The 288,358-nt window shown below is 39.2% G+C and overlaps 16 protein-coding genes, 1 long non-coding RNA gene and 1 other non-coding gene across 26 annotated transcripts; 11 read left to right on the forward strand and 7 right to left on the reverse strand.

Moving 5' to 3' along the window:
* The first annotated feature begins 716 nt into the window (after positions 1–716).
* Positions 717–12,914, forward strand: LOC146310100 (actin-related protein 2/3 complex subunit 1A-A). Of its 2 annotated transcripts, none has more exons than XM_084744670.1 (10): positions 717–856; positions 1,467–1,594; positions 3,069–3,173; positions 3,671–3,893; positions 4,796–4,903; positions 7,472–7,678; positions 8,908–8,983; positions 10,105–10,295; positions 11,485–11,575; positions 12,696–12,914. In XM_084744670.1, exons 2-10 carry the CDS (start codon positions 1,531–1,533, stop codon positions 12,699–12,701), a joined length of 1,071 nt encoding a protein of 356 aa, XP_084600796.1. In that variant the 5' UTR covers positions 717–856; positions 1,467–1,530; the 3' UTR covers positions 12,702–12,914. The 2 variants fall into 2 exon arrangements, with proteins under 2 accessions (XP_084600796.1, XP_084600795.1); XM_084744669.1 differs by having other exon boundaries at positions 718–856; positions 1,464–1,594.
* A 4,724-nt stretch (positions 12,915–17,638) lies between these two features.
* wipi1 (WD repeat domain, phosphoinositide interacting 1) lies at positions 17,639–41,250 on the forward strand. Of its 2 annotated transcripts, none has more exons than XM_084744478.1 (13): positions 17,639–18,233; positions 21,693–21,775; positions 27,496–27,665; positions 29,583–29,679; positions 30,361–30,458; positions 33,024–33,116; positions 33,753–33,823; positions 34,141–34,248; positions 35,174–35,338; positions 35,468–35,575; positions 36,809–36,942; positions 37,290–37,390; positions 40,441–41,250. In XM_084744478.1, exons 1-13 carry the CDS (start codon positions 18,145–18,147, stop codon positions 40,489–40,491), a joined length of 1,368 nt encoding a protein of 455 aa, XP_084600604.1. In that variant the 5' UTR covers positions 17,639–18,144; the 3' UTR covers positions 40,492–41,250. The 2 variants fall into 2 exon arrangements, with proteins under 2 accessions (XP_084600604.1, XP_084600605.1); XM_084744479.1 differs by having other exon boundaries at positions 17,640–18,233; positions 27,499–27,665.
* Positions 41,251–44,533: 3,283 nt separating this feature from the next.
* Positions 44,534–55,056, forward strand: slc16a6b (solute carrier family 16 member 6b). Of its 2 annotated transcripts, none has more exons than XM_084744667.1 (6): positions 44,534–44,597; positions 50,362–50,609; positions 51,554–51,697; positions 52,479–52,607; positions 52,966–53,889; positions 54,703–55,056. In XM_084744667.1, exons 2-6 carry the CDS (start codon positions 50,378–50,380, stop codon positions 54,957–54,959), a joined length of 1,686 nt encoding a protein of 561 aa, XP_084600793.1. In that variant the 5' UTR covers positions 44,534–44,597; positions 50,362–50,377; the 3' UTR covers positions 54,960–55,056. The 2 variants fall into 2 exon arrangements, with proteins under 2 accessions (XP_084600793.1, XP_084600794.1); XM_084744668.1 differs by lacking the exon at positions 44,534–44,597 and adding an exon at positions 46,649–46,950.
* A 9,840-nt stretch (positions 55,057–64,896) lies between these two features.
* On the reverse strand, positions 64,897–65,977 carry LOC146310103 (uncharacterized). The gene is made up of 2 exons (XR_014772440.1): positions 65,765–65,977; positions 64,897–65,726 (listed from the first exon to the last, which is right to left on the reverse strand). It is a non-coding gene; the product is annotated as an uncharacterized LOC146310103 (long non-coding RNA).
* Positions 65,978–70,538: 4,561 nt separating this feature from the next.
* Positions 70,539–93,737, reverse strand: gna13b (guanine nucleotide binding protein (G protein), alpha 13b). Its single transcript, XM_084743780.1, has 5 exons — positions 93,364–93,737; positions 80,463–80,692; positions 77,353–77,403; positions 73,391–73,591; positions 70,539–71,418 (listed from the first exon to the last, which is right to left on the reverse strand). The coding sequence occupies exons 1-5, from the start codon at positions 93,644–93,646 to the stop codon at positions 71,047–71,049; spliced, it is 1,137 nt and encodes a 378-aa protein (XP_084599906.1). The 5' UTR covers positions 93,647–93,737; the 3' UTR covers positions 70,539–71,046.
* A 3,242-nt stretch (positions 93,738–96,979) lies between these two features.
* Positions 96,980–123,750, forward strand: rgs9a (regulator of G protein signaling 9a). The gene is made up of 17 exons (XM_084743433.1): positions 96,980–97,188; positions 100,588–100,684; positions 103,321–103,371; positions 104,426–104,532; positions 104,928–104,979; positions 107,759–107,817; positions 108,447–108,523; positions 109,935–110,016; positions 110,135–110,197; positions 114,660–114,689; positions 116,018–116,079; positions 117,275–117,388; positions 118,230–118,345; positions 119,310–119,397; positions 120,766–120,904; positions 121,578–121,660; positions 123,228–123,750. The coding sequence occupies exons 1-17, from the start codon at positions 97,120–97,122 to the stop codon at positions 123,382–123,384; spliced, it is 1,446 nt and encodes a 481-aa protein (XP_084599559.1). The 5' UTR covers positions 96,980–97,119; the 3' UTR covers positions 123,385–123,750.
* A 2,461-nt stretch (positions 123,751–126,211) lies between these two features.
* cog1 (component of oligomeric golgi complex 1) lies at positions 126,212–140,649 on the reverse strand. Of its 4 annotated transcripts, none has more exons than XM_084743436.1 (16): positions 140,276–140,649; positions 139,005–139,252; positions 138,691–138,872; positions 138,127–138,303; positions 137,030–137,186; positions 135,254–135,464; positions 134,780–135,143; positions 134,130–134,578; positions 133,891–134,037; positions 133,623–133,784; positions 132,904–133,028; positions 131,904–132,012; positions 131,643–131,752; positions 130,585–130,666; positions 130,415–130,438; positions 126,212–126,438 (listed from the first exon to the last, which is right to left on the reverse strand). In XM_084743436.1, the coding sequence occupies exons 1-15, from the start codon at positions 140,579–140,581 to the stop codon at positions 130,430–130,432; spliced, it is 2,838 nt and encodes a 945-aa protein (XP_084599562.1). In that variant the 5' UTR covers positions 140,582–140,649; the 3' UTR covers positions 126,212–126,438; positions 130,415–130,429. The 4 variants fall into 4 exon arrangements, with proteins under 4 accessions (XP_084599562.1, XP_084599563.1, XP_084599561.1 ...); XM_084743437.1 differs by having other exon boundaries at positions 126,212–126,441; XM_084743435.1 differs by lacking the exon at positions 130,415–130,438.
* Positions 140,650–142,466: 1,817 nt separating this feature from the next.
* smim22 (small integral membrane protein 22) lies at positions 142,467–146,407 on the forward strand. Of its 2 annotated transcripts, none has more exons than XM_084743438.1 (4): positions 142,467–142,546; positions 144,190–144,425; positions 144,774–144,844; positions 146,066–146,407. In XM_084743438.1, the coding sequence occupies exons 2-4, from the start codon at positions 144,296–144,298 to the stop codon at positions 146,111–146,113; spliced, it is 249 nt and encodes an 82-aa protein (XP_084599564.1). In that variant the 5' UTR covers positions 142,467–142,546; positions 144,190–144,295; the 3' UTR covers positions 146,114–146,407. The 2 variants fall into 2 exon arrangements, with proteins under 2 accessions (XP_084599564.1, XP_084599565.1); XM_084743439.1 differs by having other exon boundaries at positions 142,484–142,546; positions 144,255–144,425.
* Positions 146,408–147,642: 1,235 nt separating this feature from the next.
* On the forward strand, positions 147,643–158,712 carry rac3a (Rac family small GTPase 3a). Its single transcript, XM_084743440.1, has 6 exons — positions 147,643–147,794; positions 152,704–152,775; positions 152,892–153,009; positions 153,829–153,891; positions 154,064–154,223; positions 157,905–158,712. The coding sequence occupies exons 1-6, from the start codon at positions 147,760–147,762 to the stop codon at positions 158,033–158,035; spliced, it is 579 nt and encodes a 192-aa protein (XP_084599566.1). The 5' UTR covers positions 147,643–147,759; the 3' UTR covers positions 158,036–158,712.
* Positions 158,713–181,386: 22,674 nt separating this feature from the next.
* On the forward strand, positions 181,387–183,037 carry LOC146310109 (DELTA-sagatoxin-Srs1a-like). Its single transcript, XM_084744247.1, has one exon. The coding sequence runs from the start codon at positions 181,387–181,389 to the stop codon at positions 181,849–181,851; it is 465 nt and encodes a 154-aa protein (XP_084600373.1). The 3' UTR covers positions 181,852–183,037.
* A 4,386-nt stretch (positions 183,038–187,423) lies between these two features.
* Positions 187,424–188,063, forward strand: LOC146310110 (uncharacterized). The gene is made up of 2 exons (XM_084744249.1): positions 187,424–187,554; positions 187,646–188,063. The coding sequence occupies exons 1-2, from the start codon at positions 187,424–187,426 to the stop codon at positions 188,061–188,063; spliced, it is 549 nt and encodes a 182-aa protein (XP_084600375.1).
* An 11,269-nt stretch (positions 188,064–199,332) lies between these two features.
* Positions 199,333–201,472, forward strand: LOC146310111 (uncharacterized). 2 transcript variants are annotated; one of them, XM_084745169.1, is made up of 3 exons: positions 199,333–199,478; positions 199,895–200,041; positions 200,553–201,472. In XM_084745169.1, the coding sequence occupies exons 2-3, from the start codon at positions 199,917–199,919 to the stop codon at positions 200,956–200,958; spliced, it is 531 nt and encodes a 176-aa protein (XP_084601295.1). In that variant the 5' UTR covers positions 199,333–199,478; positions 199,895–199,916; the 3' UTR covers positions 200,959–201,472. The 2 variants fall into 2 exon arrangements, with proteins under 2 accessions (XP_084601295.1, XP_084601296.1); XM_084745170.1 differs by having other exon boundaries at positions 199,354–199,505.
* A 10,288-nt stretch (positions 201,473–211,760) lies between these two features.
* LOC146310112 (uncharacterized) lies at positions 211,761–212,663 on the forward strand. The gene is made up of 2 exons (XM_084744558.1): positions 211,761–211,910; positions 212,006–212,663. Exons 1-2 carry the CDS (start codon positions 211,768–211,770, stop codon positions 212,346–212,348), a joined length of 486 nt encoding a protein of 161 aa, XP_084600684.1. The 5' UTR covers positions 211,761–211,767; the 3' UTR covers positions 212,349–212,663.
* A 5,507-nt stretch (positions 212,664–218,170) lies between these two features.
* Positions 218,171–220,543, forward strand: LOC146310113 (DELTA-thalatoxin-Avl1a-like). Its single transcript, XM_084744686.1, has 3 exons — positions 218,171–218,262; positions 219,662–219,830; positions 219,925–220,543. Exons 2-3 carry the CDS (start codon positions 219,688–219,690, stop codon positions 220,340–220,342), a joined length of 561 nt encoding a protein of 186 aa, XP_084600812.1. The 5' UTR covers positions 218,171–218,262; positions 219,662–219,687; the 3' UTR covers positions 220,343–220,543.
* Positions 220,544–228,452: 7,909 nt separating this feature from the next.
* Positions 228,453–245,082, reverse strand: LOC146310114 (all-trans-retinol 13,14-reductase-like). The gene is made up of 12 exons (XM_084744847.1): positions 244,713–245,082; positions 242,922–243,104; positions 239,463–239,601; positions 239,122–239,224; positions 232,374–232,569; positions 232,089–232,286; positions 231,552–231,671; positions 231,300–231,438; positions 230,936–231,045; positions 230,524–230,690; positions 229,659–229,818; positions 228,453–229,570 (listed from the first exon to the last, which is right to left on the reverse strand). The coding sequence occupies exons 1-12, from the start codon at positions 244,876–244,878 to the stop codon at positions 229,419–229,421; spliced, it is 1,833 nt and encodes a 610-aa protein (XP_084600973.1). The 5' UTR covers positions 244,879–245,082; the 3' UTR covers positions 228,453–229,418.
* Positions 245,083–248,921: 3,839 nt separating this feature from the next.
* LOC146310115 (MAGUK p55 subfamily member 2-like) lies at positions 248,922–270,492 on the reverse strand. The gene is made up of 14 exons (XM_084744446.1): positions 270,385–270,492; positions 263,331–263,379; positions 262,143–262,243; positions 261,851–262,006; positions 260,185–260,355; positions 258,838–258,945; positions 257,695–257,814; positions 257,440–257,571; positions 256,468–256,570; positions 252,994–253,062; positions 252,592–252,753; positions 252,088–252,290; positions 250,600–250,728; positions 248,922–250,495 (listed from the first exon to the last, which is right to left on the reverse strand). Exons 2-14 carry the CDS (start codon positions 263,359–263,361, stop codon positions 250,319–250,321), a joined length of 1,662 nt encoding a protein of 553 aa, XP_084600572.1. The 5' UTR covers positions 263,362–263,379; positions 270,385–270,492; the 3' UTR covers positions 248,922–250,318.
* On the reverse strand, positions 253,501–253,572 carry trnaq-uug (transfer RNA glutamine (anticodon UUG)). The gene has a single exon. It is a non-coding gene; the product is annotated as a tRNA-Gln (tRNA).
* Positions 270,493–273,619: 3,127 nt separating the features above from the next.
* pyya (peptide YYa) lies at positions 273,620–285,437 on the reverse strand. The gene is made up of 4 exons (XM_084744067.1): positions 285,317–285,437; positions 281,157–281,344; positions 274,136–274,216; positions 273,620–274,033 (listed from the first exon to the last, which is right to left on the reverse strand). Exons 2-4 carry the CDS (start codon positions 281,342–281,344, stop codon positions 274,009–274,011), a joined length of 294 nt encoding a protein of 97 aa, XP_084600193.1. The 5' UTR covers positions 285,317–285,437; the 3' UTR covers positions 273,620–274,008.
* Between the last annotated feature and the right edge of the window lie 2,921 nt (positions 285,438–288,358).

Below are 288,358 nucleotides of genomic sequence, written 5' to 3' on the forward strand. Positions count from 1 at the left end.
GACCATTTTTTAAATTAAAAATTATTCAAAATGATTAATAAATTATCAAAATAGATGCAGATTCATTTGATAGTTGATTAACAATAGATTAATTGTTGCAACTCTAAGAGTTTTATGTTTCTTGTTAGGTTTAGCTGTTCCTCCCATTGTTGTGCACAATTTACTGATTGATCAATTTATAGAGAAAAAAACTGTGAAATTTCCATTTTTTGAATGAATTGGCAGCTGCTCTGTGCATGGTAGAACATCGTTATTTATTTTAAAATTATAATTCAACTAATAATCCCCATTTTTACTAAATATATCTGTAATCTGATTATATCTTTTTAATCTGTAACTGTAAAGGGATACAGTTACCTTTTTAGTGTCGAGATTACATAATCCTGTTACATATAATCTGTTGCTCCACCAAGCTTGTTTATCCATTAACTGAAAAAAATGCCGTCAGATTAAACTGTTTATTTGTTGCAGCCCTCATCCACTTTAAGGTATAACCACAGCTCAGAAATTATAGAGATACACAGCCAGCTTTAAAGGAAAAAATATATCCAGCATATATCTCTTCAGGAGATTTTTGTATATGGGTGTGTGCATGCAGACTATGCACTGGTGGCTGCCCATAGTAGATCTTGGTTTATCACAACAGACTTGCTCCAGAGGAGGTGCTTGCTCAACAGCTATCAGCAGACACACCCACCTTTTCTTCCACTTCGTTCAGTAAAATCACAGTCACTTCCTCCACCCCGTCACACTGCACAGAGCTCTATTCGTGTCGACTGCCCAGAGTCCACGGATAGGACACAGCCCCCCCTCACCCCCACCACAAACTCAGCCCGACCACCTCTGTACAGCAAAGGTAAGTCATGACCATTGTTTTTATCACATCTAATCAGCTTGTCCAGTTTTCCATCACCGGTAAAACTGATCTTGTAACATTTAACATTTTGTATGTTTGTGTAAAATCAAATACATCTAAGGTAGTATTTTCTTGGGCATGATCTTATTCTTATTCTTATCTTATTTTCTGAATGTAAAACTGTATCAAAGTGACATTTCTGTATTCAGAACTTCACTGGTTGTTCCCTCTAGTCAGGATGAGGTTAGTGTTAGAGGGCAGAGGAAAATACAGACGTAACACTTAAAGCATGTTTGCACAGTTAGTGTGCACCACACCTGATAAAGGTGTAATCTAATTTCACAATCATTGAACACCTAGCTGCCCTTGAATGTTGCAGACAGTGAACTCATACATGCATACTGTATGTCTGGCCATGAAGTGGATTTTTTTTGGAAGTATCCAACTCCAATCTGGTGTTAGGGTGACTTAATAAAGGGTTTTATAATACCTACACCTTCATAATTCATTGTACACATCTTTTCTCAGCCTAAATGCTACAAACTAACTGTGCTTTTGTCTTTAAAAACCATGTTTGTCTTCAAAGTGTCTCAATGTGTCCTCCCAGCAGCACATCTGCACAGCAGCCGTGACAGCAGCTACATTCCAGCAGCCTCCCCTGCCTCTGCTCAGACATGTCGCTCTACAGTTTTGGCCTGGAGCCACTCTCCTGCCACGCCTGGAACAAAGACAGGACTCGTAGGTGCAACAGCAAACATACCAACCTGGCTGCATTTCCTTATAAAGTAGTAACACATACGCATGGACACCTATAGTAAATGCACCTCATTCCTGTGTTCTTTCTCCATAACGTGGGTTCAATACAGGGAGGGAGCACGCTTGTAATGCAGAATGCAGATACATTTTCTCCTTCCTCTAATTGCATTAATGTTGCCTGGAGAACCGCAGGGAATCTGATTATCAATACAGGAAATGAACCCAAAGAGCGTCTGACTGCACTTCAGCTGCAGGACGTCTACTGTTGTGTTTGCACTGGACATTACAGTTATTGCTGAACATGACAGGACTTATAGTTCAGGCAGGACCGCCCCCAGGATCACTGCTGCTGGCAGCCTCATATCAGAGGTGTGGACTTGTGTCATTTGACTTGGACTCAAATTTGATGACGTTAGACTTGACTTGACAAAAAGACTTGCTGCTCAACTTGGACTTCAACGACAGTGACTCATGACTTGGCATGAAAATACTTCATATCTTCCCCTCCAGTCCAAAGATGTTGAAAAAAAAAGTGTGAATCCACCAATCAGTTAATTTCCTGAATCAACAAATGTTAACACTCTGCAAGTTGAAACTTAATTCCCCTAGATTGACTTAGTTTGAACCAATCCAACAGCATCCAATCAAGTTGCTTTGAGAGAACCATGAAGACCTAGAAGAGGTCACTCAGTGTAAATCTCTGCCAGGCAACCCAAAAAGAATATGTGGATGGAACCCCTTTGTAATCACCATCATTTTTATTAGTAACTGTAATTTAATTACATATTTTTTTCTCATTAACTGTGACAACTTACATTTATTTTGTAGTTTAGTTACTGCCCTGCACTGCCGGTAGGTAAGCTTTGTTTTTAGCCTGGCAGTTGTTGATGACTTGAAGCCCCTACCTGTGGGTACAGAGGAGGAAGGACTCTGTAGTCTGTATAGGGTATATATTGGGTTTATATAAAAACTATTAGCCTGGTGGGTCCAGTGGTATGTTAGGTTAGCTTCAGACAATCTTCAGCTCCGTTGATCACACACACGACCCATTGCATGGACTTCTCCTAAGGTTACTTTACTGAGCCCCAGTTGGAAAAAAAAATCATAACAAACATTCTTTTGCTGCATTCAAAACCTAGTGTAGGCAGCAAAAAATAAATTGCAGCATGTAAAATATTTAAGTCCAAAATTTCAGACACAGACGTAACAATCTCCAACTTTGTTCAACATTTGAAGTTGCACAAAGGACAGTAAATCAAGGCTCTGTTAAAATAGCTTTGCGTTTGGTGAAGAGCACATTATGACTTGTTTAGGACTCAACAGTTTCTTGACTTTGTGACTCATAGTACTCTTCAAATGAAGAACCTTTCTGAATTTGATGACTTGATGACCATATTTCCAACTTCTGTGTTGTTATATCAATATTCTAAATTTGTGTGTACACGTTTCTATCCAGAGATCGCGGTGAGTCCAAACAATAATGTGGCGATCATCTATGAGAAAAAAGGTAAAGAGTGGGTCAAGATCCATGAGCTGACTGAGCACAGTGGACGAATTACAGGTACAGTAACTTCTATTATCTGATCATCCTACTGAGAAATGTGACACTTCATTTACGTAAGAAAATAATATCACACAACATAATGTTACACTGTTGTTGAGGGGTGTAATAATAGCAAAACCTCAATGTATGATAAAACCACAATAAAACAAAATCCATGATATTCCAATATTTACAAAACAAAGAAAAATGATGTCTTGAAAAATGTCCTCTATTAGATACTAAATCTAATGTGTACAGCATTTTTGTTAGTATAAAGTTCATTTTTCCTTTTAACTTAAAAGTTTAGTGCTTTTCAGGTGGATGTCCAGTCAGTGTTGATGGGAAATGTAGTCATTTAAAGCAATACTGTTATATAGCCTGGGAATGCTGACTCCTCCACAGCTGTCCTGGCAGTGTCTCAATGTACTAGGATCACATAAAACCTTTAAGGGGGCCGTGTCCGGCCCCCGGCCCACATTTGACACTTGAACAGAGCTTCATAATTTTGTGGACAGGCATCGACTGGGCCCCAGAGTCCAACCGCATCGTGACGTGTGCCTCTGACCGCAACGCCTACGTGTGGACCCTGAAAGATGGCGTGTGGAAGCCCACCTTGGTCCTGGTGCGCATCAACCGTGCAGCCACCTGTGTGAAGTGGTCGCCACTGGAGAACAAGTTTGCCCTGGGCAGCGGAGCTCGCATCATCTCTGTCTGCTACTTTGAGAAGGAGAACGACTGGTAAAGAATGCAGGATTAAATCAGAGTGATTCCATTTTTGTGCAAAAGACTTAGACTGATATGAACGGAAGCCATGAGAGGCAAGGCAAGAAAAAAAAAACCAAAACAGTCTGATATAAGTTGTTTTTTTCTTCTGTGATAGCAGAAGAAGAGGTGAAAAAGAACGTTTTATCAGGATCATCTTTCTATTTTCCTTAAAGGGATAGTTCACCCAAAAATTGAAAATTCTGTCGTAATACACTCACAATCATGCCGACTGAAGGCCGCTGGAGTTTCACAGGAAAGCAGCTGAAACATGTCATAAATTCTGTTTTTTTAAGTCAACTTTGCTTTAGGAGACTTGGATTTTTTTTCTTTGTTTTGTTTCTTTACATTTGAAAATTGGTCAATTGGTCACCATTCACTTCCATTGTTTGGGAGATTCTGCAATGCTGTTTTCCTGTGAAACTCCAGCAGTGTTTTGTGGACTAAAAAACTAAACTTGACCTTCAAATGGCATGAGGGTGAGTAGATAATGACTGAATTTTCATTTTGGGGTGAACTATCCCTTTAGTGCATGACAGTCACCTGGAGGAAAATATTATAGTCCTGTTTAGAACATGGTGTAATGATGCACCTCAGCCTCGTGTGGCCAAAATGAGTATTACAACAACAAACACTTAATTCTGACCCCCCCAAAAAAATGTTTTCACAAATGAAAAAAGTAACAGTCTAATGGTCTATACTGCATCCAGCCACCAGAGGCCATCCAGATGTTTTGTCTTCACTCTCAGGGAGCTGCTGTTTTCCATTTCTGTACATGTCAATGATCTAGACACAGTATGTCTCTTACATCTTACCTGATACACATGATGTTTTGGTAAGAACATACAGGTTTGTACCGTGTTCTGCCTCCCTTTCAGGTGGCTCAGTAAACACATCAAGAAGTCTGTTCGCTCCACAGTCCTGAGTCTGGACTGGCATCCCAACAACATCCTGCTGGCAGCTGGATCTGCAGACCTCCACTGCAGGTGAGACCGCTCATAAATATGTGATATGAAGGACGAAAAGTCCTTCAGATATATAGCCAGAGAACCAGACTGCACTCTAGTTAAACAACTAAAACAGTTCACATGTGAATTTCCAGGACAGCATATGGATAAATATTTGATTGACTGATTTTTTATTTTTGCTTCATGCAGAAATAATGTGCCCAGCCCAGCCTTACAAGACATTATTATATAGAAAAACAGACCAGAAACTGAAGTAGCAAAATAAGTTACAATTAATACCAGAGGTGGGAAGTAACTAAGTACAAATACTTTTACTGTACCTAAGGAGGTTTTTCAAGTATCCGCACTTTACTTGAGTATTTATTTTTCTGACAACTTTTAATTTTACATTCCTACATTCAAAGACAAACATCTCTGCTTTCTACTTCTTATATTTCTAACAGGCTTGTTACTTTAGTTTTAATGCAGTGGTGGTACGCAAGCTCCCTCTAGTGGTATGCAAAGGAATGCCATTTTTTTTTTAATGAAATAAAATTCTATCATTCTATCAGAATACTATAAAAATTCTAATGAAAATGCTTACAATATCAGAGTACAGAAATGTTTCAATATCAGCCTGTTCTGAAGTCATGATTATGCATGTAGCGTACCTATACGTCATCCATCCATTAGTTACTAGCTAGCAGAGGTAAAATCAAGAGAATGAAAATGAATGCTTCAGAAACACTGCAATCGTGGCTCCAAATGGGAGGAGTGCAGCTCAGGAGGACAATAATTTGAGCAGCCGTGTTGAAGTGGACGACAGTGAACTCAGCACAGGAGCTAGTGGCTACTTAGGAAGCGCCAGTGAAGTGTTCACTGGACCTGCTCGCACCAAATGACAGAAAACACTGAGGTGGTACTTGGAGAGGCCAATATTTTCTAAGGTGGAACGTGGTGTCAAAGGTTTGAGAAATCCTGCTTTAATGCATTTGAGGGGATTCATTCAGACTAAAGATGTTAAAGAAAAAGAGGATGCTACAAGACGAAAAACAACGTGAAAGCTGAAAAAGACATTACAAGACAAAAAGAATGTAACGAGATGAAAAATATGTCAGAAGACAAGGAGATGTAACAGGATGAAAAACAGCATAAAAGACTGCCACCTTATACTTTTATACTTTGAGCACATTTTAGACCCTGTACTTTTAAATTTTACCTGAGTAAAGAAGGTGAATCAGTTCTGCTTCTTTTACACAAGTACCTGTACTTCTACTCAAGTAAAGAATGTATATTTTTACCACCTCTGATCAATACTAAACACATATACCATCATGATGTTTTTATTCCAACTTTTAGAGTGTGTCTTACACTCCTTCATTTGTAGAAAATGTCTGAATCAGATACAAACAAGTTTAATAAACAGCGACACCTTTCTTTATTAGAATGGAGAAGACGGACTCCTGGGGTTTGAGTGGTATAACATAATAATAATAATCTTAAAGGAGAAGGTTGTAATATTCTATATTATATTCTATATTTTTTTATTAAAGTCAACAAATCCCATGAGTAGAGCCAAACAAACAGTGTATCAACTGACAAGGATTGTGTATCACAGCTTGATATATTGTTGTTCTCTGCACCATAGAGCTCCACTGTTGTCCAAAAATTATTAAAAACACATCAGTCAGAGCCGCAGTGTTACACTGGCTGACATCATCACCATGAACACACACACTTCTGTCTCTCATACATGTCCTCAAAACGTCCTTTGTCTCAATAATTTCTCTCAAATGCATTAAAACTAAAGTCACAAGCCTGTTTTGAAAATGTAAGGAGTAGAAAGTACTCAAGCAAAGTACAGATGCCTGAAAAATCCACTTAAGAACAGTAACAAAGTATTTGTACTATTAGTTACTTCACACCTCTGATAAAAGTTAAAAATGAATTTGACTGTTAAATTCTTTTTGTCCAGATTTTCTGTAGATATTGTGATAATATTTTTGCAGAGAATTCTTTTGGGCATGACAATTATGCATTGAAAATCTGTTTTAATTCCTTTAATTCCTTTGAAACAAGCTGTAAACACAACACTGATGGATTATCACCATATAAAGTTGTAATTTACAAAGAGCAACATTAACAGTCATTTGAAGTTGTCATAATTGATATTGAATCTTATACTTTTAATTATATTTGGCAGATGCTATTTGCACCCACATGTCAGTGCCCAACAATGTTAATTGCACCTGAGGTGTAAATAACCCAAATGGCTGTTAACACCTGCACGGCAGTGACAAGTCACAATCTTTTCTTAAACCTTATCAAATAGTTTTGTTCTCTTAATCTAACTGAACTACAATTGAAAGTGTGTGTAAATATTCAGATAGATGCCAAGTGACTATTCTCACCTGGGTGCAAATGGGTGAAATGTAAAAGATATATAGAATATTTATATATCTGTGATCCTTACATCTGTATATTTAATTATTTCTTTGCCATTTTTCTGCTACTATTCTCCTTTACTGGATGTTAAAAATAATACATCATCCCCGCTGCATCTCAAACAACCCAGACTCTAACAGAGCTCCATGCTGTGCATCTCAGGGTTTTCTCTGCCTACATCAAGGACATCGAGGAGAAGCCTGGACCCACTTCCTGGGGGTCCAAAATGCCTTTTGGGGAGGTGCTGTTGGACCATAAAGAGTGCGGAGGCTGGGTGCACAGCGTCTCCTTCTCCCCCAACGGAGACCAGCTGGCCTGGGTGGCCCACAACAGCAGCATCACTGTGGTGGACGCCGCCCAGGGGAAGGAGTGAGTACTGCTGCCGACCTACTTCTTCTTCTTCTCCTACATATCTTTCTTCTTTATCAGGCCTTTGTGACTCCAATGCTTTAACTATTTTTAAGTTTTTCATTTGGGCCTCTGTTTCTTTCTGTCTTTGTTTTTCACTCATTTAAACACTCATTTCCTATGAATTCTGGTATTTCTTTGGATGTGTCTGCTGATATTATATGACCTCTGGTGGTAGCATTCATTCATCTTATTTACTTAAGAAAATAAGTGACAAAGTGCAGGCTCTGAAATGTACTCAGAGTATGAAAGTTTGTACTGACTGTTTCTGTGCAGAGCTAACTGTCATATGTAGATGCACTGATGGATACACCAAGAAATCATCTTTTCCATGTGTTATTGTTCCATTTAGCTTGAAATCAGTCCTGATGTTGTGAAGGTAACACAAATGATACAAAATAAAAATAATCAATAAAATTCCTCTAAAAAACATTATTAAAACTAAAGTAATGAGACATTTGAAAATGTAAGGAGTAGAAAGTACAGATATTCCCAGACAAAAAGAAAGAGTTCAAAATAAGATCTTGTCTTTGTCTAGCCTGTGTCTCCTAGACGTAAATGAGCTCAATTTAAGACCAATATGAGACTTGGATCATTTTCTCATACTTCTTAAATTTGGTTCCTGGGGAACAGCCTTTGTCTCGTTTCAGCCTGAGACTAGTCTGAGCCCAATTAAAGATTTTGAAATGTTCTTTTTTTTTGTCTCACTATGCTGATCTTACATTTGTCTTAAATAATCAGCTCTTGAGATAACAGTGAGATCTGAAAGAAGACTCTGTTATCTTTAATGGGATCTTAAATTTGTCTCAGTGGTCAAAGTCTTATTGCTCCATACGGTCTGAGACACCTATGAGCTCAACAAAAGATCTGCTTTTCTTTTTTTTTTTTTTGTGGGGTTAAGAAGAAACAAGTAAGCTCAAAACAAGAATCTCATTTATTTCACATAATAATAAGAAAAGACGATTGTGAGAAACAAAATTTTCCTCTGGGTTTGTGTTCAAATGTAGGGCGTAAAAGTATAACGTTGTCAGAACAATAAAGTAAAAGACATCAGATATCTGGAAACTCTACATAAGTACAGTAACTAAGTACTTGTACTTAGTTAAGTACTTGTACTTAGTTACAAGTACTTGTACTTAGTTACCTCCCGCCTCTGATCACCTCCACCTCTCTAACCTCTGTCCATCCAGGGTAACACAGCTGACCACCAAGCGTCTGCCGCTGCTGAGCGTCCTCTATGTCAACCCCACTGAGATTGTTGCTGCGGTAATTCCCTTCTCCTGTGTGTGTGTGTGTATGTGTGTGTGTGTGTGTGTGTGTGTGTGTCCGTGTGTGTGAGGACTTGAGACCTACTCGACTAAAAACGATCGAAGACTCAACTTAAATGTCTTGGCATTCATGACCTGAGACTTGACATAGACTTGAGACAGGCGACTCAAAAAGATCAGCAAAGGGCAAAGCATTAGGCAGCTATCACGGATTCCAAAAATGATCAAATTTATATTAAAATGCTAAATATCATTAAGATTTATAAGGCGTAAGCAGGCTGCAACAGTTGAAAATAAAACTCATCTTCTCATGATCACTGTCTTTTAGGGCTACAGCGAGCAATGCTTTTTATTGTCACATTATTTTCTCGACAAATCAATTGGTTGCCTGGTCATTAAATGTAAAATAAAATCAAACTAACCTAATAAAATCATGTTGAAAATGTATCAAAGATGATTCAGCCTGTACATAAGGTAAGGTATTTGTGAATCATTATTCTACTGATTTTCATGATGCAGTCTGCATTATTCCACCACAATCACTCTAAAATAAATACATTTAAGAATGAAATGAACTGTTAAGATAAATTTACAGTGGAAATTGAGATATTTATACATGTTTTTACATATGGCACCTGCTGTCATTATAATTACTTGTGTGTTGCAAACAGTTATGAGAAAGTGAGCACTTAATTTTCACTAAAACATTATCTGGGACATCATAACTGTATGTTACATTGACCAGTTCAGATTTACCTTGACCGAGCTGTTTTTACAGACCAAACTGCAAAATAAAAAGGTTCCTGTTTGGGAAAAAAAAAAAGAACCAAATCAAGTGAAATGTACCAATTTTTCAATTTACTTGTTATTGTTTCTAAAATAAAAACAATCATGAATGCCTGACATATGAAATATGATACAAAAGATATCATATATGCTAATTATATATATTTTGGGGTGTCAAAAGGTCAAATAAACACTTTAATGGCGATTATTTCATGTGTCAGACTTCTGCAATGAGGTCCTGTATCTCTTGCTCTTTTTTAAATTACAGTGCAGCTCTCTGGACGTGGACAGCGACATAATCACTTCTTATTTCCTGGATGTCTTTTCCGTCAGGGTCATGACTGTTGCCCCTACCAGTACACCTATAAGGGCCCAGGTGCTCTGGAGTTTGTGAAGAAGCTGGACATCCCCAAGCAGACCTCAAAAGGCAGCATGTCAGCCATGCAGCACTTCCGCAACCTGGACAAGAAGGCCACCGAGGAAGACAGCAACGAGCTGGACACCCTCCATCAGAACAGCATCACGTAAGGAACACTTTGGACTACAAGTTAACGCGCAAAGCTGCCGGTTCATGTCTGCTCTCATCATCATCTCCCCTCAGTTCTTTTAATCTTTCAACACTGTAAAAACATTTGTTCTGAATTTAAAAAGTTAGTGTCTGGGCTGCCTTATAATTTCAAGTTGATAGAATTTGAGATAATTTTGTGTTGATAACATTGATATTAATTGAGATGTACGAGAATAAAAAATGTAGTCAGTCAATCTGTATTACCTCAGTATAAAATATGGTGAAACTGTTTAGCCTAATATAATGTTTTAGAGCTGGAACTAACAATTATTTCATCATCAATTAATCGCTCTTTTCTTTTTTCAGTTAATTGATTAGTTATTTGGTTCATGAAATGTCAGAAAAAGGTGAAAAGTGTTGATCACAGTCCAAGATATCGTCTTCAAATGTCTTGTTTTGTCCACAACTCAAAAATACTGAGTTTGCTGTCAGAGAGGAGTAAAGAAACCAGAAAATATTCACATTTAAGAAGTTGAAATCAGAGAATTTGGGCTTTTTTAATAAGAAATGACTCCAAACAATTAATCAATTATCAAAATAGATGCTAATTAATTTAATATTCCATTAATAAGAGATTAACTGTTGCAGCTCTAAGTGTTTTAAGTTGGTTGATAGCTTTATTAGTTTGTCCAGCTGTTCCTTCCTTCCTTTCTTGTGCATAATTTATTGATTGAGTGAAGCATTTTCTCAGTAGAGGTCATGAAAAGTGTGTGTGCGCAACGTGTCATATTGTTCTTTATTTTAAAATTGCAATCCTGCTAATAATCTCTATTAATTATTAATAATCTTTACTGAATATAACTGTAATCTGATTACAGTAGGTCTTTTCTTCTGCAACTTTAAAGGAATACAGTTACCTTTTTTGTATCCAGATTACATAATCCCATTACATGTAATCTGTTACTTGTCAAGCCTGCACACTAACATGAGACTGTGCTCCGGCTGTGTTTGAATTCTTAGCGTCTGTGGTCTCATGTGAACATCTGTTCGTCTCTGCAGCCAAACTACAACAAGCTTTATGAGCTATCTTACTCTTGTTTTAATAGTTGTTACCCAGTTCAGCGCTGGAGCGTCTGGGGTAGTTGAGAATGCTCAGCGGGGCTTTTTGTAAGCCTTGTGTGCATGTGTTGTGTTGTGTCCTGCAGGCAGCTGTGTGTTGTGTCTGGGGAGAAAGCCAAGGTGGAGAAGTACAGCAGTGTGGGTCTGGATGGAGCCATGGTGATCTGGGAATTCAAGGTACATGTGTTGGTCACACTTTACTTATGAGTGCACAAATAAAACATCAAAAGCTGTATTTTGTATTAAATTAGACAAAGACTGGAAACAACAGCATTAGACCCTTTTTAGACCCTCATTAGACTTTATTAGAGGGTGATCAGGGACACATTACAACAGAACTGCACTGTAAACTAAACTGAATCACATATCTGCTACTTGAGACATGTCTTCACATTACATTATATATCTACAGTATAACAATAAGTCTACTTTTGCTTGGTAGAACTAGTTCACAAACTGTTTTTGAAATGGGTAAGTAACATATATGTGATTTCACTGCAGTTTACAGTACAGTTCTGTTGTAATGTGTCCCATCTTACCTTCTTATAAGGTCTGTTGAGGCTCTAACAGTGATAAATAATACAGTTTAGTTTACCATACACTTCTATTGTAGTGTGTCCCAAATCAGTCTCTCATATAGTCTAATAAGATTCTAACAGTGGGGAACAATACAATTTACTTTACAGTACAGTTCTGTTGCCCCAATTTACCCTCTTACAAGGTCTATTGAGGGTCTAACAGTGAGGAATAATACAGTTTAGTTTACTGTACAGTGAGGAATAATACAGTTTAGTTTACCATACAGTTCTGTTGTAATGTGTCCCAAATTACCCTCTAATAAAATCTAATACGGGTCTAACAGTGGGGAATAATACACTTTAGTTTACCGTACAGTTCTGTTGTAATGTGTCCCTTAGCCTCTAAGGAAGTGTAAAAAGGGTCTCATAAAGGGTCTAATACTGTCTAATAAAGCATAACGTAATATTTCTATTTTTTTTTTAATAAGTCTTTATCTAATTTGATACAGAGTACAGCTTGTTACATCTTATTAGTGTACTGTAAAATAGAGTGCAACCCATGTGTCAAACTATCTTCAATACAAACACGAATCAATCATGTAATAACTTGACAGCAAGCATATTTTTATGTTTCAAAGAGGCGTTTTCATGCTGATAACACTGAAAGTGGACACTAAATAAAATGATTGTCTGTCCCCAGGTGCAACACAAACATATTGCTACAATAATCTGTTGCTGCATAGGATCAGTTCTAACATGTTTGTGCTTTTATTGTGCAGCACTGAGACACCACAGGTTGTCAGTCCCTGAGGCATCCGAAGTTGGACGGCCCAACACATCCTCCTCTGTGGAATACAACTGCCAGTAAACCCATGTGCATGATTACAGATCTACTGATGTGCGTTTAAGTAACTGGAGAACAATCTCAGCACATTTGCTTTGTGATATTTGTCAATTCAAAAATCTTTTAATTAAAAAAGGGATATTTACAGGCCAGACAGTGTGGTATAATGACTTGTTCTTCACATTTCTGTGCTGTGTATTCACTGTCTTGACATTTCCTACTTTTTTCTTACTTTTCCACTGCATACGTTTGATGTGTTTCTGTAGGTCATTCTTTTTATTTTTGTGCCATTACTTTACTGCTTCTGTCTTAAAGGGCCACTTCACTGCACTGACCCCCATAAAACCTACACACATATATAAATATATATAAGGAACACACAATTAATTGCAGAACACTGTAAATTTTTGTTAAATGAAAGCTTTGTGACAAGACAGCATTTTAATGAAAAACTGTGGTGTTGCAGAGATGTCCTGGCTTACAAATCTTGATCTCCAGATGTAAGAAAACATGTTTGTCTGGTATAGACCCCAACAAATGTTACACATCATGATTTTAATAGTTTTTTTTTTCAGTTAAATTAAAAAAAAATGCATTGTAAGATGATCATTCCCACTATATGACAATTTGGCATATTTTAAAAACTGTATCTGGCAATATGTAAAGTTCAGGTATTGGGAAGGAAAAAATGGTATCAGAATATCTGCGTCTTCTTCTGTTTTACACTGAATGGTAGCCTGTGTGCAAACCCTATGGCACAATGTCCATCTCCAGGGTTTAAGGTTGGACTGGGGTTCATAGGGGGGCTGCCAAAATCCACCCTGACCTTTGGAGTGTCTGAATATTTTGGTGTCACACTTTTGTTCACACCTCGCTGCACCACTCTTGTTGGCATGAAAGGCCCAACAGTGTTGCTGTGGGGATTTGTGGATTAGATACTTGCAAGATTGGGACCCTTTGACTCCTTCATTAATGTTAAGTCTTTTCCACACACAGGATTGTGGTTTAGTAAACTGTCCTTTGAACATATTTTCTATCAGCAATAAAATGTAATGTGTGTGTCTCGCGCTTGGCTGAGGTGCGCGCACACACTTCTCCACAACCCCAAAGCACCCTTAAACAGCGTGAGCGCACGTGTGTGTAAAATTATTCTCACTGATAAGGAATCAGGAATTATTATCACAATTATAAAGCCTAGTAAATTCAACAGACCTGCAAAGTGCGCAGAGGACGGGATCACAGCTGTCAGATCGTCTTTAACAGATCAGTCAGCATGACAGCTGGAGCAGCTGGAGTGTTTCTGTCTCTGTGTTTATTGGGAGAAAAACTCCAGAAAAACAAGGACTGAGCAATTATGATCTATAACATGCAAAATGAACAAGACCTTAAATCTGACCACGAGACCAGCCCAAACCAGGGAGAAAACGGTATGTTTACTTCTGTCAGAGCCTGATTGTGGATGGATCACCTGTGCGTAATTTTGTGCATGGGTTGAAGCTGCACCTCAGTCTGGCTCAGGTGGGTGTTCAGCCTGGAACTGCATAATAAAGATGATGACAATAATAAATTATAAAATATAACCGAATTTCAAGGTGTATGCATGACATGTAGCTACAGTGCATGTATCGTATTACTTTTTGCAGGCGTTCGTGTAAAGCAAACTATTTACACATGAAGCCGAGGCTTCCAGCTGTCTCCATAGCTTTCACAGCTCGGTAAAGTTGGAAAGATATTCACAGATTCAGACTTCCGGCATCAATAACTCATTAGTGATACGTTGTCAAAACATAAACGAGGCCTCTTTCCCATCGTTGTAAGGTAAACAATGTGCTACAAGCCCAGTTTTATCAAAAGTAGCTGTCTTTCAAGCTGCAGAAATAACATTGGTGTCTATGAGCAGCCAGCTGTGAGACGAGTGGATAGGGACCGTCTGCAAATTGCAAAACCGCTACAGCAGCGAAGAGAAACACTACACAGATATTCAATAACTTCACTCTTAGACAATGTAGTGTCACCAAAATCACTGCAGCCATCAACTGGCTGCTGCTGGTCATACTACAACACTTGGTTTGATATTTTTTTAAAAAAGCATAATTTTATGGAGGTTTTATTAATAATAAAATTTAATAACTTCTCTTTTATGCACTGTAGTGTCACCAAAATCACTGCAGCCATCAACTGGATGCTGCTGATCATACTACAACTCTTGGTTTGATATTAAAAACATTTTTTCAGAATTTTAAGAAATTTTATTAATAATAAAATGTAATAACTTCTCTTTTATGTACTGTAGTGTCACCAAAATCACTGCAGCCATCAACTGGCTGCTGCTGATCATACTACAACTCTTGGTTTGATATTTTTTTAAAAAAAATCATAATTTAATGGAGGTTTTATTAATAATAAAATGTAATAACTTCTCTTTTATGCACTGTAGTGCCACCAAAATCACTGCGGCCATCAACTGGATGCTGCTGATCATACTACAACTCTTGGTTTGATATTAAAAACATTTTTTCAGAATTTTAAGAAATTTTATTAATAATAAAATGTAATAACTTCTCTTTTATGCACTGTAGTGCCACCAAAATCACTGCAGCCATCAACTGGCCCCTGCTTATCATACTACAACACTTGGTTTGATATTTTTTTTAAAAATCATAATTTTATGGAATTTGTATTAATAATAAAATTTAATAACTTCTCTTTTATGCACTGTAGTGTCACCAAAATCACTGCAGCCATCAACTGGCTGCTGCTGATCATACTACAACTCTTGGTTTGATATTAAAAACATTTTTTCATAATTTTAAGAAATTTTATTAATAATAAAATGTAATAACTTCTCTTTTATGTACTGTAGTGCCACTAAAATCACTGCAGCCGTCAACTGGCTGCTGCTGATCATACTACAACTCTTGGTTTGATATTAAAAACATTTTTTCATAATTTTAAGAAATTTTATTAATAATAAAATGTAATAACTTCTCTTTTATGTACTGTAGTGCCACTAAAATCACTGCAGCCATCAACTGGCTGCTGCTGATCATACTACAACTCTTGGTTTGATATTTTTAAAAAAAAAAATCATAATAATAATAAAAAATAATCATAATCTTCTCCTTCATGGTGATATGCAGGTTATGCAGACTGAAAAGATCTGAGGTAGAGCTTAATTGAAAGGTGTTCCTGATTGGCTAGTGGCTTCATCACACTTTTGTATCCTTGTGTGATTGGTTTAAACAGAGTGTCCTTGAGGCAGCAATGACATCATCTTTTTCACTTACGAAAAAATATTTTATATCAAACCAAGAGTTGTAGTATGATCAGCAGCATCCAGTTGATGGCTGCAGTGATTTTGGTGGCACTACAGTACATAAAAGAGAGGTTATTAAATTTTATTATTAATAAAACCTCCATAAAATTATGATTTTTTTAAGAAAATATCAAACCAAGAGTTGTAGTATGATCAGCAGCATCCAGTTGATGGCTGCAGTGATTTTGGTGACACTACAGTGCATAAAAGAGAAGTTATTAAATTTAATTATTAATAAAAATTCCATAAAATTATGATTTTTTTTTAAAATATCAAACCAAGTGTTGTAGTATGATCAGCAGCAGCCAGTTGATGGCTGCAGTGATTTTGGTGGCACTACAGTACATAAAAGAGAAGTTATTACATTTTATTATTAATAACATTTCTTAAAATTCTGAAAAAATGTTTTTAATATCAAACCAAGAGTTGTAGTATGATCAGCAGCATCCAGTTGATGGCTGCAGTGATTTTGGTGGCACTACAGTACATAAAAGAGAAGTTATTACATTTTATTATTAATAAAATTTCTTAAAATTCTGAAAAAATATTTTATATCAAACCAAGAGTTGTAGTATGATAAGCAGGGGCCAGTTGATGGCTGCAGTGATTTTGGTGACACTACATTGTCTAAGAGTGAAGTTATTGAATATCTGTGTAGTGTTTCTCTTCGCTGCTGTAGCGGTTTTGCAATTTGCAGACGGTCCCTATCCACTCGTCTCACAGCTGGCTGCTCATAGACACCAATGTTATTTCTGCAGCTTGAAAGACAGCTACTTTTGATAAAACTGGGCTTGTAGCACATTGTTTACCTTACAACGATGGGAAAGAGGCCTCGTTTATGTTTTGACAACGTATCACTAATGAGTTATTGATGCCGGAAGTCCGAATCTGTGAATATCTTTCCAACTTTACAGAGCTATATTTCACGCCGTCGCACTTTCACTTGTTTAACCAGGAGATCTGTCTCCTTGCTTAACAATATTTATAATAATAAAAATCGCCTTCATGCTGCCATCGCAGGCGCTCCTGGCGCATCTGCCTCTTAAAGGTGATGAGAGCTGACTTTCTGATTGGTTTGCTGCATGCTCGGATTAACTCGCCTGAGAATTAATCAGGGTACTTGTGCACAGCTGATAGGTGCATCCCGCTGTGCGCTGCTGGCACAAGGGGCGGGACAGGGCAGGATACCCCTGAGCCCCTGGTGCAAACCGGCAGACGTGGATTTAGACACACCTTAAATAAGTAAATCCATTACACCTTGCACTTTCCACTTGTGCTTTAGATCAGGGTAAGATAGGGCTCATTATCTGCGAACAATAGAATCTTCTGATAAATTCGGCATGTACAGTTTTTGCCATCAAGCTGCTCTGAATTTAATTCAAGCTGAAAATCTTTCTGCACCCACAGCTTCATCCACAGTCACCAAGGTCTATTTTGGTGCAAACTGTGAAGTACTGACATTTATTCAGACAAAAGTTGTGTACGAATTAAAAACAACAACAACACAAAATATAAACACGTTTAATGAGAGATTTACTGTATATTGACGATGCCAAAGAAAAAAAATATATAGTTTCATCAAACAGGGTTTGGCCGTATTTTGGTCTGTGGTGCATAGACTGTTGGGGATACATCACATGAATGGACGGACAAAAACAAAGCTCACTCCGTCCTAGCAGCCAATAAAAAACACACTACCGTACGCCTGACCAATCAAAATACACACCAGCGACAACACAGTCTCACTACGGACCAATCATAAGCGCCGGACCCGTGACGTAGCGCTGTCAGCTGTTCTTGTTTTGCTTCTGTTTTCCTCTTCTTTTCCTCCGGGCTCTGGCGAACCCCAACCACCCTCCACAACAACCGAACTCAACCTCAACCAGAACCCGTTCCTCGCGGAGAAACCCGCCGGCGTTCTCAGCCCCGCGCGCTCGCCTACACATCACGCGGGCCACATTTCTCCCACATTGGAGCCGAACCCCGCCGACATCGAGCGAAGAGGTGCAGCCGATCCCAGGCCTCCAATCCAGGGCGGAGGGAGGGAAGGAGGTCGCTGGGAATCGGGATGGAGAGCGGAGAGGGTGCTGGCGGGCCTGGCGGACCGGGCGGACCGGGGCTCCGGTTTGGCTGCGCCTCGTTCAACCAAGACTCCACGTAAGCACGCAGGCAGAAACCGAGCACGATACCGCTGAATTTCTTCCTGAAATTACACACATGCGCACAGCTTTACCTTCAAAAATGTGCAGTTAATCATTGAAAACAGAGCAGTGTGAGAAAATAACTCAGTTGTTGCCAAAATAATGGAGTCATTGCTTTCCCAGATACACCCTGCTGCCTTATAGACATGCAATTAAAGGGGCACTCCACCAGTTTTACATGTCAACATCATCAACCATGGATTCTGCCATTCAGCCAGTAAAAAACAGCTTTACGGTGTCCTCTGTTGCTCTGGAGAACCTTTCCAAACTTTAAAAATACATCCTGAAAAGCTGTGTGAGTCAGGGAAGCTGATAAAAGAAAATATTAGTTGCATTATGGGAAATGTAGGATCCAGCATTTTTTTAACTTGATCTATGTTACAGTAGATACTTAATAGAAAGTCAGGATATTTCAAGTTTGAGCCGAACCAGGATCTCTCATATGTCCCCATGTTTTATGGAAAAGCCCTTAAAGGGATAGTTTGGGTTTTCTGAGGTGTGGTTGTGTGAAGTAGCCTATTTCATAGTCAGTGTATTACCTACGGTAGATGGTGGTCGGTACGTCCCCCAGTTTGGAGAAGCAGCAGGAGTAGCAGTGTAGGAAGCTAAACAAGGCACTACTGTGGACAGAAATAGCAGGATAACATTAAAACAAAAAAAAAAACTATCAATTTAAGTGTACGCTATATTTAGAATATTATCACTGCTTTACCTTGCTGCTAGATGGTCTTTAATGATTGGAAACCACTTTTAAATAAACCAAATGTCACTCTCTCCCTGAACCAGAGTCCATTTGTGAAAACAATAATTTTATCTTGCAGAATATGGGAGTATATTCTGTTTACTGTCAGAGAGGAGTGAAGAAACCAGAAAATATTCATATTTAATAGTCTAATAGCATTTACCAGGGCTGCTGTCTGACAGCAAGGTAAAGCAGTGAAACATACTCTATATATTCTAGATATAGTCTACAGTTAAACTGATATGGACTTTTTTTAGGTGTCTGAAATACATTTTGCTGCTGACTCTGTTCACAGCAGTACATTGCTTAACCTCCTACACTGTTATTTCTGCTGCTTCTCCAAACTCGGGGCGACTCGACCACCATCTACTATAGGTAATACACTCCATGTGGGTAAGAAGGCTCCACTCATTGCACAACAAACAGGATGTCACACACACAGACCTGTCTTTAAGCGCTGAGTAAGCAAAGATAGGAGTGTAATATTGTGAAAGAAAAGGTTGTAGGTGTTCGCATGTATCTGTCTGGGTATGTGCTAAGCTCCAGCCCATGTGAAGAATGCAGGCTCATGATATTTAAGCTTCGTCTCCAGTATATAATTACTCATTCTCAGAGTATAGTGTCTCATTTCCTCTCCCAAAATTGCAATCAACTCTTGTTTATTTTCCAGAATAGGGTGGAGATCAGAGAGAATGCTGCACATGTCACACAGTCGGTTTGTTGTGCAGGGTGCTGGAACTCTGCTGTATGTTCTCTGGAGTTCTGCAGGTTTCCCCCCTGCTCAGAAACAGGATGAGACAGGACAGGAATGTACAGATCTCATGGTGGGGAATGAAGGCACAGGCAGGCATTAAAATATGAAGTTTGTCTGTACTGCAGTGTTAGCTGAGTCCACAAACACTGCGTAAGGTAAATATGAGAAGGTAAGAGTCGGGGAGTGACAGAAAGTCAGTGAGCGTGTTTGACAAGATATCAAATAAACATTTAGTGAGTGGTCCCGGGGGCTATGACAGTTAAGTGTTAACAAACAACTCACTTCGACCATATGTTACTCTGGTTTTTCTCATCATCCCAATTAAAGATGCTTTTCTGAATGAAATGTATAATGTGTCCCATGTTTAACCATATATCAATAAAGAAAACATCCACTGGTGATCTGTCTTGCTAACCTGATTTACCAGATGGTTTGTTACACAGAACCGTCTGAGAAGTTGTCTTTAAAAACTGTTTGGAAAAGGGCAGGCACTTAAAAAAAACACTTGGGAGGTGATTGGATGAACTACCTGTCTATCACGTCTAACATGGGCTAATTTCAGATCAAACTTTGCTCTTCTTTCAATGAAGAAATACTCTCTAATTCTTATATAACTGATGCTATCACAGGGTCTATGCTAACTTCCTCAGGAACCGCCATTGTTTGTTCGAGGCGAGTTGCTTCCATGGACTCTTCTCGGTGTCGTCACACCTCTAAAACCACACCTGTAGCTGCCAGTAGTCCCTCCTAGGATGCTGATTGGCTGCACCACTTTTGGTGTGGACACAAATAGATAACCTGAAGCCTGGCAAGATGGATTCTTGCGTGAACTTGCAATCTCATAATCTCGCAAATCCGGCTTCCTTGCAAGGCAAATCTTTGGTATAATTTTTTTCAACGCAATAACGCAACGTTAGTTCTTCGTGATTCTCTCCTGCAACTTGATTGGATGCTGTCAGATTGGTTCAAACAAATGCTATCATTAATGTTGGTTGACTCAGGAAATGAAGGGAATCAAGCTAATTCATGGATTCATTATTTATTTAAATAAGAGTCTTTCATCTATGGGCTTTGGGGAAAGTATCAAGTAGTCTCTCTTAAGTCTTTCTTAAGTTGGTGAGTCAGGTCTTAAGTCATCACATCTGTGATTCAAATCTGGCTCTACTCATGTAACTCAAGTGCACACATCTGCCAACTGCCAAATCACTTTTTGACTCTCGTGGAAACACAATTTGGTGTGAAATTACAATAAGGTGTACATTAAATTATTATATTAACATCCAGATAACTAGTATTATTATATTATATAATTTGTCTATTGATACTGTGATTTATCAGAGGTTTATATCAGTTTTTATTTTTTGGTAAAATAATTCCAAAAAGGCATAAAATGAAGGAGTTACATCTTCAGTCCATCTGTGACAACTTTAAACCCTTTTTTTCTTTACTTCAGCTTTCCTGGAGTTCCTTCTCTCTGCCTTTGTAGGACAGTATGGGGTCGTTCTTTACTTCTCCCCACCTCCTAAATGCCAAACTACTCAACAAAGTTTCCCCGGAGCTTCAGAAAACACTGTAAAACTGTTTAGCACTTCTCACACTGGCTGTGTGGTTCTCCATGAGGTCAGTAAACACAACGTCATGTGTCAAATCAGTGCAGTACCCCCAGAAAAAAATTCTAGCACAAGTGGACAAAGTCTATATTTTGTTGTCAAGGTAAACCTGTATTTGTTGTGAGGGTTCTTGGATCACAACCTCAGGTGATCCCCTTGTTCTCATAAGAGCTCATTTATACATGACAAAGTTCACCACCAGGGGGCTCCCTATAAGAAGGACCAGGAAAGACAGTGTGATGATGTGGAAGTGAATGCACCCCAAATCATTTTATGTCACATGCACTGATATGTGTGTGTCTATTGCAGATCACTGGCTTTGGGAACAAAGACTGGCTACAAGCTGTTTTCTCTGACCATGGTGGAAAAGCTGGACTGTATCCATGAGAGTGGTCAGTATGGGTCATCAGTGTGGGCTAAACATCCATCCATATGTAGTTAACAGTCACACCGCAGTGTTAAAGTCACTAAACACAAGCTTCATTGTTGGTGCTGTTCCACTGACAATTCACTGAGTTTATCTTGTAATCTGTCCCATTTTCCTGCTCAGCACAAAGGAGGAAGATCTCACTGTTACACCCAAAATAAACTGTTTCATCTTTCGTTTTAAGGCAGTGTTTTGATCCACAAGCTCTTCATCAGGCAAGTGTCAGAGAAGAAAATAGGTATTTCTTGTAGAGGCAATAGTCAACTCCTGTCCTGCTACAATTTTAATATGTCAGCACCTGAGAACACATTGAGGTCATGTTGTGAAAAAGTGTTTTGTTATCAATTAATTTTCAACCAGATGCCACACAGGATTAAAGGTGTGCGCTGAAAAAAAAGTTCCCACACAGTCCTGGCTCTGTGAATGGGATATAAAGAAAGTGTCCAGTCGGACCGAGCTACGCAACACTGTTCAAGCTAATCAGCACCAGTTGATGCTTGTGTGCAGGATGGATGTGTTTATTTACCCCCAAACGGGCAGCCGTAAGTTAATGAGCAACATGCTAACAGCTAGCACTGGCAGGCAGGCGCCAGCTGTGTGTGTGTGTGTGTGTGTGTGTGTGTGTGTGTGTTTGTGTGTCAGCCTCTGACAGCACTCACCTGAGAAGCCGGTTCTTTCTGTTTTCTTACAAGTCAGCATGCACAGAGAGACCTATTAGTATACTCTACACAGCCAAGCACAGTAGGCTCATCCGTGGGTCGACCCTGCAGACTTGTTGAGAAGCAATAGTAAAGGTAAATCTGCTTTTTAATCTCAAAGGTTTGAAACATAAACTCTGAGCTACACTCAGAGCCACCAGTAAAGGATTCACATCAAGTCTGTCCCCAGCTCTCTCCCCCAAAGCTCTCTGGCTCTCAGCAGCTGTCTGTCAGCTCTGGCCTGGTCCTCTCCACTTTTCATAGCAATAAAACATTACCCTCCCTCATTGAGGCTACCTGTGACTTCGGGTTGCACTGGATTCTGCCATATTGGTCAGATGTTACTGTCATTTCCTTGGCAATGAGCATTTAGCGAATTTGATGGCTGGAGCTTCTGAAGGAGCACTAAAGGGAGAGGTGTGTTTATGTGGCTGTTGTGTTCAGATATCACCTGTCTCCAAAACAACTCACCCCACCTTTAAATATCAGTGTGAACTGGTAGGTAATCTTATAGAATTGCCTGGATGGGCACACACCTGGTCCCTCCATATTTACCTGCTTAGCCATTATATGATAACAGCATGGACACCAGAATCACCCAGTTTCATTCATTATTATAGTTCACGTGACAAACAGGATGAAAATCCTCTGCACTCATGTTGTATTTTGGTTATCTGTCCAGACTGAGACATCTGCTGTGGATGAAGCCACATCACGTCTCCTCAGGTTTCCCTAAAAGGAACACAGAGTTTGTGAAAGAGCCAAACACTGGTTACATTTACCCACAGCGCATACTCTGTCTATTGTTCAGATTCTGAAGACGTTCTTATAATCATCCATCTGTTTCCATGAAACTTAATTTCCTCTGAAGTTTCTCTCTTGCTGTGAGTTAACATTCCCGCTGTTCATCCCCCTTTAGTCTTTTACTGCAGCTAAATGGTAACATAAAGGTAACAACTGATCTCAATAATAACTAGAACTGCAAGCAGTTATGAACGGGGGCCAAGCCTCCCCGCGCGATCCCGGTCCCCGCGGCCCTCGGAACCCGCCGCCGCGGGCCCCGAGGGACGCGGGGCTCGGGGCGATCGCGGGGACGCGCGCCGTCGTCCGAGCTGCGGTATTCATGACCAATCATTAGGTAACTTTGCGGTCGGCCTCAGGAGGCGACCCACATCATGCGCATCGAATTTAGGACGAATCTGAGCAACTTTTGGGAAACCTGATGTTTTTGGGTTTGTAGCGCCCCCTATTGGCCGATCTGCACCAAATTTGGCACAGCGTATGTGGATGACCTCTGGAACGAGCGTGTTAAGTTTGAAGTCAAAAGACTTTAGTTTGACCTAAATATGACACAACATGCGTTTTTTGAGCTAGCCAAAAAATCGTTCGGTTATAATTAGCGCATTTTTTGGTGTGCAACAATTCTTTTGATAACTTTTCGTCAGACACGTCTAGACATCGTATGTGCAAAGTTTGGCGCAGATGGCGCTTAAACTGTAGGAGGAGTTCGAAAAAGTAGGTTTTGGACATGTGGCGACTTAGCGACGGCAATTTGCAGCAAAAGTGGGCGTGGCCTACGTCAGAAAATCCAGCGCTTTTCAGGGAACACGGCAATATGAGATTTTTCAACGTCTCATTAAAAATGTGGAAGTTATAGGCAAAAATGCGTTATAGCGCCACCTAGTTGGGTTTGTAGCGCCCCCTATTGGCCGATCCGCACCAAATTTGGCACCTCGTCTGCGGATGACCTCTGGAACGAGCGTGTTAAGTTTGAAGTCAAAAGACTTTAGTTTGACCGAAATATGACACAACATGCGTTTTTTGAGCTAGCCAAAAAATCGTTCCGTTATAATTAGCAAATTTTTTGTCGTTCAACAATTCCTTTGATAACTTTAGATCAGACACGTCTAGACATCGTATGTGCAAAGTTTGGCGCAGATGGCGCTTAAACTGTAGGAGGAGTTCGAAAAAGTAGGTTTCGGACATGTGGCGACTTAGCGACGGGAATTTTCGGCGAAAGTGGGCGGGGCCTACGTCAGAAAATCCAGCGCTATTCGGGGAATACGGCAATATAAGAATTTTCAACGTGTCATTTAAAATGTTGAAGTTATAGGCAAAAATGCGTTATAGCGCCCCCTAGTGGAGCACGAACGCGATTTTCGGTAGGCGGGATCTGAGTCCTATTTTACATGTAGCCATAAAATTTCAAAACCCTAAGTATTATACTTTGGCAGAAATTAATTTTTTTTGTTTATCTTGTAATAAGCCCCGCCCACATTGACCTGTCATGACCCCCTTGAAGATATGGCCTCAGGACCGGCCCTACGTCGTACGGACCAAATTTCGTCGAAATCGGTGCAGCCGTTCTAGAGATATAAACTTCCCATATCTCTAGCGCCCCCTATGGGCCAACATTTGCCAAATTCAGCTCATAGGCTCCCAGTCTCATGCCAACCAAGGATCTCTGATTTGGGGTCGATAGCATTTACTTTGACCGAGATATGCAACATTTTCCATTTTTATGGCTAGCTACGGAAATTTGTTCGTTAATAATTCGCGGAATTTTCAACCCAAAAAAAATCTTTTGATAACTTTAGGTCAGGAGGAGCAGAAGAGTGTCCGGGCCAATTTTCGTGCAGATCGAACAAAATCCCTAGGAGGAGTTCGAAAAAGTAGGTTTTCCAGTTTTTGCGATTTTTCGAGAAAAGACGTCCAGGCGGAAGTGGGCGTGGCCAATTGCAAAGTGACTCAGCTCTATTCAAGGAATGTGGGGATATAAGGTTTTTGAATGTGCGACATACGGTGTGGGAGTTATAGGCCAAAACGCGTTGTCCTTGGTTATAGCGCCCCCTGCAGGCGGACATGTGCAATTTTTGGCGTCTGAGGTACGTGCGGGGGTGTGGGCCAGCCCTCAAATTTTCATCGTCCAAACTTGTACGGTTTAGGCTGCAGCATGAGTTTTATCGGGAGAAGAATAAAAATAGAAAAGATGAATAATAATAAAAATCTGAACAAAAACAATAGGGTTCCCAGCACCGCTGGTACTGGGAAACGCGTATGCTTGCATCCGCGTTTCCCAGCCCCCGCGGGCTTGGCCCCCTAATAATACTAGATACCACATGTCTGTATACATCAAAATACATTCATAGTGTGATGAGTCAAGAGGTACTGATTTTTAAAAAAGTTGTCAAAAGAAAACCAAAAACTAGTCAGTTAATATTTGAATCTATGAAGTTAACTTGGTTCACCAGGTTTCTGCTAAATCAGAGTATGATCTAATCAGAATCTGAGCTCAATATAATTATGATGTATGTATGTTGACCTAAAAGCAGAATCATGAATAACTGGGTGAGGAAGGGAATCCTCTGTGCATGTAAACACAAGCAGTGATTATCTTCGCAGTGAAGCCTGCCCCTCCACATCACAGCGCTGACTGGCTCGGTTTGTGGGTTTTATTGACTGGATGCTCAGACGAGGCCGAGCTTGCTGTAATTACACAGTGCTTGTTGCTTTTGGCAGGAAGCCTCCCACAGCAGCGGAGACTTTCCCCAGTCTGAACGGGAGTGTCAGGGCCAGTCTGGTGTCCTGTATGTCAACCTGACATGCTGGGAAGATTATCTGTGAGAACTGAACGTTGTTGCGTGGCTGTGTTAATGCATGTATTTGTTTATTATTTAGGAGTGTTGTCTAATTGGGCTGTGACAATACACTTATCTCCTGATTTGATACAATCACAATAATTAGGTCCCGATTCGATATGCATCGTGATTCAGAAGTATTGTGATTCTAGAAGTACTGTGATTTGATATTGTAATTTTAGTCTGCTTTTTAAAATTAGACTGTGTGAAAAAGTGGAATCATACATGTCTAGAGACTGTACATCATGAATTATATTTCTGAAAAAAAAAAGGAAAGTCTGCATATAGAGGTGGGGTGGATAGATGGGTCAAACAATAGAGGATTTTCACCCAAGAGAGAGGAATTTGTGTTTGAAACTGAAAGCCAAAGTTGACTTAGCTATTTAAATTTTGAACTAATAACTGTGATGCTGAAGCCCTGTCTCTTCCACCATTCCAAAGTTGAAATCAGACAGGGTTTGTCTGACAAGCCCTGTAATTTTTCATACTTTCCAGAATCCAACGTTCTCACGGACTGGAGACAGCGATTGTCCACGTCTGTGGAGATGTGAAAGAAGGAAGAGTCTGAACTTCTCTCTCAAGTTTCTTTTTTCATTCTGTCACTTCAGTGTGCAAGTTAGACTGCAACACCATGGAATTCTCACAAAGTGACTGTATGAATTTGGGCTTTTCACCTCGCCTTTCAGTAAGGTTGTTCCAACACCAGTGTGGGAAAATTGCCTCTGATACAGCCTAAAATGTGGTATTGGGTATTGTTAAGTATTCAAGTCTATGCACCAGTCCAATTCTACATAATTTATTAACGTTGAAACGTAACCCAGCAGCGTTCACGTCCAGTTCACGTCAAGTCCACGGTATTGTAGCTAGCTTGTGGTAAGCATATGGTCTCTGGAGTTGGTGTCAGGGTGAAGAATAATCTGGTGGACTGCATATTTCCCAGTCAGTTTCTCCAGGAGTTGGTCCGGGCAGAGCTAAGACCAGTGTTGCAACTTAATTCCTGACAGACTGATCAATAGTACCTTAGCATCACATTAGGGATTTGGTTTGGTTTTGTGTGGATTGTGGTAAAACAGACCTTTTGAGTTGTCTTTCTTATCTGATTGTGAACTGGATTGGACTGAACTGTTTTGGGGTTGGAGGACCAACAAAATGGACTGAGTGGATTGATTTTTTTTTAACACACTGGTATTGGAATTGGTCAATACACAAAGTTCAGTTATTAGAAACGGTATCTTGATGGAAGGTTTGTGGTAGTTTAATATCTAACCTGGGTGTAACTGAGGTTTGACAAGTCCACATTAAAGTTGTCCCCATTGCTGTCTGTCCATCTTACCCCTGTTCTCCCCCAGCAGAGACTCCAGATGTCTACATCGTGGAGCGTCTGTTCTCCAGCAGTCTGGTAGTGGTGGTGAGCACCAGCATGCCACAGCGCATGAACATCTACCACTTCAAGAAGGGGACCGAGATCTGCAACTACAGCTACCCCAACAACATCCTGGCCGTCAAGCTCAACAGACAGGTACACCCACGACCTTTCAATATTACAGTATATCCATATAGAGCTGGATTGAACCACATATAAGGGATTATGTGGAGTGGGCGGGTCACTATAGAGAAATAAACCCTGACAAGGTGATGCAGAACCCCAACGCGAAGCGGAGGGGTTTATTTCTCTATAGTGACCCGCTTGCTCTACATTATCCCGCTTATTACATGGCTACTTACTAAAGAAAACAAAAGTTTGACATAAAATGTTGATTTAAATATGATTTTATTGATTTAGAAAAGATTTCATTGCTTACGCTTGAAAAAATAGTCTTTTCATTTCTATGGTTGGAACTGGGTCCATAGCAATGGTTACTCTGTAGTGAAGATGAGCCTACTTAGCATTATAATTCACATAAAACTGAACATTTCACAGTCATGGCCCATATCATGTTCCGTTTAGTATTTACTTGATGTCTGTCTTCTTCAATTTTTTCAGTCTCCCTGTCGTCCAGGTCCTTGTGTCTTTTCACTTCTCTTTCTTTCTTCTTTTCCTCTCCTCTTCTTTTCTTTACTGGGGACTGATCAGCCATTAACCATGAATCCAAACTTTTGTTTTCTCCAAATATATTAAAACTCAAAAAAAAAAAAAAAAGGGTTTCTTGCCGCAGGGTGTAGACGTCTTTCTGCGGCTCGATATGACAGGATGTGATCCGCCAGAGTCAGAAAGGCGTCCATAGCAACGGTCTGCTATTCATAGCACAGTCTGCTATACAGAAATAACAAATCTTAGAATGCTGTAATTGACCAATCAGAATCAAGCATTTGACAATGCAGCGTAATAATTAGGAAGTAATTCACACACTGAGCCTCTCAGTCAAGTTATCATTTTGTTTCACTGCGGACACCATGGGTGCCCATCACTTCTATTTAGTCTATTTTCTGGAGTCTGCATGGAGGTCTGGTGCCACAAACATTACACACCAGATGGTTTGTTACCAGGAACCATCTGGGAAGTGAATCTTGTAAACTGATTGGAAAAGGGCAGGCACTTTCAAAACAATACTTGGCAGGTGATTGGATGAACCATCCGTCTATCACTTCTAACACGGGCTGAATTCAACCAATCAGATCAGCACTTCAATGGACTACTAGAGTGTAACAAACCATCTGGCAAGTAGGGTTAATGAGCAGCAACAGTTTCTTTTTATTTTCTCTCTTACATGGTAACAGTGGAATGATATCCCTAACTTATGGTGACTCTGACAGGAGATGCTACGTCAAATACAGAGGGCTTTTAAATTACAGTGTTATGACAATAAAGTGATTGATGACTGTTGGCCATCAGCAATGGACGGTGTCGCACCCCTAGTCTTATATCATGCACAATTTGTGCAGACATTTAATAACTTTAACATGGATAATTTTTGTATATGAACTCCCAGACTTTGGGACACCACCAAGAAGGACACCAGACCTGTTGATGCTTTAAAGCTACCGAGTGCTATAACAAATTAAGTGCATCTGCAACAACAACAGTTGCCTAAAAATAGATATATTCCATAATTTTGGCTACAAAATCCAAACATTTAGCTTTTCAAGACACTCTGCTTCATGTGACTCAAATTGGAGACTTAAAGGTGAAGAGTTCAGGTGCTTTCTTAAAAAAGGACCTCTCAACTCACTATAATGACACAACAGGCAGACTGTTGAAAGAAACATGATCTGTGCATGGTGTAACGATGTGAACAATAGTGTTTCATGTCACTGTGAGCAGCGTGTGAAACTGCAGCTTTCAGTTCCCTTTGTGGCATTGATTATGAACAGCTGTGATGTTGATGTGACATTGTGTTCCTGCAATGAGTGGCGTTTCAGTGGTGTGAGCCGTAGGTGCTGACGCTGAGTGAATTCCATTAGCATGTAATGACCTGAGGCCTGCTGTGCCTTACAGAGGCTTGTGGTGTGCCTTGAAGAGTCCATTTATATCCACAACATCAAAGACATGAAGCTGCTCAAGACTCTTCTCAACACTCCGTCCAACCCCTCAGGTAAGACATTCAGACTGTCCATTTGCCCATTTTAAAGCAGCTGTAATCCATATGTTTATGGACTATATTTACGTGTGTGAAGGAGGCCCTGGTTCCTCTGAGTTTAATAGTATCCCTCAACTCATTCTTTGGTTTTCAGTCCCACATTTTTAGTGAGACAGAGTTGTATGACATCAGTGGCTGATGATAGTTACCTAATTCTGTAGGAAGACTGTATTGTGAGGGGGTTCTTTATTTTTTTTGATGCAAGACAAAAGCAACGTAAAAAAGGCATAACAAGACGAAAACGACATAGCAAGAAAAAATTAAGTGAAAGACGAATATGACGTAACATGTTATAAGAAGCAAAAAAAGTGAAGATGAAAATGACATATCAATACATAACAAGATGAAAAACATGGAAAAGATGTAATGACAAAAATGATAATGGTAATAACGTAAAGTAAACGATGTAACAAGACAAAACAAACTGGAGCACAGAGAAAAGATGAGGTTCAGTTTGCTTTGCACAGAAACAGCGGGTAGAAATGTCCTTCAGAGGGGGACTTCAGTTTTCTACTTTGAGTAAAGAAGTTGAATCAGCACTTCTACTTTTGCTTACTTTTATTACTCATGTTTGCCATGACCCACCGCTCAGGTTGAAGCTGATGGTGATTCTTTCTCCTTTCTCTCCTCTCGCAGGTCTCTGTGCTCTTTCTATCAATCATTCCAATTCCTACCTGGCGTACCCTGGCAGTGCCACCATTGGGGAGATCATAGTGTACGATGCCAACGGTTTGGTAAGAGAACATGTCATACTTGTGCTACAGTCGGCAACCTGCCCGAGCTTCAAGTCAGGGGAGGAAATATAGTTTTTAACAGAGAGACAAAAAGTTAGAGTTAAGCTGTTGCTGGTGAGATTTAGTTATTCAGTGTGTTGATACAAAATCCTAGTTGCAGGCAGCTGGACTTGAGAGATCACACAAGAATCCATCTTGCAAGGCTTCAAGTTTTCCATTTGCACATGCACCAAAAGTAGCCGATCAGCATCCTAGGATGGATTACTGGCCACTATGGTGGTGATGGACAGCAAGAAGTGTCCATGGAAATGACTCATCTCGAACAAACAATGGCAGCTCCTGAAGAGGTTAGCATAGATGCTGTGATAGCATCAGTTGTATCAGAACTGGAGAGTATTTCTTCATTGAAAGAAGAACAAAGAACAACACTGAAGGCTTTTCTCCATGGAAAAGATGTTTTCGCTCTTGTCCTGACTGGCTTCGACAGGTATGATTGGTTAAAGTTAGCCCATGTTAGAGGTGATAGACAGATGGTTCATCCAGTCACCTGCCAAGTGTTTTTCTTGAAAGTGCCTGCCCTTTTCCAAACAGTTTCTAAGTCAGGTTAGGACAATGTGGGATTCAGGGGCAGTATAGAACACAAAGCAGGGAGGGATCTCTGAGCTCATGATGTGACTCAGGTAGGACAGGACTTCTCTGGACCCACAGAGTACACACAGTTTGACAAATGCAAGAATCTGACGGTGAGTAGTTGTGATACCAGGAAAAGTTCATCTTTCATAACAAACTTCTCCCCACACACGAGTGTAAAGTTTCTCTGTTTGTTCCTTTGTGTGTTGTTCTCTCACAGCAACCAGCTCTTTACTGCCAGGTGAAACCATGTCATGTTTGTAGTTTGGCTCAGATTAAGACTACCTCAGGTTTCTTCTTACCTGGAAACATGTCAGCTGATCTGTGCCACACGCTGGCTGTTCATGTGAACTCAGCCAGGCTGAAAACACCCCCCTGTGTTTTGTGTAGCTTTATACAGCACAGCAGGTCTGAGCCAACAGGATCAAAACAGCTGTGCTAAGCTCTTTGTCAGGACTGGGTTTGTTACTGCTGAGAATACGATTAAAAGAATAGTATTATATTTGATATATTAACAATATATATTAGCCCATATTGTTTTTATCAAGTCAGTTTTATTTATGTAGTGTCAAATCATAACAGAAATTATCTCAGGGCACTTTTCATGTAGAGCAGAACCCACCATGAGCAAGAACTTTGTTGACAGTGGTGTGGAAAAACTTCCTTTGACACAGCAGAAACCTCAAGCAGAACCAGGCTCCAGGGTGGGTGCTCATCTCCCCGACTGATAACAAGAAGTCTTAACAAATAGTATAAACATTTTGACAAGGATTACTAAAATTTTCTTCATGAAAAATTAAAATGCTGCCATTTTTACTGTTAAAATAAACTTCAAACGTCTGGTTGTTTATATCCATATCCATACTGTACACCAGTATTGATATATCTCTGATAAGAAGCTAATATTGTACGATAATACTGAAAAGACCAAAACCATAAATGCGTTTGTCTCTTATTATTTTAGGAGCCAAGTTCATTAGTTCATAACTATTTAAAAACACCTCACAAGTAATTAGTTTTATTTTTTAAATAAGACCAGTAATTTCCTAAAACAGCTAGGAGCACATAGTGCATTTGTTGGGGACTATTTTCAGCAGTGGAATAGTCCACATTTGATGCTGTAGTTAGTATTTAGAGTAGCAGGATGATGTGTGTTAACCTGACATGCCAGTTGGTTTGTTAAAAAGAACCATCTGCGAAGTCATCCTTAGAAACTGTTTGGAAAAGGGCAAGTGCTTTCAAAACACTTGGCAAGTGCTTGGATGAACCATCTGTCTGTCACCTCTAACATGGGCTAACTTCAACAAATCAGACCAAACTCTTGTCAAAGCTGGTCGGGAGAAGAGCAAAAACATTTCTTCCATGGGGGAAAGTCTTTGGTGTTGTTCTTTGCTCTTCTTTCAATGAAGAAATCCAGTTCTGATATAACTGATGCTGTCACAGTATCTACTGTAACCTCTTCATTTCCATGGATGCTTCTCACACCTAGAACCACGCCTGTAGCTACCAATAGTCCCTCCTAGGATGCTGATTGGCTGCACCACTTTTGGTGTGGACACAAACTGATAACTTGAATCTTGTCAAGATGGATCCTTGCGTGATTTTGTGAATCTAGCTGCCTCGCAAAGTATAGCATGTGTGGAACTGAGTTAAAATAAACTACAGCGTTTGTGTTTATGATATAAAGAGACAATTCACTCAGTGCACCAGTGTGGCTCACTGATAAGTTTTTAATACACAACAGTGAAGCTTTATGGTGCAGAGGGAAAAGATATATCAGGCTTTGAAACACACGCACACACACATACACACATACACACACAAATTTTTGATTTTTATGTCACTTCGTGGCAAGAAAACATGGAAATGCAGTGAAGTGAACATAATATCAGTGTGAACTAACACTCTTTCCATCTGTCCCCTTGGTTGTCTCAGAATACAGTGACAATGATCCCGGCTCATGACAGTCCTCTGGCAGCTCTCACCTTCAACGCCTCGGCCACCAAACTTGCCAGCGCCTCAGAGAGGGTAAAAACCTGTGAAGTCTCAGACCCCCTGAGAATTTCATTCTGTTTGCTCAAGATTGTCAAGGTCCCCATAGTATGAACTCTGATATGATTTCTTAAGGTTTTCCTGCAGTGCCAGCACCAGGCCTTACATTCACTCGTATCAGGGAAATCCCAAAATCTAATTGCCAGATTACCAGTGTTGTAGTCAAGACCACCTAAACAGAGATCAAGTCATGACCAAGACCAGAGTGTATCAAAACCAAGACAAGACCAAGACTTTGAGGGGTTGAAACCAAGATAAGACCAAGACAAAGGCAGGGCAAGACCACAGTGTGTAGCGTCTAAGTCGCAGCTAATGTTGGCTAATGTTAATGTAACGTAACTTTATTAGCTGCATGTCTTTATGTGGTCTGTCACATCATTGTTTATCGTAAGCAAAACCGTAACTTAGGAACAGCAATTTGTCACCACGTTCCCTGTCTCATCAGTCTCTCACAAAGTTAACACTGCTACATCCTTTAATATTTTAACTAAATGAGGTAGCTTGCACGTACGTAGAATTAAAAAACATTTTTTTGCATGTCAAGGAATAATCTGCTGGAAAACGTGAAAGCTATCATTAAGCTAGCAGCTCACTGGCTGTCTGTCTTTACAGGGCACCGTCATCAGAGTGTTCTCCATTCCTGAGGGCCAGCGTCTGTTTGAGTTTCGCCGAGGCATGAAAAGGTCAGAGTTCAGACACATCAAATAAGATCCACTCCCTGTAAAAGAAATGTGCCCAGTGTATGAGCACCGCTAAAGATGTGGAGTCTTTCTTTCAGTGCCGTCTAGCAGACACACTGGCATGAATGCACTAATAGCTGGAGACTTTATTACTGATGACTGATTTATAGTTGTTCAGTGGTACATGATCTGTGCTGGCTGAGAGCCTCAGGAGTTTCAGCTAATAGCCTACTAATGATCAGAGTTAATTATGCACTTTAAATTATTAATTATTCTTCAAGTGTTTTCACTTGCTTGTGTGTGTGTGTGTCTGTCTGCAGGTACGTCAATATAAGCTCTTTATCCTTCAGCCCTGATGGCCAGTTCCTCTGTGCATCCAGCAACACAGAGACGGTGCATATCTTTAAACTGGAACAACTGGGACCAAGGTACAAACACACACACACACACACACACACACACACACACACACACACACAATGTAAACCATGTATAAATAAATTAGAGGCCACTGTAGCCACCATGATGCCACCCATTGGTTTGTGGACTGCCGTTTTGAAAAGATAATTTTACAAGACAAGAGAGTCTAAATATGTGGTAGAGGTTTGTCTTAGTTTAGTTTTGTGTGAATCCGCTCAGTGAACGACAGTTTACACATTTTTACTGCTGATTTATTAAAACAGAGTTCAACTGAGTGAAACATGATGCTGAATTTAGCAGAAGACCTCAGTAAGATACAGAAAAAGTCTGTTTTACTGGTAAAAAACAACATCAGTGTCTGATAACCAGTAATGACACATAAGTAATGATGCATTCTTATATGATAGGGGAGGCCTGGGATGATAGTAACAGCTTTTGTTTGAGAATCAGTAGCTCAGTAGTTGTTTGTGCTAAATTTTGATAGAGTACCCATATTTGTCTACTACAACTAAAGCTTTATTGAACTGCTACTACACAATCAGAGGTTATGTGAGTTAATGTCAAATACAAGGAGTTCCATTGTTGCAGCCAACCCTACTACTTGGGTGTGTTGTAACACTCCCTGGGGATAGATGTGAGAAGTAATTTGCTGATTTAAGGTCTACACTACTCAACTCATGAAAGAACTTTATTTAAGGATAAAGAATAAACAGATTTGAATAAAGTGAACTATTTAAAGTAAGCAAAAAAGACTACAACAAAAACATGACTAAAATAAAAAAATGAAATTGTGACTAAAACTATGACTAGAGCAAACAAATACAAAAGACTAAAATGGGACTAAAACTGACTAATATATTCAGAAAGTGACTAAAACTAAAACTAAATTAGAAAATTCTTGTCAAATTTAAACCTGTTTCCTTTTGTCTGTAGTGGGGGGGACGAGGCTGCCACCTGGACAGCCTATGTGGGGAAGATGTTCTCAGCAGCCAGCAGCTACTTCCCAGCTCAGGTATCGGGCATGATGAGCCAGGACCGGGCCTTCGCCACCGTTCACCTCCTCACGTCTGGCCAGAGGAACGTCTGCACCCTGGCTGTGTGAGCGTCACTTAACATTACGCTAAGTCATTCTTGAGAGAGCAGAGATTTTTGACCGCTTTCACGCTCTCGTTGTTGTCTGTGATTGTTCTGAAACAGCTGAAATGAATGCTCAGTCTGATGTTTCAGGATCCAGAAGTTCCCGCGGCTGCTGGTGGCCACAGCTGACGGCCAGCTGTTCATCTACAACGTGGATCCACTGGATGGAGGCGAGTGCATGTTGGCCCACAAACACAGGTGATTCCAAACTCCCATTAGATTCTCCTGTAACAACTGAAGAACTGTTCAGAGAGGGAGCTTTAAAGTTCCTGTAAAGGAAAAAGGGAGTTTTTCTTCTAAACACATTTAACACATTAGAATGTAGTTGCTGAAAACATGTTAAAACACTGAAAACCATGTAGTACTGGTAGACTGTTTTTCACGATTTCTGTGTTCAGGAGTTTTTGGGTGGACCTGAAACATGGCTTGGTGACATGCCGGAGTCATGGTCCCCCAACACTATACAAGCCCCATGAACTGACACACGAATGACACCGCCTCCACCTCACTTATGAACATACCTTCTCTCAGTCCGGATCAGCTCAGCAGTTCACTTCGGCTCACTTCAGTTCCAACAACCTCACACAGAAGAAAAAAATACCATCCTGTCTCTGTCCTTGTTGTCTAATCAGTCCCTCCAGGAAGTTGCCATGTTGTGATCGCAACAGTTCACGCAAATTCCACCAATTCTCGTGAATTCTACACGACCTTGCACTTTCGTCTAAACGTCTAAAATTTGACCAAGTGTTGTTGCTTCCTGTGAGTCCCCTGCACAAACATCATACATGTATGCCTCAATGAACTAACTCAGTGTTTTGTTTTATTCACAATTTTTTTGGCATTTAGATTTTATTTTATTATGGGTTGTGAAAAGAACACAACACTTGTCAGCATTACTGACATTTATCAATGCTCTGTCAACACAGGCTAACTTCAACCAGTCAGATCAAACTCTTGCCAAAGTTGGTTGGGAGAAGAGCGAAAGCATCTTTTCTGTGTTGTTCTTTGTTTTTCTTTCAATGAAGAAATACTCTCCAGTTCTGATATAACTGATGCTATCACAGTATCTACACTAACCTCATCAGGAGCCACCACTGTTTGTTCGAGATGAGTCACTTCCATGGATGCTTCTCACTGTCGTCACACCTAAAACCACTTTTGGTGCGAAAGCAAATGGATAACTTGAAGCCTGGCAAGATGGATTCTCGTGTGATCTTATAAACAGTTTTAGATTTATGGGTGGCAGCTGAAAACTGCGATGGTTAGAGAATTAGGGGAGGTTGTACAAAAAAACTTTGCCTCATCACAAATATTCACAGAGCTTTACCAGTCTGAAAGACTCAAGAAAACATTTTGCGAGTGAAGTGTAAAGCTTGTTTCGGCTTGTTTTTGACTCCTGTGTTGTTGCATTTTTCTTTCTCTTCCTCTCAGGCTTTTTGGTGTTGATGATGACCAGGGAGCAGAGTCAGAAGGGCCAGAAGTCGCAGGGCCAGTACAGGCTTGTCCATCCTACGCTGCGACCGTTGCCCTACCAGCCTCTGGTCCCGTCACTGCAACCCTCACTGGTTAGTAGCCGCACACATTTTCTCCATCTGTGTGTCACAGGAAGGGTTTATCTTCACTCTTAGTTCAGCTCATTGAAGATGTCAAGTCTTAACAATATTTTAGTTTGGAGTTTGTACTGTATAGCACTGCTAAAGAACTAGATGATACCACGCCACCAGCACCAACTTGAAGAAAGCCTATGACTCAGTGCCCCACACATGGGTTCTACTGTGCTTGGCACTATAGAAGGCTCTAAGAACTCCAAGAACTGTCTCCGCTGCTGTTCTGCATAGAACTGAACCCCCTCAGCCAGATCACCTCAAAGGCTCGAATGATTTGTCGCCCTCCTTTTTCCTTTTCTATCCAGGCTACTCAGAAGATGGTGGAGCAAAGAAAGGTGAGGTCATTCCAGAACACGAGTTCGCCGCTGGACCTGTTTGTCTGGATGACGAGAACGAGTTTCCTCCTGTGAGCATCCAGAAGTGCTAACTGTCAGCTAGAGCTAGCTCTCTTACAACAGGTCTAACTTAAAGGCATAGCAAAGCATTCATGTAAACAGAAAGACTGAGATTGCAAGCTAACTCCAAAAAATGACCACTGTCCACAACATCAACATTGTTTTTGCTATCAAATATCAGCAGAGTCTTTGGACTTAACTGAGGACAAAGTTATGTGGCGATTGAGACCATAAACTCTTTAGGAAACTTTACTGAGGGCAGAGATCAAAGGAGAAATTGGCTCATTTTCTTATAGACTTTTATACAATCAGACATATTTTTGCAACCAGTGGAGTCGCCACTGCTGATCATTACAAAGAATGCAGGTTTAAGGCACTTCTACATTGACATCTTTTCTCAGATCTAGAGGCTATATCCACTTCTTTTATATAGTTTTATTACTGTGTCTCAATTCGGATACATCCATTAGAACACTCATGTAGTACACTTTGCACACTATGTGCTCACTTGCGTAGTGTGTGAACTTCGACAGTGTAGTGTTGTTTCAAATCGAGGAGGGCCGTTACTTGCCCTTACTTGAAATGTCAATTGCAGCTTCTTCTTCTTCTTCTTCTTCTTCTTCTTCTTCTTCTTCTTCTTCTTCTTCTTCTTCTTCTTCTTTCTGGGAGAACTGAAGCCAGACAGACCTTTACTGCCACCTGCCAAAACTTCTACTGGCTTGTTTATTCATTTATGTTTCATTTCACTTCATTCAACATGAACATCCTTTTGATTTTATTTGCTTTTGTTTGTCCTCCGTTTCTCTGTTGGATAAAAAACCCCATAATCTCCATGGCCCTCTCTCTCCCTACTGGCTGACAAGGCATCATTATGCTGGTTTATACTTGACTCATGGTACCAAATCTTTACAAACTCAAACAAGTAAACATATTGGTGGCTTCAATCTGCCAACAGTACAGTGGTCCTTATTGATAAAATTACATATATGACTTCTATCTGTATAATTTGGCATTCACTGTGGCCACAATAGTCAACGCAGCTGCTTCCTTGGCTACCTGGACCACCATGTTTACAAGTTTGGTAGCCCCGCCTCTTCCGCCACATAGACAAGATGGTGACCGTTTAGGGTGCGAAATGTCCAACATTCCACACTAAAGTTTTTGGTTGTTTTGAGTACCACATCCAGGTCCTTGCAGCACACTTCGTGTCAAGGTGAAAGGATCTATGCCCTCAAAGCAGGAAGTGTAAGTGCAGAAGTAGACAAATTGAGACACAGCTCTAAACGTCAAAAATACAAAACAAGTCACCACCTCAATGACTTTCTCTTGTCCATAGATAATTTTCAAAATTATCTGTGTTTTCATAAGTAAATACTAAAGCCCCACTCAGACATGCACCCCTTCATGTCATCTGACATGGTCAGACCTGTGCCATGTCCCAATCACTTCTCAATCACTTTGAACATGACACAAGTCTGAATGTTAAAACATGCTGACGGAGATTAAATGTATGTTGAGTTTGCTTTAAGTAGTACTTAAGCTACATCCACACTACTAGTTTTTTTTTAAATAGCATTTGAATGAAATTAAATCAAAATGAAAAATATCTCCATTCAGACAGGCCTGTTTCAAGAATAATCTCTGTCCACACACACATACCAAGCCTGAAAACACATATCACATGTCCGTTTACGTACACTGGACATGTGAATGCCGGTGTAAACAGGAACCAGTCTAATAACATGACCAAAACAATGAGGGGAAACATGGCTGCTCTTCATATAATCTTCCCAGATTTTGCTATTTTTATTAAGACATTGTCAGGTGTATTGTGTTTTTTGTCTCTCTTTTCCATTGGATTTTCAGTGTTTGAGTCTAAAGACAGTGGCTGAACACAGTAACAGCAGGCTAACCAAAGCTAGTAGCTAATATACATTAGCAAACTTTCAAACATTGGTGCATCAAAATGAGCCCATTATTTACACACAAACACGTTTCTGACTGAAACAACATATCAGGTTAGTCCAGATTCATTGGCAGTTTTCAGTTTTTTGGAGTCTTCAGGTTTTCAGGTAATACAGCAAGCATGCTAACTTGCTAACTAAATAGCCGTTGGCTCCTCTAGCTGTGTTATGGTGTATACACTGCGACTGATAGCAGCCCAAAACTGCTGGAATCAGACCCAGTAAATTCCAAGAGTGATGCCGAACTGGAGACTGAGACATCCACTTTTTAAGATTAATTAAACTAAAAGTAAATGACCACACATAAAAACTGATGCGATCAAGTAACAACCAGCCTCATAGCATCTGTAAACTCGCGGTGTGAAAAATTAGGGGATATCTGCATTATTGTTTCCTCAGATTCTGCACAACCAAACAACAACCTGGGAGGTTTAAAACTGAAATGAGGCCAGTAGTGTGTCTTCATGTCTCCATTTTCGGTGTTGTAAAATGCCGGGGTGCATGGACTTAACTGAGGACAAAGTTGTTTGCTGATTTAAACCACTAACTCATGAAGAATCTATTTAATGAGGTCACAAATCAAGTGAGAAGTAGTCTCATTTTCTTATAGACTTCTGCACAATCAGACTTCTTTTTGCAACCGGTGGAGTCGCCCCCTGCTGGCAGTTAGAAAGAATGCGATATGAGGCACTTCCGCTTTGACTGTGTCTCCGTTTTAGGAGTTGTTAAAACCCCGGAGTAGTGTGGAAACCAAGCATAAACACAGCAAAACCTGTGTTTTAGAACAAAAACGTAGTAGTGTGGGTGTCGCCTTTAAGTTCTCTTCTCATCACTTCACACACATCACAGCAGCAGCAGTCTTGCGCTCAGGGGCAACTGGCTCGCTAATCAAACTAGCTTCCTATTCATCTACAGTAATATTAAAACATTTATTACTTACCATTTCACATATATATTGGATGATTCTATTTCAGCAGAGGTAAACACATTACAAAAATGTCCTGAAAGGTTTTGATCGCTTTGTATGTGTTGTACCAGAGCTGCATTTGACAAATCCTGTAGACAAAACTAACGGGTCTGTTCATGTGTTTTGGTAGATTAATTGGTGCCGCGACGGGACTGGAGGTGGCCAGGCAAGGCGCTCGTGAGTGGGTAGAAGGACAGATGGACTAACAGACAGACAGGCACCGGCAAGTGAGATGATCCGCAAAAGAAAAAAAAAAAAGTTAAAAAAAAAGTCTTTCAGGGTGCCAAGTTATTTTCCATTTAGAGACAAAATAACACTGATGAACATTCAAGCTGACGTGGGAAACAAAACACTGAGCAAGAAGCAGATGGTCATTTAAGAGAGAACCACAGTCTGATCCTCATGTTACAGAATGATTGTGTTAAAGGTACACTTCCGATTTTGTCACAGCACCAATAGTACCTCTAAACTTCATCTGAGCTTACTGCTGAGTTTTAAAACATCAGCTGTGAACTGAGAGGACATTTCTGAACCTCTGAATCAGGGAGTTTATCTTTAAGGAGTGTTTGATGAAAGTGTGAGCTGCATGCTGGAGCAGAAATATAACCACGATTTCCATAGCTTTATTACTTGACAAATATTTTATTAAGTTGCATTATTGTAGCAACATTTTTATTGTTGTCATTAATAATACCTTAGTTTACATCCATGATAAAGAATTTTTATTCTGTATTGTATTTTACTGCATTGACATGTATTAAATATTTCTGTGTGCCTCTGGATACATTTCAGAAGGTGTGTATGTACTGTACTTTTGTTTGTGCCTATTATCATTTGTAAACAAGCAAAGTATTTTGCTAATTGCACAAGACCAAAACAAAAGAAACAAAGAAATAAACTCAAAGAATGGAGTAAGAATGAACCTATGCAAAGCAAATAATTTGTCTTGCTTTATTTTATGTGTTTCATTTTTCACTTGTTGAAGGAGAACATTTGCAACGATGTGAGATGTTGACAGTATGATAACTTTCAGAAGAAGATCTTGATTTCACAGTATATGGCTGGAAATAATTATTTTCATTGTGATTAATCGGTTGATTATTATCTGAATTAATCGATTAGTAGCTGTTTAATTTTAAAATGTCCTAAAATAGTGAAAAATGACTTTATTTTATTAAAAAAAAGACTCAAAAAGATTAATTAATCCTGTCACAGGAGGATGCGTATTTATTTATTTATTTATTTTTTTCTAAATATTATTTATATTTATTTATTTTCATTATTTATTAATATATCAACCATTTTCTCCATTAATCAATCAGTTATTTGGTCCATAAAATGTCATAAAATTGTGAAAAATATTGATCACTGTTTCCCACAGTCCAAGATGACGTCCTCAGATGTCTTGTTTTATTCACAGCCCAGTGTAGTGTCATAGAAGAGTGAAGAAATCAGAGAATTTGGGCTCTTTTCCTTAAAAAATTACTCAAACCAATTAATCGATTATCAAAATAGTTGGCAATTAATTTAATAGTTTATTAATAGTTGATTATTTGTTGCAGCTGTGCCGGTATTACATAGTTACTATTATTATTATTGTTGCTGTTTGTAGTAGTTGTAGTAGTAGCAGTTGCAGTGACTCTTAAAGGAAAAATCCAATATGTTAAATATTCTCTTTAAATAAACTTAATGCAGCAGAATTCACTGCTGTAACAAGAAAAATATACGTGGTACAATGCCCATCAGTTTTCATACCATGGCAGACTTCTGAAGACCTATGAGTTTATACAACATAGATAAGATTTTGATGATTGGTGTGGAGGACTGTATGTTTTAATGGCTGTGCTGAGGCCAGTCACTGATGAAACAGGTCAAACATTTCACAACATGTACAGCCACTAAGATATATTCACAGGTAATAAAAATGTTGCATAAGTGTGTCAGGCTGTCAGCACACAGTGATCTATTCAGTGTTTTGATAGTTCTAGTCTGTGGTTGTCCGCAGTGTGCTGTGTGTTTATTGTTGCTCCAAAGTGGCCCAAGAGGCGACACACCTGCTTCAGTGTTCTATCAGTACTGCCACTTGACTCATAAGGGCTATAAATACAAAAGTGTGACTTTGAAGACTATTCTTCTAGTCTTCTAGACCAGTAGTAGACCAGTAGAGTCACTATGAAATCCTGACGGCCCCAGTATGCTTCAAACCAGAGGTAGGAGCAAGTCATTGTCCAGTCTCAAGTCTTTGCTCTGAAGTCCCAAGTCAAAACTGACAAGTCAAGAGTCAAGTCTCATATCAAAACTGGCAAGTCTCAAGTCAAGTCCCAGTCTCGTTTTTGTTTTTTGTTTTTTTGTTGACCACATCATATTTTTTTAGTACAGAATTATCTTTGGTATCATTTTATCCACCTGCCGCTCAGTAACGTAACTTCAGTTCTTCATGGTTCTCACCCATTACTTGATTGGATGCTGTTGGATTGGCTCAAAGACAAAGTGGATCCAGGGAATAAAAGGTTGATTTGCTGGGAATAAATAATGTAATTGTCACTTGATTCAGGAAATAAGGGAAATGAAATGATTGGTGGATTCACACTTTTTAACAGACTTCTTAATCTTTGGACTTTGGGGAAGGTATAGATAAGTATTTTCAAGTCAATACTCCAGTACACAGCACTGCAACAATGAGGCCAGACCTGGTGCCATTGTAGGCCAACTTTGACTGTTAAGCTGTTTTTCAGTACGGAGCTCTAAGATTAAGGCCTCTTATCCTCTTTTCTGCACTTTGATTCTTAAGTCCACCAGCCCAACACTTTTATGGCTTTCATATCCTTATTTCTACTTCTTGTTTCATACTGGAAACTACAATGTACTAGGTCATCAAACATTCTGAGCCTGTTATGTAATTAACCTTGAAAAGACCCCTCTGCAGCAAACATTGTAGTTACAACTTATTGTCTTTTCTCTAGATATTTTCTTTCTTGGTTGCGTAACTCAGGTGTAAGCAAAACTATTGTAACCAAGTGTTCACACCCTGAGGGATAAGGCACTGCTGAGAGAAGATAAAGAGAGATGATCCCATAGGAGAGAGGAGGAGTAGAAGGCTAACAATAGAAATCAGTCTCTGACAGTTATAACACAAAGGGTAGACGACTGGAACCCAAGTCCTACTGGACAAACATTCACTCATCTTTAGAATTTCACTGTCCCCAGGCAGTCAGTCAGTCCTCACTGACACATTGACTGTCTTTCACTGGAATTACTTTTGTTCTAAACACATGCCTTTCTATGTTGGACTTGGGACTTGTGTTACATCATTTCAGGCAGTGACTGCACAGCAGACCAGTGGCATATGTGTGCCATCTTGATGTGATGCGGCGCAGAGCCTCCCAATGACCTCAAGAGTCATTTTGCAAACTTTATGATTGAGCCTCGCTATGAGGTGCTTGAGTTTGCTATGAGCTATGGAATTTTATTGCATAACTTCACTGTTTGAAGGTATTTTATTAAAAAACTACACACCCAGAAGTCGTGCAGGTGACATCATTGCTTTCTCCCACTACAAGCTAATATTAGCTGCTGAACTTAGTCACACAACAATTGGTTTTGCTTATTCTTTATCTTTGTAGCCAGTAAAAGGACAAGGAGTCATTGAATAAAACACCTCAGGGAAGATAACGATGCAAGGGACGAGATTGGTGTTGATGATGTTTTCAAGCAAGACAAGAGATGTAATTCACTCAGCAGTTGACTCAAAACTAAACTACAACAAACCTACCATAAACTGAGACTTTCTTCATTCTTTCTTGTAAAATTATGGTTTGAAGTAGCAAACATCATATGTGTAAGTCATGTCATAATTCAAACCCGATCCAAAAACAATTTGTTTCTTGTCATAGACCACTGTTAAGGTTTTTAGGTCAGTTAGGTCTCATAGGGCACAACTTCTGCTCTTTGTTCAGTCCAACAGGAATTGCTCGCCTGGCATGTACACCAAAAGAAAAAGTCTTCTAGCTTGCTTGTTTACTCCCGTGGTATGCGGCCTACTGAATATACACAGTAGTGTTTCCCTTGATGGCTGTGGGACTTCCTGCTCAGCCCATAGACTTCACATTGTGATGATGTCACAGATTTTTTTAATGGCTTTTCTTGGCTCAAACAGATTTCTGGGCTGGACCTTGTCTGGCCACCCCTTAGACACACCCCTGCATCAAACAGCAAAGTGCTCTAGGTCAACTCCACTTCTTAACACTCGACAACAGAGTCATAGGACCAGTCACAGCTGAGAGACAGGTGAGTAATTTGAACTGCACTGAACTGAACTACTATACTGGCTAAATTAACCAGGACATTCATCAACATCAACATCTTAAAATGTACAAAGTTAAAATTATGTTTAACTGAAAATCCATTGTATTTTATTCTGAAATAGTCAGGTAGTTTGTTGACTTCCTTGAACCTTTTTGGTTGAATTCCACTGATGCAAGAACAGACATACACGTTTGCTTCTCTGACACTGTTCTGAGAATTCTTCCTCATGCTCCCTCTGGAATTTAGCCACAGCACAGTAGGCTACTATGTGAAAATGTGACACAGAAGTTGTAACATTTAAAATCAGTTAATGCTGCTGCCACAGTGAAAAAAGAGGCTGACCATTACTAGCTACAGTGTTCTCAAAAAACCCAATGTGGGTCATGGGTTGATAATTTGATAAAGGCTTAATTGTTCTCTTGGGTGTTGTAGGTAATAATCAACCTTGTGTTCACAGACATAAAATAAAATAGTTACAGATAGTTTTCACTAGCAAAGTTCAGGAAAATTTCTGCTAAGCTTTGAAGTGTAATAATGTGCTGTTGGTATATTGTGTTCACATTTTCCGTCAGTTATTGGTGGTGACTCACAGGGCAGCCAACAGAAAACATCTGTCAGTTAGCAAATGTAGCCCAGCTAATTTCACTCTTAACTCAACTCAAATCTTCCAGCTTAATTAATGGGGTAGAGCTGAAGAAGAAAAGAAAGAAAGAAAACACGCACTACAGAGAGCTCTTTACTGGCATGAGGACCGGACGAGATGCTGCTTCACTCCTGACTGGAATGAACCCCCTCTCAACTGGAATAAACCTGTTCATCCCAGCCGCGTGCCCGGTGTACACATGTGCTTTGAAGCGCCGCTGGCGCGCGCCAGGATGCGTTCATGTTCTGTGGGTACAGACTTTCCACGTGAAGATGTTGTTCAGTCTAGCTTTGTGTTCTGTCACAGTAACGATCAGCTTTCATCTCACAGAGTGCAATAAAATATAAACTAAAGGTGTTCGAGAAATATTTAGCTGTGGGCGCAACCACGTCATTAACTACCAAACAACGCAGCTAAAACACCTTTTTTGGTATTTTTTGTCCGTCTGCTGTTAAAGGCAGCACCAGAATGCGATTTAGTTTGTGTGGCGCTCGTCCCAGGTCTCTTCAATTGCGTCCCTGTAGTTTGTGCTTATACTGCGACTGTGTCCTGATCAGAGGCCGAATGTGTTTGTATCATTTATTCATTATTTACTCCTGTGTTTATTAATATTCTGATGGTGAATCCATCATTGAATTACCCAGTGTACTCATGGTGTATTTTGAACACTGGAAATTATTTATTAAATGTGAGGGAAAATCAAAATGGTGTAACTCGTGTCAAACCCGACGTTCAGGAATGATCAGCCTCATCTATGACTGAATGAAATGAAGATAAATGATGATGAAAAACATAAGATTATAGAATGAAGACGATTGTTTGTGGATACATTTCCTGATAAGCAGATCGGCTCTGAGTTCATCCGAATCCTCCTGTGCGCTATCCACCCAACACCACCCGAACCATTTCCTCAGATTTCAGAACAGAGTCTCCAAGTGATTTATTTACTATGTCTCGTATTTAAGTCTGAGTGTTTTCTTTATTGATTTACTTTGATGATTAGACAAGCTGCCACAGACGTTTCCCTGCGCGCAGCTCCTCCCGTCAGAAAATAAGGGGATGTGCGGACCGGTAATAGACGCGTTTCCTCGCAAGAGATCCCTCCTCGATCCTGGATCCTCCGCGCTGAAGTAAGACACTTGAGTCACTCTGCAAGATGGCAAACAGTTTCCGGTTCGACCTCGAGTCGAGGAGCGAAGAAACGACATATAAGATATATAGGATGTACCTTGTGTGTGTGTGTGTGTGTGTGTGTGTGTGAGTGAGAGAGAGGGAGCGAGAGAGAGGGAAGGGGCGGGGGACAGTATTTCTCACGAGGGAGGCCCTGCGCGTTCATGACTCGCGCGCCCGCGTTTGAATACCGGCTTGAGCCGGTAACGAGCTGCCAAAACAGCCAGGAAATAATTCACTGAAGACAAAAGATGCTGCTGGCTGAGAGAGAACGATTTCAATATCCTCTTATTAGCCTATTTATTAATTTTTAACAGAAACAGTAATTAGTTTAACAATAGATAATAGAATTTTAATAAGAAAAGCTTTTTTACGTAAGTTATTGCTATCTCCAGCTTGAGAGATAGGTTTTATAATTATATTACTGTTACATTATAGCCACAATGCAATGACGACGCGATAGAAAGGCCGGCTTTGTTACATCAGAAGGCTGCTCCTCAACCTTTCTTGTCAACACTGCCGGTAAGTAAGATGTTACTCGGTGACTCCAGCTGTAGGATGCTGCTGTGTAGCCTGGTGTTCACTGTGCAGCACAGCGGCGCCACTCAAAGCTCTTCCGCTTTTTTAAAAACAAGGAAACTTGCGCTTTGTGCTGGGGAATAACGAGCAGAAATCCATTTTTTTGGGTATATATTCTGTTATTGGCTCATTAATAAGCCACTTGTTACGACTGACAGGCACGCAGACACGCAGATAAATCGCCTAACATAACAAACATGTAGGTTTAATCTTATATATGTGTGTGTCTGGTAAATAACAGCTGCGGATCAGTGTAAACCCAGTAACATGTTTGCTGTCCCGCTGCCTGCGGTGGTGGGTGAGAAACCCCTGAGATGCAGCGCGTTGACATCATCCTCCTCCTCCTCTTCCTCAGTGTCTGCACTGCGGTGAACCTCTCTGTCTGTCTCCCTGTGGGCTTCCCTTCTAAATACACTCCAATGTTTTTTGGTGCCCAGAAGTTTCAGCCATGGTGCTGCTTTCCTGTGTCTCCTGCAAATGAAGATCATTTAGGATGTGGCAGTTCAGGTTCTAGCGTTTATATATTTTAGGGATGCGCGATAAAAATCTGTAACTTTATATTATTATTTATTATTGCAATAATGAAATAGCTATTATAATGTCTGATTTGACAAATTGTGTCAAATTCTTGCTCTATAAAAGGTAAATTTTTTTTTGATGAACTGGAATATTAAAGCATCCATCTTTGCTGACTACATCGTCTTACCCTCAGGCATGCATAAACTACAGCTTATATGGACTTAAAATACAAAAATGTAAAATTATCTGTAATCTTACTGGTATCATGAGAAGTGGGTAATTACCAGTTATAGATATTGGCTGGAAAACAACATTTAAAAAAACATATCGTGTATCCCTTCCTTCCTAACAGCATGATGTAAGCAGTGTAATCTATAGTTAAATTTACCATTTGAAATCTGAGTTGAACAGTATTATCTAGCAGGTATTTTAAGCTACAGTCTATTGTCTGTGGGTTATGACATAAATGTCACAAGACGAGGGGCAGTAGCCTGAGGTGAAGGAGGGATACCCAGCCTGTGTTAGATAAGAGTTTGGGTTTAGGTTTGTCTGGGTCAGGTCAAATCAAGTCAAATTTTATTTATATAACACAAAGTTGGCCTCAGGGGGCTTTTACAACACCCTCTGTCCTTAGACCTTTGATTCGAGTTAGGAAAAATCGCTGCCCTTTTAACAGGGAAAAAAGTGAGAAGAAACCTGAGGAACAGAGGAGGAATCCCTCTCCTGGGACTGACAAACATGCAAAACATGTCGTGTGTACAAAGCATACCAACCAAATCACTTATATACTTACAAACAGAATGTTGATGACAGAATTTCTGATACATGTAGATTATAAATGTATCAAATATAAAAAATGTATCAGGGTACATTACCACATGTTAAAATGATACAATATTCATTAATTACAGTATTGAAATAGGACAGGGCGATATAGTTAATCAATTATATCTTGATATTTTTAGGCTTTTATGCGATATATGATATATATCTTGATGTACACATTTTCTTTAAAATAACATACCATAAATTCTCAAATAGTGAAAACATTTGATGATCATATAGAATATGATGCACTGTTGTTGACTGAAGAGTATATAATATGGCAAACTCAAATATCACCATTTAAGTTGATATATTGCAACAATAATGTAGGGGGTGTTATTGGTGCCTTTGTAAAATACAATAACACAATGGGATTTTTGATAAATAATCATCAATAATGTGGATATAATGGCTAAGTGGGAAAAGGGTAAAGTAGAAGAGTCTATGAAGTTCAGAAAATGCCACTTATGCCATATCACCATATAATGATATCCAAAACCTAAGACCATATCTAGCCTCGTATCATGATATTGATTCAGTATTGATAAATTGCCCAGACTTATATCCAAAGTAGCAAAGCAATAAAACATGATTGAAGCGTACATCCGCACAGGTATGTGTGAGGGGAAAGCCTAGAGTTTTATGACTCACACAGACTTGACCAGAAAATATTCACATTTAAGAAGCTGAAATTAGAGAATTTTGACCTTTTTTCTCAAAAAAAAAAATACTCAAACCAATTAATCAATTATCAAAATCTAGATGAATCTAGATTGAAGAAGTCCAGATTAGGTACTACATTTCAAACACAACACTTTGTGAAGGCAGTTGACTCACAGTCAAATTGATATCCCAGTCTCAATAAGTATATGCACCAGTTGTTCCTCATAATTGTTTTGTTGTTGAATTTACATAAATTAACCAAAACTAAAACTAAGAGACATTTGAAATATATATTATTTGATTTTAGTTAGTTTTGTAAGTATCAATCCAATTAGTTTACATTTGTTTCTAACATCTAGTTTTTATGTTTATTTCAGTCAATAAAATATTTTTTCTCATCTAGGATAAGTTTTTTGTTTAGTTTTAGGTTACTATAATAACCGTGGTTCAGAGATGGCATTGAGACACTTGACACTAAAGCAAGGTAATGTTTCAATCCTGCTAAAAAACCAAGTATACACTAAATGTTCTGGTATACAGATAGTTGGCTCAAAATATCAGTAGTGGCTTTGCAACACCCACATTACTCAAAGCTGAGTGTTTGAGTAGCCGCAGGGTGGCACATTAGATTTAGTTTGACATTTCTCGTCTTTCAGCTGTGTGTCTGTGGTTTTCAGCTGCACGCAGCAGCCACACCCTCAGTGGCGAAACACCAGCTCTGCTTAACATTCTGCTTACGGCCACACAGAATCATTAGATCCTAGTGAAATAAGGAAATGAATCATTCTGTGTACGTAATATGGTGCTGATGAGTTTTTGATAATAAAAGACAAAGTAACAGAGGACATACAGTTGTGACAATGATTATTTACATTCCGTTGCATCATTTAACTTGTAAAGTCTGTTCTAACTGTGCGCTGTTTAACTGTGCTGCCTCACCGTCATTTACATGGACGCTGACTTAGGGTTAGGGTCAACTAAGTGTGGTTACAAAAATTACATGTCCAAACACCAGTCATGTTTGATTTATTGTGGCACCATAATAAGGTGCATGAATATGCGAAATGGAAAAAACAAGGACAGAGGATTCACTGCAAAATGAACTGTCACCAACTCTGCAGCCATCAGGGCGCACAGGTTTGGTTTGATGTTTGCTTTAGTCTCAGTGCTCTCACCAACCGTTTCCATCAACAGCCAGCTGTTTTCACTGAAAAAGTCAGTGAGTCTGTCAGTTTGTGGCAGCGTTCTTCTGCCCCCAGGTGGCCAAAAAAAAAAAAGAGAGAAAGACACAAATGCAGCAGGACTTCAAAATGAGTTCACTGATGTCATGTCTGTTTCCCCCTACAGGTGACCTGCTGTAGCCATGAGGGTGCCCAAGTCACAGGAATGTTTGGGTCCAAAGGTTTACTCAGAGGTGCCTGATGGTGACTGGGGCTGGGCTGTGGCCGTGGCCTTCTTCTTGGTGGAGGTCTGCACCTATGGGACCCTCAAGAGTCTGGGCGTCTTCCTCCAGGATCTGATGGAAGAATTTGAGGAGAGCAACAGCCGAGTGTCATGGGTCATCTCCATCTGCGTCTTCATCTTCACCTTCACTGGTCAGTCTCTTGTTTTCCTGCCTAGTACATTTTTAGTGCCATCCTCCTGTGCCAAAAAAGCAAAAGGCATCTTAGAACATTTAATGCCAACAGACAGAGACTGTTTAACAAACTGCAAATGCAGCTGTTAAGATAAATGGCACCAGAAAATATATGCAGCTAGGTTTCTCCAGGAGGAAGTTGGTTTGAGACCGAGACAGACAGATTATTTCCACATAGCGATACATCCTTGTAGGGCTTCATCTAACGATTATTCTCATTATTTCCTCAGTTAAATTTTTTAAAAATTGTTTAGTCTGTAAAATGTGAGAAAAGTGATTTTTTTTATTTTTTTTTTCAGTCTGAAGTGACCTTTTCAAGTTGTTTGTTTTATCCAGCCGACAGCCCAGAACCCAAAGATATTCAGTTTACTCTAACATTCTAAGACACACAGCAATATTCATCATTTGAGAAGCTGGAACCAGAGTTTAAGAATGTTTAATAACTTAAATAACTTTAAATTAATTAAATGAATTACCAAAATTGCTTATTAATTTCCTGTCAGTCAACTAAGTGATTAATGAACTTGTTATATGATCTAATAATCATTCAGCTGTACATCATTATATTCAAAACATATATTCAGAATCTAACAGAAGGTCAAACTGAGACTTAGTCACCTCAGCTGTCTCCACAGTTGAAAATCTGATGTTTTTAAAATTCACATTCTGCTGTAAGGAACTGTGGTTCTGCTAGAGAGCCTGTCCCACACAAAAATAAAAAAGTGATGTGTATCCAGAATAAGATGATCACGAACAGTCATCTGTGCAGCCAGGCTGCACTATAATGACACACCTGATCAATTCCACAGATCAGAGATCAGATAAATGTTAATATGCATCTACTTCTTACTAAGTTAAATGGGTTAAAAGAAATTATATTTCTGTCTTTGAATTCCACCCCAGCCCCGCTGTCCACCCTGCTGAGCAACCGCTTTGGCCATCGTCCAGTGGTGATGGTGGGAGGCTTCCTCATCAGCCTGGGAACCATCAGCTCAGCTTTCGCCAACTCCATCAACGAGATGTACATTACCATTGGCATTGTTTCAGGTACTTATCAAACTCACACACCCCACTTACGTGTATCTGTATCTCTCTCTCTCTCTCTTTCTCTCTCTCTCGCTCTCTCTATATCTCTCTCTGTGTGTGTGTGTGTGTGTCATTTTACTGTACCATTTACAGAATGACTGCTGTGCTGTTGTGTTTGTCTTGTTTAACAGCGTGTAATGAAGGGACTCCTAGCAGTGTCAACAACAAAATCTGAATCAATCTATTTCTTCCAGAACTGTCCATTGACTGAGAGGTGATCAGCCTCTCCTAAACAACATGCAGTGAGGTCTACTCCACTATCTTAACTCTCTAGGAATGACAGAGCAGAACAGGGAAAACCGAGGCGACAAAATAAAAACACTAAATTCCCTTTCAGATGAAGAACAGGAGACTGAGGAGCATACAATAAATTGACTGAATGAAAGATTGGAGGATGAGCAAATTGGTAAAATGAGTTTTGTATCAGAGCACATTAACTGTTTCTTTTTCTTGGACAGAAAGCACTGCTAGCTCTCCCACCAAGATTACCATGTCCTCCTCTGAACTGGACCACAGCTAACATGACAATCCCCTCTCTTCTCTCCCCCTGTCTCTCTTTTTTGTCTTTACATGCCTTTTGTCTTTCAGCAGCAGCTGTAGCAAAGCTGAATCATCTCACACAGCCTGCCACCTTTGACAAAGTCACCTGAGACCTTGATCTTGATCCACCCCCCTAGCCATGCAGTGGTCCTACCATGTGGACCAGTGGCTGTCATGTCCCCTTTCCCCTCTTTGTTTACAGGTCTTGGCTACTGCCTTACCTTCCTCCCCACCGTCACCATCCTAGCCCAGTACTTCTCCAGACGGCGAGCCCTCGTCACCGCTGTCGCTTCCTCCGGGGAATCTTTTGCCATATTTGCATTTGCTCCAGGTGAGTGTTCAGTTACAAAGGTTATATTGACTTAAGATGGTCAATTGTTTCATGTGATTTTAGACATAAAATGTATATATACACTAATTTTATGAACAAAAGATGCTAAATACATCAGATTTGTTATTTAATAAAGGACATCTTTTCAAGTGGTTATTTTTCTATGCCCCTGCTGGCGACAGCCGTGGCTATCTTCTGAATGTCATATCTAAAGAACACTTTGTCCATATTTCTTCAAATCTGGCACAAATGTTCACCTGGACTAGTCTAGTTGTTTTTTAATATAGGATAAATATTGTATCGCTGATGAAGATGGTGAGATGCAGTCGGAGTCACCCATGCTGTTCTCTCTCCACAGCCCTCACTGCACTGAAGCAACACATTGGCTGGCGCTACTGTCTGGTTGTCCTTGGTATCATGCAGGCGTCTGTGATTGGTTGTGGGCTTTTCCTACGTCCAATCATTATTAGGCCAGAGCCTGTAAAGGAGGACAATGAATCAGACAATGAGCCTCTCTCTTTGAAGCAGCTGGAGGCTGTTTATGAGCTGGAGAATGAACAAACCAGAACCTCTATCAGTTCAGGAGTGTCGCAAGGCTCAGATGACTCAGGTGTCACCTCCCTCTCTGCCTCAAACGTAGACCTGCGGATCGCAGGAGCTGAGGCCAAGGCTCTGATGGAGTTGGGAGTGGAGGACAAAGAGGGCCAGGAGCCGTCACTGTCCACGTCTTCCACCCCAGTCAAAGAGAAGGATGAGGGCGAACTAGCACAGGTAGAGGCAGGTCCTCTCCAGCCCTCTAACCCCAAACTCCTGGACTTCTCTGTGCTTAAAGACGGTGCCTTCATCTGCTACTCCCTCTTTGGCTTGTTTGCCACGCTGGGCTTCTTCGCCCCACAGCTCTACGTCATCGAACTGAGCAAGAGCCGGGGCGTGGAGCCCAGCATGGCCTCCTACATGCTCTCTGTGATGGCTGTGGCCGAGATCTTCGGCCGCTTGTCCATCGGGGTGGTGTTGAACAGAGTTCACTGCAGGAAAACACTGGTGCTACTGGGCTGCGTGGTTCTGCTGTGCCTGGTGCTGGTTGCCTTCGCTATTGTGTGGGAGTTCTGGGGCCTGGTGGTCTGCTGTGCCCTTTACGGCTACTTCATGGGCACCGTCAGCTCCACTCATATTCCCATGCTGGCTGAGGAGGACGTGGTGGGCATCCAGAAGATGGCATCATCTGTGGGAGTCTACGTCTTCATCCAGAGCTTCGCTGGACTTGCAGGGCCCCCCCTGGGAGGTACAACCCTAACCCTAACCCTAACCCTACACTGGGCAAACACTCTACGAGTTTATAAATGTTGCTAAATTGCATCTCATACTGTATGAGTAAATCCTTCTGTAAAATAGAGAATAAAATGGTGAGAGATGTTCTCATACCTTTTTTTTTCCCTTTCTCATACCTATTCTGATGCTTGAAACTGAGTACCGTTCTATTACCAGTGCGTTAGAGCAAAAAAAAAAATCCCCAAAACAGTTCAGTCCAATCCAGGTCACAATCACAAAAGAAAGGCAACTCAAAGACTACACATACACCAGGTACTTACGGTACTGTTGATCAGTCAGCTAGTAACTTATTCAGGTTTGTAGGAACAATGGCAGGTCCTGGCAGGATGGATTCTCATGTGATCTTCTGATCTTGCAAATCCAGCTGCCAAGGTTAACACTTTGTGTCACCATAGCAATTCAGACACTCTATTTGCCAATTAGTGCAGGCATAGAGAGCTTAGCTCTGGCCTCAGGAAATTGATTCGTGGCTCTGCTACAACTGTGTGAAAGCCTGACAATGGGCAACCAAAATTCCTGACATCAGAAATGCATTTGAACATCTGATGGCTTTTCAGGAGCAGCTGATTAGTCCTCCCTCCCTGTGTACATTGCACAGTAAACAACACCCGATGAAGCTGAAACTCTAAAATGATTTGTGTGGCACAAAAGTCATGTCAGAAATAGGCTCAAATTGTACAGTATGCCCAACTTTACAGCATCTTTGTTTTTACTCATCAATTAAGCTGTCTGCTGATTTTAACAGCGGTCATTTCTTTCCTTCCAGGTGTGCTTGTGGATGTCACAGATAACTATGGTGCTGCCTTCTACTCCTGTGCGGTGGGCATGGGCCTCAGTGCCATCTGCCTTGCTCTGGTTGGCCCGGCCAAGTCTGGTATGTGCCAGAGACAGAGCAGAAACAAAGAGAAAGGCAGGAGAACAGAGGAAGAAGAGGAGCAGCCAGACTTTTTGGAGGTGGACATGGCCCTGGAGGATAGTCCCGTCAGACGGGCCGAGGGTCAGGACAGCGCCTCTGTAATATGAACCCGGCCACAGCATGATGTCACTTCAGTACCCACAAAGTCAGCACCAGGGCCAACAACAAATACAGATGCACTGCGAGAGGCCGCAGGGTGGTCCTCACAGCTGCTGCTGCTGGTTCCAAATCTCAGGTGTCACTCTCACATTCTGACAAGCTTGAAGTTCACTCCTTCGCAGGAAGGACGCAGTCTCTCCTCTGAGACCAAAGACATAGCCATGCTGAGGACATGGTGTCACACCTTCACAGACTTCTGTTCCTGCTGCTTCAGACAGAACCTTGCTTATTAACAGCTTTCACAATCCTCTGTGTATTATTAGTTTGTTTGTACCTCTATCTCAGGAAAGCAGTGTTGTTGTCATGGATACTGAAGCATCAGAGTCAGACAAAACAGTCATGATATCTGTCGAGAGCCTCTGTGAAATCATGATTGTGTTGTACTTGACAACCACTAGAGATTGTTCCAATACCATGTTTTCCTTCTCAGTACCGTTTCTGATACCTGAACTTCACATATCAGCTGATATGATCACAGATCCGACGCTAGTGCATAAAATCGTTTACAACTCAACATGAAATAAGATTAGGTGCGGTAATAGCCTATCCTTCTTCATTTGAAGCTCATACAAATCAGTTCCTCGTCCATTTTAAATTGGATGAATCTTTGTCTCCATCTCTCTCAAACACACACGCTGCAGCTGTGCATATGGCACCGCATCCAGTTCGCTCTGTCTGCTCAGCTGATTGGTGCTGAGACTGCAGCAAAAAAAAGTTAAATCATGAAACGGAACTACAAACACCAGGCTAAAAAATACACTACAGACCTACTCATGTGGACTGTTATTCTGTTAAAATTCACTGTTATGATACAGAAGCAAAAAGATGGAGCTAATGCGAGATACAGACTTCATGTCTTTGACAAAGGCTTACTTTCCACAATGAAGAGCACATTTGAACTATTTGTGTGTTTATTTAATTTAAAACTTCACAACTTTATACATTATAGCAGCTCAATATGATTGTGCTGCATGCTGCTCTCCAACAGGCTGATCCTGTGGTGGAGCAGTGAGCCTGCTTCTCCCCTGCACACGGTAACATGAAGGCTGGAATTAAATAAACACACAAATAGTTCCAAATGTGCTCTTCATTGCTGAATAGCAGAAAAACAACTAAGCCTTCACCAAAGACATCAACTGTCTCTTTTACCTCCCTCTTATTCTCTCCCTCTTTTTCCCTTCATATTGTAACAGTGGATTTTAACAGATTTTACCTGAAGTATTAGTTCTCGTCACATCCCTACTAGTAACCCTGCATGGCTGTGATGATTGCTGTGACTGTTGTATGTCCAGGCTCAGGTTAAAAAAATGTGGTGTAAGGGACGCTGCCAGGATGTGGCAGGTTCAGGGCTAATATGATATGATTCAATATCAGATCTGTGTATAAAGCACATGGAAGCATTTCCCACACTGGGATTGGTATTGGAACAACACTAATACCGACTTATGTCAAGGCCTGCAACGGCTCAGTCATTCCTGCTGCACACCTGCATGTTATGTTCCTCAACCAATGCTGAATTCATGCTCAACGACCACATGACACAGTCACATCTTCAGCAAAGTCTAAAGAGTGAAACACACACACACACACACACACACACACACACACACACACACACACACACACACACACACACACACACACCCCTTGTGGCTTTAAAATGTAACTGCAAATGAAGAGCAGACAATCTACCTGTATGCATCTGATGCATGAGAATGATTTCACTACTGCTAAACATAGTCATGCGATATGTACATAGATCGTTTGTCTCCTGTATGATGGTCTTATGCACAGTCATGTCATTGGATTGGAAACTAAAGCAATACTGCAGCAGTGTTCACTGATGTTTGAGGATGAATTAAGGAGCTCCAGCTCATCTCTGAACCTGGATACTGTATTCTCTGATTCCATGAGACTGGAGGTTGTGGGATTCATGCATGAGCCACAGAAACTTCACATCCTTAATTCTGGACTGCTTTGGCTAAAAGCGTCGACTGTGTCTCTGTTATGATGTTGTCCTGTTGACTTACTGTAGAATGACCTTGTTATGGCAAACAAGCTGAAAAGCAATCATGATACAATAGAAGAAGTTAGTTTACAGTGATTTCTTTTCCACAGCAAACTAGGTAATGTGTAGAATTAGAGATGGTCATATACAGTTCTTTGTATGCAAAGGTGTGAGGGACAGATTTGACAGGAGAGACTCCACCTCCTCCCAGCCTCTGATCGCCTGCACACCCCCCACAACCTGACTTGAAGTTTAGTTCACAAACCTTTCCTTAATCACCGTATGTATCATCTTTATTTAAACTGTTTATAACAATGATTTAATGTTCCTTTTTTAATAGAACTTTTTCATTTTTTTATTTAATTGAGACGGGCAGGTCCCTGCCTGTTCTGTACTGCTTTCATTATGTATTTTCTAAATTAAACTTATCCAAACTGATGGTTTTTGTGTCTGTCTGTGGTAGTGTTTCCTGGTGTTGAAAGAAACTGGGTCAACAGTCAAATAGAGGACTGTGTGTGTGTGTGTGTGTGTGTGTGTGTGTGTGTGCGCGCGCGCGCGCGCATATGTGAGAGAGACACTGTTGTCAGCAATGTTAGTGTAAATAAATGGGGTATAAATCCTTTTGACCATGTGTCACCTATTTCATTCAAAAAACTATAAGATCCCCTCCAGGTTCTCAGTATACACGTGTGATTCCAGTGAATAATTTCCAGGTAGAAACATGCTGTCTTCACTTAGAGACTATTTTTTACAGAAGACAGAGAACTGATAGGGAGCTGAACGTTATGATGAAGGTGAAGCTGACCTTTGACCTTTTGGATAGAAAATGTCTTGACCTCAACATCATCATTAGTTATATTTGTATAATTTTGTCATAATTAGTAGATTTAATCTTGACTTATGGCCAAAAATGTGTTTAGTGAGTTCATTGTGACCTTTGACCACTAAAATCTAATCAGTTCATCTTTGAGTCACATTTGAAGAAATTCCCTCAAGGTCTTCTTGAGGTATTGAGATGTAAAGAGGTGTTATTAAGTGTCAGGAACATCGTTGCAACGTAACTTTTTAAGTATAATGTTGCAGGAACATTACTGCAACGGAATGTTTTAGGTGTAATGTTGCAGTGACGTTGCTGCAATATAATGTTTCAGGGGTAATGTTGCATGAATGTTGCAGCAACATAACGTTTTAAGTATAATGTTGCAGTAATGTTGCTGCAGTGTAACTTTTTAAGTGGAAGGTTGCAGTGACGCTGCTGCATAATACATGAACGAACATCACAATCACAACATTGCAGCAACATTCTGTTTGTAGGACAACAAAAACAAATGTATGTGATTACTTGAATGTGGTTTCCTGTGTTACACTGTTGTACAAAGGGCTGCTCATCATCACCTGAAATTAATATCAGTGTTAACTGTCACATTTTATGTAACTGAGTCACATTAATTTAACATTTAAAAATCACAGAAAACTTGAAGGCACTTGACTTTTGTGATTTTGGCATCAAGCCTTCATCAGGAAGCCAAACAGATCAACAGATCAAATGGAACAAAAGGCACTTTTACACCGGTCCCTCACCGACAGAAATCCCCCAATTGGAGTTGTGGCCTGGAGAAGCTGTGGGCATGTAAAGACTCAGCAGATGGCACTGTTTAGCTGTCAGTGATCATCAAAAATTAAATGAAAGAGCAACATAGTAAATACAACTAGAAAATGTTCAAACTAAATTTTAAGTGTGCCTGATGCTCGCTGTCGACTAGTATTTCCACCATATTGCCACAAGTATTAACAGCAGTAGATGTATTATTGAGGTTGCATGTGTCTGTGTGCACATGCACGCGCTGTGTGTGTCTCTGTGCATGTGTTTTCATGCCCGTTTGTATGTATATGGGTGAGAGTGTATGTCAATAAAAGTCCCCTTACAGACACAAAGAACAGGTTTTGTGTGTGTGTATATATGAGAAGGCGTGTAAGTAAGCAGGTCAGAAGAACAATATGGCTGACATTAAAAATGTCAGTAGGCAGCCGTGGATATTAGACTTAGAGCGAGACATTCAATCACAATCAGCCTTGTCAATTTCTGCCAAGAAACTGTGAGTGGACATGTATCCACTGTGTAGGCAGTCACAATCAAAAAAGACTGCAGTCTAAAATGTCCTAGTTGGACACAGACAGACACAGACAGAGACAGAGAGACAGGCAGTGTTTTTAAACTGTTAATAACTTCACACTTTGAGCTGCTTTTAACTGTCAAAAAACAGCTTTAGGCCAATCCACCAATCAGAAGACAGGACCGGCCTCAGGTTGAGTGAGAGGACAGGTTGCTGAACGTGATGGTGCAAATTTTATTTCTGAGGTGTGAAAAATGAGGCCGCCACCGCGATGGACAAAACTATAATCATCTGCTTTCTTCCAGAAATTTTGGCTCTTGCTTGACATGGGAGTGAATGGGGCAGTTGGTTGGACTTGTTGTCCTTTTAGACCTCGGCCAACCAAAACCATTTTGTCCATTTGCTTCGGCGGTCACACCTTTGCCACCAGCACGACTTTTCCTACAATCCAATGTATAGTTTGTGTATGTAGAGTGAACACTGTGGCCGTGGGCGTGAGTTTAAGAGAAAATTTCTAGATGATTTTACAGCTCCTCTCCACTCTAGCTCTAACCACTGCACGCAATACACACCCATCATAAAGTCTAAAACAGACATCCTCATACACACACCTGAAGCAGGTATACAGGCAGCGCGGCTGCAGCAAAGAAATGATGTTCCTCTTCTATGTCGAAGTCCTCTGACATTTTCCTCTTTGTTGAAAGTTTGTGAAGTGAACTGAGCGCATAACAAGTCACTATTTCTGAGCAGATCTCTTTCTGTTGTCTGAGTTGCTTCCAGGTAGCATGTAAACACAGGTGTGAAGGTATCATGAGATCTCGTACATCTCATGTCACGCCGCTTGGGTGAGAGTTTGTGTACCTGCTTCAGGTGTGTGTATGAGGATCAGATCTGACATTTAGACTAAAAACATGGTGTAAATGGCGTCTTTTTGGGTTAAATTTTAATTTTGCAGCTTACAGACACTTGGATTACACCACACGAGCAGTATGGAGATGTTTTGTGGGGTTTTTTGTGTTCTTTTTTTTACATTTTAAAACTGGTCACCATTCACTTCAATTGTACTGGATTTGGCTGCGACGCTGTTTTCCTGCTGAAGCTCCAGGAGTGTTTTGTGAACTGGAGATCTTCACCCATCCTCACATCAGCACAGGGGTGAGGAGATACTGAGTGAAATTTCATTTTTGGGTGAACAATCGCTTTAAACAGTGATTTAACTTTTTTCTTATCAAAAACATCAACGATTTCACATTTATGTAGGCTGCTATACATCCATTGTGACATACTGTGATGCAACAGAAATGTTACATATAACAAAATGACATATTTTTATATATTTGAATCCCTAATATGAGTGCCAGTATTTCACTAAATCCTATGTAAACATTTAGGCCACACACATTAAGTATATTTATCATATACGTGCATCAAGTGGCCACATTAAGGTGATGCACATTACATCTATATGCATATATGTGTAAGACGTATATGGACATATACACTATATGTGTTTAGTTAACATGATTTGTAAGGTAGCTGGAGAGGTGTCCGTTCACCTCTGGGGCACTTGAGCAAGACAACAAACCTCTAACTGCTGGAGGCGCCTGACTATGTGTGTGTATATGTATGTGTGCAGCCCCCTCGCTCTGGCATCTCTCCATTAATGTGTGTCTATACGTCCTGTTTGTACATGTGTGTGTATTTCAGGCCTGTGATTGTAAAACAAGCAGTCCCGTCCAGGGAGCTGCGACGCTGCGATCGCTGCACTTCACGCAAATTCAACCAAGCATCTGAATTCTGTGCAACACTTTTCTGGAAATTCGACCGATCATCGTAGTTTCCCACAAGTTCCACCAATCGGTTTTTGCATTTATTCTTTTTTTATTTTGCCATGTGTACTGAAAAGAACACACTTTTATTTTATAAATTTGTGCTGACTGAATTTGAGCGCTAAATGATTTTACATGTTTGTGAAATACCCCCCCAGTGCATGTCATCATTTACAAGTAAAATATATTTTGTTTGCCTTTGGTAAGGTTTGTTAGAACACTCAGAATAGAGTGTGGTTCTGTACTCACTAGAACAAGTTGAGTTTTAATTAATTATACAAAAAAATCACAACTTCCTTTTGCCAATTTCTCTTGGTCCTGCAATTTCATCGCCAAAACTGTCTAAAAGCATCACAACGTGCATCACAACTTTTTAGAAAAGCTGTTGATGAAATCAGGCATTTTTGGTCGCAACAATCCCAAAAAAGGCAAAAGATGAACTCCTGGAGCGACTGAATAACAACAGAGTGAAAATATGTCATTTCTGCCAGGGATACGTAAAGTATGTCCTCTTCTTGTCATAGGACTACATCAGGTGCACGTATGGGACACCACTGTACAGGAGGACACGTGTATACAGGACTTCATTGCCTTCATCACTGAGTAACACCTTTATAACTAGATCAGACATTTCTAATCATCTTAATAACTGCATTAATATCAAGTCTTCATAAACACAACATAACAGTAACAATGAGTACCACATGAATAATGTGAATGATCAGAGACTGTTTACATGCCAAGTGTTCTGCTTTCTATCACAGTTCTCCAGCCAACAGATCCTGGTTTCTGAAACCACGTTATGTTTACATGTGCAGCACAGAATCCAGATTCTGCACAAACCTGAGGGCTGTTTCACAGAAACAAGACAGGAGATTAAGCTGAGGTTTTCCAGTCGTCCTGGCTGAATTCAGCCTCGACTCGGTTTCGTGGAAGCATCAGTTGCCATGGAGATTAATTCTGTGCAGCTAGACTGCTGCAGACCAGGCTAACAGACAGGTTAGATCTGTATGTCTGTTGTTTTCAGGGGCGGATCTAGAGAAATATTCATGGGATGGCAAGAGGATGGCATGGAGACTTGGACTATCAGACAAACAGTATGCATTTTATGTTTTTATTCTGTTTGAAAACTGGTCACCATTCACTTCCATTGTTTGGGAGATTCTGCAACCCTGTTTTTGTGTGAAACTCCAGCAGAGTTTTGTGGACTAAAAACACCAAACCTGACCATCAATCGGCACGAGGAAGAGTAGATAATGACTCAGTTTTTATTTTTGGGTGAACTATGCCTTTAAGGCACGCCTGCTCATGAATTATTCCTTACTTGACACACTTAAAGTATGCTGTTGCTTACAAAAACACTGAAGTGTGCTAAAATTGAATATACTTATAATTATTTTTCACCAGGGAACACATGCACACGGTGCAGCAGCTGCTCACAGATGTTGTGAATCGGCTCTAGTTTCTGAGGTCAACAGACGTCACTGTTGGCAGGATCAGTGATTATTTTCATAATCAGTTAATCTGCAGTAATTTCTCCATTAATCTTTTAAATGTAAAATACCATAAAAGTATCAGTTTCCCCTGTATGTTATAGGTGATATGAAATATCTTGTTTTCCCCCCACATTCTAAGATATTCAGTTTACAGTGAAATAAAACAGTTTGTTAGTTGTTCAATGTTTCCTTGCTAAATATGATGTGCAGTTAACAAGGTAGGTGTTACAAGCTGTAGCTTCAGCCTTCATCTTTTTCAGACTGTCTGAATTATGTTAAATGACTTTATTGTAACGTTTTTCACTGAATTATTTAAGTATATGTCATTTTTCTGTAAGAGGCCGTGCATTTATTTACATGAATCTGTAGATTTATAAATGATGATCTAAATTCTATTTGTAGTAAAGCAGCAAATTCTCAAATTACAGGAGTTGGAAGCAGACAATGTATATTGCTTTAGCTTGAAAACTGACTGAAACTATAATTAATTATTTAAAAAAACTGGTAATCTGGTGGTTGATTACTCGTAGAACGTTACAGTGACAGACCAAAACAGTAGTTTGTTTCCAGCACAGACACTGACAGCACAGACGTGTATTTTTTTAAAAAACAGTTGGATTTATTTAGGAGAGCAGAAGGGTCAGACAGTATAAGTTAGACTGTACATTGAAAGCTTGGGTGAGAAAAATGTTCAATTTGATTGGACATCAAACTATTTGTGAAAAAACCTAAAACACAGTATAAAACCTTTGTTAATGTGATTGGACAGTCGGGGCAGAGGCACTAAACATTAGTATATTTGGCAGATCATTTGCAGATTTGTTTTTCCTGATGTGATTAAAGACACATTTGTGTAAGACACTGGCATTAAGAGGATCATCAGGATTAGTTTTAACACGACGTAATAACGAGTTGTGGCTGTGGAGCAGTGCTGTTGCATAGTTTGGACTGTGGAAGGCGACCACCGGTTTCCTCTCACAGGTACACACAAGCAAACACTGTCAGAACAACACTGTGGAGTCATGTGATTCATACTGTTACAGTGGCCACAGTCACGTCTGATTCACAGAACACACACACGAGCGGCGTCACAGGAGTGTGAGAAGGTAAAGTAGAAGGCAGAGTCCGGTTTGTCAAAGCACTGATGGGAGCAGAAATCAAACAAGGCCTCTTGGTTCAAAACCAGAAAAACTGATGGACATCACGTCCTGGAGGGTGAACAGAACAAGTAGCGCCCTCCGCCCCCCACCGGGATCTGGTGACAAATCACCGTGGGCGCTGGAAGGCAAATGGTGAACATGTGACTGGGCTGACTCATACAAAACAGTGACTGTCAGCCGTCACAGAGGCAGGACCACAGTCCAACAGTCCAACAGGACAGAAGACAGGCAACTCCTGAGCACCCAGGTGGAAACTGTACAGAAGGCAAATTCTGTCACAAAAACTCATTATAATGAGAATCTTTATAAAAACAATGAGTTAGGATCTCAAATAACAGAGGTGGCAAAAGTACACACATTGTTTACTTAAGTAGAAGTACAGATACCTTCAAAAAGAAGTAAGTAACAGTGAAAAGGTACAGACAGGCTCTGAAATGTACTCAAAGTACAGAAGTAAAAAGCAGCAGCTTTTCATGTTGTTTTTTTGTCTTACACGTCCTTTTTGTCTTAATACGTATATTCTGACATGGCATCGTTTTTGTCTCATGTCTCTTTTGTCTTGCTACAAATTGTACATAGTTATGTCTCTTATGTTGTTTTCTGTCTTATGTCATTTTCATAGTTTATCGTCGGGTTACGCCTTTTACAATTTTTTTTGTCATATCTTTTTCATCTTGTTAAATATTTTATGTTGTTTTTGATCCTGTTACATCTTTTACATGGTTTTTGTCTTATGTCTTCTTTTTCATAGTTTTTCATTGTTACATCTTCATCGTTTTTTGTTTTGTTATGTCTTTTTCGTCTTATATCTCTTTTGCTTTATGTATTTTACGAAATTTTATGAAAATTTTAATCTCCCCTTTTACATTATTTTTTTGTTTTGTTGTCTTTTTAGTTTTATGTCTTCCACATTGTTCTTTGTCTTGTTGCGTGTTTTTTGTCTTTGACGTCTTGTCTTAATAATTCCATTCAAATGCATTAAAACTAAAGTAATGAGCCTGTTTTGAAAATGTAAGGAGCAGAAAGTACAGATATTTGTGTTCAAATTTAGGGAGTAAAAGTAAAAAATAAATACTTAAGTAAAGAACAGATACTTGAAAAATCTACTTCAGTACAGTAAGTACTTGTACGTAGTTTCTTCCCACCTCTGCATCGAAGAATGACTAAAACATCACTTAGACTCAAATGAACACTTTGTGGTGCATCTTCAGGTGATGAGGAGGCGTGACAGTAAGTCAGAAGATGTTCTTGGGCGTCGGACCTGACCGACGTCCTGAACTAGCTCCAGTCACTGAGGACGGCCATGAGCTGTAGCTGAAAGCTCTGACATGCTGGTAAGCATGTCTTTGAGCCTAGATTTTGTTGGCTTCAAATTAAAGTCTGACTTTAATCTATGGATCTTTTTCCTGGACTTCTCATGAATGTTTTCTTCAGAATTTGTCTAAATCTCTGAAGGGTCTTTGTTCTCCACACGGCCTCCGTCATGTTCTGAAAAAGTGCTTTAGGAGGATGTGGCTCCTGTCAGATTGTGGAACCCCGATGTTAAAAGATGGTGGAATATGACATCACAGAGTGTCCATTAAAGAGTCCAGACAGCATGTGGGACATCAGCGCTCGCCCGTCTGCTCGTGCTTTTGTGTGACAATACTCTATCTGTGCCCTAATAGTCAAGACCAAGTTTGTTCAGCGTGGACAAAGGACGTCTCAGGGCACAGGCCCGATCTGCTCTGACTTCATGCTGCCTGCTTGTGCAACAACGGGCTTTCTTCTGGACTCGAGTGATTACATGACACAACACAACGGTCTGAATCCACACAAAGAAGCCTCAGCTCTCTGAGTTGAGGCTGTCTGAGCAGACAGAGGCTGCTTCATCCAGCTGTAGACAGAGGGAGAATCATGATAACTGGCACTGAGGAACTCACAGAGCTTTTCCGAAACGCTCCTGTTGTTCAACTTCCTCTTTTAGAGTTGGAAACACGTGACCTCACTGCTCCAAGCTAACACACACACACACACACACACGTTAGTTAGTGAATGTGAGACATTCTAAACTAAAGCCTAAATGTGGCAGAAATATCAGTGTACTCTCACTGATTCATCCTCCCAGTCTGAGGAGATTCAAAATAAAATCTGGTCTTTGTCTAACCTGTGTCTCCTAGACATAACTGAGCTCAATTTAAGACCAATATGAGACTGAACATTGAGACTGAGAAATAACCTTTGCCTTGTCTTGTTTCTTCTAAATTAAAAAAAAAAAAAAAAGAAAAAGATTAGCACGTTTTAGCCCATCTAACAATCATTGAAACACTCATGCTCAGGTTCCACAGTAATGTTCTAATAACAATCATGATTTTTGAAACCAGCCAAGTGGGTCAAGAATCTGCTGGCCTGAAGAACATTTCTACTGGCCTGGATTAAAATGTCATAGATTTTTGTACAGACTTGTAGTCCTTCTGCTTTACATGAGTATTTCTAACCTGACACGCCAGATAGTTTGTTGCACTGAAACGTCTGGGAAGTCGTCCTTGGAAACTGTTTGGAAAAGGGCACGCACTTTAAAAAATGCTTGGCAGGTGATTGGATGAACCACTTCAATCACATCTCACAACACGGGCTAACTTGAACCAATCAGATCAATGCTTCCATCAACGCTTTTTGCTGTTATCACATCTAAAACCACGCCCTCAGCTGCCAATTCCAGCAGTTCATTCAATTAAAGGCTAAAAAACCCAAAAAGAAATAATGAAAAAAAAAAGTTTTCATATCCTTTCTGCCACACACAGCAAATGTTACTGGCTTTTTTTTGTGTCTTTCAAGTTTCTGATAGTTATCTGACTGATGACAAACCAGTCAGTACATATGCAGGTACCATTGTTCTCAACCCAGTCAGATGTTTTTTCTCCCAGGATGAAATCAATGTTATTTTGTGTGTTCAACTTGAAGGTTTTTAGGATTGACTGTCATTTCATCTCTGAAGTAAACAAGCCCAGCTGTCTTCACTCACATTTGTGCGAGGACAAACAGACACGAAGTTGCTCTTGAAGCAATGTCTGGAATATTATTTAAATTAAACTTTTTTTTTCTGTTGTTAAGAAGCTAAAACTTTTTTCATTGGAGATCCGGGCCACAGTTACACCTGACTGAAAGTGTCACAGAGTGACAGATTAACTGACTGAAAATCGAGGCTGAGAGGTGTCCAGTGTAGACGCGTACAGGGACGATGGAGCAACGGTTGTGTAGTTGCTGAAACAGACTGTTATTCAGTCTTTTCAGTGATTAGCTGCCATCAGTGATTTTAACATTAACTATAAAGACACAAGTAAAAGAAATGACTTCATACTGCCGCGCTGATTTCAGCTTGTTCAACAACTTTTTCTGTGAATCTGGTTTAAAGTCGGGGAGACTGAACAACTCAATAAAAGACCAAATTCAGTACTTTCGAAATTTGCGTTACAGTTTTATCATCTCGGTGAGTGTTAGCATGGAGCAGTGGAGCCAGCCACGAGGACTTTGGTGTTCACGGTTTCAACACATGAGGAAGAACCTGAGTAACGGGGGCTGTCTCCTGAAACCTTGAGACAGGCTGCGCTTCAGTTTGAAATGAACACCAGGATCCAAATAAAGGACAATAAAATAATAAAAATAACACTCATGGTCATACATACAGATGTGTGTGAGGTTACATCAGCTGTTAGAAACAGATGAGGATACATACTGAGACATTAGACATGAGAAGGAGTTCAGAGGACAATGTGAAGTGAGAGCAGCCAGCAGGGTCACACTTGACACACAGGCTGCCTTTATCCCTTTTCTTTTGACCTCAGGGTGCATGAAGGGCCACACGGACCGCGTTAACAGGTACCTTTAAGACAATCAGAAGAGACCGAGCCACCTCATTACTTGTGGTATAATATAAAACACATCAGGTGGTAATCCTACTGAGAGGAAGAAGAAAAAAACAAAAAAACAAAAACAGTCCTGTCTATAGAAATCTGGCCATTTTCAACGTCGTTTCACTCAATTCAAGGACATTTTCAAACCATAGACACCATGCTTTTTAGACACTGCCTGAATATATGTTCATTTTAAATAGGTTTTGGAACACTGGATTCAGCAGGACTGAACAGATTCAAGTCTCTGAGCTTTGCAATGTAGACACTGGACATGTCCATGTTTCACTTTACACTGTTCATCCGTGGGAACACAGACGATCAGCTGCAGTCAGCCGTCAAAATATACATGCAGGAGAATGTGCTTGTCTTGTGGTCGTCTATCTGTCCCAGGACAGGGATTTTTGGGTTGATGTTTATTCACACATGATAAAAGATGTAGCACACCAAGCATATTAAAGGGACAGTTTGGAATTTCTGAAGTGTGGTTGCATGAGATATTTATCCATTGTCAGTGTTATTACCTACAGTAGACACACAAAGTACTGCTGCAGAAAGGGTCAGCTGCAAAACTTACTTTAGACACCTAAAAAATATCAGTTTAAGTGTACACTATTTCAGAGTATCTTCACCACTTTTTGACAGGAACCTGCTGTTAGATAAGCCAGATAACACTTTCTCCAACCAACCAGACTACATCAGCAAAATGAGTAACTTTAATTTTGCAGAACACAGGAATAGCTGGTCTACCACCGCCTTGATCTGTTATTTAGTGTTACTGCGGGACTCTTCTGGAATATTGTACAAAGGAGGGGTCAGTTTTGATCTGCCGAGGAAGGCTGTAACAGAACCGGATCGATGTGTGTGTAAAAAGGTAAGCCAGCAAGGTGATACAGGAGGCTGCTGAGTTTGTGACTATGTTCTGTAAATTCTGTACTTATACTCCCTTTTTAAGCAGGGAGAGCAAATGGACAATTTTGACAGTCCTGACAGGCGAGTAGAGAAATCCTCACAGATCATCACACAAGGCGATCTTTTTAACTTTCGCAGAAGAAGAGACGGTCCATTTATCCAGGAACACATAAGCTTTATGAGGTTAAAAGCTTTGTGTGTGATTAGAGAAGAGCAGATGAGCAGAATCACACCTCTTTTGGTTCTGAGATTGCCGGCATACTGTGTAAAAGGCCACGCCACAGCGGCTTGGTTCAGAGTAAATACACAAAACCGCCTTAAAGACGAGCCCTTGTTGTGCCAATATTGCGGGACCTGTGTTAAAAAAGGGCTGCTAACACACACAACCTAACAGATCAAGGCAGCAGTAGACTAGCAACTCTCATATTCTGTGAGGTAACGTGTCAACGGAGTGCTCTGGAGGGAGTGATACTTTGCTTGGTGGTTTTTTTTAGAAAAGTCTGACAGCAAGGTAAAGAGGTGACCTTGTCCACAGCAGGACATTGCTTAGCTTCCTACACCAGTACTCCTGCTGCTTCACCAAAATGGAGTTGTGTCCACCGCCATCTACTCTACCTAATACACTGACTATGCATAGGTTATCTCATTCAACCCCACTTCAAAAAAATGTAAACTTTCATTTTAAGGTCCTGCGGATGAAAACCCAGCATTTCCTGATTTTTCAGCTTTATAATAAAAGCTGTTAAATAACAAAATAACAGGGGACTTTATACAAAACCAAAGACGTTTATCCAACACTTTATAGATGCTTGACTCACATGTCGTCAGTTAAAGACCACATGTTCATACCACTTGCACATGGGGTCAGTTCATCCAAATGGTTCAAATATGGTCCTGGTTGAAGATGGCCAGAGTTCTATTCTTCTCTGCTACCACTTAGAGAGAAAAGACGCCATGAAATCTGTCGTTTGACTCGTGTGGAGGGGCAGGGAGTGCTGAGAGTTCTGGTTGGCTTCAAATCCTAAATAAGTGGTTCACAATGTGCCCTGAGAAACAGCAAAATACAACATGTCACTCTGAACCCTGCACTAGCTATCCTTATAGCACGGTGTTTAATTCTACAAGTGGTCTATGTGTTTGTGTCGGTGCTCTCTTACACGCCCCCCCTCCCCTTCAATTAACTGTAACAGAGTCCATCAGCAGTCACAAATCCACAAAGTGTAAACCCCTATAAAATATAAGTTAAAGAAAAATGCATAGGTACATACAGTATATTCATATATTAGAAAAAGAAACAAAATGATTAGAAAACTAGAATTACGTGGGCTTGGGAACAGGAATCCCTATTTCTCTCTCTCTCTCTCTCTCTCTCTGTGTGTGTGAGCCCTGTTCTTTCCTGTTCCACTGCCCTTGGAGGAAATCCACACCCCAGCCCAGTGATGTCATCACTATGCGCCAGTGAAGAGCAGATGTAAAACCAGAGACCAAACAAAGGCAGTTCTGAAAAGGAAGTAGAGCCTGACCGATATATCAGCTGGCCGATATTATCTGCCCGATATCGCCTATAACAGCAATATTGCTACAATTTTATTATTATTATTATTATTCTTGGTTTGTTTTACATTATATAATGCAGATTGTTCTTTTTTGGCTTTTATTTTCCAAAAATCATTGCAAAAATGTGTGTTAATGTATATTAAAGCCAGACAGATATAGCAGATATTATTGGCCTGATGTATCTGAACTAAATCAGTGTCGGTGTACATGTTGTCTAATATTTTTATACAGAACAAAATGAAGTTTGTTTTTAAGTTTTAGTTTTACAGGCAACATTATATGTTTATCTGATCCTTTTTCTTAATTCAAGTTGTTCTATTTTGACTAGATCGGCAACAATTAATTGAATAATCAATTATTAATCGATTATTAAATTGATTGCCAATTCTTTTGATAGCTCTTTAATTGGTCTGAGTATAAAGAATATTGGCCAAACATCCAGTATTGGTCAGGCTCTATAAAGAAGGCAACACCTGGTAACAGACGCTAAGGAAGCTGGCGCCTGCAGGCAGCTCTGACAGCTACCCGAAAATGACAATTTAAAATAAGCCCCTCCCCCTCCCCCTCCCCCTCCCTAGCAACAGTGGTCAGAGCACCATAGAAACGACAGACAGTGTGTAGATGTGAATTAGAGAAACACGTAGGAAGTATTATATAATAGGAAGTAAATATCATCAGAGATGTTGGGGGTCCACTGAATGGTGTGGACGGGGGCAGGGAGTGGGGGTTAGCGGTCATTTACAGTGGTTTCAGGGGTCAGAGGGTGGGGCTGGGGCTCTGAGCCAAAGGTGGCTGTTATAAGTCACAGTGAACGAGCTCAGTAAGGCAGAGAGCAAGCGTGGGGGAATGGCGGTAGTAGTGGTGGCTTTAATACACAGTCAAAGTTCAAAAGTGAGGAGCGGCTCAAAGTCAAGGAAGGAGGACGTATGGGTGGAGGGACATGACCTGATACCCTCACAGGCTGACGGCAGCGGGTGGGTAAGGAAAAAAAGGCACCCTGACACCCACTCTGTCTGCCTCCACCCAGCCCTCCTTCTCCTCCTCGTCTTCCTCCTCGTGGTCAGTCCCCTCACTGCAACATCAGCTGCTTGAGGTTATCGTGCAGGATGGTGTCCTTGACGTCACGGAACACCAGCCGGATGTTCTCAGTGTTGATGGCTGTGGTGAAGTGGTGGTACAGCGGCTTCTGCTGCTGCTCGCGGCGCTTTTTGCGAAAGCACTCCACCAGGAAGCGCTGGACGTCCGCCAGACTCGTGGGGTCGCCCGAGAACTCAGGGAAATAGTCTTTGATGGAGACCTGCTTCACCTTCTCTTCCAGCAGGTCCGTCTTGTTCAGGAACAGGATGATGGAGACGTTGCTGAACACCCGGTTGTTGACGATGGTCTCAAAGATGTTGAGGGACTCGCTCAGCCGGTTGGTCTGCCGGTCCTCCATCAGCACCTGCGAGTGTGACAATGCAGATATGTGTACTGGCGTCAAAGGTCACTGTGACAGAATGTGACTGGTATGACCAGCAGGTTGTTTTAAAGGGACAGTTCACTTCAAAACACAGAATTTTCTCTGGTTTGTAGTTCTATTTAGTTGTCTATACTGTTTTGGTGTTAGTTGCTGTGTTTAGGAGATAAGCCATAGAAATTTCTGCCTTCTCACCAATATAATGGAACTAGACAGCACTCGCCTTGTGGTGCTAAAAAGTGCTAAAAATATATTTGAACAACTCATCACTGTTTCTCTTCAAAATCCTATTTAGCCTCATTATACTGGAGAGACGGCAGACATCTCTATGGTTATTATCTCCAAAAGTCTGCAGCTCACACCAAAACCATACAGGTGCACTACAGGCCAGGGGGGGAAATATGTAGTTTTGATTCTGGGGGGAACTGTTCCTTTAGCTGTGCTCAGCACAATGACTATGTTACATGCACACCAATTTTCCATATTTCCAAGAAGGTGCTTGAACAAATGGATCAGGGAGACTGTGTTTGCAGGGCCTTTTTTTTTTGCAACACAAAGAAGAAAATGACTCGAGTAGTTCCAGATATTCCTCCTTTCCAAAATCAGAGTATGCACAGCTGCATGCAAACAAGAATGTTTTCATTAACTGTTTTAACAGATTTGTAGGGATATTATCTTTTTTGGAATAAGGTAAAAAAAACTGTATATCTTGTGCATGTAAATATAGTCAGTTATGTTATGACAGATGTAGAGAAAGTTTATATGATATCAAGTGGATATCTTTCAACGTTACAGTCTTTGTAGTATAAAATCCCTGTTCTTGCTACTGTTCCTCCACTGCTGCTAAACAGAGAAAAACAAAGAGGGAATTAACTGTGGAGGATATCCACTTGATTTGTCTCATTCAGCCAGCTGAAGCCTCTTTAGCTTGAGCTGAACCTTAGAATGCATCTTCACACTGAAGGAAGACTGCTGATCTTTCCCCCATCACTTACATTGGAAGAGCATCAGGAGGACATCTCCTACCGGCCAGTATGAAAATTAGAAACAACAGGATGGAAAATCTGTTTCATCAAGGACGTGCACAATTAGCCTTAGTTAACTAAATTAACATTTGTACAGCACGTGCAGACACAATGTCTAAGATGTTACTCAGATTCCTGCACTAATTTGGTTGTTGAAGAGTGTGCACAGATTCAACTGGTTCTTAAATATTTTTAGAAAATATTGCAAATATTGATGAATTAACTGTTCACAATTTTGACTGACAGATCCAAAAAACTATGAATCTATCCTTTAACAACATATGTGGTGCTTCCCACAGATCCTTGTGACACTTTGTAATTAGGTTGTGTTTCCACTGAACTTTACAAACCACAATGTTTTGCTGGTACGTCCTCAAAAAGGCAACAGTGACACCACCACCATCTCCACTGTTCTTCTTTTTTTAGAGTAGTGATTGTCTTGGTTGGTGCATAGGCAGCAGTCACATGATGCTTATTGTTGTTGTGTTTATGACAAATCATTTCATAGCACTGCAGCTAATCTCTGAAAGTACCTGGAACTTGAATTTATATGACCTCCAGAGCAGTGCCCAAATTTAGTTCCAGGAACTCAGGCAGAGAAAAGTGGAAATAAAAGGCTGAGGGCTGTGTGCTGTGTCACATTCTTTCGTTCCTGTAGTTGAAATTGGCTGTAAAGTCCATTTACTGTCCCTACTGTGTTCCCGCCATATCTGTGAAACCGTGCATGAAATTTTTGAGACACTTAAGGAACTTTAGCTGGATCCTTTTCCTCCTTGTTAATACACAACTAAGGCTCCTGAATTCTGCTGTTGTAAAGTGTGATGATGAGTTTCTCTAAATCTGTGATGCTCTTGAATTTAATGATCTGTTTCTGCACCATTGAGGAGTTCTACACCCAGCGTCAGTGTCTGTGTGGTTTCCGGCTGGCTCACCTGGTCGTACTCAGAGGAGGAGACGAGAAAGAGGATGGAAGTGACAGAGTCGAAGCACTCGAACCAACGCCGCCTCTCGGAGCGCTGACCGCCCACGTCCACCATCTTGAAGGGCACGTTCTTGATCTCAAAGTCGTACTCGTGGATGCCCTTAGTGGGCTTTCTGGCCAGGAGGATGTCCTGTTGACTGGGGAGGTAGTCCTGCAAGCACATTATCACATTGATCATTATTTTTGACCGTTTTTTTAAAACAGATTTCAGTATCAGTAAGTCTGACTTTTTAATGCCGCCGTTTAATTTTTTAGTTTTGTAATAAAACTAAACATTAATTATGACAATACAGGCATACTCCTGAGTAAATACACATATTCACTTCAAATGATAAGTAAAGCAAAATGACAACTAGTTGATTTAAAGAACATTTGTCAAAATAAATTTATTAGTATGAAAAAAAAAACTGTCCTCAGTAATATTAATCACACTTGATGAAACAGTCTGAAATTAGGCTTCATTGAGGTAAAATTCCCAGGTTCTGTGCTGACACTCTGTAGAAGAGGATTGTATTGTTGTGGTTCTCTGTTTCATAGTTTATAAATGGATTTTAAATAAACAGGTAAATGCCATCCTGTCTCATTAGTCTGCTGTCAAAATGAATTTCAACTTCCTCATGTAGATATGTTGGCGCATTTGACAATTATTTACCCTGAAAATGTTTCCTACACGTTGTTTAGCCCATGGATCTTCAACATACTAGCACACACTAACATGAAGCTAGAGGTGTAAGGTAGGTGTTCTTCCATCTCTGTCCCCTTATCCTTTTCTCTATCAGCCTGTTGTCTGTGTCTACTCTAAATTGAGATGTCCCTGACATGACCAGATCAGGGATGCGATTTGCCTCTGATCGGGGGGTTTGTCTGTGATCTTAAGAATTTGTCAGGGAGTGGGAGATCAGGGCTAAAATTGCATAGTGTGGCCTTGGCTATAGGGACATCCCTGTTTAACACTCTGCATTCCTGAAATAGCACAGTGCATAAACAACTGTGGGACTACAGGAGAGTGTGTGTATGTATGTGTGTGTGTGTGTGTGTGTGTGTGTGTGTGTGTGTGTGTGTGTGTGTGTGTGTGTGTGTGTGTGTGTGTGTGTGTGTGAGAGAGAGAGTGGGACTGGTATAGTTCTCCTATTATGACAATAAGACTATAAAACCCAGGCAAATGAAACAAATGTATTGGGGCCATATATGATCAAGAAATATTATCAATCATGTTTGACTCTGTGTGTGTGTGTGTGTGTGTGTGTGTGTGTGTGTGTGTGTGTGTGTGTGTCAGTCACTGTGCTCTGGCTACACCAGATCCAAATTTCTAACATTCCAGAGGTGATGACTCATCGCTGACATTGACCATGCTGCTGTGTGCGTGGCCACACACAAACACACTCACAAATAACGGATATTTTCCCAAAGATCCCCCCTTTCTTCAAACCCCCCCCCCCACCCTCCGGTGCTCCAAATGCACTGTGGGTGTGTGTTCATACACAGCAGGAAAAGAAACATCATGCATCGGAAACGCAGCAGTGAGAAAGCATACCAACAATGTTTTCTGGGTTACTTCCCTTGGGAAGCACTTAGGTCACGTCACATTCATCTACAGCCTCGTCTATTAAAGTTACTTTATCTGGTTATCTGGGATGTTAGTATCACTCACACAGCAGTCTGCAGGCAGAGGGCGTGGCATTTAACTCCCCGGGGACAGTGAACAATGAAGCAAGTTTTTGCAGGGCAAAGCTCATTTAAATGGGTAAATGAAGTTTAATCCTGTTTGTTAACTCTTGGACATTAACCTGTTTATGATTTAAAGTTACGGGGAAAACACATATCTTTCATAACAAGTTCAGTGCTGGTGCTGTGACTGAAATCATAGAGTAATCAGAGTTTCTCTGGTCTCCTGCACACACATGAGCTGAGAGAAACAACACTCTCTTGTTTGAAGGGGAGAAAAGAGGGTTGTCATGGGCTGGCTGCGGCCGCTGAGACGTCACTGCAGCCTGCTTGGAGGCGGATCAGACTTGCTTAGGCCCCACTCCACAGTAGGTCCATCTTGGGTGCGACACAAGTGGTAATGAAAATGCAAATGAAAAATGTCAATGAAAAATGACTCGGCGCAGCCAAAAGAGCCAGTGGAAAAGCCCCAAAGGTTGCAGTATCAGTATGAGACATGATCAAGTAGTATCAAGCCATCCCTAGTACCAGGTGCCACATTGGTTATGATAGATTTAATATGTGATGTCATTAACAATAATCCTCCTCCATGTGCAGCACAGTCCACACTTTTGAACATTTAGTCCCGTCAGCCATTACTGGAGAGCGCAGAATGTAAACGCACACTTATGCAAAGTCAAATGCAATCACCTGATGCTGGCTGCTTTGTCATCATCAGGGGACAGTTAGGAGTTTGAATGGCAGTTATGTTAGAATGAATGAATTCACGTTACATAACATAAATACTGTTAGCAGCACAAATCAGGAACCGGCTCACACCTGAGTTCATTAGACTGCATCAACAGATGTGGTCTGCATCCTCCTCTACAACCAAAAGAACCATTTTGGCCCCCCAAAATATATATATATAAAATGTCTGGAGTTCTAATTATTAAATTTCATATTTTTTCTCATTTATTTTCTAGATCTAGGGGGACTCAAGACTAGTCATCAGCACAATTTAGAGGAACAGGCAATAAACAGACTGTGATGGACAATTTAGTCAACAAAATATTACATTACATTAACATTTTTTAATTTCAGTGTACAGATTTTTACAACTGGAGAATTTAAGAAGAACTTTAGGCCTACAACCATTCTAAATAAAAATTTAAATATTGAAAGGTGGCCTGGTAGCTCAGTTGGTAGTCAGCCCATGTACTGAGGCTGTTAGTCCTCGGCGGCAGCTGAGGGTTTGACTCCTGCCAATGCCCCTTTGCTGCATGTCATTCACCCACTCTCTCTCCTTTTCCTGTCATATCTTCAGATGTCCTATGAAATTAAGGGCAGAAAAGCCCCAAATAGTATATATATTTTTTTAAAAAAAGGAAAAAAATATTAATTTTCATATAATTTTTGGAGGCGAGCCATGGGAGAGGAGCAAAAGAGCTGCATGCTGCTCTGGATCCCTGGCTGAGAGGAACTCAGGCCCACCACACAGGAGCCTGAGGTACATGTTCATAGATACAAGCTCATCACTCTAGTTCTAACTTTGTACTTCGATTCGGGGCTCTGGAGGTAGAGTGGGACCGCCACATGTCGAAGTGTCCTTGGGCAAGATACTGAACCCCAAATTTCCCTAATGAGTGTTCCATTGGGGCAATTTGCTGTGAATGTATGGGTGATTGTGTGAGCAAGTTGGTAAATGTGACGAATAGTTGTGAAAACTTTGTTTATGTCATCACATAGACTGCTGCATTTACATACTCTCTTCACATGAAGAACCACAATGGAACAAACAGACTTTATTGCATCATCCTGGACATTTTGTAGTTGCAAGTGATTTAATGTCCTCTTTATTTTGTCAAATGACCTTTTAGTTTTGACCACATATTCCAAGTTATTAAAGATTGTATCAGTGTTAGGGACACTTCTAACTGATGACAGGTGTCAAACCGATTGACATTTACTTCTTCCGTTGAGAATAATTTCCCTTGTTTCTTAGAAAAGGCATTGATTGGCCAATAGGAACTTGGGTGGGGGCTGGTACAGAGAGAGCAGGGAAACTTTTGCCTAACTTACTGCTTAATTTAGTGAGTGTATACTGGAACAAAACAGTGTGGAGACCTGACTGAGGACAGGAAGACAACAGTTTCACTTCTCTTTTCAACTAACTAGCTGAGTGCTATCACACCCATCTGCAATCTGCCATCCTGCCTGCTGGGGATCTGTGACTGGCGGAGCCTCTGCAGTGCGGGTGGGACTTACCGACTGTCCAAGCTTGTCCAAATTGTCCAGGAAATACTTGACTGACTCCCCCTGAGAGAAAGGCAGAGAGAGACAAGAAAGAGAAAGAATTCTGAATTGAATCTTACTTCAAGTCATATTTCACATGGCTACAATGCACTTGAATGTCAATATGGAAATGAGCTACATCACTTTTTCATGTGATACCACACCCTTCACCACCACTGAGAGGGAAACTAACTCAATATGACTGTTCTGAATGTGAAGAGCTGTGATACAGTAAACACCAGTGTCACAATCAGGTTACAAGAGCAGACTTTTCATTAATGATTAATCTAATACTTATTTTGTTGATGAATTATTGAATTGTTTGCCAAATAGTGAAAATTGCTCTTCATAATTCCCCACAGGCCTTGGTGACAGCTTCAAATGTCTTGTTTTGTTCAACCAAGAGTCTAAAACCCAAAGTTATTCAGTTTAATATTGTAGAAGATTAAGAAAACCAGAAAATGCTTTTATCTGTGTACAGGAACCAGAACATTGTTGCCATTTTTTTGATGATACTAGAGCTACAACGATTAATCGATTATTAAATAAAATAATAAATTAAATTAGATTAACTATAGACTAGTTTGATAATCGACTAATCGCTCTGAGGATTAAAAAAAAGAAAAAGTCAAGATTCTCCGATTTTAAATGTGCATATTTTCTGGATTCTTCTATGGCAGTAAACTGAATATTTTTGGGTTGAGCACAAAAACAAAAACATTTGAAAACGTCATCTGACTGACATTTTTCACCATTTTCTGATATTTTATTGACCAAACAACAAATCAATTATTTGAGAAAGTAATCAACACATTAATCAATAATGAAAATAATCATTGTAGCCCTAGATAATAGCAGTTTTGATGTTCATGTGTTAACAATTTGCCATATCATGACATTGCAACATGCTGATATGTTTCCAGCTGACCCTGTTCAGCAGTAACAAACATGGCTGAAAGTGAAAGCAGGCTGCTGCTGGCTCCATTTTGGAGGAGCTTTTCCACAAACGTTTGATTGTGTGGAAGTGGTTTGATCACATTAACCTTTAGAAGACAAAGAAGAGAGGCCCTACAGCAAAGGCCACATACCCTGTCAACTAGTGCCTGGTCACGAAACACGGCAAGGAGTGAACCACCACACCATGTTTCAGATAGGTTGATGGATAATAAAAATACACATAAAATCAGCCCCACATGTTTTTCAGTTGATGTTGATGGACTGTGTTTTAGTTCACACTCAGTCACAGCTGTCAACATCTGTAAAGCTTATTTTAATTCATGCTCCAGAGCCTTGGACTTGTGTACTGCTGTCCTCAAACCATTGTGGGAGACTGTAGAATTGCGGCTTATGGCATTCAGATGTGCTGCAGATAGTGCTAATAGACGGCCCTCGTGTCCCATGATGCACTGCAGAGACTTTAAGTTTGTTCTACTATGTTCCAAAATGCAAATATTACGTTTTGTTAGTGTTTGTAAAGTGTAGTGTTGGGCAGGAATGGATTACTCAGTAATATTACTGCAATATATCACTTCACTCTGTTAGAAGTAGTGTAAGCGATTACATTTTCCAAAGAGTGATTATATTACAGTTACTAATCCACGTGACTCAGAGTTCCTGGATTATTTTTTGACCTTGGTAGGATATCTTATGATGTGTACATGCAGCAGGTCAGGGCAGGTCACATCAGCTGCTAGCCAAAAAGCTGAATGAAGAAAAAAGTCATTATTAGTCTCTGCACTGTTTAACAATCACCAGCTCTGGTTTGGTTGAAAATAAATCCTTAATCCACTGTGTTAGATGTGAAAATATTGTGGCTCCCTGCTGCCTCTTTGACGCCCAACCTCCCTCTCACTTCTCTCCACTTCATGCCTGTCCTGTCCCCCACCTGCTGTGTCCAACATCCCCAGAGTCAGAGTCCTGAACAGAACTATGTATATCAGATCAGTACTGTATTCCCTGTTGTCAAGCTGCTCCCTACTGGTGTTGGACTGTGTTCGGTCCCGGATCGGCTGTGTTCCTTGAGAGGCTGCTGAGCCCAGTTCAGTTTCTGGTTCCTGGTTCAGTAAACATAAACTCTCCCCTTGTCTAGTCGGGCCAGACCCAAATCACGTGAGAGCCTTTAGCTACATAGCTAACTGAACTAAGGGCAGCTAGGAGGCTAGCTACAGCCAACAGAGAGTATAGTGAGCAGCAATTACTCTGGTGATACAATGCTCCCTGTTTGTTTGGAGTCAACTTTGGCAGGAAGACATATATTCCATGCTGCTCCTTCAACTTTGAGTGAATATACATCAATGTCATCATGCAGAAACCCATGTCATATGGGGGAAAAAAGTTTATAACATGGCTTGAAAAACAGCCTTTTGACCCAAAAACCTACATATTTAGACTGATATTTGAATGTTTGGAATGATATAAAAACCTCAAAAATCCAAAAACGAATGTGGTCGCCCTCTGATGTGGTGATTCACAGCACGGTGGTATAACTGCTACTAAACTGAAGAGCAGCATCACACAATTTACCTTGTTTCCTTTCCGCAGGAAATGCCCCCACACCAAGCATCATTTTGTCACAAGAATTGACGTCTAGACATGATGGCTTCTAAACAAAAACATCACAGAATGATCTGTGGTAACACTGGAAAGACTAACTGAATCTCAGCTGCTCTAAACAGATGCGTGGCGAGCTCATTTCCCTGCAGGACAGTTACAGATCATTTTCCTGTGAGCATGTCGCTGACAGACCACAATCTAAACTTGTGGACAGCAGTGAGGGAGAGATGGAGGAAGGAAGGGCGTGGCGAGGCAGAGGGACAGAGAGTGGAGAGAGAAGCAGCCCTTCTTTAGCTCGTCTGTGTCTGACTGTGTGCGCCTGGCAGCTGCAGTTCTGCTCCATCGAATGTGAGGAGGAGCCTTTATCTCTTACTGTCAATGCTCTTCTGTACACTCAGAGCCCCTCAACATGCTCACGAGAGGCAAGAGCACACTTCATGGATGTCAAACTATGCAACAAACACTTGTGCTCTAGAGCGATACATGAAACAAGTTGCTTAGGGCGCACGTTGGTAAACACCTTTACTCACCAGCTGGAACTCTCGCCGGCGGTCATAGGCGTTCTGGATGCCCTCGTCGGCCCACAGGGCCCGGATGGAGGGCAGGTAGTGCTGGAAAACTTTATGTTCCACCATGCCGTGACCTTGGGCCATTGCCGACCGGGTGTCAAACGCCATCATGGTGTCTCCATGCTGCTGGTTGGACGGTTGGCCCCATGGGATGTGTAGCTTCTCTCGAGCATCTACCAACACTCGAATACCTGAAGCAGGAGAGAATCACCAGTCAGAATTGTATTCTAGTCGAGTCCGTCCATCTTTACAGATTCCATTACAGCTAAGGTTTCTGTACACCAAGGATGTCATGAGAACTCTTTGGTAACAAGTTGATGCCAAAAACAACATGAAGGCACAGTTTTTTTATAGTACTTACTGTGACATCAAATTAGGTATTGAGAATCCAGAAATTCACTAGTGTTGGTATTGACTACTAAATTTCTGGTACGGTGACATCCCTGATGATTCAAGTCAATTCAATTTTATTTTATTTGTTTAGCAAGTGACGGTCTAGTGATGGTGGTGGATATACACAAGTAAAATGACAAACAATCTGTGCAATTATAGACAGTCACTGAACATCCACATCACATGCAAACACAGTTATAATTTGACATCATGGATGTCAACCCATGCACAAACACTACCACCATGCTTCCAGACTACCCGAATGCTAAGGCAACATATTACAGGATTACTGCAGGCTTTCTTAAGCTGTTCTAGCCCAGGAGCCCATATTTAGGCTCCAAATTCTCATGACTCCAGCAATTAGACAGTAGCTCAGTTGTCATTTGAGCGAATGAAAAATTGAATATGTACACATTTCTTGCCAAGAGCATACATACAGTAAGTAATTTATGAAGAAATAACTCCATGTAAAAAATCATATCACAAAACCCTAACAACAATGTAGATCAGCCTAATTTTGCATCTGCAACAATCAGTATGGTAACATAACTCACATCCCTGCCTGTGATCATCTGACATACACCTATGTAAGGCTATGCAATTAATCGCAATATTATCAAACTTGCCATATGGCCAAGTGCCATATCCAAATCACAATTTTTTTGAAAAAGTAAAATTGTGTGAGGAAACAGCATCATAATGAGGTGCTGTGGTAGTGCAGAGATGCCCTGGCATAAAAATCTTGTTCTCCATATGAAAGTAAATGTGTTTTGGTACAGAGCCCAACATCATCATGATTTTATGACTTTTTTCAGTAAAAATGATAACTGTAATGAAAAATAATTATCATTCCCACTAATTGTACTGCATATCACAATCACTATTTCAGTCAAAATAATCGCAATATGTTTTTTTTTAACCATATTAATCAGCTCTACATCTACAAGCTGAGGCTTGAAACAAAGTTAGCCAACCAGCTATACTGACATAACACACCAGAGCACTGGTCAGCAAATGACTCTGTTTGTTTGTTCATTTATAATCACACACAGAACTGATAACCTCATGAATTTGGAACATAAAGCTTTTGTGTTCCTGAAAAAATGAACTGTCACTTCTTCTGCTACAAATAATAATAAAAAACTGCCTTGTGTGATGATCTGTGGGGAGGATTTCTCTACTCCTGTCTGTGCGTGTCTGCTTGATGCGTGCAGCTCTGTGTCAGCATTGTACAAAGTGTCCGCTTGTCTCCCTCTGCTTAAAACAGCTGACAAATATGTGGCGTGAGTACAGAATTTAAAGAACACAGCCACAAACTGCAGTGAACATGTAACTCTGCAGCGTCCTGAACCACTGTGCCGGCTTGCCCTTTTACACAGAGGTCCATCTGGCTCTGTTATAGCTCTGTTACCGCCTCCCTTGGCAGACCAGAGACGGAACTAAACTGACCCTCCCCATTCTGCTTCCATACCTTTTTCACAGACAATGAGGTGGGATGAAGGTGAAATATTCCCGCCTTAAACAGGCTGTGTGAAAGGAAGTACTGATAAATGCCAACAAATGCTCATTTAGATTTAGCTCCAGTGTCTGACCCTGGCAGTCCACTGAGCAGAGATGAGCAGTGAGCTGAGGCGGTGAGTTTACATTGCTGCTCTGTGAACTCTGCTTCACCCCTTCAAACAAGCCTGCTCTGACAATGCGCTATGTTCCTTGGCAGTCCCCAACATGTGGGTTAATCCAGCTGTCTGCAGGGCGTGTGTGTGTGTGAGCTGACAGCTCAAGGGTGAGTATGTTGAGTCTGTCTACATATCCTCAATTTCTCTGCAGAGAGACACAGCTTTCATGCTCTTTCCCATCTTTGCCTTGGACGGGACAACACATGAGCAGACAAATTCTTTTGTCTTTTGCAGCTGGGGACAGATAACAGGATGCCAAACCAAACCAAACACTTTATACTAACATGCAACTATTTTACTGTGCACACTCACAAGAAGGACTGCGAAATAAAACAATAAGAATAGCAATAAGAAAATAGTTTGGTAACTATTTGGTAACACTTTGATGGATTAAAGGTCCAGTGTGTCAGATTTATGGGAATTTATGGGCAGAAAATGGCAGAAATGGAATATAATGTATAAACTATGAAAACTAGTTTATAATCAACTAAAATTATGAATCACTGCATTTTCGTTACCTTATAATGAGCAGGCACAGTAGCCCAGAACAGACAAACCAAACACCAACTCCAGATACAGCCTTTAAGTGTTTTTTGTGGCCACTGCAGGTTCTCCTACACGCTTGGAAGAGGAGAGTGAGGCAACATGTTTGCAATATGCAAGCTCACCGCTAGATGCCACTAAATCATACACAGTGGTTCTTTAAAAGCAAACCACAATAAAGCGTCTGACGAATACGCCCAAGCTCATAAACAGCCTGGCATATCCCTTAATAATGGAGCGTGCTACAAGTGACACACCTGAACTGCCAGTCATTTAAGAGCTGGGTTGTTCAGCTGCACCATCAGCATGTGACAATAAAGAAACAGCATGGAGTGACAAAGTAAGTGCAGACGAGAGGAAATTGTGAACAAAAAGGGACAAAAAGTTGGACAATTATCAATGGGAGAAATCCGGAGGGAACTTGGAGTAGAACTGGGTAGGCCTAGACCTCGCTGGAGGGATTACATATCCCATCTGCCCTGGTAACACCGTGGGTTCCCCCAGGAAAAGCTGGAAAACATTGGTGGGGAGAGATGCACCTGGAATACCCTGCTGTCTCAGTGACCCCATCCCGGGTAAACGGAAGAAGAGGGATGGACACAGTTGTGTGCAAACTGTGCAGGAACACCAACCCAACCAAAAGCTTAGCAATTTTCTTTCCTTAGCATATATAACATGTTTAGGGCTGGGGTGATTAGCCCACAAATCAACATCACTCATACAGAAATTCGGCAATTTACATAACAGCTGCGGCTGGTCAGAGCATGGATTCACCCGGAGAACCGAGCGATCTGTCCTTGCTGCAGCAGCAGCAGTGAGACAGCTTTAAGCTAAACATATTGTCAGTCACCACATACATGATCAATAAGTGTTGACATCAACTGATAAGAAACTTATCTGTTGTGGAAAATTCACTATATTTCTCAGCCCTACTCATGAGACCCAGACTAACGGTCTGGAGCCACAGCCTACATGATTTCACTCAATGGAGACGAAAGTGACGGCTTGTAATCAGTTGCTCTTCCTGTATTTTTAAAGACACACAGAGTCTTTACACTGCAACTCTAAACTGAGATTTCGGGAAGTCAGCGGGCCAAACAGTGGGGGGGTAATCTGTACGGAACAATGATGATCTGTTACACCACAGCAAACATTAAGTTAATACTCTTGTTTTGAACCAAACACTTCTGCTTCATTAAATATCTGTAACCCTGAATTCACACACAAATCAGCAGCAGCCAATAGAAAATTTTTGAGTGAACAAGCAGGTGAGGTGATCATGAAACTAAATTGCCAAGAGTTGTTTCTCAGAGACCAAATTTTGCACTAGTCAAAAGCCAAATGCTGGTGTCAAATATGCAAGTGGCTATAGGGCTGCGTATCAGCACTGAATTTCTTTAAGGTATCGACCAAAATAACTCAGTACCAAGCAGTAAACAAAATTCTGTAGACAAAAAATACCTGCATCTATCCTTTTTGTACCTAGATCTAGAAAAACATTACTGTTCATTAGGTTTTACTCATAGCCAATCACTGCAAGCATTCTTCAGTTTAATTCGACGTGTGATTGGTCCACTACAGCCGCAGTTACAACCCATACAGTCTGCAGCGTGGTGAAGTCAACCAGCGTATTTGATGAAGTAGGCGGCTCAGTAGGCTGAGATGCCACCAAACGAATTGAAAGTATGGATATACTACACTAGAGCTGCCACAATTAATCAATGAAACTATTATTAATCCATTATTAAATGAATCACCAACTAATGTGATAATTGTTTAACTGGTTTGAGTAATTCCTTATTTTCTGGTTTCTTTACTCCTCTCTGACAGTACACTTAACAACTTTGACTTGTGGACAAAACAAGACATTTGAGGACGTCATCTTCCACCACTGTCTTAAATTTTATAGACCAAATGACTAATCCATGAATGGGAAAATTGATAGAGATATTAATCAATATATAAATTAATGGTTACAGGTAAAACATGAAAAATAGGTCCAAACATACTGAAGTATGTGTATGTACTTCTGTTTGCACCTACAAGACAGGTTTGTGACAAGTTAAATTAATCAGTTAATTGTTTTGAGTAACTTTTTAATTTAAAAAATAAAAAGTAAATCTCTGATTACAGCTTCTTCAATGTGAATATGAAACGTGCTCTTCTCTGACAGGAAAGTAAATATCTTTGGGTTATGGACAAAACAAGACATTTGAGGACCTCATCTTGGGCTCTGGGACTACGCAACAAATCAATTAATCGAGGAAATGATCGACGGATATATCAATGACAATTATTGTTAGTTGCGGCCCTATACTATACCCATGTGGTGTCTGACAAAAATATTTATTTCATATATAATTCATAGACTTAGTTCATTAGTTTCCAGTCACATGATGGGCTGTGTGGTGCTCACCGGTGGTCTCAGTGCACCCCCATGTCTTTCGCTCTGGCAGGCATAGGTCCAGCTGTGCAGTGCTTGCATGAATTTTGCATTTATGGCTGCAACTAATTATCATTTATTAAGCTGTTGATTTTTTTTTTCCAATTATTCAATTAATTGTTGAAATGAAATGAAATGTCAGAAATGGTGAAAAATGTCAATCAGTGTTTGCCAAAGCCCAAGATGACATCCTTGAATGTCTTGTTTTACCCACAACCCAAACATTTTCTCTACACAAACTAAATCACTGGACACTTGTGTTTTTTATTTACCCACAGCAGTTCATCACCGCAGTACTTCATGGTGGATGATTTCACCACAGCATAACACATCAAATCACTAATGACAGCATGTATCTCCTTACAACCTCTCGGCTACAACACAGAATAACACGTGTAAGCCGTATATCTGTCACTGCCTCCAATGCATGTTAACAAAACTCCCCTCAGCCCCAACTGATTTAACACTAACGTATACTGAAATGACACAGTTTCCTTTTCAGTTGAAACACGTCAGTCACTTCCCCCTGACTGAAGCTGAGCAAGCCTTTCCAGCCTCACACAGCATCACACTTCCCTGTTTGCTCTCATTCAGAGGGAGTTTACGTCTAACTGCCCCCCTACAACCAACCCCTGTGACATCATGGAAGTACAAACAGAAGCTCCTCTCTCTGGTAAGTCATTGCCTAATTGTTATTCACCTCACTCCGTGCAGAGCCAATCACCTCCGAGCTCAGGCGAACTCTGCACTGCTGTCTCCCTCAACATTTGAAAAGTCTAACTGCAAGTCTGACATCTCAAAACACTCTATAAACTCCTTGTAATGCCATCACAAAGGTACCCATACTATAGAAGGTACATATGCATGATATGGATTTTTTTCAGTCAATATCAATAACAGATAATTACCTGCCTCTCATGCCGATAAGATCACTGATAATTTTACATTTTTAAAAATAAGATCATAAAAGCTGAAGTTTATGCACAACTAGATGGTAAGAAGATGTAGCAAGCGATGGATGATTTAATATTCCACAGCTCTGACCCAACCAACTAAATCTATCTGACATCATGATTACAAGTGAACAAAGGCAAGTGAAAACAAACAAACAAACAAACAAACAAACAAACAAACAAACAAACAAAAGAAAACAAGTGGCTCATTGCCTAATTGGGCAAGTGAGTCACAAGTCTGTTTGTCCCAAATTCTTGCCCCTATACAAATTGTTTTTATAAAAAGCATTAATTGATATGCAATGCTGCAATGTCAGTTTTAAAAGTCCAAGGTGATTTCTTTAAATGTGCCAATTTGTTAGTCTAAAATCCAAAGATATTCAGTTTGTTGCGGTAATATACAAAGAACATCATGAAATCTCCAGATTTGACAAGACATAGAGTGAAAAAAGGAAATGAATATGGTTTATGTAGGGTAAATACATGAACAAGAGTTTGCTGATGCTATCATGCTAACATTTATGTCACTAAAAATCAACCTGAACCCTTTTTCAAGTTGCTTCCCCAGTTATTGTTAATGATTGATGTTAATTGTGGGCTGTGGGCTGTGAACTTTTTTTCAGCCTCTGAAGGGGAGAAAACGTTTGGAACCCACTGGTGGAGCCTAATCTATATCTGAAATTATACATAACATCTGAAAGACCAGCTTTAAACAGAATGAATAGACACAAAAAAAAATAAGTATCCTGTGTTCCTCTGGAAACAATGACTAAGTTGACCTAATAAAAGTACAACAATTCAAGTAACAAAATGTGGTTCTACACACTTCTCGACTGATGATTGCAATCATTGATATTTATGATTGCTGGATGATGTTGTTTTGCCAAGGTCTCTGCATCGGCGCCGCCAATATGCAGAGAAAGTGGCCTCATTTATTAATGGTGTGGGGACCTTTTGGTACCTCTACCGCTACGACGCAATGATAAAATGATTGCTGATGCATCTTAATGTGTCAAAATTGTACTGGGTAGATTTTATTTACTGACTCTATCTGCAGTTGCTCACGTTCAGCCACCCTCACCAAAACTCAAGAAGCAGTCTAGTTTAGAAGTAAATATGGCACATGTTACATTCAAGGGTGGGACTCCTTTTGTCCAATTTGCTTCTTGATTGAATGAATAGAAAAGGTGGCACAATTTTCAGCCTCTTGCTTCAGTTCCACTGAAATACAATATGAAACATAACTGGCACAACCTTTTTATCTTAAAAAGTTCACTGTATTAATTAATGAATTACTCAATTTGAAAGTAGGGCTGCAACTTAAGATTACATTGATGGTCGATTAATCGGGTTGATTATTTTCTTGATTACTCGATCAATACTCAATATCGCCTATAAAATGTCAGAAAATGGTGACAAATGTCAATCAGTGTTGCCCGAAGTCCGAGATGACGTCCTCAAATGTCTTGTTTTGCTCAAAGTCCAAAGATATTCAGTTTACTGTCAGAGAGGAGTAAAGAAACCATAAAATATTCACATTTAAGAAACTGAAATCAGAAAATTTGAACATTTTTTCCTTACATAAACCAATTAATCGATTATGAAAATAGTTAAGAATTTATTAATTGATGCAGCTCTATTTGAAAGCATCATAAAATCTCGTGCCTGTATGAGAATAAGAAAACATGGAGCAGGCGGGGTTAACATTATGTCTCCAACAGTGGAAAACAGCCTCTCTGCTGCACTGTTAGCTCAGAGCAATTGATGAAAATCAATTTTTGATATTTGTTAATCAATTCAGAATCTTCCATGTCTGCTCAGAGAAATTAAGTCATGCAGCAAATTGAACAATGTGTGTACATACTAACAATATGCGCGATCAGTGGACTACACGATCAAACGTCACCACCCTTGCTAGTCAGCACCGGAAATACTAGTCAATATCAATATTTCATTCATGCACGATGCCAGTTAACTATTGCCTCTAAGATGTTGTGCTGCTGCCCGCCCCCCTTGCCATACACCGTAAGTGTGTTTGCTCTGATGGCCCAGGCAACCCTGGATGTTTATATCAGAAAAGTCGCACAGATGGCAGCTTGTAAAACCAGTGCTGTTTGGCAGTGTTTTACTCTAGAAAATTAAAATAATGTTGAATGTGAATAAAGTGGTATATAACCACTCAACTGGAGCAACATTTAACCAAATTCAGCACAGACACGAATATTAACCTGCAGGCAGGGCAGTTGCTGCTGCTAGCACTACTAATGTTAACCACACTGTTTGTCAGTGTTTTTTTTCAGACAGCATTTATCAATTAATGAATTCTGCTCAATTTCAACTGCTTTCTGAATGTTTTCTTAGTGGTAGACTGGCTGACTAGTCTAAATTAAATTTTGTGTTCAATCAAGAGCGAAATTAGTCAACAGGAATAGTAATAATAGTAATGCAGTTATGGCAAAATTCAAGAATAGGCTTCAGCCACAAATGAGTCATCACATCCACTGACCTTATTTCAAAACTATAACTTAGTTACCTATTTTTGTTCCAACTGGCTCTGAGGTGACAGAGATGACAATTTTTCATTGCAGCACAAAAGTGTCAAAAAACAAATGATCAACCGCAGAAAGTGACTGGAGAAATGATTTTAAACACCTAATGTATCAGTGATATGTTCTCTGTCTCAGATCTTCATGCTCACATTTACGAAGCTGAAATCCACTTCAAGTGGACCCATTCAGTTATTTCTGGTTTTGTGTTTGGGTGGCACAGTGTGGAGGCTGTAAGCGATGATGGAGACAACAATCATGTGTTTGATGACACTCTGTGATGATTCCATGTTCCCACCAACAGACCTCTAGCTTGTAGCTGGCTCAAAGTACATGTCTAGAAATAAATCAGAATGATAAATATGACTGTGCTACTTAAAAATAGATTATATTAACATCGGCAAGATATGCAATCATATTCATGATAATTAATCTGCCACCAACAAGTTCCCCTTCAGAAAAAACCCACAGGGAAGAATGATACCAACCCATGTGATGCCTGGCATCATCACAGTGTCAGGCTGACGTATTAATGACAACTTTGATTGAAATGTTTGGGTATGAATGTGTAGCAGCAACTCTCTTCACACTGTTTAGAGGTAGCCAGAGTAACCACTTTTACTGTGTTTAATGCACTTAAACACACCACATAGTTAGTCTTGTTTACATTTGTTTCTGTTGACAACAGTAGGAGTATGAAATGTCATCATAGCTCAGAAATATTATGTGTTCCAGCAGTCACTACTAAACTGTTAGGCAGCAGAAATCATTTACCTAAAATACAGATTAATAACAGCAGCTGTCCTGTCAAATCAGCTGTACTGACAAGTTACAAAGTAAGAAAAGAGAACATTAGAAGTAACAAAAGTTTGTACAGTCACTAAGCTTCTGTGAAGTCTTCTGAATCAGCTGCAAACGTGTATTTGGGCATGTAAAACACAAAAAACACTCTAAACTATTATTATGAATGTGTCTCACATCTGAAATGTTTCCAGTTGACAAAGACATCAATAGAGATGCACTGATTTCAACTTTCTTGGCCGATTCTGATTTCCGATTTTTTTTTTAAGCGTCTGACTTGCCGTTTACGATTCCAATTTTCAGTCTAAGAACTATAATTGACAGCATTTTTTGCAACTTTTCTTGTAAAACTAAATAGGACATTAATGATAAAACACTGACCATTAAATAACTTTGACATTTTCTCTAAAAGTGCTCCAGGTTAAAGCCAGGATTAATTACATTATTATATTAATATTATGTACTAGACGGAACGCGATCTTGTGAGATTTCACAGGGCACAATTTCACGTGATCTTGTGTGGAAGCAGATGTAAACAAACTGGAAACTGACGCTGTGCAACAGTTTACTGTAGTAAAACTGTGCAGTGAGAAAAACAGGAGGAAAAGTTAAACAAGTCTGGATGAGAAAATGTTCGAGGACGTGCGTCGACACAGGTTGTTGATTCTTCGGCCAGAACAGGAGGTGAGATTTGAACTGTCAGTCTCTGAACAGCAGTCTGCTGCTGGCTAACATTAGCCTGAAGAGCTAGAAAGTGTACTGCCGTTTGGTGACAGTGTCAGATGTTCTGTCTCGTTGTAGTCTGTCTGTCTTCTCTTCATCCTGTTCTTCGAGTCTGTGGCTAACACTGACTTCATACAAGCATGTGTCTGAGCGTCTGCGCGTCTGCTGCCATGATCAGCACTGTGGTGGGTGTAACATTACGGTCAGCATCTGTTGCCTGCATGACGTGACCATCGTGCAGAGCATGTGAGCAAATATGACCGGCACAGAATTATTAAGTATTCAACAAAAAACTAAACCTGCGGGTAAAAAAAAATACCAGATCGAGATGTAACAATTTCCAACTTCATTTGACATTTGAAGTTGCGCAAACAAAGGTAAGTCAAGACTAGGCCTGGGTATTTGTATTCAATACCTATAAAAAGTTTTTTTCTAAGTTTTTGTTTACTTTCCTGTTTTGGGTTGGAATTGGGCGTGTTTGTACCCAGAGATTTATTACAAAAATTATGCAACTAATTCCACAAATCAATCATAAAAATCCATGTCAGTTGCTATGTGGATACAACAAAACCTCTCTGCTCCTGCTGCTCTCTGAGTCTGAGCAACTCAACAACATTATATCATTCCTTTAACAAAAAAACAACAACAGTGATTTAATCTGGCTGAAATCAATATCAGTTTAAGTGCATGCTATATTTAGAACATTTTCCATGCTTTATTTTGCTGTTACATAGCCTTTACCAACGGCAAACTGAAGCTGCCGTCTGTGCCATCCTTACAACCATGGACAGAAACATGCATTTTCCCTAACAGGACACAGGAGTTGTTAGTTCAGACCCAAACAGTTGTGTTAAAACACCAAAGTCAAACAATAACTCAAACTAACTAACCAACACAAACTGCAAATCTCCTGTGTCCTACAAGGTAAAAATACTTTCTCTGTCCATGGAGGTTGTGAAGAGAGACAGCAGGTTCAGTTCCCTGTTGGAAAACAAACAAAGTCAGGGAACATGCAGGGAGCATTAAGTGGTCCTTTGTTTAGGTGCTAAAATACATTTTGCTGCTTACACAGTGGTCCACAGTAGTACATTTATTAGCTTCCATGTTGGGACAAACGGTCTAAACAGCAAAATGAGCCGTTTGTGAATCCAGATTTTCTAATAGTTATGAACATTTATGTTCATTCAGATCTCTGAGGATGCTCAATGAGGAACTAAACTTTGATATCAAATATGGACTTTTACTGTTTCAAAAAAAATATTATTTGTATTGTTTTACTTGCAGCCAATCACTACTACTGTTCTTCACAAAGAAGGGCCTTTGAAAAAAGGTAATGAATGAAGTTCTCTATTGGTATTGGTATCAGTTTAAGTGTACTGGTACTGCTATTGTAAGTATTTAAACGATACCCAGCCCTAGTCAAGGCTCTGTCGTTAAATTGGCTTTACATTTGGTGAAGCGCACAATATGACTTGTTTAGCACTTGGAACTCAAAGCTTACGACTGAGCACCTGACTCGGGGCTTGGCTGTCTTCAGTGCAAAGACTTGAGGTGTAGGGTGCTTTCACGCCTAAAAGTCTGGATGCAGGTCCGAACTAAGGCTCATTTTTTTTAAAGACACTGTTTACATTTGGTCTGGTTAATTTTGATTTCACAATGCAGTTATCCAAGTGGACGCAAGAACTTCACATGTCATGTCGTCTTTGTCTATGTGGGCTTGTGTATTTCTACATGTGACACTGATTGCTTTGTAGACAGGCATGCATCTAATGTTGCGTGTATATAATTCGGCAGGTAGCCTGACCACAGTGGAGAGAGATGAATGAACAGATTCATATCGCTGTCTGCATAATACTGTTATAATGGCACTACTACCAGCAGACACACTCACATTTTTATGAGTTTTTTCCCAGTTGAATCTTTATAAAGTAGTGAGACAAGATGTCAATTAAACATACGGTCTCCTCCTGTCCCCATCTGATGTCGTAACTTCCTGTAATTGGTCCAAATGTCCGAACCATCCAAAAACTGTTTTCACACTACAAATAAACTGCACCATGGTTCAGTTTGACCCGGACCGAGACTCCCTCTTCTCACCGGACCAACGTCTAGCCTTTTGTTCCGGACTGTGGTCCGAGGGAGGTTGCAAGCCTGTAACTGGTGGTCCAGACCAAACTGTAAAGTCTGAAAGTCCAGAATAAACGAGGTAGAAGTGAAAACACCCTTACTTGTGACTTGCAAAACAAAGACTTGGTGCCACCTCTGGAGTGAGCACCCGGAGGAGTGTTCAGTCCTGCTGTAGCTCAGGTAGAAACGACTTGATGATAGGTAAGTTTACAGTAAACAGGTACATTTCTCAAAGGATTTTGGTGTCATGTTCTCTCAATACACGACTCAGTGGTATGTTTCTGTGCTAACAGCAGCCATGGGGGAAACGCTAGGACAATGTCAAACCATTGTGTACGTACTGTGTGGCTTATCGTTGACAAAGAAACAAATTTATGCTATCCGAGATGCTCTGAATGAACACACAGACTGACCCCACTGCACGCCCTCAGTCCCACCGTGGACACAAACACTAACATGGGCGTTTCTTGGCTTAACCAGCTAACCACACTAGCTTTGTCTAACAGGAGAAGTGCCCCTCCAGTCCAGCTGCAGCTAGCATGGCCACCAACTTCACACTCAATACTGTTTACAGCCTAAAATAGGTGACCAATACAGAGGTCAAAAACAAGCCGCCTTCAACAAATGACATACATTGTGTGCTCAGTTTAACCTTACCTTTTATAACATTACTAAAAATCGTAGCTCTGAAATCTTCTTTGGCCTTCTGATCGAAGTCCTGCCCGTGGATAATGCGCATCTGCTTGAGGAAAGTGGACTTGCCGCTCTCGCCTGCTCCCAGTAATAGGATCTTTACTAGCCTTTTTACATAAGTCTTATCTCGGTTAATACACTTATCTATCTCTTTAGATTTCCGCAGCTGCTCTACCTCGCCGCTCGTGAGCAGACAGTTAGGAAAACATACAGATAAGACGGAGCGGGACGGCAGGAAATCCGCCATCTTTGAAACAACTTCATCGATACAGGCAGCGAGGAGAGGAGGGCCGAGCTCACCCCTGCGCTGCTGCGTTCAGGGCTCGTAGGAATCCACTTCACCGCAACTATCACCTCAACTTAAACCACTGTAGTTTACAGCAGGGGCTCTCATCCTTTTGTAACTGAAGACCCGCCTCTGATTGTTACAAACATCAGAGGACTACCTTCTCAAATAAATATATAATCCTCCATGGTGTAGGCACTGTGGAAAAAAAAAACTTCCATCATGGTATATGTAACTTTATATCACAGTAACAGTATATACCACAATACAGAAATTGTTCTGTAAATTCGGTTGTAAAAAAATAAATAAATAAATAAAATAACCATACCAAACATTTTCATCTTTTATTTGGAGCTTCCATAGAAACAAAAACTACCTCATGAGAAGACACTGAGTTAAAAACAAACGACTCAAAACAGTAAAACTAACATTATTTCTCTCAAAATCGAAGTCTTCTCTATTAAAGATGCATTACAGCCACCAACTGTCACTCTTACATCACATGAAAATGTTGTAAAGAGTCTTGCTGCCCAAATGAAATTTTATTGTCATAACAAGATATTTTCAATTTATAATGAGATATTTTCACGATATTACAACATACAAACTCAATCACTTTCTAAAAAGAAAGTTTAACACAAAATAAAGGCTTAAAAGGCCCTCTATTTATTTTTTTATAAACATAAAATATGTCATGTTATAATGTAATAACTGAAATTGTTACATCACATTATAATAATATAAATTATCATATTATAATATGAAATGTTTCATGTTTTAACAAGATAAATAGTTGTTATGAATACAATCTCTTTTGTCTGTCATATCATGTATTCATGGTTAGAAGGCGTAGGTTATGTACTTTAATATAAAAATAGCTGTTTTTCCAAAGTACTTGAACGTTACACAATTGAGAGGTACAGTGGCGGGCGAGGCGCGCTCACGATAAAGTACATGAGCGCGCCCACGCTTCAATGTTTGGGCGGGTCGCGGAGATTCCTGTAGCAACATCTCCCTCAGCAGGTTTCTCATTCACATATTTCAAAACAGCTTGTGCTCTAGACTGTGTGGAGGGAAACACACAGACAGAAACGATGGTTTTACTATCAGATGAAAAGTAAATCAAAAACTTGCACAAACCACTTCATAACATTAGGGCCCAGCTGTTCTGGGGCCCCCAAACATCATGTCAGTTACAATCCAGCCATAGTCATAACAAGTTACAAATTAAAGGCATAATTAACCTATTATTATGACTTCATAATCGTGAGTTAGCAAGACAGAGGCATGACGTGCAGGTATAATAATTATTTAGGAAACTATATTTTGCCACATAGTATCTTATATAGAGGTAGCAAAAGTACACACATTCTTTACTTAAGTAGAAGTACAGATACTTGTGTATAAAAAAAGGTAAAAGTAGAAGTATGGATTCGACTTCTTTACGTAAGTAAAAGTGAAAAGTACAGGCTCTGAAATGTACTCAAAAAAGTAACATATATTATATTGTTTTTCATCCTGCTACGTCTTTTTTGTGTTGTTATATCTTTTATGTTTTTTGTCATTATGTCTTTTTTCTCCTGTTACGTCTTTTCTGATGTCTTTTTTGTCTTTTTCATCTTGTTATGTATCTTTTTCATGTTATGCTGTTTATGATTTTTTTGTCTTGTTATGTCTTTTCTCTTGTTTTTGTCTTGTTGCAAATACTGTACCTGAAGTGCAATGAAGTATTAGCACTTTGTTACTTCCTGCCTTTGATCTTATAATTAGTTTAGTAGCTATAGACAGACTCTCAAATTTTGTAAATGTACAGTATACATTTTTTATAATATGATGAAATAATAAGGAAATTATTAAAGGAACAGTTTGGCATTTGGGAAAAATGTCTCTCTTTCTTGGTGAGAGTTAGATGATTGATGGGCTACCACTCTAATGTCTGTATAGTGAATATGAAGGCAGTTGGTTAGCATATGTAAAATGTTGGACAGGGAAACTACCAGCAGGTCTAGCACTAAAAACAAACAAACAAACAAAAAACAACAACAACAATATGTAGTCCAGTCCCTCTAAATTATCACTTCTGCCCCACTAGAAGTGGGGACCCCTGCCCTATTTTATCATAGTTGCTGTGTTCGGGATGTTTATGCACCATAAAAACATTTCAAAACATAAGAGTTTGAGTTTGACTTAAAGGAATAGTTCACCCAAAAATGAAATTTCAGTCATTATCTACTCACCCTCATGCTGATTGAAGGTTGGGTTTAGTTTTTTAATCTGCAAAACACTGCTGGAGTTTCACAGGGAAACAGTGTTGCAGAATCGCCCAAACAGCGTAAGTGAATGGTGACCAGTTTTCAAACGTAAAAAAAAAGCCCAAAGGAATAAACGACATAAAACAGAATAAAAACATAAAATGCCTTCATACTGCTCATTTGGAGTAACCCAAGACTCGTAAAGCCCCCACATGCCAAGTTGACTAAAAAATCATTATTTACAGCATGTTTTTAGCCTGAATCTTCACTGTAGATCCTTAACTTGGAGCCACATTCACGTGCATATTGTGTGAACTGGCTGTGTGTGTGGTGATGGTGTGCAAATGGCATGTCAGGACTTTAGGAGACCAGATTAGCAGTATGGAGGCATTTTTTTTTCTTTTTGAAAACTGATCACCATTCACTTCCATTGTTTTGGAGATTCTGCACCGCGTGCCCCTCTCAGGTGGTCTGGGGCACCTGAGAGGATTTAAAATTTAAATGCACCAATCAGTTTTTTTTCCCCTCAAATTCAAAGCAAACATTTCTAATTGACTCATTGCAATTTAACCTGCAGAATATTCTAATACACAGGAAACATTGGGGTTCCCTACATCAAGAAACCCTTGAAGACTTGCAGAATTTACAGAATCTGCATTTTAACATCTGCCATATATATGGAGGTGTGGTGTGTTTATTTGTGCTTTAGAACATAACTGCTGTGAAAGTCAGAAAATAACTATAATAATAATAATTCATATTCTATATCGCTCTGCCTTTGTCGATCTCAACACAGCTTTTATCAAGTAAAATGATAAGCCTATGATTGTTTTACCTTTTACACAATTGTCTTTCTATATTGTATTCTTAAAACATATAAATCAAATGAATATTTCCATCAAGACTCTTTACACAAGTTAATCTATGATCCAGCTCGACAGGCTTTTCTCTGTAACAGATGAGAACAGAGACTCTTCCCAGAGCTGATTGGTGGGTAAATCCATCCTCCCCATCCCGTCTTACAGTCCCCACACAGGAGGAGTGTGTTCAAGTCTGCTGCGTGCACACACTTCTCTGTCAGCAACTGACTGGAATATTTCACACCAGGATTTATATTTATACATTTATTTTATTTTATTTTAATTTTTTTGCAGCTGACTTGGTTTTCACTTAACTGCAAATATGACAATTCGGACAGCACGTCCAAACAGGGGGCAACATTTCCGGCCCCGTATGCACTGCTTAAAAAAGGTGAGTGGATATCATCAGTTTTATTTTGTTCTTAAACTATGTATAAACCACTTTATTTCTCATATTTTATCCTTAATTTAATTCGAAATGTGGGCAAGTTTTAAACATTAAAATTCAATTAAAATTTTATTTCAGTCTCAAAAGAGAGTCCATAAAAAAAACAAGACAGAAAATAACCACACTAATATCAGTTTAAACTGTTCAAAAGTAGGAGTCATATATGATGACAGTCATTTTTTTAAATTCAGTCTTTTCTATTTTTTTTCATTTCCAGTTCCATGAGAGCTCTTATTAAATACATATGTTTTTGTGAGAGATTTACACATGATTTGTTTGCCACCAGTAGAGCAGGAGCTTGTTAAAGATCAGCTCTAATTCCACCTTAAAGCCAATTAGCTTTGCAGCTCTGCTGCCAGGCATCACTGCAGCTGAAATATACGGTACAGTTCAGCAGCATAACCTGACCTCAAGTGGTACAATCCTCAGATCAAACTCACTGATATACTGAAGCAAAGGCCAAACAGACACAACAGAGTCGATTACAGAAAAAAGTTACATTAACAAACATTAATTATGTTAATTATTGAGTTAAAGATCTGCTGTTAAAGATGTTAGAGAGGTGGCAAAAATACACACATGCTTTACTTAAAAAGGAGATACTTTCGTAAAAAAAAAAGAACTTAAGTACTGATTCAACTTTTTTACTAAAATAAAAGTGAAAAAGTTTTCCAAGTATATCTCTGATTACTAGGGAGGGTCTATCTGCAGCCTCACAGACTACACAACACACCCACTTTACTACACAACACCCCCTGACACAGCTTCCTGGATTAAATACTAATTAACTTAACCATGTAGTTTTGGTGGCTAAATTTTACCAAAGTGCTATTGTTTCAATGGGGTGTCATGTAGTAGGTGTGTCTGGTACTACTTTCTACACTGTAAAAAGTGTTTTTCAGTGGTAGTTGAAGTAATGTTATGTTTTGAGTACCATTCAGCTTTCTGTTTTAGTGATGGCAGTGTATTTTTGGATTCTAACAACTTTATTACACCCCTTTCCCTTTAACCTGTCATTCTTATTTCAGTAAAAACGCATCAGTTAGGTTTCCCTTAGTGTTGTACGTCTCAGGTCAAGACGTCCACATTTTGAGCTGCCATTTTCTCTTGGTGACTTGGAAAGAAGGATGACAAGGAAGACAAACTTTGTAATCTAATTATATTTTGTAGTCTAATAATGCACTGTGTTAGATATAAAATGGTCCACCTAATTAGTTAAATAGTGTTAAGTTTTCATAAACTCACTGAATGACACAAGCTATTAAGTTGACAGTCAAGTCAAGCCCAGGTTCAGTCAGGCTTGTTAAGGAGCAGAAATAATGGAGTTGGAGAACTGGACTGTTACGTTGACCTGAATTAAATTTGAGTTTCATTAATGCAAACTGTTGATTTGAATGCAATCAGATTATTAAGTACATCTGACTTAAAGGAATTGTGTTCATCTAACTTGTAGTCTTGTGTGTTATCAACTGAAGCAAAATTTTAAGTTGGTTAAGCTAACAGGAGCTAGCTTACAATGCTAACACAAACACTTTTGATGTTGAGTAATAGACTCACAAACTGGTCAAGCTAGCTGTAGCATGAGCAGCCTTATTAAGCTAAGGCAAGCTAAGCTGCAGCAGTTTAACTGTGTTTGTGTACTGTTTATTTACAGCAGCGCCCTCTAGTTGTTTGATTCAGAATAACTCTGGTTTTCACTGCAACTACTGATATGAAAAAGTAGGATAAAGCACTTTCCACTGAGCCAACATGCACAACAGCAGCGTCCTGACTCTGACCTGAATGAACCTTTATCATTGGTAACACCTGTGTACTCTGCTGTTTTGTGTCAAAATAGCTTTCTTGTTGCTTTAGCTAACAGGAGCTAACATGCTAACCCTGGTAGCAGTTGCTAGGTTACTATCTTCAGAGTGGCCAGGGTGACGAGACTGAATGAAAGGTAACAACATCACTGTCATGAAAAGTCTCACTATGAAATAAAATGTAGCTTATCATTATAAAAAAAAGTGTCATTATAAAGTAGAACTTGACGTCTAATGTGAAAAAAAACTTTTGAACAGAATATTTTGAAATAAAATGTTGATAATGAAATAAAAGTGGTATTATGAATAGGGCTACATCTAAGGATTAGTTTCATTATTAATTTACCTGTCATTTATTTTCTTGATTAATCACTTAGTTGTTTATTTTATAAAATATCAGAAAATGGTATGTACATCCATATTTGGACCTGTTGTTCAAGGCTTTTGTGTGACAGTTATTTTAATTATCAATTCATCTGTCCATAATTTTGTCTATTAATTAATGTGGTCCATAAAATGTCAGAAGAAGGTGAAAAATGTTGAAAAGTTCAAGATGACGTCCTCAAACATCTTGTTTTGTCCACAACCGAAAAAATATTCAGTTTACTGTCAGAGAGGAGTAAAGAAACCAGAAAATATTCACATTTAAGAAACTGAAATGTGAGATTTTTCACTTTTTTCCTAACAAATACTCAAAGTGATTAATCAGTTATCAAAATAGTTATTTCATTGTTTTAAATCGATTCATAATCCATTAATCACTGCAGTTCTAATTTTGAAAATGAATGATGAAATAAGATTTCATAATGATTGTAGGTTTAATAATTTTCTCAATTATCTCACGAACAGTTGGTTCATTCATATATTTTACATAATTTATATGAATATTATCACTTATTTCACAACGTATTTTTTATTTATTTGATATTAAACATTTTGGGGTTCCATACACAAAACACACATAGCTTGACAATCAATATTATGTATACTTTGAATGGAAATAGGCATGACATCATAGCATTTAGATCACAAAGAAAGTAATCAAATACTGTAATACGTTCTCATAGATGTACCAGGCAAGATTCCATTCATTCATCCTACCTTATACTTGGCCTTATACATCAATGACTGGAAAAAAAATACAACAATCTATAAACTGTGTCCTAGACATAAGCAAGCTCAATTTAAGACCAATATACTTATACTTCCTAAATTCGGCTCCTGAGAAATAACTTTGTCTCGTCTCAGTCTCAGACTAATTTGAGCCCAGTTGAAGATCTTAAAATGTTAATTTCTTTGTCTCACTGCACTGATCTTAAATGTGTTTTTAATAATCAGCTCTTGAGATAACAGTGAGGTCTAAAAGAAAACTTGTTTGACTTACAAATGAGATCTGACATTAGCCTCAGTGGTCAAATTAAAGGAGCTGGATCTGATATGATTGTGTTTACTTCTGCACAGTATGAGGTTATTTCTGTGAGTCTCAGTGTCCTCTTTGGTTCATAAAAATGAATCCTGGCTGCTGTCCTTCTACTTCCAGCTGGAGGCCATTGTGGTGGAGATGCAGGACCAAAAAAGTGGGGTCAAAGGCTCAGAGCAGAAACTCAATGTCACTACCATCCCACATGTCATCGCTGGTGAGACTATAAATATTATAAAGTTCTTACAACCTGCATGCAAGGTGCTATAAGAAAATCATGGCGCAAAGTATATTTTAATGTTTTGTTTTCATCTTGTTCTTTTTAATTTTTAATTTTTAAAAAATCATAAGTCTGGAGGACATCATGCGTTGAGTTGTGTGTATGTGTGTTACAATACCATTACATTTTTTTCTATGCATCTTAAATATAATTATACTATACAAAACAGTTGTGGTTCTATTGCAGTAGGTGCTTCACCATCTGTTCTCTGCAGTCCTTGAGTGACCTCTTCTAATATTGATAAGAATTAGAATGACAGCATAGGCCTGCTTTTATTTTTATATGTATTGATTATGATCATTTATTCATCAAGCTTTATTATTTTAAAAATACCAATGTTGTGTCCTGTTGGATTGTATTGATTATTTATAAAGCCTTGATTTGTTCAGAGCCTGTTATTTCTGAACCTCACTGTTCCTGTTCATTGTATTTTCATTTAAGTTCCTGTCATGTGTTACGTTAACTTCCTAAAATGAAGACAAAAGATGACATTTACTGTTCAGGCATAAGAACTCTGAATAAATAAATTCACATGACAAAAAAAGAGTGCAGCTTGACTGGAGACAGTGACGGACTGCCTTGCTGTCTAAGCAGCCTACACAGGCTAAATAAGGCATCCCACAATTGGATGAGATCTGGACAGTGCTTTAGGAGTTAAAGTGGCTTTTTAATCCGGTCTAAGACCAGCGAGGAAAAGGTCAGCAGAGATACATGGGCCAAACCCCGCTGAGAAGGGAGGCTCTCTGGGTCTAAGCAGCTCCTGCTGTGAGTAACAGTTTGTAAAATACAAGCCAAGCAGAGTGATTCACCTGCAGTGATTGTTGGCTTCAGTTATGAATTAGTGTTGTCATGTCTCCAGGCTGACGCTGCCTGTTATTGTGTCCCTCCATCATTCCTGCTGTTAACTGAGGATGTGTTTTCATGATGGTCACCTTTCTGAAATGAAAGCTGGTGGAAACACATCCTCCATTAAACTTACCATACATTTGTTTGCAGCTTATATTGGAAGTCATTTTGGAAGCGTACACAAACATTGAGATAGCTACATTATTCAAATGATTAACATTTCAACTTATTACTCATTTTGACTTTATTCTCTGGTTATTTTAAAGCCTGATATCTTTAAAGACTGACAAATAATTTAGCACAGTAATCACCAACTGCAAGCACGTCTTGCTGTAACTCTACAGATATCTCGTCATTTAAGCCATAACGCTTGTCCGCCAATGACAATTGCTGTTTTCACTGTAAGGCGGTAGGGGACGCTGTGACACATCATCTGACAAAAAATTGTCCCTCTAAGAAGAAAGGAACCATAGTGATCCAGGCTCAGAGCCCGGGAACAGAGCAGGGCTTCCAGTGTTTCAATCCGCTGGGCTTCTCGGACAGTGTTTTGGGGCGGGGGAGCAAGGGGACACACACACCTGATGTTAACCACACTGGTGACAGTGACTTCACACACGAAAAAAACAAAAATAAAAATGTGAAGTCGATATTCTGCTGAAAAATATCTCTTTCACAAAAATGCAGTTTTCTCTGTTTTTCAGAGTGAATTTTTTGATGAAACCAACCAACATTTGTGAGCATTTAAAAAAGAATGAATGAAGCTAGATCAAAATTTATTTTGTGTTTGAAACTGGAAGATTTCTTCTTTCTTTTGATATAGTCCAAGTTAATATATTCGTAGGACTGAATATTCTGTGGATGTTGAAAAATCAGAGCACCGTGCATAGCAGTTAACATCATTCTGACTTTTTCCATCATCATCAGCTCAAAATTTTAACTTGTTCACTACTTTGCTGACCAGAAGCTAATGACATTCCCATCAGCCTCAGCTGCACTTTGTGTTTAGTGCCAATTAGCAAATGTTAGCATGCTAATGTAATGCTAAGGTGATGAACATAGTAACTGGTATACCAGTGTTAGTGTTAGCATTGTTAGCAGGTTAGCATGCTGACATTAGGATTCAGCTCAAACCACTGTGCCTATAAGAAATTCACTTTATAGTGATAAAGAAATGGAAAACAAGAAAGCAGTATTATTTGAGTTTTGTAATGCTGTGTTTATTCAAATGTGAATTGATGCAAACTCTGACCAGATTTATTACTCAGTAAAAGACATTTTTTCATGTCATCATTTTGTCTTTGTTTTTTAATATCTCGATAAATATTGCATCATGACCCTTTTATTGTGGTATTTTCATACTTTAGTTTTTGTATCATTATATCCCAAGTAGCTTTTATTAATTGATCATTTTATTAATTTATCATAATTGTTTTTGTGGCAAACTCCAGACTCCATATGTACTGACAATTAAGGTTTTACAGAAAAATATTAGAATCATTTTGTATCTGGAGTTACAGTCAGTTATAGCAGGAAGTTGAGGCCTTAATTGAATAAAATAAAAGAGTTAGACAGAGTCTCTTTAAAGACCTGGAGTATGCATTGAAGGTTTAAAGGACAGTGTGTGTGTGTGTGTGTGTGTGTGTGTGTGTGTGTGTGTGTGTGTGTGTGTGTGTGTGTGTGTGCGTGCTCTGTGCAGGGTTTCAACTCTTATCTGTTTTTCCACACAGGTAAGGACATTATTGCATGGATTGCAAACAAGATGAAGACCAACACAGAAGGTACAGTGCTATACAACATAAAAAAAACAAACAAGGTTTTTGAAGGGTTTGCCAACTAAGCCTGACATGGCACATGTCATTAAGTTGAAGGATTCTTGATGAATGTTTATGACTGTTGTCATTAAGTGTCATTTGGTCAGTTATGTCATCTTAATACAATGTTACATGCAGACACAAACACTCCAGCTGCTCCAGCTGTCATGTGACTGATCTGTTAAAGACGATCAGCTGTGATCCTGTCGTGTGCGCCTTTTACAGGTTTGAGACTTTATAAGGCTTTATAATACTAATAATTCCTTATTCGTTATTAGTGAGACTAATTTTAGAGAAATACTCATGCATACTGGCAATTTCAATATTTATGTTTATGGTGTTGGTGATTATGGAGACGTGTGTGTGTGTGTGTGTGTGTGTGTGGGGCTTCAGCCAAATGCACTGTTTGCTATCTTGTGCAGACAGACCTACTGCACCACAGACTTTACACAAACTTTAGCAGGTCTGTGGTGCAAGTAGTTTAGACTACACTGAGTCTCACAAAGGAAACCAAACACACCTGTCCACACTTTCATTTTTAGACCCCCTGCCCATGCGTACACAGACAGGCGCATGTTCATTTCCTATCTTGAAAACGCAGGGAAATGACAACTGCAGAGGTTTAAGTTAGCAACGTCACTCATGCCATCAGCTGTGTGCCAGGTGAAAATAGGGCCCTCAGTGTCTGAGAACATTATGGATCCCTACAGGGATAGAGCTTTTCCTTAAAGAGTTTGATTTTTGTTCAACCAGAAACAAAGCTACCAGACTCCTTTTACAGAGACAATAATTTTATCATCGTAAAACACACTTCATTCAAACTCGACAGAAACCAAATAAAACTCACTCACTTTAATGACAACAGTCATAAAAATAGAAAAAATATTCCTTCATGTTGTTGGCAGGTCAGTCTTATACCTCTTCACCCATGACATCTGCACACGTCAGTTATTTTCAGAAGCTGATGTATCCATGTGTTGTTTACGGCTTCATTCATGTCGTCTACATGTGTGTGTTCCAGAGGCTCAGGTCTTTGGCACCATGTTAGTGGCCTACGGCTACATCTACCCCCTGCAGAACCACAAGAAGCTGGTCATGTGCAACGATGCCAGCCTGTACCGCTTCCAGGTAAAACTAAATCCTCACCTCTTCTTTGCTGCCTATAATTGGAAGCAGTGCTGCACTTTGACATCACAGGGAGACAGAATTTGGAGATTAAGCTTCACTGAAAACAACAACAACAAAACAGCTCATGCTGGTGTTTCCATGACATCATAGTGACCTGTGAAGCAGACAGAAACAGGTTTATGGAGCGTTTTTGGAGACACTGGGGTTTGGAGGGTTACTTTAAAAACATATTCCAAAAGAGATCATAATTATTTGTTAAAAATGTAGTTAGTAACGTAATCCAAGCTTCACAGTATTAAAGTAATTTAAATTGATTGTTTGCATTTACAGTGTGGGGGATATTGAAAAATCAAGTATATAAAAATATCAAAATAACCTTTCTTCTTCCTCTGCAGACCCCGTACTTCTGGCCTACACAAAAATGGGTTGCAGATGACACTGACTACGGTGGGTACAGTGTGTCAGGTTGTGCGTGGGGTTGATTAGATCAATGGCTGTTTTGGATCGGGTTTTTTTTTTTTGGTACAACTTAAGTACAACTTACCTTTTAAAACCTGACAAAACTGGAAGAGGAACATGAGTGAGAGGCACTCTCCTCTCCTTCAGTTCAACCACATACAAACAAACAAGGCACTTAAAGGGTAACTTTGATAGTTTTAAACTTGGACCCTATCTTCCCTTTTTGTGTCTAAGGGCGTGTTCACACCAGCCTTATTTAGTCCAGTTGAACTGAACCCTAGAGTGTTTACATCTTTGGTGTGTAGTTCATGTGGGTTGTTGGGAACACCAGACTCAAACTCTGGTAAGGACCAAGCAACCGCTTTTTACCTGCTAACTGACCAATAATTGAACATTTCCACGTCTTGTGTTTACAGTTCCTGGACTGTTTGAGTTTTGCCTTTATGAATGCAAACTGGATTGGCTGGAAATTTGAAACAATGTATCATTTATTGTCTCAATTCAGAAACCTGACCTTTATGTGTGAACCTTAAGCTGCATTTCCACCCAAAGGACCTGGAACTTTTAATCCCAGGAACTACTTTTTACAGAACTAAAAGGTTACCTCAACCCGTTGTTGTCTGTGTTTCCACCACAGCCTAAAGACCAATGAAGATTAGGCAAATCAGTCAGCTGACGTATGAAAAAGTAACAGGTGTTTTTACACAACATTTTTCTGAGTGCAAATAAAACAATGATGATGCCATAAACAAGTGATGAACAGGCATCGTTATTAGTCCTCAGTTTAAATGCTCAGTAGGGCCTGGACTTGGTCCCTCTGTTATTCTGTACCTCCATGTTGATGTGTCAAAACATATGAAATAAACAAACAAACAACAAACTGGTTTGGGGCTGCAGAGTTTTAAAAATGGTGTCTGAAATAAAATGCTGTGACCAATCAGAAATGTTCAGCTCTGCAAGCTCCACCCATAAAGTTCCTACTTTTACAAGTACTACTCCTAGAGCAAGGACTTTTTGAGGACTAAAATAATGTCTCCTGAACTTAATTTAGACCCTGCAGTGGAAACGCACTAAGTTCCTCAAAAGGTTCCTAGTCTTTTGGGAAGGTTCCTGTGGTGGAAATGTGGCTTTATTGACTAACGATTTTTGAAAAGACTTTTGGTCCAGTATGGAAGGAGAGCTCTGTAGCCAACAGAAGAGCAACTTTTTCTGAGCAACTGTGCACTGTGAAAGTACGTCCTTTAAAAGTGTTTGATTTTGCCACTGCCAGGCTCAGATTGTTATTCTAAGTGTCCGACAACATTATGAAAAGGATCCCTTCTGACACAGAGCGTTTTGTTAAACCAGGAGCTTTTTTTTTTTTTTTATTACTTGTCCTGCCAAAACAACCAGTCTCCCTTTGCAAAATTGTAACTTTAACATCATTGTGATCATCTTCATTCAAACTCAACAGAAACAAAATAAAACTCACCAAAAATGTCTTGGTTCATCTTTCCACTTTTCAAAAAATCACCAACTCTGGTTTCATCGAAATAAACCCTCCACTCCACCCTAACCAGAGATTTTTGCTGAGTTTTATTTAGATAATTAGGTTTATCTCTGTAGGGATCCTTTCCATAATGTTGTCCGACACTTCATAATAATCTGAACCTGTCAGCAGCAAAAAATGCCTGGATTTCAAATTTCAAAAATTATTGTCCCCATTAGTCCTGTCTTTGTTGCAAAACATGGGAAAATAGAGTCCAAGTTAAAAGATAGCAGGAGTTACTCTTTAAATGAAAAGTCTAGACAAGCCTTTCAGATAACAAGATAAAACATGAATATGAGCTGTGTGGTTGTAGGAAGGTATGTTCTTTCAGTTTTGACAGATCCAGACCTCTGTTTCTACTTTTACTCCCTACAATAGATAGATAATAGATTTGAGAGGAATTATTGATTGTTTTTATTTTGCATCATTGCATGCCAATTTCCTAACATCAAGACTGATTTCAACAAGATGAAGACCAAAAAGAAGTAACAAGATGAAAAATAATGTAAAAGATGACAAAAACAGAAATGAAAAATACATAAATTACGTAACTACAGAAAACAATGTAACAAGACAAAAAACAACATAAAAGTAATATGTAATAACATGTAAAATAACATGTAATGAAGACAAAAAAACCATGAAAAACGTGACAAGACAAACAAATGTAACAAGAATGGGTCCAAAAAAACAACGTTAAAGTCATAACCAGAGATTTAACAAGATGAAAAACAAGATAAAAAAGACGCAACAAGACGAAACACAATTTAAAAGACGAAACAAAAATTTAAATTACGTAACTACTATAAATAATGTAACAAAAAAGCTGTAACAAAATGAATAAGAATAAAAAGACATGACAAAAAAGATATAACAGGACAAAAAACAACATAAAAAACATGACCAGACAAACAGATGTAACAAGATGAAAAACAATGTAAAAGTCGTAACAAGACAAAAAAGATACTTTATTATTTTTGAGTACGCTTCAGAGCTGGTACTTTTTCACTCTTACTTAAGTAAAGAACTCAAATCAGTATTTATAGTTTTACCAGTCCTTTTTTTTTTTTTTAAACACAACTCTCTGTACTTCTATTTGAGTAAAGAATGTGTGTTCCTTTGACACCTCTGCTTCTCTGACTGTGGGTAACTTCCCCAAGTGTTCACTTCAGACAGCTGTTTGCAATCATTTTTGTAACACGCGTGATGAGTAATGATTTTGTTTTGCTGTGACTGTAGCCATTTACCTGGCAAAGAGGAACATCCGCAAGAAAGGCCAACTGGAACCCTACGAACAGGTTTGTATTTAGATGATTGTATGTGTGCGTGAGTGCAAGTGTAAGAAACTAGTGGTAATGTAGTTTTTTCACCAGTGGTAACGACATCCCAACATGTCAATATGTCAATTTAAAATACCTGAAAAACAACTTTGACATGTTACAAATATATTCTCACATCTAGAAATGACATTTTTATGAGTCAGAACTGATTTACAGATATGAGTAATTCCTTCTTCACTAGTAGAAATAACAATAACAGATATCTACAGTTGAATATCCACATGCTGAAAAATGATTGTGACCAGTGGAAATGTAATTCCCACTAGTCAGGTATCAGCAATTGCATTTCCGATCTGTAAAACATATCAACAAACCATCTGGATAAGTCGCCCTAATAACATATTTGTTTCTGATATAAAATAATTAAGAGAAATTTAAGAAAAGAAATGAAAATGTTCTCGTATGAGGCCCATTATGTGGTTATTTTAAGTGTATTTCTGTAATGTGTGTTGCAGCTATTTCACCTTTATATATTTACTAGATGGTGCTATTGGCCACAATATTCCATGATGACTTTTTAAAGGTTCATTGTTTTGGCTGGAATCTCTTTTCAGAGTGTTTTCACTGTTCCTTCTTACTCTAAACAGGCGCATTACAACCATCTCCATGAATGGCTGAACCACAAGTGGGACTTTATTGTGATGCAGGCCACCGAGCAGTACAAGTAGGTCAAACTATTACAGCCTCTTTTTCTCTGGTTATTTTGAGGTGCATTTTACCTGTTTGTATGAGAGACAGCTTGATGGTTTGTTACACAGAACCATCTGGGAAGTCATCCTTAGAAATAGTTTGGAAAAGGGCAGGCACTTTAAAAAAAAACCCAAAACACTTTGTAGATGATTGGATGAACCATTTGTCTATTATGTCTAACACAGGCTAACTTCAACCAATCAGATCAAACTCTTGCCAAAGGTGGTCAGTAGAAGAGCAAAAACATCTTTTCCATAGAGAAAAGCTTTCAGTTCTTTGCTCTTCTTTCAACTTGCATATGCTGCGCAATTAGCAATTATTATCATTAGCAATCATTAGCAATTAGCATAAACCAGCATGAACTCACCTACAGTACATGGACAGTATTTCAGCAAGTGCTTGGCTGATTTGGATAATATCGACATGGTTTTGGAGGTTATTGAGGATGCTGAATTTGTTTCTCTTCAAAATTCAGAATGGCTGTTTAAAACGAAAGTAGCCATAATGAGCCATATTCATTACAGGATGTTTATGAACACAATTACCTAATTGACATTTAAAATGTATTTTTTTAAATCTATTTTAAGCTACACTCCTTGGCTGTATCCCTGTTTCATCTAAAGTTAATAATCAATTCCCTGGTTTTTAATACATTTAAATCTACAAGTATTAAAGACTACAAGTATTTACTGGCTCAGCACTGAAACGCTCGAAAACTGACGCAGGTTCACTTACCAGGCCTAGATAAGTTTTTACAACTTTCAAATACCAAAAGCCCTAAACACTTGGTCATATTTTATCATATATATGTAGTAAATAAATATGTATCTATAAATGTATATTTGAGAGGACATTTTTGACAACATACCACTACTTGGAGACCATTATATTCAATCTCACTAACCAGTCTGTAAACACAGAGAAATTTTGTTAAGTTAGCTTTTTCCCCTTAAAGCAATAGTAGCATTTCCACATGTCTAAAACAATAATGTTCTATATTTTGTTGAGGTACATTATCCCAAATATTTCATACAATAATTCATTTGGTGGTCACCTGTTGCTATAACTTTGGTGGAAACACAGGGTGCATCAGTGCAGAAGGAAGCTGGTCAGTAAGATGAAATGTAGCTTGAATAAATGTTAATACATTTCCTCGTCTGTGAACATTTCCGAACATTTCTGAGACACATCATGAATAGATTTTCATCTGCAACTGTGGCTGTTTAACATTGAAGACAACAACTCCCATGATCCTGTGCTACTTCATGTTACTTCATCAAACTACACCTTTTATTATTGTTTCATTGTGTTTAACATCACTTCCCATTCTTTTTGCGTGTCTGTCTGCCTGTGTGTATCTGTGTTTGAATGTGTGTGTGTGTCAGGGCTGGTAAGGAGAGGAAGAAGCCGGATCGTGTGGTGTTTGACTGCCAGGAGAGGGCTTATTGGATAGTGAACAGGCCACCGGTCAGTGTGTATCACTCTGTGTTATTGTATATACTGTATATATGAGATGATAAAACTGCCATGATCCAGGTGAATACATATAACTATACTTTGTGTTGTATGTGCTGTGTGTGTCCAGCGTCGTACTCACAGTGCTCTGGACTGCGGTCCAGATCGTCTTATGGATACCAGCACAGATGAGGTAACAGGTCAGTATATACACACACACACACAGTTGTGTTTCCATCGCTTCATAGGACATTACATTGATGTAATCCTACCCATAACTACTACTTGCCTTACTGTAACCCTAATCTTAACCTTAACCCTAACCTTACCTTTCCTTTCTTCTCTTTTTTCTTGGTCATCGTTAGATTATTTGCCTTTACCCACTTAGTCATTACATCCACATTACTGATGATCATCAAAATCTGTGGTAGTATTTTGTGAAAGCACCAGTAATCATCCCTACAGTACTGTCGCAATATCAGCAATGCAGTATTTGGTCAAAAATATTGTGATATTTGCAAAGTTGTGCTTATTTATTGCTTCTACATAAATCATCTTCATTTTACTTTCATTCTATATTACTTCCCTGGTCATCCACACCCAACCACTAGTGCCTATATGGCCCCCCATGAGGGCCCACCCCCCATTTTGGGAACCACTGCGTAAACCCAAGTCTTCACCCTAAAATGTAATGATTTAAGTTATGGAGACTTTTTGTCCCTATAAAGAAAGCTAGTCCCCACAGTGTGAGTGTGTGCACAGACATATATCCCCACAACATGCGTAACACATGTCTACACACATACATGCAGAGTGGAGAGATTGAGGTCAGCTGGTCTTTTAAGAAACTTACCAGAGCTTAACATGGACTGTGGTCCTGCTAACTGATCTCTATCCACTTAGAGGCTAGAACCTCCCTGTCTTTTCTGCTCCTTGTCTTTCCTGTCCTTTCCTTCCATTGCCTTTCCCTTTTCTTTCTCTTCCCTTTCACCTTTCTTTTAAACACTCAAAAAAAAGTAACGAAGCCAGTCATTTATCATGTTTTTATTTTTATTTGACTTTACTGTGTTATTAAAGCACCAGTGCGTAGGGTTTAGTGGCAGCTAGAGGTGAGGTTTCAGATTCCAACTAGCCTGACTCACAGGAAATGTGTGTGTGCCATTTGCCAACTATTACCCATTGTCCACACACATGTGCTGGCTTGGCTTGACCTGGCACGTCAGCCCAGCACAGCAAGAATTTGCATTTCCATACCAAGGTGTGTCTTTGACTGAAGACGAGCAGCTTAGCTCAAGTCTTTAGCTTTAGCTCAAGCTTTAAAATTTTTCACAATAAAAGTTCTTCACAATAAAAGCCCTGTGTTATTGTGTTTTTCACAACCTTTAAACAGCACAACGAGGAAACTTTTAGTTTTCATCAGTAGTAATTTGACACATTTCCTGTGTGGGCCCGTACAACAAGACGTTAAAATAAGGCAGACACCTGAACATAAAAACAGTCACACAAGAGAGAAACTAAACTTAAAACCACAGAGATTCACTTCTGAAGAACTGAGAGCTGAACACACAAGTGTCACAGATGCTTTCAGAAACATCATTCTCTCAGCTCTCCTGCACAGACATGAATAGAGGCTTGCAACACAGGCTTGTCTGAGGGGAAGGAAAGGGGGTCATCACGGCTTGGCTGAGGTTGGCGAGATGTCACCGCAGTCCATTTGGCTTTGGCCTCACTACAGAGTAGGTCCATATCGGCCGTGACTCGGCACAGCTCTGGACAATGAAAGTGCTAATGGAAATGCAAATCAGCGCGGCACGGTTTGACTCTGCACGGCCAAAAGTGCCAGTGGAAAAGCCTCATACTTGAGACAACATACTATCCGCTATCTGATAATCATTTTCAGAATCCCTGTTGCTACAGGAAACAGCAACAACAAGCTCTGAGTTAGACGCCTACATGCTGAAAAAGGCAAGTTAACCTAATCTGGCCACTAATGGTATGACAGTAAACAAGCTAGCTGTTGTTATGTTTTCTTTTTTGGGGATTTACTAATTTAATTTTAATGCCACAGCTCACCTCCCCACATGCAAATGTTCTACCAAAACAAGTTCCCCACAGACATTTGCAGAGGCATCATTGCTGCATCCTGGGCTGCAGTCTGGCATTCCCTTGTTCCAAGTCTACAGGCAGAGCTATGGTGGCTGCAAAACTCTCAAAAAAACATAAAAAAGCCCTCTCAAATGCAACAGTTTGATTTGTCCACTCAGGGCTACTGTAGAATGATATCCAAAAACACAACAAATCTTATTTTAAGGTGATTATGCATTAATGAAAACATGAATGTTAGATTCCCTTTCTGCCACATTCTGCCAATAAATGCCCTTAAATCTTACACACTGAGATTCACACTGGTGTTTTAATAATGGGTGAAATAAGATGTTGAGCTAAGAATTGGTAGAACTGACTCAATTCACATATAATTTCAGGATACATTTCAGATAAATGTGAGCAACATTGTAAAAATGCTCTGATTACACAATTCTCACTGACAGCTGCTCCAGTGGCCATTATAGTATTCTGAACTAGTCCAGAAGATTAATGTGTTGCTGTCTGAGGAAACACTGAGCTTATTGTTCAGAGTAAAATGTGAAATATTGAAACTGCACGCCAGATTTCAAGCAAGTTTGAGCAGGCTCTACTGTATCTTCTTTCCTTGGGAGAGGTTTGGTAAGCCTGCTGCTTACTCTTTCTAAGGAGCGCTGAGGGGACTTAAGGTGCTTATCAAACCCAAGAAAAGCTTAAGTCGTGTCCAGATCTTGAGTTCTATGAGAGGAAAGTTCTCCTCTAATTACTGTAACTTTGAGAGGACAAATTCAGAGCTGTCCTTCTACTATTGAACTTCAAACCTCAAACAAATCACCAAAACATTCAGTAAGTCGTTCTGACCAGGATGTTACCCCCTGAGTGTCAATTTCAATTATTCTTTTGTGTTTTTTTCTGTTGTCTGCCACCCTCATGTTTTGGTATTTGCTGGTGTTGTCCACATTGCTGTTAGCATGGTCACTAGACTGAATGATGGCACAGGGGACTTGCGAAAAACTTGGTATTTCATCCAAATGGGCATGTTTTTTCAAGATGTAGCAGTGCGTACCAGCGAACATCTCAGCCTGTGCTCTGAGTACAAGAAAAAACTGAGTGGAAAAGTATAGGCTAATTTTATTTCTAAAGCTTGGAAAATTAGATGAACTAGATACATACAATATGAGATATCTTCAGTTTTGCAAGCCTTGTAAGCAAGATACTACACTGACATCAGAATACAGACCCACATATTTGTTGTTGGACATCATTTAGTCCATCTTGTCAATGTATTGCAGCGATATTTAGAAATATTTTCAATTATAACATTATAATGGTTGGTTGAAGTCATTTGAAAAGTTGCACTGAAGTCTAGTGTCGCGGTTGCAGCCATGCCAGCACAAGGAACCAAAATCTAAACTTATCTACATAAATCACAGAAAATTAAAAATAATCTCTGAGTGAAGTTACAGTCAGGCGTGAGGCCTCCTGCATGTTTAATCTTTGGGGTTAAGGCAAAGATTAGGTTGATGAACAAGTTTTTAGGTTACGGTTTTTCTTAGTTTATCCAAAAAGTGACAAGACGATCCAAAGCAAGCTCATAAGAATGTGCATCGGGCACATGACACTCACACACCTGGGTGAAATACTGAGTTTTTAAGGAGTCCCAATGCCACAGGTATAGGCAAGATCACAGGAGTATATAAGAACGGAGACGTACAATAACATGTGGAAGATGGACAGCTGTAGCACTGTCAAACAGATGGAGGCCAGTGGTGGAATGCAACAATGCAAACACATTTACTATAGCACTGTGCCTGAGTCCAGTTGTCTTCTAGTGTTTGTTAAAAGCCGAGCAGCTGAGTTTTGTGCCAGCTGGAGACAGAAGATTGTTTTATAGCTTAAAAAAAATTGAACTGTTCAGCCTATTTTGGACAAATTCAGCCTCAGCTGCAGCTTTCAGAGCCAGGAGATGACCAAACAGGCCACTTAACAAAGATTGCATGGCAAATTTATTTAATTCATTGCATTTTTCCTTGTCCTGTTTTTCTTTCTTTTCAAACAGATCTCCTTACACTGATGAAGATAAGAGAGTAAACCATGCAAAAATAAAACAGTATACAGTGTAATACTGAGATTGTCATCCTCGTGTAAACTACACTTATATAAATGTGTGTTTGATGTAGTCTTTGGACAGTCTCTCCAGGAGATAGTGTTGCCATTGTAATAATGAATGTAAAATCTGCCAAACGCTGCATTATTTTCAAGTGCTTGCAATCATCAGACCAGATTTAGACAGTTTTACTCTCACTTGAAATCGTTACACAGGATCTTAGAAACGGAGTCCATTTCTCTGAAAATCTGCTGCAAATGTATTGATCTTTTGCTGCAAAAAACACTGCAAGATCAATGGTCCTTTACCCTGGAGATGCTGTTTTTGTTATTTTCCACTTTTCTGTTTGTGTTTTAATAGTAGTAGCTTCCACATTAGCTTTCTGTAGGTATAGAACCATGGGTAGCACTGTTATACTTACCTATATATGTTGGAAACAAACTGTTTTTTTCTTCTTGTGTCTCAGAAAATCACCTTTGACCAGTACAGACGAGTGGTAAGTCATACTATTTAATTCTGATTTAATTTGATTCAACAGATATATGTATGCATACTATCTGATTTTATCAGAGTATCTCCTCCAAGCTCATTGTTGGTGGTCTGAAGCAGAGGTGGGAGTAACACATATGTCCAAGTCACAAATCAAGTCTCACGTCTTAATCTTCAAGTCTCAAGCAAGTCAAACATCAACATTAAATATTTAATTCACACAGATGGGTTAGCTTGTAACATGTCCACATATTTTAACTGGTTAAAGGCTCATTTATGCTCTATGTTAGATACACATGTGGATACAGACGGAGCCTTCTGTCTGTACTCTATGTTCATTTTATCTGTATGTCTGCACATTTCCTGAAAGCTTACCGTTACCCAGCTGTACCTTCAGTAGTTGTTTGGGCAGTGTAGCAGTGTAGCCAGTAATTCAAACAAGACCCATACCAATGGTGTTGATGGTCATTGTCAAATAGGCAGTGAAAATATTCTCCGTCCACATGTGATGTGTTTAATGGTATGCAGACCACCTCCGTCTCCTACACTGTTTCTGCTTTTGGCTCTTTTCAAGAGGTACATTATTATAACCTCCTCCTGTGTCACTGTGTTTGCTGTTGTCATCAACCTTTGACTCTTCCTCAGTGTTGACGCTGAGCAGCGCCGCCTAGTGGATGTATTGCTTAACATCAATGCCAGTGTAAAGGGCACATGGAAGTGCGTGGGCAGTGACGGCGATATCATTTAAAACACATGTCTATTTTTGTATGTTAAAGGAGCATAAATGAGTCTTAAGGTGTCCCCTTGAAGAAATTGTGCTCATCTAACTTTTTAACTTGATTTGAAAACTCTTAATTCATTTTGTGTTACCAACTGAAGCATTTCTTTTAACAATTCTCCTTTTTCAGTGTGCCCCGTCCTAGTAAGCTGTCAAGTTTGCATGCATTGCACTAAAAGTCACCCAACCATGTTTAAAAAAAACAACAACAAAAACTTAAATTCTCTATATCTAAGTCCAGTCCTTTCAATTCATCTGTGTCAAGTCTTAGTCAAGTTTCTGGTCATGAATACCACATCAAAGTCAAGCCTTTTATCAGCGTTAGTTAAGCAAGCCTCAAGTCTTCGCCTGACTCGAGTTAAGTCATGTGACTCTAGTCCCCCACCTCTGGTTTCAAGCAACAACCTGTGTTGAGTCTGAAAACAGTGACAGTGAACAGGACTCATGTGGACGTCTGTCTACAGATTTGAAAGTGGTTAGTTTGAAATCCTTTGATTTATAAAACTTTAGCAGAAATGACATTTACAGTTATTTTGTGTGTTTCTCTTTTATCCTAGAACATGTTCTATCAACAAGCCATCATGAGGTCAAAGGTCAAATCTAGCGTGTCCCTTGGAGCGTAAGTTCCTCTGGTTTCTTATCGATTTGGGAACCTCTCTAAGGGTTTATATTCATTTGATTCATCTGCTTGTAATCATGACTCATCATGTATAATTACATGCAAACTATTATAACCAATTGCAATAATTTTTCAAATACCGTTATTTCGAGATTGTGAGTCAATTATAACATTATCTTGAGATAACAAAGGTAATTTCTTGAGATAACAGGTTATTTTATCTCATTATCTCAATAAAACAAAAGGCAAATTTCTCAAGATAATGAGATAATTTATTTCGAGAAAACACAGGATCACTGTAGAGCACTGTGCCTGTGAAGTTGCAGAGTTGCTAATCCTCTTAAACGAAAAGAAATGATCTGATGCAATGCAACTTGATCAAAGCACAGTCAGATGCAATAATCAATAATACACTGCAAAAATAAGCTATTTATTATAACTTAAAAAGTGTAATATACAGATTGCCTTAACATTTTAAGTTTCTTGAATTTGAAACAACAAATTGATATAATTTTGTGATGATTCAATACTAATTTTCTTGTCAGATAAACCTGATATTATGTCCACTATACTTGAGAAAACATGTTCAATAAGCTTAAGATATTAAGTTGAACACACAAGTCTTCAGATTTTCTCAGTTTGAAGCGTCCATTCTTTATTTCACACAAAGAACTTCCAGCTGCAGCTGCTCCTGTCAAAACTACTTTGTTTCAGAATGACTCTTGAATGATGCATGCTGGGAAGTCTGCTCGTATAGTGACTGACTCCTTCAGAAACTTAATTTAATGAGTTGATTGAAATCTGTACAGCACATTTATTCAACTCATCATTTCAAGTCAAAAGTCTCCAGGTTAGAAGAACTGTTTATAATGAATACTAGAAATTTTAAAGTTTAATTAACTTGAATAAATAAAACTTTAAATTAAGTTCTGAGAACAGATTAGTTAACTCCACTACATTCCTGTATGATTTTTTACAGTGTGAATCAGTTGCTACAGCAGTTACAGCAAGTTTTCATTTTCTTTTCTTTAAGTTGATTTTCTTGAAATAACTAAACAATATACTCATTATCTTAAGATAACAGCATTAAGTTTTTAGTGATCAGTCAAAATGTGGGCTGTACCAGCTTAGAGACACTAAAGAAACTAGACACTCTGTGGACTCCATTGGTCTCATAATACTTCTGGTTCCACAGGCTGGTCAAGTACATCACAACCTACAAAAACCACGACCCGTTCCTGGCTCCTTGTCTACCCAGCAACCCCTGGCAGACAGACAATGACATGTACTGGACTCTCAACATGAGGAGGTGAGGCCTGCTCCATTTTTTAAAATCTCTCTCTGGCTTCACAAAGGTATCAGTCTGATGACGACACCCTGGGGGATCGGGTTAGGGGTACTGCCTTGAATTTACATTGTGAGCTTCTGTTATAGATTTGTGTGGAAATCTGTTGAATTGCTCAACAACACAAAACAGAGAGGTTGTGGTGGAAATTTAATTTCTGGGCCATGTTTGCGTTCCCTTGTGTTAAAGGGACAGTCATCTGCAGAACTGCATCATGTAGAGCCATTTATCCATCCAGATGAGAGTGCAGAATTTTGGAGATATTGGTCACAGAGATGTCTGCTTGTGCCACATTTGAAAAACCTGCCCAGATATCATATCCCAGATATATAATCCAAAGACCAGCCAACATAGCTAATCATATCACCATGCTAGCTAGCTCAGTGGTGCTAACGTTAAAGCTCAGCTGAGGATGGCGCCATGAATTTTTCAGATCTTGTGTTGTCACAGGCCTCTCATCCATGAGTAGATGCACAATTCCTTCTGTGAGGTGATAAGTGTAATTAAGTGGGTTTTTATATCACATCGATACTTCTGTTTATATTCACACACTCTCTCTCTGCTGTGATTACACTTTTTTAAATCAACTGACCATGTGATCGCTGTTACCTCTCTCAGGAGTCAACAAACTCATGTTCACGTTCATTAATTGCAAACTGGTTTGTTCAGTTCACCGAAAATATGAGCATGTTCACTGAACGCAGCTCTTTTAACGCGCTCATGCACAACACTACTGCCAAGTGTGTACAGAAATAGCTCCTGAAGTAAAACGAAATTCAGAAAATCCTTTTTGTTTTGCGTCTAGAGTTGACGTCCCCACTAAGATGCGAGTGGAGCGCTGGTCCTTCAGCTTGTTCGAGCTGCTGAGCGACCTTAGAGGCCGAGACGACTTCAAGATCTTCCTCAAGAAAGAGTTCAGCGGTATGTTCCCAAACATCATTCAACAACATCTCAGTCCGACTCATGAGTTTCTTGTGTTGAACCTGGCTCAACATTCAGAGATCGACTATTTTATGTTTATTTCAACCTTCCTCACAGGTTGTAAGATCATAAATAGTGATGTTGTTGCTCCTCTCAAGTCAGAGACTTTTTCATTTCCTATATGCGGTACACATGGATATGAGATACAAAGCTTATGTGAAATATATTTGTATGCATTTTGAACTGGGTGGGATTGTGCTCTGACATTTGTTCCAAAAATTACACAATTAATTCCACAAACCAATCATAAAAAAAGCTGCTGGTCTATTGCTGCCTTGATCTGTAGCTATGTGTTAAAACACCAAAGTTACACCAAAGTCGAACAACACAAACTAATTAACAAACACAAACACAAATTCCTACAACTTCCGTGTCCTGCAAGGTAAAACGATGTTTCTGTGCATGGAGTTTGATGGTTGTAAAGAAAACAGAGACAGTGGTTTATACTGATGTTGATTTTTTTAGGTGGTCTTTTGTTTAGGTGCTAAAATACATTTTGCTGCAGCCTGCATCTACAGACATTACTTAGCTTCTGTGTTGGGACTCCTGAGGCAGCTGTCAATCAAACATGAGCTGACACGCCCACACACTCTTGAAAAATGGTCTAAACAGCAAAATGAGCTGTTTTTCTGAACCAGGTTTTTGAATAGTCAGGAACAGTTTTAGATCATACTTCATGAGAAACTAAACTTTGATATCTTTTATGCATTTTTACTATTTCAAGCCAAGTTTTCGGAGGTTTTAAGGTTGATAAAATAATCTAAAGCAACATCGGTAAGAGAGGCTTCAACAGACTGCTGGAAGAGACTGTAATAAATGAGTGTCTAAATGTATATACTGTACTGTACTGTGTTTGTGTGTGTGTGTGTGTGTGTGTGTGTGTGTGTGTGTGTGTGTATCCCAGGGGAGAACTTGGCTTTCTGGGAGGCAGCTGAAGAAATGAAGCTGGGCACTGCATCTTCCATGTCATCAAAATCAGAGACCATCTTCAAGTGAGACGGATCAATTGGACTGTGTGTGTGGTGTATGCATTGTAAGATACTAGTCTAAAGACTGCCTTTACATGCCTGTGTGTAACATTCGTATGACTCCTGATCAACTTATGTTCATAAACCAATCCTTTGTGAGGGGGGCTGGTGGCAAGAAACATTTTGTGATTTTCACATTCTGGTGCACCAGTCGTTTTGCTTTAAAGAGTGACCTACATCTTCTTTTTGCATGTTACTGCACTGTTTCACTGTTTTGCAAGTTCACACTTAGAAGAGCTAGCTCAAAGCTCGAGTCACACAGGTTAAAATGAGCTAGTTCATGTTCCATCTGGGAAGTCGAAATTCCACCTTTCCAGTGCAAATTGAACGCCCCATAATACACTGCAGAAAGATGAAGAGGGAGATGAGTGAATATAACATAGATCTATCAGTTTCTTATTGTTACACAATCTCCAGTCTTCAGTGTAGTTCATACACTTCATGCTGCATGATCAACCAAACTTATTATACCACGCCGACATTTCTGTCGCACGCTCTGTCTGTCTCTCTGCTGCAGTCACACTTTATTTTAATCAGCTGACGATGTAAGCGCTGTTATCTCCCTCAGGAATGAGCAATGCTCGTGTTCACGCTAATTAATTGCAAACTGAACCATTTAATTCATGGTTCACAAAAAATATGAGCTTGTTCAATCAACACCACTCTTTAAGCTCCTTCATGCACAACACTGACTACTTTACCTTAGTACTTTACTACAAAGTAAGGAACTTTATTTAGCACTTTCACTTTAATACTTCATGTTGCTTCTTGAAATGCAGGATTTTTGCTTGTTTTACTTTCACTTATTTAAGTATTGTTACATTTTGGTATTAATGCTTTACATCTGAGTATTTTATCCATCACTGCAGGTCACAGAGTCTGAGTTATTGTTAATGTTAGCTGACATGCTAACAAACCAGCACACTTTCCATTACAGACAGGTTGTGGAAGATTTGATAGGTTACATTAAAACACCCTTCAACCTGATTTGGCAGGTTAATGTTACTTCAGCAACTAGTTAGCTAACATTAAGTTTGTTAAACAGCATATCATGTCAGTCAGCAGGACACCTCCATGTTTAAGCGGGAAAAGAAGACAATGCAGTGATCTTGAGTGTGATTGGCTGAAAGACTTGTGACATGTTTTTTTGTTTGATTGTTTGAATTGTTAAGACAGAGAAAGATATAAAAATATATTGTGCGAAGTTAGGCGAACATATAGGCCTACATGGTAAGTCTGAGCCCCAGACAGCCCTGCCCCAATCTAATCACTGGGTATCACTGATACAGGGCAGTATTGATCTGGAGTGTGTGTGTGTGTGTGTGTGTTCAGGACCTTCCTGGCCCCTGGGGCCCCCCGCTGGATCAATATCGATGGCAGGACAATGGGCTTGACAGTGAAAGGCCTGGAACATCCTCACCGCTACGTGCTGGAAGCAGCCCAGACACACGTCTTCCTGCTCATGAAGAAGGTGCTTCTGTTATGTTTCAAACCCTGTAGATAACAATACCCATCATTCCAAAAAGTGATTGACTCAGACTCTTTACTGAGTGAATGCACAGTATATACACAGTAAAACTACAAGTGCCAGAATTGCATAACTACCAGAACTGACATAAACACTCGTTTTGACCTTTGACTTACAAACTCTGTTAAGAGATGAATGCATTTATCCTGTAGGTGTTACAACTGTCCCCAGTCTCCCCTACTTTATGTTCCTGAAATTCTTCAATTATTCTACTGATAAGGATCATTTAGTCTAACTATTAATATTTTAATGTAAGCAAACTAATGGGACTAGAGACCTCTTGTGAAGTCTCATTGACAGAGAGCAACCAAGATGCTACATGATGATACATTATTCACAAACAGCAGCAATTTCTGTGCAGTCACAATGACACACAGGCATAAAATGATTAGATTACCTTTGCTTTTGTGTAATTTATATATATCTAAAATATTTTCAATGACAATGCAGACACTTTTAGAAAAAGACAGGTACCAGCAGCATTGTATTTTTGAATTCAACAAATTTATTGCACATATAAATTTGAAAAAAGACTGTGTTGTCTGTTCTAGTGTTAGAGATGTTTTGGTGTAGTGAAGCTGAGTTCACCTGCTGTCTTGTCCTCTCATGTGTACAGGATACGTTCTTCCGTTACCTCAAGTCACCGGTGTACAAAGACATCCAGAAGAAGGCAATGAACCCTGAGGCTCATAACTTCAGGTTGGTGGTTAAAGTCATCTGATGACAGCCACATGTTTCTGACATGTTCAGCATGTTCCTTTTTGACATCCCACTAGACCCTTTTATTATAAATCATGATTATACCACGGTGTTAGGTGCAAACATGAATCACCCCAGAGTACAAATTTTCTTCTCAGAACCTGCTTACCAAAATTTTTTATATTCTGTATCTTTTACAAACTTTTTCAAACTTAAGTGTGCTGTCAGAAACAACCTTATAGCCGACTGGAAATTTACTGAACCTGGTAATGTTGTTTCCTGTGAACTTTTATGATTGAAATGTCAATGCCAAGGCCTAGTAGATGAAATTCAACTTGGATGCTAAGAGTTGAAAAAGAAAAGATTGTATGAGCAATCATATGCCGTCCCTTCTCCTACTGGCATCACCTGCTGGGCAAATAGTGGTCTGGGGTCCTCCAGGGGTCTGTTGCACTCTGCTAAGGGGTCTGGAAAAGTTTTCAGATTCATTCATTTAAATGATCATGATTTTATTCATTCATACAGAAGACTTCATCATAGTCTGCATTTGTTTTATAATTAGACAAACTATTTGAGCAGTTAGCATAATTGGCTCTTTGATCAAGATAATTACATTATTTAAACTCCTTGATGCAAGAATAGCTTTTTATATTATTAATCTTTTGCTGTATATGCTATTATATATTTGCTATTATTATGTTATTATGTTTTTTTATATATTTTATATTATGATGAAAATCTGGGCATGACACAGGAGTTAAAAATATTTATATGCACTACGCAGCTCATTAACATTAAAATAAAGTTACTCTGGGAAGTTCTGTCCTCAAGGAAGTTAAACTAGTAAATGAGCTAATAAAATAGAATAAAACAAATGCAAACTATAATGAAGCCTTTTGTATAAAGTAAATAAATATGAGTTCTCATCATTATAATTTAAATGAATCAATCTATTTCCAGACCCCTTAGCAGAGTACAACGGACCCATGGAGGTCCCCGGACCACGGTTTGAGAACCACTTGCCTTGCAAGTGATGCCAATAGGAGAAGGGAGTGCATGATTGCTCATGTAAATTTTCTTTACATTTTTGGACGTCACAAACTTAGACACTTAGAGCTTAGATCTCCAGTTTCCAATACAAGGCTATTAATTAGCTTATGATGCTAATTACACAAATTGCCCCACATTGCAGCGCTTAGCAACCAAGCTTAATCTCATCTAATAAGCCTGACATTTTATTCATAAACAACTCCAAAAAATCAAAAAAGGTAGCAAATCTCAAGTCTGAAAGGACAAAATACTCACATTTGATCACAAATGTGATTGCGCGTTTGTTTTTGTGATGTGAGCCAAATGTGAGTATTTTGTCCTTCCAGACTCGAGATGTGCTACCTTTTTTGATTTTTTGGAGTTGTTTACTGGATTTTGGGCTTAGCACTCCACTGAGAATCCCATTGTTGAAGCGCAACCTCCTTCTCTCATTTGTTCATAAATTCATAGAAAACAACATTAAATAACAGTAACAGTAAATCAGAACCTGCTCATCGTGTTTCTGTTCCCACCCTAGTCCCGCCCAGCTGGAGCAAAACGCTCAGAACCGGAGCCCAGGCATCAATCCCATCATCCTCTGGAAGCAGGAGGAAGAGGAAAAGGCCAAGGCTGCCGCTGCGGCCGCTCCCGTCGACGTCAAGGCCATGATGAGCAAAATAGACAGGAAGAAGTAGAGATGTACAGTGGAAGTGCGTGTGCAGGGTTCTACATGTGTGTATACACTGTAGATAAGGATTTGACGTGCTCCTCTATGTCATGCCAATTAATATTTGTTTTAGCAAATGATCAAATGTGAAAAGTTTTCATTATGGAGGGATTACTGAACGGGCAACTTTGACCTTAATTTGAGTTGAAAAGTTAATCAAACAAATATAAAAGGACACAGAACCACTGTCTTGTTCCTATGTACGAGGGGTGGGGTGGGGGGCCTTTTACATGCCTGTGCCCAGGGGTCCATTACCCTTATAATCCATCCCTGGTTTTCACTGATACATATTTGAATGAAAGACATTTCCAGAATTAGGGTGTAAATATTAGAGGTCATACTGAATGAATCCAGAAACTTGCTTTCAGTATGATGTATTTCTATTTAAATCAAATTAATGTCATAATTTGTATCATCAAATCAAAATATTTAAATACGTTACAATTCTATGATATTAACGATATTATTATTATTATTATTATTATTATTGTATATACATTAGCAGCTTTGTCCAAAGCCAAGCCAATTGTTTGTCTGATTTTTCTTGTTAGCTGAGTTTGTAATAGACATATTTAATCACTCATATTACTCCATACAGGTTAACAGTGTGAGGAGAAGTGTCATATCTCACTGTTGTGTACATTGGAGACACTGTATTTTGTTTTGCTGCAGCGTGCACGAAAACTTTCTGTACTCTGCAGTACATGACTAAAGCAGTCATGTTCAAAATGCACAGCAGTTTGTCACTACTTTGAAGCTGAAGATGTGTAGAGTGTAAATCTGTTTACCTGCTCACATGTAATAAATGAGATGAAGATAAAGCAGACTTCAGGTCATTGTGTTATTTGCAATATAACAATAATTGTAATATTAAACTGTTGGTCAAATGTAGCTGTTACAAAAGTCACAGTTGATGGCAAGCAATTCTCTTCACAGTAATTTTACACTAATGAAAATGATATCGGATGTTTGAGTCGAGGGGAATTTCACCAGTCTGCAGAGGTAGGAAGTAACTAAATACAAATTTTTAGTATCTGTAAATTCTGCTCCTTACATCTTAAAAACAGGCTTGTTACTTTAGTTTTAATGCATTTGAGGGAAATTAGTGAGACAAAAGACAACAAGATGAAAAACAACATAAATATGTAACAAGACAAAAAAGACGTAACAAGACAAAAAGGACAAAAAACAATGAAAAAGACAGGACAAAAAAAATCTAACAAGACAAAAAGCAATGCAAAATATGTAAAAAGAAAAAAAACCTAAGACAAAAAAATAACGAAAAAGACAACGTAACAAGACAAAAAACAGCGTAAAAGACATAACAAGATGAAAAACGTAGAATATGTAACAAGAGCTGTAACATGACAAAAAAGTTGAAACAAGATGAAAAACTACATAAATGCATCTGTACTTCTATTCAAGTAAAGAACAAGTGTACTTTTGCCACCTCTGTTCTCTTCAGTCTGTGAAACAGCTGTATCACGTCTCCTGGAGGTTTCAAGTCTGATGACTAGTTATCTCAGATCGGGCTTGAGACTTGGAGGTTTTGGACAGGAAGTCAGTTGATGGATGTGGGCATTTATCAAACAGGGAGGGTCTTAACAAAAAGATGCATTATGGGAAGTGTAGGATCCAGTATTTTTTGGAACTTACCTATAGGCCTATTGGGCATTAAAGTAGTGAATGGATAAATCTATGCCTTTAATCATTCTATTTTTCTGTATCAGTTTCTCACAAGTTCCTGTATTAGGCAGGCATAAGGGATTCTTTTTAAGTTGAGTGACTGAGTTTAAGCATGGAGACTCTTGCTTACCCAAATTAAAATAAATATATTTAAAAAAAAATCAATTTGAATGATGTCAGACAAGGGACAAAACTATTAACTTGCTGCTGCTCTATATTACTTAACAAATTGTTACATTTTTTGTAAGCTAACTAAAAAGTTGACAAAACATTAGTGTTTGCTAGCTAGCTTAATTATTGTTGTTACGTTGTTTGTTTGTTTTTTAGCTCACTAGAAAGTTAAAACATTACAGTGTTTGCTGGCTGGCTTAAAAATTAACAATACGTTATATTATTTTTAGCTCAGTAGAAAGTTAGAAGATTACACTGTTTGCTAGCTAGCTAGAAAATTAACAAAATATTACACTGGTTTTTAGCTCACTAAAAAGTCAACAAAACGTTACACTGTTTGCAGGCTAGCTAAAGAAATTAGTTAGCCAAGTTAGCCTACTACGGCTCAGCAGAGAAACTAAAATATTTCCTGGTTTGAGAAAAAACTTGTCGGCAAAATGAATGGGCAAATAATGAAAAAAAAGGGCTAAACAGTGATAATTATAATAATACGGATTTTGACTTTGCACCATCCCGGGTTGACCAACCTAGAAAAAGCAGCTCCACCATCCCCCATGCCTCACCAACCACCCCCAAACTAACCACCCCTCCCTTCCCCAACACTCAGCCTAAACTGGTCCAGGTCTGTGTGACCATATCTTGCTGAAGTGTCTGAATATTTACTTATAGTTACGTTGTATGTAATGTAAGAAGATGATATTTTGGTGTCAGCCATGATGAACGTCTTCTTCCTCCTTGTCCAGGTTCACACAGAGTACGAAGCTAAGTACATGAACAATGCTGCTCACTTTGTTGCTGCTTGCAAGCACTACTCAGCACTACTGTCAGTGCTTGTCAACTGGCACACATGAATTCTATAAAAATGCCAATGTTTAGTCTCATTAATGAGAGCATCCGTTAATCAAGTACAGTGAATTAAATTACACAAGACACATTCCTCAAAAGGCAAAATTAGATTTACTATACATGTCATTTTTACAAAGTTGCAGTTTGCAAAAGCAAATAAAAAGTCTGGAGCAATAAAGGGTTATTTGGCCATTCCAGACAGCCAGCTGAGTTTGAATAAAGAAGGAGCGGCTGTGTCTTCATCCTGATCAGCGAGCTGTCTGAAGAGGCTGCCTGGCCGGAAGCTGTCTGCGCTGTCTGCTGTGGAGGATGGCGGCGCCTGCTGGAGGAAGCAGAGGACATCAGGTTTGCTAACATTTTGGTGGACTGTCCTGTTCATCTAAATTTGGTGGACTGTCCTATTGTTCGTCTTAATTCATAAGAGATGCGAACATACATTACCATTGTCCACTGACTGGTAGATCCAGGGTCAGTGAGAGCCCTGATCCAAAGAGCCCTGATCCAGGACTGTCATACCTTTTCTGTTTTACACCAAAATTTGCACATTCGTGCAGATTTTCTTAAAGTAGGCAAACCCACAAAAATTAGGGGATTGACTCTTCCTATGGCCAGTAGACGAGTTTAGCATTCTATTTTTTTTCTGATTTTCAATGCCACAAAACATAAAAAATGGGACTACAGTCTGGGAATTATGTTCGAGTGCTGCATGGATAGAGATGGATGGAATTTGTGGCTGAAATGACAAAAAGTCACAGTGACAGACAAAATTTAGCGTCTCTACCCTGGTGTCACGTTTCCATCACTGCCAATCGGAACTGGATCTGGAGAAATCAAGGTACGGGAGTGAACCGTAAAGAACTAACATTACGGTACCAAGCTTCAGCTGGGAAAAAATGAGACCAAAGATCATTCCATTCACATACAAGAACTACAAGGTGGTCAACAACAGTATCAAACCATGCAGCTTGAAAATTACAGATGAAGACGCGACATCTTCCAATATTTTTTGCACAAAGAACGTTGAAGGGATAGTTCAACCAATTCAGTCAGTATCTCCTCACCCTCATGCTGATTGAAGGTTGGGTTTAGTTTTTCAGTCCACAAAACACAAGAAAATGCTGCAGAATCTCCCAAACAATTGATGTGAACAGTGACTAGTTTTCAAATGTAAAATAACTACTAACTAACTAAGCTATGTTAATGTACACACAGTCTGAACTGGGTGTGTGTGGTGTGCCGATGTGCGGCATGTCGGCATGTCAGGGAGATTCTGCGACGCTGCTTTGTGGACTAACAAAATAAACCTGAACTTAAAACAGCACGAGGATGAGGAGATAATAACTGAATTTAAATTTTTTATGGTCTATATAGCAGCTAATACTGCTAATGCAAAGCTAATGTTATCTTAACAGCTAAGTAACTGTTACATTATGACTTGTTTTAGGGTTGAAACTCAAAAGTCTTGACTTGGGACTTCCTTGTGACATGCAGATCAATACCCTGGTCCCACCTCTGGTTTTTAGCGCCAGAATGTTTCACTGTGACATACAGTAAATCCTGTTGTCAATCCAGAATAGGTAGCATGACAGTCTTGGACGAGGGCAGGCTCTGGTGCTCCATGCTAATGTTTCAGGATTGTAAATGTTGCGTGTAGGTGATCCTAAAGGTGCTGTAGCTAAAGGTTACACACAGTGGTGCAGCAGCTCTAAAGCAGTTCTGAACTAGGGACTACTTTATCATTCCTAGAGGAGGATGTGGCAGCGGGTGCGAGTAACCTTTAAATGCTTTCCCACTGTAAACATCTGATCTAATGATTGACAGAAACCTGGATTCCTCTGGTGTTTGTGGGCTCAGCACTAAACAGACAAATGACAAATTGGAAAGCATTTGGGAGTTTGCTGTCCTATCAGGAGTCAGACTTAAAGAACACAGATTTTAACGTTGTCTAACCAGTACAGAGATGGGACATGTTTAACTTAGCTTAGCACGAATGATAGAAGCGGCGGGGGGGGGGGGGACTAGTTGACCATGCTCAGCCCTAAGTGATAAAAGTCCAAAGCAAACCCTTACTGATGTTATCTTGTGACTGTTGGTAAGACAGCAAACAAGACTATTCCCCAAATGTTTTCATTTTAATAGGGAAGCTGAAAAATATGGTGGATTTTGGACAAATCACAACTTGAGCTGCATTGAGACACCTGCTTTTTCATTTCTGCTGATCTTATCTCATTATCAAAGGATTTTTTTCAGCCTGGACCATATTTTCCCAAGTTTTTGACTAATGGGGACCAAAATTAGGCTGGAATGTAATCCTTACATTATGAACGTCAAAGTCCGTCAATTAAGTGAGTTCATTTTGCCACTGACAGACTCAGATTGTTATTCTAAGTATCTGACAACATTGTGGAAAGGATCCCTATAGATATACAGGTTTTTTTCCACAATAAAATTATTATGTATTTGCATTTTTTAAATGCTGGTAAACCTTCTAAGACTAGGCAATTAACTCCCAGTAGATGAGATGAGTCTCGGTGTGTTCACATCTCAGTACTTATGTCGCTTCAAACAGAGTCTTTGTGGTTTAAAGTTAGTTTCTGACCTGTGCTGCTATTTGTATTTTCAGGTATCAGCATTATTTTACTGTTTCATGTTTGCCTTCAGTTGATAGGAACAGTGTTCAGTCACTGCTGAAGAAAACCAAACATTTCCTGATTTTAAAGTGTGCGACAGCACTATGGAGAGGGTCCCTACAGAGATGGACCTTTTTTTTGAAGTGGAAGATCATTTTTATTCAACGAGAAACAGATGATTTATTAACTCAATTTTACAGAAACAGTCATTTTATCATCATGAAACACACTTCATGCAAAAATGAACCAGGACACAAAAAATGTCTTGGTTCATCTTTCCTCTGTTCCAACAATCACCAGCTCTGGTTTGGTTGAAATAAACTCCTTATTAGCAGAATTAGATGTGGAAATAGTCTGGCTCTACACTCTGTTATTCCATGTCGCTTCTCTGCTGCCTGACCTCCCTCTCGCTCCTTCTCCTGATATTTTCACATCAGTGAAGTAAGTCTTTATTTCAAATCATCCAAAAGAAAAATTGGTGATGCGCTGATTGACCCTATTAACCCAAACCCGGGGCGGGATCGACTTTCTAGAAAATACCACGAGTTATGACAGGCGGGTCAAGTGACAAAGAATCAGTATTAATGACTTCCAGAAAGACTGTGCGCAATAGTCTTTCCACTTTCCTCCCCCCTCTGAAACGCACACGCTGTCAGCTCAGTTGATCGGTACTCAAACCATTACAAAATAGATTAAATCTTAAAACTGTGGACTCTGTGAACAAGCCAAAAAATACAGTATAGAAGTGCAGATGTGAACTACTATTCTGTAAAATTAACTGTTAAAATAGGAAGAGAAAAACAGGCAGTGAACAAGTCACTTTTGCGTGACTTTCCAGACATGGAAACCTGCCCTCCTGACAGTGATTTGTAGCAGACTCAGCACGTTTCCCTCTCGCTCTTTTGTCCTAGAAGCTCAGAAGAGTTTTTATTTCAGGGTGGAAAGGTATCAAATTAGGGGCTGAGTAACGTGGAAATTCGCCAGCAATGGTATCGACCACTAAACGAGTTTCATTTTGTTTCTGTCCAGTTTGAATGAAGTGTGTTTCACAATGATATGTCTGTAAATGGAGTGGTGGGTTTGGCAAGAGTGATAAATCAGCTGTTTCTGGTTAAACAAAAAGTACCTTCCTCTATAACAAAAAGCTCTTCCTCTGTAGGGATCCTCTCCATAATGTTGTCAGACACTTAGAATAACATTTATTTAATTCATCTGAGCGTGTCAGTGACAAAAAAGCTATTTCAGTGGACAGACTTTGACAGGATGAAATTAGCTGTACGGATTACACTGCAGGCTGTTTCAAAAAATGTTGCCCCCATTAGTTACTTACACAGAAAAACATGGGAAAATAGGTTTGAGAAAAGTTACCCTTGATCTGCTCAAACAGGTTAGAATCCCTCAGGGTCGCTGTTGCTGTGCTGAAGCCCAGTGAAATCACACAGTCAATAACTTGATCCTGAGCTACATTATGAGCCCAAGCAGAGTGTGGGAGATTAGTGAGAGCAGAGCAGAAAAGCGTTCTATAATTTCATCCCATCTGATCAAGAATCATCATCAGCATCAGTTAATAATGTACTGTCACACTGCAAATACACCAAAGGTGAACCAAGGCACTACTGACAACACAACCAAAACACACACATAAACCCACACTGATGAACTTGCCTGAGTCTCTCGCACTCAAAAACGCTGGGAAGGCAGAAGGTGTGACAGACAACATTAACCCAGGGTGGAACACGACAATGACACAGAAGACATGAAGACGTACTGTGGTGGTCAACGTAAACAGTGAAACACAGAGGCGTCACGTAGCAGAGCCCAGATCAGTTACTCACCAGCTGATGAGCAGCATCGGAGCTCCTGGAGGCCGACTTGGATTTACGCACGTTGGACATGCTGAGAGGCAGCAGCCCAAACCTGCAGAGGACACAGCACGGTTATGACCCGAGGACGGCAGCCAGAGACGGTTTGTGCAGAAAGTCAGTAAATTAAAAACTGGGACCCTTGCACCATTTTGTATCTTAACGATATAATACACGTTTGCTTTTGGTCAATGGACCCACCATTAAGTTACTGTTGAGGCCCTACAAGAGAAGCTTGTGGGGATCCTGTACTAAAGACAGAGGTGGCAAAGTACTGGTCAAAGTACAAGTACTGATTCAACTTCTTTACTCAAGTAAAAGTGAAGAAGTACACTACGTCTTTTACGTTATTTTCATCTTGTTATGGCTCTTTCATCTTGTTATGTATTTTACTTCATTTTATCTTGATATGTCTTTTTCATGTTATTACGTCTTTTTAGTCTTGTTACATCTCTTGTCTTGTTACGTCTGTTACTTTTTCTTCCGGTTACATTTTTTTTTTATCTATTTAGGTCTTTTTGTCTTGTTACATATTTTACATTATTTTTCATCTTGCTACGTCCTTTTATGTTGCTTTTTTGTCTTGTTACATCTCTTGTTCTGTCTTTTTTTTCTTATATCTTTTTCATTGTTTTTTCTTGTTATGTGTTTTACATTGTTTTTTGTCTTATTACTTCTTTATTGTCGTTATGTCTTTTTTGTCTCGTTATGCTTTTTCTTTTTTTTTGTCTTGTTACATCTTTTTCACCGTTTTCTGTCTTGTTATTGTCTGACTTTGTTTTTTGTCTTGCTGCATCATTTTTGTCTTTAACATCTTATGTCTAACTAAGTCACTCAAATGCATTAAAACTAAAGTAACAAGCCTGTTTTGAAAATGTAAAGGGTAAAATTTACAAATATTTGTGTTGAAATGTAGGCAGTAAAAGTAAAAAGGTCTCAGAAAAGTGAATACTTTTAAATTCAGATACCTGAAAAATCTACTTAAGTACATTAACAAAGTATTTGTACTTAGTTACATGCTGATGTCTGACCTGATCTGGCTGCTGGCCAGTGGCAGGATGTTGTACGGCTCCTGGGAGTTGACGCTGCTGCTCCGTGATGCAAACTGCTTCTCTGAGCCCGTCAGCAGCCCCAGCAGAACCTGAAACACAACCTCTCATCAACACTTCAGCCTTATACACTGTTGTTCTTACATCTGGACAGCAGAGGCAGTATAGTCATGGCTGAGTTCATCAGCTTTGTGTGTGTGTGTGTGTGTGTGTGTGTGTGTGTGTTCTGTTGGTGAAAAGTACCGAGGTCCTCTGGGACAGACGATTGAGGTTGGAGTTCAGTGGTGGTGTGAACACGTCCAGGTCAAATGGGTCGATGTAACTCTCCAGCCAATCACAGACCTCGTGGAATCTGGAAGACACATAGCAGAGCATGTTTGGAGAGACAAAGTTGCAAATCACGTATAATTTACTAAACTACCAGTTTCTAAAGCTACTGATTTACACTGCTTGGACATCTTTTTTGAATATTTGTTCAGGTTTGCTTTAGTGAATTACTTCTGTTTTCCTGCCTGAGGCAAGTTCCTACACCTTTCCAGCACCTTACAGCTGTGGCAAATGTATATATAAGTGTATACTCAAAATAATTGAGCCATATTTCACTTCTTTATGACCTTAAATTAAATCACTGTAAAAATGAAAATATTGTTGTTACTGCAATTTTGAGTTTTGAGCCCGACTCCGATCTCTTTTTGAGATAATTTACTTTTCTTCTTCAGATAAACTTGAATCGTTGAGTTCCAGAAACTCAAAAAATATTGTATTTCAAAAATTATTGAGTAAATTTATTGATAATAATAATAATGACAAGTTCACAGCTCACTGTGAATAATGTTTGAAATACATTTTTAACTGGGTTTCTAAATTTCAAAGATCCAAATTTATAAAGAAGAAAAGTAAATCATCACAACTAAAAATTATAGGTTGGCATAACATTTTTTTAGTTTATTTGAAAACCAGCAGTTTCAAGCACTTTATCTAAAATTCAACCACTTTTCAAACCTCGAAAGCACTGCTTTAAAATTCAAGCATTTTCATGGATTTCCAGAACCCGTAAGAACCCTGTGGAGGAGTGGGTCTGCTCCACCTTAAAGGTCAGTCCACCTTAAGTGAGCTTTTGTTACTAACAGGAGCTCTAGCACCTGATCAGCAAACAGAACACTGGCTCTTGCTTGAGTCTTGAGGAGTTGTAGCATTTACTGGTGGAACCTGGCTGCCTGTGGTGAGTTTGTGATGAGGCTACCTGGGGTCTCGGTGGGACCGGGAGCTCTTGCCCTCCTCCAGCCTGCTGCCCAGCGTGGTGTTGAGGTACCGGAGGTCAAAGAGCAGCTGCAGGGCTCTGTTCTGAGTCATGGGGAATACACCGTCCTGGAGGACAGAGGGAGACAAATAAAGAAATCAGAGACGTTCAGGAAGCTCGGGGGGGTCCACTTCCCTCCCACCCTCTCTTTATCCTTCCTCCTGTGCTGCCTTGTCATTTCTTTTCTCTAGAGAAAGGAATACTATGATATTGTACTTCGGCATGATTGGCTAATCGGCATGAGGGTGAGTAGATACTGACTGAATTATCATTTTTGAGTGAACTATTCCTTTAATATAAATTTAATTAAAATAGAACTGTTCAACGTGATCTAAAAACAAAAAGTGCAGGGAGCTGCCAGCAGCATTTCTTAAAGTTAACTAAACTGTTTCATAAATAAACGATCCCTGAAGTTTTATAGATTAAGTAAAATAAAATAAAACTAGAAAAACTGAAATTTGTACTGAAATGACTCCAGACAAAAAGAGGCGGCTGCATCACATGTAGCACATTTTTAAATTAATTTGTCTTACTTGCAATAATAAAACAAATGCTGAATATTGGATTTAAAATGTCTTTTAAGCCTTTCACATATCCTGCTACACCCTACAACACCAAACTAACCTCGTCCTCAACACTGTGTGTGTCTGTGTGTGTGTTACCTTGTTGCGGGCCTGCTGTGTCAGGTTGTGGTAGTGTTGCAGGGCCTGAGTCAGACAGCCCTGCAGCAGCTCCTGCAGGGTGGGCCGGGGCAGAGCGTGGCCCCCCACCCTGTTCACCTCCACACACAGCTGGAACAGCAGCGACTGCACAAACCAAGATGGCTGCAGAGAGTAGAGTAGAGGAGTTTCTCATCAGTTCATTAACAGACTCAGAGATCATCATCATCGTCGTCGTCATGCGTCTGAGGCTGTGTTGTGAGCGCCTCACCTGGACTGGAAGACGGATCTTGGATGTGACGCTGCTCCCAGACTCTGCTTCCTCCTGGATCTCCAGGTCCTCCCAGTGTGTTGCTGTTTTTAGGATGGAGCCGGCAGACTCTGCATGCAGCGCTGAGCCAAACTTATCCAGCAGCACCTGTGACAAAACCACACAGATGGTGAAATACAGCAGGTATATCTACATGATACATATACATATATACATCTACAGTTCTGACGGTGTCTGACTTTGGAGAGGGCGGAGCTCCAGATGCGGTAGGCCTCCATGCTGCAGGTGAGAAGCTCCTCCTTCAGACCAGCCCACTTGGCCTGGGCGGGGCTGACCTCCACGGCGACTCTGGCTTTCCCCAGCTTCTTGCTCTGTCTGGGGGTTCCCTTCGTGGCGGCCTCTGACCCGCTCTGTTTCCCCAGGATGCAATGCTTCAGGTTGGGGCAGAGTTCACCCATGGACTGGCACAGCCTGGCCATGAAGAGGACCGAACTGAGGCGGGTGGGGCCGGGGTCCGGCGAGGCCGCGGCCAGCTCAGAGCGGATGGAGGACAGGATGTGGCGGATGCAGGCCAGGCAGCCTTCACGAAGAGCCTCCTCCACCGCCGGCGTGTCTGTGAAGCGGTTAAAGGAGGACGCCGACGAGCTCTCGGAGGGAGCAGAGGACGTGACAGCGGTGGAGTCAGAGCCTGCAGAGCGAGCACAGTGTGACAGATCAGAATGACAGATTAAAATGCTGGGGGGAAAGTGAATGTCAGTGTCACTTTTCATGACAACCCATCTACTAAAGACATTTCAGTCTAAACCAAAAACACCACCCTGCTGGAGGCACTGAGGTAATACCAGGTGTCTGGAGCAGCTCATGGGGACCAGGACGGAACTGGTCTTACCTGTGTCTTGGGAGGGAAGGTAGTGCTGAAGGTCATCCAGCCTAGCCTTTAGCTTAGCATCCATGGAGGAGCAGAAGTTTTGAACGCAGGGTGTCAGGGCCTGGGTCTTCATGGCCAGGCTGCTCCTCTGGTGCTGCTGCCCCCGCTGGGTCACGGTGACCCATCCCGCATCGCTCAGCAGGTCCCCCGGAGACTCTGACCACAGGTAAGAGGCCACGTCCACCTCGTACTGCGCTGTACGGCCAGAGCCAGGGTTCGTACCCGAAGATGTGTGGATGGTCTGACCCTCCAGATCCCTCACAGCTGAACTGAGGAGCTGGACGGAGCTCGTTGAAATGGCTTCAGTTTCTTCTTTGGTGATGGCCTTGTAGAACAGGAGGAAGGAGTCATTGGAATATCCAAAGTCACTGGACAGACCCGTTCAGAAAACCATGAATATGACAAATGTGAATCTGCCGCTAGGAGAGCACTGACCTGCAGGCGCTGAAGGAAGAGCTGCTGTAGGAAGTCATCCCAGACAGCCAGGGGGCGCTCCAGCAGCCGCTGGCACACACTGCTCCAGTGCTGACTAATGGAGTCGGTGGACAGGAGGTCCCACACGGCGTCTCTGATTGCGGCCAACCCCTTCAGGCTCTTCACATAGACCAGGAGGCTGCCAACGCCCCGGCAGATGTCCTCCTTACAGCTGAGGGGACAGTCAACAGGCAGTGATTAGATATCAGCAGGAAATCAACAGAGGTGGAAAGTAACTAAGTACAAATACTTCCTTATTGTACTTAAGATGATTTTTCAGGCATCTGTACTTTTTACTTTTTTAAGTATTTATTTTTATGACAACTTTTAACATTTACTACCTACACTTTAAAACAAAAAGAAAACAAGAAAAGGATGTAGCAAAGCAAAAAATTGCATAAAAGATTATCACCTTATACTTTTATAATTTGAGTACATTTCAGAGGCTGTACTTTTTCACTTTTACTTGAATAAAGAACTTGAATCAGTACGTCTACATTTACACAAATATCTGTTTTTCTACATAAAGCTAGAGCAGGCAACATTATTTTGGTACCATTGAGAAATCATTTCATAATAACCTGTCAGCATATTGTAAATCAGGTGTTCTGAGAGAGAACTAGACTTCTACACCTGCTCTTAGCTCAGTTTCCTGCATTTAGAGAATCTGGCCTGTGACGGTAGACTTAAACCAATCACAGGTCATCTCACCGGGCGTTCCTATTGGCTGTTCTACTAGTGCAGCTGCATGTGCATGTTCATTCAGTGAGAACCTGAGTTAATGTTGGAAACTCCTGCTTATAACAGAATTATCAGACAGAAAATCTGCAACAGCAAATGAGCAACATGCTCAATCCAGGAGTTCGTCAGCTCTCCCGGTTACTCAGTCGCCCTCAGTTGAGTTTGTTCATGTCTATTGTAGGGCTTTTGCCGAGGGCAGAGAGGACTGGGCGGAGCTGAGACACAGAACTGACAGACAGCTGTTCAGAGAGAGAGAGAGAGAGCTCTGGACGAGAGAGTCAGTGGCAGATTGGAGCTTCTGGAGGAAGAAAAGGTGGAGTTGCTCTGACACTGACTCCTTTATTGGCAGGAGAGGAGCTCAGAGTGCATGTTTCAAATTTTTTGGATGAAAAAGCAGATTTATTTTAACTTCTGCTTCTCAGCCCTCAGCAGCAGCAACCCACGAAGAAACTACAGACCCACAGACCGGCCAGACAAGAACTCAGCATGTATTTTTTTAAACTTTTGGGAGTTAAAAGCAAATTATTTATACTTCCACTTGTCAACCTCTGCAACAGCGATCCACAGAGAAACCGTGGACCTGCAGACCAGCCAGACTGGAGCTCAGCTTTTGGTTTTTAAATTTTTGGGATTTGGAATTAAAAAAGTGAATTTGTCTTCATGTTTGCTTGTAAACCTGTGCAGCAACACCACGGAGGAGTCGACCACGCTGTTTACAGTAGTACATTAGACTTTCTGTCCATGTTGGCTGCTGACCGGAGGAGAAATGTATTTGAAAGTCATGCTGTGGCAGTAAAGAGAGGAAAAATGTAAAGGAGAGAATCAGCATCTCTTTGAGGTATCTGCTTTATTACACATAGCTGATGTGTGTCAGATTGCCTCAGTAAACTGTTGCGTGCATGCATGAAGTGTGTGCAGCTTGTCCTTTATGTCAGACTTTGCAAAACACCAAAGACAAAACGAAAAAAGAGCAAATAATAAAAAGATGTCCCTTACGTATCAATCCACTGCTGCAGTGTGTCCCGGAGCTGCTCTCTCTGGATTGGCTGAGCCAGGGTGCGAAGGGCCGGCTGGAATTCAGTGACTGAGGGGGGCAGGTACTTGAACCAGCTGCCGGTGCTCGTCTCCTCCTGCAACACCTTCCTGCCTTTAGCTGAGGAGAGACAAGGGACTGATAGCCTCAGCTTTTCTTTATTTAGGGATTTTTGAGCTTCAGAATACATGGAACCTTTAATGCCTGTTACATGATACAGTGATGTTAAGTGATCAATAGTTTTAAGACATAGGGCCCTATCTTACACCGGCACACGTGCCATTTTAACCACATCTGCATGATAAGAGCATGTCTGAGCTGTGTGGCCATGGGCAGGAGGCCTAAAAAAGAAGACAAAACGAGAGTGTTGCCAAGCGCGTCTGCTATCTAGTGCTCATCATCGCATTGGTGTAAAAACCACTTGTGCCTTAGACCAACCAAAACCTGGTCAAAGCGCAAAGTCTGTGGCACAATAGGTCTGAATGCACAAGATAGTAACTAGCACATTTGGCTGAGGCACACACACACACACAAACACACACAAACACACACACACACACACACACACACACACACACACACACACACACTCCACAATCACAAAACATCTTCATTTATGTTCAGTCTTTTCCCCACACAGGAGTGTGGATTAGTGAAGTGTCCTTTGAACATATTTTCTATCAGTAACACAGTGTAAATATGGAAGTTAACAGCTTGGACAGAGGAGCGAGGATGGCAGGAGATGAGGACGAGGAGGAAGAGGAAAAGAGGGAGCATGGACAGCCGTATAACTGCTGCTCAATCAAGCTCAGGTGGCAAAGGTGCACTTGGATACACATAAATAAATTAAATCCACTGCGCCTCCCGCTTTCCACCTGCACTTTAGATCAGCGTAAGATTGGGCCCATACAGTCTTAAACATTCCCACCACTCCCACCTATCAGGCCCTGATCCAACTGACACATCAAAAACGCACATCACCTCTCAGATCCCACTTTAACACCGGGTGTAAATGAGGTGCAAAAGTATCCCCACTTCCAGAACATCCCAGCTCTTTTACCTGCAGCTGTGGTGGAGGTGACATTCTCCAGGATCGAGAAGAGCATGCCACAGCTCAGGGCCCCCTCCCCCGGCCTGGGGCCTCCCTCTGGCGGCAGGTAGAAGACGGCGTAGGCCTGGAACAGAGTGGTGACCAGCAGCTCCACCAGGCTGCACACCTGAGCCTTGATCCCCGCACCTGGACCAAACACCAGAGGAGGCAAAAGTACACACATTCTTTACTCTAGTAGAAGTACAGCTATTCTTTAAAAAATACTCTGGTAAAAGTAGAGGTAGCGATTCAACTTCTTTACTCAGGTAAAAGTAAATGAATACTCAAGTAAAGATACCTGAAAAGTATTTGTCGTTAGTTACTTTCACCTCTGCCAAACACACATGCCTATGAACTTTCTGATGGGTCATTTTTACTTTGACTTCACATAATAGTTACACTTTCTGCTCTGCTTCACAATAAAAACCTTCAAGCAGCACTTGTTGCTTTGTGCCTTTCGGGAACAAAAAACATGTTATGGTACACGGCGAACCATGCATACTACCAGGTGTTACAAATGGATAAATAAAATACCGTGCTGTGGCTTGTTGAGCAGCTGATGGATGGAGGCCTTTCGGGCCAGCAAGAAGTCAGCCAGGGCCTGGCGTGGTGAACTGCCCTCCAGCAGCATGGTGGACACCAGAGCCTCAGCGATGGCCTGGTCTGACACGGCCCGGCCCCGCAGCAAAGACCTGCTGTCCAGGAGAATGGTGGACCTGCAAGAGGACAGACCAGTTGGTGACCCATGATTTCGCTTAAACAAACTGGAGTACAACCCTGACTCCAAAAACAGCTCCACACCATCCCTACTTTTTTAAGAACTGGGGTTGTAAGAAAACACCCGGTACCTGAAGTGTCCAGTGGTGGCTACCTGCCGGACCAGGATGGGGAAGCGGGCCAGGATGGGGCTGTAGTGCCCCCCTGTAGCGGCCTCCAGCTGCAGCTGACTGTGCAAATGGCAGCACAACAGGTAGAGCTGGGTGGCCTGGAGGTATTGGGACGCCTCCATGGCGCTCCAGATGCGCTCTGGGATCTCCAAGAGGAGCTTGATCTGGGACGCCATGGTGTAGAACTTCTCCTGGGACTGCCTCTGGCTCTACAAACACCACAATGACACAGACACACTGCACGTTATATGTGAAGTACGCTAATAGAGCTGCAACAGTTTGCCATCTTATCAATTAGAAGACTGAAAGAAAATTAGTTGGCAACTTTGATAATTGATTATTTGTTTCAGTCATTTTTCAAGCAAAAATGTCAAACATGAACAAAAGAAGTTAATGGACGCTCACTTTAAGCTGTGGCAAATTGTGATGAACATTTTTCACAAAGTTCTGACATTTTATAATCTAAACAACTAAATGACTAATCGTAATAATAGTCAGAATAAACACAAATGAAAATAATCAGCCCTATAGGCTAAAAGGAGAAGAGAAGAGAGGTAGCAATATACGTTTAATAAGTCCAAACAAGACAATGTGATGCACTACAATAATATTATACATTATAAATGTATGATGTATTTTATTATTTTGAATTTCAGGTCATATATGCAATTGTCAAGAATCACCCATAAAACTAATTTTATTTTAAACATAGTGCATTCAAATTTCTCATTTATGTGAATATGTCCCCAAATTTCGTTAAAAAATGTTCTAATTTAATGTTTTACTGTATGTCAGCAATTACACACAGAAATCAGAACATGTCTTAATCCAGTTTATAAATCAGCAGGGTCTTCCCGTAAATTCGGCATGCAATAGATCTACCTGCAGCTCTTCATTTGGATGAACCACTGTATTTCGTGTCTGGCTCAGGGAGCTCGCTGCTGTGTGTTTTGGTTCCAAATAGGCGTGGAAGTAAACGCTAGACACTTCTAAAGAAGAGGGTGTTTGTTGACAGATATGCTCTGTGCAGCAGTCTTTTCAGGCCGAATTATTCAGGATGTTCCTTTGAGTCATACGAAGTGTAATATAATATTATGACTGGGATCTATGTTAGCCTATCATTTATATAATAACGAATTGCTACATTTTAAATGAAGTTTGGTGTTGCTAAGATGACGGCGCTTTGACGCAGGTTTAACTATACAATAGAAGTAGTTAGTTAAGCCGTTCACCTCCTGTCTGCTGCTGTTCACGCTGCTTTTGCCTTGTTTGAGCCTCTGGCAGTATTGGTGCATGTCCTGGATGGACTGGACGACGCTCTCCGAGCACTGCCTCATCTCTCCGATGGTGTCAGCGGCGTCGATCAGGTCCCGGTAGCGCTCCCCGACCATCTGCCTCAGCTCCTCCTTCTTCTGCTCGATCTCCCCGCGGACTTTGCGTTCGATCCGGCGGATCTGCTCGGTATTGTAGCGCTCGAAGAGAACCGCAGGGTCCTTGATCTCCGAGATCCGGAGAGGCAGCGCCTGATCCTCGGCCATCGCTCCTCCAGAACAACTTCAGCTGAACTGCTGCAGGAACTCCAACCCGGAAGACCGGGGGAAATACACTTCCTACCTCCACGTAAGCATAAATGTGACGATGCGTTCATTGGTCACCACAGCTGTCCGTCAGTGAACATTTCCGGGTAGGTTGGGTGCCGCCTTCCCACACTAGGGGAGACAGGGGTCAATTGTAACTTTCTGACTCCTTGTGTTAAAGGTCCAGTGTGTAAGATTTAGGGGAATTTATTGGAATAATATAGCAGAAATGGAATAATATTCAGAAATATAATTTCATCAGTGACTGATCACCTGAAAATAAGAACTGTTGTGCGTTTGTTACCTTATGAGCCCTTTATATCCATGAGTAGCAGCTACACACAGAAATGTAGTAGTGAAAACAGATTGAAACACAACTTTTTAACTGTTGGTCTAAATGTATTACACTTTTGTATGTCCAATACAATTTACAAAGTCAATAGGATCGAAAAACACATGCAAGAAAAAGATAAATTATGGTATATTATCCCAGAACACAAGATGACTTTGATGTAAATAAGATTCCTGTCAATCTGTCAAACTACCATACACAAGCATTACTGTCCTGGGCCCCGTTTCCCACAGTCTCCTAAGCTCTAGTTAAAGCTGTACTTTAAGGTCTCCCTTAAGCTTACAGGCTGTTTTCCAGGGTCTTCTTAGCTAAGAAATAAGGTTTACCTTTAGAAGGGCAGTCTGAACCACTCATAAAATGTCCCTGATGCTCTCTGTCCATCCTGTCACAGTTTCAGCTTCATTAGACCAACATTATGCTTTTCAAATGGACAGTTGCACTATATTTCACATCTAGGCTATTTGTGCAAATTACATCATTAATTTAAGATTAACTTAATGAAAATGAATTATGAAAACAACATTTCTGTACAGAGCACATGTTGCCATTTAATCTGTCTATTGTTATTTTGATGGTAGCCTAATAAAATCTAGAACCTATCCATAACACTACTGAAGCACCCACTAAGGAACAGTCTAGGAAACATTCACAGGAAAAGAAATTCCTTAGCTGAAGTATACATCAGGAACCTTCGTACTCGAAATTGGTAAACGGGGCTCTGGTTAAGAATTTATGAACATAACTTTTCTCTACATATAAGTTCAATTTGGAACAGTAAAGATATTAAATATAAAATAAAGTGATGCTTATTGACAGCTGGATTAAAAATAATATTTTGTTTGTGACACAGTTACTAAATGAAAACAGAACTTTTGTGTACATATTCAGAATTCCTGAAGAAATATGTAATTGCAGTGAGTCCAAAAGAGTTTGCTATTGTTTTTGATTCTGTATCTTCTGGTAGATTTTTTCCATTTGAATACTGGTTACAACTCACTTCAATAATTTTTGGGAGATTCTGCTACACTGTTTTCCTGTGAAACTCCAGCAGTGTTTTGTTGATTAAAAAATAAATAATAATAATATATAATAAAAAATAAATAAAACCTGAACCTGACCTTCAGTCAGCATGAGGGTGAGTAGATAATGACTGAATTTTCATTTTTGGGTGAACTATCTCTTTAAATGGTATGGGTAATTAGTAGACAGAGATGATACAATTGTTGCTACTGTCCCCAGTCTCCCCTACAAATCTAAAGTTTATATATTAGTGCACAAGAATTTGTTATTTAATTTAATATGGCAAGTGAGAGACTGTGATGTACTGAGACTGAGAAATTTAAGTGAAAAAAGTGTGACAAGATGTCAAACTCTCCCCTACTTTTATTATATGTGTGTATATGAGTGATGGGAGGTGTGGAGAAGGTCTTACCACAGCGGCGGAGGAGCGTTTGTTTGAAATGCGACACGAGGCAGCAGGTGGATTCAAATCACTGCGTCACTGTCAACAGGTGCGTCGGGTAGACCTTCAGACCCGGAAGAAAAACGACTAAAAACAAGCGACTCGTTTACAGGTAAGCAGCTGCTGTTCCTTATAACGTCAAAATATCACAACGTATAGTTTATAAGGAATATATTTGCTCATTCACGAACATGTTATAGTAAAGTTTGATCTTTAAGACCTTCACGGTGACTGACGGCTGATATGATGCACTAATGATGTCTGATGATTCCGCCTAGTTACAGTCAACACCGGTGGAGGAAGTAGGTTAGTCAAGGTTACTAAGAGTAGCAGTACTAAAGTGTAAAACTACTTCAAAAGTCCTGCGTTCAAAGTCAGACTCAAGTGAAAGTACAAAAGTATGATTAAAAAATACTTGAAGTACCAAAAGCTCTAAAAGCATCACTAATGCTGCAGCTGGTAAAGGCTAATTTCAACTATTTATATACTTCCAGGTAGATAATACATCATCATTTATTAGCTGGTTTATATCCAGGGTTGGGAGAGTTACTTTAAAAATGTATTCTGATACAGTTACTAGATATGTGAACTAGATCTACCCAGTAAAGGCCAAAATGATAGAGATAGAGGAGTATTGTATCTTTGTGTGACTCTGCAGACTTATTGTAGTACAGTAGGCAGATAATGCGATTTTATAAAAGAAGGAGGCATCAGATTCCACTGCTCTGCCAGCTGTATGTGACCTGCCAAATAACATGTGTCTCAAGTAGCAGATCTGTGATTTCACTTAAGTTTACAGCACAGTTCTGCTGTAATGTGTCTCTGGTAAAGTCTTATAAAGGTGTAAAAAGAGTGTAATACTGTTCCAGAAGAACATATGACCTCTAGTCTTTTTACAGCTTGTTATGTTTTATCATACAGTCAGGAGTGGAAGTAACTAATAGTTTTTGGGTACTTGTACTTTTATGAGTAGATTTTAAAGTCTGTACTTTTACTTGCACTGAAGTTTTCATTTCACCATGTAATCTACTTAGTTACTTTTGAAATCATAGTTGAGTCCTGAGTACAATTTGAATTAATATCCAAAGTAGCCAATCAGGTGATCTGATCACAAATGGATTAATAAAAGAACAACAAACAAACGAAAAACAAAATGCTGTGGTAGCGAACATTTGGAGTAAGGATGTTGATGATTTATTATTAATCAAGTAAAGAATTTAACAAATTAAAAATGTATTATATATTATTTAATCAATAGTCATGGCAGTAATTTGTACCTCATTTGACATTGTTTTGTCTGGTGGAGCAGTTTGTTGAATAAGTAAACTTTGACTTAAATTAAAAAAAAAAAAGCAGAAGAAAGTAAATGAGGAAAAAACGTGTTTCGTATCTAAATTATTAATGATCAATTAATTGTTAGCATTTTCAACTACTGGTTGCACAAAATTTGCAACCCTAGTTTGGAGAGGTGATGGTGACATCAACAGTTAAAAGTAACTAATACTCTGAGTAGTTTTTGAGACAAATACTTTGTAGTTTTACTAAAGTATATTTCTAACAGCAGTATTTTAACTTGTAATTGAGTAATATTTTAGCAATGTAACAGTACTTGTAATTGAGCACAGATTTTCAGTACTCTTCCCACCACTGATCATAGTGCTGTAAAATAAAGTGCGACCTATTTTTCTAACCTTATTTTGTATCTAAGATTTTGATTAAGTTCCAACATTTCCTCCTTTCTCTGTGATTTGTCAGTACTGTGTGTGCAGTGTTTCAGTTGGAGCTAACACAGTGTGCTGCTGCCGTGCTCACACACTCAGGTGTCAGTGAGCCGTGTGTGTTCCTGCAGACAGACAGAGCCATGGATAAGAGGGACCTGCAGCAGGAGTTTGAGGACCAGTTCAACGATGTGGTTTCCAGACTGGAGTCAAAGCAGCTCTTCCAGTCTGACTGGGACATCGCCTCATTTGCTGTCTTCTTCATCTTCGTCGGTGAGTGAATGTGGACACTCTCCCACTACCCCCTCAGCCGCCCCTCTGTTGAGCTGCTGAGCTGAGTAGATGTTCAGCTAGTACAATGTGATACATCACATTTTCACTGGCTGGGCCTTCAGCAGCACATGTGGGAGTTTCTCCACCCTGACAAGAGCGAAATTCTATACTGAATGCTGCTGACTGCTCTCTCTCTCTCTCTCTCTCTCTCTCTTTCTCTCTCTCTCTCTCTCTCTCTTTCTCTCTCTCTCTCTCTCTCTCTCTCTCTCTCTCTCTCTCTCCCTCTCTCTCTCTCTCTCTCTCTCTCTCTCTCTCTCTCTCTCTCTCTGTGTGTGTGTGTGTTGTCAGGTATGGTTCTGCTGCTGGTCATCCTGGTCCTCATCCGCTGTTGCTGCTGCTGCTGCTGTGATGAAGACAAGGTAAAAACACACAAACAGAACAGTATTTCAGCTTGGATTTCTAGTCTCCTCCTCTGGGTAGCCAGAGTTGTTCTTGATGAGTATTTTTGTCCCCTAACACTATGTTCTGGCTTACAAAGTAAGCTATAGTTTTGGATGGTAATATGTGGCAATATGAGTATGGGTGTCAGATGATTCAGCGCTCGTACGATGACCTCCATGGCCACCCCTAAATCCGCCCCTGCCACGGCCACATCTGCGCTCCCTGGCATGTCCTTGGAACATGGTCAACACAGCTTCTTCTCTCCCTCTTTGAGAAGTTTTTCAGCATGCACAGCGTGTCCCTCTGTCAGACTTAATTTGTCTGAGTCCTATGTTATACATGTCCGTTTCACCATGTGTGAAATTTCTGACCATAGGCCATTTAGGAGTCACTTTCTGAAATGAGCTTCCCAGGCCGTAACAGCATTGTCATGTAAGTCAGCTGAGTGGTCACTCCAGTATGTGTGTTGTGGACTTCTGTTAGACAAGTGAGATAGCTGTGAACAGTACATTCATTATCCTCTTGCTTACATGAAGAAACTTTGCTCTCAGACACTGTGTTCTTGACATGTGAACCAATCAGAGTCTGTGTTCCTGACTTGTGAACCAATCAGAGTCTGTGTTCCTGACTTGTGTGTTGCAGCTCTGATCCACAGATGTATTAACACATCGATGCGCTGATCTCAACGTGAGATTGACCCTTTCAAATAAAATTTACAGTGATGACGGTATGACAGTCACATGACCGCATGAATCGTGGTAATGCAGTTATCAGTAAAACCCTAGTTTCTGCCCTCACTTGACCTTTCTACTCACTACATCGAGGGGATTATGGGAGAATGTGTTTATTAAAAGCTACAACTGGGCCAAATGTTTTAGGCCACATGCATAAAATAACTTTTCAAATCATCAAAGACAAAATTATTATAATTATTTCTAGCAGCCCCAAGCAGCTTATAGTCGGGTGGCACTTCTGGCATTTGCCCAGTTTCCAGATGGCCGATCCATCACTGCAGGTCAACCTTGTCAGTCCCTCCTTATCAATGACAGGACTGTTCCTAACTGTCCTCCTGGTATCCTTGACGCAGACATTGAACCACCGTAGAGAAACCAGCCGCTGTCCTGTGGTGAAATGAACTGAAACTGAGCTCATGTACTCTGATAATGAAAGAAAATGATTCCTTTGTGCTTCTTCAACAGCCTCGCAGACAGAAGGTGGGCATAGAGAACATGGCTCTGGAGCCCTGACAGCTCAACTACAACTCATCAAGTATTGTGAAGGTTGATGAAGCACCAGCCTGTAACTAAATTGATTTTACTTGCACACAGAATGAATGTTTGTTCACAAGCCTTTTGCTACCTAGTTATGTAAATTTACCACATGTGATCTTGTTGACTGTCACCGCTATTTGGTGTTTATTGCTAGGATACCAGAGAGGACCTGGCTGTATTTTTATTCCTCTGTAGATTTGAAAATATTAGTCTGTTTTACAAAGTAATAAATTCATAAAAGTAATAAAAACATGTAATGTTTGCTCTGAATATTGGTATATTCCTTCTCTTCATGCCATGTTCATTTATGGAGCATTTTCCTTAGCAAACATACACAAAAACATTTGTTGAGGACAAGGTCCAAAGAGTAAAATCATAAAACAGGAGACAGATGTGTTAGTGTTGTTCTGAGGACAGCAGGAAGGTTTAAAGGCTCAGTCCAGACTGGATCACACAGAGCTGCATGCAGCTGCTGCTCTGTGTGGGCTCCAACACATCTCAGTCACTGTTTAGTCTCCAGTATTTGTTTCTCAGATAATACAGATCACCACTTAAACAGCAGAACCACCAATGGAGAGACATTTTCATCATCAAGTGTGCAGGATGTCAGACACAGAAACATGAGAGTCCAATCAATTTCAAAATAAAAGATTCCATGCAGACTTGTGATTATAAAAACAGATAAAAAGGGAACCACTTATCAAAGGTAGAAGCACAAAAAGCAAGACAAAAAGGAACAAAATCTGAGTAAGTCAACATAATCAGTTGGGGGAAACGCTCCAGTTGCCTGGTTGGGCAAGTGAGTGGATGGATGGATGGAGGAGGACGGACGGAGGTCAGAAACTGCAAGGTCACTCACCTCACATCCTCAAAGAGACACCAACTTATATAGTCACGAGACCAGTCTGAGCTTGTGTGTAATTTTGCGCATCATCAGTCCGGTTCAGGTGGGTGTTCAGCTGGGTTGAGGTGCAGCTTCACGGCCAGTCTCTCCTCTCCCCTGCTCCTGCCCACCGGCTCCTTCTTCAGGAGCTTCAGCCAGCGGACCTGCAGTATAATGATGATGATAATACTGAATTAGAAAATACCACATCATTTCAAGGTGCTTTAGTGTAGAACATAACCAGCTACATATCTATGTGACATTTTCTCTCCATGTATTGTGTTACTTTTTGCAGACATTCATGTAAAATAAACTATTTCCACAAGAAGCTGCTTTGGAGTTGTCCTGCTGTCTGCATGTATTGCATGCACTCATGCTTTCATTTGTCGAACCAGATCTATCTCCTTATTTCAGTATTTACAATGATGCACAAAGTTTGGTGAAAACACATTTAAATATCTTAACATTTTATAGAAAATGCATTTATGAGTGTTCCTTCATTCTCAGAGCTGCTCACAGGGTTAACTGTCCCTTTAAATAATTTCGTTCGTCTTCGGAACTCTTCGGTCCAGCCGAGCAGAGGCAGCCCGCCCGCTCCTCCTCCTCCTCCTCCTCTTTACTACGGCTGGAGACAGGGACGAAGAAGGAGACAGGTGGCGGCCGTGGTGTGTGTGTGTGTGTGTGTGTGAGAGAGAGAGAGTGTAAAGTGTATCTGCGGACAGCTGCTGCTCCTCTCTCAATGCAGGCCATCAAATGCGTAGTCGTGGGTGACGGGTGAGCAGAATTTATTCCATGTTGAAAATGTTGAGTCTGCTTCACGAGAGACAGTTGTTGCGGGAGGGGCTGGAGGTGGAGGGGATGAGCCGACATTCACTGAACACACCGGGCTGCCTCAGCCCTGATGGATGTGACATGTAGCCTGGATGTGATATGAAATGAATTATGATGATGATGATGATGATGATGAAGGGCAGGAGGCTGGTGAATGGCACTATAATAAGCACCATCATTCAAGAGCACGTGAGCTTCATCTTTCCACCACTGATTTTATTTATCTATTTTTTTTTTCCCGTTGTATGATCATTTGTGTAGTGTGTGTGTGTGTGTGTGTGTGTGTGTGTGTGTGTGTGTGTGTGTGTGGCTACTGCTGGGATTGTCCTCTTCTCTAATGATGTAATGTTGTTTGACAACCACACACACACACACACACACACGCACTGGTCTGCTGCAATGCAATACCCACCTTTCCAATAATTATCCATTCAGAAACAGCTTGTTTGTAGAGCTGCAGCGATCATTCATTTATTAATCAATTATTAATTAATCACCATCTCTTTTGATAATCAGTTAATCGGTTTGAGTCGTTTTTGTAAGGAAAAAAGTCAAAGTTATCAGATTTCAGTCTCTTAAATGAGAATATTTAGTAATTTCTCCCACAACAATTAATCATTAAATTAATCAGAAACTATTTTGATAATCAATAAGTAACTGTATCGGAATACATTCACAAAGTAACCCTCCCAACCCTGGTTATGTACACCACAGGAGTCTGAGGAGACCAAAACAGAGATAAAACTGAGTGAATATTGGGTTGACAGTCATCAGGTGGACACAAACACGACTGCAAATGAATAATCATGTCTCTGTGTGTCTGCTGCGTGGACTGGAAGATGTTTGCAAAGATGTTAGACAAAACATAAGCATAAACATTTTCTGGTATTTCATGGACCAAACAACTAATCGAATAGAAGAGAAAATGATCGATCAATAATCAAATGTCTTCTTTTGCCCCCAATTTAAAGATATTCAGTTTACTATCAGAGAGGAAAGAAACCAGAAAATATTCACATTGAAAAAGCTGAAATCAGATCATTTTGAATGTTTTTAAATAAAAATGACTCAAAACAAATAATTATTAATTATTAAAATAGATGCAGAGTTATTCAATAGTCCATTAATAATAGATTAATCATTGCAGCTCTAAGTGTTTTATGTTGGTTGTTATTTGGTTGGTTTATTAGTTTGTCCAGCTGTTCCTTCCTTTGTTTTGTGCAACTTATTGATTGATTGATTGATTGATTTGAAGACAAAAAATAGTGAAGCATTTTTTCACTAGAGGCCATGATAATGAATTGTCAGCTGTGTGCACTGTGCATGGTAGGATATGTTATTTATTTTAAAATTTTAATCCTACTAATAATCCCAATTTTTACTAAATGCATCTGTAATCTGATTACATTTTTTTTTCAACTGTGACTATAAAGGAATACAGTTACCTTTTTTTTGTATCCAGGTTAATCCCGTCATATATAATCCATTACTCCGTTAGCCTGGCCTTATCAATCAATCTTTGGAAGAGTTTGTTTGCGCATAAATGATCATTCCTGACCATTTTTACTGCCATTTCCACATCACTTTATAATCTTTACACATGTTATTGAAAATACATTCACATTAAATACTGTATAGATGATGAATTAATGCATTTAGGCTGCGGTAACTGGTCATCTGTTTTATTTCCTCTCATCAGGAAAACAACATAAGACATTTTAGCCTTCTTCATAAAGCAAAAGAATACAGAAATAATTTGTTCCTCTCATGTGACTTCATATAAATCTCTGGTGTGCACTAATGTTTAGCAATTTTCTTTGATTCAATTACTTTTCACTCCTTTGTCGCTTAAACAAAATTGACACAGCAAATTTTACAAAATACATTTCTTTAAAGCTTTCCAAAAGAAACAGGATTTTTTCTTGTCTGGTTTGGTGTAGCTGTAGTGCTGTCAGAATAATCATATACACTGATCAGGTATAACATTATGACCACTGACAGGTGAAGTGAATAACACTGATCATCTCTTCATCATGGCTCCTGTTAGTGGGTGGGATATATTAGGCAGCAAGTGAACATTTTGTCCTCTAAGTTGATGTGTTAGAAGCAGGAAAAATGGACAAGCGTAAGGATTTGAACAAGTTTGACAAGGGTCAAATTGTGATGTCTAGATGACTGGATCAGAGCATCTCCAAAACTGCAGCTCTTGTGGGGTGTTCCTGGTCTGCAGTGGTCAGCATCTATCAAAAGTGGTCCAAGGAAGGAACAGTGGTGAACCAGTGACAGGGTCATGGGTGGTCAAGGATCATTGATGCATGTGGGGAGTGAAGGCTGACCTGTGTGGTCTGATCCAACAGATGAGCTACTGTTGCTCAAATTACTGAAGAAGTTAATGCTGGTTCTGATAGAAAGGTGTCAGAATACACAGTCCATCACAGTTTGTTGTGTATGGGGCTGCATAGCTGCAGACCAGTCAGGGTGTCCATGTTGACCCCTGTGCACCACTGAAAGCACCAACAATGAGCACGTGAGCATCAGAACTGGACCACGGAGCAATGGAAGAAGGTGGCCTGGTCTGATGAATCACGTTTTCTTTTACATCACGTGGATGGCTGGGTGCGTGTCACTTACCTGGGGAACACATGGCACCAGGATGCACTATGGGAAGAAGGCAAGCCAGCGGAGGCAGTGTGATGCTTTGGGCAATGTTCTGCTGGGAAACCTTGGGTCCTGCCGTCCATGTGGATGTTACTTTGACACGTACCACCTACCTAAGCATTGTTGCAGACCATGTACACCCTTTCATGGAAACGATATTCCCTGATGGCTGTGGCCTCTTTCAGCAGGATAATTCACCGTGCCACAAAGCAAAAATGGTTCAGGAATGGTTTGAGGAGCACAACAACGAGTTTGAGGTGTTGACTTGGCCTCCAGATTCCCCAGATCTCAATCCAACTGAGCATCTGTGGGACGTGCTGGACAAACAAGTCTGATCCATGGAGGCTCCACCTCACAACTTACAGGACTTAAAGGATCTGCTGCTAACATCTTGGTGCCAGATACCACAGCACACCTTCAGGGGTCTAGTGGAGTCCATGTCTCGATGGGTCAGGACTGTTTTGGCAGCAAAAGGGGGACCAACACAATATTAGGCAGGTGGTCATAATGTTACGCCTGATTGGTGTATATAAACACTGTACAGAGTCAGAAACTGGTAAAAAACAGAAGGAACTGAGAAAATTTGTCATAAATTGACAGAAATACAGGCATCTCCTGGGCCAACCCCGTCAAAAAAGTTTGGAAACGCTCCAGGCCACAGCCCTGACTTCAAGACAGCTGAAAGACAGAGCCGTGGGTACATCTTAAATTTGCAGAATTTCTTCTGTATTTTGGTGACCGAAAGAAAATCTCCTGGAAATGACTGCTCTATCCTGATTGGCAGGTTGCTCTGGTAGTGAGCTGTCAAGCACTGTCAACGTAACACCACCCTAAAGCAAACCCTGTTATTTTCCTCTAAATGGGACTATAATGTATGCAGTGAACATCATGCTTTATTACAGAAGATTTAAAATGATTAAGACCACTAACTTATTAGGAAAGTGTTATACATCGGGTGACAAGTAGTTAAGTGTGTTGTGTCACTGTTGGTTGAACCACTTCTTTTACACATCTAAGGTTTTATGGTGTGGTATCTATGGTTTAATCCCAAGCATCACATAAAACTTTATCAGTACATGTAAACCAGACATTGTCAATCTCAGATAAGTTACAACATGTTATGACACACAGTCCTGGCATACATCACTAATGGAGTTAGTCTTTCTTCTGAACAGTAACTAGTATTACCCATTCATCCATTTTCTCTCTTGTTGTCTTTTAAATGTTATGCTTGTGATATTTTAATCCTTGTGTGAGGCACTTGGGATTTCCTTTCTGTTTGAAAGGTTCTGCAGAGATAAACTTGTCTTGCCTTATCCACATATGCCAAATTTTAGCACATCATTATCAACAGAGAGCACTTTTCCTTTGGTTTCTTGGACTTCCCTCTGTGTTTCTCTCCTCTCTGGCCCTCTGTGTGTGTCTAGTTAGATAAACGGAGTGGACAAAAAAACAGGAACTTCTTACAAATGGTGGAAAGCAAGTCAATAACATGGATCGTTTTGTTCTTAAATTTGAAAAATAAATAATGAAAATGACCAGATAATCCAAGTGATTATTGAAGCTGAAACAATGACAGAAGAAGAAAGACAGAATCTAAAATTGAAGTAGACACTAAAACATAAAAATAAGAAAGCACAGGAGGGCATGCAAACCTGTAATTAAGAAAAAATAGAGATATAAGCATGACAATAAGAGTACAGGGGCTAAGAATACTAAATTATTCATCAGCTATTTTGATAATTGATTTATCTGTTTAAGTTATTTTTTTAAGAAAAAAAAGTCAAAAGTCTCCTATTTCAACTTTTTGAATGTGAAAATTTTTTGGTTTCCTTCCCCTTTTATGACAGTAAACTGATTATCTTTGGGTTGTGAGCAAAACACGACATTTGAGGACGTCATCTATGGCTTTGTGAAACACTGATTGACATTTTTCACCATTGTCTGAGACTTTATTGACCAAACAGCTATTAATCTATTAATTGAGAAAATAATCAACCGATTACTTGACTATGAAAATAATTGTTAGTTGCAGCTCTAATGCCATTCAGCAGCTGGCCTGGGGCCCGATACTCTTTAAAATTTCTTAATAAAAAATCAAACCAAATCAAATCAATAGATTCATGTGTTGTAGCATTTCTAATTCAGTTGTAGTGATCATGTTTGTGTGTCTGTGTGTTATTACTTTCTCCAGTGCTGTGGGTAAGACATGTCTGCTCATCAGCTACACCACAAATGCCTTCCCTGGAGAATACATCCCCACTGTGTGAGTACAGCTGCACTTTACACCAACTGTATGCCTGTAAGCATCATCTGTGTCATTTGCACTTTACAAGTACAAAGTAAAACTACAAACAGCGTGACTTTTGTCTTGTGTCTAAGCTTTGACAACTACTCAGCAAATGTGATGGTGGATGGGAAACCAGTCAACCTGGGCCTCTGGGATACAGCAGGGCAGGAGGACTATGATAGGCTCCGCCCCCTGTCCTACCCTCAGACGGTAGCGCACACACACTCACACATAGTGTTGTTTTAACAGTTACACAGGGTTGCACCAACAAAGATTAATTTGACAAAACCAGGTTTAAAATGAGTAAATCCTGATTTAAAATTAAGCAGAGCTTTGTTACATAATTAAAAACTAGTCTCCGTTTAGTAAATCCAAGTTTATTGATGTTAACCAAAATTAAATCAGACTTGAATCAGTTTGGGAATGCTTGCTTATCCAATTATTTTTTAAATATAAGTGGGAAAAATGTAAACTTTCAGCTGCTTTGCATTACTTAACTTTACATTAAAAAGTTAGCTAGTCTCGTGAGATGACTCAGCAGTTAAGCTCTAATTTCTCCTCCTTTGAGAAAAACTGTTTTACCAGATCAACTGGAGTTAGAAACGTCGTAGAACTTAATTGTGTTGAGTCTGTCCCTTAACTTTCTTGACTTCCTGGCTTGTGAACCAATCACAGGCTGCGTCCCTGACTTGTGTGACAGCACTGATCCATAGATGTATTAATAGATTGATGGGCTGATCTCAACATGAGATTGACTCTTCAAAATAAAATTTGTGGCGATGACATTAATGAGCTCAACCACACAGAAGGCGTCACATCACTGCAGTATTGTGGTAAGACAGTCGTCATCATCAGCCCAAATATGGGTTCTAATTGTGTAGTTCAAGGTGTCTGCATTGCTAACGAGAAAAATGTGACAAATCGCTGTATTCTCATCATTCAGCTTGTATTTTTTTTAACTCTTTTGGCCTGATGGTTCACATTTCCTCATGCTGGAGTGTGTGATTGTTGTGTCCTCTCTCTGTGCAGGATGTGTTTCTGATCTGCTTCTCTCTGGTGAGCCCCGCCTCCTTTGAGAACGTCCGAGCCAAGGTGCTGATTAAAAACAAAAACAAGAAAAACAGTTCTGACTAACTAACTAACAGCTGTAATTCCACATGAACACTGCGGCTTCATGGATTTTGTAGTTCTATGTTTTTAACTGTTTCCATAGTTTCCATCTTTGCTCTCCACTAACCTTTGACCTCTGTGTTATTTTTTGCAGTGGTATCCAGAGGTCCGTCACCACTGCCCAAACACACCCATCATCCTGGTGGGCACCAAGCTGGACCTGCGGGACGACAAGGATGCCATTGAACGGCTGAGGGACAAAAAGCTCTCTCCCATCACCTACCCACAAGGCCTGGCCATGGCCAGGGAGATCGGTAGGTACAGGCAGAGACTTTGTTTCCTGCATTCTACTGACATTTAATGAATGAAAATTACTAAAATGTCCAAAATGAATAAAAATAATAGATAAGTACACTGCAACTTTATCTTGAATACTTGTAATGTTACTTTTTATTGTCAACAGAGAATTCAGAATAATTTCTCTAACGTAAATCATCAGTTTTCTTGCATTCATGTATTTCTTGTCCCTGACACAACAGATTTTTCATGCAATGCATGACCTTTTCCTTTAAAACTTTGATTGAGAAACGTAAATTCTGCCTTGGAAGTCTAGTTCCTGGTAGCTGTATTGTTGTTAGGGTGGAAACATTAGACTTTCAGGGTCGAGTAGGGCTGCATGCTGCACAGTGTCAGAAACAGTGTGTAATGATGAAAAGGAAAAGAAAGCGTGAAAATGTCAGAAATAAGGAGAAATACTGGAGAATTATGATCCTGGAAGGAAATGGGAAGGGGCAAGGATAAATGAGTATCCTGGGAAAATCGGGATGGTTGGTGAATATTGGTTGGGGTGTGTATTTGTGTGTGTTGGTTTTCACTGATTGGTGTTTGGGTTATTATACATGCATGTAATCATCTTTCACTCTAAGGCTGGGTTGCACCAACAAAGATGAATTTTTAATCATGAAAAATTCAGCAGTTTTCTCTGCTCTGAAACTCTGGGGGCGTGTCCACTCCGCTGTCTGTCAATGTCAAACACCACTAAGACCTGAAAATGACCGGCAGCTTTATTAGACATGTCCAGACCTGTTTGAGCCACCAGAGCCAGAGGACGGTGACAGGATGGTATTTTTTTTTTTCTTCTGTGTCGGGTTGTTGGAACTTAAGTGAGCTGAAATGAAAAGCTGAGCTGATTTAGACTGAGACAGTCACTGAAGGTACGTTTGTAACTGACTGTTAAGGGGAGTGGGGGTGGGGAGGCCATATTGTTTGTGTTGGTTCGAGGGGCTTATTGTGCAGGGGGCACCTCACTGAGCCATGTTTCAGGGCCGCCCAAAAAAATCCTGAACACAGAAATGATGAGCAACAGTATAATGGTCTAACTCCACAATTCAGCATTACTTTTCAGTCTTTTCATGTTTTCACCAACTAATTTTTAACATGTATAGCATGTTTAGAAGAAAAAAACATTTTAAATTAATTTTAATATTTAATATAATATAATATTTAGTATTTATTCATTTTAAAGCTACTTTTGCTAAACTCTGAGTAGAAGTAATCTTAGATTTAATGAATCTTTGTTGATACAACCCAGTCTTAGAGATTAAAGGACCATAATGGTAGTTTTAAATGTTATAAAACACGAATAAGCAATCTGGTTGTCTTAGTTTTAAATTGATTAAAGTGAATACACTGTAATATTTGTCAGGATTGATTCATTGATAGGAGTGGGTGTTACAGTCCCTGACGATCAGCACCATGCCTTGACCACCAGGGTGGGTTTTTTTTTGGAGGTGACCATGATGTGAGGCTATCATCAGTTTTTGACCCCAACATCATTGGGTGTTTCAGCCTTTTATCACAAGTCACCCTCAGTTAAGGCAGGCCCAACCCGCATGTGTCATGGTTAGCTGCTAGTTGGTCACTTAGGAGCACAGCAGGGATCTCTTCTTCAGTCGTAGTCTCGTCATACAGTATGTCTCTGATGGTGGAGCTCAGCATATTGCACAAATAACAATTTTATTTGTACATTGATGTCTTATATCTCCATGCACTGTTAGAATAAATTGTTGAAGGGGTGGGAAAGTATTATACAAAACAAACATCATAACCCCACCAAAAAATCAAAACTCACATTGTATTTTTCTATAATATTGTAATAGTGGTATGAGATTTTTTTTCCCCAGTGATTTAAGAGCTTGTTGTTGTTGCCTGTGACCAGGAGGTGGCACAGTAAGACAGATGTCAGAATATCATACTGTGCATCTGCATCATAGCTGCACCTGAATATAAGTCCATCTGGTCAAGTTCAGTCCAAATGACAGTAAGTCTTCCTGGATACTTTGGGACTTGTGCTGACTTGGAGTACCCAAATATCCCACAATGAATTTCACATCAACCAGCAGTTAAGTATTATGTCATTTCTAACCATGTAATTTAGGCTCTCATGTGCATGGTATGCATGTAAAATTATTGGAGATCAGTTTTAATCCAGATTCGAAAATACTGTCTTGTAAGTTTTTGTTCAATTTCAAAAATTAGGTTTGGGTGTGGTAGTGCTTGGATATTTATTCTGAAAGTTATGCAGTTAATTCCACAAACCAATGAATAAATAAAGCACTTTAACAAACTCCTCCTACAGAATTAATCTGATCCACTTCAGAATGGGTGTGCACAATCTAGACACCAACAACATGGCAGTGGCGTGGTGTTGAATTTCGATGTTTCCGCATGAAACAGGAAGTTGTTGCAACTTTGGTGTACATTGTCCAATCTGCCCCAAACTTCATATGTTTAATAAGAGTCCCAGCCTGAACACATGTACATGACAATATTCAGTCATAGTAATAGCACCCCCTAGTGGTAACAGGAAATGACCTACTTGACACTTTGATGTACTCCTCCTTGGAGGCTGACTGGATTAAACTCAAATATGGTTAAAAAAGCCTTAAGACCTTGATGATACTTTATTTTGAAGCTTGTTAGTTTTTGTTTAACAGCGCGCTGGTGTTTTCATCGTTAAGAGTCCAGGGCTGCAGACATTTACATGACAGTATTTGGCTCGATAGTGCCCCTCACCAAATTTCAATGAAGAAGCCCTTGCTGCACATTTGACCTAGATGTACAAAAAAATCACATGAATCATTTTTAGACCCAACCCAACCCAAACCCAACAGGAAGTTGACCACTTTGAATTTGCCGTCCCATTTTAGCACATTTGTGGCTATTTCCAGGTGTTATATTTCAACAAACTCAGATTAGACCCTACAGAATAGGCTAGGAGCCATCCATCAACAATGGCAGACCATCATCGTCACCGAGCCCTCTACCATCACAACATCCTGATATAAATGCCTTGTGTATTTGAGGTAGTGTGTCCCCTCAGGGCTCCCATAAGACACTTGTTTGGTTCTGTTGTTTTATTTAACAATTTACTCTAAAGATTAGAGAGGCCGCTTTCAGCAATTAATGTGATAACTTTTCAATGTGTGCTGTGATGTCACAGCACTCAGCGTTGTGCAAGAGAGTGCAGACACACAATTAAGAAATGGGGAGATGCTACTCTGCAACTCTTAATCAAAATGTACATTTTTACAAGTGGCTCAGCATCTCTGTTTGCTTCTCCAACTTGCTAAATACATTTCATCTAAATGGCAATGCACCACAGACAGGTGATTGTGGCTTTAAAGGGAATGAGAGATGACACTTTGCTTGGTTTCTTACATGTTACACCCAAAACACACTTATGATTAATTAAGAGACTAAATTTAACCTCTCCTCTTGTGTCTTACTTTGTGCCCAGATTATGCACCGTTTAAAAAGCAAAGCAGAGTTGGACACATCCTAAATGCATGTGCACTAAGCACTCTTGACTATAAATATGGCCTTAAAACTGTTCAGGGAATTGCTGATAGGATCTGTGAATTTGAATGTATGTAAAACAGCCAGCATGGTTTGGTTGCTCCATGTCCACATGTCCTTGGCTGTCGCTCCGCCAGGTGCTGTCAAGTACCTGGAGTGCTCTGCGCTGACGCAGCGAGGCCTGAAGACGGTCTTTGATGAGGCCATCCGCGCCGTCCTCTGTCCCCCGCCTGTCAAAAAAGGAGGCAAGAAGTGCACCGTGTTCTGAGGGGGAGGAGAGGAAAGACGAGGCCAGCAGGATGTGATTACTGCGGTCAGTCACACACCGTGGAAGAGGTACAGCCATCACCGTCAAACGCGGGCTGAAGAGTTCGGCTGCTGGGTTACCGATGGCACATTGAAGCCTACTGTTTGGGTGCAAAGATTAAATCTGTGTGATGTATGCCTTAAAACAATAATCTAAACTTCTAATGGCCTGTTTGATAAATAAAGAAAATGAATAAAATCCCTTTCTCAAAGGGACTTTATTCATTTTTATTTTAAGTTGGATATGCAAAAATATTTTGCACTCTCCTGTTCAACCTTGAAACCTGTAATTCAAACACGTTGTACAAAACAAGGAAACAGACCAAATGTATATTCTCCTTTTGCACACCTAGTATTGAGCTTTTATATGCAAGCTAATGTTTGTGGATTTTGTGAATGGCTTTATAATGTAATCTTTATTTTATTTTCTTTTAACTACTGTCACAGTTTGAATAAGTGGTATCCTGAAAACACTTGTGATCAGCATCCTGTTAGTGAAGCACTGTAGAAGACGGGGGTTTGGCTGGAGAGCCAGATCCACACTGTGAGACGATTTCTTAAGGCCCCACATATATTTAGTATTTATTGTCAAATTTGGGCAACAAGTGAAGTTCAGATTTCTTTCCTTCTGTCTCTGACTGGAAATCCAATCCACAATAGCCTCCTAACTATGTCATTTAGGGTCTTATTTTCACAATAGTAAGGATTTAAAAAGTATTAGAAATGAGTTTTGTTATTTTGTCTTTAAGTTTTTGTACACTTTCCTGATATTGGGTTTGAATTTGGCTTGCTTGTGCTTGGACATTTCCGCAAATAATTCTGTGAACCAATTGGTCAGTTGTCTGGTCCACACTCTCAGACTTTTTAGTATGATCCAAACAAAATTACAGGTTCGAAACCTCCCTGGACCAAAAAGCTGGATTCTGGTCCGGCGAAAAGAGGTGGTTCGGTTTGTTTCTGTTGTGTCAAGATTTTTTGGACGGTGCAGACTTTTGGACCAATTACACAAAACTATGACAGGATATATTCAGAGCTGGAAGAAGGGAAAACAAAAGAGCTGTGGGAGCAGATGGGGACAGGAGGAGACCAGATGTTTAATTGACATCTGGTCTGACAACTTTACAGAGTTTTTATGGAGTGTTTGTAATCAACTGGAAAAAAACTGTACAGACAATTTTCAGTTGTTTCACTTTGGTACTGCTTGCAGTATTATGGTGACAACAATGTGAGTGTTTGTTCATAAACAGTCACTGAAGTCAGGCTACCTGCCAAACTGAAAATGGCCCACGTCAAACGCACCTCCATCTAGGTGATGGAGGAGGTGAGGACGACAGGACGTAGGTATGACATTTTAAGTTCTTTAGTCTGCTTGGGAAATTGCAATGTGAAACCACTGGACGAAGTGTAAACAGTGTCTCAAAAAAATGAACCTTGGTTTGGACTTTTAGGTGTGAAAAAAACTTTAAACAGCTGCTCACTGTAGTTATTATCAAATGTTAGCCAAACAGGAGGAAATAATGCATTTGCCGGGGACTATTTTCAGTGGCGGATTAATCCACATCTGGTGCTGTAGTGAGAATTTGGGGCAGCAGGACTGTGTGCGTGGGACCAAATGAACTACAGTGTGTGTGTTCATGGTAATGAAGGAACATGGCGGCCAGTGCAGCAGTGTGGCTCCCTGATGTGTTTCAATAGTTTTTGGAGCTCTATGGCGCACTATTCATGTTAGTCGGATCAGTTCACTGTTGGTTTTGGTCTTTTCACGAAATGTTGACAGTCATTCAATATCAAAAATATCACCAGCCTTAGCCCCCAAAAAAGTTTGTGTTTTTCCTGGTCAATGAAACTGTGCTGCCTTGAGAACAAAGACACGATTATCATCAAGTGTTTCTGGATCAGTGGCTCTGCTAACTTCGCTAACGCTCATCTCTTTCACTCAGCATGGAAGGCACCACATGTCAGTATATGCTAAAGTGCATGGCCATCACTCATCATCATCAGTGTATGTTCACAGTGCTCTCATCTTTCATCTGCTCCACTCTTAGCTCGGAGCTTAGCATCAGTCAGTGTATGCTAACATTATTAGCATGAAGTGGAGTCAGTAGTAATGGGTTTTGGACTTTGTTGCTGTGTAGATTTAACATGTTGATTAGTCCTCCTGGTCAGAATATGTGTTTACTATAAAAGAATGATTCCCAGAATGCCTCTGTATCTCCAAGGACACCTGATTGTACATAACACCCACAGAAAACACACTCATTTATTTAATGTGGAATCTGCTTGCCGCTTCTCGAGTGAAAAATGTAAGTAATGCGCCATTAGTGAAGTGTTTTTTTTGTGGATCCATCATGCCAAATGTGAAAAACAGGACCCAGACAACACCCCCTTTAAAGGTTCCCTATAGGGCGCCCATATGCAGTTCTAAAGTGAACGACTGTGTGCTTGTTTTATTGATTTATTGATTGTAATTTTATGTGAATATGTTTGCGCGAATGAGACCGAGGCAGTGAAGTAAGCCTGTGGGATTTTGTATATCATTGTTACTTATTTTTGATTCTCTATTTTCTTAAAATGTTTTAATTAGTCTCAAAAAGATGCATTTAACACCTAAAGGGGTTGATTTGTTTTGAGTACCTGTTAAAATGTTGCCAAAAACTCTTTCAGTGTGCGTACAAATGCATTAAATATGTTTGAATGGAGAAACCAAAGAAACCTTTTCCTGCTGTGTGTGTCTCCGTGCCTTTAATATTTCATTTACATGACGAGGTGTAGTGTATTTTGCTTCTCTTATGTGTTACCAGCCACATCAAGCACTTTAATTTGTTATTTGGGTCCTTATTAGCTTCCACAAAGTGTCCAGACATCAATTTAAAATCACACAGTGAGAGAGACGGTAACAGAAACAAAAATTGTAAATTGTCACAAACACACTTCATGAAATAAATAAGCAGATGGTTCCAGAACTGCGTTAACACAATTTAAATGCAATTGATCAGTTTTAGTTTTAGTGACATTTTGAAATATCAGAAAGGAATAGAGTGAAAATATCAAACAAAATGAATAAATATCTACATACATATTCACAAACTGGGAATAATTCTGTAGTGTGTTATTTTTTTTTTTAATGTGTGTCAGGTTGAATGTAAACAACAGCAACAAGATGGTGATAATACGGACGACATCTTCACATAAAAAGTTCAACATCTGGGAAACACTGGACCTCGTGCAAGAATACAAACAGATTTGTTCTTTAGTGGTGCGTACGAGTGATTTAAGAGGACGTGGCATTCACCAGTTTTTTTTTAATTTTCTATCAGATACGATAAAACACAATACATACAATCTCATCCACTGTCACATAGAGATGACAAAGTAGAATCGCTCCTTGTTTCTCTTGGATTAGGCGTCTCTCAAGAATTTGTGTATGCATGGATCTCTGCCAATTTGAATGATATGTAAAACCTAAATTTACAAACTAAATCCTTTTTCATGACTGGAACACAGACTGAATAGAGGCTGGTCGTACTTAGGAAAACATTTGTGGGAGCGATGTGATAAATATACAACATTTCTGTGTTATATGGCACAAGCTTTATTCCATAACCTGAACATTCTGGCAGCAAAATCTCTGAAAGGGTTTCATGTTAGCATCTTAGTGCACTTTGTTGTATTCAGATAGTTGTGCAACGTTTTTCTGAGTTTCAGCTGAGAGATGTGAGCGTGCAGTGAGTTTACTTTGTTCCACAGACTTTCTTAACTTTTTCTTTGGTCACTTATAACTTACAACTATTTTCTTTATTAAACAGAAAAATACAATTGCACACCTTCTAAATTCAGGTTTCTCTGTAATTGTCTTGTTAACTTAATTCAAACTTGATAGAAACAAGATAAAACTCTTCAAAACCATCTTGGTTAGTTTTTGTTGCCTGGCTCTGGTTCCGGTGCCCATTCCAGTGCAACTAAAAAAGTTTTGGCAATTTATAATCTTTAGTTTGAAGTTTAGAAACTCAAAACAATTTGTATTTAAAATGTTTGTTCACAGTGAGCTGTGAACCTGATTTGTTTTTGAGTGCTTCAAAATCAAATGGTTTTAATTGAAAACATTAAAATATTATTTTTAGTTTATTCACTTTCACTTAAACGAGGTTACTTAATTTTAGAAATACAATTCTGGGGGGGTTCAAAAACTCAGTGATTCAAGTTTATCTAAAGAAGAAAAGTAAATTATCTCAACAAAACATTATTAGTTGGTAAAACTTTTTTTAAAATATTAGAGTTTGAGTTGGGCTCAAAACTCGAAAATGTAATGGAGTAAATTGCCCTGAAATTTCGACTTTTCCCCAGTTTTGTGCATTTACTTCAAATTAACAGGCTTGTATTTTCCCCCCACTACATACACATTTAAAATTTGCTTTATAAAAGTTGTACTGACTTAAATTTCTTCTCAAGTCTTTTATTTATTTGGTGACCCACCTGTAGGTCACGACCCAGTGTTTGGGAACGACTGCTGTATAGGGCTGACCGAAATCTGGATTAATCTGGAAGAATCACATCCCTGCTAATCAATGCAATCTACAAAATGATTTGGCTCATTATTTGAATTCTTCCTCCATGGAAAGTGAAGTCAAACCAACTCTTTGTGGCGCGATGCAAATAACATGTTCAGTCATGTCTTTGCATAGAGTGCAAATTGTAGTTTAGGGTAATGAACCATGACGACAAACCGCTCTGAGGTTACATTAAGACTGCAGTCAACATAATCGTACTCATTTTGTTCTCTAAGTTCATCATTTGTGTTCACACACATCACAGGTAAGACATCACGTCTTTTCAAAACCTGGATTTTATTTATGCTGAGACAGTGAGATTTTGCCTAGACAGTAAAAAATTGGATGTCAGCAGAGGTTACTGTACAGTTACAGCATGTTGTGTGTAACGTGAGGGCTGCACAATTAATCGCAATATCATTGAAATCACAATATGGTCAAGTGCAATGTTACATTTGCAGAATCAAAAAGAAAACAGAATTATGATGAAGAGCTGGAGCACTGGTCTAAAAATTTTGTTCTCCAGATGAAAGAAAACATGTTTGTGTGGAACAAACACCGACAAATGTCACATTGTCAGCTGATTACATGAAGCAAAGCTGCTGAAAAAGAAAAGGAAGACATCAGATTATTCTCACAGACACCTGATCATGTAATACGCAAACCTACAAAAATACACTTTATTGTGACTGAATGACATCGTGTTGTGTGACGGTTGTCATCCATAGTATTGTGACTAAGTTTTACAAACCAAGCTTGAGCAGATTATCTGGACTTTTCCTGTCTCACTCCTGACAGGACATCAGTTGTTATCCACAGGTATGATGTTATTTAGAATTGAAATTAAAGGAAAAAGATTTTGCCATTTTCCAACAAAAACGTTCCAGGAAAAAAGGGGATTTGTGTGTATTTTAACTAAAGTTCAACAGGGCTGCTTTTGAGAAAGAGTTGTTCCAGATTTTTCTAATTAAAGTGTTAATTCTACATTTATTTCACTCAGTCATAGCTATTGTGAGAAATGTGGTTCTAATGTACAGTAGAGACAAAAGTTCACAATGGGAGAAAGAAGAGCTGCACGGCTTGGATGGTTTGTCCCACAGCTGCTCCTTAGTGAGGCAGGTAAAAAATAGAACTTGAGTTATACAGACAACTGTGAGATAAAAACACTGAGGCACTAAGCACCAAGGCAACTCATTGCTTTACACTGAGCTTTTCTAGTATATAAGCAGGGGTGGACAAAGTACTCAACCCCAGTACTTGAGTCAAAGTTAAAGTACTAGACTACTTGCTTTTAAACAAATTACAAAGTACATTTTCTAATATCAATACATGCTGTATTGTTTTCATGATGCATTTACAGAAGCTTGTAACTCTCTGAAACCACCTGATGATGCACTGACCTGCTTGTAGAACCACTCTGCTACACAAAGTCTATAGAAACACCTATAAAAACTTCAGCATAGAAATACAATCAAAAACAAAAAGGATGTAACTGTATTAAAATCACTGCATAAAAGCAGATTGAAGCCAACTGTAAGGAGTTCTCCAAGTCTGTTAAATAACTGAGATTTCTTTCTGTCCTCGGGGCAGTATGTACATTAATTATGTGGTAAAAACAATCCATCATTAAAAGACTTCCTGGAATTATTTCTCTTTTTCTAATTATAATAACATCTTGAGATTTAATTTAGTCTTTCTCCTGTCGTCACCATTACTGAGTTTAGTTTGAATGAAAGAGGGAGAGTTTGCTTGTTCTTGTTACAGAGCGCCTGGATGAAGTATTTCTGCTTTTACATCAGTCCCAGTTGAGAGCGGGTACTGTGATTGGTTTCCTTCTGTGTGGAACACATCAACAGCTGACTTCAGAGCTGTGCTTAGACTAAAAGTAACAATTAACAACAACCTTCCTAGAAATGTAGTGGAGTGAAAGTCATAAGTTTCCAAAAAACAAATACTCAAGTAAAGTACAGATGCTCAAAAAATGTACTTTACAATGCTCAAGTAAATGTACTTTGTTACTGTCCACCACTGTATATAAGTATATAGTCTTTTTGTGTTTATTATTTTTTCTCTATATACAATTCTAGTTGATTTCATATATTTTGGGGATGGATATTTATTTTCTTTCATTTTTATTATACATTTTTTCAAAAAGGTATTTGTTAGGCTTCTTTCAGAATGTAATATATTTTCATTTGAAGTGAATTTACTATCACACGTATGCATACGAGGCCTACAGCATTCATCTAGCGCCCTCTATGGGTTATGTACTAGAATGCCACCCATGGTTGGCAGGCCCTGATGAGGATGAAGAGCTGATACATGTAGGTCTGTTTTGTTTGCCTTTGCCTGAAGAATTAATTTATAGTGATGTTGTGGTATTGGTGTGTGTGTGTTTTTTTTTTTCTTTTGACTTGCAATCAAGTCAGACTTCCTGGATTTTGTCTTTTTTTAGGTGGATCCAGGAACCTGCCACTCCTCCATTATACACCCTGATCTTAATTACTGCATATTTTAATGAGTTTTCTAACCTGATTGTTAACATACAGTGAATTTTTTTTAAAGAGAAAACTAGGCTTTTCCTTTGTTAGGCTCCTCCTCTTTCATCCCACGCAGTCTGCAAATAGCTATTCATATTAAAAACCACATCTATTCTTGACTGATCAGGACTTTTGTAATTAAAGTTGGAGGCCCCTGTAGACAAAAGCAGTAGTGTTTCCACCTCAATAACCACAAAAAGTAACATCAAAAATTAAAATTTTGTATTTTTGAAAAATTAAGTAGAGGCAATAGTCTGGAAACACAAATATTCTTCCACAAATTTTTTATTTATCCATACTTGTCCAGAACAGGCAATGATTAAAATCAAGTTCCATACTTTTCCATACTGCACAAGAACCCTGTTGATAAGAACTGACTGCTGAGTTGGGACTCCAGTGGACATGGCTTCAGTAAAAACACTTAATTAACTTTAACTTAATTATGTCAATCAATCATGCTCTTATATTTGTCTCACAGCAGTGACAGGAAGCAGAACAATCACTGCCATGAAGGGGATGACTTTTCTTTTTGTGGTCTTGTCAGGTCAGTGCGATTTGATGTTTGTATTTTTCTGACACACTTTATAACAGTAATAGTAATAGTAATAAAAGTAATTGTAAGTGATAGCTTACAATATTTAGCCACTGCACATGCAGATATGAGGACGTAAAATGAGAGGACTGATTAGTTAGTTGGTTCAGAGTTTATCAGGAATGATTCCTTTATGATGTGGTTTCACAGTATGCAGTAGGATTTTATGTTTAATAATAATAAAAAAAAGCATCATTTACACATCCAGGAGACACAGAGCAACATTAGTACTTGTTTGGAGTTGTTTTTCTGGCCACCTGACCTGTGGAAGTCCAGTACTGACTCTACATTAGCTCTGGTTTTGGTCCCCACCAACACTTCATGAGAAAGATCTGGCTCTTTAGCTGCTAAATTCTTAAAATCAATAACAAATAGGTTAACACCCAACATTAAACGTGGTTAATGATCAGGTCTCTGTTTTTGTGTCTTTATTTCTTGCAATTTTGTTTAATGTGTGACTAAAGAGACTTTTTTTTTCATTATCACAGGACTGTGTTTCCTGCCCGCCTGTTTCCCCCGTGTCTACATCTTAGTTGAAATTCCATTGACCTGGGATGAAGCTCTGAACTACTGCAGGGAGAAGTACAGTGACCTGGCCTCCGCCCACAACTCCAATGATGTTTCTACACTGGTGAATGTCGCAGGTCAATATTATGACGGTCATGTCTGGATAGGACTGTACGATGACATTGAAAGCTGGAGGTGGTCCCTACAAAAGGAGGGTTATTATGGTGAAGGAGAGACAAAGTTCAGGAAGTGGGACAACAATAAACCCGATAACTATGGGGGATTTCAGACCTGTGCAGGAATGGAAACTAACGGCTTATGGAACGATCGGCCTTGCACAGATCAAATACCGTTTGTCTGCTACAAGGGTAAGACAATGACAAATACTAACATAACATCAGTCACATGCTGCCCTGAGATACTTGCTGCTAGATGCACAAAAATACTTCGGGCACCATTTGCTCACATTGGGCCTCATGCAAGAACATTTCCGTATTCTTGTCTTAAATTTCTCTTACTTTTTTATGCACGAAGGGTCTGCATGAACAAGCCACGTCTGATTCAGCGAAAAATCAGAACTTCAGAAAACTGTGTAAATGATCCACCTGTGTGGGAATGAGACTTGTAAATTAGCATAATTAACACCCCAATAATACCATATAAGGCTGCGCTTCCTGTCCCATATGTCAGGAAGTGTTCATTCATTAAAATGGTATCAAAGAGGAAAAAGAAGAACTTTATGACTGTAGAGTTTGACGTCCTGCTTTCAGAGATCCATAAAGGAAAATCTGTCATTTTAACAGCTTCAGCACTGGAATTAAAAGAGCTGCTAAAGCAAAGAAACAGGAAAAGCATTTGATGTTAATACCATGTTACCGGAAGGTCAGACTGTCACTGAGATAAAGAAGAAATGTCTTGAAATGAAAATGACTTCAGAGAAAAAAAAATCCCAACACATTAAGAGGTGATTGATGACTGCAGCGAGGGGTCAGGGAAAGTTTTCATTACAAAGACTGAAGACAGAATAAGGATGTTTACCTGGAGAGAGAGTTCATAAACCTACATATGCAGCTGACAGCAGGTAATAATAGATCACTAAATGAATGATGAGAGGCCGTATGTGCACATGTGCAATTATATTAGAATTTGAAATGTAGTTAAACAGAATAAATCTGAAGTGTAATTTATTTTTTAAACTGAAAGTATCTTCAAAAAAATGAAATTATGGAAAAAATTCAGTTTGGATAGCAGCAGACTGACTCCACATGATTCTACAATAGGTTGGGACAACTTCAGTTGTGTTCATATCTGAAAGAAAACTCAAAATATGAGAAAAGTGGTGAATGAGACAAGTTCTCCTGAATCACTCGTACACACCACTTAAATGAATGAATAAAAACGAATAAAAATGAATAATGTTCATAGGAGTGTTTCTTGCATGACGTCCATTGGGTCTCATTCACAAACATCAAGTATGCACAAATTTGTGCTTAAATTGTGTGTACTGACATTTTAAATCTGGGATAAATCTTGCCTGAATTTGTTTGTACACTGCGAGCAAATGTAGAAGTCCCTCAGACCATGCACACACACAAATGATGAAAATGTTTAAACACACTTTTTAACTAAATGTAAAACATATCAAAATGATTATTGGCTTTAATAGAAGTCTTGGAAGTGTTTTCATGGTTGATTTATTTGATTTTGTTTTCCTTGGTTTTAGGATTTTATCATAAATATCCTGATTGCCTGTTTTTGTATTAAGCACTTTGTGCTGCATTTTATGAATGTATTGTGATAGCTTGATCAATTCATAACATTTCTGAAAAAAATACTCTAAGGGAATGAAGAAACAGGGGCCTCCAGCTTCATCTTTGTGAATGAGGCCAGGACCTGGGAGGAGGCTCAGACATACTGCAGGACGCACCACACTGACCTGGCCAGCGTGAGGAACCAAACTGAGAATGAGCAGATCAAGACGGTGGCCCAAGGCAATGTAATATGGCTCGGCATCTACAGATGCGGCTGGAGGTGGTCAGATGGGAGCGCGTACTCCTTCCCAAACTGGGATCATAATGAACCAGACGGTCACATCAGTACTCCCTGTGGGATTTCACATAGAGGCGAATGGGAAGACTATCCTTGTCAAACAGAGTTATTCTTTGTTTGTCAAACTGGTGAGTTTTGAGCTGCAAAATTTGATACACTATGTTATTTTAATTAAGTACTTCATAGAATAGTAAACTACTGCATGTACTGTGTGAAAAAAATCATTTCATAATGCATATATTTTCCTTTCTAAGAGAAAGTGAAGCAGCAGATGATGAGGGTGAGAATAACCAAAAAAGATTCGTCTGTGAACCTGGAGGATGCAGCAGAAGCCATCTTGCAGCAGGTAACAGTGAGTTTAGTGCATAAAGATTATTTAAACATTTAGATATTTTTGCTAGCCATTCAAGCACAGAAGGTGAGTTAGCTAACATTCATTTATCATCACAAAGGTGGCAGAAAACAAGAGCAAGGAGAGAAGATGTATTCACTGCTATGGAAAAGCTAGGTACTACATATCAATGTCCTAGACAGCTATATTGGGTTGACCAGTCCCTGCAGGATTTGGAGATTGCAGTGGCCTGAAATGTCTGATTTCACCACAACTTTTAAAAATAATATTGCAATGCATGTTTCAATGTTTTTAGGATTTTTTTGCAGTGAAATTGGGGGAACAATTACAACAAAAAGTCAAAGGCAACTTGGTCTATCCGTCTGTGTTTTAACACTAATCAAACAATCTGGACTTTGAGGTCAAGTGTACTTGGATCTGGGTCCTGGTCCCTGATGTGAAAGCTCCCTAAATAATATTACCAGAAAGGTTCAGAATTACATTAGTTCCAACATAATATGCTTTATCTGTAGATGGAGAAGGTCACCTGGGTGGTACTCAACAAAGCAGCAAAACCTTTTTGGAGCTCAAACTCAGTCAAAACAACAAGCACAAAATCGTGAAGTAAAAAAGTGCACAGACCATTGATAAATGTCAAAAATTACAAATCCTGTTTTCTTTTCAATACCTGTGACAAAATAAAAAAAAATGAATACAAGAAAATAGCGAATAATAAAACATTGAACTGGTTCATTGAGACGTTTGCACAGGAAGTGTGGACAAAATCGCAAGGTTGTGCAGAACTGACCCTTTGCTAAGCCCCGCCCTCCTTAGTTACTCAATTAGTCACTTAGTCTGCCAGCTTTCCATTCTCACACTGCATTCATGCAGTTTACGGTGATAATGGTGGCAGATATAACATTGACACTGGGAGTAATGGTTTAAACACAAGGTCTTTGAATCCTTAGAGAAGTCAACAAAAGCAGCTTTTCATTTCTAGCTAACGATGGTGGATTTTTCTGTGATAATGACTCAAGCAGATTTCAAGTGTAGCTGTCTGATGAAAGCTAGTGCTAACTTGACTTAAGTCAGCTGAGAAGTCTCCAACATTTTAATGTTTCCCTCTGACATGTTTTAAAACAAGAAACCTGGGAAGGTGTTTATGTAAAGTTACATAGCAGCTATGTACATGATATAACTTTACCGCTAAAAGACTGTGGCTAAAGCTATCTTACATCTTAGCAAACACTGGTCGGATGGTGAAATACAGCAGGCATATCAGAAATTTCACTAACGTGGGAAAAGGAAGCACAGGGCCTCAATTAGGGCAGCGGACCTTGAGGCGGGTCACTCAGCCAGACCAGCTGGACTGCGATCACTTAAGACAGCTGGGATAAGAGCTAAGCTAACTTGGCTTAGATCTGAGACAGTGAGCCAGAGAGAGATGCATCTTTGTCGACCCACTTTGATTCTGCATCAGCCCACATCCTCCTCCTCAAACCCCTACAGAACAAATGCAGATGCAGTGGGATCTAACAAGTTTGTCTGGAGGTAAAGTTACTACAGCTAGTAAGCTAGTTTTAGTTTTACAGAAATGCTAACATTTGCAGCTTATGTTAGAGCAGTCGGAGTTGGAGTTTAATCCATTCAACACACGTGTGTTCTTGTGGTTTGTGTTTCTGAGAGACTACAGAAAAGCCGTGACTGTCCAGACTCATGAAACACAAAGTATCACTCTTAGAGCCTCCTGCACACCGCTTAACCATATAGAGAAATGGAAAGCTTGACAGCTCTAGTTACAGTTGCTAACCAATGATTGGACAGGTATTGTTTGGGGTCGGGTTTTTCCCTGGGACTGGTTGAATTTCCGTTAATTATTGTGATCGCAACATCGTAACGTCCTGGAGGGACTGGCATATTGGATGAATTTGGGCAACCCTTGATGGCAGGTGAACTTCTCAGTAACAGTAACAGTTGAGGAGACTCATGTCAATGTCTAGCATGTTTAGAGTGACAAAAACACAATGCAGATACATTTTGATAAACTCAATACAACCTTATGCAATCTGGAAGAATCATATTTTTCATACCTGACCCACTGGAGTGCTGTAAAGCTAGGTGGGTGTCATAATTGGTGTACTTTGTTGCAGTTTTACACAAGTTTTACATTTAGCAGACTCAAACTGAAACTGTTTGTCCTCCACACCATAGCAGGTTAATCCAAAAGTCGTTGAAAAGTGTCTGTGCACACTTGCTTAAAACTTTGATCTTGCCGACATGTGCAACAACTTGTAGACTCCAGTTGTCCAGACATATTTCCAAGGAAAAGATGTTCAGATGCCACTTGTAATGATTTGGATCTTGGCAAGAGACGATAACCAAACTCAGCCACACTGGTACTGAGGTTTCCACAATTCTCATCATTTATTAACACAAGGTTCACATCATCCTTATGAAGCCTGGTTGAACAGTTACTATCTTTTCATACATGAACAAAATAGAGGACACATGTACCCTAAACGTCACACGTGATTTGAGAGTCAAAAGTAAGCAGGAGTTCACAGGCATGCTCCTGTCCGTAGCATGACCACCACCAAACCAGCTGAAGAATAAATAATAAATTAAGAATGTTTGTGTTTCTCAGTTCAATCAGACACTGGAGAACTATAGCCTGAGTAAAGACACGAAGTTGGCATGGAGGAAGCAGCCTGGTGGAAAGATCTTCAACAAAGAAACGGTCGAGGAGGAGAACAAGGAGATCAACTGCAAACAGAAATGAGTTTTTCCTTCCTTTTTTTCACCATTTGGTTTGGGATTTTCAGTGAATCTATTTATTTATTTTCACATGGACCTTTTTATACCATATTTTAGACACTTAACTGACACTTCAAGTTTGAACTACATTTCTAGAGAGCTGGGATTAGGGGCAAATGTGTTCATTTGTATGTACAAGTCAGTGATTTGATCTGATTGCACAGAGGCATGAAAAACAACAACTTAACTGACTATTTAGTAACAGACAGTAACAGCTCAGCTAACTGTAAACCCTGTCTAGGTTTAAATTATTTAGTGTGTGTTTGTGTTAAATTGCTATTGTGTCATTCCTGGTCTCAGCAAGTGTATAGTTCTAATGTGTTGCTGATTCATTTGACCCATTTATGCTTTTGAGTTGTCTAAAATACAATCTCACAGCACTTTGTGAAACAGTCACTACATTTTATCTATTAGATTACTGTACATGGACATAGGGTTGGGTCGTACATCACAATGGCTGACAGTCTTCAGCCCTCTACCATTGTAACATTGTAATTTAAAAGCCCTCTGAGTTATTGCCCAAATTCCATTTTTGACATGTGGAGGAGAAACTAAAAAGGAGCTGTAATTGCTGTTCATTGCACTACGTCAGCATGTCATGTTGATTGTTTTCTGTTTGAAACACAACTAAGATACAGACGTGGTGCCTGGACTTAGACCAGTGATGATATCATCATCATGAAGTTTCACTGCAGACATTGTACATACATGGACATGAATTTTCCTTTTTTTTGTGACACTCAACCAAACTTTCAAGCCAATCTATTTTGATAAAAATGTTAAGTTAGCAACACTACATAGTCTTGGATAGGTTTAGGCACCAGAACTACTTTATTTAGATTGTGGTTTGGGTGGAAAAACCACCTACTTCTTAAAGGAACCAGCTGTGACCACCGGTCTCACACAGGAACCGAACCTCACTCTCCTGTGTGGAAGTCCTCTGTTGGATCCATCCATCCATCCATGCTCACTCTTAAAAGTATGTTAGTCCTTCAAAAGTTGTGCTGTAATGTGGGCAAAATGATGTGTTTTGATGTGTTTGCACTGAATTTATAACAACGCTGTTTGCTGATCAATTTGACCCCCGATGCTGTCATGTACATAACTGGTTGCACAGACACAAAATAAAAATGTGCCTTTGTTGTTATGAATGATGTTATAACAAGTTAAATTGATTGAACTGGTTCTGTTTGGGCTTTCAGGGTAAAATGAGCTGTCAGACTTTACATACTGCAAGAGATTTGGGTAAACAAAAAAAAGATAAGAGAATAAGAAATAAGAGAAAATTCTTGTGTGAATCACAAATGTGGAAAAGCTGATAACTTTGGAACGTATCTCTTTGATTTGTCAAATACAAACTGCTGAAGACACATTTTAACTATAAACTGTGAACTTTAAAGTACATTTTTGCACAGAATGAGGACTGTGAATATTTCCTCCATCACTTACATTAAAATGGTGCCCAAATGTGATATCTTGACAGCCAGTATGGACAGGAGGAGCACTCTTTCATTCTTCACTCTTTCACATCTGGGCATGTGACTGTTAAGAAACAATCTCTTTGAACAGATCGGTCATGGCAGATGACGTAGCAGCAGTTAGAGACGTCAGCTGCTCTAACGCACCACCGGTGCACCATCGACATTAAAAATCACTTTGCTCACTACAGCCTTTCTAATTCCAGGTATCTTGCCTTTGGTATCCAGTTGCCTGAACCCAATCTATGCCAAGCCATTTTCAAGATAATTGCAAAAATGTGTACTTGATTGTTACAGCGCCATCTGGAGGTGCAGGAAGCAATGACTGATGAGATGTTTTAATTTTTTTTCTTGGTAGTGGTGGTTTTTGCTGCACCAACAGTTTTAGTGGATAAAAATAAGAAAGAAAGAATAATGAGAACAAAAACAAGCAGCAAGTGATGCTTGAATCCCTTAAAAAAATCTAAAATTTAAAAGCTTTCACAAGCTGTAGTCTGATTTTCTTTACACATTTATATCATATATGCATCAACACACATGTATTGATGTGTTTTTGTTTCAATTTCTGCACAAGAGCAGTAAGAGACAAAAGGTAAGAGTTAGCAGGCATTCTTACAGCTGAGACAAGGCACGAATACAGGTCTCAAGAAGTGTCAGTTTAGGTTTTGGACTATTGAATGGGTATTTTCTTCAGATCCTTTATCAACTAAATGATTAATCAATTCATAAAGAAAATAATCACCAGTTTAATAATAAAATAATTAGCACAGCCAGACAGCAGCTGCCGTCTCACATTTAGCTAAATATCTTGTTCAGTCCTCTCAGAGTCAACTATAACAATTAGCATTTCAAATTCAGCTGCAAAAAGTTTCCACAGGAAACTTATAAATATTTTCTTGGTTTTGTTTTCATTCTGAGTTCATTCATTCTGAGAAAATAAGTTGAGTTTAGGTATGATGAGTCGTCTGTTTTGTTTGTTCACACGGTTATTTCAGGAACTGACACCAAAATGATATTGTGTCTTGTGGCTGTATTACATAATTTAAAGATCACTGAGAGCTTGGAGCTCAAAGCTGTACAATCTGTAACACCAAATAAACCAGCAAATTCATTTTCCTTGTGTGTGTTTATGTATAAAATAATATAAAGTCTAAAGCAATAAAACACCACTCCAATTGCCCCAAAATTTGGGATCCAGTGTAAAACAAATAGAAACAGACAACTTTTCAGCCTATATTCAATTGAATACAGATTAATGATGAGATATTTAATGTTCAGACTGATTGAGGTTGGGACAGGGCGATGTTTACTACTATAGTTCGAATTGGGGGAGCAGAAGGGAGCTTGTCTCCACTGAAAACCAACTCTGAGAAATTTAGGGGGAGTTCCGAAACACAATGTTCCTGTAATAAATGACAGAAGTAAAAATATGCCCATGTTGTATTCATCTATTCATATTTAGAACTTAAATGTGCATATACAGCAACATTTTAGAGCACACTGACAGATAAGCTGAGGTGTAAAACCAAGCAGTTACTTTTGTTAAACGACTGTCAGGGTGCTGTAATGTTGTCTCTGCAAGTTTGGTTTGCGGTCAACATGGAAACATGTTCAATGGCACGTTTTCTAACTGTCATTTTTACTGGTGTGAAATAAAGAAAGGACTCTGGTTTTTGAAGGAGGGTCCGTCACAGACAGGTGCAGCCCCCAGCTGATCTCTTCTGTCCTCCATCACATTTATAAGTAGATGACCTAAAAGCCTGACAGCAAGCGCCTGCAGCCGTCCTTCAGAAGTGTTCAGAAGTGTCCATCCCAGGTGAGAAAAAGCTAAATTTTTCATGCGCTCTAACATGCATCCAAAAGCAGGATACTGAAGGGCTTGTTTTGTGTTCTGAACAGGTCGTCTTTCACAGCCATTATGCCCAAACCCAGAAAGATCCCCTCTGCAAAACCTGTGCAAAAAGCAACTACTGCTGTCGATGCAAAGCGTTCAGTCGTTGGTAAATTTGCTGGAGTCCCGTTTGCAGAACATGTGGAAACAGCAACTACTGTTGTTGATGCAGCAGTTTCAGTCGGTGGTCAAGTTGCTGGACTTCAAACACACCGCCAGTGTTCCATTGAGATTAAAAATAGTTGCTCCAGCTACACCCTCACTAACCCTAGGTAACTGATTTTCTTTCTCTTTTTTATTGAAATAAGTTTTCCATCAATTCTCACAGGTTATTAATCTTCTTTCTTCTGTTTCTAGTGCGTACGCTGAAAGTGGTTCCTGTGCCAAATCTTTGCCGTTGACTATTGACCCATCTGCAACTGGGGATGCATTGTTCACCAAGACTCCCCACACTGCTCGAGGAGCTGTTGGCGTCTTCACTTACGATCTCCTCAACACATCTACAAATGAGGCCACTGAGAAAATCGCCATCATGTTCTCTGTGCCCTATGATTTCAACCTGTACTCCAACTGGTACGCAATAGGAATCTTTGACAAGAGCAAAGAGTGTAATCATGATCTTTATTATCACATGTACAACAACACAGACAGCTCATTTGTCAGAAGCAAAGCAGGTGGTTCTTGTCTGAGTTACCAGAATGAGTGTGTTAGTGTCATGGCATCAATGACTGACACTTACCAACCTGTCATGAAGGTGGAAGTAAAAGACAAATGAAATGAAAAAACTGAGGTGATGAAATGCAGAGTCACCCAATGGCACGACTGCTTTATTTTCATTTGATCTCCGAGTGATTTTGAGCCAATGTCTAATACATAGTTGGACAGTGTCATTTTGTTAAACTCTGTTCTAATCATTAGAAGCAGTGGACTATTACTGTAAAACAATGTGCACATGTTAAACCTTTATTCCTGTTTTATAGACACATGTAGTAACTGTCTTACATGTAGGCTTCTATGATTTCAGCTGTAATGTTTTGTGTTTTTGGCTTTCATACATCATGTAAACTGTGTTTTACACACAGCTTTGAACATAACCTGTTTAAATCTCAGACATCGAATAAATTTGCAAAGTCAGTCTTCTTGTTGGTGTGTTCATTCTCAACAATTTGTACTATTTTTGAAATAAGTACTGTACTGTTATTACAATCAGGAACACCACAATTTCCTGTTGTCATTTGCTTGAGGTGTCAGGTACTTGAATACACAGAGAATACAGAATATCTGATAGCATGTTTTATCAATGGAAATAAGCAACCTGAAGTAAGTAATAAAGTACTACTGGAGCACACAGATACAGGCACACAATATTCTGTTTTTTTTTTTTTGCCCTTATTCTGAAAAAAAAAAAAATCCCATGAAACTGTTTACATGTCTAATGAAAATGAATCTTCCTCTAATATTTCTGTTTACATGCAGATGGGCATACTCTGATAACGCCTGCTTCTTCCTGTCAAAATAGTATTTTTTTTAAGTTTTCAGCTGGTGGTGGACTTTGACAGTGCTCTTTCTTTCATTTATTCACCTTCTTGAAAAGGTTAGCATTGTGATATATGTGCATGTCCAAAACATGTTGATATCAAATGTTTAAAATGTTTAAAAGTAGGTGTGTTTCTTCCCTGCAACTGCACATTTCAGATTTTCTTTTGTGCATGCATCTCTACCCTGGTCCTGCAAACTGTTGGCTATTTGGTTTGTTTGCAGCACAGAGCAGAGGAGGTCGTGTGTCACACACTGCTGTAAAAACTCCAGCTGAGACACCTATTCTGAATCTACATGGGAAGCTCAACCAGTATGGTTAAATAGAAAAGCGCAAAAACATCACAACTCTGTTTCAGAAGGCTCAAATTATTGTCCTGCATCAAGCAAAGAAAACGACTAAGGAGATTGATGAAACTACTAAGACTGGGTTCAGAACTGTCCAACACATTATTAAAACCTGGAAGGATAGTGGTGAACCATCATCTTCAAGGAAATACATCTTGACTGGTCAGATCACTTAAATGTTTGGTGAAATCAAATCATCAAAAATCAACAGTAGAACTCTCAGCTATGTTTAATAGTGAAAGTAAGAACATTTCCACACACAGTGTGAAGAGAAGTCAAGGGACTAAACAGCTGTGTAGCCTTAAGAAAACCACTTATCAGTGAGGATAATCAGAAAAAAAGGGTTTCAGTTTATTTGGGTGAGTCCAGATTTACCCTGTTCCAGAGTGATGGGGGCAGATGAAGTGATGCTCCCATCATGCCTAGTGTCTACCATACAAGCCTGTGGGGGCAGTGTTATGATCTGGGGTCGCTTCAGTTGCTCAGGTCGAGGTTCAGCAACGTTATGAGCCCAAAAAAATGAGGTCAGTTCACTACCTGAATATACTGAATGAACAGGTTTTTACATCAATGGATTTTTTCTTCACTGATGACACGGACAGATTCCAAGATGACAATACCAGGATTCATCAGGATCAAATAGTGAAAAAGTGGTCCAGGGAGCATGAGACATTATTTTCAAACATTGATTGTCCACCACAGAGTCCAGACCTTAACCTCACTGAGAATCTTTGGGATGTGCTGGAGAAGACTTTACGCAGCAGCCCAACTCTCCCATCATCAAGACAAGATCTTGAAGAAAAATTAATGCAACTCTGGACATTTTTAAGGAGACGTTCAGTTTTGATATTAAATAGACTACAATATAGTGTCCTGTGGGTTATTTAATGATGTTATGGTTAACTTGATGTAATTGTGGACTTACTCATGAACTGAACTGATCTATATGATTTTTTCCCCTTTTTAAATGTTATATTGAAGACTCATTTTAATGTTCCCTCACTTCTCTCACTTGTCACTGTGATTAGTGTAGGGTGGCTTAGGTAATATTTTTCCACTTTTGTGTTTTACCATATTGATCGCAGTATTTTTTCTGACGTTGACCTTCACATGTAGCTTGTGGTCCTCTCCCTTTTTTTTCCAGCTGATTAACCAGCTCATTAACTCTAATTGAAGGGAAGTGGTTTGGTTTTGATTTAGGGCTAAACACACAGTGTAACAACTCTGGTTGGACCCTTAAATGGATATCACGTCTCATACTGTCATAGCACAACTTTACTTTTACATACATCCCTTTTCAATGAAATGGTTAGAGGAACTATGAGACCGTAGGAAGCAAACTCAGGAACGAAAGTGGGATCAGTGTCTGGTTTGTGTGTTCCTGTTTGCATTTCTACTGCATCTTAAGATCTGTGAAAACTAGGCACTACGTTACGTAACAGGTTAAAAGATGTCAGCCTGCTACCAAGTACTTTAGTATTTTTTAAACAAAGTCTGTCTGTCTGTCTGTGGCTGACCAGTCAGTGATGATCAGCCGTGGAAACACCAGCTCAGTAGTTCTTAAACCATTAGTGGGCGCTACCTTGGAGACTTCTTTGGCAACTGGAGAAGAAAACCGGGTAAAGCTCCTAAAAATTAGAGAGGGTTATTGGTCCCCTAGGAAAGTTCTTAAGGTTGAACGGCCTAACAGAACTGCCTTATAAGGAAGCTGTGTCACAATACTTCCATCAGAAGATCCATACACTGCATGTTGTTTCTTCTCCTTAGGCCAAAAATAAAGTAAATACTTTCATATAAGACAAAAGAGAATTTTGAGAATTATTATTCAAATATTTGCCATTATTTGCAGGATCCAAACACAGCTGAATACAGGCGATCTGTTCATTGTGCTTAAGCGATGTCTTCATTTAGTTTTCTTCGTAACTGTACTTTAATAGATAGCTTTGGCTATTTTTAACGCCTTCCTTGCAGCTTCTCATTTTCTCACCTCAACTGCACCATGGTCACACAAAGCTGCCTCAGTAAAGTGTGAGAAAAAGTGTGTAGTAAAGTGTTGCAACACTCTTTCAGCAGATCCACACATTGCATGTTGCATGTTTCTCATGCAAAACAATCTTAACATCTTTTAGCTTTATTAAATCACATTAAACATAAATTAAACTGCTTCAGATCATAAACATAGATTCTCATATGCACCATATCCACCTTTTATACTCAACCAATCCAAACTTAGACAATATGATACGAGCCCATATGTATAAATGGGCCGTAGATTAATGGCTTCATTATTATGTCTTCCCTCCATGGTTTGCTCTTTGGTGTGTTGCCTAGGGTGCCTAAGTGCTATTTCTTTGCCATCACTTCCCTCATACTTTGTCCGGTTCACTCGTGGTCAAAAGCTGGAAAAAATTAACCTGGTTAGTTACTGGGAATGTGTCCTTAGAGAGTGATTGGAAAAGGGCGGGAACTTTAAAAAACAAACAAACACTTGACTTGACACCCTTTCTAAGAATAAAGATAATAATACCTTCTTATTTTGTTTATTTTTTTTTATCATGTTATGCTTGTTTTTATATATGTAATACTTTATTATTGTATGTTATTTTCTATTTGCACACTGAGCACACTGAGTTTACACTTGTTGTATTAAATGTGCTATAAAAATAAAGTTGACTTGACTTGACTTGACAGGTGACTGGATGAGCCACCTGTCCACTACATCGATCACATGTTAACTTCAACCGATCACATCAAACTCTTGCTGAAGCCAGCTGGGAGAAGAGCCTTCAGTGTCATTCTTTGCTCTTCTTTCAATGTAGAAATACTCTTCAGTTCTGATATAACTGATGCTGTCACAGCATCTATGCTAACCTCTTCAGGAACTGCCGTTGTTTGTTCAAGATGAGTCGCTTCCATGGATGCTTCTCACTGTTGTCACACCTAAAACCACACCTGTAGCTACCTGTAGTCACCTGTAGGACACTGATTGGCTGCACCGCTTCTGGTGCTGGCAAGATGGATTCTCACGTGATCTTGTGAATCTAGCTGCCTCGCAAGGTAAGGACAGACTATCACAATATTTGAAGTTACTCAAAACTTTAAATAACTCTACATTCGCTTTTCATTTCACACAAGAATCAAACCCTGGTTTCCTGGAGTTGTTGAGGCATCCATCCACCTCACTTTGTCCTCAAAATTCATTCATTCACTCATTTGTATGACGTCCACTAGGGGGCCCTACCTAACATAAAATGAAACAAATGGATATATCAGTCAGAATGAACTGCTTGCAGTTGATACCGTCATGCACATTTTTCTGGTGAGGATGGGCTGTAATTAACCTGTTTACAGTGCATGCATTTTTCCCACAGCAATCATGCTAAGATTGTCTCTAAGAAATTTAGCTTTTTTTTTTTTATCATGACAAAGGTGGGGAAGTGTTTTTATAAGTGGTGGGTAGTTCAGGGGACCATCATGGGAATGTGCAGCATTTCTCCCACAGAGTCAGAACCTGCTCGGCCTGTTCCGAAAAGTTAAAAGCTAAGATAACTGAGGAATGACTGGACCAGCAAGATTTGTGAATCACCTTCAGTAAAATATCATTAAGAAGATTGCTTGTGGCTGTAAAACCTGTTTTACATGCTAGTATGTAGACAAAGCTGACACAGTCTGGGGACGGGTAAAGGAAGTTTAAAGTCCTACTACTATTTGGCCATTTATCTTTTGATCATACACTAATTTACATTAATTAATATGAATATAATCTTGATTGTAGATCACGGTGATAGATAAGCTGTAAAAGTGTAAAACTGAGCCAGAAGCCAGAACAAAATGCTTCATGTGTCTGAATCTAGAAGATCTGTTCTTTCTTTTGATATCTTCCATGTTAACATATTCATAGAATTGAATATTCTATGGATGTTGAAAAATCTGTGAATTTTGTCAGAAACACTGGTGCTGGCTGTCAGCTTTATTAAAAAACACTGGCGTGGAAAGAGTTAAAAGGCTGTCAGAGTGCTGTAATGTTGTCTAAGCAAGTGTGGTTTCTGGTCAACATGAAAACATGCTCAATGGCACGTTTTTTTTACTTTCATTTTTACTAGGGGCTCTGGTTTGGAAGGAGGGTCCTTCACAGACAGGTCCAGCCCCCAGCTGATCTCTTCTGTCCTCCATCACATTTATAAGCAGATTAAAAGCCTGACAGCCAGAGCCTGCAGCCGTCCTTCAGAAGTGTTCACAAGTGTCCATCCCAGGTAAGACTAGTTGGATAAATTAATTACTGATAAATGTTTCTGTGGAACATGAGCAATTGTTGTATCTGTGTACAGTATAGGTCAAAAAACAACAAAAATATGAAGGTTTTTTGTGTGTTTGAACAGGTTGTCTTGTTGCAGAGGCATTATGTCGAAATCTGCTGCTGTCGAAGCAGCGATCACAGTTGGTGTTCAGGTTGCTGGACTCCTTCCAACACATCGCCAGTGCCACATTGAGATTACAAATAAATCCTCTAACTACACCCTCACCAACCCCAGGTAACTGCATTTCTCCTCTATTTTAGAAACAGTTTTCCATAAATACACGCAACCTATTCATATTTGTCTACTGTTTCTAGTGTATACATCGACAAGGGTTTCTGTGCCAAATCTCTGCCTCTGACCATTGACCCGTCTGCAACTGGGGATGTGCTGTTCACCACAGGTTATTAATCTTCTTTTTTCTGTTTCTAGTGTGTACGCTGAAAGTGGTTCCTGTGCCAGTTTTTTTCCGTTGACCATTGACCCGTCTGCAACTGGGGATGCGCTGTTCACCAAGACTCCCAACACTGCTCGAGGAGCTGTTGGCGTCTTCACTTACGATCTCCTCAACACATCTACAAATGAGGCCACTGAGAAAATCGCCGTCATGTTCTCTGTGCCCTATGATTTCAACATGTACTCCAACTGGTACGCAATAGGAATCTTTGACAAGAGCAAAGAGTGTAATTATGATCTTTATCATCACATGTACAACGACACAGACAGCTCATTTGTCAGAAGAAAAGCATGTGGTTCTTGTCTGAGTTACAAGAATGATCGAGTTAAGCTCCTGGCATCAATGACGAACTCTTACCAACCTGTCATGAAGGTGGAAATGAGCGACAACTGAAATAAGAGAACTGAGAAGTGATAAAATGTAGATTCTCCTGCAGGTACTTAATGGCAAACTTGTGCATTTCTGACAATTCTCAGCTTTGTTTAATAGAAAAAAACTAAACAAAACTAAACATTGTAGTAGGTTCTGTGCTGATGGATAATCACTCATTCTTGAGAACTGGGACAAAACATATCCTACCAAAAAAATTATTTAATTATTTTCAACTTGTGAAATATTTCACTCTAATTTGTTTTAATTACACTTTTCCCAGACAAGAATTCATGATTTCAAACAATTTAAAAATGCATTAAAAGCCTTCAAATCTAAAACTAACAAAACCTACTAATAACATAGGTATAAATGTTGTGTCCCAGATTTCAATCAACTCAGATTTTTAACAAAAACCTGATTTAATCAAGCAGAAAATGGTTAGCTATACTCTAAGGACCCCTTTTCCACTTCCTGGTTTAAAAAAGGTGGGAATACTGCTCAAACAGTGGTAAACCTTCTATTTTTAAACAAAATCATTAAATAATATTGTTATCAGATGTGTATCAGCCATAACATGTCAACTCTGTAGCCCTTCTAAATCAAAGCTAAATAAGAATTATGGTTTAAATGTGGTTTGAATGTGTAAATGTGTATTTTGAGTAGTATCAAAAGGACTAAAACATAAAATGGGCACTCACTAACACTGCTATGAAATGAAAAACTGTAACATTTTGTCGACTCTGTAAAATTTTCCATCTGACAAAGTTGAATTCTACATTTTACAAAAAATACGGCTACTCACTTCCACCATGTGGTGAAATAAAAAAAAAATATATATATAATTATATTTTGTCAACCCTGCAAAATTTCTCTATATTTAATTTGACAAAAATATTAGGAGGTTACAAAGATTAATCAACGTTTTGAACTTTTAAAACATAACAAAATCAAAACCCACTAAATTACAGTTTTGTCCCAATTCTCAACTATGAGTGACATTTTTACAAGGTGTGATTTCAATAAATTTTGGTCTCGAGCATAAAAATCCAAGAATGGATTAAAATGTCTGTTTGGCTTTTTAATATTTCTTTGCTGCTGTGTGATAGAAACTGATATGCTGTAGAGTACAAGATGGTAAAAATATGACTCATGATGATGCTTACATTGAATGTGTCAAAAAATTGAATAAATCAATCCTCTTGTCAAAGTCTTGTCATTCTCAGTTTGTAATATTTCTGGGATGAGTCATTTATATTATAGGGTCATACATAACAGGATGTCAACCTGTCCACAGATCTGTTCAGTTTCTGTTTGAGTATGTAGAAAAATATACAGCTTTTATATTTTGTTACACAGATTTCACACATGGTGGCTGCTAAAGGTTGTTTAAAATAGTATATCATCAACATAACATGAGATTTCATGTGTTATATATTGTATCTGTCCTTCATATTTCTTGAATAAGTGGTTCTGAAATAATTTCAACAAATTCAAGGGGCAGGAGGTGTCTGTGCCTTATATCACACTCGATAGAAAAGGGGATTATATGAAACCATTAACATTTTTGGTTGTTTAATGGTCAATGTACTGCCAAAAGTAAATGTTTTCAAATACAGCAAAGATTCAGCACCACTCCACATGATCAAACATCTTCTCTGCATTAAGAGAAACAATTATCAAGAGAAACAATTTTATCTCAATTCTGGATCATCCTAAACATTACAGGAAAATGTCTGTGACCTGTGTGTGTTTCTAGCATTCTTGTATTGTTACACTGAATGAAATTAATACAAAGGCTGAATATATGATATTAACCATTTTAAAATGTGTCCAGAGGCCTGATTAACCCTTACAAAGGGCTGCATCCAGACCAAGTGTCATAGTTTCCTCTGAAGGTGAAGACATCACCTTCAGCTTGGTCTGGTCTCTCGGTCTCTCGGTCTCTTGGTCTCTCTGATTGGTATCATGAGTCTGGACTTCTTCTGTTTCCATCTCAAAGTCCTCATCTTCCTCATCAAAATACCAACTGGAATCAATATCTGGCTCTGTGAAGCTGTCCTCCTTAGATTCTACAACATCAATATCCCCAAAAACCTCTGTGATTTGTTAAAGAATTTCTTTTGCATGTTGTAATCTGAATACTAGAAGGTTGTCAACAATGTAAGCTATGTCAAATATGTGTACTGTGTTTAACTAAGGCCTCAACACGTTCGGTGCTAAATGCAGTACAGGCTGACTTGCTAGTCTAGACGTGTAGTGTCTTTAACTTAACAGCTCATATACTCCTCTAACATGTCCTGGATCAGTTTTCTCATCATGTGTTAGGTCTTCACATTTGCATCTTGTTCATAGGAGTTGGCTGTCCACCAGATGCACATGAGCATACTGAGTGACTGTATAGATCTTTTCTAAAGCAACTCTTTTGCCTGTGTTAGTAATAATAATAATAATAATAATAATAATAATAATAATAATAATAATAATAATAACAATAATAATAATAATAATGTTTATTTGTATAGCACCTTTCTTAACATAGATACAAACAGGCTTGGAATTACACAGTGGCTTTCAGTGAGCTATTTTCCGGTGCGCACAACTTCTGAAACATACGCGCATCCGGCTGCTTTCAGTGCGCGTTCTGCAGTTTGGAACAACGGGTTCCCTTCAACACGAGAGCGTCAGACGCCTTTAGTGTGTTTTGGCCTCAATATCAACATCATGATCTGATCTTTGTGAATGTAAAGTAATGTGGAGATTTCCTAAGTCAAAATGAACTCATATTTGTTTTTACGTGGGAGGATTTCATAAAATATCACAGGCACATAGAAACATGTTCTGCTGTGTGAGTCTGTCTCTCTCTGTCTCTCCACACTGACTGTCCCTTCACTTCCCTGTCCTTTCCCTTCTGTCTGTGGGTTGTTATGATCGGGAGGAAACGGAATTGGGGCCGAAAGTTCAATTTGCAACAACGAAAAGTAAACAGGAACCAAAGTAAGTAAGAGTTCTGTCTGTCTGTCTGTCTGTCTGTCTGTCTGTCAGGACCACGGACAGCGCAGCGGTCAGAGTGGCACACAGCATTGTGTTAATTAGTCAAGATACATGTTAATGAAATTATAATATAATGTGCGAATAAACATAGAGCATTGCCATACTTTCACTTATTGTCTTGTTTTAGAGCTTCCCTCAAATGTCCCAAATGAGGCTTTCAGGGCAGCTCATGTCCTTTTCAGGGGAGCTCCCATTAGCCCCCCCGTAATTCGAACCATGAAGTAAATAAACAGCCTAAGTAAACAAGTAACACTGATCAGTAGCCGATATAAATTGTAAGATCTGAAGGAATGTTAAATTTAATAAGCGTTTCTGGTGACATTGGGATCAGTCAGCTGATACAGCTGTTATTATCAGCTCCTCCTGAGTAACTGTCATCGCTAAAAGGAGCCGAGGATTTTCAATCTCAGTTTCATCTCCTACTCATGAGAGAGGAAGCGAGTGGAGGAGACGAGGAGACGGATTTACCCGAAGAGAAACACCCACTGACTCAGCGGATTCACATGCTCGCAGCTCCGGCGGTATTTTTGTTTAGGTTTTTTGCACAGGAGCAGTTTGGTCAAAAGGTAAGAATTTGTAGTCATTCTCACAGCTGAGACTAGGGATGAAACCAGGTCTAAAGAAGTGTCACTTTAGGCTTTGGACTGCTGGATGCGTATCTTTTATCTACTAAATAATTTATAAATTCACAAAGAATAATCACCTGTTTAATAATAAAAATAAGTAGCACAGTCAGACAGCAGCTGCAGTCTCACATTAAGATAAATGTCTCGTTCAGTCCTCTCAGAGTCAACTACAACAATTGTCATAAATATTTCCTATTAGTTTGGTTTTCATTCTGAGTTGTCACATTAGAGTATGTGGGGATCCTCCTCAGAAAGTGAAAGTAAGTTGAAGCTACACATGATGAGTGATCTGTTTTCTTTGTTCACATGGCTATTTCAAGAGTTTATTATGACGCCAAAGTGATATTGTGTTTTGTTGCTGTATTAAATAAATTAAAGACAACTGAGAGCTTGGAATTCAAAGCTGTACAATCTGTAACACAAAATAAACCAATATAAATACATACACAGTAAACTGCACAGCTTAATAAGGAACACAAAATCAGTTAAGTAATTTACTACAAATAACCTAAAACTGTAATGTGTATTGTAACTACACTTGTAGCACAAAACAGCAAGCGTGAACCTATATTCAATTAAATGCAGTTAATGATCAGACATTGAATGTTCAAACCATAACCATGTGTTCATGCCTGCAACATGTTTGAAAAAAGGTTGGGACAGGAGGATGTTAACCACTGTGTTGGATCACATTTTCTTTAAATAACACTCAGTGTGCATTTGGGAAATGGGGACACTGCATGTTGAAGGTTTCAAAGAGAAATTCTTTCTGATTCTCAACTAAGTTCTTTGTTTGCAATGTCTGAAAATGTCTGAAAATGATGAAAAATGTTCAAAAATCAAAGCTCAAGGTGACGTCCTCAAATGTCTTGTTGTCCACAAATCAAAAATATTCAGTTTACTGTCAGAGAGGAGTAAATAAACTAGAAAGTATTCACATTTTAGAAGCTGAAATCAGAGAATTTGGTTATTTTTTAAATTAAAAATGGCTCAAAACCATGAATCAATGATGAAATAGATGTAGATTAATTTAATAGTCGATTAAATGTTTTCTGAACATTTGACCATTTATCTTTGGAACTTTAAAGTGCACTAATTTACATGTTCGAGAACCTTGACAGATAAGCTGAAGTGTAAATTGAAGCAGTTATACTTTTGTTGAAAGGCTGTCAGAGTGCTGTAATGTTGTCTCAGCAAGTTTGGTCTCTGGTCAACATGGAAACATGTTCAATGGGATGTTTTTTTCAATTATTTACTTATATTTTTTTTTAGGGTTAGGGTCCTTCAGAAGTTTTCATCCCAGGTAAGAATAGCTAGTTCACTAGCAAGGACCACATCACAACAATGTGCAGTTAAGGATTTTAATGAACGTTCAGAGGGACAGGAAGTTGATGATGAATGAATGTAGAGGGGAGGGGTGAAGATGGATGGAGGATGTTGTCAGCCAGGCTGCTTCAGAAGGTATGCTGCATACTGGGCAGAGGGAGACTCAGTGTGGTGGTTTGTGTCTTGGTGTTTTCCACCTGAGTTGATTATGGACCCCTGGACTGTACCTACAATGAGACATGGGAGATAAATGCACTAGATGGAATCAGAAGGGATGAGAGGAGACGGGGAGATGATGAAGAAAAGGGGAAAGGGTGGGTGGGTTGAGAGATCTGTGACAAACAGGGCTGGGTGGGTTAGCCAGGTATGAGTAGACTTGTCAGGTGATTAGAGATTAGAGGTGTGGTTGAGGCGTGACTCTGCTCCCGAACCTAAGTTAACTAATTAACTTCATATAAATAAATACTGAGAAGTGTTTCTGTGGAAACATGAATCATTTTTGCATCTGTGTACAGTATAGGTCAAAAAAACAACAAAAATATGAAGTTTTTTTTGTTTGTTTGAACAGGTCGTCCTGTTGCAGAGGCATTATGTCGAAATTTGCCGCTGTTGGAACAGCGATCACAGTTGGTACTGAAATTGCTGGACTCCTTCCAACACACCGCCAGTGCCACATTGAGATTACAAATAAATCCTGTAACTACAGCCTCATCAACCCCAGGTAACTGCATTTTTCCTCTATTTTGGAAACAGTTTTCCATAAGTGCACACACTTTATTCCCAGCCTATCCATATTTTTCTTCTGTTTCTAGTGTATACATTTACAGTGGTTCCTGTGCCAAATCTCTGCCTCTGACCATTGACCCGTCTGCAACTGGGGATGCGTTGTTCATCAAGACTCCCCACACTGCTCGAGGAGCTGTTGGCGTCTTCACTTATGATCTCCTCAACACATCTACAAATGAGGCCACTGACAAAATCGCTGTCATGTTCTCTGTGCCCTATGATTTCAACCTGTACTCCAACTGGTACGCAATAGGAATCTTTGACAAGAGCAAAGAGTGTAATTATGATCTTTTTTATCACATGTACAACAATTCAGACAGCTCATTTGTCAGAAGCAAAGCAGGTGGTTCCTGTATGAGTCACAAGAATGATCGAGTTAGGGTCATGGCGTCAATGACGGACTCTTACCAACCTGACATGAAGGTGGAAATGAGCGTCAACTGAAATAAGAGAACTGAGAAGTGATAAAATGTAGATTCTCCTGCAGGTACTTAATGGCAAACTTGTGCATTTCTGACAATTTGTTTACTAAAAAAAAATTGCAGTAGGTTCTGTGTTGATGGATAATACATCACCCATTCTTGAGAATTGAGATAAACCATATCCTACTAAAAATATTTAAAAATACTTTTCAACTTATGAAATATTTCAGCCTAATTTGTTTTAATTTATAAACTTGCTCTGTGCCAGAAATCACTCCTTTCTCAGACAACAATTCACAACTTCAAACAATTTAAAAATGTGTTAACAGCCTTCAAAATCTAAAACTAACAAAACCTACTGATAACATAGGCTTAAATGTTGTGTCCCAGATTTCCATCAACTCTGTCAGATTTTTACAAAAACATTATTCAATTGGGCAGAAAAGGGCCAGCTATACCCTAAGGACCCCTGTCTGACTTCCTGGTTTAAAAAAGGTGGAAACACTGCTGAAGCACTGGTCAACTTACTATTTTTAGACAAATTCATTAAATAATATTGTTATCAGATGTGTCTCAGCCATAACATGTCAACTCTGTATCCCTGTATGTGTAAATGTGTATTTTGATTGGTATTAAGAAGACTAAAACATAAAGTGGATTCTCACTGTGACTATGCTATGAAATGAAAGTAATGTCAACTCTGTCAGATTTTACATGACAAAGTTGACATCTACATTTTACAAAAAATGTTGCCGCTCACTTCCACCATGTGGTGAAATAAAAAAAAATAATATTTTGTCAATCCTGTTAGATGTTGGCTCTACATTTAATTAGACAAAAATATAGGATATTACAAAGATTAATCCATGGTTTAAACTCAAGTAGAGCAGAGTTAAGTAATGTAAAAATCAAAACCCACTAAATTACAGTTTTGTCCCAGTTCTCATGAATAACTGCCAGAAAATGTCTGTTTGGCTTTTTAGTATTTCTTTGCTGCTGTGTGATAGAAACTGATATGCTGTAAAGTACAAGATGATAAAAATATGACTCATGATCATTGCCTCAGTGAATGTGTCAAAAATCCAATAAATCTGCAGTATCAGTCCTCTTGTGAAAGTGTTGTCATTCTCACTTTGTAATATTTCTGGGAAGAGTAAATTCCATGATAGAGTCAAACATAACAGGATGTCAACTGTTCACTTTCTGCTTGAGTATGTACAAAAAATACTGCTTTTATATTTTATTACACAGATGTCACATTTTGGTAGCTGCTAAAAGTTGCTTAAAATAATATATCATCAACATGAGAATTCATTTTTTTCTATTCTGTTTTCTATTATATACTGTATCTCTATGTAAAAGGGGATTATATGACACCATTAACATTTTTGGTTGTTTAATGGTGGTCGATATAGTGACTGCCAAAAGTAAATGTTTTCAAATACAGCAAAGATTTAGCACCACTCCACATGATCAATAATCTCTGCATTAAGAGAATCAATTACTGAAAAGTTACTTGATCATTTGTTTCACAGTTGAAGAGAAGAGCATCCACAGGATTTGGTGCAATTTTATCTCAATTCTGGATCATCCTAAACATTACAGGAAAATGTGTGTTTTTCTACACTGAATGGAATTAATACAAAGGCAGAATATATGCTATTAACCATTTTAAAATGTGTCCAGAAGCCTGATTAATAATGATTGATAGTTAACACTGTCAATAACATTTCATAGAGTCTAATTAATAAGAATGTAAGGCTACTGTTTCAAAATCAAAGAATGCATTTATTAATCAGAGCAAAAAACAAGAAACAAAAGAAATGAACAGAGGGACACAGAAAACAGTTGTTCTGCTTCTTATAACACACCTACATGAATAAAGGTCAAAACGCACTAAAAGCGTCAAATTAAATCTTCTATCGCATATTGGAGGCTTCAGATTTAAAATGCTGACAACAAGAACAAACAGTATTTTAAGAAAAGGTTGCTTTTATGCATCTATTTATTTCTTGAATCAATATAAAGAAGAGGATGAGGCAAACCATGTACCTGTTTCAGGTGGAGCTGCAGCTCCATCAGCACTCCCTCCTCAGGTCCATGTCTTTTTATCCCATTGAACTCTCCCCAGACACGCATTTGCGAGTGCGGAAAAAAGCTCTGCTCCTCATCTGACGCTCCATGAAAACAAGTTCAGAGCGTCAAGGTAGTGTGACGCGCGTCCGGCTGCTTTCAGTGCGCGTTCTGCCGTTTGGAACAATGGGTGCCCTTCAACACGAGAGCGTCAGACGCCTTTAGTGCGTTTTGGCCTCAATATCAACATCATGATCTGATCTTTGTGAATGTAAAGTAATGTGGAGATTTCCTAAGTCAAAATTAACTCATATTTGTTTTTAAGTGTTTAAGCCGTTAGCAGGACGACACATCTCCGAAAACGTCGGAGCAAATTTTAAACTACGCGCTATCGTGATGAATCAACCACAGATTCTAAGTTATAATGTCTACATTCTCACATAAAATAATCTTAAAATTGCATTCCATGGTACTAAAACAGTAATATTTCGACACTTGTAACTTAAAGTTGTGGGTCCTCTCCTCTGCCATTGTTGCTGCGAAATGCATTCTGGGATACATGGCTGCCCCATAAGTCCACACAAGTCACCACCCGATGCATCCTGGATAAAACGGGCGAGGCAAGAACACATCTGGGTATTTGACTGTACTTGGTGAGATGCTGACTTTTGAATTGGAACAGTACTTGGACTGAGAATGATGATGTTTCTCAAGTACACAAGGACAGAAGTACAGAGAAGAACGCATATTGAGAAACGGCTCAAGTGTTTTATGTAAATTGCATTATATTATGCATTATAAAATGAGAGTGCTACTCTCCAATTTGATCATTTATCTTTAGAACCTAAATTACACTTTAGATAAGCTGTCAAGGTGCAATTATACTTTTGTTGAAAGGCTGTCAGAGTGCTGTAATGTTGTCTGGTCAACATGGAAACATGTTCAATGGGATGTTTTTTTCAGCGTGGTTGTTACAGCGGCAATGGAGGCTGAATAGCTTGGATTTGTTGTCGTTACAGTGGAAAGGGATTCCTTTCTCTTTCAAGAAGCGTTGGAAACGGGCAACGGTCCAGTTTCTGGATTGGATTCTGGATTGTCGGGCCATGATTGTAGACATGGAGACTGCCAGGTTGGAGATGACCGGCGGCGGAGTACGAGGGTGCCGTGTTTGTTGAGAGGCTCTACGCCAGCTTGAGGGAGGCTGTCAAATCGCCGTCATGTTCTCTGTGCCCTATGATTTCAACCTGTACTCCAACTGGTACGCAATAGGAATCTTTGACGAGAGCAAAGAGTGTAATTATGATCTTTATCATCACATGTACAACGACACAGACAGCTCATTTGTCAGAAGCAAAGCAGGTGGTTCCTGTATGAGTCACAAGAATGATCGAGTTAGGGTCATGGCATCAATGATGGACTCTTACCAAACTGTCCTGAAGGTGGAAGTGAGCGACAACTGACATAAGAGAACTGAGAAGTGATAAAATGTAGATTCTCCTGCAGGCACTGGACTGCAGTCACAGAAGATAGCTGGGATAGGAGCTAAGCTAACTCAGTTTAGATCTGAGACATTGAGCCAGAGAGAGAAGCATCATCGTTGACCGACTTTGATTCTACATCAGCTCACATCCTCCTCCTCAAACCCCCGCAGAACAAATGCAGATGCAGTGGCATCTAACAAGTTTGTCTGGAGGTAAAGTTACTGCAGCTAGTAAGCTAGTCTTAATTAGCCAGACATGCTAACGTTCGCAGCTTAAGTTAGCACAGATGAAGACAGAGTTTAATCCATTCACCAGGCGTGTGCGCTTGTGCTTGACAGCTCTAGTTACGGTTACTAAGCTATAATTGGACAGTTGTTATTGGAGGTGGGGCTTAGCAAAGGGTCAATTCTCAGCTATGAGACATTTTCACACTGTGTAATTTCAATAAATTTTCTCTCAGGCATACAGAACCAAGAATGGACCAAAATGTCTGTTTTTGTTTTTTTAGTATTAACTGCTGTGTGATAGAAACTGATATGCTGTAGAATAAAAGATGGTAAAAATATGACTCATGATGATGGTTACATTGTGATGAACATTGCCTCAGTGAATGCGTCAAAAATTCAATAAATCTGCAATATTAATTGTTGATACTGTTTAGAAAAGTATATCATCAACATAACATGAGATTTCATGTGTTATATATTGTATCTGTCCTTCATATTTCTTGAATAAGTGGTTCTGAAATAATTTCAACAAATTCAAGGGGCAGGGGGTGTCTGTGCCTTATATCACACTCGATAGAAAAGGGGATTATATGAAACCATTAGCATTTTTGGTTGTTGGTGGTTGATATAGTGACTGCCAAATTTAAGTATGTTTAAAATATAGCAAACAAATAACACCATTCAAACACCTTCTCTGCATTAAGAGAACCAATTACTGAAATGTTGCTTGATCATTTGTCTTTTGATCCTTTGTGTCTGATTATTTCCTGTCTCTTTAATCCTTGTGTTTCTGTTTCATCATCTTCCTTTTGTGTCAAGCCCTTGTGCTTCGGATTTATGCTTTATTTTTTAACTGCATTTATAGATTTTTGTGTTCCACTTTTGCCTTCTTTGGAGTTGTTTACTTTTTTTTTTATTCTTCTTTCAGCCAGTCTCGTGTAAATCTGTGGAACATTCTTTTGTTATTAAAATACATTTGACCTGCTTCTGCTTTCGCCTCCATTTGCATTTTAGGGTCTGACAGGAAGACAGGAATTAAAGTAAGAAACAAGTGGGAAGGAAAGAACTACAAAATAAAACAGGAAATCACCAACAAAAACCTTAAACTATGAGTTTTACAAATTCTATAATAATAACTGACTAATAAATAATAACTGATCTAATGTCAGTTAAGTATTTTATTAGTTGTTGAAATATGACACCTGGCACTTGCTTACTTTTCTACCATGAACAAACATTAATATTGTGCAGTAACACATCTTCAGGACATCACTGAGGTCTAATCAGGTTTGCTGACCTGTGATCTGTATGCACAGTATTTCTAACATTCTAATATTGTTACACTGAATGGAATTAATACAAAGGCTGAATATATGATATTAACCATTTTAAAATGTGTCCAGAGGCCTGATTAACCCTTACAAAGGGCTGCATCCAGACCAAGTGTCATAGTTTACTCTGAACTAAGGTGAAGACATCACCTTCAGCTTGGTCTGGTCTCTTGGTCTCTCGGTCTCTTGGTCTCTCTGATTGGTATCATGAGTCTGGACTTCTTCTGTTTCCATCTCAAAGTCCTCATCTTCCTCATCAAAATACCAACTGGAATCAATATCTGGCTCTGTGAAGCTGTCCTCCTTAGATTCTACAACATCAATATCCCCAAAAACCTCTGTGATTTCTTTAAGAATTTATTTTATACATTGTAATCAGCCATGGTGGAAGTAACTAATTACAAATACTCAAATGGCTGTAATTAAGTAGATTTTTGGTTACTTGTACTTTTCAGTACAAGATTTTCAAGTCTGTACTTTTATGGTCTCTACTTGTACTCATTATACCACGTAATCTACTTAGTTAATTCTAAATTCAGAAATGAGTACTGAGCACAATTTGAATTAATATACAAACCTTTCATCTGCATTTTTGTAGCCAATCAGGTGATCTGATCACCAACAAGCCAATGAAAACCAGGACATGCAGATGAAAACAAAACAAAACACCACAGCTGCAGCAGCAGGTTTAGAGTAAGGATATTAATGATTGATTTTTAATTGATTAATTGCTGTTTACTTAACCAGTTATCAACTTTGTTTTGTCTGGTGGAGACATTTGTTGAATGAGGAAACAAAAACTTAAAATTACAAAAACAAACAAACAAAAAACAATCAAAACCTTAAAAATATTTAGTATTTTATAAATTATTAATGATTAATTGATCGTTAGTGTTACAACTATTGGTAAAGAAAAACGTGTAAAATTTGCAACCCTAGTTTGGAGAGGTGACAGTGACATCAACGATTAAAAGTTACTAATACTCAAAATAACGATGAGAAAAATAAAATAAAATAAAAATGAGGAAAAAAAGATAAATTATGAATGATTAACCCACTGAAAGCCTTTTTAACAATGAAATGCACAAAATTTGTAGATGTGACTGTGAGCAGTGGTTAAAAAGTAACTGATACTGAGTAACTAAGTAAATGGTTTTGTGACAGACACTTTGTACTTTACTGAAGTATTTTTCTAACACCAGTACTTCTACCTGTAACTGAGCAATATTTTAGTAATGTAGCCATGTCAAATACTGTGTGTGAGTGACTATATAGATCTTTTCTAAAGTAACTCTTTTTTTGCCTGTGTTAATAATAATAATAATAATAATAATAATAATAATAATAATAATAATAATAATAATGTTTATTGGTATAGCACCTTTCTTAACAAATCTGATTACTGGTACAGCTAATATACAACAAAACAGACATAATGGAGAAACAAAAACACAAAATAATGTTCTGTATCTTTAATAATGTTTTGGTTTCACACAGGATACAAACCCTGGTCTTCTGGATGAAAATCTGGTGTTTGTTTGACTCCATACAAAAGCTTTCTTGCTCATTGGTCCATCTCCTACAGATACTCTAGAGCAGGGGTGCCCAACCTTTGTTGACCCAAGATCTACTTTTCAAGTAGCCAACCTCCTGAGATCTACCAGTCCAGTGTCAGCATTGCAAACCCACACACATCGTTTCCAGCCTGCAGTACACTACACATTTTCTTGTCGTCACACAACCACTAGACATCACATCGCAAACCCTCCCTCCCTCAAACACACACACAGACAGATTCCTCTCACACAGTTGCCAGTTTGCATAGTGCACTATAGCACAAACTCTCTCTCTCTGCTCCTCTCTCTCTCTCTCTCTCACACACACAAATGCCAATCTGCATGATGAGCAATAGCCATAACTGACCTTAATATGAACTAAACAGAAAAATAAACCAGATACAAAACAGGTAGATCCCTGAGTTTGAAAAAAAGGAAATCACCTCCTACCTTAGTGGGAGACCTGACACTGGGAGGAGGAAGCTTGTAGTCAGGAGTGTAGGAGCTGGTTGCAAGGCGTAGGCACGCTGCAAGGTGGTCATCAGTCATTGTTGATCTGTACTTGGACTTCATGATTTTCATGTGCGAGAAAGCAGACTCGCACAAATAAGTTGATCCAAAAAGAGCTGTCAGGTTCAAGGCACATCTTCTGAGATTGGGATACTTCTCCTCCACCAGTAGTTTCCAGAACACTACATGCTCTCCAGGTTGAGCGGATGTTGATCTGGCTTTGATCTCAATGTCATTTTGCAATGTCAGAATCTCATCCTCAAGAGCAGAGCTTTCCAAGTCGAAAAGTGATTTGACTTTGGCGGCAATGTCACCAACATCAATACTTGCACCAAATGGATAACACATATAGCTGGCTACAGGCTCGATGGATGCAAAGTCAGTAAAACTCTGACGAGATGCTCTGAACATGCTCCTCATAATGCACACTGTCAAGCTGTGTCACACCTTTGCCTTGACGTTGTAGTTCTGCTTGCATGTGAGGGAAGTTGTGCAGGTTACCACGGTGCAGCCTGCTCGACATCAGCTGTAGCTTGCTTTTAAACGTGTTAACTGAACTCATCATGTTGACTACATCTTTACCCTTACCCTGCAGCTCCAAGTTCAGTTCATTGAGCTTGCCAGTGAGATCAGTGAGGAAAGATAAATCTAAAAGCCACTGGTAGTCCTCTAGCTTTGTATGGTAATCCTCATGTTTTAAAAGCTTCAGGAAGTCCTTGATTTCAGGCAACAGCTCCATAAATCTGGCCAAAATATCTCTAAAACATCTTTCCACACAACGCTTGCTGGTGAATTATACAATGATAATTCAGGATATCCAGGAAAGATTCACTTTTTTTGCACAGTGCAATGAACCCACTGGTGCGGCCCATCATGTGTCCTTTTAATGGCAAAATGGTGAGTAGCTCTTCCTTGGCGCTCATGTCTTCAAAAACCATCCTGATGAAAACACACAATTGTGCCACATCCACCATATCAGTCGACTCGTCAAATTGGAGGGAAAAGCACTCACACGCGTCAATATCCTTCCTCAGTTGCTCCTCCACATCCAAAGCCATTCCCTCACATCACCTTGTAGTAGTGATGGGAATTCCGGCTCTTTTTAGCGAGCTGGTTCTTTTGGCTTGGCTCCCTAAAAAGAGCTGGCTCTTTCGGCTCCCAAGTGGCTCCTCAGATATTTTGTTGCTCAATTAATTAATCATTAATTTATTACCCAAAATAATGTAAAATGAATTACTAATGTAAAAAACATACATTATATCAAATGTTTATTATTTATATGGCTTTATTTATATATTCAACATACTCAACATGGAGGAGAGTACTACAATATTAAGCAGAGTGTTTAATTTTGACAACAAACACCACATATTATATTAATTACTAATTTTCTGTGTAATTGTAATATTTAACACCGGATATATTAGTCTTCTCTTGTGCAGTGAAGTTTTAATCTGTCAACAAGCAGATATTTTGTCTGATAATAATAAAGATTATATATATGACTTATAAATGACTTGGTTTTACAAGGCAGATAAAAGAACAGATGTTACATGTATCAGAAGGGGGATCTCTTCTATTTTAACTTCAATCAGCGATAAAGAACACACTTTATTTCTTCAGCTATGAACGTGGTCTGCAGACTACAGGTAACCTACAGGTGGTCTCTTCCTCTATTCTCTCTTAACTCTGTTGAAAACTGTCCAACTTGACTGTAGATTTTCGTCTCCACTTCCTGCTGCGGCCGCCTGATCTCGTCTACTTTCCAGGCGAGGCGCAGTTCATCTCAAATGAGTGTATTTTCTCACCTTTCAAGCATGTTGTCTCTGTCTGTAGCGCATGTTCTCTCCCGTCTCCCTCCCACTTGCTTATGTGCTCACTGTGTTGTGTGTCTATAACCCCTCCCCTCCCCCTTCTACTCTGTGTGGACACACACACACCACCAATCATGTGCGACTTTAACAGAAAAAAAGAGGAGAAAAAAACAAATCAGCTCCCAATCAAGAGCCGGTTCCCGTCGTTCACTTTAAAGAGCCAGCTCTAAGATCCGGATCGTTCGCGACCGACACATCACTACCTTGTAGTAGTATTGCGGGAGAGTTGCACTTCTTTAATGGCCTTCACGATCTCTGTTATATTTTTAAAGTCGTCAAAAAGGCTATCCGCTGCCTCGAGAAAGGCTTCCTTCACAATATCACCGTCTTTGAATGGCTTCTTGTGTTTAGCAAGGATGTGACTGACACGATAGGAAGCAATAGTTGCGTCCTTAGTCTGGGTCTTTGGTTTGGTGAAGATTGACTGCCGTGCTGCAAGCTGTGCTTTCAAATCCTGCAATTTTGTGGTGCGTAAAGGGGTTTTTGCAGGGAAATCCCTCTCGTAGTTCCCGTGTTCCGTTTTAAAATGCCGCTCCAGGGGCGGCCCTATAGCTCAGTTGGTGGAGCATCTGCCCCATGTACTGGGGCTGTTGGTCCTCTGCAGCGGCTGCTGGTTTGACTCTCTGCGGCCCTTTGCTGCGTGTCATCCCCCCTCTCTTCACCCTCTTTCCTGTCTGCTCTTCAGCTGTCCTGTCCAATAAAGGCAAAAAAGCCCAAAAACATATCTTAAAAAAAAAAATGCCGCTCCAGATTCCCTTTCTTTGCCAACGCCACCGCTGCATTGCAGATCAAACAAACAGGCTTTGAATGAGAATAAACAAAAAAATAATCTTCCTCCCATTCAGGGTGAAAATGGTAGGTCTTCGCTCGTTTCCCCTCGGCCATGTTAACGTTTAGGAGACCGCTCTGATCACTAGCTGCTAGCTACTGTTGACAGCTGTCAACTTCCTGTCATGCATGTTACACACTACCATAGGTTAAAGGTGACCTACTTTTTTCTATTTCTCTTTTTTTAAATACTTTTTTGTGGACGTGTTTAAGATACTGATAGGGTGTGCAGGCAAGGGCTCATGATAGGCTGTAGTGTACATTTAATACAAAATATAACACACAGAAAATTTTTTTATCTATTTATTTTTTTTCATTTTTTCCTACACCCCCCGCGGTCGACTTGGGATCAGTCCGTGGTCTACCAGTAGATCGCGATCGACTGGTTGGGCACTCCTGCTCTAGAGTATCTTGTCTGTGTGAGACACTTAAGGGGTTTGACCACTTGCCAGTTTTTGACGACCTGGAATGAGAACGGACTGGATGTTTGAGCTTCACTGTCTGGAATTACTGTGCTGCAGGATTACTGAAATAACAAACAAACGCTGCTCTGATTTTCATGAAACTTGATGGAAGAGTGTTGCATGGGCCGAGGAAAGTTGGCCGAATGTTGCAGAGTTTTGGAGATATCAGCTATAGAGATGTTTGCCTCCTCGCCAATTTAAAAGCATTCAGCTTGTGGTGTTCAAAGCACACACACACACACACGCACACACAAAACACATATTTGAGAAACTCAAAACCAGTGTCTCTTTCCAAATATCCTGACCCGATTACTCAAGATAATCCACACACACCTTGTCGTGAGCAGTTTCATGTGGGGACTACTTTCTTTCAGCGGAACTACTTTAGAATCTATCAGAATTTCTTTCTTTCTAAGAGAAAGTACACACATGAGAATGCTCACTATAAGTGAGTAACTGGGTCATAACTTTTGGAAAAAGACACTGTTTACTTATTCACCTGTATTTTTTAAACTGCTTTGAGCACAACAAGCGCAGTGTCATTTATTCCCATTGCATCAGAGAGAAGGGAGACAACTCTACACTGAACTGTCCCTTTTAATATTCACTTATATTAAGATTCTATACAAAATATTCTATTCAGTAAAGATAATATACTGTTTTAAAAGATGGAGGGAGCACTGGGCTGATTGTTTGATTGTGTGGCAGTGACAAATGCTTTGCATGTCTCATGAGTCAGGTAGGAGGGCCCTCAGGGAGGCCACCCATCAGGTTTCTGCGGTCTCCATAGGTGGAGTCTCATTCATCACGTACACCATGTTCCTACAGGGTATAAATTGGCACACGTACTGAAGCAATAACAGAGCTGGAACAGACATCACTCAATGGTATGGATTAAATGTATGTGTGCATTTGTATACAACACATACAGTGTTTTGTTTTGTGTGTGTGTGTGTGTATGTGCGTGTGTGTGTGTTTGGAAGAACAGGTTTTGGCCTCCATCACCTGTATAAAAAGGGGACCCCTTGAGTAACTGGCAGTCAGGACTTCCAGCTGTTCCTCAGAGGAGTTTATCCCACGTAAGACCAGTCAGGTAGGTCTGAGGATCTGACTCTGACAAGTAAGCCGGTGTTCTCATTGTGCTGCTGCTTGTAGGTTTGGATCGTAATGCTTATATTTCTTCAGGATTTTAAATATCGTTATTATATGTGATATTTTAGATTACTGTTATTGAACATTAGAGCTGCAATGATTAATCGAATAACTGATTATGAATCGATTATTAAATTACTTGTCTACTATTTTCACAATTTATTAACCCATTTGAGTGTTTTTTTTATTTTAAATCAAATTTCTCTGATTCTAATTTCTTAAATTTGAATAGTCACTGCTTAAGTTATGCAAACTTCATTCATCACATATTTTGAAATTATATGACTTCCCTCCCCCTTTTTTATGTGCATAATGAACTCAAATCAGAACTGTTTTGTGCATGGTGTGTCTGAACAGGTCTTTCTGTTGCACAGCCATCATGGCTTATGTGGCGGTTGAGACTGTTATCACAGCGGACGGAACAATTCTTGGACTGATTCCAACAGATCCCCAGTGCGTCAAGATCACAAATGAGTGTCATAACTACACTCTCTGTAATCCCAGGTAATTTTGTGTCTTCTGTTGCATTGTTTCCCAAACTTTTTTCTTTGTTTTTCCCCCGGGGGATCCACTTTTGAAGAACGACAAACCGTCACAAACCAAATCCACAACAGACCTTACTGATAAATCTTGGTAAGACTTAATTTGTGCTCATGCACAAATGAAACGCCAACTATTTTCATCATCAGTTAATCGGTTTGAGTAATTGATTTTCTGACATTTTATGGACCAAACAACTAAATGATTAATGGAAAAATGATTCCCAGATTGATCACTAGTTGAAAAATAGGTCCAAATGTGAAAACAAGTGGAGCGCACGGACCTATTGCCAGATCACTATTTTTCAACAACTGATCAATTAATTGTGAATAAACAATTTAACAATTTTTATGCCAACCCAAATAAAATCTCCTGTGACCCATCTGTGGGTCCCGATCCAGTGTTTGGGAATGACTATTCTATTGAAATAAGTTCTCCTCAGATCATCAAGGTTTTTCTGTCGCCCCTGTCACAGTGTTTACACTACATGCGGAAGTGGATCTGCACCACCAACTATTGCCCCTGGCACATCTGATATGGCGCTCTTCACCAACACTACAGAATCTGCTCGAGGAGCTGTTGGCGTCTTCACTTATGATCTCCACAACAAATCGACAAAGAGGTGCACAAAGAAAATCGCCGTCATGTTCTCTGTGCCCTATGATTTCAACCTGTCCTCCAACTGGTACGCAGTAGGAGTCTTTGACAAGTACACAAAGTGTGATTATGATCTTTATTGTAAGATGTATAATGAGACGGAGAGAACATTTATCAGATGTAAGGCACATGTTCCCATTCTCACTTACAGCAGTGATGAGGTTACCATCAGGGCAACAATGTCAGACTCCTATCAACCTGTCATGACCATACATGTGAGTTAGAGATTTTTAAATGACTTTTAAAGTAACAGTAAAGTTATATATAAGAATATATTGACTTAGGGCTGTAAGAGTTACTATGGGCCATTCAACCGAACTGGTGCAAACTGCACTGTACCACAACCAAAACAGAAATTTTAAGAGCATGTAAGTGTGCAAATCTTAGAAATATACTAAGATCTATTGAAAACCAAAATTAAAGTTCAAAATAAGATCTTGTCTCTGTGTAGCCTGTATCTCCTGAACATAAACAAGCTCAGTTTAAAACCAATTTGAGACTTTGACCATTTTCTCATACTTCTTAAATTTGGCTCTTGAGAAATAGCCTGTCTCGTCTCAGCCTGAGACGAATTTGAGCTCAACTGAAGATCTTAAAATGTTCTTTTTTTTTGTCTCACTGCACTCATCTTAAATGTGTCTTAAATGATCACCTCTTGAGATAACAGTGAGATCTAAAGGAAAACTCGGTTGTCTTAAATTAGATCTAAATTCATCTCAGTGGTCAAATTAATTGAGAATTAATGAGAATTAACTGTACAATTATTAAAAAAAAAATGTGCACCTTGGATGTAAAATGAAAATTAAGAAAATTGAAAAATGCACTTTTACTTTATTTTATATTTAACCTTCTGACTTTGAATCAGTTCTGTAGAATGGCTCATGTAATCAGGGCTCATAAAAACTATCTTCTATTTAGTTTTTTTTATTGTGTTATGGCTGGAGTGTTTATAACAATTTTAGTCATTTTAGTATTTTTTCCCTTGGGTGTTCATTGTTTTTTTGTATGGCTCTGCTGTTTTATTCTTCTGTGTTATAAAAACTGTGAAAGAGCACAGGAGAATCCTCCAGTTTAAACTAACAAAAAAAGAACATGTATCATTAGTCTTGTCTAAATGTATCACAAATTGTAACCGAATTTCAAGTAAATCCGCAAAAGAAAAATAAAGGCTTGTTTCCACACACTACTGTTATGCAATTAGTAGGAGTCGGTTCATTAAGATAAGCAGTAGGTGGCTCCAGGTCTACAGTTAGAAAATTATCATGCCATTGCAGAGGAAGAGGGCCAACCTGTCACATATTAATGAGTTGTCACCACCCTTGAGTGGCTGACAGAGACACAGCAGGCTTTTCAAGTCATTACATCGTAAATCTCTCTGCAGCAGTTGTCCTGAATCCTCTCCTGTTGGTCCTGAAAATTAACTGCTAGCCTCCAGTCACAGGCTGCATTCAAGAAGATGCTAAAGCATGAGTTATCTGTGTGGTGTATCAAAGTAATTCTGTGTTATGGAGCATTATTGATGAGTTTTCACTTGTCTATTTCAATGATGAGGCTGTCATTAATAATGGATTTGTTGATGTAATTCAATCTGATTTAAAAGATGATGAACGAGAAGAAAACATTTAATTAATCCCTTGGAAATGACATATTTTCACTGTGTTGTTATTTTATTTTACTGGAGACATCTGTGATAAAATATCTAAACATATCTAAATGATCTACTATATCAAAAAAATCTACAATCAAAACTGATTTAATATAGCATCTATGGCTCCAACTTCCTATTTGGACTGCAGTACTCCTTATTTAAGTGAGGTCGCTTCACATTGCTCTCTTAACAGTAAAGAAAAACACTGGAAAGAGATCAAGTTGTGCATGTAAGAATCAACAGCCTGTCGGCAGTTTGGCCACAGTGTATTTGCAACTCACTGTGATGCACAGCAGCCAAAGAATATTTATTGTGTGAAAGAAGCAGCTGTTAAACTGTAGATACATTCACAATAGATGTGTCACAGCTGCCTTGAAATGTCTGGTTTCACTATCAGAATTTGACCCTTCATTCATTTGGAAAGCACTAGATTACTTAAAAGAACTGCTAAATGCTAAAGTACATGCTCTGTACAAGTCCAGTACAGCTGCTGGTTGGCTGGGTGGTTAATAACACGTTTCAGTGGTGTGACTCATATTTATTTATTATTGCTTTATACACCCTCATGCTAATCGAGGGTCAGGTTTGTTTTGTTAGTTCACAAACACTGCTGGAGTTTCACAGGAAAGCAGTGTTGCAGAATCTCCCAAACAATGGAGGTGAATGGTGACTAGTTTTCAAATGGAAAAAAAAACAAGGAGAAAATAAGATAAGATAAAATAAAATAAAATGCCTCCATTCATGCTAATCTGGCATAATGCAAGTCTCGACATGCCGTTTGCACACTGTCACGCCACACACACCCAGTTCAGACAGTGTGCATGTGAACGTGAATGTGGCTCCAAGCTAAAGATCCACAGTGAAGATTCAGGCTAAAACATGATGATATTTCAAACATGATAACATTTCTTTTAGTCAGTTTGGCAAGGTGGGGCTTTCAGGGACTTGGATTACAGCAGACAAGCTGTATGGAGGCATTACATGTTTTTATTCTATTATCATTTTCCGTTTGAAAACTGGTCACCATTCACTTCCATACATCTAAAAACTAAACTCAACCTTCAATCAGCATACAGGTGTGCTGATGAATTTTCATTTTTGGGTGAACTGTCCCTTTAAGTCACCAACAAGCAGGATTTTGTGACATCATAACTAGCTTGGAAACCAAGCACGGCCCAGTTTCACAGATTCTGGATTTTCAACGAGGGAGAAAGCGCACATGTCATTGTAAGAATTTAAGGTGATACAACTTTTTTTGTGGGAAAAAAAAACCCATAGAAACAAACCGTTCTTCCAAGAGGAGTATTTACATATCTTAAAACATGGAGGGGACCTTTGCTCTAATTGATCATGCTTTAAGTCATGTGTGTGTGAGTTATCAATGGGGCTGGAGCTACTGTCCATGTCTCGTGTGCTACATTTTTTGTGTACACTTGTGACTGTATAGTCAAGGACATCTTGATTCAACATTTTTGAAAAACCTTGAAAAAATTATTTTATTGACTGACTGTTGTCTCCTCACTCGTCTTGTCCTGCCGGTAGAGGCTGCACGTTTTGTCTCATCTTGAACCGGAGCATTTGTTGCTTAGTTCCATTCATGATATTTTATAATCCACTAAAGTTAGGCAGGATATAAGAGGGATAAATTCCTGTTTGTTCACATTCATCGACATTTACATGTCTGTCAGCAAGATTACAGAAAAACTACTGGCTGATGGATATTGATATCTATCAAGGCTGATAATGAAATCTGAGTAAAACAGTCTGGCTTGAATTAACTACAACTTCCAGTCAAGGCTTAAGCTGTTCCACTACCACAATGTAGCGTGGCCAGGCTTAAATAAGCTTGCGTTGTGCACTTACACGGGGAACAGAAGAAGAAAATTAGAGTAATGTTCATCCCAAACAACAAACCCAATCAAAAAAACCCTGCTGAATGAACTATTTGAGCTTATAAGAAGAAGAAATGTAAAATATCACTTCCATGAAGCTGTTCAGTCAGACAGTGACAACGTAAACTTGGCAGCTGCAGTGAAGATCAAGCTGCTGCTGCAGTTGATGTTCATTCTAATGCTGATTAAAATAAATGCTGTACTTCTGCCTCAACAGTTATTAAAACCACTAGATAACACACTAAACGTCAAGATGGGAACCCACATTTCTCCTTGTTGCATTTAGTGTTGCTTGAAATATGACAAATGTGCATGTTTTAAGGTGTGCTTCCGTTCGGGGGTTCAAAAAGTCCCATTTTCATTAGGAGTATGTTCATGTTCATGGTATTACGCTAAAACATTTATCCCAGTAATGCCAGTGTGGCAAAATCTGTGTCGTGGGCGAGCGTGGCACTGGTGGCGTCACCAGCATACCGCCCACCCTCACCTTCTGAATGATTTAAGTTCTGAAGTCCAAATTCTTCATCTTTGTTTTGTATCATCCACACCTTGTTAGATGACATAGCTTACATGCCTCAGTGCAGGTAAAGAAGGCGTGACATGAGTTTGAATGGGCCACATGGAAAAAGAACAAAAAAAAAACCTGTAACAGCTGTCAGCAGTAAGTGCTAAAAGCCTGAAGCTATTTTAAGATTTAATGACAGGTGAGAAGGTAAACATACTTCTGAGGGTACGCTGAGTGTCTCTTTGCAACTCTATGATAAAAGGAAAAGTTCAAAATAAAATCTCGTCTTTGTCTAGCCTGTGTCTCCCAGGCATAAAGGAGCTCAAGGAGCTGTGTTCTCATACTTAAATTCGGCTCATGGAAATAGCATTTACATAGAAATTTTCAATTTGAACCCAAATGAAAATTTTAAATGTTTTTTTTTTGGTCTCACTGCACTGATCTTAAATTTGTCTTAAATAATCAGCTCCTGAGATACCAGTGAGATCTAAAAGAAAACTTGCTTGTCTTAAATGGGAACTTAAATTTGTCTCAGTGGTCAAATTTCAGTCTTGTTGCTCCATATGATCATATCTCATTTAATCTCATTCCTTTCTCATAAGACAAAGACAAGACAATAGTGTGAAACAAAACTTTTTTTTTTTCTGTGATTTTATGAGATTTAGTAGTATTTCTCCAATTTTTCCAACTTTCTTTGAAATCTAAAAATATTTGTACAACTGCTTGAATGAATGTGGCTCTTGATTTTGTACTGTGATGAGCTACAGCCTAATTACGGGTTAATTCTTGGGGTATCAAATAAAACTATGATGTGTTACCCTGAGATCTTCTATTTGCCAAATATTTTTATTGTTATCATGATATTGTATGAATTCTCATCTTATTTAGATTGGTGTTAGCATGTAAATTGATGTATTTGCTATTTATTACAGGCTGTGAGTGTACTTACTTGAGGATGGATATGCCATCTAATGGGCTAAATACACACAGCCTGTCGGACTGATTGCCTGACAACTCAGCAGCTCAGCACAGGTCCCTGATTGGCGTCACCCAAGTAGGTGTTGATTTTATTCGCTTGGAATGCTCTGCTTTAAATGATGGAAGTTGAAGGACCTACATGTCGTATCTCCTTGTCTGCAGTGTACAGTGGTCTCATGTCCATACAAGGCTCACCTGCTCTTGTCAGTCTGAGCAGAGACTCCGTGTGTCCGAGGTCACCGTGTGTCCTGGCAGAAGGGACCACAGCTGTAACAGCACACAGCTGGACTGTCAGCTCTTTCTTGAAGGCCCTGTGGGTCCTGAGACTGGCTTGCTGTCCTGCAGCAGAGGTAACAGGCTCCTCACCACTGCAAAACAAATAAATATATTGCTAAAACCTGCAGACCTATTCTACACACTCTGTATGCTGAGCAAAGCTTAGAGAGCAATAGCGTATTTGTTACGGCCACCGCCGTTTCCGCCCCCCGTGCTTAACCCTTTTACCGTGTAGTTCTATTTGTATATTGCAGTATGTGAACTCCGGCCCGTGATTGGCCTTCAGCTACGAGGGGCGTTACCTGCGCCATCTACACTGTTGGTCGGCCTGATGATTGGTGTCCCTTGATCGCCTGTCCACCAATCACAGGAGTGCAGCTGGAAGCCGATGAGATTTAAGCTCAGTGAGCGTGCCAGTCATGGCGGCTGCCTTTGCCATAGACAGTTTGCCACATGTGCCCCTCGTTGTTGTTTGTATTAAGATATTCAGAATGAGGTACTCGTTGAAAGGGACTGGGCCAGGGAACAGTTTCAAAAACTGATAGAAGTCGACACACACACTTGCTAGGATTTTTGTGAATTGTATTAGACTACACTAGGCACTGTCTTTTGTTTTTTCATTTTAAAACTTGCTTTTTTTCTTTTCTTAGCCACTGTAGGTAGTTGTTAAGCTCCCACTTTGGGAGCTCTCTTTCGGTTACATTGTTTTCTTTGAGTTGAGCAGCGCTCATCTGCCCTGTCGCCTGTTTTGATGTCTCTTTTTTGCGTTAATTGTCTCTTTAACTGCCGGTGCAAATAAATAACTTTAACTTTACCAATTACAACTGGTTTTATGTTCCTTTCCTTTTCCCATCACGAGCTAAGGGTCGTAACATTATTCAACCCCCAAAAGACAAAACATCCTGTGTTCATGCAGTTACCTACTTAACCTGAGAACAATAACCCCCATTCTGTACCACACAACTGTGACAGACACGTTTGTATTGGTGTGTGTGTATGAGCATGTTTTTTTTCTTTTTGTATATCTGCACAAATAAGCACCAACTACACATATAAGTACAAAACTACCCATGTACCTATTTTCATTTCTATACTGTGTTTTTTTCTGTGGAAAGTCACGGTGATGAAGAGTGAACAGTGAATATTTTGCTGCTCTGTACGAGTGCTGTCTGTAAAAAGAGTATTAAATGTTTGATGACCATAGCCACACATGCTAACAGCCATGCTAATAGTCACACATGCTAACAGCCATGCTAACAACCAGCCATACTAACAGCCATTCATACTCACCTGCACAGGTTCATATCAACCACGCCCAAACATTTCACATGACACAGTTTGTTTGATGTGAATCTTGTTACTTTGCTTGTATCACTCTGTTTAAATGAAGTGAACACATTTCTCACTCTGTTTAAATGGAGTGAACACATTCTCACTCTGTTTAAATGGAGTGAACACATTCTCACTCTGTTTAAATGGAGTGAACACATTCTCACACTGTGGAGTTAAACCAGCTCTTTTCTATTATATTAATCATGTGTTTCTTTGTCTTTGACTTACTGTGGTTGTTGGGGGCGGTTCACTTCCTGGTTCAGCAAAAGGTGTGTCTGAGGGGTGGAGCCTCTTAAATCTGTCAGTCAGCTCATTGGACCAAACCATGTGCTGCCAAGTCAGAATGGGGTCAGGCCTTTGTTAGTTTTTGTCTTGTATTAGTTGTAGTTGGCGTCCATCTTGTTTTCCCCTTGTGTGTTATTTGGTTTGACTTGGTCACTCCTTACAACATAAGGGTTTACAATTAACATGCTATAGTCAGCAGCTTTTTGGACTTTGTCATACTCTAATGTCTAGTGCCATTTAGTTTATTTAAAGTGTAGTTTTAAGTGTCTTATGTTTAAGACAATGTATTAATATAAAATTACATGTTCCACCATTTCCTGTAGTCCACAATGTCCACATCACCTGAATCAGGTTTATACGTTAATGTCCTGTTGAAACCAGCGTGATCAAATGTCCTCCTTTCTCCTCCTACTGATTTCTCGTTTCTCCTTCTTTCCTTTGACTGAGGTAAATGTGTGACGCGTGTAAATAGTTAAATCGAAAGACTGTAATTTTATCTTTAGCAAATTAATTAATTAATATCTAACTTCTTAGTCTTGAATCATGTATTTTAAGACAAATTGAGGGGAAGTGAAAAAAAACAGATTTAAAGTCTTCACATAACAATGGGAATATAACTGTAATCAAAATGATTTAAATTAGTGTCTCTAACACATAATCTTTCATTGACCTTAAAAATATCACCTAACTTGTGTCAGTTGCTGTGAAAGAGGTCTGAAAGATTCTGGACTGAAGAACTGAGCCTGGCCGCCATGTTGGAAGGAGCCAATCAAGTAGCTTGAGGGTGTCTCCCAAGGTGACTGCTGAGGTGTGGGCGCCCCCACTGCAGGTTTTTTTTTATTTATCTTTATCCAAAAGGTCAAAGGTTAACTTCACTGTGACATCATAATGTTCACCTATCAGTCACTGTACTCCTCTGTTGAAAGTTACTAAAAGTTTTAACCATCACTGACGGATGTCACTGTGGTGTGGCGCCGAATTTTGATGTTTTGCCATGAAACAGGAAGTTGTTGTAACTTTGTACTTCATAGTTGAATCCCCCCCAAACACAACATGTTTGATAAGATAAATACATGTACAGGACAATATTTAGTCAGTGTTGCAAAATGGTTCCATCGTGCCCTCTACAATATTTCTATGATGCCGCACCTGCGTTGTGTTTCAGTACGGAAATCAGTTGGCACATGTATTATGTCCAGGCACACAAAAAAAGCTCTTGGAGCCACAGCGTTTACCCAACAGGAAGTTGGCGCTTTTTGAATTTTGTGGTCAATTTTGTCACTTTCCACGCATTGAATTTTAACAAACTGCTCCTAGAGAATTGATCAGATTGGCTTCAAAACTGGTGTGTGCTGTCTAGACTAGTTTGTGATCAAAAGTTGATGAAAAGATTGATGTCTCACCATGAAACTGAATGGTCCGGTCCGGTGATGGGGTCATGGCCGGCACACATCCTGATGGACGCAAGGGCCTGTTTAATTACTGGCATTGTAGAAACTGTGGATGAACAAAGCTGTCCATGTTGCAGCTGGTATTTATGCTGCAGGAGGTGTTCGAAAGTCCAGGCCAAATGATGAACTTGTTGTAAAGAGCAATGTCCGAAGTAGGAAAAATAAAAAAGGCTGGCAAGAGCATCCTGACCAGTAGAATAAAGTCATGACAAACCTATCTGATTGATTGTATTTTTCCCTCGAGTGCTAAAGATTTCATGATTTTTTGTCTGGCTTTGCTGTATTATTCTTCTTTGTTGTAGACACTGTAGAATCCTCCAGTGTGAAGAATATACATCATTGCTGTAAAATTACTATATCCTGTTCTAACCATGGTCTCTCTCATTAGTGTCATGCCATATTTTCGATGGTCCATTACTCCCAAACCCCAAGAGTCCAGAAAAAATGTCCCATCGAACAGGAAGCCCATTTGCAAGTCTGGGATGCTTGTTATAAGACATGATAAGCTGTGTAATGGAAACAAAGAGACGTGTCTGTGAATATTCTCAGTCATCCAGGTCATGGTATTCATATCAAGGTTTGTAGTAGGCAGCTGGACTTTATAGAGTTCTTGAAGACGTTTCGCCTCTCATCCCATGATGCAGATGTAGATGTAGATGTAGAAAACTCAGCAGTCCATATACATCTGAAAGCCACAGGACACTCCTTTGAGGATGACAATGTCCATATTTTGGCCAGGGAAGACAGGTGGTTTGAGAGAGGAGTGAAAGAGGCCATTTTTGTTAGCCTGGAATGGCCATCTCTCAACAGAGGAGGAGGTCTAAGGCACAATTTATCTGCCACTTACAATGCAGTCTTAAGATCACTCCCCAGGCAGTTGGATACCCACCTGAAACCATGTGACTCTAACAAGTCACATGATAGCAGAGTCCTTAACGACTCTCATTCACACCTCCCCCAAAGTGAAACTCATGAGTCACACAATGGAGAGACGGGCACATGAGTCACTTGCCCTCCTAGGTGTTAACTACCCCATTAGGTTTAATACCTGAACTCTCAAACCAGTCAGGCAGAACTGAAGAAGCCTCTTGGATGAGAGGCGAAACGTCTTCAAGAACTCTATCAAGTCCAGTTGCCTACTACAAACCTTGATACAGAAACAAAGGGACATTCCAAATGAATTAATTGTCAGATCTAGATGGGTGAGACATTAGTTAGGGGTGAATCATGTTCCGGACCTTTAATTAACAGACACACCCGACATAATGAAGCCTTGGCTGGTACATGCATGTACCCTAAATTGGTGTCTTTATAGTTTAGATGGAGATTCCTGGATGAACAGGTTCTGACCTCCGTCATCTGTATAAGAAGGGAACCTTCAAGGCTGACAGCCAGAGAGATTTCAGCTGTTCTGCAGAAGTGCTCATCCCACGTGAGTACTGCCAGGAATTAGTTAAATATAAATTTTATGGGTCCTTAATAATTTTGAAAGGATTTTTTCTGTCTGGAACTAGGTAAATGGATACAAATTATATTGCAATATGATTTTTTTAAAGCGTGATTTAAACCCAAGTTATTATTCACCCATTACTGATTTAGTACTTCATATTTTTTAATTGTCATGTTTTTATTTTGTGTGGGGTTTTTTTGTATGCTTGCTTGTGGTCTTATTTCACATTTTGCATGTTTAACTGACATTTTTGTGTAAATTCCTTCATCTTTTCCAGATTATTAGTACCAGATTACATAGTTCTTTGTTGGGAATTTTTAAAAATTATGGATCTGTATTTTCTTTTTCTTTCTTTTTGTGCAAATCTCAGTGTTCGTAATATGTTAATTATTCGGTCCGCCAAAAATATTTGCCAATTTAAAATTAATTTAATTCAACTTTGCATTTAAAACTCAGACTGTCACTTCACCAAACAAAGTAGGAAACAGCTGAGACAACTTAAGATGAAATAAAATGATGGAAAGTTATTCAACGAATCCTGCAGGAAAATACTAAATGTAAATGATATTATTTCTGCAGGTTGGTACTGGTGCCTTTGCTGTGTGGCCTTTACACACCTGAGGGACTCACAGAAGTTGGTGAGTGAACCTGTGTTTGTGCATATATGGGCTTTTTCAGCCACTGCCCTTGATTTGCGGCACAAAATCTTTACAAACTCAACAAAATAAATGTAGTGGTGGCTTCAATCAGACGACAGTATAGTGGTACTTACTGATAAAAGTACATACCATATACCAGTACTTACCATGTTCCATGTTCACTAGTTTGGTAGCTCCGCCTCCTCCACTACATAGATAAGATGGCGACTGTTGAGGGTTAGAAGTGTCCGATGTTCCACACTCATCTTTGTGGCTGTTTTGAGTACAACATCCAGATCTTTGCAGTGCAGTGAATGTCACACACTTACACACTCAAAACAGGAAGTATAAGTGCAGATGTACATAAATTGAGACACAGTGTTAGTCTTGTTCATTTTCTGTTAATGTACCTGTGACTGAAACAGGTCTGAACCATACCAAAGGTGTGGCAGTGGGTGGTACATGTGATTTTGTGTGATTTCAGCTGATAATACAAATTTCTCAGATACCTCGAGATTATTTTATAACCTGGATTAAGAAACTGTTCTGTCCTGTCCGTCTAATAAGATATGGATGTCATGGAGGGTTTGGACGTTGCAAGTGGGCTTACAGACACAGGACTTTCAATTGGATCAACAATTTCTAAACTAATTCCGACCCAACGCAAGTGCACTGTTGAGCTTTCAAATGAAAGTTCTAACTACACTCTTCGTAACCCCAGGTAACTACAACTTTTTTCTCTGTGTATTGTTATTGTGTCTTGTTTTTACATATGTTCTCATGTCATCAATATGTTTCTATCATATCTTTTTCCAGAGTGTATGTCGCAAGTGGACGCTGCACCAATCCTTTGCCGCCTGCTATTCGACCGTCCTCAACTGGGGAGGCGTTGTTCATCAAGCCTCTGAAAACGCCACGTGGATGTCTGGGCATCTTCACCTATGACCTCCTCAATAATTCTACGAAAACCTCCTCCAGTAAAATAGCTGTGCTGTTTCAGGCTCTTTTTCAGGAGATGTCCAAAAGTGCAAACACAAAATTTGTCAGGGGCAAAGCAAAGGGGCCAAGTCTCACTCACCAAAGCCAAGATGTTACCATCATGGCCACAATGTCCGACTGCTATGAACCTGTCATCAAGGTGCAGGTGTGTGACGACTAAGGAAAACTGGATGTAAAGTCAGCAATAATTCTGCTTTCTTTTCATAGTTTGTGGGTAATTTTGTGCAAGTAGTCTGAGCTTATGTGTTGCATTCAAGTTCACAGTGAGATAATTCTCTTTGAGATTTATACTTTATTTTTCATTGTGTCTTTGTTGCTTCTGTTTCAATCTATGATCTTATTTTTAACATGATGTGTGAAGCTTCACAGCGTTAGTGTTCTTTCAATAATCAAATGTCACAGTGAAGATGACCTTTGACCTTTTGGGTGTAAAAAGTCATCACCTCATTTTATTCTTCTGTGTGTGCTAGTGTGAGTATGAGTAAATACTTAATTCATGATGTGAAGGAACGCAGAACGTGAAGGGGAAGTGATACACTGTAAACAGTCTGGCAGATGAGATGCACTGTGTACTGCAATTTTAAACCTGAACCATAGGAGGATGCACACTTTCTCTGAATATGTGAAAACCTGGTGTTTTGATGAATTATGAAGAAAAGCATTAAAACACGAGTATTACTGGTAAAACATGCTCATGTGGGCTGAGACTAAACTACAACTGAAATGATTCATAAAATAATTGATTGTAAATACTAACATTTCAAATAGTTCAGTTGTTTCTTTACATTACAGTAAAAAAAATACAAACTCACAGTGACAAATTTTTAAATTTAACTCTCACATTGCTCATGTTACACCGTCATGCATTCACAAAATAACTGTATTTATATTTCTTCTAAAGTTTACACTTTAATCACTGGATAAAGAAACTTAAAATTAAATTTAAAATAAGAAAAAAAGAGAGAAAAAAAAAACCCCAAATGGTTGTGAACCAATGAGTTACATCATTAGTGACATGAAGCCACAGGTTGACCCTGTTATTGAAGCACACAGATGATGAAATCAGTGAGGTCTGTTGTGGACAGATGTCTCACACACATATCCTTACCAAGATGGAAGGAGACTCCATGGGGGTCCTACAGCCCACAGCAACAGAGGAGGGGACAAAGCGAGCTGAGCCCAGCTTTCCCAGGGCTCAGAGCGGGAAACTCTGGCGATCGCCAGCGGCTCAACTTGTTCACTTCTGAAAGTGTGGAGGTCCGTGCCACGCATCCCATCTAAGGGAGCCGGGTCGACTCCAGCTCAGTCCATATCATCTTCTCAAGGTCTGTTGAGAAACTTCTGAACCAGTGACATCATCATTACATCACAGGAGAGCCTACCATAGAAATCTAACTGACATCATCTATGTCACAAACCATAAATGGCAGTCCACATGCTCTGATCTGTGACATCATCAGTGATCTCACAGAATTTAGAAAAAAAAGTCACATCAGTGGTTCTCAACCTGTTTTCCTTTGCTGCCCCTCCTTCTTGTATGTAAGGAAAGCTGAGCTCCCCCCAGTGATGAAGAGGTGAAATAATCATTTTGTATGCAAGTGTGTCACTTACCAGCTGTAAGCTGCTGGAAAAGTTTGAAAATGAACATTGAAAAAGCTTGAAAGGAGCTTGAATTTGATTTTGGAAAAGATACATGAACCCTGACACTGTGGTTTTAGTTGACATGTGCAAAGCTGATTTTGTGGACCTCAGAGCAGACAAAGTTTTGAGGATCCCCTGTGATTTTTGGTGACCCCCTAAGGGGGTCCTGGACCCCAGGTGGGGAACCAATGATGTGTTTAAAGCAGATAATACTTTCACTAACCCTGGCAATGCCCTTTCACAATAATTCCTGGCCATTTCTGCCGTAACTAACCAGGAAAGCGAGGAAGTCACATCTATGTCACCCCGTTTCCTCTGTGAAGGGCCGCAGAGCTGAACATATCTCACAGAAGGCCTGGATTCAGAGGTACAGGAACTTTCTACGCAAGAACAGAAGAAAAACGTTTAAAAACACACCACTTGCAAAATTCCTGCTCCCGTGAGAGCAAACGCCTTTTCCGATGTGAACGGGCCTCGTCTGTGTAGTGGTAGCAGTAATATTCATGCATGCATTGGTGGTCCGATTTGGGCATGTTGGGTAACCAGTATCAACTTTCTACACTAAATGAAAGCAGAACACTTTCATGCCATGTGTCCACCATGGAAACATCTGCACTCTCAGCAGAAATCACAGGGGGTCCTATGATTTTTGGTGCCCACCTAAGGGGTGACCGGACACCAGGTTGGGAACCAAGGTCTTAGAAGAATATTAACCCACCTTTATCTGTAAACAAAGGCAGAAAACTTTCATTTATGTTCAGCTAAGCTTCAGGTTTTATTCTGCAAGCTTGCTTCTATGGTGTTTAAGGTTCCTCCCAAGATCTGTGCGCCCTCTGCTGACCTGTTTGAGTATTGTGCTGACACTAAAAGTACAGTACAATGAAACTGGAATTTAAATCACTGTTAAAGACACAGTACAAAATATGGGAATGTATACTTTTAACCACATTTAAGTCATTTAACTTATTATTCTAGCAATGAACTGTACCATAGTCCCATAATAAACTACAATTTTGCCCCAGTCAGATTTGAGCGTAGTTTCCCATCTGAAGTGACATAGTTTGCAGGTATTAGCTGCCCCCCTGTGGCCTTCTAGGGTAAAAGGGCCTGGATTACTGGGATTGTAAAAACTGGGGATGAGCAAAGCTGTCCATGTTGCCACTGGTCTGGCTGGTGTTTATGTTGCAGGAGGCATTTAAAGGGCAAAGGGTCAACTTCTAAATAGCAATGTCCAAAGTAGGAAAATGCTGGAGTGTCCTGGCTTCTCATGACTAGCAGAAGAAAGTCATGGCAAATCTATCTGACTGATGGTATTTTCCCCTTGAGTGCTATAGGATTTCTTCTTCTTTGGTGTAGAAATCATAGAGTCCTCCAGTCTAAATGGCAAAAAAGAATGAACATTATTACCCCCCTGATATCTTGTCCTAATCATGGTCTTTCTCACTGGTGTCATGCCATATTTTCGACAGCCCATTATTCCCAAACCCCTATGGTCCGGAAAATGTTCCATCGAACAGGAAGCCTATTTGCATGTCCGGAATCTGTGATTGTTATATGAGAAGGAAAGTTGTGTAACAAAGGGATATTCTAAATGAGTTTGTTGTCACATCAAGACGGGTTAAGTCATAATAATTTGGCTGCTGTTCCTGGGCTTTGATTTCACAAAGACACACCGCATCCGGATTCCTTCAACTTTTTTAAGAGGGGAACCTTCATGTCTGAAGACATGACTCTGAACCAAGATCTTCTTATCACAACATAATGTTTCTTAGCTGGTATTCTCACTGTGTTGCAGCTTGTGGTACACTTTTGTTTTTTACTGCTGTTTAATTGGCGAATAATTTTCAATTCTTTTTAAATTATGTGCTTGCCTATTGACAGATTTCACATTTTTGCATGTTTAACTGACCTTTTTGCACAAAAATCCTCTTGAGATAGATTCTCAACCAATTGATTAATCAATTGGACATCTACCAATCGGTCAATCAATCATAGTCTATATTTTCCAAATTATTACTACCATATTATATAGTTATTAATAGGGAATTGTAAAGAAATGACTGACATGTTTGTTTGTTTTTTATCTAATTGTGCAAACCTCAGTGTTTGTAATATGTGTATCATTATTTCTGCAGGTTGGAACTGGTGGCTTTGTTGTGTTCACATAAACAACTCTCAACACACCTGAAGCACTTATAGAAATCGATGAGTAAACCTTTATGTTTTTTCAATTTATTTATGTATATACATGCTGATGTTGCATGCTGCTAGCATGGCTGTAGACCCTTAGTCATGTTTCATTTCTATATTCTAGTGAAACAGCATTCAAGCAGCTCTAAGTGGCAGTGGGTGGTACATGTGGTTTTGTGTGATTTCAGTGGATAATACAAATATCTCAGATACCTCAAGATTATTTTATAAACCAGATTAAGAAACTGTTCCATGCGGTCTGTCTGAGCAGGTGGTCACTCTGCAGATATGGACGCCACGGACGGTGTGGGAATTGCATGTGATATTGCAGGCACTTGCAGTTGGATCAAAAATTGTTAAAGCAATACCGACAAAATGCAAGTGCACCATTATGCTTATGAATAAGAATTCTACCTACACTCTTCGTAACCCCAGGTAACTACAACTTTTTTCTCTGTGTATTGTTATTGTGTCTTGTTTTTACATATGTTCTCATATCATTAAGATGTTTCTATCATATCTATTTCCAGAGTGTATGTCGAAAGTGGACGCTGCACCAATCCTTTGCCGCCTGCTATTCGACCGTCCTCAACTGGGGATGCGTCATTCGTCAAGCCTCAGAAAATACCATGAGGATCTTCTGGCATCTTCACCTATGACCTCCTCAATAATTCTACAAAAACCTCCTCCAATAGCTGTGCTGTTTGAGGTGCCGTTTGACCTCAACTTAAAGTCAAACATGTACGCAGTGGGAATCTATGAATCTATGCAAAGGGGCCCAGTCTCACTCAGCAAAGCCAAGATGTTACCATCATGGCCACAATGTCCGACTGCTATGAACCTGTCATCAAGGTGCAGGTGTGTGACGACTAAGGAAGTCAGGAAGTCAGTAATAATTCTGCTTTCTTTTCATGGTCTATGGCTAACTTTGTGTTAATTATCTGAGTTTACGTTTCATACAAGTTCACACTGAACACAGAGCATGCAATAAAGATGTCTGAGACGGCTCAACTGAATTTTTCATTGTGTCTTTGTTGCTTCTGTTTAAAACGATGATCTTACTTTCCATGCTGTGTGTGAATCCGTACAGTGTATTACTGTTAGATAGATTTGTGTGTAATTTAAATTTGTATTTGACTTAGTATCAATAATTTTGCTCGCAGCATGGCATTCTTTTAGATCTCACTGTTATCTTAAGAGCTGACTATTATACTGAGACAAAAAAAGAACATTTTAAGATCTTAATTTGGACTCAAAGTAGTCACAGGCTAAGGCTATTTCTCAGGAGCCGAATTTAAGAAGTATGAGAAAACGGTTAAACTGTCATATTTGTGAGCTCATTTATGTCTCAGAGACACAGGCTAGAAAAAGATGAGCTCTTATTTTGAACCTTTCCTTTCCTCTGGGTGAGTGAAAGTGAAACTATGTTCTAGAAACATCACGTGATATAATCAGTTGACAGTGAAGCATCCAAAACAACATATTTACGTGTCAGCAGAGCCAATTACAAAGACATTGAGATACAGAGAACCTTTAATCAGCTTACAATGGACAGGTGGCTAAACTGAGAGAGCTTCATGTAGAGCGCATTAATCAACTTATTTGTTCAGTTCAACAGAGTAACTTTGGTGTGACTATATGGCTTCTCTCCAATATAATGGAACTTGATGGTGTTCAATTTGCCAAAAAAATACATCTGAAAAATTCAGAACCAACATCTCTTTCCTCTACTTCCATTATATTTGAGAGAAGACAGATTTATCTATGTCCAATGTCTCCAAACTCACAACCTACACCAAAAGTATTGGGGCGAACTGTCCCTTTAATACCAGAATAATAATTATAAGTCTTTAAAGAGCTGTCAGAAGTATCACTGCATGTTTCTGCAACATATTTAATATAAAATGGTATAGCTCCTCTTCAGAGCAAGTTGATTCTACTTTCTTTTGATGGTAAAAGATATTTTCAGCACTTTTCCTTGTTGTGTAGATGTTTCATAAAATCAAAGTCAAGAATATACACAATGTTATGAATCAAAATAGTCAAAAATATGTACATGTGTTTGTGTATGTGCATGCAGGGAAGGAAGTGATATGACCTTATGATGACTGTAAACTGTTGCCAACTTTCTCGAAAGAAACTATCTGAGAAAACAGGTTTTGCCCTGCATCAGAATAAAAGCAGGAAACCCTCAAGTCTGACAGCAGGAGTTGCTACTTGTCCTTTGGAGGTGTTCATCCCAGGTAAGAATACTGCAGCTGAGTAGATCTGCATACTACAGAGATGACTATTTCACTGTACCATTAATGATAATATAATGTTTCTATGAGCCTGGTCTGCTATTCCCACTGTGCCGCTGCTTGTAGTTTCATGAGCAGATTTTGTTAAAGTTAAATTCAATACTTCATATTGCCTTAATATTTTAAATATTTCAGATCATACATTGTTTCTGTTGATCATGTTATTTATGAGCTCCCATGTGCACTATTTTTTATTTTAGTTATTTTGTGTTATATTCTCTTTGCATGATAACAGTATATCTGCAGTGACACTCTGTCTGTGCTTTATATGCAGCCTCTTTGTTACATGTAGATTTTGCAGATGTATGAGTTTAAACATTTGGTACCACTTTTTTTCAAATTTATAAACCATCTGTGAATAATAGTCTTTTCCCAGAAAAAAAGTTATTGGTAATAATTAAAAGAAACCTAGAGATAGTGTTTAATTGGTAGAGGTGCAATTAACAAATATAGAGACTGAAGTGTCAAATAATAAACTAATAATGAATGCATATTTACTTGGGTTAAAGTCAAGCTTTTCTTTTGAGGAAATCTTCAATTGCCCTAAAATTCTCCGAGAGGGATTAATAAAGTACCTCTCATAATAAATCCCAAATTACTTTTTTTTTTCAGGAAACTTTCTAAGAAAAAATGGGCACCATTTGCTAATTTTACATTATTAAAAAAATCTATCAACTCTGTCTGTCTCTCCAGGACCAGAACTGTTTAATTAAATACATGATTATATCTATATCTGATTCTATCCACCGACTCTTGTAGACTGCTTTGATCATATTAAGTTTTGCATTAAGAGTTCTCTCAAATTACACATTTTTAAACCATAATTCTTATTTAGCTTGATTTTTATCCAAAAATATAAAGTTTGACCAGTGGTTAAGGAGTATTCCAACCTTTTTTAAACCAGGAAGTGGGAGAGGGGAGTTTAGAATATAGCTAACCCTTTTTATGCCTGATTAAATCATGCTTTTGTAAAAATCTGATGGAGTTGAAGGAAATCTGTGACTCAACTTTAAAGGGGCAACATTTTCACAAACATATCTTAAAACAAAACTGATTATAATAGCGCATCTTTCTACCTGTGTTATCAGTAGACATCAGTGTTTTCTAGCACAGTGTGTTTAGAAATAAAATAAATGAAAGCAAAACATTTCATGACTCAAATATATTTCATATGTATGATTTTAACCCAACAATTGGAATTAGAGTGCTTGTATTGATTTTTAAAGATTTTTTTAATGCTTATACGCAGTGTAAAAATACATGTCAGCCTACATGTAACTTGAATTTTGTCATGCATTTCTTACAAATGAAGTGATTCTTCTGTCTCTTTGTGTCTGAACAGGTGTCAACTCTGCAAAATCAGTCTTGATGGAAACTGTAAACTTAATAAGTGGGGTTGTACAGGCTGTCATATCAGTTGTTGACGTCATAGTGAGGGCCGCACCAACACATCGCCAGTGCAACATTGAGATTGAAAATAAGTGTTTTGAGTACACTCTTTGTAACCCCAGGTAAATGTTAATCTTATGTTTATTTTTAGTATTTCCTCTCTTATATTGAAATCTGTCCTTAATTCTTAAATGCACTTCTGCCCTTTCTGTCCAGGATGTACACTTCTAGTGGACGCTGCACCAACCCGCTGCCTCCAAAAATCCTACCATCCTCATCTGGGATGGCACTGTTCACCAAGACTCCATACGCAGCGCGAGGATCTGTTGGCATCTTCACTTATGATCTTCTCAAAAATTCTGAAGAAGCAGCCACTGAGCAGATAGCTGTCATGTTCAAGGTGCCCTTTGACCTCAACCGGAAGTCCAACGTGTACGCCGTGGGAGTGTTTGATGCCAGCAAAGAGTGCAATCGTGATCTTTTTCTTGAGATGTCAAAGAACTTGGACTCAACGTTTGTCAGAGGCAAGGCAAAGGGCCCCCATCTTAATCACAAAAGTCTAAATTGTACGATCATGGCTGCAATGACTGACTGCTACCAACCTGTCATGAAGGTGCAAGTGAGCGACAACTAAGAAAAGCTGTTTCCAACATGAGTTCATAGGTTTTCTAAGTGGTTTTGTGCCATTAGCCTGAGAAGTGACCTGAAAAACACATCAGTGCTGTGGTGTGACACATTGTTTCTGTATTTATGCTCTTATTTATGTAAAATGACCTATTTTCACTGCTGCTGCTTCCTTGTTGGAGATACTGCTAGTCTTAAAGCCTAAGGCAGTGGTTCCGCCCCTTCAGAAAGTGAAAAAAGTTCAGGCACCCCAACCCATAATTATTATCAATTATTAACAATAACTGGGGAGGCAACTGATTAAAATTGGTGAAATTGGTGAAATAAAGGTCAGCATGACAGCATCAGCAAACTCCTGTTTGTTCATTTTCCCTACATAAATCATACAGATTTAACTTAATTTCACTCTGTATTTCTCCCCTGCAAAGGCCCCTCACCTCCAAAAAAAGACTAAACTTGGTAGATAGGTACCAGTGATGTTCTCTCATTACATTTATATTAAAATTAATATCATTTTGTAAAGGATAATGTACAGTCAGCAGGCTGTTTTGGTGAAATAAAGGCTAATAGGATGTGGAAGGTCTGTTCTACAATGGTCTGCTATTCAGAAATAACAGATCTTAGAATGCTGTGACTGACCAATCAGAATTGAGTATTAAACAAACAATTGTAATAAATCATGGTATGTCATAAGTATTGTTTTTTTTCCCTGGTGTTAAAGGGAAGATTACAGGAAAGTGATGTTATTTTCTGTTGTAGCTGTTCTATTATTTGCCTTTTCTTATGGTTATTATAAAACATCTGATTGTGGTAATATTTTGTGAAAGCACCAACAGTCATCCCTACATTATTGTTCCAATATTGATATCAAGGTATTTGGTGAAAATATTGTGATATACAAGGTACAAGGTTCTGCACATGAGTTCAATAAAGTCAAACTGTAAAACTATTACATTTGTTTCTGAGGATCCTTGCTGTTTCTACATAAACCTACCTCAGTACTGACCATTTTCTGAATCACTGAGCCTTTGGAGTAATAACCCACTACTGAGTTGCAGAGGTAAAGACATAAACCCACCTACATGTAAGCGAGGTTAACTTCAAAACAAGTGCATCTCACTAATAATTTTGACAAGTGTAAAGCTATTATAGGTCATTCTTATCAGTAGGTTGTCAGATGTGACAGTTTGTGAGTCGCCAGTTTAACCTGACTTGGCAGAAATGCCAAAACTCCCACTGCTGGTGTCATTTCCCTTCAACTGCAGTTTGACATTTCACATTAGCAGATTAGCAGGGTTGGTCAATAACGTAATTGAAGTATCACAATATTAAAGTAATGTAACTTTTAGGTCACTTCAATATAAATTATGGTGTACTTGTTTAGCCTAAAAGAGGGTTTTTTAGGGCTGGAGCTAACTTTATTATTTTCATCATCAGTTGATGATGAAAATGTCAGAAAAAGGTGAAAACTGTTGATCAAAGCTCAAGATGACGTCCTCAAATGTCTTGTTTTGTCCATAACACAAAAATATTCAGTTTACTGTCATAGAGGAGCAAAGAAACTAGAAAATATTGACATTTAAGAAGCTGAAATCTGAGAATGTGGAAGTTTTTGGTTAAAAAAAAAAATAACTTAAAACCATTAATTGATTATCAGACTAGATGCAGATTAATTAATTGATTAATAATGGATTAATCATTGCAGTGTTTAATGTATGTTGTTGTTGTATGTTGTTATTAGTTTGTCCAGCTGTTCCTTCCTTTGTGGTGCACAATAAATGTATTGTTTGATTCATTAAGTTAAAGACAAAAAATGGTGACATTTCCTCCAGTGAAGCATTTTCACAGGTCATGATAGTGAATTCTCAGCTGTGTGCACTGTCCATGGTAGGATATTCTTCTTTATTTTAAAATTGTAATCCTACTAATAATCCCCAGTTTTGAGAAATGTATCAGTTATCTGATTACATCTTTTTCACCTGTAACTGTAATGGAATACAGTGACCTTTTTTTGGATCCCGATGACATAATCCTGTTACATGTAGTCACTTACTCCCCAAGCCTGTTTATTATTGTAAAACACATCATGACGTCATGAGCACTTTGACATCATGAGTCACAGCACTTTCTATTAACGGGAACAAATATTCTGTGAATTTCCAGGGGGAGGGATTTTGCAGGGAATAGCAATTATGTGAAAGGTTAGGACAGTGATGGAATGTCTTCTGTGAAAATGGTGCCATTTAAAAAAGAAAAATGAAACTAGTCTTTGAAACACGTCACAACAAGTTTCTTCACAATAGATGAAAAGTGCTCCTCAGTGAAGTGTTGCAACAAGCAGCCAGAGCAGACCTGGGGAATATCCAGCCGCTGGTCCTGTCAATGAAGCCTGTAGGTGGGAGGTGTAACTGTTAATGACATAGGACTAACAAAACAATAATAATTAAGGTCTACATGGGGATTTTTCCAACTCTAACTTGAGTTTCTGTTCACACAGACCCACCCATCACACACAGCAACACCAACCCCAGTCTGCAGCTGCAGGTAAGAGATCTTCTAGGTTGTAGGGCTGTACAGGTCGTGTTTATCACTGCTCTCAACTTAGAATATTAGCCAGGACACTATTCAAGGCCAGGATGTATTCTACAGTACAAACACACACACTGACTTGAGTAAATGAAAAGGGTCAAGAGGGAACAATGGTTCAACATGACTGTTTTCAGGTGTATGCATGTGGTTTTATGTCAGCAAAAACAGAAATTAAACAATGAGTATGATACTGTCACATATAAAAAAAATATGATACAACACTCATTATATGAACAAGAAATATACAGCCCAACATACAACTTAAAACTGGAGCAAACATAAACAGCACATCTATAGCTAATGCTCCTCTGATACAGAGAAATAAAGTGTGTTCTTTATTGCTGATTGAACTTAAAATAGAAGAGATCCTCCTTCTGATAATTGTAACATATTCTGTTCTTTGATCTGCCTTGTAAAACCCTTTGTTACTGTTATTCTGATAAGTCATATGTATATATATATATATATACATATATAACCTTTATTATTATCAGACAAAATATCTGCTTGTTGACAGATTAAAACTTCATTGCACAACAGAAGACTGATATGTCCAGCATTAAATATTATAATTACACAGAAAATTAGTATTTTATACAACACATGGTGCTTGTTGTCAAAATTAAGAGCCAATCAGAGCCTGTCAGCTCACTGATCGGGTGACAGCGAGGTCACAGTCAGTGGAGAGCAGCTGTGGCGCCTGGCTCTAAAAACTGTGGCTGCCTCGATCTCGTGAGGTTATCGTTGCCCACGTGTGCATGACGTCAGAGCAAGTCGGGATCAAGTCTGACACAAATCTAACCGGCATGCACTGTGAGGCGATCACCGCTGATCAATTCTGCACAGGCCTGGCTCATCTCGAACGCACCTATTGAGTGACAGCAGGAAATGCAGTAAAATTTGGATGCATTTCAATGTCATAGACAGTTCAAAGGCAGAGTGTAGACTGCACAAGGTGAAAATCTTATATGGAGCAGGTTCCACAAACAACCTGCACAGGTATACATACAATCAGAGATTGGACCTTTCTGTCTTACTGAGATGGGTCTTTGTTTTTGTACTTTATCATTTATTTTTTGTTGCATTCTGCTCCATGTTGAGTATGTTGAGTATCTAAAAAAGCCATATAAATAATAAACATTTGACATAATGTATGTTTTTTACATTAGTAATTCATTTTGCACATAATTTAATTGTAATAAATAAATATAAGCAACAAATAATCTGAGGAACCACTTGGGAGCCGAAAGAGCCGGCTCCTTTTAGTGAGCCGAGCCAAAAGAACCGGCTCTCTAAAAAGAGCTGGAATTCCCATCACTTCAAGTTAAATCTATTTGTTTCTGCACTAAAAGTGATGCAGCCCATCAGTGTCCTAGGAGGGACTACTGGCAACTACAAGCGTGTTTTTTAGGTGTGACAACAGCGAGAAACGTCCATGGAAGTGACTCGTCTTGAACAAACAATGGCAGCTCCAGAAGAGGTTAGTGTAAATGCTGTGATAGCATCAGTTATATCAGAGCTGGAGTATTTCTTCATTGAAAGAAGAGCAAAGAACAACACTGAAGGCTTTTCTCCATGGAAAAGATGTTTTGCTCTTCTCCTGACTGACTTTGGCAAGAGTTTGATCTGATTGGTTGAAGTTAGCATGTGTCAGACGTGACAGACAGATGGTTCATCCAATCACCTGCCAACTATTTTTGAAAGTGCTTGCCCTTTTCCAAACAGCCTCTAAGGATGACTTCCCAGATGGTGTTTGGATGATTGCAACTTTACTGGCATACAACTGCCTGTTGGTAAGTCTAGTTTCTGGGTTCACCAGAGACACATGCTTCCAGATATGGCATCAAACTAGCTGGTGCAGCTCTTACTATCATTCACCCACATTTGTTAAGTAAAAACCAGCAATATGTGCAATATGCTACAATAGTTTGGCATCAAATACCCCTCTGGACCAAGAGAACTGACACATACGACTATACAGAAGTCAATATAGAGCTGCAACACTGCATTTGTCTAATAAATATTTTTATTAGAGTTGCACAGTATAGATCCAGGTGACAGAATTTTACTTAACAATGTCTTTAGTATGTGATGGCAAGTCTTCGAGACTTTAAATCAGATCTTTTTCATCAACTCTTTGTTAACTTTACATGACTACTCATGAAACACTAGAATGGTGGAATAATTTATTTTGAAAAACCACGTGCTGCTCATTTTTCACAAGGTCACCTCTTCGTTGAAGGAAGTTCTTCCACAGAACAATTTCCCAGATCAGTGAGTCAACTGATAATCCTAATGTGTCTCACACTGTTCACTGAGAACCCACTGTTCTGTTCACGGAAGTACATGTCCATGATTACAGTCACAGCTCGCCTCTCCTGTTTGCTGGTAAGGTATTGCACCGTGTTAGCTCTGGGGCCACTGCTTGTCACTGCCCGTGAATGAATGGTATGTGGTACGCTCAGGTGGTGAGAGGATTCCTGTGTTTGGAGGAATCCCACATGAAACAAACAATAAAAGCCCTCAAGGTCCTGATGATTGTTGTGTCCTCGCTAAATGCACACAAATGACATATGGTGTCAGAAAAGAAGAAAGGTCTGAGACATTCCTCTGCCAAAAAGTTAGTTTTATTCTGATGACTTTTTCATTGTAAGATTCAAAAAAGACAGACAAGGCTTGTAAGTGTTAAAATCATGGATGGTATAGAGAAAACTGGACAAGATCAGAGCTCCCTAAAAGTGAAATCACAGCACCTCGATTGCCCCCTGGTGGTTGGCTGCAGTACAGGTCATAAATCCTTTTTCCCTAATGTTAATAGATGGGACATGGGCCAAACTAAAGTACATGCCAAATAAATGTTTCTCAAAGATGGTTTCTGTCATTTTAGATAGTTCTTATCATGCTGATGTTGGTTCAAGGGTTCATTTCATATCAGTTTGGTTTTATTTAGTTATTTGATGATATAAAAATGCAGGTTGGGTGGGCGGGTACTTGACAGCGAGGCTTCAAATGATGTCATCAACTCAAGATAGCTCGTATACAAGATATTCTGGCTTCAGTTTTATACATTGGGATAATGCGGAGAAGCATCATCCATCTTTTATTTATGTCAATGGATAAAATAAAGCGGGGTCACAGCCCACATGTAGCGGCACCTTCTTCAGCACACAGTTTCTCCTTTCCAGTACATACAAGATGACTGCAAATACCTGAACCTGAAGCCAGACAACTCTCAGATGACAAATGCAAATGTACAAATGTATACAACAAGGACGATGACAATAAGAAAGAAAAAATAATGAGAACAAAATAACATGGATTTACAAAAAACAAAAAAGAAGTAAGAATCAAAACAATTTCAATAGGGTCTTTTTTAGGGAATTTTGATGTCTTGCCATGACCTACAAAATTGCTCCAACTTTGGTATAAATGATCCAATCTACACCAAACATATTTGATAAGAGTCCTGCAATGAACACAACTACATGGCAATATACAGTCATAGTCATAGCGCCACCTACTGGCAACAGGAAACGACATGTTTTGGGCTTTTACGTTGCAGGTTGACTATATCCAAATCAAATCTGGTCAGAAAGGCCTTAAGATCTTGCTTAAGCTATATTGTGAGGACTGTGACATATCGTCAAACAGCATTGCCATGATGGCATGGCAAACTTTCATGTTTCGCCAAAACAAAGGAAGTTGTATTAACTTTAGTGGACATGGTCAAATCTGCCTGAAACTTCACATGGTTGAGAACAGTCTAGGCCTAAACATATAAAATGACTTTCAGTAATGGGTGTAGCCAAATGGCTGGGCCACAACTTTTAAAAAGCAGGCTAAATAATTTCACCAAATTTTATATTGAGGCAATCCAAGAACAATGGAAAGTAATCAAATTGCATTACTTTAATATTGTGATACTTGGATTAAGTTACTGGCTACATTTTTAAAAGTAATTAGTGACTTGGAATTCATTTTTAAAGTAACCCTACCCAAACCCAGAGATACACTGGCAGAACAAAAACTGCTACTTCATGAAACTGGAGAAAGAACCATTGCTGTTAAACTTTTTTTTTGTTGTTTTTTTAAGTCGAGTGTCATTTAGTTCAATTATATTTGAGAGAAGACATTTTCAAAACTCTGCAACTCACCAAAACTGTCTAGATGGATAAAGATATGAGAGAAAAATATGGATTTGGGGATGAATGTCCCTTTAAACATTTTAACAACAGTAGTTTTACCATTTTTGGTTAATTTCTGTTGGAGATGCAGAGAATATTTTGCTGCTCTGTACGAGTGGTGTCTTTAAAAAGAGTGCTAAATGTTTGATGACCACAGCCACACATGTTAACGGCCATGCTAACAGCCACACATGCTAATAGCATTCACAGTCAACTTGCACAGTTTCATTTCATCTTCATCAACCACGCCCAAACATTTCACATGACACAGTTTGTTTGATGTGAATCTTGTTAATTAGCATTTATCCTCACACTGTTTAAATGGAGTGAACACATTCTCACACTGTGGGGTTAAACCAGCTCTTTTCTATTATATTAATCATGTGTTTCTTTGTCTTTGACTTACTGTGGTTGTTGGGGGTGGTTCACATCCTGGTTTAACAAAAGGTATGTCTGAAGGGTGGGGCCACTTAAATCTGAAATCCAGCTCATTGGAACAAACCATGTGCTGCCAAGTTAGTTAGTTTTTGTCTTGTATTAGGTGTCGTTGGCGTCCATCTTGTTTTCCCCTTGTATGTTATTTGGTTTAACTTGGTCACTGTATATGTTCTCTGCTGCCTCCACAACAGTTTCTTGTCTGTCATTTTCATTTTCTTTCTGTTATTCATCCTACACCTGATCAAAGCCTGCAGCCCCCCGAACCTCACTGCTGCCTAATATCACCCACATGCACACACACTGAATGTAATTAACACACAACACACTGCACACACAATCCTCCACTAAATACAACCTTTCCTTCCTTCTCTTTTTTTCCCAGCTCTTCTTTGCCTTGGCTTATATGCATCCTCTAACCTCAAGAGTCTTCCAGCTCCCTCCCACCTCCCTTGCCACCAAGTAAGACCATGGGGGAGCTGTCCCTCCAGGCTCCTTATCTAGCTGTACCCCTAATACAACAGTTTCTTCCTTCCTTGGCCACACAGCTGCTCCATGAAAGAAGCTTTTTATGGACTCACAGGTACATTCAAGAATTAATTAATTGTATGAAATGTTTATGAGTGTTAATATTAGAGGTGACAAATAGAGAATAATCTATTTTACTTTTGTAGTTTTCCCAATTGTTATTGGTTCTCTGGTCTGAACTCACGTGTATTTAAAGCTTTTGTCCAGTCTGCACAAGACAGACTTCATCATACTCTAATGTCTAGTGTCATTTAGTTTACTTGAAGTGTAGTTTTAAGTGTCCAATGTCCACATCACCTGTAGCAGGTCTGTTTCATCAACATGTACAGAAATCAGTAGGCACATGTATTATACCCAGGCATACAAAGAGCCTCTGAAGCCACGGCCTAAATCCAACAGGAAGTCAGCCATTTTTTAATTTTTGATTTGAACTGATAAGATTGACTTCAGAATTGGTGTCTGACATCTAGACTAGTTTGTGATCAAAAGTTATATCAGTTGCCTGTTTTTGAAGGGTGTGGCATGGTGTGGAGTTTTGACGTCTCGCCATGAAACAGGAAGTTACTGTAATTAGAGTATAAATGATCCAATCAGCCCCTTCACATGTTTGATAAGAATCCCTTCATTTTCACATTTACATCCCAGACAGGAGTTATACTCATTGTGCCACCTCTTGGCAACAGGAAGCAAGCCTGGTGTGACAGTTTATCATCTGATTTATGTGAAATCTTCAGTGTTAAGTGTAGACAACACTGAAGATTTACACTTAATATACTGGGACATAACATATAATGAGTGGCTGTGCTGTAGTGTCACCTAGTGGAGACAGGAAGTGGCATCTCCACCCTGCAGTGTCCAAGAGAGGTGACAATTCAGAGCTTTGTTGACCGGTCCTGTCCGGTGATGGTGTCACGGCGAGTGCACATTCCGATGGGTGCGAGGGCCAGTTCAATGCTGCTTGGAGCTTTAATTGGCTTATACAGTGATTTCCTGTCAGAAAGAGCTGCTTAAAAGAGCAGCTTAAAGCTACAATACTAATAAAAAAAATGAAATATCCATTTAAAAAGTAATGTAAAAATAACCTGTTTCATTTATCTGCTAATTAATGGCTACTTGTTTCACTGTCTATGGAATAACAGATTATTATTTGAATCAGTTGGCAGCACATTAAAAATATCACAGGATTCAACTTTCAAACAAAAGACAAAACATGTTATCCCAAGATTTACAACAGAAACTATGCAAGAAGTATGTCTCAAAGGTCAGGGGGGCTGCGTAGACGCTACTTCAGAGTTTGAGAGGAAGGTAGACAATTTTTTCATGCATTTACCCTCCACTACAGCCCTGTCACTACCAAGCCTGCTTATGATTGTTCTGTTTGCTTTTGAGGCGGGTCTTGAGGGCTAGAAGGTCAATGTAGAGGATCTGATTGAGGACAGCAGAAGCGCAGAGCAGTCCACCATGCAGTGCCCCAGCCATGCCGTTACAGAACACGTCCTGACCTGCACACACACAAACACACAGCAACACTGAGCACGAGTGTCATTATCTTTGTATAAACCAGACCAGATCAGACTGTCTGTCAGTCACCTGTTAGGTAGAGTCCATTGATGGGCGTCTGCGCTCGTGTCCTGGCAACTGTTTCTGGGGTGAAGCGTTCCAAGTTGTGTTCTGCACCATACATCTCACCTCTCGGAGCACCCAAATAGTGGACATTAGTTAGTGGAGTGGCAGCATCCACCATCACCACCTGAACACACACACACACACACACACACCAAAAAAAAATCATCACCATAGGGCCTCTCAAAGGCCAGCACTATCTTGCTTGTAGCTTAGACAAAACAGACAAGAGCGATGCTGTTGCAAGGTGGCTAGCTTGATAACGCTGCCCTCTCCAAGGCGGGCTTTTGCAACGTAGCAAAAGATCTGCAAAGGACTGTGTTATATTGGAGACTGAAATGGCATTTGTTCATCAGAAGACAATTGCTATACACTTGTTTTTTTTTTTTTATTTAAAGCTACTTCCAATAGTTCATCACAGCAGACAGAGCTTTTTGCCCTTTTGTTGCTTTTTGTGGAGTGGAGTTTTGCCTGATCTTAACGTCCCAGCTCTAACCATCTCAGTTCACCACTGGCTTGTAAACAGATAAGAGGACAAAATGACAGGCACAGTAGCTGACAAAACGCTGTGTTTGGATATAGATTTACTGAATTGATTGAACACTAAATTATAATTGTAATGGATATACGACACGTAGAAATGCTGCCATATCTAATACAACCACCAAAACACTGCCGTAGTCTTGTTACAGGTGACTTGTAATCAGGAAATGTGTTTTTGTCTTCTATTCTCGTGGCTGTAATTAGTCATTTATAGACAATCACAGAAATGCTACAATACTCTATATTCACTATACTATACATATATTCAGATACAAGCATTCATACACACCTTATCTCGCAACTGAGGGAAGATTGTTAGTGCCCAGCTCAGCAGTTCTTGAGCCATGCTGTTTTTCAGATCCAGGTAGTCCTCTCCCCTCTTGCCAAGTTTTGTCCCCTCCCAGTCCTCGAACCACTCATAGCGAGCCATGGTTAGCAACGTCATACAGGACTTACCTGCAGAGAGATAAGAAGGGAAGTGAGGAGAGAGTGATGCAAATGTTTCAGCTAAACAAGGTCCAAAGATGAGTATCAGCTGAGTGTCTGCTCTACCGCTGTGACTGGTTTACTCTGATATTGACACCCTAACCCCACTCAGTCTCACTCCTCATGTGAAAACCTAACCAACCAACTATCCAAGTCTCAGATTTGATGGCCAGCCAACAAGCAAGTATAGATTTGCATACATGTAAATGTGTTACCTGGATGCCTGATGTTGGTTGTAGGATCTTTAGCAGATGGAAAGGTGATGAACATCATGGGAATGTTACCCAGTACCTCTTCTTTGCTCAGAGAAGAGTACCGCTCCATGCTTCACACAGAATTGTGTGCATGCAAACAGAGACACACAGAAAGATTATTTAACAGAACTTCTTAACCTATAAAACACAAAATGCAATAAAATGGAGTAAAGATGTATTAAATTAATATGGAATGTGTTGTTAAGCTGACAAGGCTTTCAGTGGATGGGTAAAGTAAACTCCAAATGTCAGCACTGAAAATGAAGATGAACAGTATGATAAAAGAAGAGGAATGAAATAAATAAAATCTAAAAAAAAAACCTACAGTGAATCCAAGTCATTGTCTTTATACATCCAGAAGTTGGTGGAAACGATGCCCAACTCTTCTTTGGATCCATCCAGACCAACAAAGACCAAGAAGGAACCCATACCATGACGCACCATACCCAACAATGACTGGATCTCTATATACACAAACACATTACAAGGAATATGCAGTAGAAAAAGATGGCAAATGACAAGAAAGTGCAATGCAATGTCTCGTGGCTGCAGTCAAATAATCTACATGTTATGTTACCTGGTGTTTCCTGTATGTGTTGAGGCAGAAACTTCTGGAAGGTGTTGAAGATTCCAGCATTGGATATGACAACAGGGGCATGGACCTCAATCTCTTCTTGTCCTTTCAGCACTGTCACACCTAACACACACACACACACACACACACACACACACACACACACACACACACACACACAAACAGAGTTAAGAATTGTCCACATGAAGAAGGGTAATTATAAAAGGACATACATTCTATACTCTAGTAGGGACAGACAGATACAGATACAGTAGAAGCACTGTTTAACCAAAGTGTTAATTGATTCCCTTATACCTAAACAGCAAATCATTACAGAACTACCTGTAACATGTTCAAATGCCGTGTCATTTTTTGTAAGTTGTGTATGAAGGCTTCTGTCACTAGGAATTGTCCTGAAAGTCTTAAGAAACAGCTCTGCTTGAAAGCCTAAATAGGGAGTCAAACAGTGTCTCACTCTCAAGCTGTGCACACTTGCAAGCAAAATACATCACAGAATCTGTCCTCTACCTCCTTTCTTACCATAGGCTTTTCCTTGTTGGTTGAGCAGGATGCGTTGCACAGGCGCCCTGACCAGCACAGCACCACCTGCCTGCTGAATAACAGGTATGATGTGAAAGGCAAACTCACTGGCGCCACCCCTTGGGTAATACGCCCCACGTTTGTAGTGGTGAAGAAGGAGAGCATTGATGAGAAAGCTGGACTCTTTAGGAGGGACTCCTAAAATGACATAATACAAACCATTAAAGAGGAAATACAGAATGTGTGTGGCCTATGATGATGCATGTGAGTGTGTATGTCCATCACCATAAAACAGGTAGGCAGACAGTGCCTGCAGGTCCTTGTTCTGGGTGAGCTGGGACATTATTTTTGAATGGTTGGTTGCTGCTAGATGGAACACTGAAGATATACGATGTAAAAGGCCAGTCCGAACCAGGAAGTTAACCAGCCAATATGGTATTATCTTCAAGGTGGCAATAAGTGGTGTCCGCCGTGCGGATAACTGCAAGAGAGGGACATACTTGCACTTTTATTGATCAGAATCAACAATATACTCTACTTATAAAACACCTTTCATATGAGTTTCGTGCTAAAGGTGTTTTCAGACAGTTTAAAATGTACATGGACCTACATCGATCAGGCATAACATTATGACCACCTGCCCAATATTGTGTTGGTCCCCCTTTTACTGCCAAAACAGTCCTGACCCGTCGAGGCATGGACTCCACTAGACCCCTGAAGGTGTGCTGTGGTATCTGGCACCAAGATGTTAGCAACAGATCCTTTAAGTCCTGTAAGTTGTGAGGTGGGGCCTCCATTAATCAGACTTGTTTGTCCAGCACATCCCACAGATGCTCGATTGGATTGAGATCTGGGGAATCTGGAGGCCAAGTCAACACCTCAAACTCATTGTTGTGGTCTTAAAACCATTCCTGAAACCATTCCTGAACCATTTTTGCTTTGTGGCACGGTGCATTATCCTGCTGAAAGAGGCCACAGCCATCAGGAAATACCGTTTCCATGCTTAGGTAGGTGGTACGTGTCAAAGTAACATCCACATGGATGGCAGGACCCAAGGTTTCCCAGCAGGACATTGCCCAAATCATCACACTGCCTCCACCGGCTTGCCTTCTTCCCATAGTGCATCCTGGTGCCACGTGGTCCCCAGGTAAATGATGCACACGCACCCTGCCATCCACGTGATGTAAAAGAAAACGTGATTCATCAGACCAGGCCAGATTTAACTTTACCACCCGGTTTATTAAATTCTACCTACTGCCTTGTTTATCTCTTGTTTTCCAGTTGCATATATCATTCCGTCCTGATTATTAGGGCTGTCAGTTTAACGCGTTAATTAGATTAATTAATTACGTTGCAAATTAACGCGCTATAAAAATTAACGCAATTAATCATGAGTGGCAAGTCAATGCGCAAGCATTTTAAATTTGGCCCATTGAGTTCGGCACGCGTGTGATCCACGGACCACATGTGAGCATCATAGTTTTACTGTCACTGTTACTTTTGTATAAGTTATAATATGCGAAATCTCAATGCAGAGTTGCAGTGAAAAGAGGACAGATGCTGCTGTGTGCAGCGCATCTCTGTGAAGAGCGACTGATTTAAAAACCGTCACATCGCCTTGAGTGAAATCCAGACCATAACTTTTTTCACTGATGTATCTCTGCTATCACCATAGAAACAGATCATAAAACTGTGATGTTGATTGAAACTTTGGTGATATCAGCTGTCTTAACTTCTACACAGCTCCTCTCTGCTCACCGCTGCAGCTCTGTCTCACCCCGTCTGTGACACAGTGTGTCTGCTGATTGATTGATTGATCATGACTTCTAACCAATCAGATGTGCTGCTGTAGGCGGGACATTGAGCCAGACTACAGAGCATAGTTGTGTATTATACTGTACAGTGTATAATGATCTAATATATGTATAGTATATACATAGTACAGCACTGTATAAGTTTGAAGTTTTTAATATATTACCATTATCATTATTATTATCGTTATTATAACATTACATAACTATGGTGATAATTACAGACAGACAAAGAAGTTCGGTAAAGTTGGAAAGATATTCACAGATTCGGACTTCCGGCATCAATAACTCATTAGTGATATGTTGTCAAAACATAAACGAGGCCTCTTTCCCATCGTTGTAAGGTAAACAATGTGCTACAAGCCCAGTTTTATCAAAAGTAGCTGTCTTTCAAGCTGCAGAAATAACATTGGTGTCTATGAGCAGCATGCTGTGTGACGAGTGGATAGGGACCGTCTGCAAATTGCAAAACCGCTACAGCAGCGAAGAGAAACACTACACAGATATTCAATAACTTCACTCTTAGACAATGTAGTGCCACCAAAATCACTGCAGCCATCAACTGGCCCCTGCTGATCATACTACAACACTTGGTTTGATATTAAAAACATTTTTTAATAATTGTAAGAATTTTTATTAATAATAAAATTTAATAACTTCTTTTTTATGTACTGTAGTGTCACCAAAATCACTGCAGCCATCAAGTGGCCCCTGCTTATCATACTACAATTCTTGGTTTGATATTATAAACATTTTTTCATAATTTTAAGAATTTTTATTAATAATAAAATTTAATAACTTATTTTTTATGTACTGTAGTGTCACCAAAATCACTGCAGCCATCAAGTGGCCCCTGCTTATCATACTACAACTCTTGGTTTGACATTATAAACATTTTTTCATAATTTTAAGAATTTTTATTAATAATAAAATTTAATAACTTCTCTTTTATGTACTGTAGTGTCACCAAAATCACTGCAGCCATCGACTGGTCCCTGCTTATCATACTACAATTCTTGGTTTGATATTTGTTTTAATAATCATAATTTTATGGATTTTTTATTAATAATAAAATTTAATAACTTCTCTTTTATGTACTGTAGTGTCACCAAAATCACTGCAGCCATCAACTGGATGCTGCTGATCATACTACAACACTTGGTTTGATATGAAAAACATTTATTCATAATTTTAAGAATTTTTATTAATTATAGAATGTAATAACTTGTCTTTTATGCACTGTAGTGTCACCAAATTTACTGCAGCCATCAACTGGATGCTGCTGATCATACTACAACACTTGGTTTGATATTTTTTTAAAAGTCATAATTTTATGGAATTTGTATTAATAATAACATTCAATAACTTCTCTTTTATGCACTGTAGTGCCACCAAAATCACTGCAGCCATCAACTGGCCCCTGCTTATCATACTACAACACTTGGTTTGATATTTTTTAAAAAATCATAATTTTATGGAATTTTTATTAATAATAAAATTCAATAACTTCTCTTTTATGCACTGTAGTGTCACCAAAATCACTGCAGCCATCAACTGGCTGCTGCTGATCATACTACAACTCTTGGTTTGATATTAAAAACATTTTTTCATAATTTTAAGAAATTTTATTAATAATAAAATTTAATAACTTCTCTTTTATGCACTGTAGTGCCACCAAAATCACTGCAGCCATCAACTGGATGCTGCTTATCATACTACAACTCTTGGTTTGATATTAAAAGCATTTTTTCAGAATTTTAAGAAATTTTATTAATAATAAAATTTAATAACCTCTCTTTTATGTACTGTAGTGTCACCAGAATCACTGCAGCCATCAACTGGCTGCTGCTGATCATACTACAACACTTGGTTTGATATTTAAAAAAAAAAATCATAATTTAATGGAGATTTTATTAATAATAAAATGTAATAACTTCTCTTTTATGCACTGTAGTGCCACCAAAATCACTGCTGCCATCAACTGGCCCCTGCTGATCATACTACAACACTTGGTTTGATAATTTTTTAAAAAATCATAATTTTCTGGAATTTTTATTAATAATGAAATTTAATAACTTCTCTTTTATGCACTGTAGTGCCACCAAAATCACTGCAGCCATCAACTGGATGTTGCTGATCATACTACAACTCTTGGTTTGATATTTTTTTTAAAAAATCATAATTTAATGGACGTTTTATTAATAATAACATGTAATAACTTCTCTCTTATGCACTGTAGTGCCACCAAAATCACTGCAGCCATCAACTGGCCCCTGCTTATCATACTACAACTCTTGGTTTGATATTTTTTTAAAAAAATCATAATTTCATGGATTTTTTATTAATAATAAAATTTAATAACTTCTCTTTTATGCACTGTAGTGTCACCAAAATCACTGCAGCCATCAACTGGATGCTGCTGATCATACTACAACCCTTGGTTTGATATTAAAAACATTTTTTCATAATTTTAAGAATTTTTATTAATTATAAAATGTAATAACTTCTCTTTTATGTACTGTAGTGTCACCAAATTTACTGCAGCCATCATCTGGATGCTGCTGATCATACTACAACTCTTGGTTTGATATAAATTTTTTTTTTCATAATTTTAAGGAATTTTTATTTGTAATAAAATTTAATAACTCCACTCTTATGTACTGTAGGATTTTTTTTTTATTAATAATAAAATTCAATAACTTCACTTCTACATACTGTAGAAGAATTAAACTCTGTCCAACCATCAACTGGCTCCTGCTGATCATACTACAACACTTGGTTTGATATATAAAAAAAAACCCAACAACATCATTTTAAAGAATTTATATTAATAATAATATTCAATATATTTTTTATATCAAACCAAGAGTTGTAGTATGATCAGCAGGGGCCAGTTGATGGCTGCAGTGATTTTGGTGACACTACAGTACATAAAAGAGAAGTTATTAAATTTTATTATTAATAAAAAATCCATGAAATTATGATTTTTTTTTAAAATATCAAACCAAGAGTTGTAGTATGATAAGCAGGGGGCAGTTGATGGCTGCAGTGATTTTGGTGACACTACAGTACATAAAAGAGAAGTTATTAAATTTTATTATTAATAAAAATTCTTAAAATTATGAAAAAATGTTTATAATATCAAACCAAGAGTTGTAGTATGATCAGCAGGGGCCAGTTGATGGCTGCAGTGATTTTGGTGACACTACAGTACATAAAAGAGAAGTTATTAAATTTTATTATTAATAAAAAATCCATAAAATTATGATTTTTAAAAAAAATATCAAACCAAGAGTTGTAGTATGATAAGCAGGGGCCAGTTGATGGCTGCAGTGATTTTGGTGGCACTACAGTACATAAAAGAGAAGTTATTACATTTTATTATTAATAAAAATTATGAAAAAATGTTTATAATATCAAACCAAGAGTTGTAGTATGATCAGCAGGGGCCAGTTGATGGCTGCAGTGATTTTGGTGACACTACAGTACATAAAAGAGAAGTTATTAAATTTTATTATTAATAAAAAATCCATGAAATTATGATTTTTTTTTTAAATATCAAACCAAGAGTTGTAGTATGATCAGCAGGGGCCAGTTGATGGCTGCAGTGATTTTGGTGACACTACAGTACATAAAAGAGAAGTTATTAAATTTTATTATTAATAAAAATTCTTAAAATTATGAAAAAATGTTTATAATATCAAACCAAGAGTTGTAGTATGATCAGCAGGGGCCAGTTGATGGCTGCAGTGATTTTGGTGACACTACAGTACATAAAAGAGAAGTTATTAAATTTTATTATTAATAAAAAATCCATAAAATTATGATTTTTTTTTTAAATATCAAACCAAGAGTTGTAGTATGATAAGCAGGGGCCAGTTGATGGCTGCAGTGATTTTGGTGGCACTACAGTACATAAAAGAGAAGTTATTACATTTTATTATTAATAAAAATTCTTAAAATTATGAAAAAATGTTTTTAATATCAAACCAAGAGTTGTAGTATGATCAGCAGGGGCCAGTTGATGGCTGCAGTGATTTTGGTGACACTACAGTACATAAAAGAGAAGTTATTAAATTTTATTATTAATAAAAATTCTTAAAATTATGAAAAAATGTTTATAATATCAAACCAAGAGTTGTAGTATGATCAGCAGGGGCCAGTTGATGGCTGCAGTGATTTTGGTGACACTACAGTACATAAAAGAGAAGTTATTAAATTTTATTATTAATAAAAAATCCATAAAATTATGATTTTTTTTTTAAATATCAAACCAAGAGTTGTAGTATGATAAGCAGGGGCCAGTTGATGGCTGCAGTGATTTTGGTGGCACTACAGTACATAAAAGAGAAGTTATTACATTTTATTATTAATAAAAATTCTTAAAATTATGAAAAAATGTTTTTAATATCAAACCAAGAGTTGTAGTATGATTAGCAGGGGCCAGCTGATGGCTGCAGTGATTTTGGTGACACTACATTGTCTAAGAGTGAAGTTATTGAATATCTGTGTAGTGTTTCTCTTCGCTGCTGTAGCGGTTTTGCAATTTGCAGACGGTCCCTATCCACTCGTCTCACAGCCGGCTGCTCATAGACACCAATGTTATTTCTGCAGCTTGAAAGACAGCTACTTTTGATAAAACTGGGCTTGTAGCACATTGTCTACCTTACAACGATGGGAAAGAGGCCTCGTTTATGTTTTGACAACGTATCACTAATGAGTTATTGATGCCGGAAGTCCGAATCTGTGAATATCTTTCCAACTTTACCGAACTAGACAAGTTTCGAAGACAAGTGCATTTTTAAAATAATTTAACTCTAATCCCACCACTTTTTTCTTTTTTGCTGATCCAAAAAATGATCCGATCCGTGACTCAAACCCGTGATACGATCTGAACCGTGAGTTTTTTGATCCGTTGCAGCCCTAAGAGCAAGGCAAGTTTACTTGGACCTTTGAACGGCAAGTTTATTTATAAAAAGAACAAAGACGGGACTATTAACAAGAACGCAGTGATTTGTACCTTGTGTATTCAATTGATTAGTCATGCACTACAATTTTGTAATGTCCTAGAATTCAAATTCTTTATTTGGGGACCTTTAGCAGATATGAGATTAAAATGTGATTAATTAGATTAATTAATTACAAATCCTGTAATTAATTAGATTAATTTTTTTAATCGCCTGACAGCACTACTGATTATCATTACCTCCCTCTGACTCTACCTTCATCAGTCTCATGTACTCATCAATGGCCTCCTCTTCTCCTGGGAACTGCTTCTTCAGGCTAGCTGCCATCTCAGTCTTCCCTGCATGTATATGGTACTCTCTGAGAATGACAAAGAGGTGAGGTAGGGCAGGTCAGAGATGGTGGGAAATGTTTTGATTAGTTCAAAGGCATAGAACTATTTACTTTTGATTTGTTGTAGCTGATTACTCCTGGTAATTAGCTGACAATGCTATGCAAAGCGAATTAAGAACCCAAGCCTCCCAGCTGCAGAAGAAAGAGTGGAAAAAAGAAAGAAATTAAATGTACAATGATTATAATGTAACAAGACATGCCCTACCTGCGCTGGTCATGTTGACCCAGGACCAGTGTATCAAAGTGCTGCTCCAGCCGTGTGAACTGCAGCTGTCCCTCTGTGATCTGATCAAGAGCAACCTTCAGCAGACTGTTCTCATGAAGCTGGCCCAGGTAATGAATACCTGTTGGTGGCAATAGAGTTAAGGTTAAATCAACTTAATTTATATAATGCTTAAAAACAAAAATGGATGGCTGGTTCAAACACAGGGTTTTAATGTATATTACATTACATATTTACTTTAAACCAAAGCATGATCTTTGGCCAACCCTAAACATGTATTTTTGTTGCCTAAACTTCAAACCAAACTGACCAAACTTTGAAAGTTTCACTCCATTGTTTCATGTGTGTACTCTTCATTCATACATTCCTGGTATGTCACTTTGAGGTATTGATTCATTCCTTATTCAGTACAGGACTAAAAGAAGAGCAACACTATTGAGTTTGATGAGGCTGGATGCTGGCATTTTTTTTTATAGTCTTTCAAACATGTAAAACACAACAGCACATGGGTTGGGAATGGATTTAACTTCTGTTCTAACATAAGCTGCAAACTTTAGCATATCCAGCTAACTAATGCCATCTTATTAGCTGCAGTGATGTCTCCTCCAATATTAATGACTGTATTTCTGTCAACAAGCATATGTCAGATTTCACCATCCGACTAGTGTTTTCTTTACCATCATCCTGTTAGCAATAATGTTATATCATGTATGCAGTCATATACATGGTTCTTGTTTTAAAATTAATTAGATGGAAACATTAAAAAGTGGGCTGGAGATGAACTTCTCAGCTCACGGAAGGAGCACTAGCATTAGCTGACATTAGCCAGCTATACTTATGAAATCTCCTAGTGAGACTGATTCAAAAATCACACACTCTATTATCTAATATATCCATGTGTGAAAATGATGTCTCATGCTCCCTGAACCACTCTTTCACTATTTGAGCCCAATGAATCCTGGCATTGTCATTCTGGAATATGACTGTATCATGAAGCAACCCCATAACACTGCCCCCACAGGCTTGTATGGTAGGCACTAGGCAAGATGAGAGCATCACTTCATCTGCCTCTCTTCTTAGCCTGATACCCTATCACTCTGGAACAGGGTAAATCTGGACTCATCAGACCACATGACCTTTTTCCATTGATCCACAGTCCAATCTTTATGATCCCTAACAAACTTAAGCCTGTTTTTTTCTTATTAGCTTCACTGATTAGTGGTTTTCTTAAGGCTACACAGCTGTTTAGTCCCTTGAGTTCTCCTCACACTGTGTGTGGAAATGCTCTTACTTTCACTATTAAACATAGCCGTGAGTTACTGTTGATTTTTGATGATTTGACTTCATCAAACATTTAAGTGATCTCTGATCACGATCATTCAAGATTTTTTTTCTGATCACATTTCTTCCTGGTAGATGATGGTTCACCACTGTCCTTCCAACAGAGTAACATCTTTTCCTCGACCACAGGATATGTCTTCTGACATGGCTGTTTAAGAAACGAGAAGCTCCTCACTGCATCAGTTACGATTAAATAGCTTGCTGTCAGCTGAAACATATTAACCCTCATGATGTCCTGGGGTCATTTTGGACCCCAAACGAAAACTTTTTCTGTCATAATATGCTTGTTTTTTCATCAAATGGTATAAAAATAACGGGGGTTGTTTAATACTACGATCTTCACAACTAAAATAAATTTGAAGTAATTTGATTGAATTATGAGTGTTTTTTTTTTTTATTTAGTAATGTTCGTCGTCCTCTGGGGTCCAAATATACCCCACAGCACAAGGGGTGCAAAGGGGCAAATTGTCATGCCATACAATCATCTGGGTATTTCTAAATGCAAGGTAGTTGCTTGAACTCAATCAATCAAAGTCCTGATGGAAGTTTGACTTTGATCTTTACTATTTTTGAAATTATTTAGAATTTCAGTTTTGTGAAACTCAAAAAATAGCTATAATTTCATATAAATAAGGTATGATTTACAAAAAAGTGTAAAATTTGTATTAATAGGTTGGTCTGAAGTTGAATAAAAAGATGAAACACAAATTTGTGTGACAATGTTATGTTTTGTGCTTTTTAACAGTCAAACCAGTTGGGGTCCAAATTGACCCCAGAGGACAATGAATGTTACTCTGTCGGGAGGACATCATGAGGGTTAATCACTGCAGTAATTATCCATTAGAAGGATCTTAACTATTTGATTAGTTAAATCCAGGTGGTGACTTTTTTTGGGAGTATTTTAACCAACAAAATCCACTTCATTTAGAAATTAAAAGCTGCTTTTGTTTACTTCTCTGTAGAATCAGAGACCTCCTGTTTCAACAGCTGCTCCCAGTTTCGATGTTAAATCTACCGTTATCACTCTAAATGGCATAACGACAGTAACTAAGGAGTGCAGGGTTTGGTGAAAGGTCATTTACCACCAATTTGGGTGGTATCTTCAGACATAAAACATTTCAGACACTTGCAAATATTCTATTAAACAGCCATGAACTTTACCACTGATGCAGGCTCTTGTAATTTAGTCTTTAGCACTTTTAAAACCATATTCCCAAATATAAATCAGACAGACTACAGGATTGTATATCCACATCCAATTAAGTCCTGCAGCTCTGTGTTACTGCATTACTGCTCAGTGGGATTTGATTTAGATAGAAACAGGGTGGCTTTGTTTAAAAGCATTAGCTTTGGTATTAAATAGATGAAAGTACATGAAATTGATTATGCAAGTGGGAGCACATATTTGTGGTATGATCTCTGTATTAACAACTGTGTCACTGTCTCCAGAGCCTTTATCACAGTTATGGTTCATTAAGCTCGGATATAACTCACCACAATTATGTCTGTGTTCGAGTTCAGTTTTTCTCTTTCAGTTAATGGTGCTTTGAGGAAATAGACCTTTTCCTTTTTTAAACAGGACGCTATGCTCAGGCATACAGGGACAGCTCACCTCAAACTCAGAAATACATATTTCCCCCCTGGACTGTACAATTGAAAAATTCAAAACCAATGTCTATGACCCGGTTACTAAAGATATTCTACAGACCTTGTTGGGAGCAGCTTCATGTAAAGAGATGCTGGTTTTGAATTTTTCAAGTGTATTTTTGGCTGCTTTGAGCACAGTAAGCCACAAATGCCATTTAATCCCATTATATTGGAGAGAAGGCCAGCATCTCTATGACCAACATCTCTAAAACTCTGCAAATCACACCAAAACTATCTAGATGCATGAAGTAGCATACAGGTCAAAAATATGTATTTTTGATTTTAGGGTGAACTATCCCTTTAATATTTCAACTGTAATTCTCTGTTTGAACATATAAAAACATGATCTTATACCAGTTGGGACAAAATCTGAAACTGCAATTCAATAGAATTGTATCCACAGGAAAAGAACGTCTGCTGGCGCTTGTTTGTTCATGTATTTTGCCTTCTTACCCACATCAAACTCGAAGCCCTTATTCTGAAAGGTGTGTGTGCAGCCCCCAGCCTGATCATGTTGCTCCAGCACCACAACCCTCTTCCCAGCTTTGGACAAAAGCGCTGCTGCTGTCAAACCTCCAATGCCGCTGCCAATCACCACCGCATCCAGAGCAGGGGGAACACGGTCCACACGAAAACCTGCAGGGGAAGACACACTGACCTGTGAAATCATGCTGGTGAAAAGATTGTGAGGCTGGTCTCAAGAACATTATCTTGACATTTTGAACATAGAAACAAAGGTTTTTAATCTTGTAGATTATAACTCCAGTCCAAAAGATCCAAAAAGAGAAATGAGTACGTACAAATACTGTGAGATTACAATCAGTTTGTATGTTAATGTTCCCAATAATCTCCAGAATGATACAGCAACAACTGCATCCAACGGATCTCAATTTGAGAACCAAAGAATGTGCATTTGTGGATTTTGATCAGGGTTGCCAGGTCTGTGTGACAAAACCAGTGCAAAACCAGCCCAACATCCAATAAAACCAGCACAGGACACAAAGGGACGGACGCAGGTTTGAGAAATTTGATGCAATGATGTAACTTTTTAACCTGACACTCCAGATGATTTGTTATACTGAGCCATCTGGGAAGTTGTCACTAGATGTTTGGAAAAGGGCAGGGCAGGTTCTGTTCGTGCTGGTGATGATCTGGAGACTTCAGAGGACCTCACATATGAACAGACAGTGGGTTTAACAATTTAATAATGCAGGTGTTTCTCACTTGGTAGCAAACGCGCTACTAATTCACCAGTCAGCAAAACAGGAAGAGAAAAGTTTTATAACCGATGAAATGATGTACAATGGTACGTTTCTGTGCTTGCTTCTAATAATGCTCACGCCCAAAGTAAACCATTCCAGAGTTCACATGACAGCAGCCTGAGACCACCTCTTTTAGGCAGACCAGAGAGCGGTTGTTTGGTCCAGACCACAGTTCGAGTCTAGTGTCCACACCAACCCAAACAAACTGCACCACGGTGGTGAATGCTCCAGGGTTTGGTTCAACTAGACTATGCTGTTGTGAACCCACCATAAGAGTCTCCAGCCATGCATGGAGCCATGTTACTTAGGCATAATAGTACTTTCAGCTAAATGCTAATGTTAGTATGCTAAGCTGATGGTTGCTACTGGAGTGAGTAGGAAGTTGAGCTGGTGAGGCAGTCGGCTTTTGTGTTAAGGGACACCTTAACCCCCACCCTCCCCCCAAAAAACAACAATTTCATCATCCATCTGCAATACTTCACCACATGCCAATTTGGTAGAAATCGCCCAACCCTCCTGGTATAATATTTAGGCTATATTTTCACCATTTTATGCTAACGTTTGTTAATTAACACTAAACACAAAGTGCATCTGAGGCTGATGGGAATGTTTTTAACTTTTAAGGTATTATGTCATAAACCAAAGCTCCCCATCTTTAAAAAATGATGCAAAAGTGTCCTCTGGGATGCCCGTAAAGTAGATAAAATGTGCCCACTGAGGTGCCTGTTTTGTGGATAAAACATGATAAAGTGCCCTCTAACATGCCCCTTCAGTGGACAAAACACAATGCATGTTTTAGCAGTTATTGTACAATAAAACATTTTAAATCTAAACCAATATTTGGAACTGTTTCACCATTAATGCATCACAAATTTTGCGTGTACAGCTGGGTGGCCTTTTTATCTTTCCTGCCTCTACCCCCTCAGACAGCTTGAGTCCGCCACTGAGTACATAAGACTGCATCAAAAACAACCTTTCTTACCTCTCTTTAGTCTGTCATCCCTCTGTCTGCTGTCTGTGACTAAGGGTCCCGGGGGCCTCAGGCACTTCTCGCTGAACACCTTGTAGCGTTGCCCAGTGGTCAGGAAGAAGATGATGATCACCACCAGTAGCACACAGCTCAGTACACCTAATAGCCACCACCACATAGTGCACCCAATACTCAATGCTGACAGCCAGATGGAGAGAGAAGGACCAGACAGCAGAGACGAAAAGATAACGAGCAAATGCAGAAGAAAACACTGAAAGCGATAGAGAGAATAATCCAAAAAGAGAAGCAATGAGGAAAAGGTAGGAGTGAAGGATGAAAAGAAAAGTGGGTAAGAGAAGAAAGCGGAAGAGCTACTCTCCAACAAGGCTTTTCCTCAAAAAGTGCAATGAACTGCAGAGGAGGAGTTTAAGTGTGGAGTGGTGGGAAGGAAAAGCAGGACAGATGCTTATTAAGGTTAGGGGGATACATGAAAGGATGCATAACACATGACATTTTGGAAATTCTAAGACATTATTACATTCTCCACGCTAAGGACATGAGACTGGCAGAGAAGAGAGAGCTGGCTGTTTGTTACTTCGTCAGACTCCATTCACACTGGTGCACTCACCCAGAACCAACGAGGTGCTCACAACTAAACTGCCTCAGGATGAATGTTTTTACAAAAATCTCACTGTACATCAGAAATCATCATCATCATCGTAGTTCCACTGCATGGTTATGAACAATGATGCTTTCAGAGCTGAGATGCTGTGTGTGGGATAGACACCACTGTGTTTGCCAACTTACTCGACTTATTCCCAAGGGTTACTTTTGGATTGTGGGGAATTTTAAGAGGAGGACGTGGAATTAAAGCCAGCTGATGATGATGATGATGCACATCTCTCAGGGCTAAGATGAGCTAGCTTAGCTCTTATCCTGGCTCTCTTCCTGAGGTGGACGTAGTTCGGCTGGTCTGGCTGGCTGACCACTGCACTAATCTAACCCCTGTGCTTCCTTTCCTTTCTCGTCATTAATGAGTGAATTTTTGTGTAGCATATCCATGCCACTAGTATATACACTATATATGTATGTATAAGCACTCACTCAAGCATTAGCATTAGCTTACATTAGCTAGCTACATTTATGAACTCTGATAGTGAGAGCCGTCTTTGTAGCCGACAAATTCATGCCTGTCTGCTAGAGAGGGGAACCCTGCTTCAGTTAACTTGTCTGTGGAATTTAAGACCTCGTGTTTCAACCATATTATGTAACATTACATGCAGTAATAATGTGGGCAGAAATAAACAATGTGTGTGGTAAGCTTAACAGGTGCAGGAACAATAACTACAGAGGGCTGAGCTTAGCAAAGGTTTAATTGTGATATGATTTGCCATATTAGCGGGAATGAGAATTTTTACATCATTATTATCATTTTCATTGAAAGACATACTAAAATAATTATTACCAAACAAAGATGTGTTCTTAAGTCGTGCAGAATATGACGTGCGGGCCAGGACATCTCTGCAGCATGACTATAATTAAACCAAAATTTTGGCTTTAACAAATATTTTGCCTGTGATTTTAACATTTGAAAAATTCTAATAATTGTTTAGCTCTATACTCACATACAAATATGCAGATATGCAGGGTATTGCAAATGATCACAAAGATGAGAGGACAGAGTTGACCTGAAGAAAGAAGTTTGCTTGAGCACAGAATCTGAATCAGTCCATGCAGTGATCCTAAAATGTAGAGAGTAAAAGTAAAAAGTTAAAAAAAAATACTCAAGTACAGATACCTGAAACATCTACTTAAGTAGAGCAACAAAGTATTTGTACTCAGTTACCCCCCTGCGATCAGAAAGTCCAGGTCCAGTCCAGTCATGCTATCTTGTTGGTGTTGGTTTTTAACAATGCATTGCTATATTGCGTATTGCAAGTCTTTTTAAAATATGTAACCACGCTAAGCAAAGAAAAAAAAAAAACTCACAGAAAGCCACAAATTATTTCAATCAAATCAATCATTTATTTAGTCTACAACAAAATTACAAGGTTCAAGCTTGATTCACTGTCCATTTTAGAACCACGTACGACTGAAGGATTTTATTTAAAATGCAGGCCACTGAATTTAAAGGGGCACTCCACTGACTGTACACATCAAGATCACGGGGAGTACTACTCTGCCTATGAAAACACTGGTGCAATATATAATAATGTTTTGCTCTAAGAGGACCTGTCATAGTGATCACTGGAGTATCCCTTTATGGTAATTAAAAGAAAATCAAATGGATTACTTCTTATGTAGCATTTTGGAATAAAATCCTTCAACAGTACATATTTGGCACATATACACATATGTACAGTAAACCTATGCAACAGTAGTGTCAGTGAGCCATGTTTCTGAATAAAAATTGCTCATGCCGAATTACTTCAGAATTTTGACTGTACTTTTAAATGTACATCAGTAAGTAAAGATATAGTGACATAAATGGGTTTATTGCGTTTGTGAGATTTCATAGAAAAAGGACACAGTGAGGTTTTGGAATGTCCTCGAGAGAGCAACACGTGGTGTATGTCAACACCGATCACTCCAGAGATCCAAATGTAGCTGCCGGACAAACAACACTTTCAAAAACTAGAGCATAAATATAAATGTAATTTTACAAAGGATGAGCCACTAAAAATGTCTCCTCTAATACAGCTATGTTCTTCATTTATCGCTAAACAATTAATTGTGCATCAAAAGTATTCGGTAGCTGCCACAATAAAAGATCTGAGTACAAACAAGCTGCTCATTGAGCTTTCTGCAGTTGGCACCATGGACAGTGTTACATGTACGGTGGCCCACAAGTGCACGACACAACATTTGAAAAGCAAAACGGGATTTCATTTAAATTGCGTTCATACTTTTACACTTTTTCCTTGAAGTGTTTCAATTTTGCCTGGTTTCGGACACATAATTTGTTGTGTAGTTCACTCCTAGGCTACTGTAAACATGTCTTTACTGATGACATTCTCAAAGTTATCACTAAAGTGTCACATACTGTAAATACTAGGCAAGAATCTCATACCTACTAAATCAGTATCTGTTATATGACTGTGTATCTACATGCTATCTACAAACTGTTTACAACTGAGTTCATAAATACAACAAATAGGTTTATTTTCGATTATAAATTCAACAAAATAAAAAGTGCAAATTAGGAATGATAGTTTGAGTTTTGAACAGAATTATCCATTCACATGAAATACAATGTTGAAGTAAAATAGTGCGTTTTCTAAGTGTGTATGTGTTTATATGATGAGGGGTTTCTAATTATGTAATGCCTCCTCCATCAACAACTCTTTAGTCTTTAGATCTTGGTCTGTGTTCATGATCAGTGTCTAACTGGGAACAGACCATTTTTCAACCTCTGATTTCGTATTTGTGAGCTGCTACACAACATCAGCATCAACTGTTCCACATCTGATAGGTAGTTTTGTTTCAACACGTTGTTGTTTGATTGCATCATGATAACTGGCAGTTTAATTGATGCTGTGATTGGCTCACTGCTCCAGCAAGGATACTGGCGGTAGGCAAAAGCCGTGTTAAGTTTTTAACCGAGGAGCAAACTTTCTATTGCTTGTTTCAAAAGTGTGTAACACATTATGTGGTTGATGAGGTTCAGTATCTGGCTATAAAGGTCTGTTCACACCAGAAAGTGGGACAGCAAAATCAATGCTATTTGCATCTGCAGCTGGTTTGTGACCTGCTGTAGCTGGCAAGCTAACTGCTAATCTGCTAACTATCTTGGCTAGCACTGGTCAATCACCAATCTGACACGTAAGATGGTTTGTTACAGACTACAATTTGGGAAGCTGTCCTGAGAAACTGTTTGGAAAAGGGCAGGCACTTTCAAAAACCACTTGACAGGTGACTGGATGAATGATCATGTTTAATATGGGCTAACTACAACCAATCAGATCAAACTCTTGCCGAAGATGGTTGTGAAAAGGGTGAAAATATCTTTTCCATGGAGAAATGCCTCCAGTGTTGTTCTTTGCTCTTCTTTCAATGAAGAAATACTCTCCAGTTCTGATATAACTGATGCTATCACAGCATCTATGCTAACCTCATCAGGAGCTGCCATTATTTTCTCAACACAAGTCACTTGCATGGATGCTTCTCACTGTTGTCACACCTAAAACCACACCCGTAGCTGCCAGTAGTTCCCTGACTTTTGGTGTCATACAGCTCATTGATCTGGTTGAATTGGTGAATTGGTTGAAGTTAGCCTGCGTTAGTCATGATAGACAGATGGCTCATCCAATCACCTGCCAAGCATTTTTTGAAAGTGCCTGTAGTTTTCCAAACAGTTTCCAAGCACGGCTTCCCAGTGTAACAAACCATCTCTAGTTGTTACCATTAACAGTCAAAATAGTAACTAGTTTAAGTGAGAAGTGCTAAGTAGACCTGGAGACAGTCCAGTATCCAGTAGAAAACTGTCAATAGATCTGGAACTAACTTGACCTAAGTAGACTTTCACACTGACTTAAGTTAAAATGTTATTATTTGTATTTTCCTAGACTTCCTCACTGTGGCCTGGTTATTGTAGTAACAGTACTTCCATACAACTAATTCTCCAGCAGGTGTCTTTTTCCTTCTCTAAGTGATTTTAATATATGAATGTGCATATTATACGGCTTCTTGCCTTTTCATTACCTGCATAACTGTCTGTGATCTTGGAGTGCCTGTGAGTGTGCAACTGCATTAAATAAAGAGCGAGATATGAAAGGTGGCATATGCTTTTAACACAGACAGAGGACAAATGGACCATGAGGTTTGCATGTCTTTGTTGGCACTCAATCGATAATGTCATTTATCAAGTATAACATTGTCCACCAAGAATTAATTTGGCACAAGGAAATCTGTGGCTTCTGCATTATTGTGCTTTAAACTGCAACTTTGTCAAATAACTGATCATAAAAAATCTTTCTTGCCCTTTTCATTTCATTTTTTAAAAAATTTTAACATTTCAGCTAAAATTTTTGGTCGATAAACAACAAATCAATAGTTCTGGTTTTGATAGCTGTCATAGCTTGCAGAAGTGTAACCATCAGTCCTGACCTCTCTGATCATGGAATGTAAACAATGACAAAGGCTGCTGATGATCATCAGTAATGGCACAATAATTAAAAACATACAAAAGCCTGCACTCTAAAATCCATGCAGAAACAGGGACACACACACACACACACACACACACACACACACACACACACACACACACACACACACACACACACACATGCACACACGCAGTCCTTGATGTGTCAAAGTAAAATCTGTGAACTTCTGACATTCAGGACTTTTGGAACTCATCCTTGTGTCTTACTATTCCCTCCTTCCTGACCTCCCTGCACAGAAAAATATAATCCTTTTTAAATAATGGAAGTCTTATTTCCACAATTTGAAGAAAATATCATCTAATTTATCCTGCAGAGTTGATGCTAAGCTACTGCCATGGTCAGATGCAATTTCTGTGGAAATCAATGTAAGTAAGAATTTCCATTATCTACACAGGGGTATATTTTCAGTGTCTTTGTTTCCCTCCCTCTTCTGCCCTCCACCGCCTCACTCTAGAAAACCCAGGTGACGGGCACCCACTGGGGATTTTTAGAAACCGTTTCCAGTGCAGCCTTGACGGTGCGGTAGGTCTCATCCAGGTTGTCGTTGATGATGCTGAGGTCAAAGTAGTGACCGTAGGCCGCCTGGATTTTAGCGCTGTCGTTACACGTCCTCTGCAGCTCCTCATCCTGAGACAAAACACATGCATGTTCTTATTGGACTCACAGGACCTCTTTTTCGACTTGTTCCCTGTTTATATTAGGTTCTATGCTGCTTCCTGAGTGCTTCTTACCGTCAGTGTCTTAGTCACCACCCCTGCCTCTACAGCTGAGTGGTTCATCGCCTTGAGGACCTCGAAGTCTGGAGACTGAAGGAACACCACGTAGGGCAAGAACTCGGAGGTCCTCAGCACCTTGAGTGACTAGAGTCATGTAACATCAACACACAAACCCATTTGATTAGGAGGAGTTATCTTAATAAGGGTAAATAACATTTATGGTTGGAGATTCCTGACTGGTCACAGTAAATAACTAACTTTGTACTTTCCTTCAATGTCACTTGATGTAAGATGCCCTTGAGCATGGCACATGACACTCAACTGACTGAACTGAGCTCCTCAGAGGCCAGCACGGCCTGGTTATATATAAACATATTTAAACACTGTATGTTTGAGGCTGTATTATATTGGACTGGTTAGAAATGACAGAAGTTTTTTAATATTCTAGGAAAAGTTGTATCTTTAGGAGGGTTTAATTTTAACTCTTCAGTTGTCCTGGAAAGTACATTTTAAAAGGTCAAAATCTTGGTTATTAGACCTTGTGACGGGCCAACCTCGAAGTGATTTCATTTTTTATTTTATAGCATTTTTTTGTAGCTGAGGGCACAAAATCATTTATAACATAAAGAAAACATATTAGGTGTACCACCAAACTTTTTTTGTTGATGTAAACTCATTTTTTAAATTCTTATGAACATATATTTAATGAATTTAACAGAAGAATCTTCTCTATGATGAATGTGACAGTAAACTGACAGATACGTCACATATAGGGGCGAATCCGGACTTTTTTGACAAGGATGCCCAGGTGGGCACGGACTTATTTATATTTATTTATTCATTTATCTGTTAATTTATTAAATCTAAAAAGTATTTATTTCAAACACATTATTGAAATATTAAAGAAAACTCAGAAAGAAATATTATTGAACTATTAAAGAAAGCTCAGAGTTATATCACCTCCGTCAGATGGACATCTGACAGTTGACAAAATGCTGTTTGTCTTTGTCTAGAAGGAGTTTTAGGAGAAACAGATGAGACTTAAGTAACGAAGAATCTCATTTATTTCTCATAAGACACAGAGAAGATGATTGTGAGAAACAAGATTTGCCTCAGTTGTCAGTTGTTCCTAACAGGAAGCCAGTGTGACCAAACCCAAACCAGAACATGACCATCATTTCTAAATTCTTGTCTGCCCTCTATCACGTAGAGTAAAACTTCAATGTCCCTGAGGGGCAATATGCTTTTCAGACAGTAGTTCAACATAAATACATAAAATGAAAACATACAGCACATCATATCTCTCACACTGTCACCAGAAATAGCAGATGGAACAAGAGACAATCTGTATCTATTAGTGCCACCTCTGGGGAGACTAAACCTCTGCCGTGATGGAGGTTATCTGGAGCATGTAAAGGATGTTGAGGGTTCAAAACAACAGTGGTCTGTGCCTGTGGGTGTTTAATTACTTCATAATGTGTTTGTGGCGGTGCGTGTGCGTACCTGAGGGTTGGCGTCCAGTATGCAGACGCGTCCGGCCTCCACCACCTCATGTATGGAGTCGATCTTGATTCCGTAGAGGTTGCCGTCATACTCTCCGTGTTCAAGATAGCGCCCGTTCTTGATGTCGGTCTCCATCTTGCTGCGGCTGGTGAATGCGTACATCCGACTCTCGCGATCGCCCTTTTTGGGCTTTCTGGATGTATCTGGACAGATACAAAAACACACTCTTTTGGATTCCTCAAATAATCTTTTAGTTTGTTATAGTCATTTTATGTCAGAAACTGCTCACAACAAGGTCTGTGGATTATCTTGAGCAAGATAAGATAAGATAATTCTATTAAACTGGAAAGAAGGCCGAGATCTCAGAAATCACACTAAAACAGTATAGATAGATAAACAGCAATACAGACTAGAGACAAAATATGTATTTTGGATTTTAGGGTGAACTGTCTCTTTAGGCTTCAGTGTGCCCAACAACAGACTACTTTAATAGAACATGCATACATGGAATGGTGGTGCCAAAGAGAAGTGGATCCCTCAGTAAAAGCTTGTTCTTCAGTCTCCGCCGTCCCACACCCTGAGCACCAATCAAAATGAGAGTTTTCCTTTTAAAAGGCGGGACCTTGGCCACCTCCTCGTAGAGCAGTATCTCATGTCTGTCGAACTCTGAGACAGAAAGAGAGGGAGGTTTAAAGAACAGAAAGGAGGAAGGAGGAAGAGACACAGAACACTACTTTTTCACTTATACTTGAGTAAAGAAGTAGAATCAGTACTTCTACTGTTACCGGAGTCTTTTTTTTTTACACAAGTATCTGTACTTCTACTTGAGTAAAGAATGTGTGCCACCTCTGCTGAACTGCAGGGCCAAACAAATAACAATATATTTTACAGGACTTGATTTCTCACCTGCATTTTTGGTGGTAACGTACATCATTTTCTTCTTCTTCTTCCCACCAACACCAGTACAAAGGTTTCCTGTCACATAAATGGAGCCCAGCATTATTTAGGCACTGAGACAGAGTCAGACTTGCATTAGCTGACTGTCACATTAATGCTTCCCAGTCAGTAGTTTGGTTACCAGCACATTCACAAAGCATGTTGACTATACATGCTGTGAACTGGTACAATGTTACTCCAACAAGACTGCTTTGATCGTATATTATTGTTTTTAGTGTGAGTGCCTTTTACTTCACTTTAAATTAAGTTCCACCGAGATTTGAAATCAGATTACTGGATTCAAAGTCCAGAGTGCTCCAACATTACACCATGGAACCAACGCATGCAATTATAAAGACAGGATAAAACTGACACGAACTAACAACTGGTGCAGTCCATTGACTCACTAGTACCTTAAATGCTTCATGCCCTGTTTTTAGTCTAAATACCCTTTTAATTATCATCCTGCTTTATTTAAGGTTCCACCGAGACTTGAACTCGGATCACTGGATTCAAAGTCCAGAGTGCTAACCATTACACCATGGAACCTACATAGACAGTCAGTCAGTGTGTATTCAAATAACAGGATAAAACAGGTATGAATTTCAATATCGTCACTGTGAACAAAGTTATCTGAAACAAGTTTCAACTTTTTTTTATTGATGGAAAATAAAAATATAAAATGAAAAAAATGTATTACTGTAAGGAACAAACAGAAGATTTATTTGGAGGTAAAAAAGAAATAATTGGCTTGGCATTTCTGCCTTATAGCCGAGGTCAATTATTTAAATATGACTATATATGCAATCATGAAAATATTGCTACATGTAACTTTATTTTGAGATGACTTCTTCCAACTACAAAAGCAGTTTATTAACCACGACATATCTGTCAATCATCTCTGCTCAGCCAAATGACTCCTTTGGTTAAATGTCAGGAAGGTATGAAGGTATGAAAGAGTAAATACCACCCATGTACATTTCAATGAAGAGTTAAAAATAAGGGAAATCATATATTTATTTTAGTCTACATCATATTTAGAGAAAATCCACATGAAAAAATGCAGTGTTGGTTAAGTGATGAGAGATGTTGAAACCTGAGGTGGAGTGGTTACTATACCAGCTTGTGTTTTTAGCTGCATAATTGTACATAAAGCAATTCAACAACATGTTAGGCTGAGCAACAAATTGCAACTTTACAATTGGGCTGAATGATTTTGAAAGAATATCTAACTGTTTTTTAACTATTTTGACTGATATTGCAATTCCAATATGACTTACAATAAGATATTTTTTGTCATTTTGAATTGAAAAACGTTAAAACAAATATGGTGTGATTTTTTGCAGGAATCTGTACAAGTGAAGATTTTTTTTTTAAGTCTGTAGATTGTGACATGTAGGACAGGACATCTCTGCCTCACCACATTCATTCATTTAAAAGTTTTTTTTAACATATTTTGCCTTTATCAAATATTGCACCTCCTGCAATTTGAAAATTGCAGAAAGCCATATTGCAATCTCAATAAAATTTGATTAATTGTGGAGCCCTACATTACAAACTGAGTCTAACTAACTGATTGAAGCAGAGAAAGTTAAAGGGTTGCGTGATGTTGAACAGTGACTGACAGCAGGGTCACACAGGGTGCAGAAGTGCTGCAAAGTGCTCTTCACACAGAGCTCTGCAGACCACTCGCAATCTGCAGGGACAGTTTCACCATCTGTTCTATATTTTGCACATGCGGCGTGTCCACCTCCTGGATGTCCCCTGGTGCAAACCTGATTTTGCCTGATGAAGGTCTAGTACCGAAACGTCCCCCTCATTTGTTGATTTGAGAGTTATTGTTAGTGTCTGCCCTTGTGGTCTACCAGTAGGGCTGGACAGACAATCTAAATTGTACTGAAATCACAATATGGCTTTCTGCAGTTTCCAAATTGCAGGAAGTGCAAAATTTGTTAAAGGCAAAATGTGTCAAAAAACTTTTGAATGAATGTCAGGAGGCAGAGATGTCCTGCCCTACACATCAGATTATACAGACTTCAAAAAATATCTTCATTTGGTACAGATTATTACAAAAAAAATCATATCTCTATCAAGATATGAATGATGTAAAAATGATCATATCACAATTGCAACATCAGTCAAAATAATGTCATTTTTTCAAAATAAACTTATCTACCAGCAGAATCCTCTTTCCTGCTCAGATTTTTTAAGAGCTCCATCAAAAGCAGAGCCTTTTCTGCCAGTTCTAACAATGAAACAATACTGTTGCATTGTAACCTTTGACTTTTTTCCCCATAAATCACTACTATTAGTCACCCTTTACGTCTGTCTGAGGGTTAGCTTGGCTCTTTCCAGAGTAAGGCTGGATATCATTCAAAAATGATACTGGAAACTGTATCGATTCCTTGGTTTCAACACTGGTTCCTGAATTATATTTATTCCAATATGAATTCTTTTTTGACTACAACTGTTGGTAAAAAACACAAAACAATGATCCCCATCTCTGGTTGTAACTTAGCACTTTTTCTGCAAGGCTCACATTCTGTTGGACAACCAATCCCCAGCATTTTTAGATGAGAGTATAAGCATGCTGCGTGCCTAATGGCTCCCTAACATATTTACGCCTTAGGTATAAAAAGGTAGGTATATACGTTTTTCGATACTTGATTGTATTGAAGCCATTTGGTTTAAAGTTCAGTATAAAGCCCTAGTCCAAAGGTAACGAAATCCACCAACCAGCACCTCTGAACCTCACTGATTAACATGTTATATAATTAAAAATAACAAATTGTTGTAAAGTCAAACTATTCTTTGGTCAGCACAATTTGCATGACAACCAGTGGAGACTCCAGACTCCACAACCCAGGAGTCCAACAATGGTATCAATCTTCTTATAACAGGTGGTGCTTATTATTAGCTAGATGAATTGGAAGAACATGACAGTCACATCTCTGAGCTTTGCTGTCATCCTCTACAGCCAGCTGTCATCTTCATATTCTTGCTTGCACATTTTAAGCCTGCAGCTCCTCCAGACATCACACTGTTTTACAGTCCTCACACTGCAGTCATTTTCTATAACCTCTGAGTTAATTAAAGCTCATTTGGTACCAATGAGAACTATTTCCCTGACATTTATTTGCAGGCCTGGTGTTTCACCACCAGATGGCAGTATAAACAGCAGAGGACTGAAGATGGGAACACTGCCTCACAATGTACAGTGAGCTAAAGGATTACAGTGATAGAACAAATCCATAGATATTAGAGCTGTTCATGTTTCATTTTGCATGAAATGAAGATTTAAATGGCTTTATTTTCTTAATTCTGTTGCTCACTGTCACATTGTGTTTGGTGTTTTTATTCTTTTATTTTCCTTCATTCATGATTATACTGTTATTGATCTTCATCATCTTTTCTTTGTTCTAATCATTCTTTATTTCCAGTTACCTGCAGGTGCCAGTTCCACATCTCTCTTGACGAATGCTTTCCTCTTCTCCTCCAGCATCTGACTGGGGATCAGCCCTGCGCTACCACCCTCCACATGACGGGCCTGTATAACACACACACACACACACACACACACACACACACACACACACACACACACACACACACACACACACACACACACACACACACAGAACACATATGTCAATAAGAGCTGCAGCTAAAGATTATGTTGATGTCATTTAGTCATTGAGTTTGTGACAGACAGAGATGCCATGTCAAGAAAGGAACCTCAAACCTGTGAAATATGATCTCATGAGAGTTTTGCAAATCAAGGGTTCTCTTCTAGATACAACTGAGAGAGATAGGCACAGCTCCAAAAATAGAAAATCATTTCATGGTGGCCTGTGTTTTAATTGTGTCAGGTCGCCACAAATAAATGAATGTATGGGCAACACTGAAACACATTCAAGCCATTTTTTGTTCTTGTTGCTGGAATCCTGTGCAAAGGTACAGAAAAAGTTGTCTTGTCTTTTATTTGTCTCACTGAGGCGAGACTGAGTTCACATGGTCCACATGTCCAACGTGCCTCCTCTTCCTCTTTGCATTACCGACATGCTCCTATGATAAGCAAGCTCTTACAGATCTTGCAGCTGATCTTTCTTTGTTGCACTGGGGGTGAAATGCTCCCACAATGTAGCCATTTTGTTATGGCTGTTCACTTTTCACTTCCTGGTCACTACTGCAAATGTGCACTTCTCAGTAGAGATGGAAGGAATGGGAACGTGGCTCACTTGCTACTTCCATCAGCTCCAGAAAAACAATGTTTAGTTCATCTCCACAGCGTTAGAAACATGCATGATAACCAACAAATTAACCAACCAACCTGTGGTCCTGTGTTTTTATTACATGTCAATCTAAAGAAAATCTACTTTTGAACACACATGTACACATGCTGTTTTCATACTCCACCTGCCACCAGTTGACGTCATCCTGGTTGACTATCTGCAGGATGTCTCCGGTCTCAAACCTTAAGCCCGCCTCCTTACAGGGAATCAAGTTGTCATTGGCTGGGTCGTAGTCATAGTGACACTTAAAGAACACCTGGACAAACACAGATATAGACAGAGGTCTTTATCTCAATACACACTCCTGTCAGCTTGTGTGTCCTCACTGGTGAATTTGACCTGTAGTGTGATCACTGTGTGTGCTGTCTGGATCTGTCACCTGTCTTGGAGGTATGGCTTCATGGTAGCTGGGCAGTATCTTCAGCACTACACTTCCACTGGCTGCTTGCAGCTCCTCCTGCAGCACCCTGGGGTCCTGGCCCACCTCTCGTCCATTCACCTTCAAACACGTTGGATAAAAAAAAGTTTCTGAACCGATGCTAGGGCTGCATGATTCTTGCTAAAATGAGAATCACGAATTTTCTCTGTACGTACTGAGATCATGGTTCTCTCATATGGTGCATATTTTTTCAGCAAAAAGTTATTGCACTCTTAGATGCTCAATTAGAAAAACACATCTGAGATGCTTCACCTTTTCAGACCGAAGAGGATGACAGTGTTGGCGGGTAAATGACCCGGAGCTGATGTTAGCTGCCAGCCTGACACATAGTGTGGCTAACATTAGCAGTGCTAACAGCAGCTGTTGCTCTGCTTCCAGGTTAACATCTGTGTCTGTGCTTAATGTGGTCACGTTTCTCCAGTTGAGTGATTATATATCACTTTATTCTGTCACAGTCTACATTCAACGTTATATTCATTTTCCAGATTAAAACACTGCCACACCACGCTGGTTTTACGAGCTGTCATCTGTCTGACTTTGCTGATATAAACATACGGTGTATGTTGAGAGGGGCTGCTGTCTGATGGGGGCACAGCCTGTAGGAGAGACTATGCTGTCCAGGAAAAACACAAATGGCTGAATCTAAAGCCAGTGTTTGATTTGTCTGATCTGGGCTACTGTAGAAAAATAACGGTGAAACATGGACTCGCTCCCTCTGTTGATATAAAGGGCTCATTCTAAGGTAACAATTTTTATTTTCAGGAGATTATCCACGAATGAAAACATAATTATGAATATTACAGTCCCTGTCTGCCATATTCTAGCAGTAAATCCCCACAAATATAAGAACTTGTTGAGCCAAAAACATTAAAATAGAGGACCCAGGATAGAGCCACGAGGCACCTCACAGTAAAGATAGAACAGATCCAGACTGTTTCCACCTCCGTCAAGGGCCTTTGTGCTAAGCTAAGCTAACCTGGTTGCTGGCAGCAGCTTCATATTAAATTTCAAGGCTCTCCCACCATAAATTGAAAGAATGGAAGCGGTCAGTAAAGGTCGCACTTACTTATTGGTTGATCTTACCTCTTTGATGATATCTCCGACATGCAGCAGTCCTTGCTGGTCTATCATCCCTCCATGGAGGATGCGAGCTATAATCAGCTCACCACCCTCCACCTTGAACGTCACACCCTGAAACACAGATGATGCTGGCCATTGTTTCTATCATCCATGATAATAAAATCAGCATCTACAGTAGTTACGCCAGACTGCCCATGACCTGCTGTTGTGTGCTGTTAAACCTCTTTAAACTGTACATGGAAAACCACATCTATTACTGGTATCATGGAAGCATCCACTGGTGCCGAACATGTTATGCAAACTTGTCAGGATGAAGGGAAAAACTGACACAGACATTTTCAAAGGTGTCCCTGGACGTCTCAATTCAAGATATCTGAATGACAATGGGCTCTATTGGTTCAAAAGTGTCTCCCCTCTACAGACACATCCACTTTATGCTAATCCCATGCAATTTGGGGTAAAAATCATCCATGCAGTATATATGTGTTATTTTGGTCAATTCTATTTTAATATACCTCCCTAAACAGAACTGAGTTAGTCTAAAGAGTAACCATTTCACTGAAAGGAGACAATTTTTTAAAACTTTGAAACTTTTTTGTCTCACAATATGAAATGACCTCTAGTGACCTCTAGGATAATCAAAGTTTCATGAAACTTCACAACTACAAATTAGAGACCTGGAGCATTCAGATGGTGTATGGCTTTCCTAGTTATACTGACAATAAAGGGTTTTCAGACCCATTTCTAGACCAGAAGTGCTCACCCTCAAGTCAATGTACAGTTTAATTCTTAGAAAAATCTCAAAATATGAAAACTTTTGGATACCAAATCACAGCATTATTTTTTCTGTGATGTTCCTCAAGATCTTGGTGTCTTAGTCTGGAATTTTGGTGGGAGTTTTCACCATTTTTATTAATTCTCACATGGTCACCGCTACAGCAACTTATGAGATGTGATCAGAGCAGAGGTATGGAAGTAATGATGCTCTAAATCATTAGATACTCTAAACATTCAAAATATGAGTAAACACAATGTTTTCTTTTACAGATTTATGATGGGAATAACAACACATAGTGCTGAGTTTTTAGGTGCAATAGTTTCAGATGATGTCTACCACTTCTATGCAGCACATAGAGCCTCTGCACCCCCATAAAGATGACAAAAATGCATCTATGATAGGGAGGAGTGGAGTGGACTAAAACTAAAAGCACACCATTCAGGAAAAAGGAACTAGAGCCCAGATTTCTATTTACAATATTAATAATTCAGCTGCATACTTAACTCACTTCTTCAATGCTTTAACAAACATTAAGAGAGTTCAGAGGGAAAAAAGTACAAACCAACACTTACCAGATGCTCCCCCGCCACTTTGCGTATGCCCACCATGCGGATTGCGTCAGGTGGCGGGTGCAGGTTTTGTTTGTGGTCGTCCTCAGGCTCGTGATCCACAAAATCACACGGGCTGGGGGGTGAGCTATCACACGTCTGGGACGCCACTGAATCATGAGTCTCTAGTAGAGACTGAAAAAGGACAAAACAATTAAAAAGGAAAATCCCTGGTTTAACTAAGTGTGTTAAAAAAAAGAGCCCAATCTTTTCTAACAAACATTTGTTTTATTGTCAGATGATTATGTAGAGCCACAACAGTTAATCGATTATTAATGATAATGATAATTTGATAATCGATTAATCGTTTTGAGTCAGTTTTAATAAAAAAGTCAAAATTCTTTGATTTACTGACAGTCATCATTGACAGTCAATGACAGCTTCTAACAGTTACTGGCAGTTATTAAAATCATTGACAGTCATTAACAGTTATTAACTGTTACTAACATCATAGACAGTCATTAATGGTCATCAACAATCAGTAAGAGTTCCTGACAGTTATTAACAGTTATTACAAGTTATTAACATCATGCACTATCACTGATAGTTATAACATTTATTAACAGCATTGCCAGTCATTGACAGTTATTAAAGGGACACTCCACCCAAAAATTAAACTTCACTCATTATCTACCTGACCTTCATGCTGATTGAGGGTTGAGTTTAATTTTTTAGTTCACAAAACACTGCTGGAGTTTCACAGGAAAACAGAGTTGTATAATCTCCCAAACAATGGAAGTGAATGGTGACCAATTTTAAAATGTAAAAGAACAACAGAATAAAAAACATAAAATACCTCTGTACTGCTCGTCTGGTGTAATCCAAGTCTCCTAAAGCCCCAACATGCCAAGTTGACTAAAAAAATGTTATTTACATTGTGTTTTTCGCTTGAATCTTCACTGTAGATCTTTAGCTTGGAGCCACATTTACGTTCACATGCACACTGTCTGAACTGAGTGTGTGTGTGTGTGTGTGTGTGTGTGTGTGTGTGTGTGTGTGTGTGTGTGTGTTGTGATGGTGTGCAAACAGCATGTTAGGACTTAAAGAGGCTTGGATGATGTCAGACAAGCAGTATGGAGACATTTTATGGTTTCTTTCCAGTTTTTTTTTATGTTTGAAAACTGGTCTCCGTTCATTTCCATTTTTTAGGAGATTCTGCAGCACTGTTTTCCTGTGACACTCCAGCACTGTTTTGTGGACTTAAATCCAACCTCAATCGGCATGAGGGTGAGTACATAATGACTGAATTTTCATTTTTGGTTGAACTATCCCTTTAACAATTATTAACATCATCGACAGTCACTGACAGTCATTAACAATTGTTACAGTTTTTAACCATCATTAACTGTCATTTATAGTCATTACGCTTATGACCAGTTACACACATCCACTATTGCCTAATCAAGAAAAGGATCAACAGATTAATTAATTAATGTTTACAGGGAAGGTTTAAAGAATCTGTCCAAACATGGAGTACATGTTTAAACCTATTTTTCAAGTGACAAGATCGTGACAGGATTAATTCATTGAGAAAATGATCCACAGATTGATTGATGATGAAAATAAGTGTTAGCTGCAGCCCTAAGATGATGGTTTTCATATCACATGTGTATGTGTGTGCGTTCCACACCTGGAAGTGAGGCTGTGTGAGTATGTGGGCGAGCTCAGCTGCAGTGTTGGAGCGGTGTGTGAAGGGGTCCAGGTCTCTGAGGATCTCCTGCAGGAGCTCCACGTTGTTCTCCCTCACTGGCGACAGGCGCGGCTCCTTCAGGCTCTCCTCTTGCTCCTAACACACAAAAACACACAGAAAATATAAATACACACAGACGAAACAAAGGGATCAAGACGCATCATTACAAGAGGTCTATGTTGAGAATCAATTTAATTTAAAGTGGGTGTGTATTTGTGTATGTGCATCACACCAGAGGGCTCTCCATGATTCCTTTGAGGTAGATGAGGTCCAGGTCATTGGCCGTGGTGGAGCTGTTGGTGCTGTCACTCATCGCGTCCAACACCTGGGGCACTGTAACACACACAAACACAGACACACACACACACATACACACCAGGCAGAGGGACAATAAGAGGAGAAAGCAAGGAAATTAGACAGTAGCAAATGAGACAGAACGGTCTCTGCAGGACAGCTTTACATGAATATCAATCATGGGACATATTGATCTTTTTGGCTTCATAGATACTCTTTGATGTTGAAATTATACTGATCATTACTGTGATCAAGGCTCTTTTAAATTAAAGAAACACAGATAGATGCCATTTTCAAGTTAAAGTTTAAGTTAGAGCCACTGTTTGTAAATATTCTATGTGATTATTTATCCTTCACATTATTCTGATGGCTGAGGTTTGTACTAGAACAGACAGGTGGCAATTTTGACCATTTTCAAATTGATAAATGTTGAATTAAAAAATCCAACACTGCTGGAACCTAACTTCCCTAAAAATGTCAGTATTTTCATTCATTTTATATAAATTATACATCTAGCCAAAAAGATGTGATGACTTACTTTTGACCTATCTTGGTTGCTCAGCAACTATCATCAACTCTGTCAATAAAACTTCACAAGTGGTCTCGATTTCCTATTTCCTGACATTAAAATACAAATAGTTCATTAATAAGACTCAATTAAAATAAAAGTAGGGGAGACCAGGGATGGTTGTAACATGTTTGTGTCAGCACCTATAACTCATCTAATTTTTGAGTTGTAGCTCTCACGTTTTGAAACAAAGTACTCATGTGTTTCTGGCTTTTTTCGGTTTTATTTCTGTATTTGTTTCCAGCCTACAGGGTTAGCGTTATTTTTTTTGTAATAGTTTCATAATTTTTATACACACATTATAAATGCAAAAACAACATGTTTATAATGTTATAAAATACATTTAACTTGTTCTCACTGGTAAAATACTTCAGGAGTGACTACTGAGGTGAGGCACTTCTTTTACTCAAGTTAGAGATTCTTGTCCTGGTGTCCCTGCTTTTACCCATTAATGAGCCCCTCTGTAAACTGGTTGTGAAGAGTGGATGTGAATAAAGAAAAATGGTGAATAATCATATGATGGTAGGAGCTGATGGGGAGGAGGGAGTCTGGTCTCACCAGGCTCTGTTCTGGTGGAGGCCACAGGCATGGTTGAGCTTCAGTCGATCTGAGGGAGAGAAGTAGGGAGAGACAGAGTGAGAAGTAAAGAGTGGATGAAATAATCTTTTACAGTGAGTCCAAAAAACTGAAGGAAAGAGATGTTTTGAATTTTAGAAGCTGAATAAAACCCCCTATCATAATCTAGATTATTTCTAGCAGAAAGGAAGTAGTTCCATTAGATTATAAAGTAGTTCTGGTAGATTCTACAGCAGAAAGAAAGTAGGTCCTATATGAAATTCCCAGTGTATTGTTTTTGGTACTCTGAGTGCCACAAGCCGAGTGACATTTAGTCCCATTATATTATATGGCTGATATCTCCAAAACTCTGCAACTCACCAAAAAAGGTCTAGAAGCATGAATTGCACTGGAGGCCAGGGGTAAAATATGTGATTTTGATTTGGGGGTGAACTGTCCCTTTAGGTCAAAACTCCTTGATACACATGCAGTTGTAGGGAAATGTTCACATTAGCTCAACCCAAACATTTTACTCCGCTCATTTGCAAATATTTTATATTTTGCCCATAAGGAACACACTTAAACCTTACGCTGTTCCAGTGCAGTTTCACCACAGCAAACACAAACACACACACACACACAAACACACTCATGACAGGCGATGACTTCAGCAAGAGAGGGCGGGGCTCTAGCGATTGTTCTGGAATTGAGCAGCTGTACTGAGAGAGCAGGAGAGAGATATAAAGTGAAGAGAGAGGGGAGGGAGAGGGGAGGGGAATGTGGGCGTAGCTAATCTATACATCGCCATGACAACACATAATACAATGGAAATTGGGGAGAGAGAGGAACAAAGAGGCACACACCCCCTTTCCCTCTAATTTCTGCAGCTTTAACACCATCTATCTATCTATCTATCTATCTATCTATCTATCTATCTATCTATCTATCTATCTATCTATCTATCTATCTATCTATCTGAGTTGCTATGCCATTACAGCTCGTGGCTGCCATGGAAACCTGCCCTCCTTCAGTTTTTATTTCACACACACACACATTTCCATTGCTGCTTATGCTAGAGTAGGCATTACACAACACCTCAGGCAAGAACAGCAGAGGAGAGTGGAAGACAGGATGACGTTAAAAGAAAAGCTTGTGAAGAGGAGAGGAGGATGGAGGGATGACTGGCTGAAAATTTGGATTTACATCCATATCAGCTTTTCTCACTGATTTTATACAAACTGTTTAACAGCCAATGTGATGGGAAACAGTACAAGATACTGATTCTGGGCCTGACTCCAGACAGGAGGAGGAAGCTGGACAGAAAAAAACATCCCTACCAGTATTTCTGGGTAACACTTCTGAATTACCTTAAAGGACCAGTGTGTATGATTTAGTGGTATCTACTGGTGAGCTTGCAGACTGCAAACACCTTATCACCAATGGCACTATTCCATATGCAGAGCTGGACTGGCTCGACTTGGTTTGACTCGGGCCGTCTGCTACAAAAGTGCTGAGAGCTGAACATAAAGAGATTTTAAGAAACGTCCCTCTGCGCTCTCCTGCACATGAGCTGAGTATCACAACACTCGCTTTTTTGCAGGGGAGAAAGGAGGCTCGTCACAGGTTGGCCGTGGCTGGCGAGACATCACCACAGCCAGGTGGATCGGGCTCAACTCCAGAGTAGGTGGACACGGCTGAAAGTGATAATGGAAATGCAACTGGGCGCAGTGCGGTTTGGCTCGGTCAAAAGCGCAGGTGGAAAAGGCCCACTTGAAACTCATGCAAAGCATGAAAGGCTGTATCTAGAGCCAGTGTAGGCTGTATCTAGGGACGCAGCTTAGGCAGCAGACAGCAGCCACTCTTGCCCAGCAAGAACGCCCTGATGGCCCAGACGTTATTAACAAGGTGGGATAGATGACAGCTTGTTAAACCGGCCCAGTTTGTCAGCATTTAGATGTAGAAAATGAAAATAAGGTGAAATGTAGGTTGTGTCAGAATAAACTTGTATATAACCACTCAATTGGACCAAGACAGACACAGATCATAGAAATGTTATGATGAACTAGATAGTGAATGCAAAGATGGCGCCCATTCAGTCCAATGAGAGTTTCTCCCCTGGCGCATAAGCCAAAAAAGTTTTCCAGCTTCAGGGTTTACTTCCTGAGTTCCCGCTCAGCCCACAGACTTTAAACTGTGGAGATGTTACAGATTTGCATGTTTAAGGAAAATATTACAAATATAAAACCTCCACGGATCAAAACTTCATAAGAGTCATAACTGGTCTTGTTTGCAGTTCAAGGTGTCCTGACAACAGTTTTATAGATGTTTCTTTTATAGTGGTGGTCTATGGGGGAAAATGCTTTTTTGGGCTGGTGTCACTTATCTGTGGACTTCAAATCTGGTGTTGTGTTCAGGTGATGTCTTTGTGACAGCGGCACAAGCAATAATAGTACGTGAAAACGCCAGGGAGAAAGTTGAGAAGTTGTCTTTTTAATCTCTAACTTCAATGGAATAGTTACCTTCTTTTGTATCCAGATTACATAATACTGTTACACATAATCTCCCCAAGCCTACATAATAAAAACATTTGCACATAAAACAGATAATTAAAATGGAAACGAAGATGTAATCAGAATGCAGATGCATTAAGTAAAATTGGAGACTATTAGTAGGATTACAATTTATACATAAAGAATGATATTCTATCATGCACAGTGCACGCAGCTGCCAATTTATTATCATGACCTCTAGTGAAAAAATGCTGCACTGGGTGGAAATTTAACCATTTTCTGTCTTTAAATCAATCAGTCTTACAGCTGCAAGGATTAACTGATTATTAATCAACTATTAAATGAATCTGCCTCTATTTTGATGACTGAATTTTGTTTTAAATGTTTCAGATCCTTACATGTGAATATTTTCTGGTTTCTTTACTCCTCTCTGACAGTAAACTGAGTATTTTTGAGTTGCGCACAAAACAAGACATTCAAGGATGTCATCTTGAACTTTAATCAACATGTTTCATCATTTTCTGACATTTCATGGACCAAACAACTAATAGATTAATTGAGAAAATTGATGATGAAAACAATCATTGGTTGCAGCCCTAAAAACACTGTATTAGTCTGAACAATTTCACCATATCTTGTAAAACTAACAGAAAGTAATCAAGTTACATTACTTAAATATTGTGATACTCAGATTACGTTACCGACTACACTTTTTTTTAACAAGTAATTAGTAACCGCATCTGAATATATTTTTAAAGCGACCCTTCCAACCCTGACTGCATGTACAAATTGCTATTTCCACTACAGTTTGATTTACAAAGGCCAAATAACATGAATTTGTTGTTAATACAACAACTAACAATTAATTGGGACCCAAATAAATAAACAAATGCAGAACTCCATGTTGGTGAAGATGGAAAACAGAACAGTAGGAAAGAAAAAAGCTTACTCAGCTACTGTTCATCTGAACTACAAAAAAACAGCCCAACACACACACACACACACACACACACACACACACACTAATTACTGATCTCGCACTGCTGTGACCTCCATCTGCTCCACTCTGTCTCCCTCTTACTGCTCCACCTTGCCTCTCTTCCTCACATACTTTTCTGCCTCCATCCTCTTTCCCTCCTCACTGTTTTGTCTCCTTCCTTCTCCTTTTCTCGTCCTCAGACATCATCAACTCCACCCAGTCCTCACCCCCCCCCCCTCTCCCTTCATTCTTCCCCTTGCACACATGCCCCCTAATGTTCCCTCCTTCCTCTCCTCCCTCTCTCCTGACATCCTCCCCTCCATTACTCCCTTATTTATGCCCCCCTCTCCCCTTCACCACTACCCCCCCCTCCTTCTGTCTCCTACCATCATCCATCTGCTCAGCTGCACCAATATGTAAAGAAGCAAACGTTGCCAGGTGCACACACACACACACACACACACACACACACACACACGCACCACCGACTTATAAATTAATAAACTATGATAACGGATAACAATGTAATGACACATGAGACATTGATCTACTTTACAGTTTAGCAATAAACTTTATTGTCCAAAATGACATTAGATCTGATGTTTTATATTTTTAAAGATTATAAATAAGTATAAATGAACAAAAAACACAAATAGAACAAAAAACAGTCCATATTGATTTTGAATTTAGACCAAATATACATAAAATGCTGCTTTTAAAACAAATAAAAACAAACAAAAAAATAACAATCTGCATGATGTTCTGTCAAAAAAAGAAAGGAAAGTTTTCATACTGGTGTTTATTGGACAACATATTCACTGATACTATAAAGACCAATATAGCTGCGATATCAGACAATAATATCGGCCAACAAATGTATCTGTCAGACTCCAACCATTACATACAGTAGTAGAGGTGTAAAAAAATATCAAAAATATTGAGTATTGTGATATTATGTTTTGTGATACTGTATCGATTCTCAAAATACTGTATCTGGATATTTTGATGCATGCAAAGATTCATGCCAGTAGTTAATTTTTTCTTGCATTGAAACCCACAGCTGCTAAATAGCTGTGTTCTTATGTAGTTTCCTGTTGGGCTGCACAATATGGTAAAAGTCATATTACAATTATTTCACTGAAATTGCATTTGCAATATGATTAGTGGGAATTATACTTTTTTGCATTACAATTTTAATTCTGACTGGAAAAAAACAAATTAAAATTGTGATGATGTGACATTTTTTGGGGTCTGCACCAAACAAACATGTTTTCTTTCATTGGGAGAACAGGACTTTCAGACTGGGGCATCTCTGCAGCACTAGCACTTTACCGCAATACATTTTCTCACACTTTTCCTTTTTCAAAAAGTTTCCATTTGATCCGAGTTCTGTGATTTTGCACTTGGTCATATTATGATTACGTTAATTTTGTGATTAATTGAGCAGCCCTACTTCCCTGTTCTAATTGCATAACAAACTTAACTTTTCTTTATCTATGTTATGCATATGATGTTGTGTTATTTATACTATAACTTTCCTAAAATTAGATTAAATAGCAAATATATCACCTTGCTTACAGTATCGCAATATATTGACTTGAACCCCTGTATTGTGATATGTATCGAGTCACCAGATCACCAGTGTTTTGCATACTGCCATGTCACGTAAACATAACAACTTAGTTTTAACTGTATTGTTGCCTTCAATGTAGTTCCATTCAGTCACATTTAGGGCTGCAACTAATCATTGTTTTCATAGTCGATTAATCGGTTAGTTATTTTCTTGATTAATCAGTTACTAGTTGTTTGATCTATAAAATGTTGTAATGTGGTGAAAAATGTTGATCCGTGTTTCCCATAACCCAAGATGACGTCCACAAATGTCTTATTTTGTCCACAACCCAAAGATATTCAATTTACTGTCAGAAAGGGGTAAAGAAAGCAAAAAAATAGTCAAATTACAGAAACTGAAATCATGACTTTTTTTCTTAAAAAAAAAAAAAATATATTCCAACTGATTAATCAATTATCAGAATAGTTGGCGATTAGTTAATCGATTGATAATTGCAGTCTAGTCATGTTTGCCAACTTCCTCCTTCACTCTCTGATATATTTGATACATTATGTGTTTTCACAGAAGTTGTTAAATTAAGAAGTTAAATACATGTGAGATTTTTCTGGGTTTGACCGTTGTTGGAAACATTTGGGAAATTTTAAGTATACAGCTTAACAAAATACTTAATGCATGTCTAAAACATTTTAATGCATAAATGTGACATAGCTTTAAGTTGCCTTGATTTGAAGCTGCTAACTGTTTTGAAAAATTTTGTAAGAAAAAAAGTCAAAATTCTCTGATTTCAGCTTCTTAAATGTGAATATTGTCTGTGTTTATTTACTCCTCTCTGGCAATAAATGAGTTGTGGACAAAACAAGACTTTTGAGGACGTCATCTCTGGAAAACACTGATCAACATTTTTCAATGTTTTTGGACATTTTATGGACCAAACAACTAAAACAGAAAATAACTGACTGATTAATCAACTACAAAAATAATCCTTAGTTGCAGCCCAAGTATAATATTCCTTCTTCCAGTGATGTTTACTACAATCTGTTAATTATTGTCTTAATTAATTGTCTATAAAATGTCACAAAATGGTGAAAAATCTTTATCATTGTTTCCCAAAACCCAAGATAACTTCCTCGAATGTCTGGTTTTGCCCACAACCCAAAGATATTCATCTTATCCGTAAATATTCAATTTTAAGAAGCTGATATCAGAGAATTTTGAAATCTTTTTCTTAAAAAAATACTGAAACCAATAAATTATGAACAAAATAGCTGGCGATTTATTTAATAATCAATAATAATCGATTGGTCGTTGTAGCTCGAATTGTAGGATATTTTGATGCCCATATGGGTGTAATGGATATAAAAGGTTTAATGGTGTGTGTGTGTGTGTGTGTGTGTGTGTGTGTGTGTGTGTTTGTGGGTGTGTGTGTGTGAGCGGGTGGGAGGTGTCAAGTGCGTGGTCACGGTTCCGGTGACGTCAGCTGAAGCCCATCAGCAGTGTTATTGAGTGTCTCACAGGCTCTTCTCTTCATCAAACCTTTTTACTGTTAACTTTTGGATCACTGTATCATACTCAGTGTGTGTCCCTCACCTAACACACGTACACACACACACACACACACACACACACACACAAACACGGTACGCACACACACGTGCACAGTCTTTTAATTACTCTCAGGGGTCACATATAACAAAGCATAATGACGCAAACACACACGCGCACGCACAAAGGCTGCCAGACAAACAAAATGCTAACGCAACAACACAATTTGGATATAATCTCCGGTTCGCGCGACTGTGAGCGTTCTGTTACAAACACTCCCGCGCGCACACGCACGCACCTTTGTCATGAGTCCAGTGTAACGTTGGAGCGCACGAGCCTCAGTAGGAGGCAACATGAAGAAGAAAAAGCATAAGATGCTGAATAATAACTATAACATACGTGAATAGAGCCGCCATGACTGTGTGTGCGATAAATAAAAAACCGTTCACGTACCTTTCAACACAATGAGACAGGATTCCCGCTGTCTGTGATGTCTCGTGCGCTTCTTGTTGTCGTCTGGCTTCTTTTAGCCGTCAGCGACAGCAATTCAGTGTTAATTTCATCAGAGAAATGCACATGGCTTCCGGGTAAATTTCAGACTAATACCCTCTGGTCAAACGTGTATTATGTTTAAATGCAAAACGAAGGTTAAACTATTTTTTTGTTTTTGTCGTGACATAAAATAAGAATGACCGAATCTTTGTGGTATACGCTATGAAGTAAGTGGGACTTTAACGTTTAACGATCAAACTTTATTTTGAAGGCAGATTCAATACATTTCCTGTTAAATCCTACATATTTCTGGGACCTTGACAGTCATCGATGCGGTGCTTTTTATTATAGGAGTATTAAAGGGCCAATGCAATGTTTTTGTTTTTTGTGGTTTCTAGAGCTGCAGCGATTAATCTATTAATCTATTATTAAATTACTATTTTGATTAGCAATTAATTACTTTGAGAAAATGAAAAAAGTCAAAATTCTCTGATTTCAGGATTTCATTCTTAAATGTGAATTGATTGAAACAAGACATTTTAGGACGTCAGGCTTTGAGAAACACTGACAACATGTTTACGCCATTTTAGAACAAATTACTGTTAACTGATTAATTATAAAAATCATCTTTGATTACTTGACCATAAAAAAATAATCTTAAATTGCAGCCCTAGGGCCCTATCTGACAGTAGAAAGCGCAATGTGCAGTGGATTTGATTTATTCAAGGTGTGTCCAAATTAATTCACTCATTAATTCACTGGCGAGTTCAGGTCGAACATGCAAAAATCCAATCAGAAAATCAGCTCTCATCACCTTTAAGAAGCAAGTGCGCCAGGAGCGCAAACGGTGGCAGCATGCCTGCGGATTTACCAGGAGGCCAGGCTGTGACAGAAGCGCAGACCCTTTTCTCTCTCGAGGTCAAATATAATGTCTTGTTCTATGTTATAGATCATCATTGTTTAATCCTTGTTTTTATGGATCCCAATAAACACACAGACACAAACACTCCAGCTGCTCCCGCTGTCATACTGACTGACTGACTTTATAATTATTATAAATTGATCTCCATATATTGCGCACTCTCGCGTTTTAACATCTCGAACCAGGATATCTGTCTCCTCACTATAAAAATCTTCTCTCTTTGTTTTCTCCTGGTAAATCTGCCGTAATGCTGACACCATTGCACTCTTTGCGCACCTGCGTCTTAAAGATGATGAGAGCTGACTTTCTGATTGATTTATGGCATGTTTGGACTAAACTCTCTGATTAATTACCGGTAATAAAGGCACCTGGGCACAGGTGAAAGATGTATCCCTGTACGCTGATGGCGCAAGGGGCGGGACAGGGCAGGATACCCCTGCGTCCCTGGGGCAAGGCGGCAAAGGTGGATTTCGACACGGCTTGGACTTTAGACAAACGTAAGACAGGGCCCTTTGAGTGAGTCACAAAAAGCCCTGTGCTAAAATAAAAGTCCAACATTTTATTTTGTACCCTGTACCCATGCAGCTGTAGTTGAAGGGATGCTGTAGAAAACGTAGGTTTAGCACAATGAAAACAGTGCAACAGCAGCATGCAGTGGAGAAATCTGAGTATTACTCCTGAATTGAGTTGGATGGCGTGTCAAGCTGTGTTTTGATGTAGTGAACACTGACGGGTTACTTCATATTATCATGTAACAAGGGGTTTATTTTCTATCTGTGCCATAATTATGGACCAAATAACTAACTGATTAATTGAGAGAGCAGTTAATGGATTAAATCGATACTGAAAATAATTATTATTATTGATGGATTAACTGATGATGAAAATAATTGTAGCCCTAAATGCATTATATTAGGTTAAACAATATTATTATATATTTTTTTTTATCGAAGTAGTCCAAAAAAAAAAAAAAAAAAAAAAAAAAAAAAGTAATCAAGTTACATTACTTTAATATTATGGATTATGTTACTCACTAGTTAATCATCAGAAAAAAGTAAGTCTCAGCTATGAGGTTGTCAGCGTCTGTCTCACACTAGTGAGATGCTAATGTTGGTGTCTCTGGTTTCTCATTAGCCCCAGTGTCTTTCTCTTCCTCCCTGAAGACACTAAACGTACTGGAACTGATCTCTCCATCAGCCTCTGCTTTAACAGTCTGTCCTGACCCTAAACAACCCCCACAGTTTTTCCTCTGTGCTCTGGAAGAACAGTCCCTCTTTTCTTTTATGTGCTGGAAAATAACCCAGCAGATGTTCCTGGAAATCCAACCCACTGTAAAATCCAGGTTAGATGCCCGCAGAGACTGCCAGTTCCTCCAGTGATAACCATGAACCTCAGATCTAATGCGTAATATAGAGGAGTGACATTTACTTTCTTGCTCTGTAAAGCCATGTCCCATCATGCTAAAAGAATGTAGCTTCAGGCTAACAGTGGCTAACATTAGCTTTTGGAGGGAGAAAGTCATGATGTCACTTCCATGACTTCTGGGTTTGTAGTCTTTCTAACTACGCATCTTCACAGTCTGATACGTCAACAATTTTACAACTGCGACTTTCTTGAGTTGAAAAATTATCTTTTTAACTGACAAACATCATATCTGTGATTTGTGGCACAATTCAAATGGGATCAAAATATAATTTGCATCTTGCCATTGACTACAATTCATATTTTTTTCAAAGTTAGCTCCTATGGTGGTCCATCAGAAGGGGCATGACTTTGGCACTCTGTAGTTCAGGTTCACTAGCTCACATGATTACATGACTGGGTAAATTATGTTTGTTTTTGTTTTTTTATGCATATGCATATCTTTGCTAATAATTTGTTGGTTCATGTCAATGTACTATTTATTTTCAGACAGAATTTCACACAAAATGTAATTTTGGAAAAAAAAAAGCAAAAACTCACCTATGCAGTAACTCTGATGACCCCCTAGGGGCTGCAGACCCCCTGTTGACGACCACTGCATTAGACCATCAATTGTGTACTAATTCAACACTTCAACCATTAGCTGAGTGACACAGACAGGGTATGGAGATAAATAATAATAACATGTAATATAATAGATTCTAGTCTAAAAATTGCTGTGTTGGTCATCAGCTGATATTAAAGTGTGGCATGCTGTGATAATGATCCACTATCCAGAGAGGTAAGATGACTCTACTCTATACTTAAATTCCCCCCAAAAAACATTCTGATTCATCAACAAATTTTAATCACACGGAAAAGTTTTTATTAATTTATTCTGATGTTACCTTTTACAGTAGCAACAGTAAAACAAGAACTTCCTCTAAACAGTATTGGACAGTAGAGGGACATTAATGCTCACGCACACACACACAGACACAGTTCCACCTTCTGATTAGTAGCTCTGATCTCATATATATATATTTTATTTCAATAACAAATTATGTACAATTTTGTTGTAATGAGAGAGATGTGAGACAGTGACAAGAGAGACAGAGAGAGCTTGTGTTCCGGTCAGTGATGGTCATCCATTGGGGTCGGGTTCAGTGGTCAGAGGTGAGAGGCACATGTCGGCCCCTCCAGGTGCATTGTGGGACGCAGCCGGAGGGAATGCCTGATGAGAAGGGAGAGGGGCGGCGGAGTCACCACACGTAGGAGTCGTCGTATCTGTGGAGGAACACGAGGAAGAGTGTGTCAATTCATTAACATTGGTCTTTGTTAATTACAGGTCACATGACTTCTTCAGCGTATGTGTGTGAGCGTCGTCACCTTGATCTCTGGTCTCTGTTGTTGTCGCCACCGAACAGCAGCTCTGCAACCACGTCCTCCTGAGCTGAACGCTTCCCATACCTGGGAGAGAGATATGAGAGCGGGTTTTAGCCATGCTAGCAGTACATTTGCCAACCATTGAATGGATCGCCATGAAATTTCGCACAGTTGCCCATGAATCATCAACATCAATCTCACTAATGTTTTGATCCCTTGGTTTTTCATCTGGCGCCACCATTTTCACTTGTCCAGTGAAATATCTCAACATCTGTGAGATGGATTGGTGCAAAATCTTGGACATTCATGGCAGGGCTGTTTCTTGCCTTGGGGTTGCATAGGGCCCCCAAAGCCACCAGGGGGCCCCCAAACAGCATGATGTAGTGATGATCTGTGTTCAGTTACAAATACACAATTCAGTGTCCCTACTGTTATTCAAAGCAAGACTATAACTGTCCAGAGATCAGCAGGGAAGCTTTATTTTGTTCCTTACATTTAAGATAATAATTTTAATGAAAATGCAGCATCTGTTTCATTATGACAGATATTATAATACAGGCTTTGTAAACCTGCAGTAAGTTTTCATGTTTTTCTTTAAGTAGGGGGCCCCGGTGATTGCTGGGGTCAACTGGAAAATTGTGATTTTAATTTGAGAGAAGAGGGATGTTGTTGACAGATCTAGCCTTCCTAGGGCCCCCCAAAAAACATTTCACATAGGGTCACTAAAAAGCTAGAAACAGCCCTGATTCATGGTTCCCACAGCAGTGGTTCTCAAACTTTTTACATCATGTCCCACTTCAGAAAATATTGGGCTCTCCAAGTACAATGTGACCGACGTTAAGTAAAGTCGCATCGGCCGACCCTCTTCAGCTATAGACAGTTCACACAGGAGGCAGCTTTATTCATATTACGAAGATCATTTATTGTTGACTGTTGTCTGCCACAGACACACTGCCTTCATAGTAAAGTAGTGGTTTGCTGCCATCACAGTTTAACTCATAACTCATCATGGATGACGTATGTGTGCTACATGCATGAACATGACTATGCAGCCATAATTATGAAGATGCAGCTGTCTGATATTGAAACCCTGGCACCCTTGTAGCTCACTTAGTAGAGCACCCCATGTACTGACTCCAGCTCGTGGCTTCCTGCATGTCATCTCCTGAACTTCAGCTGTCCTATCACAATACAGGCATAAAAAACTGTTTCTGTAGCAGGCTGTAAACATGTTTATTTCTGCTGTAAATTTGGACAGTTTAATGTGGGGATCTATGGAGATCGACTTGCCATTTGAGTTTTTAGAACTTCCATGTTGGCTCTCAGTTACATGTCATCATAATCCCATTTTAAACAATATCTTCCAAACACTAAATCATTTTAAAATTCTGTAATGATTCATTTCCATGCGCTGTAAATGTATATGAGTTTGCACTTTCAAAAAAATTGGGGACTCACCAGAGACAAATTCAAAAAAAGAGAGACTTTAAGATATCTCACTGATATGGGTCAAAATACTGTATCCTACATTTCCCACAATGCAATAAGATACCACCTTTTTATTAGATCTTCCCTGTCTGGTAAATGCCATCATCTCAACCTCACACCTCCAGCTTGTAACGCAAGTTTTCTTACAGGCAGAGCAGGACCCCAGAGGAAAATGTAGTTTCTCATAATCGTCTTTTCTTTGTCTTACGAGAAATAAGTGAGATTCATATTTTTGAGCTGACTGAAGTCTTAAAAAACAAAAGAAAAGCAAAAGAAAAGAGATCTTTTGCTGAGCTCAGAAGTGTCTCTGAGGTTTCTCCTTGATGACTGTATGGAGCAACAAGACGTATTTGACCACTGAGACAAATTTAAGATCTCATTTAAGAGCAAGCAAGTTTTCTTTCAGATCTCATTGTTATCTCAAGAGCTGACTATTTCAGGCACATGTAAGATCAGTGACAAACAAAAGGCAAAACAAAAAAAGACTTTAAGATCAGTTGGGCTCAAATTAGTCTCAGGCTGAGACGAGACAAAGGTCATTTCTCAGGAGCCGAATTTAACAAGTATGAGAAAATGGTCAAAGACTCATAATGATCTTAAATTGAACTAATTGGAAGACTTAAGCTAGATGAAGACAAGTTCTTATTTTGAAGTTGTAAAATCACTTGAGTTCCTTTATAAATAAATAGGTCTCCCTGTCTCATAGAGGACACCACTATCCTCTGTAAAATCTGTAGTAGTGGTCGTGGTAGCTCACAGTTTTACATATTTTGAGACATTCAAATGACAGACAAATGTGTCTTCTTGTCTCTCTTTGTCCACTGTCCTGTGTCCTCTTATGTCAGTCTGCCTGCCTTTCAATATATTGGTTGACTTCCCCTCACTTTGTTTCTAACAGTTTAATTTCACAGTCAGATTCAGACTATGCGTGGAAGTGTGTGTGTGTGTTTAAATGTTGGTGTGTGTAAGAGGGTGTCATTTCCCCGGTCTGGATGAGTCTTACGATTCTCTTGATAAGAAAACCAGGGCTCCAAGAGCGCCGCAAATGTAAAACCACAGAGCCGTTTAACACAAAGTTTACTCGGTAATGTGTGCGTGTTAATGCGTGTGTACGCGCGTGAGATGGCGCTATTCGACACAACCCCTGCAGCGCGACCTGCGGTTCCTCTGTTTTCCCATCAACCACCTGTTCCACCTCCCCCTATGACCCCAGCACCCAATCTTATGCTTCGTTACACATGCGAGGAGGCGTGTGTGTGTGTGTGTATGTGGCTCGCGCCATAGGAAAGCAATTGAGCAGCTCACACGCTCCATCTCAGCTGCCGCACAGTGCGTCACATCAGGAAGTAAAATGTTTTCCCCTCTGATAATGGCCGCCTGTACCCATATATCACCCTGAGTCTCCCTGGTCGGTCCTACTCTTATTCTCTTATTATCTGTCTGCCTATCTTTGACTACTTTGTCTTTTCATGTCTTCTACTGTCTGATTATGCTTCTCTTTTGCTGTCTCTATCCAGCAGTCAGTTCGCCTGTCCTTGTTTTTCTGTTTTTCCATTCTTAAAATATAACCCCTTTGTTTTCCTCCTCTATTACCATTACACCACAGTCATAAAACTAAGCATCCTTGTTTAAAGTCTTTGTGAAAGACAAAGGGAATTTTTCTTCTGAAAACATTATAAATGTTAGAAAATAGTTGTGGAAACACTGAGTAGTAGTAGTGAGTTATGGAGTTTGACCAGTAAACTGTTGTTCATCATTTCTGTATCCAGGATTTCTTTGTGTAAACCTGAAATATGGCTCGGTGACGTGCCAGAGCCATGGTCCCCTACACACTATATAAGCCCCACGGATGCTGGGATCATGTTTCTAAGTTCCTTCAATTTTTCAACCATGAAAACAGGTGGGAAAAAAAGTTTGTCAGGATCATTTTTCATTTTTTTGGCTAAAAATGTATCTTAATTAGTGCCAAAAATCAGCAGCATGAGAGAGACATGACAGTAATGTCATCTAAGTAGCTAGCCCATCCTCTTGTGGCTGAAATGAGTATTACAACACTTTGAAAAATCATCCTGCAAAAAAGTTTGACCTGACAAAACCTTTTTTCACCTCTCCTGATCTAAATAGTTCTTTTTCTTTTTAAAACAGTTCAGATCACACTTTGAAAATGAATATTTTTTTCATTTGCCTTTGAGTAGTAACAGTAACAGGTACTATAAAAATTCTAAAAAGTCTAAAATATTTTGAATTATTTGGATTTTTCATTATTAGCTGTTTAAACAGGAGCTGTTTTTCAGCTATTTTTCTCTCAGTTTCGAGTGGTACTTTTAAGAAATTTCTTCTGAAAATCAAAAACTTAAAAACGGTACTTCCTGGAGAGATTCATAAGAAATTATTAGGAACTAGAAAGGCTACATTTTCTTAAGAGGATTAATGCGTTCTCACTTACACTGACAATTAAAGGAACAAATATTGTAAAAAGTGATAAAATTCTTATCGTTTGCATGTGGGAAGCAGTTGAAGTTAAAGCACTGAAAAGTGCCTTTTGAAGTGTAACACTCGAGCCACACTGCCTGCGTCTGTGCGCGGCGGCTGCCTCGTTGGACCGGCGCTCACGCCTTTTGTGCCCACACAGACAGTGTTTCTGCTGCAGGGCTGCTGCTCCCAGTCTTATCGTTCTGCATTGAGTTGGCAGAAGTGTTTAGGTGTCTTAGGTGTTTAGGTTTAGTGAGGTGTAGGTAGGAAGCAGTGTGGTTTTTTTCCCCTTCTCGTTCAAAAAGCGGGAGAAGGAAGGAGAGAGAAAAAAGAAGAGAGCGCGCACCAGTAAAATACTGCCCTTCAGCTGACTTTTTCATGTCTATGATATATATTACAGATGGCTGAATGACGGGTGTCATGTTGTTGGAATAATGTTGATATGACTGTCAATAGATCATGTTTCTAAGGAAGACTTCCCAGATTTGGTTTGGAGAAAATAGGTGAGACTCTGAATTTCTGGGTGAAGCCTGGCTGCAGCTGCATGTGAACTGCACTGCTCATGTGAGCTGTGTTGCTGCTCTAACCTGTTTATATGGGCGCCAAAATAAAACACGTCCCTCCACGCACACGTGCTGCTAAAGACCTCAGTACATTTGTCCTGTTATTCAGTGCTATGAGCTGCCATACAGAGTTATGCATCAAAGGCACCTGACAGCCCTGATCCATCAATTTTCTCTGGAGCGCGCAGCCATCACATTCCCCAGCATTTTATTTGATACGCCAAAACCTTCGTACAGCCATGAGTCCTCATATGTCTTCATCTGCAGTTGACAATGTAATGTGAAAACTTTTAACTTGAAACAAATTGACTTTCTATGGCTTTAAGAGTCTTCTTTAAAGCAAGTATCTAAATATCAATGACCTATTTGGCTTTCATGAATAAGAAGAGACGAGCCAGACTACTTCAAATCAAAAAATATTCCTTCTGACAATTCCATACCGACGTTTATACCTGAGAGCAGCAGACCTCGGCTCAGGCCCCGCTAACTGAATTTGGGATTCTTTCTTGGGTCCATCTGTGCCGATTATTGCTCTGGTCCCGTTGATTTGGAGGCCTGGAGGTTTTGGAGAGTGGACGGTAATCTAATCTACTGAGCTCCCATGTGCGGGCGAAGGGTTCGGGGGTGTGGAGGAGGGGCGAGCACACTGCACATCAGCTCCCGGCTTATGTATAAGCGGGAAACTGATACAACTACTCGCTATAATGACCTGAATAAAGCAAAATGAAATGTGGACTAAAGGAGCAAAAAGATAAAACTAACTCAGTTCAGCTACTGTTACACCTTCAAGGGTTTCACACCTGAAAATCAGTTTAATATTTTGTTTTTATCCTTAGGAATAAACTTAGGGACTGTGTAAAAATTATTATGGCAAGAGGGCTGAACTGAAAGGGCAAAGTGTTGTCATCTTTCTTTTGGATAAAGGGAGGGTAGTCTTGAGTTTTTAGGTGGAAAAAGGCAGGGGAAAGACTTAAATTTTTCTCACTCCAAATTTATATTATTATATTTCTTACTTCCCTTGCCCCTGTCAGATTGGTCAGCCAGCCTAAAAATATTCCTGTGGGTCATAAAAATAAAAGTTGTTCAATGAAAATGTTGTCATTCGTTTGAGAAACGTTTGATTGTGCTTGAAAGTGAAAGATGAAAAGACATTTTTTCAAGTTGTTGAAAAGACAATTATTTAAGGATGTCTGTCTCTGTCTGTTACTAGTTGAATGCGAGTGGAGAAAAGTCTTTGTTGAAAAGACACAGCCCAGATTTCAACATATAATTAAACATCTGTTTTTGTCCAATATTTGAGCCAAATCGACCAGAGAAAAGACTGTCCAAACTTCAGCATCTGTTTTTGGGTGAAATAAAGGCCAGATTTAGCCTAAATGACAATGTTGAAATGACGTTGGGTGTTTGGTGGGCTTATGTTTCACACTATCAAATTGTAGGTAACCCTGTAGCTTCATTTCTTATTGTCATTTGTTCTTGTCACCCAGGAGACAAAGGTTTGTGTCCTATGTGAAACCAATAGTCAACTTTACATAAGCTGTGTTACCTATGTATGTTAAGTTACATAATAACATACTTTTTTCACCCAAATCATGATCTTTTCCTAAAACTAACCAGGTAGTTTCTGAGCCTTTGTTTTTAAAATCTACCCAGATGTTGCATATTTAACTGATGCTAGAGGTGTACCTGCATATGGCCACTTACCAAGCTGCCAAATTTCACAAGTAGAGAGTGCAAACATCTTGATATTTGCCATGAATCAGATTTTTTTTACACACTTGTTGTTGTGTGCTGGGGATGCACCTGAATCCAAATACGTAATTCAGGAAAGTACGACTAATATGATGGAAACAGATATTTCATCTATGTAAGTTCTTTACAAGTTGCTCAGTATTATTCGATAAAAGTCAGCTCCATGATCACTTTGATTATTCCTTTCTACTAAAGGATATTTATATATACTTGAATATCTTTACTGTAGAGTTTCTATTTCCAGTGTAAAACAGTATATTTTTATTTCTAAAAGTTTTTTCTCAGTATCTCTCTGTTAGAGGGGAGGTAATAGTGGGCTTCAGACAGCTCATGAACCTTGGTTTAATTAAAGCTAAAAGGAGAGACAGACAGAAATGAAAAGTACAGCATTAAGATGTGAAAATATATATTATATAATGCTAAATCAAAATGATGCTTTATGGGCACAACAGTTGCATTGCCAGTGAAGGTTAGAAAATACAACATTTGTCTGATTTAACATGACTTTTGGTTTAAACCACACCCACTTTTGGTCTTCTATCCAAATACAGATACAGAGGCAGACAGTTTTGTTGGTTGAACAGATACAGATGCAAATAATGTTGTCTCATCATCGTCATGCTGGACATTTCCTCCCGTTTTTATGAGCTAACTGGGCCAAAACTACAGAAATAAGATGCATATGTATAGTGTATGTACCACAAATGTAATGCATATGTATTGTATGTACTGTACATGTGTGTACATACCTCTGCCTGGTGATCAGATTGATGTAGTGTCTCAGGGCGGTGTAGTACTTGGCCAGCTCTTCAGGTGGGGCGTCTTCACCAGGGTTCTCAGGTTTGGGGGGGTAGGCATCCGCCAGCGTTCCCAGACACACCAGCACACACAGCACGACGGCCACCAGCACCGTCCATGGCTTCAGCATCACGGCCATCTGTGACAGGGCAGAGGGTCCACAGTTTTGGATTAACCCCAATACAATAATCAGGATGACCAGTTTGGATTTCTTTCTCATTTTGATTGTGGTAACTGCAGTGTGCAATAGAAAGTCTTATTGTATCATTAGTCAAAACAATGAAAAAGTTGAAATTAATGATGTTTTGCTCCGAAAATCAACAACTAAAAGAAAATATCACCTCCTATGACAGCTGTTGGATTGAATTAATCCCATGACAACTTAAAAATTTCAGAATGAAGTCGAGTGATGGCAACACAAGGGCTGATAAAGACATTTCTCTCTCTTTTCTAATTAGAAAAATGTTTGGGGCAAATCAAAACTCTCCCGAGGGACATGTGGTGGAAGAACTGTCATTTGTTTTCCTAGAAAACGTCTGCTGGGGCACAATTGGCTGACGAGTAAAGAGGTGTGTGAAGCAGCTACACAAGTCAATATGTATCATGTAAAGAAAAAAAAAAAAAAGCCTCTTCAGGCTATAGATTGACTTATTGTCAGACTCCCCTGGCTCAGTGCTGTTTACTTCCTGAGGAAGATGAGGAAAATGGATCGACTCTAGTGGAGACAGCTAATTTCACACATCATCAGGGAGGCTGCGGGTGTGATGGTTATTATGAATTTGACATAATTTATGGAAGTATGCTGCACAGATGTGTTAATAATACTCGTGTACACTGTTGCAGCAGCTTAATTTCCATCCTGGTGTATTATGAATGCAGTTAATTAAACTTAAAATTTCTAGAACTGATTTTCAGAAACCTTTAGAACTTATAAACAGGAGTTCTTGTAACTTAACTTGAGTTCAGTCAACTCACTAAATTAAGGTTCCAAAGAAACATGATCAGCATATTAGCAGAGTTCCCAGCATGCATTGTTTGAGACTTAAAACTCCCGAGACGCTTATTTTCTATAGTTTGAAGAAAACTTGCTGTGTGTTTGTAATGTTCATCAGTGTGACTGATACGTTTTTGGTTTAACTCAGTATCTTAAGATTATTGAACATGTTTTCTCAACTGAAGTTTATTTGACCAAAAAGAAAAAAGTTTATTTGTTTTCAATCATTACAAAATCTGCTCCAATTTGACTTTTCAAATTCAGTCAACTGAAAATTTTAGGGCAGCTGGGTCAACAACAAATACTTCATTTTTACAGTTTCTTTTATGCAAGCTTTAAGGATATTATGATTATTGTTAATATTAATATTCATATATTAACATTTTGTTATTCAGACTACTACTACTACTAATAATAATAAGAATAACAATAATGTTCAGGAATGATATATTCAAGCATAAGTTTTCTCTCCAGCCAAATCTATTACACTACTCAGCAAACAACCTGCTCATGTTTGATATAGTATAAACTTTGATTTTATGGTTTTAATGATTTCATTTCTAATTTTTTTCTACATATTTATATCTTTATCTCACAGAACATATGTAATATTTTGCATATCTTTTTTATTGTATTTTCCACATTTTTCTTAAGGTTGTACTCATTTATTTTTGTAACTCAGTGTGTGTACTACTGTACGGTACTGTTTTGTATTGTATTATGTTTTGTATTGTAATGTTGTACTTTACAGTACTATTCATTTTGTGTTATGATTACAGCTGTGAGAAGCCTATCCCCCAGGCTAAATTTCCTCTGAGCAACAATGAAGTGCATCTTAAAAAAAAAAAAAAAACTAAAATAGAATCTCATGATGACTGGACTGCCTGCTCTGGTTGCGAAAAGACAATATTAAAAGTGCATACAAACAGAGATAAAATAAAAGCGTCCCACCTAATTTACTTTCCTGAAAGCTGCTATGTTCCATGGATAACTTGGCTGGATGTGTTGTTGTCAAAGGCATCAAACTTAATATAATCCAATTTCATCTGATATAGTGTGATGACTACAATAGAAAGCAAATGATTATTTCATTTAATTAATTAAATGGAATGTGACAAGTGAATTAATGTTATATTACTTAAACGTTATTATTACTAAATATACAGTTGCGATGCCCACCTGCATAACAGGCTGTGTAGCATATCTTGCATTATCTTAACGCACTTTACTGCAACATGCTTCAACCCCGCAGCAAAGTTCAATATTGTTAACCTGCGGTGCTTTAAACGGTGCCAGAGAACCGGGGTTTCTACCGGTTCTCCTGATCGCTGCTCTATCACCGGTAAAACAGCCTAAAACTACCGCAATAATTAGACCCTGGCACGTGGTTTTTGCCTACTTGGCCAGGAAAATCACACTGATTATCTCATGAATGTGTAAGTGGATAAGTGGATTGATTTCCTGCTTCTGTTTGAAGCTGTAATAAAACACAGCTGCAGGTGTTAAAGGCTTCACAGATGAAGTGGAATAATGAGCAACAGGTCTGGCCTTCTGTCTGCTCTAATGCGCCCTGACAATCACTCATTCTTCTGTACAGAGCTGCTCCAGGTTCACACAAGGAGTTACTCGCATTCTCTTGCTGATTTGACCGCTCCCTTTGATAGAAATCGACTGTATGTGTCTGCAGCAATGTAATGCCAATATATATATTTTTTTAAAAATGCTAAAATGTTTGCCATGTGTCGGCAGCTGTGGTTTGGATTTGGTGCTGTCCGTGGTGCTGAACGCGCTGCCAGCATCACCTCATCTTTTAGGCTCCTTCAGCTGGATGTAAGTGCACAAAAACACCACCTCACATCTCTGAACCGACCAACTGAAACTCCTTACACCTGTTAAATCGTTTTCACGTATCGATGATTTCCTTTTCTTCCTTTTTTCTTGTTTTTTTTTTAATTTTTTTTTTGTATCTTAGCTGAAGCTTACTTAAATTTTAAATCGCAAAGTGAGTATTCTTACAAGTCACCAAAGCTAAAGAATATAAAAGCAGCTGGCTGAATAAAAGATATCGACCTAACAACAAGTCTTTAATTAAAGGGAAAAATGCTGGCAAAAGTTTAAAATCGTTCAGCATGTATTTCCCAGTACAGAAAACCAGGGTTAATATTTTTTTTATGGTATGTGCAATGTCATTTATAGCTCATTATATCTGTTAGATCGTTGTCATGTGTCAGTGATTTATATTCCTTTTTAGCTTTCTTAAATTTTAAATCGCAAAGACAGAATCCAAACAAGTCAGTAAGAAAAACTGAAAAGTGCAATATCTTAAACCAACCGTCAGAAAAATCTGAAAGAAAAGAGCTTTTCAGAATCGATGAAAAAGAGAAAAAACAGTTATAAAGTGATTAAGTTTATGTGCAAAAGCTGAAGAATATAAAAGCAAAAGCCTGTACAAAAAAATTCAACCTAGCAACAAGGCTTTTATTTTGAAAAAAATACCCTCAGTTCAAAAATGTCTTCGATCTGCACCAACCTGTTGTGACAATTGGCTGAAATTCACTTTAACTTCTTTTTAAGACCCAAGCCAGGGTAAAAAAAAATATATGTACATATATATATATATATATATATATATATATATATATATATATATATATATATATATATATATATGGTATCAAAAACAATTTTTATAATATTTATAGCTCCTTATATCTGTTAAATCATTGATTTACATCTTTTTTAAAACTTACTTACATTTTAAATAGCAAAGAGAGCATCCTACAAATCATTAATGATTCTTATCTTAAAACAGTCGTCTGAAAATGAGCAAAAGTTTAAGAAAACAAAAGCAAGCAACGAGGCTTTTATTCTACAAAAAGATAATCTCAAAAATTGACAGTTGTCTTCTCTTCTATCTGCATGTATGTCTCAGTACAAAAAGCTGTTGCGATAATTGGTTTAAATTCAATTTAACTTCCATTTAAGACTCAAAATACAGCAGATCACAGATATCTGTGGCAATTAAAACATTTCATTGGTATTAAAAGCGCATTTCTCATTCCTGTGAAAATGTAAAAAAAAAAATGGCAAAGGAATAAAAGAAGCGTGAAGACTTACTTTGAGAAGACTTTGGAGGTAACAGGTAGAAGTGTGAGCCACAGGTGGTTTGTCTGTTTGTTTTCTTCTCTCCCGTTCTTTCAGTCTTTACTCTGCGGGTCGCTGCACCTTGGAATCAAACTCCGACAGAGGTGATTTATATAGTTTAGCAGCAACGGAGGAGGGAGGGGTTACACACACACACACACACACACACACACACACACACTGTGTGTGTGTGTGTGTGTGTGTGTGTGTGTGTGTGTGTGAAGTAAAAAGGGTGGGTGAACAACGGGCCGAATGCGTCAGATGGTGATGATGATGGAGACATTACTAACGCGCCGGTCACGCAGACAGTCTCGTTGTGTTTTTGATGAGGAGTTAACAGATGACATTTTGGGCCATGACACTCAGAACAAGAAAAAAAAAAGGTTTGCTGTGAATTTCCATCTGCTCCCTCCAGAAAAACCACGCAGACCCCCAGGGGCATACTTCTTACCAGGTGCTCTAAAGGGATAGTTCACCCAATAAATGAAAATTCAGTCTTTATCTACTCACCCTCATGCTGATTGAAGGTCAGGTTTAGAAAAAACAACCAAATAAAGCATCAAGTGCCTCCATCCTGTTCCTCTGGTGAAATCCAAGCCTCCTAAAGCCCCGACATGCCGTTCACTTGGGTGTGCACACCGTCATACCACACACAAACACACACACAGTTCAGACGGTGTGCACAGGCTCTACAGTGCAGATTCAGGCTAAAAACATGGTGTAAATGACGTCTTTTAAGTCAACTTGGCATGTCGGGGCTTTAGGAGACTTAGATTACACCTTGGACTAAAAACCTAAACCTGACTTCTGAATTGCATGAGGGTTACTAGATAATGACTGAAATTTCATTTTTGGCTGAACTATCCCTTTAATATACCATTCAAATTTTTCATGACGTTATGAATCAATTTGTTCCTACTGACTTCAGATCATTGTTTTCTTTTTTAATAAGTGCTTTTAAAAGACCATATGAAAAGAAACATGCCTTTTCACCCCAACATATTCAAGGTATCAAGGAAATTTATCATCACACAACACAGACAAACACTAATGCCAGATTTTTTTGTTAAACAGAACCATCTTGCGAGTAGTCTTCAGAAATTGTTTGGAAAAGGGCAAGCACTTTTAAAAAATAACATGTGGCAGGTGACTGGATGAACTATCTGTCTATCACGTCTAACATGAGCTAACTCCAACCAATCAGATCAAACTCTTGCAGAAGAGAAGAGCAAAAACATCTTTTCCATGAAGACATACTCTAAATACTCTACGCTAACCTCTTCATGCACAGACGTAGCTTGTTCAAGACAAGTTGCTGCCGGGGACACTTCTCGCTGTCGTCACATTTAAAACCATGTCTGTAGCTGCCAGTAGTCCCTCCTGGGATGCTAATTGGCTGCACCACTTTTGGTGAGGACATTAATGGATAACTTGAAGCCTGTCAAGGTGGATTCTCTCATTGTGTTTTTTTTGTTGTTGTTTTAGAGTGAGATGAGGTGTTTGCAAGCTCACAGCTAGATGCCAATAAATCCTACACACTGGTCCTTTATGTTATATGTATGTACATATATGTGTGTATTGAATTTATATGTATTTTTTATGTCACACATCCAAATTGTGCAGACTTATTTACAGAAGATGAGAAAGAAGGAGCACCAAGCTCTCCTGTTTTGTCCTCCTGTTATCTTTTTTTTAAAATATTGTCTCATTTTGCTTTAACATGGTATCCCTATGACTTTTATGTTATATATAAAGAACTTTGTATTGCCTTGTTGTTGAAATGTGCTATATGAATAAAGCAGGTCTGCCTCCAGCCACTAGGTGGAGCTCTGGTCTACATAGGCAATAGTCTAACAGACAAACGGACAGACAGACAGACATGAAGGCATTTCATTGGAAAGTAGTTGCGTCAGTGTCAGTAAGGAGGCGTGATGACGCAGTGTCTCAGCTTTGACGCAGAAACACATGTGGCTTCATGGATATGACATTGTTATCCAGCCTCCCTCAGGTATCCATCTACCTCCTCCGTGACCTCCTCTCCTGTGTGAATTTTCTCTTTGATATAATGACATCAGTGTTTTGCTGTAGGAGTGTGTGTCTGCTTGGAGACCTACAACAGCTGCAGCTCAGAGTGGTATCACATGTTACCTTGGAAGGAAACCATTAAATTATTATTATTCTGTGATTTTCACCTGTTTGATCCAAGTGGTGCACATAGTACTGTAAGATAATATACTGGAACCTCCCACCTCTGTAGCTTTGGGGTTGGCCCCCCTTAGAAACCTAAAACAGTTCACACCACACAAGTAGTAACAAGTACAGTAAAAAAAAAAAAAAAAAAAAAAAAAAAAAAGGATCTACGTTAAATTTTAGTGAAATAAAGTTCAGCACAAAAGCACCCTACATGAATTGTATTCATTCAACTTAATTCTATATTTTTTCCCTGGTCATCCATGCTGCACATGCAGTGTCTTTGTGCCACACCATTTGAGAACCACTGAGTTAAAGGTTGGTTTTTGAATTGGAAAACTGGTCACCATTCACTTCCATTGTTTGGGAGATTCTGCAGCACTGTTTTCCTGTGAAACTCCAGCAGTGTCTTGTGGACTAACAAAATAAACCTGACTCTCAATCAGCGTGATGGGGAGTAGAAACTGACAGAATTTTCATTTTTGGGTGAACTATCCCTTTCATCTGTGAGAATTTTATCACACAGCATAAGGACATATCAAGTTTATATCTTATACATTGTTCCACTTCTCTTCTTTCCTTACATACAGTGATGTAGACACCCTACCCAATAAAAGTTCTCAATAATTGTTCCACATTTTACACACAGATATGTCATCTTTTTTTATTTGGATCCAATAGCAGTCTAATGAAGTGTTCAGCTGAAATATGACGAATTTCTTTATCATCTTTAAGTCAGAAACACAAGTACTTTCATTAAAGCAAGTCACTGATGTTGGTCTTAATGACAACGTTGCACATCAGTATCAGCTACTTCAGTCTAAA

This window comes from Lutjanus erythropterus, chromosome 19, assembly GCF_056507025.1.
Source record: "Lutjanus erythropterus isolate fLutEry1 chromosome 19, fLutEry1.hap2, whole genome shotgun sequence".
Lineage (NCBI taxonomy): Eukaryota > Metazoa > Chordata > Actinopteri > Lutjaniformes > Lutjanidae > Lutjanus > Lutjanus erythropterus.

Bases quoted from the DNA above. Each gene is read 5' to 3' on its own strand.
- LOC146310100 (XM_084744670.1), top strand. From the start codon at position 1,531: ATGTCGCTCTACAGTTTTGGCCTGGAGCCACTCTCCTGCCACGCCTGG. The intron at 3,174-3,670 runs GTACAGTAACTT...TTTTGTGGACAG, and splicing joins GCACAGTGGACGAATTACAG to GCATCGACTGGGCCCCAGAG. The intron at 7,679-8,907 runs GTGAGTACTGCT...CTGTCCATCCAG, and splicing joins GACGCCGCCCAGGGGAAGGA to GGTAACACAGCTGACCACCA.
- wipi1 (XM_084744478.1), top strand. From the start codon at position 18,145: ATGGAGAGCGGAGAGGGTGCTGGCGGGCCTGGCGGACCGGGCGGACCG. The intron at 27,666-29,582 runs GTACACCCACGA...TGTGCCTTACAG, and splicing joins CCGTCAAGCTCAACAGACAG to AGGCTTGTGGTGTGCCTTGA. The intron at 35,339-35,467 runs GTGAGCGTCACT...CTGATGTTTCAG, and splicing joins AACGTCTGCACCCTGGCTGT to GATCCAGAAGTTCCCGCGGC.
- slc16a6b (XM_084744667.1), top strand. From the start codon at position 50,378: ATGAGGGTGCCCAAGTCACAGGAATGTTTGGGTCCAAAGGTTTACTCA. The intron at 50,610-51,553 runs GTCAGTCTCTTG...ATTCCACCCCAG, and splicing joins CTTCATCTTCACCTTCACTG to CCCCGCTGTCCACCCTGCTG. The intron at 52,608-52,965 runs GTGAGTGTTCAG...CTCTCTCCACAG, and splicing joins CATATTTGCATTTGCTCCAG to CCCTCACTGCACTGAAGCAA.
- gna13b (XM_084743780.1), bottom strand. From the start codon at position 93,646: ATGGCGGATTTCCTGCCGTCCCGCTCCGTCTTATCTGTATGTTTTCCT. The intron at 80,693-93,363 runs GTAAGGTTAAAC...CTCCTGCTTCAG, and splicing joins TTTTAGTAATGTTATAAAAG to GTATTCGAGTGTTGGTAGAT. The intron at 77,404-80,462 runs GTGAGTAAAGGT...CCTTTCTCTCAG, and splicing joins GCCGGCGAGAGTTCCAGCTG to GGGGAGTCAGTCAAGTATTT.
- rgs9a (XM_084743433.1), top strand. From the start codon at position 97,120: ATGACAATTCGGACAGCACGTCCAAACAGGGGGCAACATTTCCGGCCC. The intron at 104,533-104,927 runs GTAAAACTAAAT...CTTCCTCTGCAG, and splicing joins CCAGCCTGTACCGCTTCCAG to ACCCCGTACTTCTGGCCTAC. The intron at 107,818-108,446 runs GTTTGTATTTAG...TACTCTAAACAG, and splicing joins AACTGGAACCCTACGAACAG to GCGCATTACAACCATCTCCA.
- cog1 (XM_084743434.1), bottom strand. From the start codon at position 140,581: ATGGCCGAGGATCAGGCGCTGCCTCTCCGGATCTCGGAGATCAAGGAC. The intron at 139,253-140,275 runs GTGAACGGCTTA...TGGTGTTTGTAG, and splicing joins TGAACAGCAGCAGACAGGAG to AGCCAGAGGCAGTCCCAGGA. The intron at 137,187-138,126 runs GTAAAAGAGCTG...GTCTCTCCTCAG, and splicing joins CACCTCCACCACAGCTGCAG to CTAAAGGCAGGAAGGTGTTG.
- smim22 (XM_084743438.1), top strand. From the start codon at position 144,296: ATGGATAAGAGGGACCTGCAGCAGGAGTTTGAGGACCAGTTCAACGAT. The intron at 144,426-144,773 runs GTGAGTGAATGT...GTGTGTTGTCAG, and splicing joins TGTCTTCTTCATCTTCGTCG to GTATGGTTCTGCTGCTGGTC. The intron at 144,845-146,065 runs GTAAAAACACAC...CTTCTTCAACAG, and splicing joins GCTGCTGTGATGAAGACAAG to CCTCGCAGACAGAAGGTGGG.
- rac3a (XM_084743440.1), top strand. From the start codon at position 147,760: ATGCAGGCCATCAAATGCGTAGTCGTGGGTGACGG. The intron at 152,776-152,891 runs GTGAGTACAGCT...CTTGTGTCTAAG, and splicing joins GGAGAATACATCCCCACTGT to CTTTGACAACTACTCAGCAA. The intron at 153,010-153,828 runs GTAGCGCACACA...CTCTCTGTGCAG, and splicing joins CCCTGTCCTACCCTCAGACG to GATGTGTTTCTGATCTGCTT.
- LOC146310109 (XM_084744247.1), top strand. From the start codon at position 181,387: ATGTGCTGTTCACCACAGGTTATTAATCTTCTTTTTTCTGTTTCTAGT.
- LOC146310110 (XM_084744249.1), top strand. From the start codon at position 187,424: ATGTCGAAATTTGCCGCTGTTGGAACAGCGATCACAGTTGGTACTGAA. The intron at 187,555-187,645 runs GTAACTGCATTT...TTCTGTTTCTAG, and splicing joins TACAGCCTCATCAACCCCAG to TGTATACATTTACAGTGGTT.
- LOC146310111 (XM_084745169.1), top strand. From the start codon at position 199,917: ATGGCTTATGTGGCGGTTGAGACTGTTATCACAGCGGACGGAACAATT. The intron at 200,042-200,552 runs GTAATTTTGTGT...CCCCTGTCACAG, and splicing joins TACACTCTCTGTAATCCCAG to TGTTTACACTACATGCGGAA.
- LOC146310112 (XM_084744558.1), top strand. From the start codon at position 211,768: ATGGAGGGTTTGGACGTTGCAAGTGGGCTTACAGACACAGGACTTTCA. The intron at 211,911-212,005 runs GTAACTACAACT...ATCTTTTTCCAG, and splicing joins TACACTCTTCGTAACCCCAG to AGTGTATGTCGCAAGTGGAC.
- LOC146310113 (XM_084744686.1), top strand. From the start codon at position 219,688: ATGGAAACTGTAAACTTAATAAGTGGGGTTGTACAGGCTGTCATATCA. The intron at 219,831-219,924 runs GTAAATGTTAAT...CTTTCTGTCCAG, and splicing joins TACACTCTTTGTAACCCCAG to GATGTACACTTCTAGTGGAC.
- LOC146310114 (XM_084744847.1), bottom strand. From the start codon at position 244,878: ATGTGGTGGTGGCTATTAGGTGTACTGAGCTGTGTGCTACTGGTGGTG. The intron at 230,691-230,935 runs GTAACACATTTA...ATCTCTCTGCAG, and splicing joins AACCAACATCAGGCATCCAG to GTAAGTCCTGTATGACGTTG. The intron at 229,571-229,658 runs GTGACTGACAGA...GTGTGTGTGCAG, and splicing joins CAATGGACTCTACCTAACAG to GTCAGGACGTGTTCTGTAAC.
- LOC146310115 (XM_084744446.1), bottom strand. From the start codon at position 263,361: ATGCCTGTGGCCTCCACCAGAACAGAGCCTG. The intron at 258,946-260,184 runs GTAAGTGTTGGT...TCTGTGTTTCAG, and splicing joins AAGTGGCGGGGGAGCATCTG to GGTGTGACGTTCAAGGTGGA. The intron at 252,754-252,993 runs GTGAGAAATCAA...TTTCTGTCTCAG, and splicing joins CGTTACCACCAAAAATGCAG to AGTTCGACAGACATGAGATA.
- pyya (XM_084744067.1), bottom strand. From the start codon at position 281,344: ATGGCCGTGATGCTGAAGCCATGGACGGTGCTGGTGGCCGTCGTGCTG. The intron at 274,217-281,156 runs GTATGTACACAC...TCTCTCTCCCAG, and splicing joins AATCTGATCACCAGGCAGAG to GTATGGGAAGCGTTCAGCTC. The intron at 274,034-274,135 runs GTGACGACGCTC...GTTCCTCCACAG, and splicing joins AACAGAGACCAGAGATCAAG to ATACGACGACTCCTACGTGT.